Source organism: Bombina bombina, chromosome 1, assembly GCF_027579735.1.
Source record: "Bombina bombina isolate aBomBom1 chromosome 1, aBomBom1.pri, whole genome shotgun sequence".
Taxonomy (NCBI): domain Eukaryota; kingdom Metazoa; phylum Chordata; class Amphibia; order Anura; family Bombinatoridae; genus Bombina; species Bombina bombina.
This window is the reverse complement of record NC_069499.1, coordinates 293,096,961-293,385,318: the sequence shown is the minus strand read 5'-3', so window position 1 is coordinate 293,385,318 and position 288,358 is coordinate 293,096,961. Positions and strand designations below refer to the sequence as shown.

The following is a 288,358-nucleotide window of genomic DNA, read 5'->3' as shown; positions in this document are numbered from 1 at the left end:
ACCATTGTGACATTGTGATTTTACAACTGTGATTTTATAACTACTATGTATTTTTTGTAGACATGGATCCATGTTTTTTTTATAATTAGACCGTACAAGATTTTATTAAAACTGTATATTTTATCACCTATGAGTAATTGAGGAGACTCCTTTACCTACCTTAGCCTGTTTGGCGCTCCCCTCACCTACTCACATTATGTCAGAGTGAGGATTTTGTGTTTAATCCTGGAGGCAAGAGGAAGCCAGTGAAGGGATTGGCAGAGAGATGCAGCAGATGTAGAGCGACCTGTAAGGAAGATGAGCCTGGCAGAGGCATTAATTATGGATTGTAAAGAAGCTATGTGGCAGCTAGGTAGACCAGAGAGGACAGAGTTGTAATAGTCGAGGCGAGAAAGGATGAGAGAGTGGATTAAAATCTTAGTTATGTCTTGTGTAAGGAAATGTCTAATTTTAGAGATGTTTTTAAGGTGGAAGTGGCAGGCTTTAGCCAAGGACTGAATGTGAGGAGTGAAAGAAAGGTCTGAGTTAAGTGTGACGCCAAGACAGGGTAGGTTGGATCGAGGGAAGTTTTTTTTTAAGATAATTATAACCAGTGCATGTTTTAGAGATGAGGGAAATATACCAGTGCTGAGGGAGAGGTTGAAAATGTGTGTGAGTATAGGGATAAGGGTATAAGAGAAGGAGGGAAGTAGCTGTGAGGGGATGGGGTCCAGGGGACAGGTAGTGAGGTTGGAGGACAGTATAAGGGCAGAAACTTCATCTTCGGTAACAGGGGCAAAAGAGCTACATTTATGGCTACTTGGGTTTTGGATGATTGTGAACTTTTGAGGGGGTGGCAGAATATGGTAATATGTTGAGAGCTGATTTGATTTCTAATGGAGTCAATTTTATTATTCAAGTGGCTGGCAAAATCTTGAGCTGAGAGAGAAGTTGTATTAGGAGGTGGGGGTGGGCGGAGAAGAGTATTGAATGTGGAAAACAGATGTTTTGGGTAGAGAAGGTATATTAAAGGGTGCAGTGGCTTTAAAATACAAAGGAAATATAATAATGGATGGAATGATCTAGAACTCCAACATATAAGGGAGATTATTTACCTAAGTGGTTATTTCTAGTATAAAACATCTATAAAAAGATAGAGCCTACAAATTAAAACTGGATAATAACCACTAATTTACTAGAAATAATAAAGAACACAAAAGTCATACAACATGCAGTAGATTCTCAGGTGTGGAGCATTCATATTTATCAGCTTGGATCAGGTCAAAATTAGGAAGGTGGTAGGGCAAGTAATCTTGCTCTCTGACAACTCTGGTTAGTCTGAAGGGCAATCGTTCTGATTGAAGTGTTCAACGGCTTGTTTTTTTATGGGTGGCAGTATGCCACGATTCTGCGGGGTTGTTCAGTGTCTTGGGGTTTTGGGTCATCTTCTGCCCCAAAGAGGGTGCTTCTGTAGGGGGGTCAAGTCCAAGTGATGAGCAGAAGGCTTGGATGTCCTCTGGATTCTTACAGTCAATGCGAGTATTGTTGCTAATAGTCCAGACGTTTGTTGGAAAGCCCCATCTCTATGGGATCCTTTTGTTTCTTAGTAGGGTGTTGAGGGGTGAGAACTCTTTCTTGCGCTGTAAGGTCCGAGTTGACAGATCCTGAAAAAATTGTAGGACATTGCCCCTGAAGCATATAGGTTGATTTTTACAAGATTGGTTTAAGAGCATTTTTTTTCTTGAAAGATTTTAAAGCATATCACGATGTCTCTTGGTGGAGCTGAGTCTGGTGGTTTTGGTCTCAATGTCCTGTGTGCCCTGACCCATTGAATATCATCTGAAAAAGACGGGTCTTTTAAATGGCGAAACAGGTCTTGGAGGTAGACCGGAAAGTCTCTGGGTAGTACCTATTCGGGTACCCCCCTAATGCACATATTTTTGCGCCTGCTTCGATTCTCTAAATTGTCTAATTTTTCTTGAAGTGAGAGAATAGTTTCTTGTTGGGAAGCAAGTTGCTCACTTAGTTGATGTATATCTTCTTTGATAGTGTCTTGATTACTTTCCAGAGTCTCAACCTGAAAGTTTAGTGTGTGTATGTCCTGTTTCATCTCTGCAAGTTCCTCTCTAATGCAGGATCGGACTATGTCCGCAATATCTTGTTTTGATGGTAAATTTTGCAGAAAGGTAGGTGAGAGTTGGTAGTTCTCTGGTTGAGTGTTACTTGCTTGTGGCTCTTGTGGGTATACAAGAGGGGATTTTTCCCTGGGCTTGCGGTTAGTAGGAGAGGTTGGGTCAGGGCATTGTAAAAAAGAGGACATGGTGAGGGATTTTCCTGTTGCAGGCTTAATCAATTTGTCCTGTTTAGTGCTGCGTTTTGATGCCATGATAGGTAGCGACTAGACCTGATAAAGTGATAGCTATATAAAAATGAGGAGACCCTGCGCTGTATGGTATCACTTTATGAAGTGGGGTTAACAGGTAGGCGGCAAAGGCTGCAGGCAGATCAATGCAGGATTAGTAGAATGTAGGGAGCTGATTCCTGGGGTTTGCAAAAGGAATGGTGCCTTTATTTATTTTTGTGTGTGCTTTTTTCCCCCTGATGGGGTTAATTGAGGGAAGAGGTCAGGTCTGCTTGTGTATTATATGGGTTGCATGGATTCAATATTGTGAATCATGCCCACCAACAGTGATGCAGGGAAACATTGGGTGCAACAGGATCAAGGTTTTTTTTGTTTTTTTGTTTTTGTTTATTAGTTTTTGTTGATTTGCAGTCAGGATGAGGGGAGCTGCATATGAAGGCAGGTAGGGTTTGTAGAAAACAAGCTTCGGTGGGGTAGGCATGCATACAGAAAGAGAAGCGCTCTACCAGAACGAACAACAACTGAGTAGCTTGTTTTATGGTGAGATACAACCTAGGAGCAGCCTCTTTTAGCCCAATTGTAATTTACACAGAGGAGAACTTTACAATACAAACTGGCCCCTAAAATGCCCTACTATACCACTATACTCTTCATAAGATAAAAAGTATATCTTGGCCAACCTAGTCAAACACAGTGCCCTCTTCTAAGGGGGCATGGGCAGAAAAATGTCCACACCCTTTCACCTTTACAGGGATAATGTTTATTACTCCCTTCCATTCAAAGTTCCGTCCACTGTCTGTTCCTTTTCCTTTAGGGATATGTTGGTGGAGGTCACCTTCAAGGTTCACGTTAATCCCCTATTATCTGAGGTTCACCAGTTGCTAAGAGGTGTTTCAACGAAATAGGGCAGGCTGTTGGTGCTTGAGCTTTTTAGAAGGTTCAGCCTTATGGGTCATGCCATCTTACCTGTGACATCATCGGAATCCGACTTTAAGTGTCATTTGCATGCATTATAGGCTTTTTAAATGACAGAAGGGCCTCTCAAGTCAATGTAAGTTAGTTGGATGCTGTTTGGCACATTTAGCATATATTCAGGATGTATGTATACTTTTACCTGCCAAGTCTTTGCTTCCTGGGACTGAGTTTTGAAGGCTACTTTGTTTCTTTTTTGCATCCTTAGAATGGATCAGGTGAATCTCCCTGTTAATGTTCAAGATGTGAAGCCTTTTGTATTGCAACAAGACAGCTAAGTTAATTTATCTTATTCTGGGTTGCTGCTTGTTTCCTTTATTATTTCTTTAAAAAAAGCTTATCGTAAAAAAAAAATTCTCCTTTCTTTCAATCCTGAACGCAGAAAATGTATCAAAGAAAAAATAATTTATGTAAGAACTTACCTGATAAATTCATTTCTTTCATATTGGCAAGAGTCCATGAGCTAGTGCCGTATGGGATATACAATCCTAACAGGAGGGGCAAAGTTTCCCAAACCTCAAAATACCTATAAATACACCCCTCACCACACCCACAATTCAGTTTAACGAATAGCCAAGTAGCGGGGTGAAAAAATTAGTAGTAAAAAAGCATACAAAAAGAGGAACTGGAAATATAATTGTGCTTTTTATACAAAAACCATAACCACCATAAAAAGGGTGGGCCTCATGGACTCTTGCCAATATGAAAGAAATTAATTTATCAGGTAAGTTCTTACATAAATTATGTTTTCTTTCATGTAACTGGCAAGAGTCCATGAGCTAGTGATTTATGGGATAGAAATACCCAAGATGTAGGAGACCACAGAAGAGTCACTAGAAAGGGAGGGATAAAATAAAAACAGCTATTTCCGCTGAAAAAATTAAATCCACAAAAAAATAAGTCTTTCTTATAAATTTCACATAAATTTCAAGAAAAAACCTGAAATCATAAGCAGAAGAATCAAACTGAGACAGCTGCCTGAAGAACTTTTCTACCAAAGACTGCTTCAGAAGAAGCAAATACATCAAAAAGGCAAAATTTAGCAAATGTATGCAAAGAAGACCAAGTTGCTGCTTTGCAAATCTGATCAACCGAAGCTTCATTCTTAAAAGCCCAAGAAGTGGCAACTGATCTAGTAGAATGAGCTGTAATTCTCTGAGGCGGAGACTGTCCCGCCTCCAAATAAGCCTTGTGAATCAAAAGCTTTAACCAAGATGTCAAAGAAATGGCAGAGGCTTTCTGACCTTTCCTAGGACCAGAAAAAACAACAAATAGACTAGAAGTATTTCTGAAATCTTTAGTAGCTTCGACATAATATTTCAAAGCTCTTACAACATCCAAATAATGTAAAGATCTTTCAAGAGAATTGTTAGAATTAGGACACAAGGAAGGAACAACAATTTCCCTACTAATGTTGCTAGAATTCACAAACTTAGGAAGAAATTTAAGTGAAGTCCGCAAAACAGCCTTATCCTGATGGAAAATCAGAAAAGGAGACTCACAAGAGAGCGCAGACAATTCGGAAACTCTTCTAGCTGAAGAGATAGCCAAAAGAAACAACACTTTCCAAGAAAGTAGTTTAATATCCAAAGAATGCATAGGCTAAAAAGGAGGAGCCTGCAAAGCCTTCAAAACCAAATTAAGACTCCAAGGAGGAGAAATTGAACAAAACAGTGAATATCAGGAAGTTTAGCAATATTTCTATGTGTTACAGAAGCATTAGTTATTTTGTTGTGAAGAGATTATTTCCCAGCAGCAATGCCTGAACCAGCCAAGCCAGCGCCTAAGATGGGCTCCAAGAAAACCGTAACAAGTATCATTTCATAAAGAGTTAACTTTTTTTTCAGCTTTTAGAAACTATTTTCTAAATACAAGTTTGCTGGCCTCAGCTCTAATTAAGTTTAGTGATAAAACATTCCCATTGTCTAATCACCTCCGGAGTCAGACTGCTAATTGATAAAATGGACTGCATTGTTTTTTTATGTGTAACTTGTTATCTGAAGTACTGTAATCATATTGTGGCCTGTCAAAGGACATTGTCTCTCTATCTAAATGTGTGATGGGGGATTTTATGCTTCCCCTCCCTGGGAGTGCCCTGTGTGCATGTAACCTCAATAAAAAGCAGGCTGGGCATCCCAGTCCTGAGTTCTTGGTTGACCCTCAATCGCAGCGTTGACTCGTTTTTGTGGGCAGAAGGGTATCCTAGCTGTACTACAGCTAAGGGGGATTATTCTACTCATATAGAATACTATGGAAAGCAGCTTCTCCCCTCTTCAGCAATAGGGATCCAGGCTACTAAGCGGTCCATCTCTCAGCGAGACTAAGGGTAACCGTAACATTTGGCGGCAGCGGTGGGATTTTCCTGGATTTCCTAGTAGGAGAGGTACAGAACGGATGGAGAGCGCTTACGAAAAATTGAAGCGTACAACCCTAAAGGATTTACTTGAAAGCAGAGGGGGGTATGCCAGCAACCGGCCGAGGAGAGAGCTGATCGCAGAATTGACCGAACTGGATCAGAGCTTCACAATGGCGGAAACACCGACCACGATTAGTGACGAAAAAAACAGGATTGTTCGGGAGAGGCTCTCACTGTACGGGCCGAACCCCTCCATGGAATTGGTACAGCAGTTGATGGTGGAAGCGGACGAGGATATACGAGAGACTCGAGCCCACAAACTCAACCTAGTGAACGCACACCGCAATGCTGAACCCCCGCAGGTAATCATCCCTGTCGAAAATGCTGGGAGGCCCAAGATACCCTATGCGGCATTTCGACCCTTCCTAGAGAGCGAGACAGGGATTGATGAATATTTGGCGGACTTCGAAAGGCAATGTGCCCTGCACCAGATTCCCAACAGAGAGTGGCCCACGATATTGTCTGGGAAACTATCCGGGCGAGCCCTGGAAGCCTTTCGTACTCTGGGTGCTGAGGAAGTGACACAGTATGAGCTAGTTAAGGAGACACTGTTGCGACGGTACGCGGTAACTCCGGACACGTATCGCCGACAGTTTCGGGGCACGAAAAAGAAGCCTAATGATACCCATATGGAATGGGCGCACCGAATGCAGAGAGCGGCAAATCACTGGATGAGCGGAAGTAAAGTGGTGACTGGTGTGGAAATTTTACAATTGTTTCTCTTAGAACATTTTTATAATGGCATGGAACAGCAAGGGAAGGAATGGCTGCGAGACAGGCGGCCTTCTACCTTAGAAGAAGCAGCCAAATTGGCCGATGAACATTATGACTCCCGTCTTCACGAACCCACGAACTACCGAGCTCCAGCACGGGTCGAACCCAGAGAGGTTTACCGTGCACCCCCTCGTGCTGAATTCCGAGCCCCGGTGCCCGCAGGGCCCGCCCGACACTCAGGACCACCCAATAACAGCTCTGAGCGTCCCAGACCGACTTGCCACCGATGCAAGCAACCAGGGCATTTCATGGCTAGCTGCCCCCTTAATACGCACCAGACACCCAGGAATTACAATTACCCCTCTGGGTCATATCTTCCGGCCCGGGCCCTCTGTGTTAACCAAGAGGCCCCTATGGAGGAATATTTGGGGCCGCTTCACGAGGCAGAGCCTGTATATGCTGCCTCAGATAACCGCCAGCACCATCGGCAGAAGGTATGGCTCGAGGGGCAATCTACCGAGGGATTGAGAGACACAGGGGCTACTATCACGCTGGTACAGAGTCATTTGGTGCCGGAGCACAAGCGATCCGGACAGACTGTGGCCGTTAGAGTGGCGGGGGGGGGGATGTGTACAAAATTCCAACAGCTAAAGTGCATCTTGATTGGGGAGCGGGAAAGGGGGCTGTGAACGTGGGCATAATGGATAATTTACCTGCCGAAGTACTACTGGGCAACGATTTGGGCCCCATGACTTCTGCCTATGCTCCAGTATGCAACAACGAGGCGGACCCAGTGACTACACGGGCCCAAGCCCGGACGGAGCGAGAGCTCTCACCAGTGCGGGAGACACAGGTAAGACCTACCCCGACCTTGCCTGACATGTTAGGCCCCATACCCTGGGACACCCCAGATGCTTTCGAGACAGAGTCTAAGACTGACCCGACCTTACAAAAGTACCGGAAACGAGCAGAGACCGGAGGGGGCGGGGCAGATAACGAAACATTCTTATGGGAAAAAGGGAAACTATAACGCTGGACAGAGAAAAGGGGACAGCGTAGGCGACAGCTGGTAGTGCCCCACAAATACCGTCAAGAAATCCTCAAGATAGGCCACGACATCCCCTTAGCAGGCCACCTAGCCGTAACCCGTACCCTACACCGCATTACTCACACGTTCTTTTGGCCAGGGGTACACGCTGTCAGGGTTACTGCTTGCTAATGATCTGTCCCTTTAAGAGCCTCCTATATCAAGCACTTTCCCCCAGCATTCATTGCTGGTTAATTGAGAAAGGATTCACAGCACAAGCGTTACACTGAGAGTTTTCCTCACTCTCCAACAGCCTCATAAATTCTTATTTGAAGAGTTACTGATAACATCTCTTATTTTTCATTCCTACATCTAGCAGCTCTTCTACTCAATTCAACACTGGAAGATATTTCATACTATAAGGAAATCAAACTAACTCGACATCAAACCCTGAAGCATTTACAAGGTAACAGGATTCAAGCAGCTTCATACACAGCACAGCAAGTAGCGGTGACGTCATCAGCTGCAGCCGCAACCGCTCTCCCTCTGAGTACCACGCTGCTGTACATAACAAACGGACAAGTAACAATTCCTGTGTTCTCAGGTCAGACCTAATTATTTTATTATTAATCGTTATCCTTACTTATTTTGATGAACTTTACCTGCCTAATTAAGGAATACTATATTTTACGTTTCTGCTTAATTTGAACTGTTTGCATTATCAAATGCCCTGAAAGTAATACAGTTTATGAAGTTAATAAACTGTCACTTATTGGGCAAATAGTAATACATTATATGAAGCACTGACAACGAATTCATCAAGCTTCTTTTATGTTACAAACCTACTTTTGAGGAAATTGTTGGTTCTTATTTATAAAACAAAATTAAATGCTTGTTCAAATTGCTACAAATACAGACTATTACAGAATTAACCAGCCATAAGGAAGAAAGGATTTAGTGTTTGTGTACACAGAATTATCCTATACTAAACATATACTTTCAACAGCAATTATGGAACAATATCTTTTAAGTGATAAAGTTCAAGTCTTGTCAGACAGATTAGAAGCTTTATCAGGTTCTTTCCATGAATTACAAGTGGAAAATCAGGCTTTGAAGGCCTGCTTAAGAGAGACTCTGGCACCTAAACCTGCAAGTGCAGATTCTATCCCTGAACCTATGGTCTCCCCCCCAGAAAAATTCTCTGGTGACCGTTCAAGATTCAGAGAGTTTAAAAACTCCTGTTTGTTGCTTTTTCAATTAAAGCCACGTACTTATCCCACAGAAAGATCAAGAGTGCTCACTGTGATATCATATTTGAGGGGGGAACCTAGGGCTTGGGCTGACTCTTTTTTTGAAAATGATGATGCAATACTGGGATCTCTAGATGAATTCTTTGATCAAATGTCAGCATTATATGATGACCCTTTCAAACAGGTCACAGCTGAAAACTTACTTAGATCTTTAAAACAAAGAAAGAACCCAGTGGAGTCTTACATCACACAATTTAAAATTTCTGCCCGTGATTCGGGATGGAATGAGGTCTCCCTTAAAACTCAATATCGTTTAGGATTATCTGAGGATATAAAGGATGAGCTTTCACGCACAGGTATTCCAGATTCATTGGAAGATTTCTTTTCTCTCACTATTAACATAGATAGACGGCTTAGGGAACGCCGCTCTGAAAAGGCTAGCGGTACAAAAAGCTTTCTCTCCACACCTGTTTATCAAACTAAGGAATCACCACAACCTATGGACATAGGCTTCATAAAGGGTCCCCTCTCCTCTCAGGAAAAGACTAGGAGGAAGTTGCATAGTTTGTGCATGTATTGTGCCTGCCCTACACATGAAGTAAAGGACTGCCCAGTTCTGGCTAGGAATAAGAAGGGTAGGTTGCCTAACATCTCTGAATCCCTGTTAATGAAAACCATTAAACCATCATATTTAACTATCCCTATTATTTTACAGTGGGATCAAATCAGGATAACAACTGAAGCTATCCTGGACACCGGCTCATGTAGAAATTTTGTTGATTTTTCTTTTGTGAAACAGAATAAAATACCTCTAGTCTCTAAGAAAACTCCAGTCTCTGTGAAGGTCATTGATGGCTCTTTTTTAAAATCAGGTCCTGTCACACACCAAACTACACCATTACAGGTAATATCTTGCACACACATCACAGAAACACTCACTTTTGATGTCATATCTTCACCAATGTTTAATGTAATCCTTGGTATAAATTGGTTTTGTAAACACAAACCAACTATAAACTGGAATGACCTCAGTTTATCTTTTCCTCATCTCACTCAAAATGGTGAGACATCATCAGATTTAATTATGCTACAGGTTGAGGATAATATTTTACCCAAACAATATGCAGACTTCTCAGATGTTTTTAATAAAAAAGAAGCTGAATGTTTGCCCCCTCATAGGGATTACGATTGTCCTATTGATTTACTCCCAGGAGTTTCAATTCCCTATGGACATATCTACCCCCTTTCTAAACCAGAACTAGAACACCTTAAAAATTATATCGATGAGAACCTCCGAAAAGGTTTTATAAGACCTAGTACCTCTCCTGCAGGTGCAGGCATATTTTTTGTTACCAATAAAGATGGCACGTTAAGACCAATCATTGATTACAGGGAATTGAACAGGCGTACCAGAAAAAACAGGTACCCCCTACCTTTAATCCCTGAATTAATTGAAAGATTAAGGGGGGCCTCAATTTTCACTAAATTGGATCTTCGAGGTGCCTATAATCTTATACGAATGAGAGCTGGCGACGAATGGCTCACTGCTTTTCGGACTAGATATGGGCTATTCGAATATACAGTGATGCCATTCGGTCTGTGCAATGCCCCAGCAACATTCCAATGCTTAATCAATGATCTTTTCAGAGATATTTTGGATGTATATGTTGTTGTCTATTTGGACGATATTCTAGTTTACTCACAAAATTTAGATCAACATAGAATGCATGTTAGAGAAGTTCTCACTAGGTTACGAAAAAATAAGCTATACGCTAAACTAGAAAAATGTATATTTGAATCAAATAATATCTCTTTTCTGGGGTATAACATCTCTCCTGAAGGAATCAAGATGCAAGATGACAAGGTTCAGGCCATTCATAATTGGCCGACTCCTCAATGTAAGAAAGATGTTCAACGTTTCCTTGGCTTCTCAAATTATTATAGGAAATTCATTCCTGGATTTGCTGCTATTACCAAACCTCTTACTGAACTCACCAAATTGAATCATCCTTTCAGGTGGACAAGCCATACTCAACAGGTATTTGACCTTTTAAAAAATAAATTCACTACAGCACCCATTCTCCAATACCCGGATTTAGAAAAGCAATTTATCCTGGAAGTTGACGCTTCTGAGTTCGCAATAGGGGCAATCCTCTCTCAAAGGAAATCATTCAAAGAACCCTTACATCCGGTCGCATTCTTCTCTAGATTGATGCAACCAGCAGAGTTAAATTATCCAGTTGGCGAGAAAGAATTACTTGCAATAAAGTGTTCCTTCGATCACTGGAGGCATTTGCTTGAGGGTGCAACACAACCAACTGTCATATATACTGACCACAAAAATCTGCAATATCTTCAGTCTAATCGAACTCTATCCTCCAGACAATTACGCTGGAGTCTTTACTTCTCTCGTTTCCATTACATCATTACCTACAGGCCTGGTACAAAAAATGGCAAGGCTGACGCCCTCTCTAGACAAGGTCCTAAACCTATAATACCATGTATTCCTACTACTATTGTTCCTAAGGACTCTATCATTGGAGTTATAACAAGTCTAACTACAGTGATAAAAGATGCTACTGCTATTGATCCATCAGTACCTCATACAGATCTTACTTACAATTCTGATGGCTTACTCTATAAGGACGGGAAGCTATACATACCTCCAAATCTTAGATCTTCAATCTTGAAAACAGTTCATGAGTCTCCCCTTGCTGGACACATGGGAAGGGATAAAACTTTGGATTTACTTAAGAGATCTTTTTGGTGGCCTACTCTTAACCTCGATCTCAAAGAATATATTTCTAAATGTGTTATATGCGCAACCTCCAAACCTTCTAAACAACTCCCTGTGGGTCTTTTACAGCCTTTACCTGTACCTCAAGTACCCTGGGAGGCGGTATCCCTAGACTTTATCGTGGACTTACCTCTCTCCAACAAATATACCACTATAATGGTTGTCACCGATCTATTCTCAAAGATGGCACATTTCATACCGGTTACCTCCCTACCCACTTCCAAGTTCACCAGTGAATTGTTCATTCAAAATATTGTAAGACTGCATGGAATACCTAAAACCATCCTTAGTGACCGTGGAACCCAATTCACATCTAAGTTCTGGAGAAATTTGTGTGCTGCTCTGCATATAGAACAAAAACTCACCACTGCTTACCATCCTCAGACGAATGGGCAGACGGAGAGGGTGAACCAGTGGCTAGAGCAATACCTACGTTGTTTCTGCTCTCACCAACAAGATTCTTGGGCCACCTACTTGCCCCTAGCAGAATTTGCCTATAATAATAATAAGAGTTCTACAACTGGCACATCACCATTTTTTATAAATTATGGTTTACATCCAAATTTCACACTACTTCCGAAGATTGACACCCCATGTCCTCAGGTGAATGATCTGGTTAATGACATTTCTGCTAACTTTTCTTCAATTCGTGAACATATTCTTCAGGCACAGGCATCACAACGCAGGTACTACGATCTTCGCCACAGACCTAGTCCTCAATATTCCGTAGGACAACAAGTATGGCTCTCCACTAAGAACCTCAAGATACCTTATCCTTGTAGGAAACTAGGTAAACTCTTTTTGGGTCCTTACCCTATCGTCAGGGTAAATGGTCCAACAACAGTTACACTCCAACTACCATCAACTTTTAAGATACATCCAACTTTCCATGTGTCTCTTATCAAACCTTGCAACCTACCCATAACAAATATTACATCAGAAGACCCAATACCTTCTGCTAATCTTGATTGCCAGTATGAGGTTCATAGCATTCTGGATTCTAGACTACGTCGTGGGAATCTTTTCTATTTGGTTCATTGGAAAGGTTTTGGCCATGAGGATGATTCCTGGGAGCCTGCCTCGAACATATCTGCTCCACGTCTGATTTCCCTCTTCCATAGACGTAACCCTGATCGTCCTAGGCCTTGAACCTCGCTGTGGTTCTTTTTGTGGGGGGCTCTGTCAGGGTTACTGCTTGCTAATGATCTGTCCCTTTAAGAGCCTCCTATATCAAGCACTTTCCCCCAGCATTCATTGCTGGTTAATTGAGAAAGGATTCACAGCACAAGCGTTACACTGAGAGTTTTCCTCACTCTCCAACAGCCTCATAAATTCTTATTTGAAGAGTTACTGATAACATCTCTTATTTTTCATTCCTACATCTAGCAGCTCTTCTACTCAATTCAACACTGGAAGATATTTCATACTATAAGGAAATCAAACTAACTCGACATCAAACCCTGAAGCATTTACAAGGTAACAGGATTCAAGCAGCTTCATACACAGCACAGCAAGTAGCGGTGACGTCATCAGCTGCAGCCGCAACCGCTCTCCCTCTGAGTACCACGCTGCTGTACATAACAAACGGACAAGTAACAATTCCTGTGTTCTCAGGTCAGACCTAATTATTTTATTATTAATCGTTATCCTTACTTATTTTGATGAACTTTACCTGCCTAATTAAGGAATACTATATTTTACGTTTCTGCTTAATTTGAACTGTTTGCATTATCAAATGCCCTGAAAGTAATACAGTTTATGAAGTTAATAAACTGTCACTTATTGGGCAAATAGTAATACATTATATGAAGCACTGACAACGAATTCATCAAGCTTCTTTTATGTTACAAACCTACTTTTGAGGAAATTGTTGGTTCTTATTTATAAAACAAAATTAAATGCTTGTTCAAATTGCTACAAATACAGACTATTACACACGCTGACGTTAGAACTTACTGTAACACCTGTGATGTGTGTCAACGAGTAGGAAGGCGAGGCGATCACCCTAAAGCCCATCTAGTAAATATGCCCATTGTAGAGGAACCCTTCAGCCGGGTTGTTATTGACCTAGTGGGACCACTGGCTACCCCTAGTCCCTCCGGTAAGCGCTACATTCTTACCGTAGTGGACTACGCTACCAGGTACCCAGAGGCTGTCGCCCCTATCCAACATACAAGCGGATAAGGTAGCGAATGCACTAGTACAGGTGTTCTCCCGGGTAGGATTTCCAAAAGAAATCCTATCCGACCGAGGCACCCAATTTACGGCTGAACTGACCCAACAACTCTGGCAGGTTTGCAAAATTAAGTCCCTCTTGAGCTCCCCATACCACCCCCAGACGAACGGGCTGTGTGAGAGGTTCAATGGGACCCTCAAGCAAATGCTCAAGACGTTCACTCAGGAATACTGAGACTGGGAACGCTTCCTGCCGCACCTCCTATTTGCTTATTGGGAGGTGCCCCAGGAAACGACAGGGTTCTCTCCCTTCGAGTTGCTCTACGGAAGAAAGGTACGGGGACCCCTAAACCTGATCCGGGAGCACTGGGAGGGAGAGATGGACACTGACGGTGTCCCCATTGTGCCATACGTGCTGGAACTCAGGGATCGAATGGAGCAATTAGCCAAATCCGTGCGGGCTAATCTCCAGTCGGCCCAGAGAAGACATAAAGTATGGTACGATCGGGGGGCCCGAAAGAGAATCTTCACCATAGGACAAAAGGTGTTAGTACTTAAGCCGGTGAAGACAGACAAATTGCAGGCGTCCTGGCAGGGTCCCTACCAGATCGTAGAGAAAAGGGGAGACACCACTTATGTGATAGCTAGCTGCCACGACAACAATCTTAGAAAGACATCCCATGTAAACATGCTCAAGGAATATTTTGAGCGACCAGAGAACGTGACGGCCGTATGTTGTTCCCCTCAGGAAGACCCCGACAGTCTACCCATTCCAGACCTATTAGAAAAGAGTCTCCCCACAGGTATAGTGGCCCAGGTTCAGATAGGAGACCGACTTAGCCCCACTGAAAGGGAGCAGCTCAACCAACTCCTACAGTCCAAACACCTCACCTTCTCCCCGAAGCCAGGGTACACTACTTTAACCACCCACCAGGTAGATACTCCGGGACAAGCTCCCTTGCACCAGGCTCCGTACCGAATCCCTGAAGCAGTTATGACAGTAATGAAGAAGGAGATTGATGAGATGCTCCAACTCAGGGTAATTGAGCCCTCCGATAGTCCCTGGGCCTCCCCAGTTGTCTTGGTGCCCAAGAAAGATGGGACCACCCGGTTCTGCGTAGACTATCGGAGGCTCAATGAAAAAACCGTGACGGACGCTTACCCTATGCCCAGGGTAGACGAGCTACTCGATCGTATAGCCAGGGGAAATTACCTGACCACTATTGACCTCTGCAAAGGTTACTGGCAGATTCCCCTGGCCCCGGAGGCTATCCCCAAGTCGGCATTCGTCACCCCATTCGGCTTATATCAGTTTAGGGTAATGCCGTTTGGGATGAAGAATGACCCAGCTACATACCAGCGCTTGGTGGATAGGCTCCTGGATGGCTTCCAGAGTTTTGCTTGCGCCTACCTGGACGACATAGCGATCCACAGTGAGTCCTGGGAGGACCACTTAACTCACGTAGGAATGGTTCTGGATCAGATCCGGGCTGCTGGCCTGACTCTGAAGCCAGAAAAATGCCACTTTGGGATGGCCGAGGTACAGTACCTGGGTCACCGGGTGGGGTGTGGAAAGCAGCGACCAGAGCCGGCCAAGATAGAAGCTTTCGCCAATTGGCCCACCCCCATCACTAAGACTCAGGTCCTAGCCTTTCTGGGCACGGCAGGGTACTATAGACTGTTCGTACCAGACTACAGCACACTTGCCAAACCCCTGACTGACTTGACCAAGAAGAACTTACCTCGACAGGTCCTGTGGTCTCCCCACTGTGAAACGGCTTTCCAGGCTCTCAAAAATGCTCTAATTAACGCTCCTGTCTTGGCGGCCCCAGCCCTTAACAAACGTTTTATCGTCCATACAGATGCTTCCATGTTCGGGCTGGGAGCCGTCCTCAGCCAAGTAGGCGAAGATGGAGGGGAGCATCCAGTTGCCTACATCAGCCGGAAGCTCCTGCCCCGCGAAGTCAGCTATGCAGCGGTCGAAAAGGAATGTTTGGCTTTGGTGTGGGCATTAAAGAAATTGACTCCCTATTTATATGGGCAGGAGTTCACTCTGGTCACCGACCATAACCCGTTGGTGTGGCTGAACCGGGTCTCTGGAGATAACGGCAGGCTATTACGTTGGAGTTTATCGTTGCAACCCTTCAATTTCACCATTACTTACAGACCTGGGAAACAGAATGGCAACGCAGACGGGTTGTCCAGACAAACCGACCTCAGCCCCGCATAACCAGCGGTCTGGACAGCCTTAGTCTGCCCCGAAAAGGGGTCAGACCGTGTCTGCCAGAGTGTTCCACAGAAAGGGAGCACTGTTACAGAAGCATTAGTTATTTTGTTGTGAAGAGCTTATTTCCCAGCAGCAATGCCTGAACCAGCCAAGCCAGCGCCTAAGAAGGGCTCCAAGAAAACCGTAACAAGTATCATTTCATAAAGAGTTAACTTTTTTTTCAGCTTTTAGAAACTATTTTCTAAATACAAGTTTGCTGGCCTCAGCTCTAATTAAGTTTAGTGATAAAACATTCCCATTGTCTAATCACCTCCAGAGTCAGACTGCTAATTGATTTGATTCACTGAGGAGAGCCCACAGCCGTCCACCTGGGATCTCGGATGCCATCCGGCACAGCGTACTGACTGCTGCAAAAACGTCAGCCTGCTTATTCGCACCACTTTCAATAAGGGTGCCAATACTCTTGTGAGTATATTTCCATTTGTTTTCACCTTCACTGTGAATTTTGCATACGAAACCTACTTGCACAATGAGGCGCTGTCTTCTTTTTTACCACTTCTAGATATTGGGTCCTGATCAGACACCGCCAAGACTAGCTGCCGTTTGCACTTTGAACATTTTTTGTTTTGGAACACTTTTACTGATTTGACAAAGATCTTCAGCATTTGATTCCAGATACACTGTCGACTTCAGTTATCCACTTTTATCACCACTTCTGGGACTCTTATCACGATAAGCCTCCCCCTTTATTTATATATATTTTTTATATCTTAGAGCTTATACTACATATGTTCCATATATGTTTGTTTTGATTTGATTTTCGCTGTTCAATCATTTTTGTTTTTATAATTGTTTTTTTTTTTTTGGACACCCTGCACAAAGGTGCACTTACACGTACACATCTCTTACAAATTTGGTCTTTTATGCATAGGAGTCTCTTAAACATATTGCAAAGCAATTTACACTTTTTACTTTGGTTATTTCACCTAGAGGCACATCTCAAATAATTGCACTATCCTACACTGTATGAAGATGGATCAATTAATATGAGTTCATCTTGTGTCATTTTGTTCTGATTTTGTCAATATTACATTTTATTTTTTACTTCGGGCGCACGCTATTACCATTTCTTTATATTTGGTATTTTTTCTGCTAATTGATAAGATGGACTGCATTGTTTTTTTATGTGTAACTTGTTATCTGAAGTACTGTAATCATATTGTGGCCTGTCAAAGGACATTGTCTCTCTATCTAAATGTGTGATGGGGGATTTTATGCTCCCCCCCCCCCTGGGAGTGCCCTGTGTGCATGTAACCTCAATAAAAAGCAGGCTGGGCATCGCAGTCCTGAGTTCTTGGTTGACCCTCAATCGCAGCGTTGACTCGTTTTTGTGGGCAGAAGGGTATCCTAGCTGTACTACAGCTAAGGGGGATTATTCTACATTTGCGAGACTCATATAGAATACTATGGAAAGCAGCTTCTCCCCTCTTCAGCAATAGGGATCCAGGCTACTAAGTGGTCCATCTCTCAGCGAGACTAAAGGCTGTGACACACTGCAAGCGGAGCGACGCGCAGCATGTACATGCGGCTGTGTGCGCTCAGTGTGTCCTGCCTTTTCATCCCTGAGCACTCTGCTGCATCAGGACGCGTAGCTGAGCGCTCAGAGATGAAATATTTGAACTTCAGAAGCGATGCGACGCGGAGCGAAGCAGCTGCTTCGCCTCGCGCCGCATCGCTTGCAGTGTGTCACAGCCTTAAGGGTAACCGTAACACTATGAAATTAAACAGAAAGAGCAGAGATTTGTCCCTTCAAGGTACTTGCAGACAAACCTTTATCCAAACCATCCTGAAGAAACTGTAAAACTCTAAGAACCCTAAAAGAATGCCAAGAGAATTTTAAAAAAACACCATGAAATATAGTCTCATATGAAAACGATCAAAGGGGATCGCCTCCGATGCTGCAGTCATGAGACCTAAAACTTCCATGCACATAGCCACTGAAGGGAATGATTGAGACTGAAGGTTTCGTAAGGCAGAAAACAATTTAATTTGTCTCTTGTCTGTTAAAGACAGAGTCATGGATACGGAGTCTATCTGGAAACCTAAAAAGGTGACCCTTGTCTGAGGAATCAAGTAACTCTTTGGTAAATTGATCCTACAACCATGTCTTTGAAGAAACAACACAAGTTGATTTGTGTGAGATTCTGCTAAATGAAAAGATTGAGCCAGTACCAAGATATCGTCCAAATAAGGAAACACTGCAATACCCTGCTCTCTGATTACAGATAGAAGGGCACTGAGAACCTTCGAAAAGATTATTGGAGATGTTGCTAGGCCAAATGGAAGAGCAACAAATTGGTAATGCTTGTCCAGAAGAGAGAATCTCAGAAACCGATAGTGGTCTGGATGAATCGGAATGTGAAGATACGCATCCTGTAAGTCTATTGAGGACATGAAATGACCTTGCTGAACAAAAGGCAGAATAGTCCTTATAGTCACCATCGTGAAAGTTGGGACCCTTACAAAATGATTCAAAAACTTCAGATCCAGAACTTGTCTGAAAGAATTTTCCTTCTTCGGGACAATGAATAGATTTGAATAAAAACCCAGACCCTGTTCCAGAATTGGAACTTGTACAATTACTCCTGAAAGCTCTAGATCTGAAACACACTTCAGAAAAGCCTGAGCTTTCACAGGATTTGTTGGAACATGAGAGAGAAAAAAATCTTCTCACAGGTCGTCTTATTCTGAAACCTATTTGATACCCATGAGAGACAATACTCTGAATCCAATGATTCTGAATGGAACCTGACCAAACGTCTTGAAATAATTTCAATCTGCCCCCCACCAGCAGAACTGGATTGAGGGCCGCACCTTAATGCAGACTTGGGGGCTGGCTTTGGTTTCTTGTAAGGCTTGGATTTTTTCCAACTCAAGGATGGCTTCCAATTGGAGCCAGAGTCTTTAGGGGAAGGAGTGGTTTTCTGTTCTCTCTTCTGACGAATGGAATGAAACCGATTAGAAGCTTTAGATTTGCCTTTAGACTTTTTATCTTGAGGCAAAAAAACTCCCTCCCCCCAGTAATAGTGGAAATAATAGAATCCAACTGGGAACCAAACAAATTATTACTCTGGAATGAGAGATAGTAACCTAGATTTAGATACCATGTCAGCATTCCATGATTTGAGCCATAAAGCTCTTCTAGCTAAAAATAGCCAAAGACATAGATTTAAAGAGACACTCAATCAAAATTAAACTGTCATAAATTCAGATAGAACATGCCATTTTAAACAACTTTCCAATTTACTTCCATTAACTAAATGTGCAGTCTTTTTATATTTAAACTTTTTGAGTCACCAGCTCCTACTGAGCATGTACAAGAATAAGTGTGTATGCATTTGTGAATGGCTGATGGCTGTCACATGGTACGTGTATGCATTTGTGATTGACTAATGGCTGTCACATGGTACAGGGGGAGTGGAAAAAGACATAACTTTTAAAATTGTCAGAAAAAAAATCTAATACTCATGTGAAGTTCAGACTAAGTTATATTGCATTGTTTTGTTAACTTGCATTTGTTGATTATGCAAATCTTGATGATATCAAAAATAGCATCACAGATAAAATGATTAGAATGTTGAAGCAAACTAACAATGCTATGCAAGCCAGAGTCTTTCTCCTGTTGTGCTAAGCTATTCAACCAAAAAGTTGATGCAGCCGCAAAATCAGCCATAGAAATGGCAGGTCTGAGCATATAGCCAGAATGCAAATAACCTTTCCTTAGATAATATTCAATCTTTCTATCTAAAGGATCCTTAAAAGAAGTACTATCTTCCATAGGAATAGTAGTACGTTTAGCAAGAGTAGAAATAGCCCTATCAATCTTAGGGACTTTTTCCCAAAACTCTAATTTAGCCACTGGCAAAGGATACAACTTTTTAAACCTTGAAGAAGGAACAAAAGAAGTACCAGGCTTAGACCATTTCTTAGCAATCACATCAGAAATAGCATCAGGAACAGGAAAAACCTCAGGAGTAGTCACAGGAGGTTTATAAACAGAATTTAAACGTTTACTGGATTTATTATCAAGAGTACCAGACTCCTCAATATCCAAAGTTATTAACACTTCTTTTAACAAAGAAAAAAAACAATTTATGTAAGAACTTACCTGATAAATTCATTTCTTTCTTATTGGCAAGAGTCCATGAGCTAGTGACGTATGGGATATACAATCCTACCAGGAGGGGCAAAGTTTCCCAAACCTCAAAATGCCTATAAATACACCCCTCACCACACCCACAATTCAGTTTAATGAATAGCCAAGTAGAGGGGTGATAAAGAAAGGAGTAAAAAGCATTAACAAAGGAATCTGGAAATAATTGTGCTTTATACAAAAAAAATCATAACCACCATAAGAAAAGGGTTGTCCTCATGGACTCTTGCCAATATGAAAGAAAGGAATTTATCAGGTAAGTTCTTACATAAATTATGTTTTCTTTCATGTAATTGGCAAGAGTCCATGAGTTAGTGACGTATGGGATATCAAATACCCAAGATGTGGAACTCCACGCAAGAGTCACTAGAGAGGGAGGGATAAAAATAAACAGCCATATGCTGAAAAATTAATCCACAACCCAAAATTTAAGTTATTCTCAAAAAGAAAAGAAAAACTTAAAACATCAGCAGAAGAATCAAACTGAAACAGCTGCCTGAAGAACTTTTCTACCAAAAACTGCTTCTGAAGAAGCAAAAACATCAAAATGGTAGAATTTAGTAAATGTATGCAAAGAAGACCAAGTTGCTGCTTTGCAAATCTGATCAACTGAAGCTTCATTCTTAAAAGCCCACAAAGTGGAGACTGATCTAGTAGAATGAGCTGTAATTCTCTGAGGCGGGACCTGACCTGACTCTAAATAAGCTTGATGAATCAAAAGCTTTAACCAAGAGACCAAGGAAATAGCAGAAGCCTTCTGACCTTTCCTAGAACCATAGAATATAACAAATAGACTAGAAGTCTTTCTGAAATCTTTAGTAGCTTCAACATAATATTTCAAAGCTCTCACCACATCCAAAGAATGTAAGGATTTTTCCAAATAATTCTTTGGATTAGGACACAAGGAAGGGACAACAATTTCTCTACTAATGTTGTTATAATTCACAAACTTAGGTAAGAACTTAAATGAAGTCCGCAAAACCGCCTTATCCTGATGAAAAATCAGAAAAGGAGATTCACAAGAAAGAGCAGAAAGCTCAGAAACTCTTCTAGCAGATGAGATAGCCAAAAGGAACAACACTTTCCAAGAAAGTAGTTTAATGTCCAAAGAGTGCATAGGCTCAAATGGAGGAGCCTGTAACGCCCTCAAAAACAAATTAAGACTCCAAGGAGGAGAAATTGATTTAATGACAGGCTTAATACGAACTAAAGCCTGAACAAAACAGTGAATATCAGGAAGAGTAGCAATCTTTCTGTGAAGTAAAACAGAAAGAGCAGAGATTTGTCCCTTCAAAGTACTTGCAGACAAACCTCTATCCAAACCATCCTGAAGAAACTGTAAAATTCTAGGAATTCTAAAAGAATGCCAAGAGAATTTATGAGAAGGACACCATGAAATGTAAGTCTTCCAAACTCGATAATAAATCTTCCTAGAGACAGATTTACAAGCTTGTAACATAGTATTAATTACTGAGTCAAAGAAACCTCTATGACTTAGCACTAAGCGTTCAATTTCCATACCTTCAAATTTAATGATTTGAGATCCTGATGGAAAAACGGACCTTGAGACAGTAGGTCCGGCCATAACGGAAGTGGCCAAGGTTGGCAACTGGACATCCGAACAAGATCCGCATACCAAAACCTGTGGGGCCATGCTGGAGCCACCAGGAACACATATGATAGTTCCATGATGATTTTGGAGATCACTCTTAGAAGAAGAACTAGAGGCGGGAAGATATAAGCAGGTTGATAACACCAAGGAAGTGTCAGCGCATCCACTTCCGCCTGAGAATCCCTGGACCTGGACAGGTATCTGGGAAGTTTCTTGTTTAGATGTGAAGCCATCAGATCGATTTCTGGAAGACCCCACATCTGAACAATCTGAGAAAACACATCCGGATGGAGAGACCACTGAGATAATCCGCCTCCCAATTGTCTACACCTGGGATATGAACCGCAGAAATTAGACAGGAGCTGGATTCTGTCCAAACAAGTATCCGAGATACTTCTTTCATTGCTTGGGGACTGGGAGTCCCACCCTGATGATTGACATATGCCACCGTTATAATATTGTCTGTCTGAAAACAAATGAACGGTTCTCTCTTCAACAGAGGCCAAAACTGAAGAGCTCTGAGAATTGCACGGAGTTCTAAAATATTGATTGGTAATCTCGCCTCTTGAAATTCCCAAACCACTTGTGCTGTCAGAGATCCCCAGACAGCTCCCCAACCTGAAAGACTCGCATCTGTTGTGATCACAGTCCAGGTCGGCCGAACAAAGGACGCCCCTTGAACTAAACGCTCGTGATTTAACCACCACATCAGAGAGTGTCGAACATTTGGATTTAAGGATATTAATTGTGATATCTTTGTATAATCCCGGCACCATTGATTCAGCATACAAAGCTGGAGAGGTCTCATGTGAAAACGAGCAAAAGGAATCGCGTCCGATGCTGCAGTCATGAGGCCTAAAACTTCCATGCACATAGCCACTGAAGGGAATGACTGAGACTGAAGGTGCCGACTTGCTGCAACCAATTTCAAACGTCTCTTGTCTGTTAGAGACAGAGTCATGGACACTGAATCAATCTGGAAACCTAAAAAGGTGACCCTTGTCTGAGGAATCAAGAAACTTTTTGGTAAATTAATCCTCCAACCATGTTTTCGAAGAAACAACACTAGTTGATTTGTGTGAGATTCTGCAGAACGTAAATACTGAGCTAGTACCAAGATATCGACCAAATAAGGAAACACCACAATACCCTGTTCTCTGATTACAGAGAGTAGGGCACTCAGAACCTTTGAAAATATTTTTGGAGCTGTTGCTAGGCCAAATGGAAGAGCAACAAATTGGTAATGCTTGTCTAAGAAAGAGAATCTCAGGAATTGATAATATTCTGGATGAATCGGAATATGAAGGTAAGCATCCTGCAAGTCTATTGTAGACATATAATGTCCTTACTGAACAAAAGGCAGAATAGTCCTTATAGTCACCATCTTGAAAGTTGGTATTCTTACATAACGATTCAAAATTTTCAGATCCAGAACTGGTCTAAATGAATTTTCTTTCTTTGGGACAATGAATAGATTTGAATAAAACCCCAGACCTTGTTCCTGAAAAGGAACCGGCATTATTACCCCTGAAACCTCCAGGTCTGAAACACACTTCAGGAAAGCCTGAGCTTTTACTGGATTTACTGGGATGCGTGAGAGAAAGAATCTTCTCACAGGAGGTCTTACTCTGAATCATATTCAGTACCCCTGAAAGACAATGCTCTGAATCCATTGATTTTGGACAGAATTTGCCCAAACATCCTTGAAAAACCTTAATCTGCCCCCTACCAGCTGAGCTGGAATGAGGGCCACACCTTCATGCGGACTTAGGGGCTGACTTTGGTTTCTTAAAAGGCTTGGATTTATTCCAACTTGAGGAAGGCTTCCAATTGGGGGAAGGCTTCCAGTTTCCTTGGGGGAAGGAATTTTGTTCCTTATTTTGACGAAAGGAACGAAAACTATTAGAAGCCTTAGATTTACCCTTAGGTTTTTTATCTTGAGGCAAAAAAACTCCCTTCCCCCCAGTAACAGTTGAAATAATAGAATCCAACTGAGAACCAAATAAATTATTACCTTGGAAAGAAAGAGAGATAGTAATCTAGACTTAGATGTCATATCAGCATTCCAAGATTTAAACCACAAAGCTCTTCTAGCTAAAATAGCTAAATACATGGATCTAACATCAATTTTGATAATATCAAAAATTGCATCACAAATAAAATGATTAGCATGTTGTAGTAAACTAACAATGCTATATAAGTCAGAATCCAATTCTTGTTGCGCTAAATTCTCCAACCAAAAAGTTGAAGCAGCTGCAACATCAGCCAAAGAAATTGCAGGCCTAAGAAGATGACCTGAATATAAATAGGCTTTCCTTAGATAAGATTCAAGCTTCCTATCTAAAGGATCTTTAAAGGAAGTACTATCTTCCATAGGAATAGTGGTTTATTTAGCAAGAGTAGAAATAGCCCCATCAACTTTGGGGATCTTTTCCCAAAACTCTATTGAAATTGCTGGTAAAGGATACAATTTTTCTTTTTCAAGATACGATGAGTCCACAAATTTCATCCTTACTTTTTGGATATCGCCTCCTGGTCAGCAGGAGGAGGCAGAGAGCATAGCTCCTCCCTTCCCTCCCAACCCAGTCATTCTCTTTGCCTGTGTTAGTTAGATAGGAGATGGCAAGGTGAGGTGTTAGAAAATATTCTTCAATCAAGAGTATATTATTTTATTTTGCAGTATATGTTAATACTGCTTTGTCCTGGGGTATAGCTGTGTTCCATTTCAGTCTCTGAGTCTGTTGAAAGAGCTTTGGTGGCTTTAAAGCAATGGGAACTTGTGAGACATACTTAAACTCACTGTGCCTCCCATACAGTATTGCTGCCCTAACCCTGAAAATCCTGAGGAGCTTGTATCAGGAATTTCATAGGTCCATGTGGAGTGATGGAACTCCTCAAACCGGCTGAACTGCCTTGGCTGTCAGGCAGCAACATGAGGTAAGTGCTTATTTTTTTCCTAATCTGTTAGAGGAAAATGGAGCACTTTATTACACTTTATAAGGAATTTACACAGTAAGCTTATAGCATTATATTATAAGCACTTGGGACATTATTCTCTCAGAGGATATGAGACAGCATGTTACAGGCACTGGGGCTGGGAGACAGGCTTTAATGGTGGTTCCCACATGGCTAATCGTTAACTTTTTTCCTATGTGAGATAGAGACGGTTAGACACGAATTGCCATAACTAGGCAGGGCCTAGTTATGGCAATTTTTGCTTTGGCCTAGCCTAGCAGTACAAGGTTTAAACGGAGTTCCTCTCCGGATCCCTGCTTCACTAAAATATACAAGCCGGTTTCTAAACAGTGATCCGTTTTTCTGCTGCATCGTTTTTAAACCTTATCGATCCAGAGTGACAGTGTGCATATCATAACTGTCAGAGGGTCAGGTAGGCGCCTCAGCAAGACTGCTGAGGTGTAGGGGTGCATTATTTTTCATTTTGGAGTATAAAAAACATTGTTTTGAACATTTTTTTTTTTGTTGCAGTAAAAAAAGTTACGTTTTAAAATTTAAAGTGACAGTAACGTTTTTTTGATTAAAATATTTTTTTGTTTTCATATTATTGCATTGTGTTTATTGTGTTTCAATATGGACCCAGTAGACTTGCAGAGCTCTATTTGCTCCTTATGTCTTGATGCTAATGTGGAACTACCAATCCCTTTTTGTCCCTCATGCATTAAGAGGGCTGAAAACGGCAGAGAATTGCTTTTTACTGAGCAAAGCCTTTCTACTATAGATACTTCTCAAAAGAGCTTTCTCCCCATACGTCTAAATCTATTACACCCGCTCAATCAGTGTCCTGTACTCCTGCTTTAGCGCCCACAATCACTCTAAAAGACATAGATTCCCTTATGTCATCTACTATCAATGATGCGTTGTCGGCCTTTTCCCCCCTACAAGACTGTAGTCGTAAGGAAGGTTAGACAATATATAAGTGAGGGTGCAGAGGCTACTGATATACCTTCCCAACCTGAGGAGGAAGGCAATGAGGGTTTATCTGAAGGGGAAATTTCAGATGCAGGGAATTCAATACCGTGGTGAATTTTAGATTAAGCTGGAACACCTCCGTATGCTATTAAGGGAGGTTTAACTTACACTAGATACTGTAGTCCCATGCTAGTGGTGGCTCCTATAGGTACCAACAAGTTTGAAAAGGCAGGAATATCAGCATACTTGTCCGAAATTTTTCCAGTTCCCAAGCGGACTTTGGAAATACTCGCTAAGGAATGGGAGAGGCCTGGCATTCCTTTCTCTCCCTCACCTATGTTTAAGAATATGTTCCCAGTAGAAGATACTTTTAAAGAAATGTGGCAGGCTATTCCTAAGGTGGAGGGCCCTATCTCCACCCTGGCTAAGAGAACCACTATTTCCATAGAGGACAGCTGTTCGTTTAAAGACGCTATGGATAAAAGATTAGAGGGTATACTTAACCCCTTAATGACCACAGCACTTTTCCATTTTCTGTCCGTTTGGGACCAAGGCTATTTTTACATTTTTGCAGTGTTTGTGTTTAGCTGTAATTTTCCTCTTACTCATTTACTGTACCCACACATATTATATACCGTTTTTCTCGCCATTAAATGGACTTTCAAAATCTACAATTATTTTCATCATATCTTATAATTTGCTATAAAAAAATACAAAATATGAAAAAAAGCACAAAAAACCCCCCCTTTTTCTAACTTTGACCCCAAAATCTGTTACACATCTACAACCACCAAAAAACACCCATGCTAAATAGTTTCTAAATTTTGTCCTGAGTTTAGAAATACCCAATGTTTACATGTTCTTTGCTTTTTTTGCAAGTTATAGGGCAATAAATACAAGTAGCACTTTGCCATTTCCAAACCACTTTTTTTCAAAATTAGCGCTAGTTACATTGGGACACTAATATCTGTCAGGAATCTCTGAATATCCATTGACATGCATATATTTTTTTTTTAGAAGACATCCAAAAGTATTGATCTAAGCCCATTTTGGTATATTTCATGCCACCATTTCACTGCCAAATGCGATCAAATAAAAAAAAATGTTCACTTTTTCACATATTTTTTCACAAACTTTAGGTTTCTCACTGAAATTATTTGCAAACAACTCATGAAATTATGGCATAAATGGTTGTAAATGCTTCTCTGGGATCCCCTTTGTTCATAAATAGCAGACATATATGGCTTTGGCTTTGCTTTTTGGTAATTAGAAGGCTGCTAAATGCCACTGCGCACCACACGTGTATTATGCCCAGCAGTGAATGGGTTAATTAGGGAGCATGTAGGGAGCTTCTAGGGTTAATTTTAGCTCTAGTGTAGTGTAGTAGACAACCCCAAGTATTGATCTAGGCCCATTTTGGTATATTTCATGCCACCATTTCACCGCCAAAAGCAATCAAATAAAAAAAAATTGTTCACTTTTTCAAACTTTAGGTTTCTCACTAAAATTATTTACAAACAGCTTGTGCAATTATGGCACAAATGGTTGTAAATGCTTCTCTGGGATCCCCTTTGTTCAGAAATAGCAGACATATATGGCTTTGGCGTTGCTTTTTGGTAATTAGAAGGCCGCTAAATGCTGCTGCGCATCACACGTGTATTATGGCCAGCAGTGAAGGGGTTAATTAGGTAGTTTGTAGGGAGCTTGCAGGGTTAATTTTAGCTTTAGCGTAGAGATCAGCCTCCCACCTGACACATCCCACCCCCTGATCCCTCCAAAACAGCTCTCTTTCCTCCCCCACCCCACAATTGTCCCCGCCATCTTAAGTACTGGCAGAAAGTCTGCCAGTACTAAAATAAAAGGTATTTAAAAAAAACAAACATTTTAGCATATTTACATATGCTGCTATGTAGGCTACCCCTTAGCCCCCAACCTCCCTGATTCCCCCTCTGCCTTATTGGGGGCCATCTTGGGTACTGGCAGCTGTCTGCCAGTACCCAGTTTGCAATTAAAAATGTTTTTTATTATTTGTTTTTATTTGTTTCTGTAGTGTAGCTTCCCCCCCACAGTCCAATATCCCACCAGCCAAACCGATCACCAAATCAAATAAAATTCCCCCCTTGATCCCCACTTCTAACTAAAAATGTTCTGTAGCGTAGTGGTTCCTACCCGCTCCCTCCCCATGCACGCGCCCGCCCGGCCTCCCTGTGCACGTGCGCGCGTCCGTGCGCTCCCCCCCGGTCGTCCCCGCCCCCCTCCGCATCACAAAGGCCATCGATGGCCGCCACCCGCCTCCCACCCACCAACGAACTTAGCCGTTAATGTCCGGTGCAGAGAGGGCCACAGAGTGGCTCTCTCTGCATCGGATGGCTAAAAATGGTTATTGCAGGATGCCTCGATATCGAGGCATCACTGCAATAACCGGAAAGCAGTTGGAAGCGAGCAGGATCGCTTCCAGCTGCTTTCCACACCGAGGATGTGCAGGGTACGTCCTCAGGCGTTAACTGCCTTTTTTTTGAGGACGAACCCTGCACGTCCTCGGTCGTTAAGGGGTTAAGAAACTTTATGTACATCAGGGACTTCTGATGTACATACGTCACGGGTGTGGTGGCATACTGGTTAGACAATCTAAATGAGTCGCTTCAGTCAGAAACTTCTTTTTTCGGTCCTTGCCCGCAGGGCCTTATGGCTAAAGCCTTGGTCCGCGGATGTGTCTTCTAAGACTAAGCTCCTTACTGTTCCTTACAAGGGTAAGACCTTGTTCGGACCTGCTCCCGCTGGATAAGAAGATTAAACTTAAAGGACGACAGAATTTTCGTTCCTTTCGGAATAACAAAGGAATTGCTTCCTCTTCCTCTGCCAAGCAGGAACAACCTAAGCCTGCATGGAGGCCCAACCCTTCTTGGAAGCCCAAGCAAACCAAGAAGCCTGAAATTGGAACTAAGTCAGCATGAAGGGCATGCCCCCGATCCGAGGCCGGATCTGGTAGGGGGCAGACTATCCCTTTTTGTTCAGGCTTGGGTGCGGGATGTTCAGGATCCCTGGGCTTTAGAAATAGTGTCCCAGGGGTACAAATTGGAATTCAAAAATTTTCCCCCTATCGGCAGGATCCTGCCTTCAAGATTATCTGCAGACCAGATAAAAAGAGAGGCGTTCTTGCGTTGCGTAGAGGATCTCTCTGACAGGGGAGTGATCGTTCCCGTTCCAGCACAGGAACAGGGTCAGGGTTTTTACTCAAATCTGTTTGTGGTTCCCAAAAAAGAGGGAACCTTTAGACCAATATTGGACCTCAAGAGTAAACAAAGTTCTAAGAGTTCTGTCTTTCAAGATGGAAACTATACGTTCCATGCTACCACTGATTCAAGAAGGTCAGTTCATGGCCACAGTGGACCTAAAGGACGCATACCTACATGTTCCCATTCACAGGGACCATTACAAATTTCTAAGGTTTGCATTCTTAGCAAACACTTTCAGTTCATGGCGTTACCTTTCGGCCTGGCCACTGCTCCAAGAATATTTACAAAGGTACCGGGATCTCTTCTGGCAGTTCTTCGACCGCAGGGCATTAGAGTGGCGCCGTATCTGGACGACATTCTAATTCAACCGCCATCATTTCAACAAGCCAGATCCCATATAACCTGGTATTATCCTTCCTGTGTACTCATGGGTGGAAGATAAATATGGAAAAAAGCTCCTTGTTTCCAAGTACAAGGGTAACCTTGCTAGGGACCATAATAGATTCCCTGTCGATTAAACTTTTTCTGACAGAGGCCAGGAAAACAAAGTTGTTACATACCTGTCGTGCCCTTCAGTCCACTCTCCGGCCTTCGTGGCTCAATGTATGGAGGTAATTGGGCTGATGGTGACGACGATGGATATAATCCCTTTTGCTCGGTTCCATCTCAGACCTCTATAGCTAAGCATGTTCAGGCAATGGAATGGGGATTATACAGACCTGTCTCCTCTGATAACTCTAGATCAGGAGACAAGGGATTCTCTTCAGTGTTGGTTGTCTCTGGATCGCAGGCCGGCTTGGGAAATTGTGACAACAGACGCCAGCCTTCTGGGGTGGGAAGCTGTCTGGAACTCCCTGAAGGCTCAGGGACTTTGGACTCAGTCAGAGTCAGTTCTCCCTATAAACATTCTAGAACTGAGAGTGATTCTCAATGCGCTTTTGGTATGGCCTCGGTTAGCCGCGGCCAAATTTATCGGGTTCCAGTCGGATAATATAACTTCTGTGGCTTACATCAATCATCAGGGGGAGCAAGAAGTTCCCTAGCGATGACAGAAGTATCCAAAATAATTCAATGGGTGGAGACCCATTCTTGTTGCCTGTCAGCGATCTACATCCCGGGAGTAGACAATTGGGAGGCGGATTTCTTGAGCAGACAGACGTTCCATCGGGGGGAGTGGGAACTCCATCCGGAGGCGTTTTCCAAACTGATCCTCAAGTGGGGACAGCCGAAGTTGGATCTGATGGCGTCTCAAAGGAATGCCAAATTTCCGAGATATGGGTCAAGATCCAGGGACCCCAGGCGGAATTAATAGACGCTCTGGCAGGTTCCTTGGAATTTCAATCTAGCATACCTGTTTCCTCCATTTGCACTTCTTCCTCGGGTAATTGCCCGACTCAAACAGGAGAGGGCGTCGGTGATAATCATAGCACCGGCATATGGCCTCGAAGAATTTGGTATGCGGACCTGATAGTGATGGCATCTCTACCACCTTGGAGACTGCCGTTGAGGAAGGACCTTCTCATTCAGGGTCCCTTCCCTCATCCAAATCTAGCTTCTCTGAAGCGGTCTGCGTGGAGATTGAATCTTAATTTTATCCAAGCGTGAGTTCTCTGATCTGGTCATAGAGACCTTGATTCAGGCTCGTAAGCCTGTAACTAGAAAAATCTACCATAAGATTTGGCATAGATACTTTTCTTGGTGTGAATCCAAGGTCTACTCTTGGAGAAGAGTTAGGATTCCTAGAGTTTTGTCTTGTCTCCAGGAAGGTCTGGAGAAGGGTTTATCTGCTAGTTCCCTAAAGGGTCAAATTTCGGCTCTATCCATTTTTGTTTCACAAACGTCTAGCAGGTGTACCAGATGTTCAATGTTTTTGTCAGGCCTTGTTAAGAATCAGGCCTGTGTTCAAACCAGTTACTCCTCCATGGAGTCTTATACTAGTTCTCAAAGTTCTTCAAGGGGCTCCGTTTGAGCCTATGCATTCCTAAGATATCAAGTTGCTATCTTGGAAAGTTCTTTTTCTGGTTGCTATTTCTTCTGCGCGAAGAGTCTCAGAACTACAATCCGAATCTCCATACCTTATTTTCCACTCAGATAAGGTAGTGTTTAGAACAAAATTAGGTTTTCTTCCTAAAGTCGTTTCGGATAGGAACATTAACCAAGAAATTGTTGTTCCTTCCTTGTGTTCTAATCCTTCTTCCCAGGAGAGACTTCTTCACAATTTAGATGTGGTTCGGGCCCTGAAGTTTTATCTTCAGGCGACTAAGGACTTTCGTCAGTCCTCTTCTTTGTTTGTAGTTTTTTCTGGCAGACGTAAGGGTCAGAAAGCTACAGCTTCTTCTCCTTCTTTGTGGATGAAGAGTATCATACGTCTTGCATATGAGACTGCTGGGCAGCACCCCCCTGAGAGGGTTACGGCTCATTCCACTAGGGCTGTGGCTTCCTCGTGGGCATTCAAAAATTATGCTTCTGTTGAACAGATTTGCAAGGCTGCAACTTGGTCCTCTCTTCACACTTTTTCCAAATTTGATACTTTTGCCTCTGCTGAGGCTGTTTTTGGGAGGAAAGTTCCTCAAGCAGTGGTGCCTTCCGTTTAGGTTCCCTGTCTTGTCCCTACCCTTTCATCAGTGTACTATAGCTTTGGTATTGTATCCCACAAGTAAGGATGAAATCCGTGGACTCATCGTATCTTGAAAAAGAAATGGAAATTTATGCTTACCTGATAAATTTCTTTCTTTTTCGATACGATGAGTCCACGGCCCGCCCTGTTCTATGAGACAGGTTATTCAATTTTTGTTAAACTTCAGACACCTCTGCATCTTGGCTTTTCCTTTCTCTTCCTAACTTCGGTCGAATGACTGGGTTGGGAGGGAAGGGAGGAGCTATTTATACAGCTCTGCTGTGGTGCTCTTTGCCTCCTCCTGCTGACCAAGAGGCAATATCCCACAAGGATGAAATCCGTGGACTCATCGTATCGAAAAAGAAATACATTTATCAGGTAAGCATAAATTTCCTTTTTAAACCTTGCAGAAGGATTAAAAGGAGTACCCGGCTTATTTCATTCCTTAGAAATCATATCAGAAATAGCATCAAGAATAGGAAAAACCTCTGGAGTAACCACAGGAGGTTTAAAAACAGAATTTAAACGTTTACTGGTTTTAATATCAAGAGGACTAGCTTCCTCAATATCCAAAGTAATTAACACTTCTTTTAACAAAGCATAATGCATATATTCCATTTTAAATAAATAAGTAGATTTGCCAGTGTCAATATCTGAGGAAGGATCTTTTGAATCAGATAGATCCTCATTAGAGGTGGATAATTCATTACGTTGTCGGTCATTTGAAATTTCATCAACTTTATAAGAAGTTTTAAAAGACCTCTTACGCTTATTGGAAGGCGGAAATGCAGACAAAGCCTTCTGAATAGAATCAGTAACAAATTCTTTAAAATTCATAGGTATATCATGTACATTAGAAGTTGAAGGAACTGCAACCGGCAATGTACTATTACTGATGGACACACTATCTGCATGTAAAAGTTTATCATGGCAACTAATACAAATGACAATAGGAGATATAATCTCCACAATTTTACAACAAATGCACTTAGCTTTGGTAGAACCGATGGCAGGCAGCAAAGTTCCAACAGATACTTCTGAGGCAGGATCAGATTGAGACATCATGCAGAATGTAAAAGAAAATACAACATATAAAGCAAAATTATCAATTTCCTTATATGACAGTTTCAGGAATGGGAAAAAAATGCAAATAGCATAGCCCTCTGATATAGAAAAAGGCAAGAGGCAAAAAGCAATGGGGCAAATAAATAATGAAAAATTTGGCGCCAAGCAGTGTTCCCTCTAAGACCAGTTTTGTGTGCGGCCCAGCAGTGAAACAGTTAATTTGGTAATCACACCCTGCAATTAGCAAACACTGCACAATGCAGATGGCAATGTATGGTTCTCTTGTTAACTGTTTTACTGCTGGGCTGCACACAAAACTGTCCTTAGAGGGAACACTGAAGTATGACGCACAGCGTAACGTAAACGTTTTTTGGCGCCAACCATTTCCGGAAATGACACACTCGCATCACTAGCGACGCAACCTTGTGTGAAACTTCTGTGTCAATTATGACGCCGGAAATGACGAACTTGCGTCAACGGACGTGCCTTTCGCGCCAAAAAATTCTCGCGCCAAGAACGGACCACATTGGACCACATCCAAATTATGCAACATACGCTTCTTCTTAGAAGAAAGATTAGGACACAAGGAAGGAACAACAATTTCCTGATTAATATTCTTATTTGAAACAACCTTAGGAAGGAATCCAGGTTTAGTACGTAACACCACCTTATCAGAATGAAAAATGCGATAAGGAGAATCACACTGTAGCGCTGAAAGCTCAGAAACTCTTCGAGCAGAAGAGATAGCAACTAAAAACAGAACTTTCCAAGATAACAATTTAATATCTATGGAATGCATGGGTTCAAACGGAACCCCTTGAAGAACTCGAAGAACTAATTCAAACTCCAGGGAGGAGTAATGGATCTAAATGCAGGCTTAATTCTAGATAGAGCCTGACAAAAAGACTGAACATCTGGCACATCTGCCAAATGTTTGTGAAACAGAATTGACAAAGCTGAAATTTGTCCCTTTAAGGAACTTGCTTATAACCCTTTCTCCAATCCTTCTTGGAGAAAAGACAGAATTCTAGGAATCCTAACTTTACTCGATGAGTAACCCTTGGATTCACACCAATAAAGATATTTACGCCATATCTTATGATAGATTTTTCTAGTGAAAGGCTTTCTAGCCTGTATCAAAGTATTGATGACCGAATCAGAGAATCCTCGCTTCGATAAAATCAAGCGTTCAATCTCCACGCAGTCAGCTGCAGAGAAATTAGATTTGGATGTTGGAAAGGACCTTGAATGAGAAGGTCCTGTTTCAATGGAAGTTTCCATGGTGGCAGAGAGGACATGTCCACTAGATCCGCATACCAAGTCCTGCGTGGCCACGCAGTCGCTATCAGGATCACTGAAGCTCTCTCCTGTTTGATTTGCGCAATCACGCGTGGCAGGAGAGGAAACGGTGGAAACACATAAGCTAGGCTGAACAACCAAGGCACTGCCAAGGCATCTATGAGTTCGGCCTGAGGAATCCCTTGACTGGGATCCTTATCTTGGAAGCTTGGCATTCTGCCGAGATGCCATCAGATCCAATTCCGGTCTGCCCCATCTGAGAATCAATGAGGCAAATACCTCCGGGTGAAGTTCCCACTCCCCCGGATGAAAAGTCTGTCGACTTAGAAAATCCGCTTCCCAGTTCTCTACTCCTGGGATGTAGATCGCTGACAGATGACAAGAGTGGGCCTCCATCCAATGGATTATCTTGGATACTTCTATCATCGCTAAGGAACTCCTTGTTCCCCCCTGATGATTGACATAAGCCACAGTCATGATGTTGTCCGACTGGAATCTGATGAATTTGGCCGAAGCCAACTGAGGCCACGCCTGAAGCGCATTGAATATTGCTCTCAATTCCAGAATATTGATTGGAAGTAGAGACTCCACCTGAGTCCAAACCCCCTGAGCCTTCAGGGAGTTCCAAACTCACTATTACCCACAAGGGTCTGCGGAAACAAGTCCCCTGGGACATATGATCCAGTGACAACCACCAAAAAAGAGAGTTTCTGGTCTCTTGATCCAGATTTATCTGAGGAGATAAATCCGCATAATCCCCATTCCACTGTCCGAGCATGCACAGTTGCAGTGGTCTGAGATGAAAGCGAGCAAACGGAACGATGTCCATTGCCGCTACCATTAACCCAATTACCTCCATACACTGAGCCACTGATGGCCGAGGAATAGACTGAAGTGCTCGGCAAGTATTTAGAATCTTTGATTTTCTGACCTCTGTCAGAAATATGTTCATGGCTACCGAGTCTATCAGAGTTCTCAAGAAAGGAACCCTTGTCTGTGGAACAAGTGAACTTTTCTCTATGTTCACCTTCCAACCGTGAGTTCTCAGGAAAGACAACACTATGTCCGTGTGAGATTTTGTCAGTTGATATGTTGACTCCTGAATTAGAATATCGTCCAGATAAGGCGCCACTGCTATGCCTCGCGGTCTGAGAACTGCCAAAAGAGACCCTAGAACCTTTGTGAAGATTCTGGGTGCTTTGGCCAACCCGAAGGGAAGAGCCACAAATTGATAATGTTTGTCCAGAAAGGCAAACCTTAGAAACTGATGATGATCCTTGTGGATAGGTATATGAAGGTAAACATCCTTCAAATCCACGGTAGTCATATATTGACCCTCCTGGATCATTGGTAAAATTGTTCGTATAGTCTCCATCACGAACGATGGGACTCTGAGAAATTTGTTTAGACACTTGAGGTCTAAGATGGGTCTGAAAGTGCCCTCTATTTTGGGAACCACAAATAGGTTTGAGTAAAACCCCTGTCCTTGTTCTGATTTTGGAACCGGACAAATTACTCCCATGGTAACAAGGTCTTTTACACAACGTAAGAACGCCTCTCTTTTTATCTGGTCTGCAGATAATCTTGAAAGATGAAACCTCCCTCTTGGGAGAAAATCCTTGAAATCCAACTGATAACCATGGGTCACTATTTCTAGTGCCCAGGGGTCCTGAACATCTCTTTCCCAAGCCTGGGCAAAGAAAGAAAGTCTGCCCCCTACTAGATCCGGTCCCGGATCAGGGGCCACCCCTTCATGCTGTCTTAGTAGCAGCAGCGGGCTTCTTAGATTGTTTACCTTTATTCCAATTTTGGTTGGGTCTCCAGACTGACTTAGATTGGGTAAAATTCCCTTCCTGCTTTGTGGAGGAAGAGAAAGTAGAAGGTCCTCTATAAAAATTCCGAAAGGAACGAAAATTATTCTGTTTACACCTCATCTTAACAGACTTATCCTGAGGTAGAGCATGGCCTTTACCTCCTGTAATGTCAGAAATGATTTCCTTCAATTCTGGCCCGAAAAGGGTCTTACCTTTAAAGGGAATAGCTAAAAGCTTATGTTTGGATGACACATCAGCAGACCAAGATTTGAGCCACAATGCTCTACGCGCTAAAATAGCAAATCTTGCATTTTTCACCGCTAATTTAGCAATTTGAAAAGCGGCATCAGTAATGAAAGAATTAGCTAACTTGAGAGCCTTAATTCTATCCAAAATGTCATCTAACGGAGTCTCAACCTTCAGGGACTCTTCCAGAACTTCAAACCAAAAAGCTGCTGTAGTTACTGGAACAATGCAAGCAGTGGTTTGTAAAAGAAAACCCTGATTAATAAACAATTTCTTTAGGAGACCCTCTAATTTTTTATCCATAGGGTCTTTGAAAGCACAACTGTCCTCAATGGGTATAGTTGTACACTTAGCCAGGGTAGATATAGCTCCCTCCACTTTAGGGACCGTTTGCCAAAAGTCCCGAATGGTGTCTGATATGGGAAACATTTTCTTAAAAGTAGCAGGGGGAGAAAATGGTATACCTGGTCTATCCCATTCCTTCTTAATAATTTCCGAAATTCTTTTAGGAACTGGAAAAACATCAGTATAAGTAGGCACTTCTAAATATTTGTCCATCTTACACAATTTCTCTGGTGGAATCATAATAGGATCACAATCATCCAGCGTCGCTAAGACCTCCCGAAGCAACAGACGGAGGTGTTCAAGCTTAAATTTAAAGGACATAACGTCTGAATCTGTCTGAGGTAACACATTCCCTGAGTCTGAAATTTCTCCCTCAGACAGCAATTCCCTGACCCCCAACTCAGAACACTGTGAGGGTACATCGGAAATAGCTAATAAAGTATCAAAAGATTCAGTATTTACATTAATACCTGACCTACTGCGTTTACCCTGCAACACTGGTAATTTAGATAATACCTCAGTAAGGGTAGTTGACATAAATGCAGCCATCTCCTGCAGAGTAAAGGAATTAGACGCACTAGAGGTACTTGGCGTCGCTTGTGTGGGCGTTAAAGGTTGTGACACTTGGGGAGAATTAGATGGCATAACCTGATTCTCTTCAGATTGAGAATCATCCTTAAGCACACTATCTTGACCTTAAATATGGTCTTTACAATGTAAGGCCCTTTCAGTACAAGAGGTACACAAAGTAAGAGGGGGTTCCACAATAGCTTCTAAACACATAGAACAATGAGAATCCTCAATGTCAGACATGTTAAACAGACTAATAATAGCCACAAAAGTTGTTTAAACACTTTATTTATTGTTTAAAATAAAACTTTGAAAAACGTGTACTGCGCCTTTAAGAAAGAAAATGTGAAAAAATTTTCCAAAACTGCTTAAATAACGTTAATTTGCTACCAAAATTCACTAAAACTAATTAGTATATCCAAAAATTATTGCACCATATGGAAAGGTGAAAAATAAGGCTCTAAAGTGAAAAATATATCAGTTTACACAAAAACACCCTCTGCACCTCGCCACAGCACTGCTGTGACGCCTACCTGCCCCCAGGGTACTTCGGAATCAATAGCCAACACTCCAAGCCAGAGATTACTGTCTAGGAGCAACCGGAGTGACTGCTTGCTGCTCCTCTGTCAGAAGGAAGTGCGCATCTGAGCGCGCAAAGACATGCCCCCGCCCCTTATGGCCGAAGTTGGAGTAGGCCCAAACACAACCGCATGGGAAGCGGTTTAACATACAGCTAAGTAGAACATAAAACACACCCCAAACATATCCCAGCAAGTCATGCTGGATATATAATAAAAAAATAACTCAATCGTTTTAACAGCTTATCGATTAAAAGTTCTTATGCCTCTCCCAGAGTGTCATATCATGCCCTTATGTCAGAAATATAAAATAATAACAGGGGACTCTAGTAATACCCTTCTGTGAAACAGGTCTACTGCTTACCCCATTCCCATATAGGGAAATAAATGCCAGCCAGTTCTGATATATCAAGTCTCTTCAGAAATAAAAGGCTGCACATACCTTAATGCTGTTTGTAGCATGAAACCGGTCTCCACACTGAAGATGTCTCATGTGTTACCTTCAGAAGTCTTGTGGGAACCAGCGTGGATCTTAGTTACAACTGCTAAGATCATCAACCTCAGGGCAGAAATCTTCTTCCATAACCCTCTGAGGTAAATAGTACTCACCAGTACCATTTAAAATAAAAAAACTTCTTGATTGAAGAAAATAAAACTAGCACCTCACTTTACCTCTTCCTAGTATAACACAGGCAAAGAGAATGACTGAGGGTGGAGTGGAAGGGTTAGGGGCTATATATATACAGCTCTGCTGTGGTGCTCTTTGCCACTTCCTGTTAGCAGGAGGTTAATATCCCACAAGTAAGGATGAAATCCGTGGACTCGTCATATCTTTGTAAAAGAAAATCCTATTGGCTGATGATTGGAACAGCCAATAGAATGCAAGCTCAATCCTATTGGCTGATTGCATCAGCCAATAGGATTTTTTCTACCTTAATTCCGATAATTAATCGGAATTGAAGGGACGCCATCTTGGATGACGTCATTTAATGGAACCTTCATTCAGTCTTAGCCGTCGTCAGAAGAGGATGCTCCGCGTCGGATGTCTTGAAGATGGACCCGCTCCGCGCCAGATGGATGAAGATAGAAGATGCCGTCTGGATGAAGACGTCTGCCCGTCTGGAGGACCACTTCGCCCAGCTTGGATGAAGACTTCTCCCGGCTTCGTTGATGACTTCGGCCCAGTTGGATGAAGACTTCTCCCGGTAAGGTGATCTTCAAGGGGTTAGTGTTAGGTATTTTTAAGGGGGTATTGGGTGGGTTTTAGAGTAGGGGTGGTTGTGTGGGTGGTGGTTTTTAATGTTGGGGGGGGGGTTGTACTTTTTTTTTTTTACAGGTAAAAGAGCTGATTACTTTGGGGCAATGCCCTGCAAAAGGCCTATTTGTAATTTAGTGTAGGGTTTTTTTTATTGGGGGGGGGGGGCTTTTTTATTTTGTTAGGGGGATTAGATTAAGTGTAATTAGTTTACAAATCTTGTAATTTGTTTATTATTTTCTGTAATTTAGTGGGGGGGTTTTGTACTTTAGATAATTTAATTGTATTTAATTTAGGGAAATAATTTAATTATAGTGCAGTATTATGTGTAATTGTAACTTAGGTTAGGTTATATTTTACCGGTACTTTTGTATTTATTTTAGCTAGGTGGTTATTAAATAGTTAATAACTATTTAATAACTATTGTACCTAGTTAAAATAAATACAAACTTGCCTGTAAAATAAAAATAAACCCTAAGATAGCTACAATGTAACTATTAGTTATATTGTAGCTAGCTTAGGGTTTATTTTACAGGTAAGTATTTAGTTTTAAATAGGATTAATTTAGTTAATTATAGTAATTTTATTTAGATTTCTTTTAATTATATTTAAGTTAGGGGGTGTTAGGTTTAAGGTTAGACTTAGGTTTAGGGGTTAATAACTTTAATATAGTGGTGGCGACGTTGGGGGCGGCAGATTAGGGGTTAATAATATTTAACTAATGTTTGCGAGGCGGGAGTGCGGCGGTTAAAGGGTTAATATGTTTATTATGTTGGGGGCAGCAGATTAGGGGTTAATAAATGTAGGTAAGTGGCGGCGACATTGGGGGCGGCAGATTAGGGGTTAATAAATATAGGTGTTGGTGACGTGGGGGCGGCAGATTAGGGGTTCATAAGTATAATGTAGGTGGCGGCGGTGTCCGGAGCAGATTAGGGGTTAATAATATAACGTAGGTTGCGGCGATGTCGGGGGCAGCAGATTAGGGGTTAATAAGTGTAAGATTGGGGTGTTTAGACTCGGGGTTCATGTTAGGGTGTTAGGTGTAGACATAAATTTTATTTCGTACAAAAAAGGGGAAGCGGAGCACTGAGTAAAATAAAAAGTTCTCTTTATTGATGAAGAAATCATAAAAAACGAAAAGTTCAAGGAGTTTAAGGGTGCTATTCCTTGCAATGGGTTCAGCTCATACAGCTGCTGACATGTTTCGGCATTCCGCCGTTATCAAAGCTGCTGAACTGTGTAGGGAAAAGCCCTCTTTTAAAACACAATAGCTGAACCCAATTGGGCAATTGTACAAAGGGGGAAGGATTTCATATTAACCCCTTATAACCTTTACAAAAAGGGTATATAATAATACTACTTAACAAGTTACAGAAAGTTGTGATAAACCATGAACATATTATTGTACACAAAAAAGTAACATTCATAGACCATAAAGTATCTAAATTAAATTCATACAGTCTGCATTTTGTATATAAACCTAAAATCATACACTCTGTATTTGCATATGTATTTGCAATAAACTTTATAATCAATTGTAGGATTGTACAGGTATACATCATATGAACAATCCTATGTATAGAATGTTAAACTAGTTAACCTATACCACTTAATAGTTAACTCCTGGGAGTAAGTATCCGGAAAGTCTGTCCTAGATTAGTTTGCTCCCTTCATATGTTGCTAATCAGCTATCTTAAATGCACTCATTATATAAAAGGTGGTTATTGTGTGTCATAAATAAACTTGAGGAAACAGATATATAAATATGTGAGTGTCAAAAAGAATGGACAACATACTAATGAAATAAAGGGATATTGACCCTATGAAAGGACAGGAGACCCCTGTTTTGGTTATTATAAAAAATGAAAGTTTCAAAGGGATTAGAGTCTGAATATAGATATGTTGGTAATAGGTATGTGTACCATTTAAGGATACATAATTCACAATCTCTCAGATTGGGGGTAGGGTGGAGTTATGTTAAGCATCTTGTTCATTCCCAATGGTTGATCAGATCATACATGACCCTGTTGGGTGTCTAGTCTTCAATGTAAAGATCCAAAAAATCTCTCGTTTGGATAATAGTTTATCCCTGTCACCTCCTTTGGGTGGTTTCAGGACTTTCTCTATGCATGTCCAACGAAAGGTTTCAGAGCTTTTATTATGTATGGATGTAAAGTGTTGGACCAGGGGGGTGCTTGCTTTTCCCACCCTTATGCTTGAGAGATGTTCCCTAATTCTTGATCTGACCTCCCTGGTTGTGAGCCCAATATATTGTTTGGCACACTCTGTGCATGATGCTAGATAGATCGTATAGGTCGACCTACAGTTGAGACACATATTAATAGGAAAAGAGTGACCAGTTACAGAAGATCTGAACTGATCACCCATTTCCACTTTTTCACAGGCTACACAATCTCTCTTGTGACATTTGAACATTCCCTTCTGGGTGAGCCAAGATGACTCATTTCTTATGGTGTCTTTACCAATTCTGGTTGGAGAGACCACATTACCTATTGTTTTACTTCTCCGGTAAGTGAAGTGGCAAGACTTAGAGGTTAAGTCTGCCAGCCCTTCATCAGCTCTAAGCATAACCAGATGTTTCTTGATTATCTCACAAATCTGGGAATATTGCTCTGAATGGTCAGTTACAAAGTAAAGGTCATTTTGCATGTCACGCCCTCTACTCTGCTTCGTTTTGGGATGTAATAAATCCCTTCTGTCAATCTTCCTGACCTCATCTAGTGTTGATGTTATGCAATTGTTAGCATAACCCCTTGCCTTGAGCCTATCTGATAGTTTTTTTGCTTCATCCTCAAAATTGTCCAATTCTGAGCAATTCCGTTTTAAACGGATGAACTGACCCTTGATGATACCTTTAAATACACTTTTGGGGTGACAGCTTGTTGCATGTAGCAATGTGTTGCCAGAGATTGGCTTTCTAAAGGCTGTGCTACGTATTTTTTCACCAATTACCCCCAAAAGAGTTACATCGAGGTAGTTGATGCTCGTATTATTGGACTCAGATGTAAAGCTTAGTCCCAGGTCGTTTTCATTGAGGAGATCCAGAAAAGTGGATAACTCATCTGTGCTCCCTTTCCATATGAATAGGAGGTCATCAATGAACCTCCTATAAAAAACCACTTTAGAGCAGAGGGGGTTCCCACCTCCATAGATGTGGTCCTGCTCCCACCAACCCATATAGAGGTTGGCATAGGAAGGGGCAAACTTTGCCCCCATCGCAGTTCCACAAATCTGGAGGTAGAACACCCCCTCAAACTCAAAGTAATTGTGGGATAAGAGAAACTCGGCTACGCGGAGCACATATTCACAAAAGTCAGGCTCCTGGCCGTGGTATTTGTGTAGGAACCAAGACAGGGCTTCCAGACCCTTATTGTGTGGGATTGACGAATACAGTGACTTAACGTCAACTGTTAGCCAGACAAAGTCTTCCTCCCATTTGATATTCTCAAGTAGTTTCAGAATATGCATAGTGTCTCTTGTATAGCTCCATAAATTAGGAACCATTGGTTGCAAGACCTGGTCTAGCCACTCCGATGTATGCTCCAAGAGAGAGCCTATGCCACTGACAATGGGCCTTCCTACCACATTGTCAAGTGACTTGTGAACCTTTGGTAAAAGGTTAAAGGTTGGGACGGTGGGTGTATTTACCGATAGATAAATACTTGTTTCTTCATTTAAGATACCTGCCTCTATGCCATCATCAATCAAATTATCAAGTTTTTTCTTGAAGGTGGCAGTGGGATCCATGCTTAATACCCGATAGTCATGGGCATTATGCAGTTGTCTGTGTGCCTCATTAATGAAGTCTGTTTTATTCATTACCACCACAGACCCACCTTTGTCCGCTGCTCTAATCACCAGGTCGGGATTGTTGCCCAAGGCAGCCAAAGCCTCCCTCTCCCTGGTGGTGAGATTGTGTTTTTTTTTTTTTTTATCTGTATAATAGAGCCTACTTAGGTCAGCTTCTACCCTGTTCTGGAACTTTTCGATAATAGTTCCCCTAGCATGTATGGGGTAAAATCGTGAGGGACATTTGAACCTGGGGAATCTATTAGAAGAATAGGTTGGTGTATCAGCCTCAGAAGTATTCAGTGCTTCTAATGTTGACAATCCACAGAGGTCTTGGAATTCCAGACCATCTGCAATGTTGGGGTTATTGGTAACCATAGCCCCCACAACACCATCTTCCACTGTATCCATGGCAGACCTAGTGGAAAAATATTTCCTCAAGGTAATCTTGCGTATCAGTCTGTTCACATCGATCAGAGTGTTGAACAGATTAAAGGAATTTGTCGGAACAAATCCTAATCCAAGGCTCAGCACCTTGATCTCTGTGGCATTTAAATTGTAAGCAGATAAATTAATTACTGATATCTCGTCTTTCTCTGGCCCCTCTGGTTTCTCCTGAGTGTGTACCCCCCCTTTTTTTGGTGCTTTTGCCCCTTCTCCCCCCCCGTCGCCTTGCGGGGGGGGAAGGGAAAAAACCTGGTGGATTTCCACACTTTCTGATTTGTTAGGTGCTTCTTTCATTTGTACAGTGTCAGATGTTTGCGGAATGTACCTAGAAGGTGGTGCAGCATTTTTTAGTATGGGTGGCGGTACCATTGCTGTCTTTTCTAGAGGTATAGTGGGCAGGTTATACAAATTGGTGTGTTGTCCTTGATTTTGTGTATACTGGTTAGGGGGGGCCCTGGGTGCAGAACTACTATGAGGAAAAGGGTCTAGAATAAATCCTTCATCTTCCCCTGATGCTGAACTCTCTCCCCCTGAGTCAGCCTCACTCTCAGAAAATCTGATTCTTCGTTGCTGTCTGCCTCTGCCCCTACCCCTACGTCTGCCTCTAAAACCTCTACCCCTATTGGAGACCCCATGATTTTGGTTGTTTTCTCTATATTTTTGTGTTCTTTCCCTTTTATTCCAAATATACATTGTGTTGTTATTGAAGTCTGTTTGATCTCTAATATATTTTGAGTGTTTTATTTCAAGTAAAAGAGATTTAGCTTCTGCAACAGCTTCTTGTAACAAATTGTCAAACCTAGCAAAATCTGTGTGATCACATCTCTTATTCAGCTCCTCTTGTACCTGACTAATTTTAATAGTAATTTCTTGAATCTGTTTGTTTTTGTATGTAATGAGGAGCCGCATGAGATTCCAGGAGCATTCTGACAGAGTCCCATTCCAAGCATTTATAAAGTCTCTGTCCTCTGTATAAAAAGTGGGGTATTTATTTATTCTCAAGCCTCTCGGTATAAGCTTAAGCTTTAAATAGTTCTCCATAGTCCAAACATCCCATTTATATTTGTTCTCATTATTTATTAAAAGTTCCATTTCTTCAAAAAGGGTATTGAGTCTTTGTTGTGTCCTGTCCATTGTAAAAAAGTTTTCAGCAAGATCAAAATTAGAATCCCTCTCACTAGCATTTCTCAATGAGTAAAAGTTCATGGTGACAATATTTCCTGTATTGGTTTCTGTTAACACCCTGTTCTCCATTATCCCTAAAACATAGTCCCACACTGCACAGTGTTAAAGCCTTCACTAGATAGCCCAAGTACAACAACACAAACAGGGACAGGAGGGGCTTGACCTGTGAGCCCAAATATGATGTATAAGAAAGTGGGATGTCCCTGTACGGAGTGTCAAGAGTTAAAAAGGAGCTAAAGTCACTGTAGTAAACAGAAACTTCACAGACCCAAATGGAAAATATTTGACCAAACAGTCGTGTCTGGTGCAATTGTGACCCCCTCCTCTCACCTCTGTTACGTCCGGTCCTGGATCACTGAAACCTATAAGCGGTATGCGCTGTGTGCCGGTGGCTCTTCTCCTTCAGCCTGTCCGGTATGGCTTTCAAGCTGCATCCGCTGTTGGTGCCTGTACTCCCTCGTCAGACGTTTCAGGAGGTAGGGGGGCGGGAACCACCAAACGCTTCCCTGTGCTATTCCTTTGCTGTGGTTGGTTAGAAGACGTCCTCTATTCAGACGCTCCCTCCTGATTGGAGTAAAGTCGATCTCAACCAATCCTCTTGTGGATAGGGGAAGCCCGGCTGCAGGGTCTGTTCAGCAGTGTGGAAATTAGGGATAGTGCGAGGAGCAGTCTCCTCTCTCAGTGCTCACGCTAGTAGGTCATAGAAACAGTACAAAAAAGGGGAAGCGGAGCACTGAGTAAAATAAAAAGTTCTCTTTATTGATGAAGAAATCATAAAAAACGAAAAGTTCAAGGAGTTTAAGGGTGCTATTCCTTGCAATGGGTTCAGCTCATACAGCTGCTGACATGTTTCGGCATTCCGCCGTTATCAAAGCTGCTGAACTGTGTAGGGAAAAGCCCTCTTTTAAAACACAATAGCTGAACCCAATTGGGCAATTGTACAAAGGGGGAAGGATTTCATATTAACCCCTTATAACCTTTACAAAAAGGGTATATAATAATACTACTTAACAAGTTACAGAAAGTTGTGATAAACCATGAATATATTATTGTACACAAAAAAGTAACATTCATAGACCATAAAGTATCTAAATTAAATTCATACAGTCTGCATTTTGTATATAAACCTAAAATCATACACTCTGTATTTGCATATGTATTTGCAATAAACTTTATAATCAATTGTAGGATTGTACAGGTATACATCATATGAACAATCCTATGTATAGAATGTTAAACTAGTTAACCTATACCACTTAATAGTTAACTCCTGGGAGTAAGTATCCGGAAAGTCTGTCCTAGATTAGTTTGCTCCCTTCATATGTTGCTAATCAGCTATCTTAAATGCACTCATTATATAAAAGGTGGTTATTGTGTGTCATAAATAAACTTGAGGAAACAGATATATAAATATGTGAGTGTCAAAAAGAATGGACAACATACTAATGAAATAAAGGGATATTGACCCTATGAAAGGACAGGAGACCCCTGTTTTGGTTATTATAAAAAATGAAAGTTTCAAAGGGATTAGAGTCTGAATATAGATATGTTGGTAATAGGTATGTGTACCATTTAAGGATACATAATTCACAATCTCTCAGATTGGGGGTAGGGTGGAGTTATGTTAAGCATCTTGTTCATTCCCAATGGTTGATCAGATCATACATGGAATTTAACCCTGTTGGGTGTCTAGTCTTCAATGTAAAGATCCAAAAAATCTCTCGTTTGGATAATAGTTTATCCCTGTCACCTCCTTTGGGTGGTTTCAGGACTTTCTCTATGCATGTCCAACGAAAGGTTTCAGAGCTTTTATTATGTATGGATGTAAAGTGTTGGACCAGGGGGGTGCTTGCTTTTCCCACCCTTATGCTTGAGAGATGTTCCCTAATTCTTGATCTGACCTCCCTGGTTGTGAGCCCAATATATTGTTTGGCACACTCTGTGCATGATGCTAGATAGATCGTATAGGTCGACCTACAGTTGAGACACATATTAATAGGAAAAGAGTGACCAGTTACAGAAGATCTGAACTGATCACCCATTTCCACTTTTTCACAGGCTACACAATCTCTCTTGTGACATTTGAACATTCCCTTCTGGGTGAGCCAAGATGACTCATTTCTTATGGTGTCTTTACCAATTCTGGTTGAAGAGACCACATTACCTATTGTTTTACTTCTCCGGTAAGTGAAGTGGCAAGACTTAGAGGTTGCACCAGACACGACTGTTTGGTCAAATATTTTCCATTTGGGTCTGTGAAGTTTCTGTTTACTACAGTGACTTTAGCTCCTTTTTAACTCTTGACACTCCGTACAGGGACATCCCACTTTCTTATAAATTTTATTTCCCCATAGGAATCAATGGGGCTGCGTTAAGGAGTTTTACGCTGCTTTTTTGCAGGTGTTAGACTTTTTTTCACCTGGCTCTCCCCCTTGAGTCCTATGGGGAAATCGTGCACGAGCACGTTACAGCAGCTCACCGCTAACATAAGCAGCGCTGGTATTGGAGTGCGGTAATGAGCAAAATTTTGCTCAACGCTCACTTCTTGTCTGGTTTGTAAAAACCCGTAATACCAGCGCGGTCTGTGAGTGGTGAGCATAAACTGCTCGTTAGCACCGCACAGCTTCTAACACAAAACTCGTAATCTAGGTGTCAGTTTCTTATGCTCACTGCCTCCAACATACCTAATATATTCCCTCCTGTAATTATAGAGGGGATGTATCTATAATATTATGGATTCAATGACTTAAGAGTACCTAAATTAAATAGTTTGCAAGATCAGGTATTTTAGAAGGAAATAGTTCTGTTTAAATGGACATTTACGCTGGCAAGCAGATATGAAAATCACTGGAGGAATGCCTATTGAAATACCTTTCTATGTAGTGGTTTCAACAGGCAAAACCAGCTATATCAGATTACAACATAAAGGTCCTATCTGTAATCAGTTTTACACATATAGATCCCTGGGAACACAGAGGGGAGTGAACTATACCTTACAATGTATTTTTAATGTAATGAAGGCTATTGTTCATACTAAAGGTTTATTTGTATTATTTCTTATTAAGATATCATATTTTGTGCTGCACACTCTTCTATTTAGCACTTACAGAATATCCTTTACCTTTAACAGATTTACCTTTTGGTGATGATAAACTAGAGATCATGGAAAAACATAAATTATGCTTACCAGATAATTTAATTTCCTTCTGTACAAGGAGAGCCCACGGCTTCATTCCTTACTGTTGGAAAATACTAAACCTGGCCACCAGAAGGCAGCAAAAACATCCCAGCCAGAGGCTTAAATACCTCTCTACTTCCCCCATCTCCCGGTCATTCTGCCGATGGAACAAAAAAACAGTAGGAGAAATATCAGGGTATAAAAGGTGCCAGAAGAAAATTATAATTTAGGGGGCCACCCATCGGAGAACACGGGTGGGGGCCGTGGACTCTCCTTGTACAGAAGGAAATTAAATGATCTGGTAAGCGAAATTTATGTTTTTCTTCTCAATACAAGGAGAGTCCACGGCTTCATTCCTTACTGTTGGGAAACTTATACTCAAGCTCTAGAGGACACTGAATGAAAACGGGAGGGACAAAAAGAGAGGCGGACCCTAATCAGAATGCACCAGACTGTAAAACCTGTCTCCCGAAGGCTGCTTTAGCTGAAGCAAAAACATCAAACTTGTAAAATCTAGAAAAAATGTGTAAGGAGGACCAGGTGGCTGCCTTACATATCTGATCCATAGAGGCCTCGTTCTTAAAGGCCCAAGAGGAAGCCACTGCTCTAGTAGAATGAGCCGTAATTTCCTGAGGAGCTCTATGTCCTGCTGTCTCATAGGCTTAGCGGATAAGACTACTCAATCAAAAGGATAAGGAAGTCAAAGAGACCTTCTGACCCTTACGCTTCCCAGAATATGCCACAAATAAGGAAGAAGCTTGTCTAAAATCCTAAGTAGCTTGAAGATAAAACTTCAAGGCACGAACCATGTCCAGATTATGAAGTAAACATTCCTTCGAAGAGGAAGGATTAGGACACAAAGAAGGGACCACAATCTCTTGGTTGATGTTGCGGTCTGACACGACTTTAGGGAGAAACCCTAAATTAGTATGTAAGACAGCCTTATCCGAATGGAACACCAAGGCAAGGCGGCAATCTCAGATACTCTGCGTGCCGAAGCAATAGCCAGTAGAAAGAGAATTTTCCAGGACAATAAACCTAATATCAATTTAATGCATAGACTCAAACGGAGCCCGTTGCAAAACCTTAAGAACCAGATTTAGACTCCAAGGGGGAGCTGAAGATCTGAAATCAGAGCCTTAACAAAGGACTGAAAATCTGGAAGCTTGGAGAGCCTCTTGTGCAGTAAAACAGACAAGGTCGAAATCTGTCAGAAAGACCCTTCTTCAGACCATCCTGGAGAAACATCAGAATCCTGGCAACCTTGACTTTATGCCAAGGAAATCCACGCTCTTCACACCAGAATAAGTAGGTTCTCCACACCTTATGATAGATGCGATGATAGATAGATAACTCTCTCAGAAAACCCTCTCTTAGCTAGGACTAAGCGTTCAATCTCCACACAGTCAGCCTTAGAGAATCTAGATTTTGATGAACAAAAGGACCTTGTTCCAGCAGATCCCTGCGACAAGGTAACCTCCATAGAGGAGAAGATGACATCCTAGGTCCGCGAACCGCATCCTTCGCGGCCACGATGGAGCAATCAGTATTACCGACGCTTGCTCCTGCTTGATGCGGGCCACTACTCGAGGAAGGAGGGGTAGAGGCGGAAAAAGGTAGATTAGATTGAACCTCCAAGGCAACACTAATGCATTTATTAGCTCCACCTGAGGATACCTGGACCTCGACCCATATCTGGGTAGCTTGGTATTGAGATGAGACGCCATGAGATCTATCTCCCGCGTCCCCCACCTGAAGCATATCTCCGCAAACACTTCGGGATGGAGAGACCATTCCCCCCCGGATGAAAGGATTGTCTGCTGAGAAAGTCCGCTTCCCAGGTGTCCACACCCGGAATGTGGATCGCTGAAAGAAAACAGCTGTGGGTCTCCGCCCACTCCAGAATCCGAGATACTTCCCTCATCGCTAGGGAGCTTCTCATTCCCCTGATGGTTGATGTAAGCCACCGAGGTTATATTGTCTAATTGGAATTTGATAAACTGGGACAAACCCAGAAGAGGCCAAGCCTTCATAGCATTGTAGATTACTCGAAGCTCCAAAATGTTGATTGGGAGGGAGCGCTCCTCCTGCAATCACGGACCCTGTGTATTCTTGGCACCTTAAACAGCTCCCCATCCTGAGATGCTCGCGTCTGTAGTCACAATCTCCCAGGATTGTCTGAGAAAGGATGTCCCTCGGGACAGATGATCTGGACAAAGCCACCAAGAGAGCGATTCTCTCGACCGGTTGTCCATGGAAATCAGTTGAGACAGATCCGAATGTTCGCCATTCCACTGCCTCAGCATGCACAGCTGTAGCAGTCTGAGACAGAACCTTGCAACAGGAATTATTTCCGTGCTGGAGACCATAAGACCAACTACCTCCATACACTGAGCCACAGATGGCCGTAAGGAGGTCTGGAGGGCAAGACATGCCGAAGCTAGCTTGCACTGTCTCTGGTTGGTTAGAAATATCCTCATGGATACTGAATCTATTATAGTGCCCAGTAATTTTACCCTGGTGCTTGGGATGAGAGAACTCTTCTCTAATTTTATCTTCCATCCATGTAATCGAAGAAGAGAGAGAAGAGAAACCGAATGGTCCTCTGCTAGACGAAAGGATGGTGCTTGAACCATAATGTCGTCCAGGTAGGGAGCTACTGCTATACCTTGGGTTCTGGCGACAGCCAGGAGAGCTCCCAGAACCTTTGTGAAGATTCTTAGGGCCGTAGCTAGACCAATTGGAAGTGCAATGAACTGGAAGTGCTGACCGAGGAACGCAAACCTTAGGAACTGGAAGTGGTCCCTGTTGATTGGAACATGAAGGTAGGCATCCTTCAGGTCTATAGTGGTCATGAACTGTCCTTCCTGAACTAGAGGAAGAATGGACCATATTGTCTCCATCTTGAAATAGGGGACATTTAGAAACTTGTTTAAGCACTTTAGGTCCAGAAGTGGGCCGAAAGTTACCTCCTTCTTTGGGACCACAAACAGATTTGAGTAGTATCCCAAACCTCTTTCTGCGATAGGAACTGGGACAATGACCCCTAAGGAGAACAGATCCTGCACGCACCTCAGAAAGGCTTCCCTCTTTTCTGGTTATAAAGACAGGCTTGAGAGGAGAAATCTGTCCTTGGGTGGATGAGATTTGAAACCTATCTTGTATCCCTAAGCTATGACCTCCAGGACCCATGGATCCTGCACGTCCCTGGACCAAGCATCTGAAAACAGCGACAGTCTGCCCCCTACACGATCCAGCTTTGGATCAGGGGCTGCCCCTTAATGCTGACTTGTTCTCTGCAGGCTTCTTGTTCTGCTTGGATTTATTCCAGGATTGACCCGACTTTCAAGTGCTCTTGGTTTGCTCTGATTTAGAGGAAGACTGCTAAAGTTGGGACTTCTCAAAACAAAAATTAGATCCTTGTCCCTTAGATTTGTTCTTTTTATCCTGCGGTAGGAAGGCACCCTTGCCCCCTGTAACCGTAGAGATAATGGAGTCCAGGCCTGGAACAAATAAAATGTTTCCCTTAAAAGGGAGGGAAAGTTTCCCTTAAAAGGGAGGGAAAGTAGTCTAGACTTCTAAGTCATGTCCGCAGACCAGGACTTTAGCCAGAGCGCCGACACGTCTGCACTGAGAAACCAGAGATTTTAGCATTCAGGCGAATAATCTGCATGTTTGCATCACCTATAAAAGAATTAGCAATTCTCAAAGCCTTAATTCTTTCCTGGATAACGTCGAGGGGACCCTCCACCTTGATCAATTCCGCTAAGGAGTCGCACCAGTAGGCCGCGGCTCCAGCAACCGATGCAAAAGCCGCTGCCGGTTGAAATAAATATCCCATATGCTGAAACATTTCCCTGAGAAAAGTTTCTATTTTCTTATCCATCGGCTTTCTGAAAGACGAGCTATCCTCAAGAGGGATAGTAGTATGCTTAGCTAACGTGGAGATAGCACCATCCACCTCAGGGATGGAACCCCACAACTCTAGCTGAGAGTCCGGGATCGGGAACAATTTTTTAAAGGCATACGAAGGAGAAAAGAAAGATCCAATTCTTTCCCATTCGTTTTTAATAATATTCGCCATTTTTACGGGTACAGGAAAAGTTAGCAGTGCTACCCTGTCCTTGTACATCTGTCTAATTTAGGGATCAAAGGTTCATCCGGCAACTTGGCCTCTGGAACCTCTACTGTTGAACCTCCTTTAGAAGAAAATGTAAGTGTTCAAGTTTAAATCTAAAGGCTCGCTCCTCTGCAGCTGGAGGCCTAGAGGTAGCAGACTCCGATCCAGAAATTTAACCCTCTGAAGACTCAAAGTGTGACCCATCCTGGGATACCTAAAAGGCAGATAAATCAAGTAAATCACTGGATATCCCCTGGACCGGAGAGCTATGTTTAACCTTTCGCTTGTGCTTAGCAGGGCGAGGTAAAGCACTAAGGGCCTCAGACATCGCCGCCTTTAACTGCACGGTAAAGTCTGATGGTAAAAGGCTCCCTCCACACAGAGGATCAGGTGTGCTATGGGAAGCTGCATGAGACAATAATTGAACGGTATGCACCTCACGGGACGGCGAGTCCTCAGAGGTGGACAGCTCATTTGTACTAAAGGGGCTAACATTCTTAGACAAAATAACCTTGTTGATGCATATGGAACGTAGTTGAGAGGGCAGGCACACCAAGGCCTCCTCACAATATAGACAGCTATTACTATTAGGAATAGAGGGAGTACTCTCAATCATATCAGGATCCTCCATAGCTTGCGCTATGAACTTTATATTTTTCTCAAAATGGCACCTATATACCCCCAATGACTGGGGCACTCACCACCTCCTAGACCCAGGCACCCAGAGAAGAAGTGACTGTTCCAACAGCTAGCTCGGTCAGGAAAGAGAAAATGAAGTGTGACCACACCCAATCACGTGGTGTGCATTGCATGACTGGCCCCTGCTATGAGAAAAAGCAAGCCAATGGTGTCAAGCTGTGCAGCGTTCAAAGTGAAAGTAAAACACCTGTATGTTCCGTTACCGCATAACAGTCTATGAGCCCAAAAAATAAATCTCACATAAAAGCAGCATAAATCAAAGAAACACATTTGATTAATCCCCACTGTTCAATATCCTCCCTAAGGAGATATTAACCCATGATTCTATAAAAGATAAAAGGAAGATAAGTAAAAATTGAAACGATCTTACAAGAATCCGTGCTGTGGAACAGAAACATAGCCTCTCAAGTGTGACAGTCTTGTAGCATTGCTCCTTACATGGACTTGTGTGAAGAAAGCAGACAGTGAAACTCATCAACCCTGGTTGCTTAAGGAGCTGTTAGCAGGCAGTCTGGATGGGTTTGCAGAAAGACTCTCCCTGCATCTCCAGTCTCTAACTTTCGCCAATGCTCTCACTGAGAGACTGACAAGACTACTTAAAACTACAGTTCCATAACGACAGGCATATATCCCTCCTGAGGAACAACTTTGAAATATTCTGACACTTCCTCCTGTGAAGAAAGGCAAAGAATGGGGGAAGTGGGAAAGGTATTTAAGCCTTTGGCTGGGGTGTCTTTGCCTCCTCCTGGTGACCAAGTTCAGTATTTCCCAACAGTAAGGAATGAAGCCATGGACTCTCCTTGTATTAAGAAGGAAATATTTTTTTTTTTGCTACCAAATCCATAGTCCTTCTGGAATCTGGTTTTGAAAATACTAGCTTTCCATTGACATTCTGAAATATTCATAGCTCACTGGTCAAAGAAAAAAAATATTTAATCTTATGATCTAACACAGTAATATAACAATGATCATTTGGGATAGAGTTCAACAAAAATTAAAAATAAAGTGGAGACATTCTACTGACAATACATTCCTGATTATTTTTAACTTGTAAATTACAAAATACACAAAATAAATTTGATCATTCTTGGTGCTCATTGTGCATTTAATCCAAGCAGTTACAGGGCAATCCAATTTTATTAGCATGTGCAAGAAAGTGTGGCTAGTCCTCTTGTGAAACAATAATTTATTTACAATTTAGCACAGGTTAATGAAGAACGTAAAGGTCTCTCAAGCAAAATAAACCTACTCTAGGTGTATGTTATTCTCTAGGGCATGTAATGTAAAATGCAAAGTTAACCTTAAAAGGAAAAAACATAATTTATGTAAGAACGTACCCGATAAATTCATTTCTATCATATTGGCAAGAGTCCATGAGCTAGTGACATATGGGATATACAATCCTACCAGGAGGGGCAAAGTTTCCCAAACCTCAAAATGCCTATAAATACACCCCTCACCACACCCACAATTCAGTTTAACGAATAGCCAAGAAGTGGGGTGATAAAGAAAAGAGTAAAAAGCATCAACAGAGGAATCTGGAAATAATTGTGCTTTATACAAAAAAATCATAACCACCATAAAAAGGGTGGGCCTCATGGACTCTTGCCAATATGAAAGAAATGAATTTATCAGGTAAGTTCTTACATAAATTATGTTTTCTTTCATGTAATTGGCAAGAGTCCATGAGCTAGTGACGTATGGGATATCAAATACCCAAGATGTGAAACTCCACGCAACAGCCATATGCTGAAAAATGTATCCACAACCCAAATATAAGTTATTCTCATGAAGGAAAGAAAAACTTAAAACATCAGAATTAAGTAAATGTATGTAAAGAAAACCAAATTGCCGCTTGCAAATTTGAACAACTGAAGCTTCATTCTTAAAAGCCCACGAAGTGGCGACTGATCTAGTAGAATGAGCAGAAATTCTCTGAAGCGGGGCCTAACCAGACTCCAATAAGCTTGAAGAATCAAAAAGCTTTAATCAACAAACCAAGGAAATAGCAGAAGTTTTTCTGACCTTTCCTAGGACCAGAAAATATAACAAATAGACTTGAAGTCTTTGTGAAATCTTAGTAGCTTAAATATTATATTTCAAAGCTCTCACTACATCCAAAGAATGAAAAAAACTTTCCAAAAAATTCTTAGGATTAGGACACAAGGAAGGAACAACAATTTCTCTACTAATGTTGTTAGAATTCACAACCTTCGGAAAAAAATAGAAATGAAGTCAGCAAAAACCACCTTATCCTGATGAAAAAACAGAAAAGGAGATTCACAAGAAAAAGCAGATAGCTTCAGAAACTCTGCTAGCAGAAGAGATGACCAAAAGGAACAATACTTTCCAAGAAAGTAGTAAAATGTCCAAAGAATGCATAGCCTCAATATGGAGGAGCCTGTAAAGCCTACAAAACCAAATTAAGACTCCAAGGAGGAGAGATTGATTTTATGACAGAATGAAATACAAACTAAAGCCTGTAGAAAACAGTGAATATCAGGAAGTTTAGCAATCATTCTGTGAATGAAACAGAAAGAGCAGAGATTTGTCCCTTCAAGGAACTTGCAGACAAAAACTTATCCAAACCACCCTGAAGAAACTGAAAAATTCTTGCAACTCTAAAAGAATGGCAAGAGAATTAATGAGAAGAATATCATAAAATGTAGGTCTTCCAAACTCAATAATAAATCTTTCTAGAGACAGATTTACGAGCTTGTAACATAGTATTAATCACTGAGTTAGAGAAACCTATATGACTTAGCACTAAGCGTTCAATTTCCATACCTTCAAATTTAATGATTTGAGATCCTGATGGAAAAACGGACCTTGAGACAGTAGGTCCGGCCTTAACGGAAATGGCCAAGGTTGGCAAGTGGACATCCGAACAAGATCTGCATACCAAAACCTGCGGGGCCATGCTGGAGCCACCAGCAACACAAACGATTGTTCCATGATGATTCTGGAAATCACTCTTGGAGGAAGAACTAGAGGTGGGAAAATATAAGCAGGTTAATAACACCAAGGAAGTGTCAGAGCACCCACTGCTTCCGCCTGAAAATCCCTGAACCTGGACAGGCATCTGGGAAGTCTCTTGTTTAGATGAGAGGCCATCAGATCTATCTGTGGAAGACCCCATATCTTGAACAATCTGAGAAAACACATCTGGATAGAGGAACCACTCCCCAGGATGTAAAGTCTAACGGCTGAGATAATCCGCCTCCCAATGTCTATATCTGGGATATCTACCGCAGAAATTAGACAGGAGCTGGATTCCGCCCAAGCAAGTATCCGAGATACTTCTTCATAGCTTGTGGACTATGAGTCCAACTCTGCTGATTGACAAATGACACTGTATGTGATATTGTCTGTTTAAAAAATGAACAGTTCTCTCTTCAACAAAGGCCAAAACCAAAGAGCTCTGAAAATAGCACGGAGATCTAGAATATTGATTGGTAATCTCGCCTCTTGAGATTTCCAAAACCCCTTGTGCTGTCAGAGATCCCCAAACAGCTCCCCAACCTGAAAGACTTCTGTAGAGATCATAGTCCAGGTTAGCTGAAAAAAGAAGCCCTTTGAACTAAACATTGGTGATTTAAGGATATTAATTGAGATATCTTAATATAATCCCTGCAATATGGATTGCAGCAACAAAGCTGGAGAGGTCTCATGTGAGAACGAGCAAAGATAAATGCGTCCAATGCTGCAGTCATGAGACCTAAATTTTCCATGCACATAACCACTGAAGGAAATGACTGAGACTGAAGGTGCCAACAGACTGCAACCACTTTCAAACGTCTCTTGTCTGTTAGAGACAGAGTCATGGACACTGAATCTATCTGGAAACCTAAAAAGGTGACCCTTAGTCTGAGGAATCAAGAAACTCTTTGGTAAATTGATCCTTCAACCATGTTTCCGAAGAAACAACACTGGTTGATTAGTGTGAGATTCTGCAGAACGGAGGACTGAGCTAGTACCAATATCATCCAAATAAGGAAACACTGCAATACCCTGCTCTCTGGTTTCTATAAAAGCAGGGCACCAAAAACTTTTAAAAAAGATTCTTTGAGCGGCTGCTAATCCAAAAATGGAAAAGCAACGAAATGGTAACGCTTGTCTAGAAAAGAGAATCTCAGGAACTGATAATGATCTGAATTAATCAGAATATAAAAAGGTATACATCCTGCAATTCAATATGGACCTAAAATGTCCTTGCTGAATAAAAAGCAGAATAGTTCTTAAAGACACCATTTGAAAATTGGTATTCAAAATTTTCAGATCCAGAATTTGTCTGAATGAAATTTCCTTCTTTGAGACAAAGAATAGATTTGAATAAAAAAAAAAAACAGACCTTGTCCCTGAAAAGGAACTGGCATGACTACCCCTGAAACTCCAGGTCTGAAACACACTTCAGAAAAACCTAAGCTTTAACTGGATTTGCTGGGATACGTGAGAGAAAAACATCTTCTCACAGGAGGATTTATTCAGAATCCTATTCGAAACCCCTGAGAGACAATACTCTGAAACCATTGATTTGGACCGAAGTATCCAAAATATTCTTGAAAAAAACCTTAATCTGCCCCCTACCAGCTGAGCAGGAATGAGAGTCGCACCTTCATGCGGACTTATGGGCTGGCTTTTTGGTTTCTTAAATGGGTTGGATTTATTCCATTTAAAGAAGGTTTCCAAATGGAAACAGTTTCCATAGGGAAGGCTTAAAGGGACAGTAAACCTTAAAAATAATGTCATATAATTCTGCACATAGTGCAGAATTATATAACATTATATTAGCCAAACATTTATAAAACCTAATATTCCCTATTAATTTAAAAAAAAAAAAAAAAAAACGCTGTTTCACAGACCCGCTCTCTGCTGAGCGTGTCTAGTATATTTACTCAGCGCATCGGGCCCGCTGTATAGTCACAGCAGAGAGCGGGTCTGTGAAACAGCGTTTTTTTTTTAAATTAATAGGGAATATTAGGTTTTATAAATGTTTGGCTAATATAATGTTATATAATTCTACACTATGTGCAGAATTATATAACATTATTTTTAAAGTTTACTGACACTAAGTTTTTGTTCCTTATTTGAAAAAAAGAACGCAAACAATTTAGAAGCTTAATATTTACCTTTAGGTCTCTTATTACCTTGGAAAGAAGAAATAGCAATCTAGACTTAAAAAGTTATAACAGCATTCCAAGATTTAAGCCTCAAACTCTTGTAGCTAAGAATAGCTGTAGACAGAGATCTAACATCAATCATAATGATATCAAAAAATGGCATCAGAACTGATTAGTATGTTGCAGAAAGCGAACAATACTAAAGAAATCAGAATCCAATTCTTGTTGCGCTAAATCTCCAACAAAAAAGTTGATGCAGTTGCAACATCAGCCAAAGAAAATGCAGACCTGAATATAAATAAGTTTTCCTTAGATAAGATTCAAGTCTCCTATCTAAAAGAACTTAAGTACTATCTTCCAGAGGAATAGAGGTACATTCAGCAAGAGTAGAAATAGCCCCAACAAGTTGAGGATCTTTTCCCAAAACTCTATAGAAATTGCTGGTAAAAAGGAAGAAGGAATAAAATAAGTACCCCGCTAATTCCATTCCTTAGAAATCATATGAGAAATAGCATCAGGAACGGAAAAAAACCTCTGGAGCAATCACAGGAAGTTTAAAAAACAGAATTTACTAGTTCTAATATCAAGAGCACTAGTTTCCATGATATCCAAAATAACATCTTTTAACAAAGAACAAAAATACTTTATTTTAAACAAATAAGTAGATTTGTTAGTGTCAATATCTGAGGAAAGATCTTCTGAATCAGATAGATCCTCATCAGAAAAGGATAATTCATTACATTGTCGGTCATTTGAAATTTCATCAACCTTATGAGAAGTTTTAAAAGACCTTTATAATAATTAGAAGGCAGAATAGCAGAAAAAAGCCTTCTGAATAGAATCAGAAACAAATTCTTTAAATTTCATAGGTATAACATGTACATTAAAAGTTGAAGGAACAACAACAGGAAATGTACTATAAACTGATGGATACAATATCTGCATGTAAAAAGTTTATCATACATTGACATTCGGAAATATAATGCACTTAGCTTTAGAAGAACCGACATCAGGCAGCAAAGTTCCAACAGATACTTCTGAGGCAGGATCAGATTGAGACATCTTGCAAAATGTAAAATAAAATACAACATATAAAGCAAAATTTGTCAATTTCCTTATATGACAGTTTCAGGAATGGGAAAAAAATGCAAATAGCATAGCCCTCTGACATAGAAAAAGGCAAGAGGCAAAAGCAATGGGGCAAATAAATAATTAAAAAAATTTGGCGGCAAGTATGACGCACAACGTAACAAATTTTTTTTGCCGCCAACCATGTCCGGAAATGACACACTCGCGTCACTAACGACGCAACCCTGTGTGAACCTCTGCGTCAATTACGACGCCGGAAATGACAAACTTGCGTCAACGGACGTGCCTTTCGCACCAAAAAATTCTCGCGCCAAGAATGACGCAATAAAGTGTAGCATTTGGCGCACCCACGAGGCTAAGTCAGCCCGCAATTTGAAACAAAGTAGTCAATTGAGAAAAAGACTAAACCCCAAGTAAGAAAAATATTTCTTAATATTAACTTCCCCAAATATGAAACTGACAGTCTGCAGAAGGAAATACATGAACCTGACTCATGGCAAATATAAGTACAATACATATATTTAGAACTTTATATAAATGTATAAAGTGCCAAACCATAGCTGAGGAATAAAAAACATACATGCCAAAAGACACACATCCACATATAGCAGATAGCCAAACCAGTACTGAAACAGTTATCAGCAGAGGTAATGGTAAATTGAGAGTATATCGTCGATCTGAAAAGGGAGGTAGGAGATGAATCTCTACGACCGATAACAGAGAACCTATGAAATAGACCCCCGTTAGGGAAATCATCGTATTCAATAAGCTATACTCTTTTCACGTCCCTCTGACATTCGCTGTACTCTGAGAAGAATCAGGCTTCAACAATGCTGAGAAGAGCATATCAACGTAGAAATCTTAGCACAAACTTACTTCACCACCTCCATAGGAGGCAAAGTTTGTAAAACTGAATTGTGGGTGTGGTGAGGGGTGTATTTATAGGCATTTTGAGGTTTGGGAAACTTTGCCCCTCCTGGTAGGATTGTATATCCCATACGTCACTAGCTCATGGACTCTTGCCAATTACATGAAAGAAATACATAATTCTTGATGAACTATATTTACTTGTACAAATCTATACGAGTCAAAATAATCAGATGGAATCTTCATCTATGGCGTTAAAAAGTTTAGAATTAACATATTCCTGCATTTATTTCCTCTAAAACGTGATCTGAAAAAATGTCCAATTTATAATAATAAAAAACCAATCATATTTCTTGTCTTCAAAGAACAAACTAACAACATTCAAAAATTTTTTATTGTAGAAAAACGTCTAGATTATTCAGCTTGGGTGTTCAATGTCTAATTAATTAAAGTAAATTTAGAGTTTGATGAGCTATTCCTAACAGATGAAAACACAAAACTCTGGTTGTCTCCGTCTGCTCTTCGTGTCACAGATCTATATAAGATCCTGTGACAGGTCAATAATCAGCATGTGGTTCCATATACAAGAAAAACTGATATGACAGAATATCATTCTAGATCATTTTAATAGTAAGACAGTGTTGGTGTGTACACTCTGAAACATGTCATCTTTTCTTAAAGGTAAGGTAAAGTTTCTTGCTATTGAATCCCTATAATCAATGTACTTATCAACCATAAGGTAGTCGCTAACTTTGTTTTTTGTTATATTATTTATTTTACATGAAATCCAAAGTTTATAATTCCTACCGTTCTATTCAATTCTCCTCCCCCATGCCACTTCCGTGTTTCTCTCTCTTATTTCATCGAGCGTTCTCACCCCTCTGTTTACGTCAGCTCAATGCGCGTTCACAGAGTCAATTTCGTATGCGCATGCGCCACTTCCCCCACTGCCCGATACATTGTTTAAATTGTACTTGATTATAAAACACAAAGAGCTTTACATATTACACTCACTTGCAGCGCGATTGTTACAATTGATAGAATGAAGCAAAACAAAGCGATCGCTACAGAGCTGGCACTGCGCATGCGCTACTCACGAACGAGCACAGGTTGAAGTGGGTTGAGTTTAGTCCGACGCATGCGCTCGAGTGACGTCGGAATGGATGGGCTAAACCCCTGAAGGGGAAACTGCAGATTGGAGTATAATATAGCTAGCAACTGTCAATCAAATTACCCAAAATGTCAGACGGACGAAAGATTTGTCTCTGAACAATGTTTGAAAGGTACATAAATTTATAATTAGGTGAAATATTATTAGAATGATGAATGAAACTTATGTTAATTTTTGAAACTATTAAACATAGCGTTGAGTAGTGTGCTCAACTTTACCTTACCTTTAAGCATTAACTAAAAGGAGCATCCTTTTAATAAATACCTACTAATTGAATTTTCATTCAAAAGGTCATTGTATTTAGGAAACTCCTATTACAAATATACAGTAAAAAGCAATATTTAAACACAATTTTTGCATAAAAGCCAGTTTTTCTTCTTTAAAGGATTACTTTCTGTTATAATTTTTAAGCTAAACAGCATATTAAAGTTAATAAACATTAATTAAAACGTACTGACCTATATTTTCTCCAAAACGAAGTTTCATAACGCTCTAAAAGTTATATCTTTTATTCGCCGATGATGTTACGTTATCCTGCCCACTATTTTTAGCACTGCATGTTCAAAATACTTCAACCAATAACTTTGTGTTTAAAGCTCCATTTTGAAACCTAGGTATTGTAAACGGATTGGTACAGAGCAAAGGATACCCACGGAGTGGGTTTGGAAAACAATTACATTTGCAGACAAGATTTCTGATATACGGTAGAGCTATGTTAATGAAATGCTATTGATAAAAAGCATATTTGGGGTAGTTAGTTGGTAACAGGCATAGACAATATTTACTTACAGTGGCCCTTTAAATATAAGCTGATACTTGAAGGTTGCATACTTAAATATTCATTGTGAATTGGCTGACAATGACAAATTCCAAAGCTCTATTGGTAGAAAGGGGCATAGGGGCATATCTATCAAGCTACGAACGGAGCTTGACGGTCCGTGTTTCTGGCGAGTCTTCAGACTCTCCAGAAACACAAGTTATGGAGCAGCGATCACAAAGACCGCTGCTTCATAACCCTGTCCGCCTGCAGCAGCTCGAGTACGATCGGGTTGATTGACACCCCCTGCTGGCGACCCATTGGGCGCGAGTCTGCAGGGGGCGGCGTTGCACCAGCAGCTCTTGTGAGCTGCTGGTGCAATGCTGAATACGGAGAGCGTATTGCTCTCCGCATTCAGCGATGTCTTGCGGACCTGATCCGCACTGCCGGATCAGGTCCGCAAGTCATTTGATAAATAGGACCCATAGACTCCACAAATCTAAAAAGCTTTATACACCATAATAAGATTACCATCTTCTATCTAGATGGACCAAAAAGATTTAAGTAAAATATCCCTTTAATAGACAGTCATAGTGAAGAAGACATTTTGCTTTGGAAATATTTTCTAACCACCTTTTTAACCAGTCATAACGTACAAATAAATATTTTTTTTCTTGATAAATCACTGAAAAAAACATATTCCCATCCTGTTTTCATAAACCTAGAGTCATCATACTGTTAGTCATAGCATCCTTGGTATTGCTTTTCTTGGTTGTTTTGTAGAGCACATCGGAAATTGTATATAAAAAGAATAGAGAAGAGATATTCCTTGAAAAATGATTTTATTGTGCAACATAAGGTGAGAATGTAGATGTAGAAATGTGAAGGATATTCCAGGGCTGCCTTTCTATAACCACTGCAACAAATCAGATACCAATACTTTAAGCTTCGTACTAGGCTGGGCCAGGGATTCCATGTATGGCTCAGGACTTTTTTCTAAAACAGTAATTAAAGCATTTACTTAAAATGTTCTGCCTAAAACAACATTTCAGACTAATTTTACAACTAGAAGTTAATGAACAAAAAGCAAGAAAATCTATGAGTGTGCAATTGCTACTCTTACGCCATGTGATGGGGTGCAGGAATACGACCTGTAACTGCACCATGAGAATACTGGATAAAGATTATTGCTTATATCCAATACAACACTAAGAAGATTCTTTTATTTGCGCATTTATTTACAGAAAAGTTCTAGTTTCAAAGAAGCTGTAAAAGAATCACAACTGAGCAAGGCAGCATGTACATGAACAATTTAAACACATGGAATGCAACTTGTTTCAAGAGCAGAAAGGCAGGCGGACAGGCCGCGATTGTCAAAAATGTTGTGCAGAAATAAACATTAAGCACCACATCCACACTGTATAATACACTGTATAGACAACATGTGGTATCGCATAGAAAAATAAACATGTTTTATTTGTTATTTTATTCCACTTGAAGAATGCCTGTTTAGAGCTGAATGTGCAGTTGTTTACTGAAAGCAGCATTACTTTGTGAACTATGAGTTCAACCCTCCCCCCCAAAAAAAGCAATTGAAGCTCTATATACTAACTAGCTTTTTTGCTAGGCCACAACCTGTATTTTATCAGCTCTGTGGCAGCTACTGATTTAAAACATAATGTAGTTAACCTTTAGCTAACTAGCCTTTAAAGGGGAATCTTAAAGTCTTACCTTAGACTAAGCTGCAAATAGCCTCCTGCATCCCTTTCTATATCATGCAGTAGGAACGGTAAAAAAAATATTTTAAAAAGAATATAGTTTCTGGCCACCAAGCTCCGCCCACTGATGACATAATACATTGATCTGGCCTGCATACAAAGACTGCAAGGGGAAAACTACATTCAAACCATACAAAAGGTACTCAAGCTGCACACTGTAAACAAACGATGTTTAGAAATACACTACATACACACAAAAACTACTCTAGAGAAATACTTACAAACTGATGTAACAAAAAAAGGGGATTTTCCTTCTTACTGTTATACTATGACAGTCAGTCCATTCATGTAATAAAACAGAACAAGTGTTGCTAAAGGAAACAATGTACTCAAATTGTTTTCACTCTCCATTCTAGACACACTCTGGAAAGTTATAGGTACACCCTACTTCAAATTCAATCATGGGGATTTTTTTCTTCTTCTTCTTGCCTGAAAACATAATAATGAAGCCAATAAACCTTAGCAAGAAATACACAAATTATACAGCTGTATTAGTTTTAAGTTTCATTTACAAACATAAGACATTGAGGAAAAATAAGTTTATATTTCTAGATTATATACAATAGCCTTATACTTATCCAAGCCATTCTTAAACATCTTTACAGATTTAGCTTCACATTCTTTCATGTGAAAAATGCACCATGATTATATGCTTTCATATGAATGATATAAAAATTAAAGTAGTGTATGTTTTAACTTTGCAAAGGCTTGTCAAAAAGACCCATATTTAGCTTTCTTACTCAACTGTATTATTAGTTTGCAACTCTGCGTAAGAGTTTGCTGAGGTGTGTGTCTAGAATGGAGTGGTTGACCTTCTGTATGTCATTCTCAACTCTTTGGGTTTAATGCATGTTATACAAGTTTACTGAAGATCCCTGACAGATGTGTAGAAGAGAATATATCAAGTAGAAGGACAGGATCATGTAGAACACTGAAGGGAAATCTAAAAAAAAAAAAAAGCTACTGTAGTGAAGCTATTGATTACCTTATTGTATTCCATACACATAGTACTTAGTGGTAGTTCCTGAGAACTGGTGATGAGGAATCCTGACCTTCATTTACCGTGTTATGCTTCTGAGCTAATAAATCATCAGGTTCCATTTGCACATGTAGCAGGAAGGTGTCACAGAACAAATATTTTTATAAACTGATCTGCCATGTGCAAAAATATGCTGGGGGAAAAAATACATAATTTTGGATACAAATTATTAATATTCTTGCTCTTATGAAGCAATTAAGTTATTACTGTTGACCATTTCATCATGTATCCCCTATTATCGAAACAAAACTTCATTCATTCATTCCTCCACACAACACAAATATGGGGACTGTATAAAGATAGCAGCTCTGAAATCAGGAACAAATTAACCATATTCCATTTTTTTTTACAGTAATATACCAGGACCATCAAGACTAAAAGCGAGGCTGATTTTTGGTTAATTACTTCAAAAGGCAAAAAAAAACAAAAACAAAAAAAACGCTAGAAATTGTGAATTATTTATTTGGATGATTAAATAAAACAACTAAATACAAATAATAGTGTCAGCACACCAAGCTTCAGGTCAGTAGAACCCTTCTCAGTCTGAAGACTATATATCTACAAGATAGGTATAATAAGCGACAAACAAATTAAAAACACTAAAAAAGCATTACCGAGCTGAGAAATTACAATGAATCAGAGTAGCTGCTGCGAGATGCAGGAATGTCTGTGGTGTTCATTTTGGGAAAAAACATAAATGCAGCTCACTTTTGTAGCAACAAGGACTACACAATCTATTCACTATGCAGCCGGTAATGCGTTAAAACTTTAAACCCAGCAGCATGTTACATACTAAGTGCTCATTGACAAGGCGGCTCTGAATGTGCAAACTTCTGTATTATTTAGAGAAAAATACAATTTCATGGCTTTGCCACTACAATTTGAATGGACACCCCGCCCACCCATAAAGACATTACAATAGATATAAAACTTAAATTTTTTTCTTTCAAGATTTAGAAAGATCATGCAATTTTAAACACCTTTCCAATTTACTTCTATTATCTAATTGCTTAATTCTCTTGAAATACTTTGTTGAAATCATATCTAAATAGGCTAAGTAGCTGCTGATTAGTGGCTGCACATAGATGCCTTGTGTGATTGGCTCACCCGTGTGCATTGTTATTTCTTTAACAAATGATATCTAAAGAATTAAGCAAATTAATAGAAGTAAATTGCAATGTTGTTTAAAATTGTATATTGTATCTGAATCGTCAAAGAAATATTCTTGGTTTCATGTCACTTTAAGTGATTTTATATATATATATATATATATATATATATATTTATTAAGTGCTATATAATATGCTCTTCACAGTAACCCCTTCACTACCCGAGGCACCTAAAACATTGCAAGATCGATCAGATTGCAATCTGAAATGCCAGGACAACTAAAAATATAAATCTGGACATGTAAATTTCTAAAACACTGATAATACATTTGCTAACTCTACTGTGAAGTGACATAAAAACACAACAAAAGCAGTAATTCAGAGAAAAAGGAAAAGTTTTGAAAAAATTGGATGGTATGAATCTGAAGCCATAAAAAAAATTTAAACAAACATTTAAAGGGACAGTGTACACCAATTTTCATATAACTGTATATAACTGCTACTTAGAAACTCCCAGTTTAGCACTGTTAATGAGGACTGGGACACCCAGTGAAAGGGGCTGAGAAAACAAGAAGAGCAGACCCCCCCCCCCGCATATGAAAAGACATAACACAAACAGGAGCCAGCAGGAGTCTTTAAACGCATGTATACATCTGACACTGTGGGGCTTTTTAAGGAGTCTGAAAATCATCACAATGTTATAAAAAAAACAAGCAAAACTATACACTGTTATAAAAACACTCCCAGGTGGATTACATAAATGGATCATCTACAAAACATTTATGCAAAGAAAAATCTAGTGTACAATATCCCTTTAATCAGGAGAACAAAACGACAAGTATCACTGCAAACTTCTGATAAGCTGACATGTTTTGTCAGAAATGTGCCATTTATACTAAGGCAAGCAGTGCAATTCCCACTTATTCACCGCTGTAGCTTCTCTTGAGGCATAGTAGTTCTGAATACCTGGGCTCCAGAAGACTAAAGGTTAAGTGATGGTAAACTCTCCCCTTCAAAAAAAAAACAGATCCAGAATGTTACTAATATTTTAGATGAAGTTTAATTCATTTTAAAGTTGTGCTGAAATTCAAATACCCTGTGCTCTGGACACCCATTTCAAAAGTCATATTTTTTGTGAGCTAATGTATGAACTGTTCTCCAATCAGTGCTCTCGCCTTTAGGCACTTTTTTGTAGCTCGAGCGCTGATTGGAGAACAGGAAATGTTACTTTGAACAAGGCAGCGAGAGTGCGGGGGGATTTGAATTTCAGTGCTATATTAAAAAGTTATAGCGCATCTTCATTACAACGGATGAATTAAAATCTATCTAAAATATTACTAACATTCCAGGTCTGTTTTTATAAAAGGGAGCGTTTACCGTCACTTTAATAATCAGCCAGCTGTGTCTTTCAAAAGGCTTATAAAATATATAATTCATTATCCAAGTTTTTTTCAACATTTTGGGTTTTAAATAATGTGCATGACCCCTCAGAACAAATTTCAAATTCAAATAAAGTCTAATTTACAGTACACATGGAGGAAGTGTAATATATGGACTCTAAAGCAGTTTCATAGAAACAATGTTCTGTCTAAAATTAACACAAGCAGCAAACACACATGCATGGAAGCTAGAGAAAATTTGTCCCATGGTGGCTACAAGTATTCTGTAAAAGTGCAGTATAAGCTTGCAAATTTAATACATTTCAGTAGTGGGCAATTTTTAAAAATATGTTTTTTGCTAGGTTAAACATTTCGGAACACACAATTTTTTTTAAAATTTTGTATTTGGAAAATATTCCAAAATTCGCTAAGTGCTATAATAAAAACCAAAATCCTGGTATTAGATTTGAGTTTAAAAGAACATGCAATGCATTGCTTCAGCATTGAAAGTTAAAACCAGTGTAATCACACACAAAAAATAGAGATTTTATGTAACATTTTCCTTTTTTGTGCATCAAAAGATCAGACCTACTGAAAAAGTCACCTAGAAATGAAAAGAGCTGCAGTTAACAAATTATCTCAGTAACTGCAAACAAATTCTACATAATTATCAGATATGTAACAAATTACTATCCTTTATCATTATTAATCAGTCATCGAAGACTGGTTCAGAATTGAACTTGCTGAATAGTAACACAATTATATGTGTTCATACATACTTATATGTATACTGTGTGCATATGTATGTATATATATATATATATATATATATATATATATTTCAATATATACTTTGTATATATTTTTATTATTATTATTATATGTATACACAGACAGCACAGTATCCAAAGAATATGCACAGGAAAACAATTACACACAAAAGGTATCAAACTAATACTATCTTTGAGAGAGTAAGTGCCTTCAGAAGATTCTCAAAGTCAGTTTTGCGGGAACAAGCCCTCTAGGGAGAAAATACAGTAATAAAAGCAGCAGTAGCTAAGAAAGGGAAGCTGGGGCATTGGATATATAGGGCAAACTACAAAACAATGAAAAGCTAACATTTATAAAGACCATTGTGGGGGCTAAATATAAATGACTCCAGTGCCAGAGGGGATAGCAACACATTGCAAAGCTGTACTATAAAGTCTTGTACAGTGTGTAGCTTGACCCATAGGCTTTAAAAAGGTGTTTAGTAATGTTATCCTTACGAGATAAATAATTTCCCAGGGCACACCATGACCTCATTTAGAAGCCTGGCAGGACTCTCACTATTTTTGCAAACTCACTGTTGCTATGAATGAGTTATTAAAAAAATAGAAAATAAACATTTCTTTCATGCTGCATCCACTCTAAGCAGATTTCTTCTAAAGTGCCTTAATTTCATTATGATTTTTTCTATTTTGTCCAAGACAGACTATTAGTAGTTAAAGCAGCAGCCTGCACCAAACGTGAAAATGGTCATGAAAAGTATATGGAGGGCCAGCAATATGCCATTATATATAACGCTGTACACTTGCTTGATAATTGCCATACAAAGAGGAATAATACCTCTGCAATAATGTAACCAAAACTGTGCACACTCTCTAAGGACAGCTTGAAATTTACACCAACCCCACGGTGCAGACTACTGAGTTTTCTGAATCTCTCTGTACATTTCCAGTAGCTAAATATAATTCTCCCAAATGTGTACCCAAAGCTAAAGAAAAAAATTGCATCCCTGTTCATTTTGTTTGTAGAAATTTCAAAGTTCATGAATACAGAGTTTACAGCTATTGGTACTGGAGACACTAAGAGAAAAACTCAGCTATCAGTTATACATAGCAGGAACATGAACCATAATTAATGTTGTAGTCTCTGGTTATAATGCTTACTACTCTTGTGCGCCTGCACAGAGAGGAAATTAAGTGTACAGTGAAATTCATTACTATATGTCACATAAACATTGTTTTCTTTGGGGAAAAAGGATCATTAATACAGACTGCTGCTTTACTTTATTTGCTGCCAGATGGAATTGTAAAGATTTGCACTGTAACAATACTTCATCTGGTAGCAAAACAGATGAAAAGTAAAGACATTAGCCAAAAGTCTGGCTAGTTGCTGTGTCAGGTGTAGAAGTCAGCTGTGTTCTGCTCTCATTTACATTCACCAGGGGGAATTCTGGGAAGTCACTGCTGGTGGTCGCCTGCCGCAGATTCACCTGTCCATTTGTGGTGTTGAACTGGGGGGATATTCCAGAGCGGGTGCTATGGTATTGAGGCCGGTAAGGCTGCTCAAAGGCATTCAGTTGGTATGCCTGATGAACAGGTTGTGTGTCTGTCTTCTTTTGACCTGTTACCTGATCTAAAAAGTCTTGGGCTGAGGAGGATGAAGGAGCAGGAGCAGTATGACTGACATCATCTGTAGCAAAACTGAAAGTGTGCTGGGAGTCCGTCACTATTAGCCCAAAGTGAGACTTATCAGGGGTCACTCTAAGTGGAGCTGCTAGGCCTGGCCGAAAACTGCTAAGGGGCAGTGTTGCATAAACATGCTTGTCCAGGGAAGGGAAAGCAGATGGGCTGACAAGAGCCTGGCTGTCTGTAACAAAGTTAAGGCTTGTGTTGTTCAAATAGGCATCATTTTGGCTAGTCCGGTCCAGAGCCTGTTGAAGGAACTTAGAGTATTCCTGCAGCATGCTGGCCTTGTCTGACGATGGCACCTGAGAGGTGACCCCTAGAGTTTCAGGCTGGCTAGTCTCCCCAACCTCTGAGGAGTTGATAGATATGGTGGAGGTCACCTCTGTGTCTCCCACGCTAAAGGAAATCTCGTGCTGACCATTAGTCTTTTGTGTGTAATGATCTAACAATGTCTGTAGTACCTCATCTGGGATCACATTCTTGTCATGGTTTGCTTTGAGGTCCACACTCAAGGCCTGGGCATCTATCAACGCTGCAGTGCTGCTCTCATCCATAACACTGGCTACAGCAGCCTGTGTGGCAGATGGCTGAGATGCCAAGTTTCCCACATTAAGTGCATATTCCCTGCTGTTGCTGTTGGCTGCCTGCAAGTACCTTTTCTTCTTGGAGAATTGCATGGCTTCCTCATAGCTGACACTGCTGTTGTGCTGTTTGATGGCTGCATCTTGCAGAGGGTCCCCATGCTCCACATCAGAGTTGCTTCCTGAGTCTAGCAGCACCTGTTTATCCACTAGCTCAAATGTATATTTTGCAACCTTGCTATCATCAAATGCAGAGAGTGGGGACAGGCTCTGGCTCTGCTCTAGTGCCTGCTTGAGACTCTTTTTGCTGCTCACCTTTTTAAGCAGCAGTTTTGGTGGATTTACCTCTCCTGATACTGCTTCCTGTAAGTGTATATCGCCAACAGACGAATGCGGCATTTCTACAGCATACTCTGCAACCATATACTCATCTTTCACTTTGGTACTGTCAGGGTAGAGTGGGAGATAATCATTTTTCTTTTTCTGCTCTGGTTTATCCAGAGAACTTTCCTTATTACATGTTCCCAAGGTTTTTCCCTTTTCTGGTTTCTTCTTTTTTGGCAGCGATCCTTCTTTGGGGGTGGGTGAGAAACCAGTATCACCCTCACAAGGGAAAAGGCCTGTTTTGCTGGTGCACTTTCCAGGCTTTCTCTCTCTGTTCTCATGGCACATGCGCTTGTGTTTCAGTACTCGGTCTGTCCTTGAGAAATACTGCAGAGAGGCAAGAAGCAAACACTCAATTACTTATCACACAACCTGAACAGCTATTTTTTTTTAAAAATCTATTTCTAAACATTTAAAAGGGACAATCTACTTGAAAATGTTTATAATTAGATAGATAATCCCTTTATTACCCATTCCCCAGTTTTGCATAACCATCACTGTTATAGTTGGGATGGTAAGGTCAGACATTTTCTATTCATTACTAAAGAGTATTAATATATTTAAAATGTTCTTCAAATACCTTGCACTGCACTTTTTCTTCTGTTCACAAGCTATTGGTTAGGCAAAATCGGGCAGACTTGCTGGGCCTATGGCTCTTATCTGCCGTCAATATCTATCTATCTATTGAGACTAAAAAAAAAACACTGTGAGGCTAATTTGCATTAGCCAATCACGATGGGCAACCTGAGTTCTCCCTTCACTGCATTTCTGGGTACTTGAATGAAGCTAACGCATGCGCTCTAGGGATGCATCAATACCGATACTAGTATCAGTATCGGTACCGATACCAAGTATTTGCATAAGTACTTGTACTCGTGAAAATGCACCGATACTTAAACCGATACCTCTACTTCCTACCCATATGCTATCTTGTGGCGTTTTTTCAAACTGCATGTTCCCATTTCATTTTAAACTAGAGTGGAGACTAAACTAAAAATTGTTTTCTACTGTTCTGACAATACAAATTATTGTTATGTGCATTATTGTAGGAGAGATCACTGTCCCTGATTCAGACAAACCCCTGAAGTAATGGGCATTTAATAAACAGATTTCCAGCTCTGGCAAAAATGGCCCAAAAATATCTTTCTGCCCCATGCAGTAGTGTGGAAAGTGAAAGACTGTTCAACTTAGAGTCGAACCTCCATACACATGTCAGATTGATGTTATATAACAGCCCTACAACTAGGGATGGGCGAATGTGTTTATATCCGAATTCGAATGTTAGAACGGTTATTGTAGAAATTCGATTTACATAATAGAATGTTGATAAGAACGAATATTCTTAAAAATTCAATTTTCGAATGTTATTTACAGTTTTCGAATGTCACATTCGAATTCGAATGTCACATTCAAATTCGAATGTTAAATTGGAATATCACATTCGAATATTACATTTATAAAACACAATTGTAGATTAGAAACACTATTTCGAATGTCACATTCGAATCGAATGTCACATTCAAATTCGAATATTACATTTATAAAACAGAGTATTAGACTAGAAATACTATTTTAAATTCGAATGTCACATTTGAATCGAATATCACATTTGAATCAAATATCACATTTAAAACACAGTATTAGACTAGAAATACTGTACTATTTCAAATTTGACATTCGAATTCAAATTCGAATATTACATTTATTAAATATCACATTTAAAACACAGTTGTAGACCAGAAATACTATTTCAAAGTTGAATGTCACATTCGAATGTCACATTCGAATATTACATTTCGAAATTGAATGAATACATAGCTAAACATTCTATAATTCGAACGAAAATTCGAAAATAGAATGTTAGAATGTTATATAAACATTCAAAATTCGATTCGAACAAACAAATGTATCAAAATTCGTTTTAAATTTCGAATTTTTGGAAACATTCGCCCATCTCTACCTACAACCCAATTGCATTACCCCTTTAAATGTAATATTTTATTGTAATATTTTTTATTTATAAACATGTTTAGTGAACTTTGTGACAAATAAAACTGTTTTATTATTTCATAATGTCTTTTGAATTACAGCCCTTTATAATTATAAAGAAGGAATCTTAAATAATTAGTCTGTATTGTGCTTGGTAAACTGTCACATGACATTTAAAAAAAAGTATCGGTAATTGGTATCGGCGAGTATTTGAAAACAAGTATCGGTACTTGTACTCAGTCATAAAAAATTGGTATCGGTGCAACCCTAATGCGCTCTGATAAGCAAAATTGTAACACATGCGCATTTTATTATCGGATACCATCGCCGACGTCAGTGGGCATGTGACCGCAGTCATTCCCGACTTGGAGCATGTGAAAATGATTGCAAATGCGCACAAGTTGGGTGTGTAAATATGTAAATGTAGCAAGATAATATATGCGTGTATTAGAGATTGCAAGAACGCCCGTTGTAGGAGGCTGGAAATTATGACGTCAGAAATAAATATAAAATATAGATTTAAAACATGACAGAAGCTCCGTTTTAAAAAAATTTAAAGTTCATTCACATTTACTTGTATTACTTACGTTTGCATATATAATATTTTTTTTTCAAAATGTAATGCAAAGAGTAGTTACTGGTATGAGCACATCTATTTTCTCACCTGCAAACAGTATTCACACTGGTATGGTTTCTCTCCGCTGTGGGTTCTCTTGTGTCTTTCCATATGGTATTTCTGTATGAAACGCATCCCACATTCATCACAGTGAAATGGCTTTTCACCTGTCCAGAGGAAGGAGATATTGCATCTGAACATAGCATCAGAATGTACATTTTTTTACATGAAAACTTTTTTTTTTTATGGCACACTAAAGCACATAGAAAATATGAATAATTTAATAATGAGTCTCTGCTTATATGACACATGTATGAATAGTAGGGATGTGCACTCGGTTAATTTGGCAGCTAATGAATGGGGAAGATGGAGGCTGATAATCCAGAACTTAGTGTGTTGCACTCTCAAAAGAAGAAATCCGGCTTTGAAAAGAGCCAAACGCCGCTGGTGACCACCATCTTTCTCATTCGTTAGCTGCCGAATGAACCAAATGCCTATCCCTAATGAATAGCTACATAACAATAAGTGTCCATGTGTTTCAAACGTTCTCAAGCTGTTTAAAGAGTTCCATAGACAAGTACTAAATCACACAAAGTGGAAAGAATATCAGAGGAGAGCATTGCAAATAGGCACTTGTGGATCCCAAACAAATATGCAAGAAAATGGGTTATTTTATATATGACATGTTTTTATGATAAACCACTTAATAATCTCCTCTAAAACTATTTCTAAATTTAGATAAACCTTGAAAAAAAATGCTAATAAAAATAAAAAAAGGTTAGACTATAAAAAATAACCTTGCTAGACTTATAAAGGATATAAAATGATTTGGGGTGGTCGGTAAAATCAGCGGTGGTGTGCCTATTAAATAGCATGTCAAACATTAGAACGAATAGCAATTTTTGGTTTGAAGTAGATTAAAAGTACAGAAACCTGTTCCAATCCAAACCCCTAAGTTTTATCACGTCCCTCCAACAAATTCTAGATCAATACCTATGGGGAAAAGTGAGGCCTAGAATTAATAAAATCACACTTTATATGACTCATGAGAAGGGATACATAAGTGCCCATAACCGTATTTTCTATTACTATGCTGCTGATCTTCTAAGAATAAGTAAATTGGATTCAAAGATTGGACAGTTAAATCTGGGTTTTACTAGAAGAAAATTAACAAAACACCTATGTAATTGGAAACCAGTGACAGTTGTATAGGTGGGAGGTACACCCAAACACATTTTCCAATCCATTAGTGCATGAAATGGTTAAAGGGACACTGTACCCAAAAATTTTCTTTCGTGATTCAGATTGAGCATGAAATTTTAAGCAACTTTCTAATTTACTCCTATTATCAAATTTTCTTCATTCTCTTGGTATCTTTATTAGAAATGCAAGAATGTAAGTTTAGATGCCGGCCCATTTTTGGTGAACAACCTGGGTTGTCCTTGCTGATTGGTGGATAAATTCATCCACCAATAAAAAAGTGATGTCCAGAGTACTGAAACCAAAAAAAAGCTTAGATGCCTTTTTCAAATAATGATAGCAAGAGAACAAAGAAAAATTGATAATAGGAGTAAATTAGAAAGTTGCTTAAAATTGCATGCTCTTTCTGAATTACAAAAAAAAAAATAAAAAAAATTTGGGTACAGTGTCCCTTTAAGGTATGGGATAAGATACCCAAAAAAACGATAGCTTACTTTCAAGTTATGCACTTTATCCAAACGTCTCATGTCAGACAGACATTGATAAATTGGTCCCTTAGACTGGTTTGCAATATTTAGAGGAGCTGAGGAAGAAGCCTATAGTGATGTTCTGGCAAAATAACTAGGTCAGAAAACCAAGCTCTCTTTGTACCTGATATACAAAAGCTCGCTGGCATGGAGAGAAACCACATAAAATATTTCAGATTTTTTTAGACCTTGTATTGTAATGTAACATTATCTATTTCACATAAAGAACACTACATAGCAATAACAAAATTTATGCTTACCTGATAAATTTATTTCTCTTGTCGTGTATCCAGTCCACGGGTTCATCCATTACTTGTGGGATATTCTCCTTCCCAACAGGAAGCTGCAAGAGGACACCCACAGCAGAGCTGTCTATATAGCTCCTCCCCTAACTGCCACCCCCAGTCATTCGAGCGAAGACAAGCAAGAAAAAAAGGAGAAACTATAGGGTGCAGTGGTGACTGTAGTTTAAAAATAAAAAACACCTGCCTTAAAATGACAGGGCGGGCCGTGAACTGGATACACCACAAGAGAAATAAATTTATCAGGTAAGCATAAATTTTGTTTTCTCTTGTAAAGGTGTATCCAGTCCACGGGTTCATCCATTACTTGTGGGATTCCAATACCAAAGCTTTAGGACACGGATGAAGGGAGGGACAAGGCAGGAAACTTAAACGGAAGGCACCACTGCCTGTAAGAACTTTCTCCCAAAAATAGCCTCCGAAGAAGCAAAAGTATCAAATTTATAGAATTTAGAAAAGGTATGAAGCGAAGACCAAGTCGCCGCCTTACAAATCTGTTCAACAGAGGCCTCATGTTCAAAAGCTTATGTGGAAGCTACTGCTCTAGTAGAATGAGCTGTAATTCTTTCAGGAGGTTGCTGGCCAGCAGTCTCATAAGCTAAGCGAATTATGCTTCTTAGCCAAAAGGAAAGAAGTTGTCGAAGCCTTTTGGCCTCTCCTCTGTCCAGAGTAGACAACAAACAAAGCAGATGTTTGACGAAAATCTTTCGTAGCTTGTAAATAAAACTTTAAAGCACAAAACACATCAAGATTGTGTAATAGACGTTCCTTCTTTGAAAAAGGATTAAGACATAGGGAAGGAACAACAATCTCCTGATTGAAATTCTTATTAGATACCACCTTAGGCAGAAACCCAGGTTTTGTACGTAACACTACCTTATCTGCATGGAAAATCAGATAAGGGGAATCACACTGTAAAGCAGATAACTCCGAAACTCTTCGAGCCGAGGAGATAGCTACCAAAAATAGAACTTTCCAAGATAAAAGCTTAATATCTATGAAATGCAAAGGTTCAAACGGAACCCCTTGAAGAACTTTAAGAACTAAATTTAAACTCCATGGCGGAGCAACAGGTTTAAACACAGGCTTGATTCTAACTAAAGCCTGACAAAACGCCTGAACGTCTAGAACCTCAGCCAGACGTTTATGCAAAAGAATAGACAGAGCAGAAATCTGTCCCTTTAAGGAACTAGCTGACAATCCCTTCTCCAATCCTTCTTGGAGAAAAGATAATATCCTAGGAATCCTGACCTTACTCCATGAGTAACCCTTGGATTCACACCAATGAAGATATTTACACCATATCTTATGATAGATTTTCCTGGTGACAGGCTTTCGAGCCTGAATTAAGGTATCAATGACCGATTTGGAAAAACCACACTTTGATAGAATCAAGCGTTCAATCTCCAAGCAGTCAGACGTAGAGAAATTAGATTTGGATGTTTGAAGGAACCTTGAAGTAGAAGGTCCTGCCTTAGCGGCAGAGTCCATGGTGGAAAGGATGACATGTCCACCAGATCTGCATACCAAGTCCTGCGTGGCCACGCAGGGGCTATCAAGATCACCGAAGCTCTCTCCTGCTTGATCTTGGCAATCAGACGAGGGAGCAGAGGAAACAGTGGAAACACATAAGCCAGGCTGAAGGACCAGGGCGCTGCTAGAGCATCTATTAGCGCTGCCTTGTTATCCCTGGACCTGGACCCGTAACAAGGAAGCTTGGCGTTCTGACGAGAGGCCATGAGATCCAGTTCTGGTTTGCCCCAAAGTTGGATCAACTGGGCAAATACCTCCGGATGGAGCTCCCACTTCCCCGGATGAAAAGTCTGCTGACTTAGAAAATCCGCCTCCCAGTTCTCTACTCCTGGGATATGGATAGCTGAGAGATCGCAAAAGTGAACCTCTGCCCATAGAATTATCTTTGAAACCTCCAACATTGCCAGGGGGCTCTTTGTTCCCCCCTGATATAGGCTACAGTCGTGTTGTTGTCCGACTGAAATCTGATGAACCTGACCGCAGCTAGCTGAGGCCAAGCCTGAAGAGCATTGAATATCGCTCTTAGTTCCAGAATGTTTATCGGAAGGAGGGCCTCCTCCTGAGTCCACGAACCCTGAGCCTTCAGGGAGTTCCAGACTGCACCCCAGCCCAGAAGGCTGGCATCTGTCGTTACTATAGTCCATTCTGGCCTGCGGAAACTCATTCCCTTGGACAGATGGACCCGAGATAGCCACCAGAGAAGAGAATCCCTGGTCTCTTGATCCAGATTTAGTAGAGGGGACAAATCTGTGTAATCCCCATTCCACTGATTGAGCATGCAAAGTTGCAGTGGTCTGAGATGTAGGCGGGCAAACGGAACTATGTCCATTGCCGCTACCATTAATCAGATTACCTCCATACACTGAGCCACTGACGGACGAGAAATGGAATAAAGAGCACGGCAGGAAGTTAGAAGTTTTGACAACCTGACCTCTGTCAGATAAATCTTCATTTCTACTGAATCTATCAGAGTTCCTAGGAAGGAAACTCTTCTGAGAGGTGAGAGAGAACTCTTTCCTTCGTTTACCTTCCACCCGTGAGACCTTAGGAATGCCAGAACAATGTCCGTATGGAACCTGGCGATATGAAAAGTTGACGCCTGTATCAGGATGTCGTCTAGGTAAGGGGCTACTGCTATACCCCGCGGTCTTAGAACCGCCAGAAGGGACCCTAGAACCTTCGTAAAGATTCTTGGTGCCGTGGCTAATATGGATCATAGGTAGGATGGTTCGAATAGTCTCCATCTTGAAGGATGGGACCCTGAGAAATTTGTTTAGGATCTTGAGATCCAAGATTGGTCTGAAAGTTCCCTCTTTCTTGGGAACTATAAACAGATTTGAATAGAAGCCCTGCCCCTGTTCCTCCTTTGGAACTGGGTGGATCACTCCCATAACTAGTAGGTCTATGCCTCTCTCTTTATCTGGTTTGCAGATAATTGTGAGAGATGAAATCTCCCCTTTGGAGATGAAGCTTTGAAATCCAGAAGATATCTCTGGGAAACAATCTCCAGAGCCCAGGGATCCTGGACGTCTCTTGCCCAAGCCTGGGCAAAGAGAGAAAGTCTGCCCCCCACTAGATCCGGTCCCGGATCGGGGCTACTCCTTCATGCTGTCTTAGAGGCAGCAGCAGGATTTTTGGCCTGTTTCCCCTTGTTCCAAGCCTGGTTAGGTCTCCAGACTGGCTTGGACTGGACAAAATTTCCCTCTTGTTTTGTAGAAGAGGATGATGAAGCTGCGCCACTCTTGAAGTTTCGAAAGGAACGAAAATTAGTCTGTTTGGTCCTTAACTTGTTGGACCTATCCTGGGGAATATTCCTCCAGTAATATCAGAAATGATCTCCTTCAGTCCAGGCCCAAATAGGGTCTGCCCTTTGAAGGGGATCTTGAGAAGTTTAGACTTTGAAGTGACATCAGCTGACCAGGATTTAAGCCATAGCGCCCTACGTGCCTGAATGGCAAAACCTGAATTTTTAGCCGTTAGCTTGGTTAAATGAAAAACGGCGTCAGAAATAAATGAATTGGCTAAATTAAGAGCTTTAAGCCTGTCAAGGATATCATCCAACGGGGTCTCTACCTGTAAAGCCTCCTCCAGAGACTCGAACCAGAAAGCCGCTGCAGCAGTGACTGGGGCAATGCATGCAAGAGGCTGGAGAATAAAACCTTGTTGTATAAAGATTTTCTTAAGAAAGCCCTCTAATTTCTTATCCATAGGATCTAGGAAAGCACAACTGTCCTCGACAGGAATAGTTGTACGCTTAGCTAGGGTAGAGACTGCTCCCTCCACCTTAGGGACCGTCTGCCACAAGTCCCGTGTAGCGGCATCTATAGGAAACATTTTCTTAAAAGCAGGAGGGGGAGAGAACGGCACACCTGGTCTATCCCATTCCTTGGTAATAATTTCTGAAAACCTCTTAGGGATTGGAAAAACAGTGTAAACAGGCACTGCATAGTATTTGTCCATTTTACACAATTTCTCTGGGACTAAAATGGTGTCACAGTCATCCAGAGTCGCTAAAACCTCCCTGAGCAAAATGCTGTCATTTCAGAGTCAGACTGAAGTAATGCCTTCCCTGAATCAGAGAAGTCACCCACAGATAGAAGCTCTTCTGCTTCAACTTCTGCACATTGTGAGGGTATATCAGACATAGCTACTAAAGCGTCAGAGAGCTCTGTATTTGTTCTAGCCCCAGAGCTGTCCCGCTTTCCTTGTAACCCTGGCAGTTTGGATAATACCTCTGTGAGGGTATGATTCATAACTGCCGCCATGTCTTGTAAAGTAAACGCATTGGACGCGCTAAATGTACTTGGTGTCCCTTGAGCGAGAATTATAGGTTCTGACAAGTGGGGAGAGCTAGATGGCATAACCTCCCTTTTGTCAGTCTCAGAAGATAAATCTTTAAAAGCCATAATATGGTCTTTATAACTTATAGAAAGGTCAGTGCATTTGGTACACATTCTAAGAGGGGGTTCCACAATGGCTTCTAAACATAATGAATAAGGAGTTTCCTCTATGTCAGACATGTTTAACAGACTAGTAATGAGACCAGCAAGCTTGGAAAACATTTTAATAAATGTGAAAAAAGCAATAATAAAAAACGGTACTGTGCCTTTAAGAGAAAAAAACTACCACATAAAAGGCAAAACAGTGAAAAAAAGTAGTAAACTCTACGAAATTTTTACAGTGTGTATAAGGGACTAAAGCAGCATTGCACCCACTTGCAAATGGATGATTAACCCCTCAGGCCCAAAAACGAATTAGAAAAACATTAAACCTGTTAACAAACAGTCAAACACACTGCCACAGCTCTGCTGTGGCTCCTACCTGCCCTTAAAAATGATTTTTGCAGGAACAAAACCCTCTATAGAGGTCCTATAAGCCAGAGGACTCCTTCAGGGAAGCTGGAAGTATCAGACTGAAAATGAAAATAGGCTCCTCCCACCATGCACTCAAAGTCAGAGGGCCTTAAAGAAGTACTCCTAGGAGTAATCTAACAAGCCATGTGGAAACTAGGCCCCAAATAAAGATTTATCACCCTCAGAGAAAAAACGTTTTTATTTATAAATCACGCAAACGTTTTTACACTAAGTAATATAGGTATTAACATGAATATTATCCCTTTTTGCAAGCATGATCCCAGTTGTTGTTAAATCACTGTATCAGGCTTATACCAGCCACTGTCAGCATTTTCTAGACCTTATCATCTCTCTAGAAAAAAATATACTGAACATACCTCAAAGCAGGCAATCTGCAGACCGTCCCCCCAACTGAAGTTTTCTTTTCATACTCTTCAGTTATGTGTGAGAACAGCAATGGACCTTAGTTACAAACCGCTAAGATCATCAAATTTCCAGGCAGAAGTCTTCTTCCAATTTCTGCCTGAGAGTAAAAACAGTACAACGCCGGCACCGTTTAAAAATAACAAACTTTTGATTGAAGGTAAAAACTACACTAAGTCACCAAATCTCTCTTGATACTCCCTTTCTTGTCGAGAGCTGCAAGAGAATGACTGGGGGTGGCAGTTAGGGGAGGAGCTATATAGACAGCTCTGCTGTGGGTGTCCTCTTGCAGCTTCTTGTTGGGAAGGAGAATATCCCACAAGTAATGGATGAACCTGTGGACTGGATACACCTTTACAAGAGAAATAAACATTTCTCAAGATAAAATTTGTGTCTACATATTTTTTTTTTTTTAGGGCCTCGTCGTACCGACAAAACGTCTTAAAATCTCTCTCCTGAACTGCAAGGTTTTGAATAACAAGAATATCAAGAAAAATTGTCCCCATATGTTCTTCTTAATCTTTTGAATCACTCAAAAAAAGGTGGAATAAAGACATAATCTTTGCTGAACCATTAATGAAGTATCAGTGTGTCTTCTACAAAGGTATCATGCTCTGATTCTAGCACAATATATGGATAATGTGGTTTTACTTTGTCACAGCTCTATTTAAAGAAGAACCCTATTTGCAAGCAAAATCCACCCCCTTAATATTAATCTATTGACAACTGAACTTTGGAAGTTGTTCTGAGATGGATTTCATACCATCATATTCTCCTAGTATTTAGAGCAAGACACATTAGTGTAAGCTCTAAAACATTTACAGACTGAGGGCTTCTGAAGAATCCATCTTCCCTAACCTTTGATTAAAAAAAAAAATCACATCCTGACCAAAACAAACTAGCATTTTTGAGAATGATAGTCCAGTTTGGCGACAGAAGCACTGTACACCAGCTCTGCTAATAAAAATGACCTCTAGATGAGGAGTAACACAGAGATGACAACTTTGCCAGGTCAGCTGCTTGAACCATGGTAAAGATCCTTTTTTTGGCAGTGGTCAACCTGAAGGTGATACAAACTGGAAATGAGGATTTTCTGTTACAAAGTTGAAAAATTGTTATGATTTTGATATATAAGTACATGTGATTATAATTAGGACCCTAGAAGCTGGTCAATTTATTGACCGAAGTCACTGCATCTTGAAAAAAGGAACTTTCACAAATCTGTTTAGGCTGTCAAGCCTAATACCGGCTAAAATTTTGGAGTAAAAGCTCTGTTCTAAATGGGAGCAAGATCCCAAAAAAAAAAGCCAAAAAGGTCCTTCTTTCATTAGGTGTGAAAATCTCTCAACCTGGCTCCTTAAAGGAAGATACTGGGATCGAATGGTTTGAACATCAGGTCTCATGAAAATGTTGAGGTACACTCTTGTGAACTTAAAGGGTCATTATATTATAAAAATTACATTAGATAAGTAATTATTTTTGCATTATTGACCTTAGCTTCTATCAGCTAGATTACGAGTTTTGCGTTATGAGTCAAATAGCATCATTATGGCCCATAACGCTTCATTTTCCCTAACGTTGCTATTACAAGTCTTGTCGGTATAGGTGTACCGCACACCTTTTAGCCAGTCACGCAACGTTAGTACCGCACTTTTAAAAAAGTCCTTTTTCAATGGGACTCCATTAGCGCCGTTAGTACGAGTTTGCCTGGGAGGCCAAAAAGTGAGCGGCACACTCTATAACCACAAGATCCATACCGCCATCTAAAGTCAGTAGTTATGAGTTTTACGTTACAAAGCTGTACCATAAAACTCATAGCTAAAGTGTTACAAAGTACACTAACACCCATACACTACCTATTAACCCCTAAACCAAGGCCCTCCCATATCACAAACACTATAATAAAGTTATTGACCCCTAATCTGCCGCTCCGGACATCGCTGCCACTATTCAAGTGTATTAACCCCTATTCTGCCACTTTCGACATCGTCACCACTATAATAAACCTATTAACCCCTAAACAGCCGCCCTCCCGCATCACAAACACTATTTAAATATAATTAACCCCTAATATGCCGTCCGCCCACACCGCTGCTATAATAAACTTATTAACCCCTAAACTGCAAGCCCCCCACAACAAAATATACTAAAATAAACTATTAACCCCTAAACCTAACGCCCCCTAACTTTATATTAAAATTGCAATTTCCCTAGCTTAAATTAAAACTTACCTGTCAAATAAATTTTAAACTAACAATTAAACTAAGATAATTATTAAACTACAATTAAACTAACTACCAATTAAACTAAACTACAAATTAAAAAAATCCTAACACTACTCTAAAAATTACAAAAAGTATCTAATTACAAAAAAAATAAAATAACAATTACAAAAAAGAACAAACTAAATTACGAAAAAATTAGAAACAAATTATCAAAAAGAATTACACCTAATCTAATAGCCCTATCAAAATAAAAAAGCCCCCCCAATAAAAAAAAACCCTAGCCTACAATAAACTACCAATGGGTTATATAATAAAGATAGGGATAGTGGTAATGGAAGTTGTATTTAATGATTCCCAGTCAAGTATTAGCTTACCACAATTTAACCAATAAAAGTAGTCACCCAAATTGGGGACAATAATACTAATATCTGATATAATGAAGTATAGACTAGTAATACCAGGGGAGGGTGCTCACTGTTCAAGTAAATGTAGAAAAAATAGGAGACAAGCGAACAGAAAGTAGAGCCTCGCAAAGGGAGACTAGTATAAGTGGCTATTCAGTGGGTATATAATATTAAAACTTAACATTTATTATTCAAAAAAAAAAATGATAAAAAACTACTATATAAGTAGTGATTAATACTTAGATTAAAACACAAACAAATAATAAACGGCTGTATATCCACAATCACCCCAGAATGTATACCATAGAAACTCAGAATAGAGTAGGAGGGATTGACCTCAAACAAAATTATACTATCTAGTGCAATACTGGACCGGTGTAGGTCTGTCCAAAATATTCCCTATGACAAAATTAGTATAGTGACTAAGAGGGGAAGTGTAGGTAGCAAGATTCACATAGTCCATACATTCAGCATATTACACAGACCCATTTGTATAGGCAAGAGTGAAGTGTTCACAAACACAAATTAAACCAAAAATACGATCAATGAAACGTAATATGATTCTATAGATATGTTATAATAAACACATTGACTAGTGAAATGTGACTTGCATAGTTACACTTAGTGGTTGATACAGCCGTAGGAAGAGAGCTGCCTAAAAATCCCTCCTACTCTATTCTGAGTTTCTATGGTATACATTCTGGGGTCATTGTGGATATACAGCCGTTTATTATTTGTTTGTGTTTTAATCTAAGTATTAATCACTACTTATATAGCAGTTTTTATAAATTTTTTTGAATAATAAATGTTAAGTTTTAATATTATATACCCACTGAATAGCCACTTATACTAGTCTCCCTTTGCGAGTGCTCCACTTTCTGTTCGCTTGTCTCCTATTTTTTCTAAACTACCAATGGCCCTTGAAAGGTCCTTTGGTGGGGCATTGCCCCAAAGATATGAGCTCTTTTACCTGTTAAAAAAAAATACAAACACCCCCAACAGTAACCCCCCTGCAAATAAAATAACTATCTAAAAAAAACTTAAGCTATTGCCCAGATCCTTTTACATGCCCAGATCCTAAACTAAAAATAAAACCCACCCAAAAAAACATAACACTAACCCCCGATGATCCACTTTACAGTTCTTGAAGTCACGCTTGAAGGATCCAGCCGGGGAAGTCCTCATCCATGCGGCAAGAAGTCTTCATCCGGACGGCCTCTTCCATCTTCATCCAGCCGGCGAAGTCCTCATCCAAGATGGCGTCCCTTGCATTCCTATTGGCTGAAATATTTCAATCAGCCAATAGGATTAGAGCTGCTAAAATCCTATTGGCTGTTCCAATCAGCCAATAGGATTAGAGCTGCTAAAATCCTATTGGCTGTTCCAATCAGCCAATAGGATGAGAGCTCAATCCTATTGGCTGATTGGAACAGCCAATAGGATTTTAGCAGTTCTAATCCTATTGGCTGATTGGAACAGCCAATAGGATTTTAGCAGCTCTAATCCTATTGGCTGATTGAAATCTTTCAGCCAATAGGAATGCAAGAGATGCCATCTTGAATGACATCACTTGCATTGAAGTTCCAGTTTATGGTGGCGACCGTATGAAGAGGATACTCCGCTCCGGATGTCTTCAGGATGGACCCGCTCCGCGCAGTATGGATGAAGATAGAAGATGCCGTCTGGATGAAGACTTCTTGCCGCATGGATGAGGACTTCGCCGGCTGGATGGATCCTTCAAGCAGCGGGATTTCAAGAACTGTAAGTGGATCGTCGGGGGTTAGTGTTAGGTTTTTTTTAAGTGGGTTTTATTTTTAGATTAGGGTCTGGGCAAGTAAAAGAGCTAAATGCCCTTTTAAGGGCAATGCCCATACAAATGCCCTTTTCAGGGCAATGGGGAGCTTAGTTTTTTTTTTTTGGATACTTATTTTATTTAGGGGGGTTGGTTGTGGGGGTGGTGGGTTTTACTGTTGGGGGGGGTGTTTGTATTTTTTTTTTTTTTACAGGTAAAAGAGCTGATATCTTTCGGGCAATGCCCAACAAAAGGCCCTTTTAAGGGCCATTGGTAGTTTATTGTAGGCTAGGGTTTTTTTATTTTGGGGGGCTTTTTTATTTTTATAGGGCTATTAGATTAGGTGTAATTTGCTTCTATTTTTGATACTTTGTTTCTTATTTTTTGTAATTTAGTGTTTTTTTATGTAAATTTAGTTATTTTTATTTTTAGTAATTTTAGTGTTTAGTTTTTAATTGCAATATTAGGTTTTAGTTTAAGGCAGGTTAGGTTTTATTTCACAGGTAAGTTTGTATTTATTTTAACTAGGTAGTTAGTAAATAGTTAATAACTATTTACTAACTAGTCTACCTAGTTAAAATAAATACAAACTTACCTGTGAAATAAAAAATAAAACCTAAGCTAGCTACAATATAACTATTAGTTATAGTGTAGCTATCGTAGGTTTTATTTTACAGGTAAGTATTTAGTTTTAAATAGGTATTATTTAGTTAATAATTGCTATATTTTAATTATGTTAAAGTTAGGGGGTGTTAGGGTTACGTTAGGGTTAGTGTTAGGTTTAGGGGTTAATGGATTTATTTAGTGGTAGTGATGTGGGAGGCCAGAGGTTTAGGGGTTAATAACTTTAGTATAGTGGCAGCGACATCAGGGGCAGCGATGTTGGGGGTGGCAGATTAGGGGTTAATAACTGTATGTAGGTGGCGGCGATATTGGGGTGGCAGATTAGGGGTTAATAACTGTAGGTAGGTGTTGGCGAAATCGGGGCGGCAAATTAGGGGTTAATAACTGTATGTAGGTGGCGGCGATGTCGAGGGCGGCGGATTAGGGGTGTTTAGACGTGGGCTTTATGTTAGGGTTTAAACGTAACTTGATATTTCCCCATAGACATCAATGGGGCTGTGTTACGGAGCTTTTCATTCCGCGATCGCAGGTGTTAGGCTTTTTTATTGCCGTCTCTCCCCATTGATGTCTATGGGGAAATTGTGCACAAGCACGTCAATGTAGCGCTTGATTTCGGTGTGGTATGGAGATCAACGCCACCATATCTCCCGTGCAAGCCTGCTTTTTTTAAACTTGTAGTAGCAGCGCTATAGTGAGGTTAAATAACGCCGCTTTTGTGGTGGTCGTTAAAATCCCTATAGCGCTCAAAACTCGTAATCTAGCTGTATGTGCTTAAGCATTAATATTATAGTAATATAAAAATATTACAGATACTAACAAATTAAAGCATTTTGCATTAGTATGAACCTTTAATCTTCTGAGAGGATATAGAGTAGGTGCTCTAAATTATTATGAGCAGTCTTGGATGAGCAATTATCCCTGAAAGCCAAATATGGCAGAACCTTTAAAAGGAATTTATTAAAGAAAATATTTGCAAACATTATCATAACAAGTCCAGGTCCACACACACACTCACCGGTAAATTTATAAGGTACACCTTGATAATACTGGGTTGGACCCCTTTTTGCTTTCAGAACTGCCTTAAAGGGACAGTCAAGTCCAAAAAAAACTTTCATGTTTCAAATAGGGCACTTAATTTTAAACAACTTTCCAATTTACTGTTATCACCAATTTTGCTTTGTTCTCTTGGTATTCTTAGTTGAAAGATAAATCTAGGAGGTTCATATGCTAATTTTTTAGACCTTGAAGGCCGCCTCTAATCTAAATGCATTTTGATAGTTTTTCACCACTAGAGGGCATTAGTTCACATGTTTCATATAGATAACATTGAGCTCATGCACGTGAATTTACCATGGAGACAGCTCTGATTGGCTAAAATGCAAGTCTGTCAAAAGAACTAAAATAAGTGGGCAGTCTGCCGAGTCTTAGATACAAGGTAATTACAGAGGTAAAACGTGTATAATTATAACTGTGTTGGTTGTGCAAAACTGGGGAATTTGTAATTAGGGGATTATCTATCTTTTAAAACAACAACAATTCTGGTGTTGACTGTCCCTTTAATTCTTCGTATAGATTTAACAATGTGTTGAAAACATTCCTCTGACATTTTGGTCCATATTGACATGATAGCATCACGCATTTGCTGCTGATTTGTTGATCTATGATTTGAATCTCCCATTCCACCACATCCCAAAGGTGCTCTATTGGACTGAAATCTTGTGACTGTAGAAGCCATTGGAGTACAGTGAACTCATTGTCATGTTCAAGAAACCAGTTTGAGATGATTTGAGCTTTGTGACATGGTGCATTATCCTGCTGGAAGTTGCCATCAGAAGATGGGTACACTGTAGTCATAAACGGATGGACATGGTCAGCAAAAAATACTCAGGTAGGCTGTGGCGTTTAAACAATGCTTAATTGTTACTAAGGGGCCTAAAATGTGCCAAGAAAATATCCCCCACACCATTACATCACCACCACCAGCCTGAATCGTTGATACAAGGCAGGATGGATCCATACTTTCATGTTGTTTACGCCAAGTTCTGACCCTACCATCTGGATGTTGCAGCTGAAATCGAGACTCATCAGACCAGGCAACATTTTTCCAATCTTCTATTGTCCAATTTTGGTGAGCCTGAGCGAATTGTAGCCTCAGTTTCCTGTTTTTAGCCGACAGGAGTGGCACCCGGTGTGGTCTTCTGCTGCTGTAGCCTATCTGCTTAAAGGTTTGACGTGTTGTGCGTTCAGAGATGGTATTCTGCATACCTTGGTTGTAACGAGTGGATATTTGAGTTACTGTTGCCTATCATCTCGAACTAGTTTGCCCATTCTCTCCTGACCTCTGACAACAAGGCATTTTTGTCCACACAACTGCAGCTGAATGGATATTTTCCCTTTTTCGGACCATTCTCTGTAAACACTAGAGATGGTTGTGCATGAAAATCCAAGAAGATCAGCAGTTTTTTAAATACTCAGACCAGCCCATCTGGTACCAACAACCATGCAACGTTCAAAGTCACTCAAATCCCCTTTCTTCCCCATTCTGATGCTCAGTTTGAACTTCAGCAAGTCGTCTTCACCACGTCTAGATGCCTAAATGCATTGAGTTGTTGCCATGTGATTGGCTGATAAGCAATTTTTGTTACCAAGCAATTGAACAGGTGGCCGGTGAGTGTATATATAAAAACGAAGAGCCCATTTTACTCTCCTCTTCATTGGGTTTTTCATTTTTGTTTTAAAAGCAAGTTAACATTGGCAGCATATCAGTCCATTCTATTTGCAGTTAATTGTTGTTAGTCATATTCAGAAACACTAGCGGTATTTATAAGTTCAATATACAGTGTTTATGTGTGACATGCAAATATGTTACAAACGGACAATCGATATTGCTGATAAGAGGTTTCCTAACTGACAGGATATTACTTACTCAGGCAGTAAGGAGGTTATGCAATATTCACTTTTTGAATTCATTTAGACAAACTATTTTTATGTAAGCTTTTTATTAGTCCCTCAGACTGATTTATGTTACTTAGCAATACTAACAGTGTATTCATTCAACACTTTTATATATATATGAAGAGAGTATATGCGCTAATATTATATCATCGACAATAAAAGTGGGACGATAAGCATTATACTTAGTTTGTCTCTAATATTCAATCGGATAACTTAATGACCATGGATTAAACAATACATCCTAGGCCATGTAAAAAAACATCACCTCCCCTACCTTATAGTGAATCAATCTCATGATAAGTTACAATTTTTTTAATTTTGCTCTAATAAAAGTTATATTTTATTGCTATTCCACTCACAACACTTGTTCAAATGGTAGCATATAGGAAATTGAGTGCTTAAAGGTGTACACTCACATCAGCGTTCTGTTGATACCTGTTGTAAAATTACAATTCAAGTACACAGCACCCACACCCTAAAATTATAAATTGTGGACACACGGTGTGTACTCTACATTAAAGGGACAGTCTAATCCGAAATAATCTTTCATGATTCAGATAGGGCATGTATTTTAAACAATTTTCCAATTTACTTTTATCACCAATTTTGCTTTGTTCTCTTGGAATTCTTAGTTGAAAGCTAAACCTAGGAGGTTCATATGTTAACTTCTAAGCCCTTGAAGGCCGCCTTTTCTCTCGGGCATTTTGACAGATTTTCACCACTAGAGGGTGTTAGTTCATGTGTGTCATATAGATAACACTGTGCTCACACACGTGAAGTTCCAGGGAACCATGTCTCAGGGTGCCAGGAATCAGACTGAGACGAGAAGCAAAAATAATCACACCTTTATTAATAGCAAAAAATAATAAAAAGTCCACAAGTCAAATAACAAGCCAGGAATCAAAACCAGAGCTGGTAGTCAGACGAGTCAGGAGCCAAAGCGAATAGTCAGACGAGCCGGAATCAGGAACAAGGAAAACAGCGAAGTCAGGAACAAGCCAGGGATCAGGAACCAGGAAGGACGTCAGGCAGCCAGGTAATACACAGGAACGCTCACAAACAAGTCTACGACAACGCAAAGGCAAAGCATACTGAACAGAGGCCCTTTAAATAATAAGTGATGACATCAGAATTCTGAGACTGCATCCTGTCTCACATGGATGATGCACACCAGTCTGGCCATAAAAGGAAGTGCAGGAATTGAGCAGCATCCCCCACAATGCACCAAAGTCAGGAAGAGAGGTGAGTAAAATGGCTGCCAGCAGCATATGGCAAACACAACAGGGAAAAAACCCTGACAGTACCCTCCCCTCAACGACCCCTCCCCTGTGGGAGGACAAAAGGCTTATTGGGGAAACGGGCATGGAAGGCACGGAGGAGGGCGGGAGCATAAACATCAGAGGAGGGAACCCAAGAACGCTCCTCCAGACCGTAGCCTCTCCAGTGAATCAAATACTGTACATGGCCCCTGGACATACAAGAGTCAATAATGCTGCTGACCTCATACTCCTCATGGTTGTCAACAAAGATAGGATGGGAACGAGGCAACATAGTGGTAAACCGATTACAAACCAATGGTTTCAAGAGGGAGACATGGAAAAACACAATTTATGCTTACCTGATAAATTTATTTCTCTTGTGGTGTATCCAGTCCACGGATCATCCATTACTTGTGGGATATTCTCATTCCCAACAGGAAGTTGCAAGAGGACCCACAGCAAAGCTGTTATATAGCTTCTCCCCTTCCTACCATACCCAGTCATTCGACCGAAAACAAGCAGAGAAAGGAGAAATCATAGGGTGCAGTGGTGACTGTAGTTTAAATTTAAAAATACCTGCCTTAAAATGAGAGGGCGGGCCGTGGACTGGATACACCACAAGAGAAATAAATTTATCAGGTAAGCATAAATTGTGTTTTCTCTTGTAAGGTGTATCCAGTCCACGGATCATCCATTACTTGTGGGATACCAATACCAAAGCTAAAGTACACGGATGAAGGGAGGGACAAGGAAGATGTTTGACGAAAATCTTTAGTAGCTTGTAAGTAAAACTTTAAAGCACGAACCACGTCCAGATTATGTAATAGACGTTCCTTCTTCGAAGAAGGATTAGGACACAAGGATGGAACAACAATCTCTTGATTGATATTCTTGTTAGATACCACCTTAGGTAAAAACCCAGGTTTGGTACGCAGGACTACCTTATCAGAATGAAAAATCAGATAAGGAGAATCACATTGTAAGGCAGATAACTCGGAGACTCTATGACTCGAGGAAATAGCTACAAAAAAAGGACTTTCCAAGATAAAAGTTTGATATCTATGGAATGAAGAGGTTCAAACGGAACTCCTTGAAGAACCTTAAGAACCAAATTTAAGCTCCATGGTGGAGCAACAGGTTTAAACACAGGCTTGATTCTGACTAAAGCCTGACAAAATGCCTGAACGTCTGGAACATCTGCCAGACGCTTGTGCAAAAGAATAGACAGAGCAGAAATCTGTCCCTTTAAGGAACTAGCTGACAATCCTTTTTCCAAGCCTTATTGGAGAAAAGATAATATCCTAGGAATCCTGACCTTAATCCATGAGTAACCCTTGGATTCACACCAATAAAGATATTTACGCCATATTTTATGGTAAATGTTCCTGGTGACAGACTTTCGTGCCTGTATTAAGGTATCAATGACTGACTCGGAGAAGCCACGCTTTGATAAAATCAAGCGTTCAATCTCCGTGCAGTCAGTCTCAGAGAATTAGATTTGGATGGTGGAAAGGACCCTGAAGTAGAAGGTCCTGTCTCAGAGGCAGAGTCCATGGTGGAAAGGATGACATGTCCACTAGATCTGCATACCAGGTCCTGCGTGGCCACGCAGGCGCTATTAAAATCACTGATGCTCTCTCCTGCTTGATCTTGGCAATCAGTCGAGGGAGCAGAGGAAATGGTGGAAACACATAAGCCAGGTTGAAAGACCAGGGCGCTGCCAGAGCATTTATCAGCGTCGCCCTGGGGTCCCTGGACCTGGATCTGTAACAAGAAAGCTTGGCGTTCTGTCGAGATGCTATGAGATCCAGTTCTGGTTTGCCCCAGCGATGAATCACTTGTGCAAACACCTCCGGATGGAGTTCCCACTCCCCCGGATGAAAAGTCTGTCGACTCAGAAAATCCGCCTCCCAGTTCTCTACACCTGGGATATGGATAGCTGATAGGTGGCAGGAGTGAATCTCCGCCCAGCGAATAATCTTTGAGACTTCTAACATCGCTTGGGAACTTCTTGTTCCCCCTTGATGGTTGATGTAAGCCACAGTTGTGATGTTGTCCGACTGAAATCTGATGTACCTCAGAGTTGCTAACTGAGGCCAAGCCTGAAGAGCATTGAATATCGCTCTTAGTTCAGAATATTTATTAGAAGGAGAGACCAGGGAGTTCCAGACTGCACCCCAACCTAGAAGGCTGGCATCTGTTGTTACAATTGTCCAATCTGGCCTGCGAAAGGTCATACCTTTGGACAGATGGACCCGAGATAGCCACCAGAGCAGAGAATCCCTGGTCTCTTGGTCCAGATTCAGTTGAGGGGACAAATCTGTGTAATCCCCGTTCCACTGACTGAGCATGCATAGTTGCAGCGGTCTGAGATGTAAGCGTGCAAACGTTACTATGTCCATTGCCGCTACCATTAAGCCGATTACTTCCATACACTGAGCCACCGAAGGGTGCGGAATGGAATGAAGAACCCGGCAGGAATTTAGAAGCTTTGATAACCTGGACTCAGTCAGGTAAATTTTCATTTCTACAGAATCTATCAGAGTCCCTAGAAAGGAAACTCTTGTGAGTGGGGATAGAGAACTCTTTTCCTCGTTCACTTTCCACCCATGCGACCTCAGAAATGCCAGTACTACGTCCGTATGAGACTTGGCAATTTGGAAGTTTGACGCCTGTATCAGGATGTCGTCTAAATAAGGGGCTACTGCTATGCCCCGCGGCCTTAGGACCGCCAGAAGGGACCCTAGAACCTTCGTGAAGATTCTTGGGGCTGTAGCTAACCCAAAGGGAAGAGCTACAAACTGGTAATGCCGGTCTAGAAAGGCAAACCTGAGAAACCGATGATGATCTTTGTGTATCGGAATGTGAAGATAAGCATCCTTTAGATCCACTGTAATCATATATTGACCCTCCTGGATCATAGGCAGGATGGTACGGATAGTTTCCATCTTGAATGATGGAACCCTGAGGAATTTGTTTAAGATCTTTAGATCCAAAATTGGTCTGAATGTTCCCTCTTTTTTGGGAACCACAAACAGACTTGAGTAAAAAAACCCTGTCCTTGTTCCTCTTTTGGAACTGGATGGATCACTCCCATAACTAGGAGGTCTCGTACACAGTGTAAGAATGCCTCTCTCTTTATCTGGTTTGCAGATAATTGTGAAAGGTGAAATCTCCCTTTTGGGGGAGAAGCTTTGAAGTCCAGAAGATATCCCTGGGATATAATTTCCAACGGCCAGGGATCCTGAACATCTCTTGCCCACGCCTGGGCGAAAAGTGAAGTCTGCCCCCCACTAGATCCGTTACCGGATAGGGGGCCGTTCCTTCATGCTGTCTTAGAGGCAGCAGCAGGTTTTTTAGCCTGCTTACCTTTGTTCCAGGTCTGGTTTGACCTCCAGACCGCCTTGGATTGAGCAACAGTTCCCTCTTGTCTTGCATTAGAGGAGGTTGATGCCGCACTTGCCTTGAAGTTTCAAAAGGCACGAAAATTAGACTGTTTGGCCCTGGATTTGGACCTGTCCTGAGGAAGGGCATGACCTTTTCCTCCAGTGATATCAACAATAATCTCCTTGAAACCAGGCCCGAATAAGGTCTGCCCCTTGAAGGGAATGTTAAGCAGCTTAGATTTGGAAGTCACGTCAGCTGACCATGATTTAAGCCATAGCGCTCTGCGCGCCTGTATAGCAAAACCAGAATTCTTAGCCGTTAGTTTAGTCAAATGAACAATGGCATCAGAAACAAAAGAATTGGCTAGCTTAAGTGCCCTAAGTTTGCCAAGTATGTCATCCAATGGAGTCGCTACCTGTAAGGCCTCTTCCAGAGACTCAAACCAGAACGCTGCAGCAGCAGTGACAGGGGCAATGCATGCAAGGGGCTGTAGGATAAAACCTTGTTGACAAAATATTTTCTTAAGGTAACCTAATTTTTTATCCATTGGATCTGAAAAAGCACAACTGTCCTCGACAGGGATAGTAGTACGCTTTGCTAAAGTAGAAACTGCTCCCTCCACCTTAGGGACTGTCTGCCATAAGTCCCGTGTGGTGGCGTCTATAGGAAACATTTTTCTAAAAATAGGAGGGGAAGAGAACGGCACATCTGGTCTATCCCATTCCTTAGTAATAATTTCTGTAAACCTTTTAGGTATTGGAAAAACATCAGTACACACCGGCACTGCATAGTATTTATCCAGTCTACACAATTTCCCTGGCACTGCAATTGTGTCACAGTCATTCAGAGCAGCTAAAACCTCTTTAAGTAATACACAGAGGTGTTCAAGCTTAAATTTAAGTGTAGAAAAATCACCCACAGACTGAAGTTCTCCTCAGCTTCAGCATATTGTGAGGCAGTATCAGACATGGTTCTTAAAGCGTCAGTATGCTCTGCATTTCGTCTATCCCCAGAGCTATCTAGCTTAACTCTAAGTTCGGGTAGTCTGGTTAATACCGCTGACAGTGTATTATCCATGACTGCCACCATGTCTTTGTAAAGTAAACGCTATAGGTGCCCTTTATGTACTTGGCGCCATTTCAGCGTGAGTCCCTTGTGCGGGAGTCAAAGGGTCTGACACGTGGGGAGAGTTAGTCGGCATAACTTCCCCCTCATCAGATTCCTCTAGTGATAAAAATTTTTAAAGACAAAATATGATCTTTATTGCTTAAAGAGAAATCAGTACATTTGGTTCCACCATGGCTTTTAAACATAATGAACAAGGAGTTTCCTCTATGTCAGACATGTTTATACAGACTAAAAATGAGACTAGCAAGCTTGGAAAACACTTTAATTCAAGTTAACAAGCAAATATAAAAAACTGTACTGTGCCTTTAAGAGAAACAAATTGTCAAAATTTGAAAAACAGTGAAAAAAGGCAGTTACACAAACGAAATTTTAACAGTGTATGTAATATGCTAACAGAGCATTGCACCCACTTGCAAATGGATGATTAACCCCTTAGTTCAAAAAACGGATCAAAAAAACGACAGACGTTTTTTAACAGTCACAGCAAACTGCCACAGCTCTACAGTGGCTCCTACCTTCCCCAATAAACGTTTTTAGGCTCTTTAGAGATGTCCTGTAGCATTCAGGGAACTTCTGAGGAAAACTGGATGTCTCAGTCTGTAATTTTAACTGCGCAAAAAAGCGCTAAAATAGGCCCCTCCCACTCATATTACAACAGTGGAAGGCCTCAGGAAAACTGTTTCTAAGCAAAAATAAAGCCAGCCATGTGGAAAAAATTAGGCCCCAATAAGTTTTATCACCAAGCATATATAAAAAACGATTAAACATGCCAGCAAACGTTTTATATAGCATATCTATAAGGGTATTACCCCTGAGAGTAAGCATGATACCAGTCGTTATTAAATCACTGTATTCAGGCTTAACTTACATTTATCAGGAATCAGCAGCATTTTCTAGCATTTCCAATCCTAGAAAAAATTATAACTGCACATACCTGATAGCAGAATAAACTGCACGCCATTCTCCCTCTGAAGTTACCTCAGACATGTGTGAGAACAGCAATGGATCTTAGTTACAACCTGCTAAGATCATAGAAAACTCAGGCAGATTCTTCTTCTATCTCTGCCTGAGAAAAAATAGCACAACTCCGGTACTATTTAAAATAACAAACTTTTGATTGAAGAAAATAAACTATTTTTCACCACTCTCCTCTTACTACATCCATGCGCGCTGAGAGTTGCAAGAGAATGACTGGATATGGTAGGAAGGGGAGGAGCTATATAACAGCTTTGCTGTGGGTCCTCTTGCAACTTCCTGTTGGGAATGAGAATATCCCACAAGCAATGGATGATCCGTGGACTGGATACACCTTACAAGAGAAACATTGGAGATGCGCATAGCAGGAGGAAGGTCAAGAGCGTAGGCCACAGGATTAACCCGTCTGAGTATTCAAAAAGGACCAACATAACGGGGAGCCAATTTATTGGAAGTCACACTAAGGTTCAAGTTGTGGGAGGACAGCCAAACTCTCTCACCAACCTGGTAGGAAGGTGCGGGCAGACACCTTCAATCAGCCTGGAACTTTTGGCGCTGCATAGAACGATGAAGGCAATCCTGAATCTGCACCCACGTGGAACGGAGTTGCCGGAGATGCTCCTCCAAAGCCGGAATACCCTGAGACATGAATGAATCGGGCAACAAGGATGGTTAAAACCCATTATTCGCCATGAACGGGGATATCTTGGAGGAAGCATTAATAGCACTATTACGAGCAAACTCTGCCCAAGGTAACAGTTCAGACCAATTATTGTGGTGATCTGAGACATAGCAACGGAGGAACTGTTCCAGAGCTTGATTAGACCTTTCCGCAGCCCCATTGGATTGAGGGTGATATGCCGAGGAGAAGGAAAGCTGGATCCCCATTTGAGCACAAAAGGAACGCCAAAATCTGGAGACAAACTGGCTAGCCCGGTCCGACACTATCTCCTTGGGTAACCCATGTAAACGGAAGACCTCCCGGGCAAAAATTGAAGCAAGCTCCTGAGCGGTAGGCAACTTCATCAAGGGAATGCAATGTGACATTTTAGAAAAACAGTCAACCACCATAAGGATAACAGTATTGCCATTGGAAACAGGGAGCTCGACAATTAAGTCCATGGAAAGATGTGTCCAAGGACGCTCACAATTAGCAATAGGTTGAAGAAGACCCACAGGAAGACGTTGAGGAGTCTTATTCTGTGCACAAACTGAGCAGGAGGCAACATCAGAACGAAGACCTGGCCACCAGAATTGTCGAGTGACAAATCATTTGCTTCTTGCCTGGGTGACCTGCGGCTTTAGGATAGTTGTAAGTGTGCAAAAGTTTAGTTCGAAGATTCTCAGGAACAAAACACTTACCACTAGGTTTCTCAGGAGGTGCATTGGTTTGTGCAGCCAGGATCTCCTCCCCCAAGGGAGAAGTCAAATTAATACGTATGGTAGCCAAAATATGGTCAGGAGGTATAACAGGAGTAGGTACAGACTCCTCCTTGGACAGAGGCGAAAATTGTCGAGAGAGGGCATCAGCCCTAACATTCTTGCTACCAGCCAGGTAGGAGACCACATAATTAAACCGAGACAAAAATAGCGCCCATCTGGAATGTCGGGGCGACAAACGTTTTGCTTCAGATAGATAAGTTAAATTCTTGTTGTCAGTAAGAATGAGCACTGGCACGCTAGTACCCTCGAGAAGATGCCTCCATTCCTTGAGTGCCAAAATTATGGCCAGTAATTCCCTGTCGCCAATTTCATAATGTCACTCTGCTGGAGACAATTTCTTGGAGAAGAAACCACATGGATGCAAGGAACCATCAGGCGTAGGATGTTGAGACAAGAGGGCACCTACTCCAGTCTCAGACGCATCGACCTCAAGAACGAAAGGCAGGACAGGGTTAGGATGAGCCAGAACTGGAGCGGCAGCAAAGGCAATTTTAAGACTATCAAAGGTCTTAATGGCAGTAGGTGACCAATGGAGTGGATCATTCTCTTTACGGGTCATGTCTGTGATAGGTTTGACCAAGGAAGAAAAGTTTTTAATAAACTTTCTATAGTAATTGGCGAACCCCAAAAAAGTTGAATAGACCGAAGACCAACTGGGCGAGGCCACTGCAGAACTGCAGATAACTTGTCAGGATCCATGGAGAACCCTGCAACGGAGATAACATAACCTAGGAAGGTTACTTGAGTCTGATGGAACTCACATTTCTCAAGCTTACAAAACAGGCCGTTCTCACGTAGTCTCTGAAGAACCCGTGTAACATCAGAACGATGAGCCTCAAGTGTGGGTGAGTGTATGAGGATGTCGTCTAAGTACACCACAACACACTGTTGCAACATATCTCGTAGGACATCATTAATAAATTCCTGAAAAACAGCTGGAGCATTACATAGGCCAAATGGTAATTAGTAATTAAGATGATCCGTGGACTCATCGTGTCATTAAAAATAAATTAACATTTTATTACTTAAACTATCCTGCACCCCACAGAGTGTAATTTCTTCTGCTGGCTGAGTTTAGACTTGTCAATAGAGTATACTCCAGTAAAGAATCTTTCACTATAGGTTGGGATACCACAGGCTAAATCAGCTATTTCAAATGCCAAAAACATAATTTATGCTTACCTGATAAATTTATTTCTCTTGTAGTGTGTTCAGTCCACGGGTCATCCATTACTTATGGGATATATTCTCCTTCCCAACAGGAAGTTGCAAGAGGATCAACCAAGCAGAGCTGCTATATAGCTCCTCCCCTCACATGTCATATCCAGTCATTCGACCGAAACAAGACGAGAAAGGAGAAACTATAGGGTGCAGTGGTGACTGGAGTTATAATTTAAAATTTAGAACCTGCCTCTAAAAAAGACAGGGCGGGCCGTGGACTGAACACACTACAAGAGAAATAAATTTATCAGGTAAGCATAAATTATGTTTTCTCTTGTTAAGTGTGTTCAGTCCACGGGTCATCCATTACTTATGGGATACCAATACCAAAGCTAAAGTACACGGATGATGGGAGGGACAAGGCAGGAACATTAAACAGAAGGAACCACTGCCTGTAGAACCTTTCTCCCAAAAACAGCCTCCGAAGAAGCAAAAGTGTCAAATTTGTAAAATTTTGAAAAGGTATGAAGTGAAGACCAAGTTGCAGCCTTGCAAATCTGTTCAACAGAGGCCTCATTCTTAAAGGCCTAGGTGGAAGCCACAGCTCTAGTGGAATGAGCTGTAATTCTTTCAGGAGGCTGCTGTCCAGCAGTCTCATAGGCTAAACGTATTATGCTACGAAGCCAAAAAGAGAGAGAGGTGGCCGAAGCCTTTTGACCTCTCCTCTGTCCAGAATAAACGACAAACAGAGAAGAAGTTTGCCGAAAATCTTTAGTTGCCTGTAAGTAGAACTTCAGGGCACGGACCACGTCTAGATTATGCAAAAGACGTTCCTTCTTTTAAGAAGGATTAGGACATGATGGAACAACAATCTCTTGATTGATATTTCTGTTAGAAACAACCTTAGGTAAAAACCCAGGTTTAGTACGCAGGACTACCTTGTCTGAATGAAAGATCAGATAAGGGGAATCACAATGTAAGTCAGATAACTCAGAGACTCTTCGAGCCGAGGAAATAGCCATCAAAAACAGAACTTTCCAAGATAAAAGTTTAATATCAATGGAATGAAGGGGTTCAAACGGAACACCCTGAAGAACTTTAAGAACCAAGTTTAAGCTCCAAGGAGGAGCAACAGCTTTAAACACAGGCTTAATTCTAGCCAAAGCCTGACAAAAGGCCTGGACGTCTGGATTCTCTGCCAGACGCTTGTGTAAAAGAATAGACAGAGCAGAAATCTGTCCCTTTAGTGAACTAGCGGATAAGCCCTTTTCTAAACCCTCTTGTAGAAAAGACAATATCCTAGGAATCCTAACCTTACTCCATGAGTAACTCTTGGATTCACACCAATATAAATATTTACGCCATATCTTATGGTAAATTTTTCTGGTAACAGGTTTCCGAGCCTGTATCAATGTATCAATAACCGAATCCGAAAACCCACGCTTTGATAGAATCAAGCGTTCAATTTCCAAGCAGTCAGCCTCAGAGAAATTAGGTTTGGATGGTTGAAAGGACCCTGAATTAGAAGGTCCTGCCTCAGAGGTAGAGACCATGGTGGACAGGACGACATGTCCACTAGGTCTGCATACCAGGTCCTGCGTGGCCACGCAGGCGCTATCAGAATCACCGATGCTCTCTACTGTTTGATCCTGGCAATCAGTCGAGGTAGCAACGGAAAAGGTGGAAACACATAAGCTATGTTGAAAACCCAAGGGGCTGCTAGTGCATCTACCAGCACCGCTCCTGGGTCCCTGGACCTGGATCCGTAACGAGGAAGCTTGGCGTTCTGGCGAGATGCCATGAGATCCAGATCCGGTTTGCCCCAACGACGAATCAGTTGAGCAAATACCTCCGGGTGTAGTTCCCACTCCCAGTTCTCCACACTTGGGATGTAGATCGCTGACAGGTGGCAAGAGTGAGACTCTGCCCAGCGAATTATCTTCGAGACTTCCAACATCGCTAGGGAACTCCTGGTTTCCCCCTTGATGATTGATGTAAGCCACAGTCGTGATGTTGTCTGACTGAAATCTGATGAACCTCAGTGTTGCTAACTGAGGCCAAGCTAGAAGAGCATTGAATATTGCTCTTAATTCCACGATCCCTGAGCCTTCAGGGAGTTCCAGACTGCTCCCCAGCCTAGTAGGCTGGCATCTGTTGTTACAATCGTCCAATCTGGTCTGAGAAAGGTCATTCCTTCGGACAGATGAACCCGTGACAACCACCAGAGAAGAGAATCTCTGGTCTCCTGGTCCAGATTTAGCAAAGGGGACAGATCTGAGTAATCCCCGTTCCACTGACTTAGCATGCATAGTTGCAGCGGTCTGAGATGCAGGCGCGCAAATGGCACTATGTCCATTGCCGCGACCATCAAGCCGATTACTTCCATGCACTGAGCTACTGATGGGCTTGGAATGGAGTGAAGGGCACGGCAAGCATTGAGAATCTTTGATAACCTGGACTCCGTCAGGTAAATCTTCATCTCTACAGAATCTATAAGAGTCCCTAGAAAAGGAACCCTTGTGAGTGGTAACAGAGAACTCTTTTCCACGTTCACTTTCCACCCATGCAACCTCAGAAATGCTAGAACTATCTCTGTATGAGACTTTGCATTTTGAAAACTTGACGCTTGTATCAGAATGTCGTCTAGGTACGGAGCCACCGCTATGCCTCGTGGTCTTAGTACCGCCAGAAGTGAGCCCAGAACCTTTGTAAAAATTCTCGGGGCCGTAGCTAACCCGAAGGGAAGAGCTACAAACTGGTAATGCCTGTCTAGAAAGGCAAACCTTAGGTACCGATAATGATGTTTGTGAATCGGTATGTGAAGGTAGGCATCCTTTAAGTCCACTGTGGTCATGTACTGACCCTCTTGGATCATGGGTAGGATGGTCCGAATGGTTTCCATCTTGAACGATGGAACCCTTAGGAATTTGTTTAAGATTTTTAAGTCTAAGATTGGTCTGAAGGTTCCCTCTTTTTCTGGGAACCACAAACAGATTTGAGTAAAACCCTTGCCCTTGTTCCGTTCGCGGAACTGGGTGGATCACTCCCATCACTAAGAGGTCTTGTACACATTGTAGAAATGCCTCTTTCTTTACTAGGTTTGTTGATAACCTTGACAGATGAAACCTCCCTTGTGGAGGAGAAGTTTTGAAATCCAGAAGGTATCCCTGAGATATAATCTCCAACGTCCAGGGATCCTGTACATCTCTTGCCCAAGCCTGGGCGTAGAGAGAAAGTCTGCCCCCCACTAGATCCGTCTCCGGAAAGGGGGCCCTATCTTCATGCTGTCTTAGGGGCGGAAGTAGGCTTTCTGGCCTGCTTGCCCTTGTTCCATGACTGGTTGCCTTTCCAACCCTGTCTGTAACGAGCAGTAGTTCCTTCCTGTTTTGGAGCGGAGAAAGTTGATGCTGCTCCTGCCTTGAAGTTACGAAAGGCACGAAAATTAGACTGTTTGGCCTTTGATTTGGCCCTGTCCTGAGGAAGGGTGTGGCCCTTACCTCCCGTAATGTCAGCAATAATTTCCTTCAAGCCGGGCCCGAATAAGGTCTGCCCTTTGAAAGGAATGTTCAGTAGTTTAGACTTAGAAGTTACATCTGCTGACCAGGATTTAAGCCATAGCGCCCTGCGCACCTGTATGGCAAATCCGGAATTTTTAGCCGTAAGTTTGGTTAAATGCACTACGGCATCCGAAACAAACGCATTAGCCAGCTTAAGCGTTCCAATGGTGCTGTGCGAATCGCCTCTTCCAGAGACTCAAACCAGAATGCCGCTGCAGCCGTGACAGGCGCAATGCATGCAAGAGGCTGTAATATAAAACCTTGTTGAACAAACATTTTCTTAAGGTAACCCTCTAATTTTTTATCCATTGGATCTGAGAAAGCACAGCTATCCTCCACCGGGATAGTGGTACGCTTGGCTAAAGTAGAAACTGCTCCCTCCACCTTAGGGACCGTCTGCCATAAGTCTCGTGTGGTGGCGTCTATAGGGAACATTTTTCTAAATATCGGAGGAGGGGAAAAAGGCACACCGGGTCTATCCTACTCCTTACTAATAATTTCTGTAAGCCTTTTTGGTATAGGAAAAACGTCAGTACACACCGGTACCGCATAGTATTTATCCAGCCTACATAATTTCTCTGGGATTGCCACCGTGTCACAATCATTCAGAGTTGCTAACACCTCCCCTAGCAACACACGGAGGTTCTCAAGCTTAGATTTAAAATTTGAAATTTCTGAATCCGGTCTCCCCGAATCAGAACCATCACCGACAGAATGAAGCTCTCCGTCCTCATGTTCTGCAAATTGTGACGCAGTATCAGACATGGCTCTCGTGTCATCTGCGCGCTCTGTCCTTAACCCAGAGCTATCGCGCTTGCCTCTTAACTCGGGCATATTGTATAATACTTCTTTCATAACATTAGCCATATCATGTAAAGTGATTTGTAAGGGCCTTGATGTACTTGGCGCCTCAATCTCACGCACCTCCCGAGCGGGAGACTAAGGTACTGACACGTGAGGAGAGTTAGACTGCATAACTTCCCCCTCGTTGTCTGGTGATAATTTCTTTATCGGTACAGATTGACTTTTATTCAAAGTAATATCAATACAATTGGTACACATATTTCTATTGGGCTCCACATCGGCTTTTAAACATAATGAACAAGCAGATTCCTCTGTATCAGACATGTTTAAACAGACTAGCAATGAAGCTAGCAAGCTTGGAAATTACTTTCAATAAGTTTACAAGCAATATGAAAAACGCTGCAGCGCTTTTAAAAACACAGTTGAGTAACAAAGAAAACTAATTTAGTTATAGTCAACAATTCTGAACGGTAAATGTATTAATTAGCAGAGGATTGCACCCATTAGCAAAAGGATAATTAACCCCTCAATACCCAAAAACGGATATCAAATTAAGATTTAACGCTTTTATCACAGTCAAACACACTGTCACAGCTCTGCTGTGACTGATTACCTCCCTCAAAAACGAATTTTGAAGACCCCTGAGCTCTCTAGAGACGTCCTGGATCAAGGAGGAAGAAGCAGGAAGACTGTGCTAGAATTTTAACTGCGCAACAAGGCGCTAAAAAAAGGTCCCTCCCACTCATATTACAACAGTGGGAGACCTGATATAACGGTTTCTATGCAGAAAAATACGTTAGCCATGTGGAAAAAAATCATGCCCAAAAAGATTTATCACCAAAGTACCTCACAAAACGAATAACATGGCAGTAAACGTTTTAAAAACAAACTTTTTCAATGTCATGCAAAGTTATCACTAAGCCTGCTACCAGTCGCTTCCACTGCAGATAAGACTTAAACATTATTTCAGTATTAACAGTATTTTCTCAGTCAAATTCTAGTCCCTAGAAAATAACTCGACTGCGCATACATTTATCAGCCTGATACCAGTCGCTACTACTGCTTTTAAGGCTGTACTTACATCATATGGGTAACAGCAGTGTTTTCTTAGTCAATTCCATTCCCAGAAAATAATGTACTGCACATACCTCATTTGCGGGGGACCCCGCATGCTATTCCCCTTTTCTGAAGTTACCCTACTCCTCAGAATGTCGAGAACAGCCAGCGGATCTTAGTTACGTCTGCTAAGATCATAGAAAACGCAGGCAGATTCTTCTCCAAATACTGCCTGAGATACAAAAAACAGCACACTCCGGTGCCATTTTAAAATAACAAACTTTTGATTGAAGAATAATGAAGTAAAAACTCCAACTCCTCTCGCGACCTTCTTTGTTGAGGGTTGCAAGAGAATGACTGGGTATGACATGTGAGGGGAGGAGCTATATAGCAGCTCTGCTTGGGTGATCCTCTTGCAACTTCCTGTTGGGAAGGAGAATATATCCCATAAGTAATGGATGACCCGTGGACTGAACACACTTAACAAGAGAAATAAGGGTAAAGGAGCTACTTGTAAACAATTTTATACACTCCAGCAGGTAAAATGAATCATAGGTAACAATTTAAAAGGGAGATTTTTGGGGGGTAAACTGTCCCTTTAACAGGCCAGATATTCATTATCATAACTAAAGCACAGGTGAAATATCCAGCTGATGGATGAGCACATTATTTCACCTGCGCTCTAGTTAAGATATAATGAATATCTGGCCTGTAAAGGGTCCTGAGAACTGTCGTTGGGAAACACTGATGTATAGGAAGGAAAAAGCAGCACAGTAATACTACCTTGATCAGCGGAAATCACAAGTTGATTTCAATTGATATCTAAATTTATAGTGAAAGTAACTTAAAGTGTGCTCCTCCAAGGAATTTGATTTTCCAATAAGAATATAGCATAAAAAAAATAATTAAAAGGGACAATCTACTCCAGAGTTTTTATTGTTTAAAATCATAATTATAGAGAATCCTTTTATTATCCATTCCCCAGTTTTGCACAACAAACACGTTATATAAATACACTTTACCTCTGTGATTACCTTGTATCTAAGCCTCTGCAGACTGCCCCCTTATTTCAGTTCTTTTGACAAACGTGCATTTTAGCCAATCAGTACTGACTCATAAATAACTCCATGGTAGTGATCACAATGTTATCTTTATGGCACACATGAACTAGTGCTGTCTAGCTGTGAAAAACTGTCAAAATGCACTGAGATAAGACACAGCCTTCCAGGGCTTATAAAATATAATTTATGCTTACCTGATAAATTAATTTCTTTTGTGGTGGTAAGAGTCCACAAATTACCTTCCCTGCCCCAAGAGGCGGCAAAGATTCCCACCATACACCAAGAGCTCTATATAACCCCTCCCACCTCTATGGTAGTTAATCTGACGAATAGCCAAGTAAAAAGAGGTATGGGGGAAAAAAAGCAAAAAAAAATATAGGAGCCAGTAAAAAAAAGATGTGCCGTAAAATAAAAAACTATCACCAAAAAAATATAACAACAAGGTGAGATCTTATGGACTCTTACCCCCATGAAGGAAATTAAGTTATCAGGTAAGCATAAATTTTGGTTTTCTTTCATAAAAGGTAGTAAGAGTCCACAATTCATTACTCCTGGGAACGAATAACCAAAGCTGTGGAGAGTCCACAAGTAATGAAATAAAGTAACCATAAGGAAACTATATCCAAAACCCTTCTAATAGGGAGGAGATTCTATAACAAAAAGAACACAAAATAACCAACAGGTAAAACAATGCTAAAACCATTGTCTAAAGAACTTTCTGCCAAAGGCAGCCACCAAAAAAGCAAAAAATGAAAGAAAAGAAAGAAAAGAAAAAAAAAAAAAAAAAAAAGAAAAACCAAGAGGCTGCTAGTCCGGTTAGGTAGCCCAGTTGGTAAATTCCCTGAATACAAAAATGCCTTTAAAAAAAAAAAAAAAAGATCCAAGGTCACAGGTTCAACTCTCGGCAGGGCCGACTCAGCCCTTCATCCTTCCAAGGTCGATAAAATGAGTACCATTAATTTGGGTAATAATAACAACTATTTCTATTCAGCTGCCGATTTGGTTTATTCCGACAGCGAGCGCTGAAAAAGTGCTTTGAGTCCCACTGGGAGAAAAGCGCTATATAAATACTAGTTATTATTTTATTAGTCAAAATATATCAACAGAAGTTTAATTACAGAAAGCCCAAGAAGAGGAAGCTGAAATGGAAAAATGAGTATAAAAAAACTATTAAGGTGGAGGCTATCCCACCTTCAAGCATGAATCAGGAAAGTGAACAAACCTAAAGTTTGAAAATTTCAGTAGCCTCAACATTAGAACTACAAGTCTCTGACAATATCCAAAATTAGAGGAAACCTCTCTAAAAAAGAAACAACAAATTCCCAAAAAACACCTTATCATAAAAAATAAAAAGATAAAGGATAGAGCAAATAGCTCAGAAACTCTTCATAAGAGCAGGCTAAAAGGAACAAAAACTCACAAAAAGGAAAGCTTAAAAACTACCCTATGCATAGGCTCAAACGGAGTAGCCTGCAAAACATCAATACCAAACTCAGACCTCAAGGTGGAGAGATTGGCATAACAAGCTGAATATGGGCAAAAAAAAACCTAAATAAAAATACCATGAAAAATCAGAAAGATAAGCAATCTTCACAATGGAAAAAAAACTGAGAAGAGCATAAAAACATAAATTATGATTACCTGATAATTTCATTTTCTTCCGTGGGAAAGAGTCCACAGCCGCATTTATTACTTGTGGGAAATAAGAACCTGGCCACCAGGAGGAGGCAAAGACACACCAGCCGAAGGCTCAAATACTCCTCCCACTTCCCCCCAGTCATTCTGCCGAGGAACAAGGATCAGTGGAAGAAATATCAAGGTGAAAGGGTGCCAGAAGACCATACACGAAAAATGTCTCAAAAAACGAGCTGGGGACTGTGGACTCTTTCACACAGAAGAAAATGAAATTATCAGGTAAGCATAATTTATGTTTTCCTTCCTAATGGGAAAGAGTCCACAGCCGCATTCATTACTTGTGGGAAAATGACACCTAAGCCAAAGAGGACACTGAATGCCAAGAACGGGAGGGTAAGAGGCGGCCCAAGCTGAGGGCACCAGAACTGAGCCACATTCCTTAAATAAAAAAGTCCTGCTTCATCCAAAAGCAGGGAGCAAAAAAACAAGAAGAAAAAATGGCCCTAAGGACACAAACGACAGTTCCAAGTCCGGGTAAAAACCCCATGCAAAACATCACTGAGCCCACAGGACTCAAGGGGCACTATCGACCAAAGGCAGATCCCATACCCACGCCCCCCAGAAGGGAACTCTGACCAACAACTCCCCAAAGGCAGAAGCAAGTTAGAGGGATAACGAACCAGAACCCTTTCATACAAATGGCAGAGCAAACTAGCTTGGGAGACTTCCGGAAAGCCTCACAAGATGCCCGAAAAAAAGGGGCAGCATCAGCCAAACAGGACCAAAGAGAACAAAAGCATCTTGAGAAAACAGACAACTGTACATATTACTAAATAGCACGCTATAGTGCAGCCACAGATAGCTAGGGAGAAAAAACCCCAGCAAAAACCGAGGTCCAAGACAAAACATCCCTCCATGGAGGAAAAACTCAGATATCCAAACCCCGCCCCCCGAGAACTCAGAGAGCACCTCAACAGGGACCCCTGTAGCCAAAAGAAACAGAGGCAGCTGAAAAGTCAAAAGATGACCAGAAACACAGCTTGGGATCCTGAGATCAACCTGGACACAACCGCATAACCGCCGCATCGAGGACCACCCACACACGGGAAGACCCACCTGTCAACGACAGTGAAAAATCCAGGGACGAGTCCCACCCTCCCCTTAAATGAAAGTGAGTTAACACCACCAGCCACCTCAAAGGAGCGTGACCAGAACACAGGCAGAGTCCCACCATCAGAGGAACACCGAACCCAGAAGTCCATTCCCAAGGGCATCTCCATCCCTGAAGCAGAGACAAATGAATGCACCCCCAAATAAAAAGGTCCCCCAAGGGAAGACGGAGGACAAGGGAAACCTTGTCCCCCCCTGGACACAAACTCGACACAGGGGCCAAAACTAACCCCAAAACGAGCCTGTCCCCAAAGTAGCCGAGACTACCCGAGGTAGCATCACGTGGCCCCACAGCAGATACCGGTGGGGAAGATCTGAAGACAAAGTGACCCTACCAAGGCACTACAGAGGCTGCTGATGCAAGGTTAGAGCACCAGAACAACGGACCCCCAAAGGAAGTCTAGACACATTCCCGCACAGAAAAACAAAGGCTCCGAGCTGCCATAAGGAGGGGACAGACACAGCCCGAACACCAGCGGAAAAAAAAACGGGACAAGCATAGACAGAACTATACCAACACCACCCGGAACCACAGCCCAATCCCAGATCCACAAAGAGACCTGAAGAAAAGGACCCCAACCAAATTCTGGTCAGACACTCCTCACCTGAGGAAGGAACCCGAAAACCCACTGGGAAATCTAGCAAACACTAAGAGAGGTCAGTGAAAGAAAATGTAGAACCGATCTCCAGGCGATAGAACCCACGACACAAAGTAAAACTCTGCGACATCCAGAAACTAGGGTCCCACATCGGCGCCCGACCCCAAGGGGGTGGAAAAAGTCTGGAAAAACCCAGAACCAGAACCGAACAAGGCGACCCCAATAAAACCGGGTTCCAGTTAGAAGAAGCCTTCAGCAGCGAAAAAGGCGAACCAGGCCCCCATGTGGCAAGTCACAAGCTAGTCACCGAGAATGCGGGCAAGATCCCGCTATGACTCGCAAACCAACAGGAAGCTCCACCGCTGATCCACAAAGAAGAACCATTAAAAGAGGAACGAAACTAGGTCCAGAGACCCTAGGAGACTAAAACCACCTGAAGGGTAGCAAGACCACCAAGGCCCAAAAACCGCCCTAGAGGGAAAGACTCCCACAACCCTGAAGGAGAACCAAGGTGGCGGGCGGAAGTCACCGACCCAGCCCCGGGAGAGAGTGGCATGCCCAATCTCTCCCGGTATGCGGACCCGAAGGCCCTGATGTAGATGTATAGAGTAGTTTGTGAAAACAAACAATAAAATAAAACAAAGCCAGGCCAGGCGCAACAGGCGTCACTGACAACACAACAAAGTGCACACAAATTCCGGGCCCAACAGTCTGCAAAAAACTTCCAAGGAAGCACCAAAAAGCAAGTCCATCCCAGAAATTCCCGAGGGAACAATCAAATAAATCCTAAATGGATGAAAGAAGGCAGCCCGAAGGCATCCGCCAAAAAAAACTCTGGGAAAAGACATGAGCGACCGACAGGAGACGATCAACATCCCAAATAGAGGATCCACCAATAAGTCGTAAAGACGATGGAGTAGAACGCGCAGCCGCGCGATCCGATAACGAAAAGTACAACATGGAGTAATATTAACCCCCGGAGGAAACTGAATAGACCAACCCAAATTCTGGACACCCGGGATAATCGGACAAGAATACAACCGTGCAGAAACGTCCGGATCCTGCAGGCGAACCAGCGCTATCAAGATATTGAAGCGGAAATGACCCGCCATCTCCAGGGGAAACAAACCACCCTGTGCGGAGGGAGAATTAACATTAGGGTTAATGTAGAGGAAGGGTGCTGTTGGGAATCCGCCGTTTGAGGAACAGAGTCCCCAGAGGCTGATGGCTCAATAGGCCCCTGGCTCGCCAAGCCCGAGGAACCAGGCGCTCTAAGAAGGCACAAGAGACAGGACTGATAAACCTGCGTCAGTGGGGCCGAAGCACCTTCCTCACAAGAGGAAGAATCGGAATTGGAAACAACGACAGTCTCAGCTTCAGAATCCTCCATGATTAAACCAAAGAGAAAATTTGGACAACATAAAAAAAAAATGAACGGCACCCGACACCCACAATGGCTGAAGCACTCACACCCTCCTATGACCAGATCCAAACGAAGCAGAAAATCTCTGTCGCCACACGGTCAGGAATGCGGAAGCGAAACCAACCCAGCGTAACAACGCCCGGTCATAATTGTCAAGGTATTTGAAATATTATTAAATAATATATAGAGGTATATTTGTCTTTATTTAATAGATCTGTGGATATGAACATGGTCTGTAGACAAAGGTTTGTTCCTAAGAGATCTCCCACATTCATTATGTAAAATTATGCTGAACACACAGGGAGAGACAATGGAACATTTGGCCTGCCAAATTTCAGAACAGTCACTTAGAGGAATGTTGGGGGAAGTAATTTTGAAAGAGAACAGGATGAGTCATAAAAGGCAAATTAAGAGGATAGATTGTCAGATAGGTAACACCACACAAAATATATGGAGACGAAATGTCTGAAATACCCATCTTGGAACTGATCAAAATCATAGAGAAACAGCTTTTATACACATAGGTGTTAATCATCCTTAAACATCAAATACACATCTGCACTACTAGCTAAACAGGAAATATGCTGCATTAAGACTTTTACAACTACTCGTGGATTGACCCCATGTGGTGAGTATGAGACAAAAAGTCTGGCAACTGAAGTTACTGAAAAGTTAGAATGTTAGGATAATACAGTGAAGGCCCATGACTTACATTATGATTTCAAAACAACTGTATATATTTTAATGGATATGAGATGTATATATATATATATATATATATATATATGTATATATATATATATATATATATGTATATATGTGTATATATATGTGTATGTTTTGAAAGCATGAATATCTTAGCCTCTGTGTGTTTAAGAACATGAATAGATGTTTATGGACCTGAAGAGAAGTGATTATTAACATTTATTTTTATTTCAGATCTACATAGACAGGATTCACTTGGAATACAGTACAATACTGAATTAAAAATAAGCTATTATTCACATATAAATGCCAGGATACCGATAACATTGTAATGCATTTTAAACTAATAATTAGCAGTATTAAATTACCTAAATAAAATAAAATGTTAATAATATAACATATTTGGTATCAGAATAATCAGAAAAAAATAACCTAATATTAACCATCTGTAATTGGGGTTATATATGATTAATGCAGAGAGTGTGATCTGATTAAATAACCATTTTATGAAAGAAATTTTTTTTTTTAACTTGCTTAAAAATGTTAGAGATGGTCTTGTTGTATTTGTTTGTTTGTACGTCTGCTGCCACCTGGTGTTATGTTGCGAGAACTATAGCCAGAAGGTTCTCTCTGGTTGTTAAAAATGAAATTTCCAAGGGCCAATCCGATTTAGACTTCCCAGATAACCAATGGGAAGGTCAGCTCCCGCAGGGCCACCCACAATTTACCAGTGATGGGAAAACCAAATAAAAAGTGAATGCAATGGAGAGAAAGGGACAGATTCTCTGCTGAAGCTAAAACTTGTAACTGGTTCCTGCTGGACGCGAGATACCACTTTACTTGAGCAAAGCTAATCTACCCTTCTCATTGATTGCGATATACACTTATTGGTGATCTGAGGTAAAATAATTCCTACCAAGAAATATTGGATATCGACTGCTTTTTACTTTGGTAACGTATTCAAGGTTTTGTAAGATAAGTTATATGCATAGTTAATTTGTATTTAATAGATTTAAAGAAACAGTGTGTTTTAGTTAGCATTTCACAGCCTATATATATATTGTTTAAATCTGTGTCTGATTGGCTAAGTAACTCATCTATACAAGTTCTGATATTGTCAGTTAATTTTGTATTAGGATAAATTGAAATTAAATAGCAGAATATATATTATCCTATTGTTTTATAAACACTGTTTAGAATTGTATTGCTTGGATGTTAAAGGTTTTTAGTCCCATTGTGTTAAATAATTAAAAGGCTGAATTGTGAAGGTATATTTTTCTGGGTTTTGTAAGAAGGATAGCATATCTTAAGAGTTGGTTTTAACGCATATAAATTTTGTTTCATTTCCTTTTATTGCAAATATACTTCAATATGTTTATGGATATTAACTAAATAAAAGAATTCAGGTATTTATATTAATTGTATGGTCTAGTAGATGCATGGTTAATTAGGGTTTCTATTTTTTTTTATTTTATTGTGTTTGCAACCCTGCCATAAACTTATATATTATTTGGATAGCACTACTAAGATTTTCATAAATATACTGACATAATAATTGGAGGCACTTTTTCTGAGATTTATTAATATTCCATCATAATTGATATAATATATTTGTAAGTAAATAGAAATTATTATAAAAGAGAAAAAAAAAAAAATTCATATTTCGATATTAATATTTTGAAGATATAATTTTTTTTGAAAAGTTGAAATATTAATTTTCATATTTCGAGATTGACATTAATATCTTGAAATATTATTAAAGATTAATTTTGAAAAATTAATAAAAATATTAATTTTTCATATTTCAAAATTAATCAAAAATATTGATTTTTCATATTTTCAAAGTTAATCAAAAATATTAATTTCTCATATTTTGGAATATTAATTTTTCATATTTCAAAATTAATAATATTTTTTTTTTTGAAATATAAAAATTTTCCTTCTCTCTTTTTATTGGCAAAAATTGTATTAGCGTTTTAGTTTAACTAAGTACTAAACCAATATAATAATGTCTGTAGCCAGAAGTGACTCATTTAATTCTATACATAGCAATGAAATTGGTCCCATAACCATACCTATTACTAAAGGTCAGGTCCTTAAGAAAGATATCTTAAGTTACCTTAAAGGGAAGTTTAATATTGCGGGTGAATTAAATGATTTTATGGATATGCTTGAAACTAGGGCTAAAAATATTACCGTTAATAATAATATGTGGAATGAAGAGAATGAATTCTTCCAGGAATTATTAATGATTAATCAATGCGAAGCTCCCAAAAAGCGAGACAAACTAATACTAAAATCCTGGCCCCTTTTAATATGCATAATTGACGAAATGTCGTTTTGTGTCACAGACAAACGATTGCAAATACAGGAGCTAGAAAATAGTATTCGTTCCTCGCGCAGACGCGAAGAGGGTTTAAAAATAGCCAAAAATAAAATGGATGAATTTGCCCAAAACCTAGCCACCTTAGATAAGCACAATATGGACTTAATCGCGCAGATACAAGATTTAAATAAACAGCTTGCGCAAAGCCAGAGAGAATTAAGCGATTTAAAAAGGTCATATCGCCATAATGAAAACCCCTATATTAGCAATGAGAATAATACAGATAATGCTAACTCCTTTAGCGAACGCGTCAGGGACGAGGTACGAAAATATATAGAACAACATAGACAAATGACCCCTAACGGGTCAGAAGTAGATTTCCCAAATAGACAATCCCCTCAGGATGTAAATCCAGAGGACAGCTGTAGCGCAGCTGATGCGGGGGAGGGAAACTCTAACAGAGAATCCCAAAATAAGTCTGATAAAGTCTATGATTCCCATAAAATAATCACTTTCGTACAACGCGCAGTACCTATATTCTCCAATAAGGGAACAACATCTGTAATTGATCATTTACAGGCTTTTGAAAATGCGTTAGCTATAATGAATGTTACAAGTGAGAAATTGAAAATTGAATTTCTACCTTGGGTATTTGACAGTAAGCATCACAAATTCTTTGCCTCACTAAAGGATATGAATATTCATTCCTGGAATGGGGTAAAACAACAATGCAGAAAAGAATTCGGGCAATATCGCACTAAAACTGCCGCGAAAATAGCGGTATATGGTTTAAAGTGTCGTGCGAATCAGAGTCCAGTCGAATTCCTTTCTGTATTGAAAAATGCGTACAGTATGGCTGAAGATAATCCCAGATTTGATGGCTCAGAATTTGTAAATTTATTTTTTGAAGCATTGCCTACACCCATCAAAATCAACTTAGCTAGAGATTTTGATGAGGACTGCTCATTGGAATGGCTGATCAAAGAGAGTACGAAGTTATACTCTATTCAGCAGTCCAGTGAGCAGGGGGTTAAAAAGGAGTCAAAACCCAAAATTGTGGCAGAAACTAGGGTGTCACCTAGCCCCCTCAATTTGGAGTCTAACAAGAGGACTTATGCAGAGGTGGCCAGTCAAAACAGGCCATCTCCACAGAGGTTTAATTCTGCCCCTCCCCCTACACAGGTTGAGGCGCAGGGAGACTATAACCAAAGTGGGGGACATAATCAGGTGAATAATTACTCACAAAGAGAATACTCACCAAATAATTGGTATCCACGCAAGGGTAGATACAATAAACGACGAAGATATTCTCAGGGTAACCAGACACCCCAGGTATATAATGCCCCCCAAAATATTAATACTGAACAAGCTGAACCCCAGGGGCAACCACGCCAGAATAGAAATAGTGGCCCTGATTCTGAGGGAACCCAATGGTCCAGGAATCAGTACAATGGGGCACCAAGAGATAGGCCCAGGGGTAGAGGTAACTTGTACAATCAGGTAGATATGCTGTTTACCCAATTAAATCGGTTGAGCGAACAAATCGCTAATATGAGTCAAAAATCTACAGCTCAGCAACCGAACAATACTTTTTTAGGGGTACAGCCAGTGGTCAGCAGTGGACCACAGGCACAGTCATAAATACTGCAGTATCACCTGAAGGGGAGGGTAGAGATATACAAACTGTAATAATAAATATCAATGATACTAATCATGTTATCTCCCCACAGACCGGAAACGGACGATTTGGCCGTGATGACAAGCAACCTCATCCGGGAAAAGTTAACAAATCTCTTCCCTTGCAGCTCTCTCCTAACCTTATCTCCACAGATGCAGTACAAAAGAATCCAACCAACCCTGTCATAGAGGAAACAGGTAGGTATGAAGGTTCCTCTGCATCGAATGACACAGCAAATTCAGGTAAAACGTGGCGAAGCCCACAGATGTACAAGAATACAAATTTTATGTGTGAAATGATAGAAACTGCAGGAAGATATTATGTACTAGTTGAGCTGCAAGATTCAGTCTCCAACCCTATCAGGGGATTAATTGACACTGGGTCACAGGCAACTATCTTATCCCACAGGTACTACACACAGCTAAATGAGCTAACACCCCACAAACCTAAAATAAAAGAATTTGACGGTTCTCTAATAGGTGTTGGGGGTGACTCCCTAAAAGTTTACGGTACTGCCTGGTTAAAATTTAAATTGGGGAACAGGGTCATAAGACACCCTGTCATTATAGTGGATCTGCCAACTGATCGTTTAATTATTGGTAGTGATCTCCTGAAACGATTAAGCACCATAATTGATTGCATAAATAATGTAATTTGGTCACAAGTTAAACGGCCTATCAATTATGAAAAATCTGGTATATCTCGCACCCGACATAGCTGTCACGTGGTGGAAGAGAAACCAGATGCTGTGGAGATTCATTTCAGGAATAACTCTGTACCTGAAATCACTATTCTACAAATAGATGATCAAACTCCTTTTAGTGGCTCTGATGGTAATACTTTTAAAATTTCGGCTGGAAAGATAGCGAATATTTCCCTAGATGGCGATGTATTAACCATAGCACTCCACAAGGGGGATCATAAAATCCCTAAGGGGGGAGGCCACACTCAATACCTCACAGGGATTGAGAGAGTTAAAGAGGATCTATTTATCCCTATACAAGTGCATGACCTTGGTAAAACCAAGTATGCTAAAATAAATTTAAAACAGGAAGCTAGCTATATAAGCGAAGGTTTATTAGCGCAAATAGCTGAACCTAAAGTGATTAAATATCTTTCTCCCCAAGACCACTGTGTCAACGGCCTGGATGACAGGTCTGAAAGCTATAACATCACAGCTAAGTGCTTATTATCTATCTCTATTGGTAATAAGTCAGTGAAGCACCTGTTTTTAGTTTTATATACTCCCCATAATCAAATATACATTGGCAATGATATCTTACATAGATATGCCATACAAATAGATTTGATTAATTCTTGCCTCTGGAGCAGGTTAAAGGGGGACCCTGAAGTATTTCAGGATGAAAATGCAGCCCTGAAATCAAACCAGCAATTGCCATATGCTGTGAATATGCAGGTATCTAGCGATGTTATAATTCCTGCTGGGGCTGATAAATTTCTTTTACCCTTACAGGTAAAGAGAGGTCAGAAATTAAAAACTTCTGAAACACTGATTTGCCTCTCCCATAGAATACAAAATCTGGGTGTCTCAGTAACCTACACTCCTATGGTGAATATTGGAACTGTTCCAATAAATATTATTGTGCATAACATGACCCCACAGGATATAACATTATCCAAGGGAACTACCATAGGATATGCACTGGAATCAAGTTATTACACTTTTGGATTCCAGAATAATGTAATTGGGCTAATACCTGAAGGATACCTAACTGAAGAACAATTAATAGAACAATCCTTTGCATCTATGCCAGAGGGTCTATTTAATATTCAGTCTATTTATCCCTTCAGCTCAGAGGAAGGCATCTGTAAAATTGAAGAAGCCTCTCTAGTGTTTGATCAGCCAATCAAACAGCAAGATTACCCCAATACCCAGAATCATGGGAGCAACGTAAATTATAATCAAGGGGATCTCACCTCTAGACTGGAAGAAGCCTATGAAATAGGACAGCCTGAAATCTTTCCAGGATTTCAGCAAATAGTCGAAGAGCAAATATCCTTAGCTAATGGCTGTTCCAGCGATGATGAACGCCAACAGCTGCGAGAACTCCTAATGGAATACAAGGATATTTTCGCTAAGGACTCTTATGACTGTGGTACCACAGACTTGCACATTGCAAGAATACAAACAGATCCTAATGCGCCACCTGTATTTGTCAAACAATACAGACTTCCCTTAGCCTCATATGATTCTCTTGCAGAGATCATAAGGAATTTCGAAGAAAGAGGTATTATCAGACAGGTGCACAGCTCTTATAATAATCCTATTCTAGGTGTCCTTAAGCCCAATGGACAATGGCGTTTGTGTGCTGACTTAAGACAGCTAAACAAACGAGTATACATGTCTGGCTGGCCTGTACCATACATTGACCAGTGCCTAGCACAAATGCAGGGATCCAAAATATTCACTGCCATTGATTGTGCACAGGGATATTGGACCATAAAGGTACATGAAGAGGACCAATATAAGCTAGCATTCTCCTTCCAAAAGGTTCAGTATGCATTCCAGAGACTTCCATTTGGATACATAAATTCTGGACATGAATTTGCTGTATTCATGCATAAGGCTATGCCTGACGCACTGGAAAGGGGGACCTTATCTTATGTTGATGATGTTTTAATCAAAAGCACAGACTTTGAAAAACACATCACAGAACTTAAACACGTCCTCAGCCAACTTAAAAGGGCAGGTGTCAAATTATCCCTGCAAAAAGCTCAATGGTGCCGCACTCGTGTAAACTTCTTGGGACATGAAGTTACCTCTGAAGGATTAAATCCCCAAAAGAAAAAGGTGGAAGCTATAGTGAATTCTAAAAACCCAACTAACTTAAAGGAATTGAGATCATTCCTGGGTATGACAAATTATTCTCGCAAATTCATTGATAATTATGCGGAATTAGCTAAACCACTACTACTTCTTCTAAAGAAAGATGTGAAATGGCACTGGAGTGAGTCTCAAGAGACAGCCATCAGAGAGCTGAAAAGAGAACTCACTCAAGCACCTTGCTTAGCGTACCCTGAAGGTGGTAAACCTTTCTTCTTAGAGACAGGTTACACAGATATAAGCATGAGTGCTGTGTTATACCAAAAGCATGATAATTTGAACAAAGCCATTGTTTATGCGAGCAAAAATCTATCCCCAGTAGAAATAAAATTTAGCGATTGCGAAAAAGCCCTCTTATCTACTGTATGGGCTCTACAAAATTTCCGCAGCTATATACAGGGCGAGAAAATTATTGTAGAAACGGCCCACCAGCCTTTGCTATATTTGCAAAGTGAGAGAATAAGAGATGGGAATCTGTCTAATAGCCGCATAACAGCGTGGACTCTTTCCTTACAAGGCTGGCCCCTAGAAATTCGCTACAAACAGAATAAAAAGAATCCAGTCGCACAAGGGCTTGCTGAGCTCCACGACTGTACTGCTAGAGATCCTGGGGAAGAATTATCAGAAGATGATTTTCTGGAAGAACAATTGCTTTCCCCATATAAAATGTACAAAGAGGACCATTGTCAAACATTACCTTGGGTATATGTTGATGGTTGTTCTTACCATGCCACTATTGATAATGAGCGCAGATTAGTCGCTGGCATTGGTATAACGGGGGCAAATGGATTCCCAAATATATCTGTAGGTTTCAACATTGGACCAAGATCCAGTCAAGTTGCAGAACTAACTGCTGTTTTCAAAACCATTGAAATGGCTATTGAACATGGTATTCATGAATTTGTGATCATAACTGACTCAAATTATGTGCGTGACAGTTTTGTTGAATACCTGCCAACTTGGAAAAGAAATGGCATGCAGAAAAGCAATAACAAACCAGTCAAGCATGGCAAGTTGTTCTGCGAGATTGATAATCTGGTAGTATCCAATGATTTAACCATACACTGGAAAAAGACCAAGGGTCATTCCAGAGTTCTAGGTCCTGATAAGGAAAGCAATGACCTTGCGGATTCATTAGCCAAACAAGGAGCCATAACTGGAGAACTCCTTAATATTGACCATTTAATGGGTGCAATTCAGGTAGAAGCCATTACCAGAAACCAGGCAAAACAACAGAGTGAGCCTAACTTGGTACAATGGAGTCAGGATTCTCCTAGTGAGGACCTGATCACTAGTCAAAAAGAAGACCCCATTGTAGGCATCTTCTATAAACACATAGAAGATCCTGAAAGCAACCCCATCTCAAAAGATGATTGTATTGGCAAAGAAGATCTGAGAATCTTAATAAAATCTAAATCACAATTCAAATTACAGGATGGTTTGTTAATTAGAACCTCCAAAACTGGCATCCAGCAGTGGGTAGTACCCACCAAGTTCAGAGGTCTAATGCTTCAACATGCCCATGATGCTCCCACATCTGGTCATCGTGGTGCCAAACTCACGTATGAAATATTACGTGATTATGCTTTTTGGCCACACATGTTGAAAGATGTTCAAACCTACTGTCAAGGGTGTTTAATCTGTCCACAGTTCCAACCCACTGCACCAACGCATAGAGCGCCATTGCAGAAAAGGGGGATGGTAATGCCATGGTCAGATATACAAATTGATTTTATTGGCCCGGTAACAAGATCATCAAGAGGTAACAAATACATGTTAACCGTAACATGCCTGTTCACTAAATGGGTAGAGTGCATTAGTGCACCTAACAATAGTGCTGAAACATGTGCAGCATTGCTCATCAACCATGTATTTTCCAGATTTGGTTTGCCCCAAAGAATCGAATCAGATCGGGGGACCCACTTCACTAGCGAAGTAATGACAAAAATGTGGAAAATACTAGGGGTTAAAAGAAAGCTCCATATTGCTTATAGAGCTGCCTCAAGTGGTGGTGTAGAGCGTTACAACCAGTCTATTGTTAAAATCCTCAAAAAGTTTGTGAGTGAAACAGGTAAAGACTGGGATGTAAAACTACCTCTAGTCTTAATGGCATTAAGAGCAACTCCAAGTAGTGCTACCAAGATGTCACCTTTTGAACTGATGACTGGTAGAAGAATGGTTCTACCTCAGCATCTGCTGTACCGTACATCAGACCAAAACTTGATAAACGCTGCCAATACACATCAATATGTGGAAAACCTAAGAAAGCATCTGCAATATGCCTTTGCATTTGCTCAAAGGAATTTAGAAAGAGCCGCAACTGCCACTAAGACCTATTATGATCTCAAAACATCCAAAAAGGAATATGAAATAAATGATAAAGTTTATCTTTATAACTTTGGAAGAGATCAGGTTAGGGAGAAGAAATTTCTTCCCTCATGGAAAGGTCCTTTCGTCATTACTGACAAAATATCTCCAGTGGCCTATAAAATACGGATCCCCAAAAATGAAAGTTTCATAGATAAATGGGTCCATATCAATCAATTGCGAGCGTGTCATCCCAGATCCCAACTACAAGTCATAGAGGGAGAATGAAGTGTCATATTCCCAAATGAACTAAAGACATACTATAGTTTAAAGATGCCTAACTGATAAACATGAAGGTTCAAAATTGACCGACTATCTACATAGAAGACTGTCCATGATGTGTACGGTCAACATCCTCACCAAATACCACTAACTTTGATCCAATTCAAATACATGTGTCCTACATATTTTTGAATTGGAAAGGGGGATTTATGTCAAGGTATTTGAAATATTATTAAATAATATATAGAGGTATATTTGTCTTTATTTAATAGATCTGTGGATATGAACATGGTCTGTAGACAAAGGTTTGTTCCTAAGAGATCTCCCACATTCATTATGTAAAATTATGCTGAACACACAGGGAGAGACAATGGAACATTTGGCCTGCCAAATTTCAGAACAGTCACTTAGAGGAATGTTGGGGGAAGTAATTTTGAAAGAGAACAGGATGAGTCATAAAAGGCAAATTAAGAGGATAGATTGTCAGATAGGTAACACCACACAAAATATATGGAGACGAAATGTCTGAAATACCCATCTTGGAACTGATCAAAATCATAGAGAAACAGCTTTTATACACATAGGTGTTAATCATCCTTAAACATCAAATACACATCTGCACTACTAGCTAAACAGGAAATATGCTGCATTAAGACTTTTACAACTACTCGTGGATTGACCCCATGTGGTGAGTATGAGACAAAAAGTCTGGCAACTGAAGTTACTGAAAAGTTAGAATGTTAGGATAATACAGTGAAGGCCCATGACTTACATTATGATTTCAAAACAACTGTATATATTTTAATGGATATGAGATGTATATATATATATATATGTATATATATATATATATATATATATATATATATATATATATGTATATATGTGTATATATATGTGTATGTTTTGAAAGCATGAATATCTTAGCCTCTGTGTGTTTAAGAACATGAATAGATGTTTATGGACCTGAAGAGAAGTGATTATTAACATTTATTTTTATTTCAGATCTACATAGACAGGATTCACTTGGAATACAGTACAATACTGAATTAAAAATAAGCTATTATTCACATATAAATGCCAGGATACCGATAACATTGTAATGCATTTTAAACTAATAATTAGCAGTATTAAATTACCTAAATAAAATAAAATGTTAATAATATAACATATTTGGTATCAGAATAATCAGAAAAAAATAACCTAATATTAACCATCTGTAATTGGGGTTATATATGATTAATGCAGAGAGTGTGATCTGATTAAATAACCATTTTATGAAAGAAATTTTTTTTTTTAACTTGCTTAAAAATGTTAGAGATGGTCTTGTTGTATTTGTTTGTTTGTACGTCTGCTGCCACCTGGTGTTATGTTGCGAGAACTACAGCCAGAAGGTTCTCTCTGGTTGTTAAAAATGAAATTTCCAAGGGCCAATCCGATTTAGACTTCCCAGATAACCAATGGGAAGGTCAGCTCCCGCAGGGCCACCCACAATTTACCAGTGATGGGAAAACCAAATAAAAAGTGAATGCAATGGAGAGAAAGGGACAGATTCTCTGCTGAAGCTAAAACTTGTAACTGGTTCCTGCTGGACGCGAGATACCACTTTACTTGAGCAAAGCTAATCTACCCTTCTCATTGATTGCGATATACACTTATTGGTGATCTGAGGTAAAATAATTCCTACCAAGAAATATTGGATATCGACTGCTTTTTACTTTGGTAACGTATTCAAGGTTTTGTAAGATAAGTTATATGCATAGTTAATTTGTATTTAATAGATTTAAAGAAACAGTGTGTTTTAGTTAGCATTTCACAGCCTATATATATATTGTTTAAATCTGTGTCTGATTGGCTAAGTAACTCATCTATACAAGTTCTGATATTGTCAGTTAATTTTGTATTAGGATAAATTGAAATTAAATAGCAGAATATATATTATCCTATTGTTTTATAAACACTGTTTAGAATTGTATTGCTTGGATGTTAAAGGTTTTTAGTCCCATTGTGTTAAATAATTAAAAGGCTAAATTGTGAAGGTATATTTTTCTGGGTTTTGTAAGAAGGATAGCATATCTTAAGAGTTGGTTTTAACGCATATAAATTTTGTTTCATTTCCTTTTATTGCAAATATACTTCAATATGTTTATGGATATTAACTAAATAAAAGAATTCAGGTATTTATATTAATTGTATGGTCTAGTAGATGCATGGTTAATTAGGGTTTCTATTTTTTTTTTATTTTATTGTGTTTGCAACCCTGCCATAAACTTATATATTATTTGGATAGCACTACTAAGATTTTCATAAATATACTGACATAATTAAACCAAAAAGTCCAAAACAAAGCACGCCAGAAAGAAACGGCAACAGGCCCCACTGAATCCTACAAACAATTCTCTTGTCTCAGCCCCAGAGCCAATACCAAATACACAAAGCAGGAAAATCAAATAAGAAACATAATTAAAGAACCCCACCCTGTTCACAAATCCCCCCTTAAGGAAGGAATAATCCCATGATTCCCAGATTCGAACAGAGGAGTCTCACTGAGACCCATACCTATTTGTTACATAACAACACAAAATTCATATTGATAAAATGAAATGATCTTACCGGAATCTATTCCATGGAACAGGAACACGGCCCTTCAAGTGTGAAGGATAGTAGCGTCGCCTCCGTCATGGACTTGAGAGAAGACAGCAGCTAGCGAAGGGTCGGCAATACTAAGTGCTAGAGGAGCTGTTAATACGACTCGGGATGGCGTCACAGATAGAACTCCCACTGCATACCCGGACTCTAACATTCGCCCAGGCCCTCACTGAGAGACTAACAGGACTACTTAAAACTCCTGTCCCATTGCGAAGAGTACTACCCTCCATGAGAAGACACACTTTACGTAAAAATTAATAAAAGTATTTTCTTTAAAAATAAAACTTCTGACACTTCTCTGCCAACCTCCCGGGACGAAAGGCAAAGAATGACTAGGGGATGGGGGAAGTGGGAGGAGTATTTGAGCCTTTGGCTGGTGTGTCTTTGCCTCCTCCTGGTGGGGCCAGGTTCTTATTTCCCACACGTAAGAAGCAAGAACAGTATTAACTTGGTTGGAATAAATCAGAACATAAAACAAACAACACATAAATATGCTATCAATATGAATTTTACTTGCTTATAAATAACACATTTAACATTGGTAGTAAAAGTGTTCAGATAGTTTAGATTACAAAATTAGAAGTTTCTGTAATAAAACTATGATAAATACCCCCCCCCCAAAAAAAAATAGAGCTGTAAAAAAACAGAATTTATGTTTACCTGATAAATTTCTTTCTCCAACAGTGTGTCCGGTCCACGGCGTCATCCTTACTTGTGGGATATTCTCTTCCCCTACAGGAAATGGCAAAGAGAGCACCCAGCAAGAGCTGTCCATATAGCTCCCCCTCTGGCTCCGCCCCCCAGTCATTCGACCGACGGTTAGGAGAAAAAGGAGAAACTATAGGATGCCGTGGTGACTGTAGTGTATAAAGAAAGAAATTTTTCAAACCTGGTTAAAAACCAGGGCGGGCCGTGGACCGGACACACCGTTGGAGAAAGAAATTTATCAGGTAAACATAAATTCTGTTTTCTCCAACATTGGTGTGTCCGGTCCACGGCTTCATCCTTACTTGTGGGAACCAATACCAAAGCTTTAGGACACGGATGAAGGGAGGGAGCAAACCAGGTTACCTAAACGGAAGGCACCACGGCTTGCAAAACCTTTCTCCCAAAAATAGCCTCCGAAGAAGCATAAGTATCGAATTTGTAAAATTTGGCAAAAGTATGCAGAGAAGACCAAGTCGCTGCCTTACAGATCTGATCAACAGAAGCCTCGTTCTTGAAAGCCCATGTGGAAGCCACAGCTCTAGTAGAATGAGCTGTAATTCGTTCAGGAGGCTGCCGTCCGGCAGTCTCAAAAACCAATCGGATGATGCTTTTCAGCCAAAAAGAAAGAGAGGTAGCAGTAGCTTTCTGCCCTCTCCTCTTACCAGAATACACAACAAACAAAGATGATGTCTGTCTGAAATCCTTTGCTTCTAAATAGAACTTTAAAGCACGGACCACATCTAGATTGTGTAACAAGCGTTCCTTCTTTGAAACTGGATTCGGACACAGAGAAGGAACAACAATTTCCTGGTTAATATTCCTGTTGGAAACGACCTTTGGAAGAAAACCAAGCTTGGTACGTAAAACTACCTTATCTGTATGGAACACCAGATAGGGAGAAGTACACTGCAAAGCAGATAATTCAGAAACTCTTCTAGCAGAAGAAATAGCAACCAAAAACAGAACTTTCCAAGATAGTAACTTAATATCTATGGAATGCATGGGTTCAAACGGAACCCCCTGAAGAACTGAAAGAACTAAATTTAGACTCCAAGGAGGAGTCATGGGTCTGTAAACAGGCTTGATTCTAACTAACGCCTGTACAAACGCCTGTACATCTGGCACTGCTGCCAGACGTTTGTGTAACAAAACAGACAGAGCAGATATCTGTCCATTTAAGGAACTAGCTGACAAACCTTTATCCAGACCTTCTTGGAGAAAGGAAAGTATCCTAGGAATTTTAATTTTACTCCAAGGGAATCCCTTGGATTCACACCAACGGATATATTTTTGCCATATCTTATGGTAAATCTTCCTAGTAACAGGTTTTCTGGCTTGAACCAGAGTATCTATGACTGTATCTGAAAGCCCACGCTTAGATAGAATCAAGCGTTCAATTTCCAAGCAGTCAGTTGGAGAGAGACTAGATTTGGATGTTCGAACGGACCTTGTACTAGAAGATCCTGCCTCAAAGGTAGCTTCCATGGTGGAGCCGATGACATATTCACCAGGTCTGCATACCAAGTCCTGCGTGGCCACGCAGGGGCTATTAGAATCACCGAGGCCTGCTCCTGTTTGATCCTGGCTACAAGCCTGGGAAGGAGAGGAAACGGTGGAAATACATAAGCTAGGTTGAACGACCAAGGCGCCACTAAAGCATCCACCAGTGTCGCCTTGGGATACCTGGATCTGGACCCGTATCGAAGAACCTGTGCGTTCTGGCGAGACGCCATCAGATCCATATCTGGAATGCCCCATAATTGAGTTAACTGGGCAAAAACCTCCGGGTGGAGTTCCCACTCCCCCGGATGAAAAGTCTGACGACTCAAATAATCCGCCTCCCAGTTGTCCACTCCTGGGATGTGAATTGCAGATAGGTGGCAGGAGTGATCCTCCGCCCATTTGATGATCTTGGATACCTCTCTCATCGCTAAGGAACTCTTTGTTCCCCCCTGATGATTGATGTACGCTACAGTCGTCATGTTGTCTGACTGGAACCTTATGAATTTGGCCTTTGCTAGGTGAGGCCACGCCAGGAGCGCATTGAATATCGCTCTCAGTTCTAAAATGTTTATCGGGAGAAGAGACTCTTCTCAAGACCATAGACCTTGAGCTTTCAGAGAGTCCCAGACCGCACCCCAGCCTAAGAGACTGGTGTCGGTCATGACAATGACCCATTCTGGTCTGCGGAAACTCATTCATTGAGACAGGTGATCGTTAGACAACCACCAGCGGAGAGAATCCCTGGTTACCTGGTCTACTTGAATCTGGGGAGACAAGTTTGCATAGTCCCCATTCCACTGATTGAGCATGCACAGTTGTAATGGTCTTAGATGAATTTGAGCAAAAGGAACTATGTCCATTGCTGCAACCATCAATCCTACTACTTCCATGCACTGAGCTATGGAAGGCTGAAGAATAGAGTGAAGAACTTGACAAGCGTTTAGAAGCTTTGACTTTCTGACCTCTGTCAGGAAGATCTTCATTTCTAAAGAATCTATTATTGTTCCCAAAAAGGGAACTCTTGTTGACGGAGACAGGGAACTCTTTTCTACGTTCACCTTCCACCCGTGAGATCTGAGAAAGGCTAGAACAATGTCTGTATGAGCCTTTGCTTTGGAAAGAGACGACGCTTGGATTAGAATGTCGTCTAGGTAAGGTGCTACAGCAATGCCCCTCGGGTCGTAGAACCGCTAGAAGGGACCCTAGCACCTTTGTGAAGATTCTGGGAGCAGTGGCTAAACCGAACGGAAGAGCCACAAACTGGTAATGTTTGTCCATGAAGGCGAACCTCAGGAACTGATGATGATCTTTGTGGATAGGAATATGCAGGTAGGCATCCTTTAAGTCCACGGTAGTCATATATTGACTCTCCTGGATTGTTGGTAAAATTGTCCGAATGGTTTCCATTTTGAATGATGGAACTCTGAGGAATTTGTTTAGAATTTTTAGATCCAGAATTGGCCTGAAAGTTCCCTCTTTTTTGGGAACTACAAACAGGTTTGAGTAAAAACCTAGACCTTGTTCCGCTGTTGGAACTGGGTTTATCACTCCCATTTTTAATAGGTCTCCTACGCAATGTAAGAATGCCTGTCTCTTTATCTGGTCTGAAGATAAGCGAGACATGTGGAACCTTCCTCTTGGAGGAAGTTCCTTGAACTCTAGAAGATACCCCTGAGAGACTATTTCTAGTGCCCAGGGATCCGGAACGTCTCTTGCCCAAGCCTGAGAGAAGAGAGAAAGTCTGCCCCCTACTAGATCCGGTCCCGGATCGGGGGCTACCCCTTCATGCTGACTTGGTAGCAGCAGCAGGCTTCTTGGCCTGTTTACCCTTGCAATGGTTTCCATGCTGGCTTAGGCTGGGAAGAGTTGCCTTCTTGTCTGGAGGCCGCAGAGTTAGGATTCGGTCCGTTCCTGAAATTGCGAAAGGAACGAAAATTAGATTTGTTCTTAGCCTTGAAAGGCCTATCCTGTGGGAGGGCATGTCCCTTTCCACCAGTTATGTCTGAAATAATCTCTTTCAATTCCGGCCCGAAAAGGGTCTTACCCTTGAAAGGAATATTAAGCAATTTATTCTTGGACGACACATCCGCCGACCAGGATTTCAGCCAAAGCGCTCTGCGCGACACTATTGCAAACCCTGAATTTTTCGCCGCTAACTTAGCCAATTGGAAAGCGGCATCCAAAATAAAGGAACAAAAGGTATACCTGGCTTTTCCCACTCCTTAGTCACTATATCCGCCACCCGCTTGGGTATCGGAAAGGCATCAGCGTGCACTGGGACCTCTAAGAATTTGTCCATCTTGCACAATTTCTCTGGAATTACCAAAGAATCACAGTCATCAAGAGTAGTTAGGACCTCCTTAAGCAGGGCGCGGAGATGTTCTAACTTAAATTTAAATTTTACGACATCAGTGTCTGCCTGCTGAGAAACTTTTCCTGAATCAGAAATTTCCCCCTCAGACAGGCCCTCCCTCACTGCCAATTCAGATTGATGTGAGGGTATAACTGATAAATTGTCCTCAGCGCCAACCTGCTCATCTTCTGTATTTAAAACTGAGCTGCCGCGCTTTCTAGGGTAGGATGGCAGTTTGGATAACAGATTTGCTATTGAATTATCCATTACTGCTGTTAACTGTTGCATAGTAACAAGCATTGGCGCGCTAGATGTACTAGGTATTGCCTGCGCGGGCAAAACTGGTGTTGACATAGAAGGAGAGGATGAGGAACTATCCCCACTACCTTCATTAGAAGAATCATCTTGGGCAATCTTATTCAATGTGGCAGTACTGTCCATACTTTGTTTGGACGCTATAACACAATTTGCACAAACATTAATTGGGGGAACCACCTTGGCTTTCATACACACAGAACATAAGTCATCTGAAGGTATAGACATGTTAGACAGAATTTGGCAGGCTAATAATGCAATAAAAGCGTTTTTAAAGAAAAGCGTTACTGTCCCTTTAAATAATAAACAGGCACACTTTATTTCTGATATATTAAAAAACAATGAAGGCAATGTCCGATTTTTACAAAAATTTTACCCCAGAGTCCTAATGCCCTGAAAGTATTGCACACCAGTTTCAAGACTTTAACCCTTAAAATGAGCAAACCGGAGCTATTTGTTCAATTAGACAATTTTAGTACACTACAATCACAGCCACAGCCTTGCTGCGGCTATTTACCTTCCCTGAGAGTTATTCAGCAATGAAATAAACCTTCCAGAGTCCGTTTTAGGATGCCACAGGACCCCTCACATGAAGCTGCATGCACTGCCATGAAAATAAACTGCGCAATTGAGGCGTGAAAACGGGGCCTCCTTCCTCTGCATACCAGAGTGAAGGGGCCTTCCTGACTGAAATAGCCGTCTAACTCAATGCCAGGCGATAAAAAACGTTCCCAAAGTGCTTTTAAGTGCACAAAACACTCTAAATGCCATTAAAATATGAACTAAAACAATCGATTTAGCCCACAAAAGTGTCAACCAGTGTATAGCCCATTTGTAAGCCTTAATCTATTATGAGTCTGAGAAAATGGCTTACTTACCCCTTAAGGGAAAAATGACAGTCTTCTACCATTAGCATGTCTTGTTAGAAATATGACTGATCATACCTTGAGCAGAAAAGTCTGCAAACTGTTCCCCCCAACTGAAGTTCTCTGGGCTCAACAGTCCTGCGTGGGAACAGTAATTGATTTTAGTTACTGCTGCTAAAATCATACTCCTCTTTAAACGGAACTCTTCATCCTTCTCTGTTTTAGAGTAAATAGTACAAACCGGCACTATTTTAAAATAACAAACTCTTGATAGAAGAATAAAAAACTACAACTAACACCACATACTCTTTACCATCCCCGTGGAGATGCTACTTGTTCAGAGCGGCAAAGAGAATGACTGGGGGGCGGAGCCAGAGGGGGAGCTATATGGACAGCTCTTGCTGGGTGCTCTCTTTGCCATTTCCTGTAGGGAAAGAGAATATCCCACAAGGATGAAGCCGTGGACCGGACACACCAATGTTGGAGAAAAACAGAATTTATGCTTACCTGATAAATTACTTTCTCCAACGGTGTGTCCGGTCCACGGCGTCATCCTTACTTGTGGGATATTCTCTTCCCCAACAGGAAATGGCAAAGAGTCCCAGCAAAGCTGGTCACATGATCCCTCCTAGGCTCCGCCCACCCCAGTCATTCGACCGACGGACAGGAGGAAATATATATAGGAGAAATCATATGATACCGTGGTGACTGTAGTTAGAGAAAATAATTAATCAGACCTGATTAAAAAAAAAAAAACAGGGCGGGCCGTGGACCGGACACACCGTTGGAGAAAGTAATTTATCAGGTAAGCATAAATTCTGTTTTCTCCAACATTGGTGTGTCCGGTCCACGGCGTCATCCTTACTTGTGGGAACCAATACCAAAGCTTTAGGACACGGATGAAGGGAGGGAGCAAATCAGGTCACCTAAACGGAAGGCACCACAGCTTGCAAAACCTTTCTCCCAAAAATAGCCTCCGAAGAAGCAAAAGTATCAAATTTGTAAAATTTGGCAAAAGTGTGCAGTGAAGACCAAGTCGCTGCCTTACATATCTGATCAACAGAAGCCTCGTTCTTGAAGGCCCATGTGGAAGCCACAGCCCTAGTGGAGTGAGCTGTGATTCGTTCAGGAGGCTGCCGTCTGGCAGTCTCATAAGCCAAACGGATAATGTTTTTAAGCCAAAAGGAAAGAGAGGTGGAAGTCGCTTTTTGACCTCTCCTTTTACCAGAATAAGCAACAAACAAGGATGATGTTTGTCTGAAATCTTTAGTAGCCTCTAAATAGAATTTTAGAGCACGGACAACGTCCAAATTGTGTAACAAACGCTCCTTCTTTGAAACTGGATTCGGACACAAAGAAGGTACAACTATCTCCTGGTTAATATTTTTGTTAGAAACAACTTTAGGAAGAAAACCAGGCTTAGTACGCAAAACCACCTTATCTGCATGGAACACCAGATAAGGAGGAGAACACTGCAGAGCAGATAACTCTGAAACTCTTCTAGCAGAAGAGATTGCAACCAAAAACAAAACTTTCCAAGATAGTAACTTAATATCTACGGAATGTAAGGGTTCAAACGGAACCCCTTGAAGAACTGAAAGAACTAGATTTAAACTCCAGGGAGGAGTCAAAGGTCTGTAAACAGGCTTGATCCTAACCAGAGCCTGAACAAATGCTTGAACATCTGGCATAGCTGCCAGTCGTTTGTGTAGTAAGACAGATAAAGCAGAAAACAGAATTTATGCTTACCTGATAAATTACTTTCTCCAACGGTGTGTCCGGTCCACGGCGTCATCCTTACTTGTGGGATATTCTCTTCCCCAACAGGAAATGGCAAAGAGCCCAGCAAAGCTGGTCACATGATCCCTCCTAGGCTCCACCTACCCCAGTCATTCGACCGACGTAAAGGAGGAATATGCATAGGAGAAATCATATGATACCGTGGTGACTGTAGTTAGAGAAAATAATTCATCAGACCTGATTAAAAAAACCAGGGCGGGCCGTGGACCGGACACACCGTTGGAGAAAGTAATTTATCAGGTAAGCATAAATTCTGTTTTCTCCAACATAGGTGTGTCCGGTCCACGGCGTCATCCTTACTTGTGGGAACCAATACCAAAGCTTTAGGACACGGATGATGGGAGGGAGCAAATCAGGTCACCTAGATGGAAGGCACCACGGCTTGCAAAACTTTTCTCCCAAAAATAGCCTCAGAAGAAGCAAAAGTATCAAATTTGTAAAATTTGGTAAAAGTGTGCAGTGAAGACCAAGTCGCTGCCTTACACATCTGATCAACAGAAGCCTCGTTCTTGAAGGCCCATGTGGAAGCCACAGCCCTAGTGGAGTGAGCTGTGATTCTTTCAGGAGGCTGCCGTCCGGCAGTCTCATAAGCCAATCGGATGATGCTTTTAAGCCAAAAAGAGAGAGAGGTAGAAGTTGCTTTTTGACCTCTCCTTTTACCTGAATAAACAACAAACAAAGAAGATGTTTGTCTGAAATCCTTTGTAGCCTCTAAATAGAATTTTAGAGCACGAACTACATCCAAATTGTGTAACAAACGTTCCTTCTTTGAAACTGGATTCGGACACAAAGAAGGCACAACTATCTCCTGGTTAATATTTTTGTTAGAAACAACTTTCGGAAGAAAACCAGGTTTAGTACGCAAAACCACCTTATCTGCATGGAACACCAGATAAGGAGGAGAACACTGCAGAGCAGATAACTCTGAAACTCTTCTAGCAGAAGAAATTGCAACCAAAAACAAAACTTTCCAAGATAGTAACTTAATATCTACGGAATGTAAGGGTTCAAACGGAACCCCTTGAAGAACTGAAAGAACTAAATTGAGACTCCAAGGAGGAGTCAAAGGTTTGTAAACAGGCTTGATTCTAACCAGAGCCTGAACAAAAGCTTGAACATCTGGCACAGCCGCCAGCTTTTTGTGAAGTAAGACAGATAAAGCAGAAATCTGTCCCTTCAAAGAACTTGCAGATAATCCTTTCTCCAAACCTTCTTGTAGAAAGGATAGAATCTTAGGAATTTTTATCTTGTTCCATGGGAATCCTTTAGATTCACACCAACAGATATATTTTTTCCATATTTTATGGTAAATTTTCCTAGTTACAGGCTTTCTAGCCTGAATAAGAGTATCAATGACAGAATCTGAAAAACCACGCTTTGATAAAATCAAGCGTTCAATCTCCAAGCAGTCAGTTGGAGTGAAGCCAGATTCGGATGTTCGAATGGACCTTGAACAAGAAGGTCCTGTCTCAAAGGTAGCTTCCATGGTGGAGCCGATGACATATTCACCAGGTCTGCATACCAATTCCTGCGTGGCCACGCAGGAGCTATCAAGATCACAGAAGCCCTCTCCTGATTGATCCTGGCTACCAGCCTGGGAATGAGAGGAAACGGTGGGAATACATAGGCTAGGTTGAAGGTCCAAGGTGCTACTAGTGCATCTACTAGAGTCGCCTTGGGATCCCTGGATCTGGACCCGTAGCAAGGAACCTTGAAGTTCTGACGAGACGCCATCAGATCCATGTCTGGAATGCCCCATAATTGAGTTATTTGGGCAAAGATATCCGGATGGAGTTCCCACTCCCCCGGATGGAAAGTCTGACGACTCAGAAAATCCGCTTCCCAATTTTCCACTCCTGGGATGTGGATTGCAGACAAGTGGCAGGAGTGATTCTCCGCCCATTGAATTATTTTGTTCACTTCTTCCATCGCCAGGGAACTCCTTGTTCCCCCCTGATGGTTGATATATGCAACAGTCGTCATGTTGTCTGATTGAAACCTTATGAATTTGGCCTTTGCTAGTTGAGGCCAAGCTTTGAGAGCATTGAATATCGCTCTCAGTTCCAGAATGTTTATCGGGAGAAGAGATTCTTCCCGAGACCATAGACCCTGAGCTTTCAGGGGTTCCCAGACCGCGCCCCAGCCCACCAGACTGGCGTCGGTCGTGACAATGACCCACTCTGGTCTGCGGAAGCTCATTCCCTGTGACAGGTTGTTCAGGGTCAGCCACCAACTGAGTGAATCTCTGGTTCTCTGATCTACTTGGATCGTCGGAGACAAGTCTGTATAATCCCCATTCCACTGTCTGAGCATGCACAGTTGTAACGGTCTTAGATGAATTCGTGCAAAAGGAACTATGTCCATTGCCGCAACCATCAAACCTATTACTTCCATGCACTGCGCTATGGAAGGAAGAAGAACAGAATGAAGTACTTGACAAGAGCTTAGAAGTTTTGATTTTCTGGCCTCTGTCAGAAAAATCTTCATTTCTAAGGAGTCTATTATTGTTCCCAAGAAGGGAACTCTTGTTGACGGGGACAGAGAACTTTTTTCTATGTTCACCTTCCACCCGTGAGATCTGAGAAAGGCTAGGACAATGTCCGTATGAGCCTTTGCTTTTGACAGAGACGACGCTTGAATCAGTATGTCGTCCAAGTAAGGTACTACTGCAATGCCCCTTGGTCTTAGCACCGCTAGAAGGGACCCTAGTACCTTTGTGAAAATCCTTGGAGCAGTGGCTAATCCGAATGGAAGTGCCACAAACTGGTAATGCTTGTCCAGAAACGCAAACCTTAGGAACCGATGATGTTCCTTGTGGATAGGAATATGTAGATACGCATCCTTTAAATCCACCGTGGTCATGAATTGACCTTCCTGGATGGTAGGAAGAATTGTTCGAATGGTTTCCATTTTGAACGATGGAACCCTGAGAAATTTGTTTAGAATCTTGAGATCTAAAATTGGTCTGAATGTTCCCTCTTTTTTGGGAACTATGAACAGATTGGAGTAAAACCCCATCCCTTGTTCTCCTAATGGAACAGGATGAATCACTCCCATTCTTAACAGGTCTTCTACACAATGTAAGAATGCCTGTCTTTTTATTTGGTCTGAAGACAATTGAGACCTGTGGAACCTTCCCCTTGGGGGTAGTTCCTTGAATTCCAGGAGATAACCTTGAGAAACTATTTCTAGCGCCCAAGGATCCTGAACATCTCTTGCCCAAGCCTGAGCAAAGAGAGAGAGTCTGCCCCCCACCAGATCCGGTCCCGGATCGGGGGCCAATACTTCATGCTGTTTTAGTAGCAGGTTTCTTGGCCTGCTTACCCTTGTTCCAGCCTTGCATTGGTCTCCAGGCTGGTTTGGTTTGAGAACTATTACCCTCTTGCTTAGAGCGTGTAGAATTTGAGGCTGGTCCGTTTCTGCGAAAGGGACGAAAATTTGGCTTATTTTTAGCCTTAAAAGACCTATCCTGAGGAAGGGCGTGGCCCTTTCCCCCAGTGATGTCTGAAATAATCTCTTTCAAGTCAGGGCCAAATAGCGTTTTACCTTTGAAAGGGATGTTAAGCAATTTGTTCTTGGAGGACACATCCGCTGACCAAGACTTTAGCCAAAGCGCTCTGCGCGCCACAATTGCAAAACCTGAATTTTTCGCCGCTAATCTAGCTAATTGCAAAGTGGCGTCTAAGATAAAAGAGTTAGCCAATTTAAGTGCTTGAACTCTGTCCATAACCTCCTCATATGAAGAGTCTTTATTGAGCGACTTTTCTAGTTCTTCGAACCAGAAACACGCTGCCGTAGTGACAGGAACAATGCATGAAATTGGTTGTAGAAGGTAACCTTGCTGAACAAACATCTTTTTAAGCAAACCCTCTAATTTTTTATCCATAGGATCTTTGAAAGCACAACTATCTTCTATAGGGATAGTAGTGCGTTTGTTTAGAGTAGAAACCGCCCCCTCGACCTTGGGGACTGTCTGCCATAAGTCCTTTCTGGGGTCGACCATAGGAAATAACTTTTTAAATATAGGGGGAGGAACAAAAGGTATGCCGGGCCTTTCCCATTCCTTATTTACAATGTCCGCCACCCTAGAATAGGATGAAAGGAGAGAAGCGCAGGACGCGATTCAAGTGTAGAAATATTTATTCAGGTGAAACACACAAGATAATATACTCACAAGAGTTAAGATAAAAACAGGCACATCAAAATTAAAGTTGTCCCTCATACACGTATGGCTAGGGTCCAATTGTATTTTTATGGATCATCAAAATGTCCCTTCGTGGTTTGTAAGCGTCCAATTTCAGTAAATGTAACAGCGGGTACTCCGATATCTCAAACCGCTGCGTCAGGGACACACCTCCACACACCCTCAGCTCAGTACCAATAGGAGAACCCCTAGTGCTGAGCTCACTGCACACGAGGACCTACGGTGGCTTCACTGGGTGAAAAATAGAATGTTCATAAAGCTACGTTCTACGCGTTTCGTCCCGTACGACGGGACTTTCTCAAGAACTAAAGATACAACAGGAGCTGGGAGTTATATATTAGCAAGCAACCGGATATCCTCCAATTGCTAAACGAGGCAAATGAATAATGATTAATCGCCATGTTATTTGTACTTCACAGCTCTAGAAAGTTTGAACAAACTAATAGATATGCATAAAATGTTATACAACACACATAAAAACTTCATATTAAAACAAGTTATGTTAAAAACTGTGGTAAGAATACTAAAATATCGCTAATCATAAAAATGGATTACATATACATAAACATGAATAAAAATCCTAACGGGTATACAAATTGTTGATCTAATATCTATACAATAGTAATATTGATTGAGAGTTCATATCATATATAGAAAAATACACACAATACCATATCCACATATGATTCCTGCAAAAATATAATACATTGAACCATGAGGGTATGTGAGTAATACTTAATGACCAACAGGTTATAATAAGAATTCATATTCCCATCTAATGCATATATACACACAATATCCTATCTTACAAGTTCATACCAACCCTATATATTAAAATAAACAGTATATGAACACTATATACTACAATCTGCACTGCTAAAAGCTTCTATGTATTACACCATAAAATAATCTGTAAAAAAGACCAAAAAACTTATGCTGTAAATCCCATTGAGAATATAAATATAAATAAAGATAAAAATTCAACATAAAATTGAAAAATATATTTTAGAAATATGTTATAAGATAGTGGGTAATGCAATAGTTTCAAATAGTAGAGATTCTATGAGCCCTGAACTTATAGTAATATGTTGGCCAAGAACTGTGATCACATTCATATAAATGCTGCTATATCAAGTTCTATATTCAGTCCCTTTGGATCAAGGCAATCTAAAGTCTTGATCCAATAGGTCTCTCTTCGTCTTAATCTCAAAAGACGATTGGTGTCCCACTTGTCCAGAGGCACCCATTCTACTATACTAACTGCAAGGTCTTCAGGATTTTGGTTATGGTAGTACTTGAAGTGATGAGACACGCTGTGATTTTCAAAGCCTGCCTCTATATTTCGAATATGCTCCCTTAGTCTATATTTAATTTTGCGTTTAGTACGCCCTATATAGATTTTCCCACATTTGCAGGATAGTTGATATACTACAAATGTGGTATGACATGTATATCTATGCTTACAGTTGTAGATCCTACTACCATCATAATTTACAAAAGAGGCATTTTTATCTGAAATTCTGGGACACATAATACATTCTTTATATTTACAAGGAAAAAGGCCCACCGGCCCTCCACACCAGCTGGTTAGTGATCCACTGGTTGATGAAGCACCTTTAATCGGTTGGCGTAATTTAGTGGGAGCAATGTGGTTCTTAATGTCTCTATTTTTCCTATAAATTATATCTGGTTTTGGACCTAAAATATCATTCAGGATAGGGTCTAGTTTCAAGACCTTCCAATGTTTAGTTAAAATATTTTTAATTTTATGATGCTGATTGTTGTATTTAGTTACAAATTTTGGTGGTTTTTCATTGGAACCATCAGTTTTAGATAAAGACTTGTTTTTAGTTTTAACCAGATCTGATCTGTTAATGCTATCCACTCTACTCTTAGCTGTATTTAGAAGATCAAGATCATATCTTTTGTCTAAAAATTTTTTAGTTAGAACATCTGCCTCCCTATTATAATCCTCATTAAAAGTGCAGTTACGTTTAATACGTTGGAATTGTCCCAGTGGAATATTGCTTTTCCACTGTTTAAGATGGCCACTATTGGCATTTAATAACCCATTTCTATCGGTGGGTTTATGGTAATTCTTAACTGCCACTGATCTATTGATATCATCACAAAAAAGTGTCAAGTCTAAAAAAGATATAGATGTAATAGAAATTTCATGAGTAAATGTTAAATTGTACGTATTATTATTCATATAAGTAATGAATTCAGATATGGTATCTACCGAACCTTTCCATATAAGTATTATATCGTCTATGAAGCGATAATATTTCACAATATTTTTCTCATAGGGATTATTTTTCCAAATTAAATTGTTTTCAAAGTGGGATACGTACAGGTTAGCGTATGATGGGGCAAATGTTGTCCCCATCGCCGTCCCCTGTATTTGCTTGTAATACACATTTTCAAATAAAAAATAATTATGTGTTAGAATAAAGTGAATTGCATCAACAATAAAATCAATTTGATCTCTGGGGAGTCTTGAATTACTAAGTATTTCTTTAATTGCTAGGATACCCAATGAATGGGGTATACTAGTGTATAGAGCCGAAGCATCACATGTAACCCACACATAATCATCAGCCCACGGTAGACCCTCAAATTTATTGATCACATCTATTGTGTCTCTGAGATAGGCTCTTGTATCCAATACCATGGATTGTAAATATGAATCTATGTATTTGGATAAATTATCGCATAATGAGCCTATCCCAGAGACAATGGGTCTTCCCGGAGGGTGTAGGGGATCCTTATGCACCTTGGGCAGGTGGTAAAAACTCGCAATCTTGGGTGCTACTTCATAAAGAAATTTAAATTCTTCCATATTAAGGACATTTAAATTTTTTGCATCAGTTAAAAGTACAAGAAGCTCTTTTTTATATTTTTCTGTTGGATTAAATGTAAGAGGAAGATAGGTATTTCTATCATGTAGTAAACTAAATGCCTCTTTAAGGTAATCTTTCCTATTTTGCACTACAATCCCACCCCCCTTGTCCGCTGCTCTGAAAATAATATCTGTAGTATTACTCAAAGTTTTCAGGGCGGCTCTCTCTTCTTTTGATAAATTATCCCTACAATGAGGTAGTTGATAATTAGGAATTTTAGAGAGGGATTCCATGTCTTGGCATACCAGTTTATTGAAGATTTTTATGTATTCAGACTGGCTGTGTTGGGGATAGAAAATAGATTTCCTTTTTAAAGAACAATGTCTCACAGGGAAATCTTCATCCTCATCATATGTTGATAAGTCTGAAAGATTAAGACTCTCTAGTTGACTGGTCTCTCTCTCTATCCCTTCCAAGATTCTAATACATTCCTCATCTTCAATATTAGAAATGGTTGGATCCAATGGTTGATCCAAATCATTCCTATGAAAATAACGTTTCAATGTAAGATTTCTAATAAATCGTTGTACGTCAATGAAGAGATCAAAATAGTTAGGGGGGCTAGTAGGTGCAAAATTTAACCCTTTTATGAGTAGAGTCATTTCCTCTTTCGAGAAAGACCGGTCCGATAAATTAAAAATTAATTTAGATCCCTGTTCTAATTCCACCTCTCTCTGTTTCTTTTTTCTTGTTTTTTCTCCTCCTCTACTTCCTCTATGTCTCTGTCTTCCAGGGGCCGTTTGGGGTTCCTCTGTTGAAGAGGTTCCTCTATGTGTATTTGCTTCATGTGTCCCCCCCTGGAATTCTCCAAGGGGGCACCCCTAAAAAATGATGTTGATTATTGGTGTTTTTATTATTATTAGTGGAGTTACTTCTTGCTCTATTAGGTGTATTCTTAGTACCCCAATTATGTGCCATAGGCTTCGCTCCCTGTTCCTGCCATCGTGGAGAAGCCGGATGGTAGCTCAATTCATTAAATCTATTGCTAGTGGGAACTTGATAATCATATTGATCCTCCCTGTTAAATCTAACATGAGCTCTCTGGGGTCTATAAGGTTCATGTATGTGGAGATTCCCACCCCTATTTGTATCAGAAAAAGTATCTGTTGTGTAAAATCCAGAATGCTCTTGTTCATACTGTCTAGTGTTAAAATGGGAATTGGGCTCATAATGTCCCCTTGGTTGTTCCCTACTATAGTTAAAATGCTGATTCTTATAACCCTGATGGTTGTTCTTATAATAATTGTTATTATTATTTATGTTATTATTACTATTCCTAAAATAATTATTAGGGTTATACCCACCATTAGGGTTGTATCTTATATTTTCCCCTTTAGAATTATGCCAGTTGTTACCCTCAGGTCTTATTCTATGCTGCTTGTTAAAAGTGCTATCTGTTTTCTCCTTCTGTGAATTTTTGAGTGTCTATAAATGTCCGCCACCCGCTTGGGTATAGGAAAAGCATCGGGGGGCACCGGGACCTCTAGGAACTTGTCCATCTTACATAATTTCTCTGGAATGACCAAATTGTCACAATCATCCAGAGTAGATAACACCTCCTTAAGCAGAGCGCGGAGATGTTCCAATTTAAATTTAAAAATAATAACATCAGGTTCAGCTTGTTGAGAAATTTTTCCTGAATCTGAAATTTCTCCCTCAGACAAAACCTCCCTGCTGGCCCCTTCAGATTGGCGTGAGGGTACATTAGAACCATTATCATCAGCGTCCTCATGCTCTTCAGTATCTAAAACAGAGCAATAGCGCTTTCTCTGATAAGTAGGCATTTTGGACAAAATGTTTTTAATAGAATTATCCATTACAGCCGTTAATTGTTGCATAGTAAGAAGGATTGGCGCACTAGATGTACTAGGGGCCTCTTGTGTGGGCAAGACTGGTGTAGACATAGAAGGGGATGATGCAGTACCATGCTTACTCCCCTCGCTTGAGGAATCATTTTGGGCAACATCATTATCAGTGGCATCATTGTCCCTACTTTGTCCGGACACTAAGTCACATTCATCACATATATTTAAATGGGGAGGAACCTTGGCTTCCAAACATACAGAACATCGTCTATCTGATGGTTCAGACATGTTAACAGGCATAAACTTGATAACAAAGCACAAAAAACGTTTTAAAATAAAACCGTTACTGTCACTTTAAATTTTAAACTGAACACACTTTATTACTGAATATGCGAAAAAGTATGAAGGAATTGTTCAAAATTCACCAAAATTTCACCACAGTGTCTTAAAGCCTTAAAAGTATTGCACACCAAATTTGAAAGCTTTAACTCTTAAAATAACGGAACCGGAGCCGTTTTTACATTTAACCCCTATACAGTCCCTGGTATCAGCTTTGCTGAGACCCAACCAAGCCCAGAGGGGAATACGATACCAAATGACGCCTTCTATAAGCTTTTTCAGTGGTTCTTAGCTCCTCACACATGCATCTGCATGCCTTGCTTTCCAAAAACAACTGCGCATTAGTGGCGTGAAAATGAGGCTCTGCCTAGACTAGAAAAGGCCCCCAGTGAAAAAGGTGTCCAATACAGTGCCTGCTGTTTTTTTTAATACATCCCCAAGATTAAAAGAACTATTTATAGATAACAGCCATTAAATATACTCATAATGTAATCGTTTTAGCCCAGAAAAATGTCTACCAGTCTTTAAAGCCCTTGTGAAGCCCTTTATTCTTATACTAAACTAAGAAAATGGCTTACCGGTTCCCATAGGGAAAATGACAGCTTCCAGCATTACCAAGTCTTGTTAGAAATGTGTCATACCTCAAGCAGCAAAAGTCTGCTCACTGTTTCCCCCAACTGAAGTTAATTCATCTCAACAGTCCTGTGTGGAAACAGCCATCGATTTTAGTAACGGTTGCTAAAATCATTTTCCTCTTACAAACAGAAATCTTCATCTCTTTTCTGTTTCAGAGTAAATAGTACATACCAGCACTATTTTAAAATAACAAACTCTTGATTGAAGAATAAAACTACATTTAAACACCAAAAAAACTCTTATCCATCTCCGTGGAGATGTTGCCTGTGCAACGGCAAAGAGAATGACTGGGGTAGGCGGAGCCTAGGAGGGATCATGTGACCAGCTTTGCTGGGCTCTTTGCCATTTCCTGTTGGGGAAGAGAATATCCCACAAGTAAGGATGACGCCGTGGACCGGACACACCTATGTTGGAGAAATCTGTCCCTTTAGAGAACTTGCAGATAATCCTTTCTCCAAACCTTCTTGTAGAAAGGATAGAATCTTAATCTTGTTCCATGGCAATCCTTTGGATTCACACCAACAGATATATTTTTTCCATATTTTATGGTAAATTTTTCTAGTTACAGGCTTTCTAGCCTGAATCAGAGTATCTATTACAGAATCTGAAAACCCACGCTTTGATAAAATCAAGCGTTCAATCTCCAAGCCGTCAGCTGGAGGGAAACCAGATTCGGATGTTCGAATGGACCTTGAACAAGAAGGTCCTGTCTCAAAGGTAGCTTCCATGGTGGAGCCGATGACATATTCACCAGGTCTGCATTCCAAGTCCTGCGTGGCCACGCAGGAGCTATCAAGATCACCGAAGCCCTCTCCTGATTGATCCTGGCTACCAGCCTGGGAATGAGAGGAAACGGTGGGAATACATAAGCTAGGTTGAAGGTCCAAGGTGCTACTAGTGCATCTACTAGAGTCGCTTTGGGATCCCTGGATCTGGACCCGTAGCAAGGAACCTTGAAGTTCTGACGAGACGCCATCAGATCCATGTCTGGAATGCCCCATAATTGAGTTATTTGGGCAAAGATTTCCGGATGGAGTTCCCACTCCCCCGGATGGAATGTCTGACGACTCAGAAAATCCGCTTCCCAATTTTCCACTCCTGGGATGTGAATCGCAGACAAGTGGCAGGAGTGATCCTCCGCCCATTGAATTATTTTGGTCACTTCTTCCATCGCCAGGGAACTCCTTGTTCCCCCCTGATGATTGATATATGCAACAGTCGTCATGTTGTCTGATTGAAACCTTATGAATTTGGCCTTTGCTAGTTGAGGCCAAGCTTTGAGAGCATTGAATATCGCTCTCAGTTCCAGAATGTTTATCGGGAGAAGAGATTCTTCCCGAGACCATAGACCCTGAGCTTTCAGGGGTTCCCAGACCGCGCCCCAGCCCACCAGGCTGGCGTCGGTCGTGACAATGACCCACTCTGGTCTGCGGAAGCTCATTCCCTGTGACAGATTGTCCAGGGTCAGCCACCAACGGAGTGAATCTCTGGTCTTTTGATCTACTTGAATCGTCGGAGACAAGTCTGTATAATCCCCATTCCACTGTCTGAGCATGCACAGTTGTAATGGTCTTAGATGAATTCGTGCAAAAGGAACTATGTCCATTGTTGCAACCATCAATCCTATTACTTCCATGCACTGCGCTATGGAAGGACGAATAACAGAATGAAGTACTTGACAAGAGCTTAGAATTTTTGATTTTCTGACCTCTGTCAGAAAAATCCTCATTTCTAAGGAATCTATTATTGTTCCCAAGAAGGGAACTCTTGTTGATGGGGACAGAGAACTTTTTTCTTTGTTCACCTTCCATCCGTGAGATCTGAGAAAGGCTAGGACGATGTCCGTATGAGCCTTTGCTTTTGACAGAGACGACGCTTGAATCAGGATGTCGTCCAAGTAAGGTACTACTGCAATGCCCCTTGGTCTTAGAACCGCTAGAAGGGACCCTAGTACCTTTGTGAAAATCCTTGGAGCAGTGGCTAATCCGAATGGAAGTGCCACAAACTGGTAATGCTTGTCCAGAAAAGCGAACCTTAGGAACTGATGATGTTCCTTGTGGATAGGAATATGTAGGTATGCATCCTTTAAATCCACGGTAGTCATAAATTGATTTTCCTGGATAGTAGGTAGGATCGTTCGAATAGTTTCCATTTTGAACGATGGTACCCTGAGAAATTTGTTTAGGATCTTGAGATCCAAAATTGGTCTGAATGTTCCCTCTTTTTTGGGAACTATGAACAGGTTGGAATAAAAACCCATCCCTTGTTCTCTTATTGGAACTGGATGAATGACTCCCATCTTTAACAGGTCTTCTACACAATGTAAGAATACCTGTCTTTTTATTTGGTTTGAAGATAATTGAGACCTGTGGAACCTTCCCCTTGGGGGTAGTTCCTTGAATTCCAGGAGATAAGCCTGAGCAAAGAGAGAAAGTCTGCCCCCCACCAGATCCGGTCCCGGATCGGGGGCTATCCCTTCATGCTGTTTTGGTAGCAGTGGTAGGCTTCTTGACCTGCTTACCCTTGTTCCAGCCTTGCATTGGTTTCCAGGCTGGTTTGGGTTGTGAAGTATTACCCTCTTGCTTAGAGGATGTAGAATTAGAGGCTGGTCCGTTTCTGCGAAAGGGACGAAAATTAGGCTTATTTTTAGCCTTAAAAGACCTATCCTGTGGGAGGGCGTGGCCCTTTCCCCCAGTGATGTCTGAAATAATCTTTCAAATCAGGTCCAAATAATGTTTTACCCTTGAAAGGAATGTTAAGCAATTTTGTCTTGGAAGACACATCCGCTGACCAAGACTTTAGCCAAAGAGCTCTGCGCGCCACGATAGCAAACCCTGAATTTTTCGCCGCTAATCTAGCTAATTGCAAAGCGGCATCTAAAATAAAAGAGTTAGCCAATTTAAGTGCTTGAACTCTGTCCATAACCTCCTCATACGAAGATTCTTTATTGAGCGACTTTTCTAGTTCCTCGAACCAGAAACACGCTGCCGTAGTGACAGGAACAATGCATGAAATTGGTTGTAGAAGGTAACCTTGCTGAACAAAAATCTTTTTAAGCAAACCCTCTAATTTTTTATCCATAGGATCTTTGAAAGCACAACTATCTTCGATAGGAATAGTAGTGCGTTTGTTTAGAGTAGAAACCGCCCCCTCGACCTTGGGGACTGTCTGCCATAAGCCCTTTCTGGGGTCGACTATAGGAAATAATTTCTTAAATATAGGGGGGGGGACAAAAGGTATGCCGGGCCTTTCCCACTCTTTATTTACTATGTCCGCCACCCGCTTGGGTATAGGAAAAGCGTCGGGGGGCACCGGAACCTCTAGGAACTTGTCCATCTTACATAACTTCTCTGGAATGACCAAATTGTCACAATCATCCAGAGTAGATAATACCTCCTTAAGCAGTGCGCGGAGATGTTCTAATTTAAATTTAAATGTCACAACATCAGGTTCAGCTTGATGAGAAATCTTTCCTGAATCTGAAATTTCTCCCTCAGACAAAACCTCCCTCATGGCCCCTTCAGATTGGTGTGAGGGTATGACAGAACAATTATCATCAGCGTCCTCTTGCTCTTCAGTGTTTAAAACAGAGCAATCGCGCTTTCTCTGATAAGTAGGCATTTTGGATAAAAGATTTGCTATAGAGTTATCCATTACAGCCGTTAATTGTTGCATGGTAATAAGTATTGGCGCACTAGATGTACTAGGGGCCTCCTGTGTGGGCATAACTGGTGTAGACACAGTAGGGGATTATGTAGTATCATGTTTACTCCCCTCATTTGAGGAATCATCTTGGGCAATATCATTATCTGTGGCATTACTGTCCTTACTTTGTTTGGACACTATGGCACAATTATCACATAAATTTAAATGGGGAGACACATTGGCTTTTATACATATAGAACATAGCTTATTTGATGGTACAGACATGTTAAACAGGCTTAAACTTGTCAACAAAGCACAAAAAAACGTTTTAAAATAAAACCGTTACTGTCACTTTAAATTTCAAACTGAAAACACTTTATTACTGAATATGTGAAAAAGTATGAAGGAATTGTTCAAAATTCACCAAAATTTCACCACATTGTCTTAAAGCATTAAAAGTATTGCACACCAAATTTCAGAGCTTTAACCCTTAAAATAACGGAACCGGAGCCGTTTTTACATTTAACCCCTATACAGTCCCAGCTATATGCTTTGCTGAGACCCAACCAAGCCCAGAGGGGAATACGATACCAAATGATGCCTTCTATAAGCTTTTTCAGTGATTCTTAGCTCCTCACACATGCATCTGCATGCCTTGCTCTCCAAAAACAACTGCGCATTAGTGGCACGAAAATGAGGCTCTGTCTATAACTAGAAAAGGCCCCCATCTGAAAAAGGTGTCCAACACAGTGCCTGCCGTTTTTCTAAACAATCCCCAAGATTATAATAACCATTATTAGTTAGAATCTGCATAATATGCCTAGTAAAGCAATCGTTTTAGCCCAGAAAAATGTCTACCAGTTTTTGAAGCCCTTTTTGAAGCCCTTTATTCTTTTATGTTTAACTAAGAAAATGGCTTACCGGTCCCCATGAGGGGAAATGACAGCCTTCCAGCATTACATGGTCTTGTTAGAAATATGGCTAGTCATACCTTGAGCAGAAAGGTCTGCTAACTGTTTCCCCCAACTGAAGTTACTTCATCTCAACAGTCCTGTGTGGAAACAGTAATCGATTTTAGTAACTGTCTGCTAAAATCATCTTCCTCTTACAAACAGAAATCTTCATCCTTTTTCTGTTTCAGAGTAAATAGTACATACCAGCACTATTTTAAAATAACAAACACTTGATAGAATAAAAACTACATTTAAACACCAAAAAAACTCTTAACCATCTCCGTGGAGATGTTGCCTGTGCAACGGCAAAGAGAATGACTGGGGTGGGCGGAGCCTAGGAGGGATCATGTGACCAGCTTTGCTGGGACTCTTTGCCATTTCCTGTTGGGGAAGAGAATATCCCACAAGTAAGGATGACGCCGTGGACCGGACACACCAATGTTGGAGAAAGAAGAATTACATTACTCACTCCTAAGAAACCAGTCCAGTGCTGAAAACATATCAACAGAGAACATAATATAGGAGTAATCTGTAGACCCAGTAAAAAGAGGCAAAAGACAAGTCCCTGCAACATCCGTGGGAGGTCAGTGACTAAAATTCTCAGAAAGATAAAAGGATTCACAACCTGTACTCCTTAACTTACCTCTGACAAACACTGTATTCTGAGGGGAAATCGGTCTCAAATCAATCAGAGAATCTGATTGATTTGAGACCTATCAATGAAGAAATCATTTGCACATCTTCACTCTTCACCTTCCTTCAGTGAAGGCAAAGATAAGGCTCACTGCCATAGAGGTGGGGGCGGTTATATAGAGCTCTTGGGGTTTAGGAATCTTTGCCTCCTCCTAAGGGCAGGGAAGGTAATTTGCAGGAGTAATGGATTGTGGATTCTTATGAAAGAAAACATAATTTATGCTTACCTGATAAATTCCTTTCTTCTGTTGTGTGATCAGTCCACGGGTCATCATTACTTCTGGGATATAACTCCTCCCCAACAGGAAATGCAAGAGGATTCACCCAGCAGAGCTGCATATAGCTCCTCCCCTCTACGTCAGTCCCAGTCATTCGACCAAGAATCAACGAGAAAGGAGTAACCAAGGGTGAAGTGGTGACTGGAGTATAATTTAAAAAATATTTACCTGCCTTAAAACAGGGCGGGCCGTGGACTGATCACACAACAGAAGAAAGGAATTTATCAGGTAAGCATAAATTATGTTTTCTTCTGTTATGTGTGATCAGTCCACGGGTCATCATTACTTCTGGGATACCAATACCAAAGCAAAAGTACACGGATGACGGGAGGGATAGGCAGGCTCATTATACAGAAGGAACCACTGCCTGAAGAACCTTTCTCCCAAAAATAGCCTCCGAAGAAGCAAAAGTGTCAAATTTGTAAAATTTGGAAAAAGTATGAAGCGAAGACCAAGTTGCAGCCTTGCAAATCTGTTCAACAGAGGCCTCATTCTTAAAGGCCCAAGTGGAAGCCACAGCTCTAGTGGAGTGAGCTGTAATTCTTTCAGGAGGCTGCTGTCCAGCAGTCTCATAGGCTAAACGTATTATGCTACGAAGCCAAAAAGAGAGAGAGGTAGCAGAAGCTTTTTGACCTCTCCTCTGTCCAGAATAAACGACAAACAGGGAAGAAGTTTGGCGAAAATCTTTAGTTGCCTGCAAGTAGAACTTGAGGGCACGAACTACATCCAGATTGTGTAGAAGACGTTCCTTCTTTGAAGAAGGATTTGGACACAGGGATGGAACAACAATCTCTTGATTGATGTTCCTGTTAGTGACTACCTTAGGTAAGAACCCAGGTTTAGTACGCAGAACTACCTTGTCTGAGTGAAAAATCAGATAAGGGGAATCACAATGTAAGGCTGATAACTCAGAGACTCTTCGAGCCGAGGAAATAGCCATTAAAAACAGAACTTTCCAAGATAACAATTTTATATCAATGGAATGAAGGGGTTCAAACGGAACACCCTGTAAAACGTTAAGAACTAAGTTTAAACTCCATGGCGGAGCAACAGCCTTAAACACAGGCTTGATCCTAGCTAAAGCCTGACAAAAAGCCTGGACGTCTGGATTTTCTGACAGACGCCTGTGAAACAAGATGGACAGAGCTGAAATCTGTCCCTTTAATGAGCTAGCTGATAAACCCTTTTCTAAACCTTCTTGTAGAAAAGACAAAATCCTAGCGATCCTAACCTTACTCCAGGAGTAACCTTTGGATTCGCACCAGTATAGGTATTTCCGCCATATTTTATGGTAAATCCTTCTGGTAACAGGCTTCCTAGCCTGAATCAGGGTATCAATAACCGACTCAGAAAAACCACGTTTTGATAAAATCAAGCGTTCAATTTCCAAGCAGTCAGCTTCAGAGAAGTTAGATTTTGATGTTTGAATGGACCCTGTATCAGAAGGTCCTGTCTTAGAGGTAGAGACCAAGGCGGACAGGATGACATGTCCACTAGATCTGCATACCAAGTCCTGCGTGGCCATGCAGGTGCTATTAGAATTACTGATGCTCTCTCCTGTTTGATTTTGGCAATCAATCGAGGAAGCAGCGGGAAGGGTGGAAACACATAAGCCATCCCGAAGTTCCAAGGTGCTGTCAAAGCATCTATCAGAACTGCTTCCGGATCCCTGGATCTGGACCCGTAGCGAGGAAGTTTGGCGTTCTGGCGAGACGCCATGAGATCTATCTCTGGGTTGCCCCAACGTCGAAGTATTTGGGCAAAGACCTCCGGATGAAGTTCCCACTCCCCCGGATGAAAAGTCTGGCGACTCAAGAAATCCGCCTCCCAGTTCTCCACTCCCGGGATGTGGATTGCTGACAGGTGGCAAGAGTGAGACTCTGCCCAGCGAATTATCTTTGATACTTCCATCATTGCTAGGGAGCTTCTTGTCCCTCCCTGATGGTTGATGTAAGCTACAGTCGTGATGTTGTCCGACTGAAACCTGATGAACCCCCGAGTTGTTAACTGGGGCCAAGCCAGAAGGGCATTGAGAACCGCTCTCAATTCCAGAATGTTTATTGGCAGGAGACTCTCCTCCTGATTCCATAGTCCCTGAGCCTTCAGAGAATTCCAGACAGCGCCCCAACCTAGTAGGCTGGCGTCTGTTGTTACAATTGTCCAGTCTGGCCTGCTGAATGGCATCCCCCTGGACAGGTGTGGCCGATAAAGCCACCATAGAAGAGAATTTCTGGTCTCTTGATTTAGATTCAGAGTAGGGGACAAATCTGAGTAATCCCCATTCCACTGACTTAGCATGCATAATTGCAGCGGTCTGAAGTGTAGGCGTGCAAAAGGTACTATGTCCATTGCCGCTACCATTAAGCCGATCACCTCCATGCATTGAGCTATTGACGGGTGTTGAATGGAATGAAGGACACGGCATGCATTTTGAAGCTTTGTTAACCTGTCTTCTGTCAGGTAAATCTTCATTTCTACAGAATCTATAAGAGTCCCCAAGAATGGAACTCTTGTGAGAGGAAAGAGAGAACTCTTCTTTTCGTTCACTTTCCATCCATGCGACCTTAGAAATGCCAGAACTAACTCTGTATGAGACTTGGCAGTTTGAAAGCTTGAAGCTTGTATTAGAATGTCGTCTAGGTACGGAGCTACCGAAATCCCTCGCGGTCTTAGTACCGCCAGAAGGGCACCCAGAACCTTTGTGAAGATTCTTGGAGCCGTAGCCAATCCGAATGGAAGAGCTACAAACTGGTAGTGCCTGTCTAAGAAGGCAAACCTTAGATACCGGTGATGATCTTTGTGGATCGGAATGTGAAGGTAAGCATCCTTTAAATCCACAGTGGTCATGTACTGACCCTCTTGGATCATGGGTAAAATTGTCCGAATAGTTTCCATTTTGAACGATGGAACTCTTAGGAATTTGTTTAGAATCTTTAAATCTAAGATTGGCCTGAAAGTTCCCTCTTTTTTGGGAACCACAAACAGGTTTGAGTAGAACCCTTGTCCTTGTTCCGACCGCGGAACCGGATGGATCACTCCCATTAATAACAGATCTTGTACGCAGCGTAGAAACGCTTCTTTCTTTATCTGGTTTGTTGACAACCTTGACAGATGAAATCTCCCTCTTGGGGGAGATAATTTGAAGTCTAGAAGGTATCCCTGAGATATGATCTCTAGTGCCCAGGGATCCTGAACATCTCTTGCCCAGGCCTGGGCGAAGAGAGAGAGTCTGCCCCCCACTAGATCCGGTCCCGGATCGGGGGCTCTCGGTTCATGCTGTCTTTGGGGCAGCAGCAGGTTTCCTGGCCTGCTTGCTCTTGTTCCAGGCCTGGTTAGGCTTCCAGCCTTGCCTGTAACGAGCAACAGCTCCTTCCTGTTTTGGTGCAGTGGAGGTTGATGCTGCTCCTGTTTTGAAATTCCGAAAGGGACGAAAATTAGACTGTCTAGCCTTAGCTTTGGCTTTGTCTTGGGGTAGGGCGTGGCCCTTACCTCCTGTAATGTCAGCGATAATTTCTTTCAAACCGGGCCCAAATAAAGACTGCCCCTTGAAAGGTATATTAAGTAATTTGGACTTAGAAGTAACATCTGCTGACCAGGATTTTAGCCACAGCGCCCTACGTGCCTGTATGGCGAATCCTGAGTTCTTAGCCGTAAGTTTTGTTAAATGTACTACGGCCTCCGAAATGAAGGAATTAGCTAGTTTAAGGACTCTAAGCCTGTCCGTAATGTCGTCTAGCGTAGATGAACTAAGGTTCTCTTCCAGCGACTCAATCCAAAATGCTGCCGCAGCCGTAATCGGCGCGATACATGCAAGGGGTTGCAATATAAAACCTTGTTGAACAAACATTTTCTTAAGGTAACCCTCTAATTTTTTATCCATTGGATCTGAGAAAGCACAGCTATCCTCCACCGGGATAGTGGTACGCTTAGCTAAAGTAGAAACTGCTCCCTCCACCTTGGGGACCGTTTGCCATAAGTCCCGAGTGGTGGCGTCTATTGGAAACATCTTTCTAAATATTGGAGGGGGTGAGAACGGCACACCGGGTCTATCCCACTCCTTAGTAACAATTTCAGTTAGTCTCTTAGGTATAGGAAAAACTTCAGTACTCGCCGGTACCGCAAAGTATTTATCCAACCTGCACAGTTTCTCTGGTATTGCAACGGTGTTACAATCGTTGAGAGCTGCTAAGACCTCCCCTAGTAATACACGGAGGTTCTCCAATTTAAATTTAAAATTTGAAATATCTGAGTCCAATCTGTTTGGATCAGAACCGTCACCCACAGAATGAAGCTCTCCGTCCTCATGCTCTGCGAGCTGTGACGCAGTATCAGACATGGCCCTAGCATTGTCAGCGCACTCTGTTCTCACCCCAGAGTGATCACGCTTGCCTCTTAGTTCTGGTAATTTAGACAAAACTTCAGTCATAACAGTAGCCATATCTTGTAATGTTATCTGTAATGGCCGCCCAGATGTACTAGGCGCCATAATATCACGCACCTCCCGGGCGGGAGATGCAGGTACTGCCGCGTGAGGCGAGTTAGTCGGCATAACTCTCCCCTCGCTGTTTGGTGAAATTTGTTCACATTGTACAGATTGACTTTTATTTAAAGTAGCATCAATACAGTTAGTACATAAATTTCTATTGGGCTCCACCTTGGCATTGGAACAAATGACACAGATATCTTCCTCTGAGTCAGACATGTTTAACACACTAGCAAAAAACTTACAACTTGGTTATAATCTTTTTTAGCAAAAACGTACTGTGCCTCAAAGAGGTACTAAACGATTAAATGACAGTTGAAATAATGAACTGAAAAACAGTTATAGCATCAAACTTTAAAACAACACAACTTTTAGCAAAGGTTTGTTCCCATTAGTAAAATAACAATAATTAAATTTGACATAAGAAATACAAAGCAACGTTTTTATTCACAGTCACTATAAGAATTCTCACAGCTCTGCTGAGAGAATTTACCTCCCTTCAAAGAAGTTTGAAGACCCCTGAGATCTGTCAGAGATGAACCGGATCATGCAGGAAATATAAAAGTAACTGACAGGAATTTTTTGATGCGTAGCAAAGAGCGCCAAAAACGGCCCCTCCCTCTCCCACACAGCAGTGAAGAGAAACGAAACTGTCACAAATAAAAGCAAAAAAGGCTGCCAAGTGGAAAATAATGCCCAAATATTTATTCACACAGTACCTCAGCAATGTAAACGATTCTACATTCCAGCAAAAAACGTTTAACATGAAAAATAGTTATTAAAAGGATTAGTGACCTTTAACAGAGTAGTTCCGGTGAAATACCATCCCCAGAATACTGAAGTGTATACATACATGTCATTTTTAACGGTATGGCAGGATTTTCTCATCAATTCCATTCAGAAAATAAAAACTGCTACATACCTCAATGCAGATTCATCTGCCCGCTGTCCCCTGATCTGAAGCCTTTACCTCCCTCAGATGGCCGAGAACAGCAATATGATCTTAACAACTCCGGTTAAAATCATAGTAAAAAACTCTGGCAGATTCTTCCTCAAACTCTGCCAGAGAAGTAATAACACGCTCCGGTGCTATTGTAAAATAACAAACTTTTGATTGAAGTCATAAAAACTAAGTATAATCACCATAGTCCTCTCACACATCCTATCTAGTCGTTGGGTGCAAGAGAATGACTGGGACTGACGTAGAGGGGAGGAGCTATATGCAGCTCTGCTGGGTGAATCCTCTTGCATTTCCTGTTGGGGAGGAGTTATATCCCAGAAGTAATGATGACCCGTGGACTGATCACACATAACAGAAGAAATTAGCATATAACTTTTAACAAAGAATACCAGCAGAACAAAGCAAATTTGATGATAAAGGTACATTGGAAAATGGTTTAAAATTGCATGCTGTATCTGAATCTTCAAAGTTTAATTTTGACTAGACACCTTTAAATGCATGTCAACAGACAAAAATACTGGTATACCAATGCTTTAAACCAGACTTCCTCAAACTTGGCCCTCCAGAGGTTTTGGAACTACATTTCCCATGATGCTCAGCCAGCTGATATGCCAAAACCTCTGGAGGGCCAACTTTAAGGATGTCTGCTTTAAACTGAGCCATATAACTCACACGCCCATATGGATGCCATACCAATACAGCGTAATGCTGGCCTTAAGTATGCAAATGATCCATCATATAAACAGACTGAATATCTATTAAAAAACCTCTGTCTGCTCCTTTAACTGTGCACCAGAAAATCTGTGTGTTATATATCTCGACTACTTAGTCATACACAATGAAGCAATATAAATAACTGTTCATATTGTTAATGGAAATATTAATTTTAAAAGTAAGCCTTTTCCATTATCACTGTACCCTCTATAGCAATCACTCCTACTACAGTTTCCAATTTGAAGAAATAATGGAACAAAATTTTGATTTGCTTTGTAAATGGACGCCATTGTGAATTTTTTTACTTCCCTGAGGTCTTGGATTTCTTACCTTTCCTTCTATCCTAATGTTCCACATAATAGTACATTAGTTTTTAAAATAGTCTCTGAAATGCTAGCAGGCATATATGTATATTCTAGTAACTGAAATATGCAAGCATAAGAGGAGATCCAGAAGGGATTAAGCCTAGAATGATCACAGCAAAACACAAGCAGAGTCACACACCCTCCACGTATGGAGTGCTTTACTCACCCGTGTGGATCTTTTCATGTCTCTGTAGAAGATACTTCTGAATGAAGCGCATGTCACACTGACTGCACTGAAAGGGTTTCTCACCTTGAACAATATAATTCCAGATCCATCAGTTAAGACCTTATTATCTTAATGACACCTCTACCAATCTATCTTGCAAATACTAACCTCCAATGTTACTGCCATTCCTTAATTCTATGACAATTCCACTCATACTACACTACCCTGAGACCTAGCCTACTTTTTATATCCTCCCAAAGTACCCTGCACATTGGGTTTGTTTACAATTTCTATATCAACTCAAGCAATGCTGGCATTCCCATATGGCATCTGCCCCAACAATTTACCAAATTATTGAGTTTTTCAAATATCTAATGCACCTTCACCAATAGTTGTGTATGGTGACTATGGCTTCCTAAATGAATATCTACATGGCCCTATCTAGCATTCTCACTGGAGACTTCAAATTGTATTTATGTCTATACTTGTGCTGTTTAAACTACAACAATATTACAAGCATAAACAACCGCACTTGTCACTAACACTAATACTTGCCCTATATAGTTCAACAGTATCCTTAGCAACTAGCTCTGCACAATGAAGAAGTTGCCTTATATGGAACAATGAGTAAAGGTTCCCACACATTTTTGCATGTCTAATGATTGTGCCTATATGTACTCAGATATATACAGAGGGAAGATATATACAGTGTTCCACATACAGTGTTCCACATGCATATCTATTTACTAAGTTTAACTAATACCATTTATACTATTACATAGCTCCTTATGTATATGATTTAATTGGAGAAATTTTGAGGTCAAATCACTTTTGACCATTTCTATAAATGGCCAGCATTGTAAATGTCTTTCAAACAGATATTAATATAGTCTGTTCACTGCAGATTTGGAATCTCTACAGTATTTGCATGAAAGATTAAACATAGCTGTGGTATATCATTTTAATTTCCATGGGTCAGTCTCTGGGGGAAGTAATACAACACAACCTTGCACACAAACTTTGAGAAAGACATAAAATAAAAACATAATTTATATCTTACCTGATAAATTAATTTTTTTCATGGTGACGAGAGTCCACGAGATGTTACATATGGGATATACATTCCTACCAGGAGGAGGCAAAGTTTCCCAAACCTCAAAAGCCTATAAAACCCCTCCCACCTCACTTATACTTTAGTTTGACGTATAGCCAAGTGGTAAGGTATAAGGAGTAAAAAACAAAATTAGGAGCAGGGAAAAAAAGTGCTTAAACAAAAATAACCTCAAACAGATGGGTGTTCTTGGACTACCGCCACCATGAAAGAAATTAATTTATCATCAGGTAAGATATAAATTATGCTTTCCTTCATATAGGTGTGCGAGAGTCCATGAGTTGTTACATATGGGATCTAATACCCAAGATGTGGAAGTCCACAAGTAACAATAGGGAAGGATTAAAATAAAAACAGCTTTTTTGCTGAGAAATTAAATCCATAACCCAAAAATTGCCTGAATGACCTTTCAACCAAAAGCTGCTTCTGACGAAGCAAAAACATAAAAAACTGGTAAAATTTAGTAAAAGGTATGCAGAGAAAACCAAGTGGCTGCTTTGCAAATTTGATCAACTGCTCTAACAACATCAAACAAATATAAAGATCTTTCAAAAGCATTTTTTGGATCAGGACACAAGGCGGGAACAACAATTTCCTTATTAAAGTCGTGTAAGGAAACAACTTTAGGTAAAAATGTAAATGTTGTCTGCAAAACAGCTTTATCTTGATACAAAATCAAATAAGAAAACTCACAAGAGACAGCAGACAATTCAGAAACTCTTCTAGCAGAAGAGATGGCCAAAAGAAACAGCCCTTTCCATGAAAGTAATTTAAATGTCCAATTTATCCATAGACTCAAAAGGAGGAGCCAGTAAAACTTTTCAATACTAGGTTAAGACTCCAAGGAGAAGAAATAGGCCTAACAACAGGTTTAATCCGGATTAAAGCCTAGATAAAACAAAGAATAAAAGGAAGGTTAGCAATCTTCATATGAAATAATACAGAAAGAACAGAGATGTGTCCTTTCAAATAACTGGAGGCTAAACCTTTATCTAAACCATCCTGCAAATACTGAATAATTCTAAAAAAATCTAAAAGAATGCCAGGAGTAATCATGGTTGATACACCATGAAATATAAGTTTTCCAAACTTTGTGATAAATTGTCCTAGAAACAAGCTTGCAAGCCTAATTCAGATTGTCAATAACAGAGTCTGAGAATCTTCTATGATTGAGAACTAAGCGTTACATTTGCATAACATCAAGTGTAGAGACTTTAGATCTGGATGAAAGAGGGGACCATCAGACAGAAGGCCTGGCCTTAGATGAAGAGGCCATGGCAGGCAACTGGACATTCAGACCAAGTCTGCATACCAAATCCTGTGAGGCCACGCTGGGGCTAATAGGATTACAAATGACTTCTAATTTTATCTTGGAAAAAACTCTGCAGAGTAGGGACAGAGGGGGAAATATATAAGCAGGCTGGAAAGACTAAGGAACTGCTAGAGCATCCAATACCTCTGTCTGAGGATCCCTGTACCTCGCAAGGTATTGGGAAGTTTCTTGTTCAAATGTGAGGCCATCAGATCCATTTCTGATAGGCCCCAGTTTTTTTACAATCAGACAGAATACATCTTGGTGGAGAGACCACTCTCCCGTATGTAGGGACTGACAACTGAGGTAATCTGCCTCCCAGCTGTCTACTACTGGTATGTGAATCGCAGTGATGAGGCAGGAATTGGTTTCTACTCAAGAGAAGATTCAAGATACTTCTATCATGGCTAGGGAACTGTGAGTTCCCCCTTGATGATTGACATAAGCTACTGACGTAACATTGTCTGTCTGAAATCGGAGATAAGGCTCCCTTTTCAATAGAGGCCAAGCCTGAAGGGCCCTGAAGAGTTCATGGAGTTCCAAAATATTGATTGGTAACCTCAACTCCCAAGGAGTGCGTACTGGGATCTAAGACTATCTCTTGGGATATTGGAGTATAATCCTTGCACCATTGGTGGAGCATACAAAGCTGAAGAGGTCTCATATGAAATCAAGCAAATGTGATTGCGTCTAAAGCTGCACTCATGAGCCCTAGTACTTCCATACACAGAGCCACTGAAGGGAATGAGACTGTAGGTTTAGAGAAGCTGATATCAATTTTATTTGTCTCTTTTCTGTCAGGGAAAGAGTCATGGACACTGATTCTATCTAGAAACCTAAAAAGGTAAGCTTTGTCTGAGGAATCAAGGAGCACTTTTGTAATAGATCCTCCCACCATGTCTTTGAAGAAACAACAATAGTGGTTTTGTGTGAAATTCTGCTAATACCAAGATATTGTCCAGGTAATGAAAAACTGCAATACCCTGAGCTCAGATTACAGATAAAAGGGCACTATGAACCTTGGTAAATATTCTCTGATAACTCTTTTCCATAAAAGAAAACCTCAGAAACTGGTAATGATCTGGGTGAATTGGGATGTGAAGGTAAGCATCCTGTAAATCTATTGTGGGCATAAAGAGACCTTGTTGAATAAAATGCAGAATAGTCCTGATAGTTTCCATTTTGAAAGTTGGTATTCTTACAAATTGGTTTATTTTTCAGATCCAAAATTGGTCAGAAAGAGTCTTCCTTCCTTGATACAATGAAGAGATTTGAATAAAATCCCACCCCCTGTTCCTACAAAGGAACTGGAAAAATTACTCCAATAGATTTCAGATCTAAGACACATTGAAGAAAAGCTTGAGCATTATTTGATGTTTTGGAATATGGGGAAGAAAGAACCTTCCTGTGGGAGGTCTTATTTTGAATTCAATTCGATATCCCTGAGAAATAATGTTTTGAATCCAGGGATTTTAGACAGATTGTAACCAAGCTTTCGGTAAAAGGTTTAATCTGCCCCCTACCAGTAATAATGAGTTGAGGGCTGTACCTTCATGCAGTCTTAGAGGTTGGATTAGATTTATTATTCTGGTTGTATTTGTTCCAATTTGAAGTGGGTCTCCAGACTTAGCCAGAAGGTTTAAGGGATGAGTCAGCTTTCTGTTCTCTATTCTGACGAAAGAAACGAAAATGATTAGGAGTTTTAACTTTTCCTTTTGACTTTTTGTCTTGAGGAAGAATAGCTCCCTTACCTCCAGTTATAGTAAAAATAATAGAATCCAGTTGAGACCCAATTTCTTTACTTGGAAAGAAAGAGACAATAATCTAGTTTTAGACACCATGTCAGCATTTCAGGATTTAAGCATAGGTCTCTTCAGGTAAGTATTGCTAGAGACATGATTTTGATGTTAATTTTAATAATAACAAATACTGCATCGCAAATAAAATAGTTTGCATTTTGGAGTAAATTCAATAGATTCGATTATTCAGGGTCAGTGGATAGCTGCTGTGCAAGACTGGTTAACCAGTAAGTAGAAGCAGCAGCCACATGAGCAATAGATATAGCTGGTCTAAGTATGTAGCTAGTTTGAAGAAATACCATTCTTAGATAAGATTCAAGTTTTCTGTCTAAAGGGTAGCTGCTGTGCAAGACTGGTTAACCAGTAAATAGAAGCAGCAGCCACATCAGCAATAGATATAGCTGGTCTAAGTATGTAGCTAGTTTGAAGAAATACCATTCTTAGATAAGATTCAAGTTTTCTGTCTAAAGGGTAGCTGCTGTGCAAGACTGGTTAACCAGTAAATAGAAGCAGCAGCCACATCAGCAATAGATATAGCTGGTCTAAGTATGTAGCTAGTTTAAAGAAATGCCCTTCTTAGATAAGGTTCAAGTTATCTGTCTAAAGGGTCTTTAAAAGAAGTACTGTCTTTTAGAGGAATAGTAGTATGTTTAGCTAGAGTGGAAATGGCCCCATCAACTTTAGGAACCGTTTCCCATAACGCTAAGTTAGCAGAAGGTATAGTTTTTTTAAACGTTGTAGAAGAGTTAAGAGAGACACCTGGCTTAGACCATCCCTTAGCAATCATATCAGGGACAGCATCAGGTATAGGAAAAAAATCTCAGGGAGATTGACAACAGTTTTATATATTAAATTTAAACAATTACAGGGTTTATCATCAGAAGGTTTAAATTCTTCAATCCCTAAAGCGAATAAGACTCCCTTCAAAAGAGAAACAAAATGTTAAATTTTAAATAAAAAGGAGGAATTATCAGGTTCTACGTCCAATGAGGGAGCCTCACTGTAAGTGGAATCCTCATTGTTGAACTGACCTTTTTCGCTTATTAAAAGGCGGTTGTGCAGCCAGAGCCTTCGTAATGGCAGTAGTAATAATTTTTTTCATTGCTGGAGGTACTCCATCTGCATCTATCTGTAAGGAGGAGACAGAAGGTGTGTTAGTACACATAGAAACATCATTAGATCAATCAGTATGCAATAAAAAAAAATCTAAGCATGAGTCCCATAAATGAGCTGAAGACCTTTTTTTTTTTGGGGGGGGGGGGGGGAGGTGTGTGCTAGTGTACATGCATCCATTATTATCAGTTATTTGTAGAGCGCCTTCCGATTCCGCAGCGCTATCCATTGACGTGCCTTACAATTATTACATTAGCATACTATGACGCGCTGTTTTTTTAAGGCTTGTGTTAACTGATGTGTGCTTCAGATTTAATCCTTTGTGCTAATACTATGGTGCGCTAACCAGGACAAGTATTGTAAGTGTCGGTTTCAAAGTTATGCATTAATTTTGATGTGCACTTCCTGTGTGTAATATGGTGCGTGAACACGACAAGCATTTTATACATTAGTTTTGATGCGCAGATTTGAAAAAAAATCACGCAAAAAAAGGCCAAGGGGAATATTAAGAATATGCCCTAGAGCCATACATACACATATACATATATAGTTAAACATTTACAAGTCCCCATAAACAACATAATTTATGTAAGAACTTACCTGATAAATTCATTTCTTTCATATTAACAAGAGTCCATGAGCTAGTGACGTATGGGATATACATTCCTACCAGGAGGGGCAAAGTTTCCCAAACCTTAAAATGCCTATAAATACACCCCTCACCACACCCACAAATCAGTTTAACGAATAGCCAAGAAGTGGGGTGATAAGAAAAAAAGTGCGAAGCATATAAAATAAGGAATTGGAATAATTGTGCTTTATACAAAAAAATCATAACCACCACAAAAAAAGGGTGGGCCTCATGGACTCTTGTTAATATGAAAGAAATGAATTTATCAGGTAAGTTCTTACATAAATTATGTTTTCTTTCATGTAATTAACAAGAGTCCATGAGCTAGTGACGTATGGGATAATGACTACCCAAGATGTGGATCTTTCCACACAAGAGTCACTAGAGAGGGAGGGATAAAATAAAGACAGCCAATTCCTGCTGAAAATAATCCACACCCAAAATAAAGTTTAACAAAAAACATAAGCAGAAGATTCAAACTGAAACCGCTGCCTGAAGAACTTTTCTACCAAAAACTGCTTCAGAAGAAGAAAATACATCAAAATGGTAGAATTTAGTAAAAGTATGCAAAGAGGACCAAGTTGCTGCTTTGCAGATCTGGTCAACCGAAGCTTCATTCCTAAACGCCCAGGAAGTAGATACTGACCTAGTAGAATGAGCTGTAATTCTCTGAGGCGGAGTTTTACCCGACTCAACATAGGCAAGATGAATTAAAGATTTCAACCAAGATGCCAAAGAAATGGCAGAAGCTTTCTGGCCTTTCCTAGAACCGGAAACGATAACAAATAGACTAGAAGTCTTACGGAAAGATTTCGTAGCTTCAACATAATATTTCAAAGCTCTAACAACATCCAAAGAATGCAACGATTTCTCCTTAGAATTCTTAGGATTAGGACATAATGAAGGAACCACAATTTCTCTACTAATGTTGTTGGAATTCACAACTTTAGGTAAAAATTCAAAAGAAGTTCGCAACACCGCCTTATCCTGATGAAAAATCAGAAAAGGAGACTCACAAGAAAGAGCAGATAATTCAGAAACTCTTCTAGCAGAAGAGATGGCCAAAAGGAACAAAACTTTCCAAGAAAGTAATTTAATGTCCAATGAATGCATAGGTTCAAACGGAGGAGCTTGAAGAGCTCCCAGAACCAAATTCAAACTCCAAGGAGGAGAAATTGACTTAATGACAGGTTTTATACGAACCAAAGCTTGTACAAAACAATGAATATCAGGAAGAATAGCAATCTTTCTGTGAAAAAGAACAGAAAGAGCGGAGATTTGTCCTTTCAAAGAACTTGCGGACAAACCCTTATCTAAACCATCCTGAAGAAACTGTAAAATTCTCGGTATTCTAAAAGAATGCCAAGAAAAATGATGAGAAAGACACCAAGAAATATAAGTCTTCCAGACTCTATAATATATCTCTCGAGATACAGATTTACGAGCCTGTAACATAGTATTAATCACAGAGTCAGAGAAACCTCTATGACCAAGAATCAAGCGTTCAATCTCCATACCTTTAAATTTAAGGATTTCAGATCCGGATGGAAAAAAGGACCTTGTGACAGAAGGTCTGGTCTTAACGGAAGAGTCCATGGTTGGCAAGATGCCATCCGGACAAGATCCGCATACCAAAACCTGTGAGGCCATGCCGGAGCTATTAGCAGAACAAACGAGCATTCCCTCAGAATCTTGGAGATTACTCTTGGAAGAAGAACTAGAGGCGGAAAGATATAGGCAGGATGATACTTCCAAGGAAGTGATAATGCATCCACTGCCTCCGCCTGAGGATCCCGGGATCTGGACAGATACCTGGGAAGTTTCTTGTTTAGATGAGAGGCCATCAGATCTATCTCTGGGAGCCCCCACATTTGAACAATCTGAAGAAATACCTCTGGGTGAAGAGACCATTCGCCCGGATGCAACGTTTGGCGACTGAGATAATCCGCTTCCCAATTGTCTACACCTGGGATATGAACCGCAGAGATTAGACAGGAGCTGGATTCCGCCCAAACCAAAATTCGAGATACTTCTTTCATAGCCAGAGGACTGTGAGTCCCTCCTTGATGATTGATGTATGCCACAGTTGTGACATTGTCTGTCTGAAAACAAATGAACGATTCTCTCTTCAGAAGAGGCCAAAACTGAAGAGCTCTGAAAACTGCACGGAGTTCCAAGATATTGATCGGTAATCTCACCTCCTGAGATTCCCAAACTCCTTGTGCCGTCAGAGATCCCCACACAGCTCCCCAACCTGTGAGACTTGCATCTGTTGAAATTACAGTCCAGGTCGGAAGAACAAAAGAAGCCCCCTGAATTAAACGAAGGTGATCTGTCCACCACGTTAGAGAGTGCCGAACAATCGGTTTTAAAGATATTAATTGATATATCTTCGTGTAATCCCTGCACCATTGGTTCAGCATACAGAGCTGAAGAGGTCGCATGTGAAAACGAGCAAAGGGGATCGCGTCCGATGCAGCAGTCATAAGACCTAGAATTTCCATGCATAAGGCTACCGAAGGGAATGATTGAGACTGAAGGTTTCGACAAGCTGTAATCAATTTTAGACGTCTCTTGTCTGTTAAAGACAGAGTCATGGACACTGAATCTATCTGGAAACCCAGAAAGGTTACCCTTGTTTGAGGAATCAAAGAACTTTTTGGTAAATTGATCCTCCAACCATGATCTTGAAGAAACAACACAAGTCGATTCGTATGAGACTCTGCTAAATGTAAAGACTGAGCAAGTACCAAGATATCGTCCAAATAAGGAAATACCACAATACCCTGTTCTCTGATTACAGACAGAAGGGCACCGAGAATCTTTGTGAAAATTCTTGGAGCTGTAGCAAGGCCAAACGGTAGAGCCACAAATTGGTAATGCTTGTCTAGAAAAGAGAATCTCAGGAACTGATAATGATCTGGATGAATCGGAATATGCAGATATGCATCCTGTAAATCTATTGTGGACATATAATTCCCTTGCTGAACAAAAGGCAATATAGTCCTTACAGTTACCATCTTGAACGTTGGTATCCTTACATAACGATTCAATAATTTTAGATCCAGAACTGGTCTGAAGGAATTCTCCTTCTTTGGTACAATGAAGAGATTTGAATAAAACCCCATCCCCTGTTCCGGAACTGGAACTGGCATAATTACTCCAGCCAACTCTAGATCTGAAACACAATTCAGAAATGCTTGAGCTTTCACTGGATTTACTGGGACATGGGAAAGAAAAAATCTCTTTGCAGGAGGTCTCATCTTGAAACCAATTCTGTACCCTTCTGAAACAATGTTCTGAATCCAAAGATTGTGAACAGAATTGATCCAAATTTCTTTGAAAAAACGTAACCTGCCCCCTACCAGCTGAACTGGAATGAGGGCCGTACCTTCATGTGAACTTAGAAGCAGGCTTTGCCTTTCTAGCAGGCTTGGATTTATTCCAGACTGGAGATGGTTTCCAAACTGAAACTGCTCCTGAGGACGAAGGATCAGGCTTTTGTTCTTTGTTGAAACGAAAGGAACGAAAACGATTGTTAGCCCTGTTTTTACCTTTAGACTTTTTATCCTGTGGTAAAAAAGTTCCTTTCCCACCAGTAACAGTTGAAATAATAGAATCCAACTGAGAACCAAATAATTTGTTTCCCTGGAAAGAAATGGAAAGTAGAGTTGATTTAGAAGCCATATCAGCATTCCAGGTCTTAAGCCATAAAGCTCTTCTGGCTAAGATAGCCAGAGACATAAACCTAACATCAACTCTAATAATATCAAAAATGGCATCACAGATGAAATTATTAGCATGCTGGAGAAGAATAATAATATCATGAGAATCACGATTTGTTACTTGTTGCGCTAGAGTTTCCAACCAAAAAGTTGAAGCTGCAGCAACATCAGCCAATGATATAGCAGGTCTAAGAAGATTACCTGAACATAGATAAGCTTTTCTTAGAAAAGATTCAATTTTTCTATCTAAAGGATCCTTAAACGAGGTACCATCTGACGTAGGAATGGTAGTACGTTTAGCAAGGGTAGAAATAGCCCCATCAACTTTAGGGATTTTGTCCCAAAATTCTAACCTGTCAGGCGGAACAGGATATAATTGCTTAAAACGTTTAGAAGGAGTAAATGAATTACCCAATTTATCCCATTCCTTTGAAATTACTGCAGAAATAGCATTAGGAACAGGAAAGACTTCTGGAATAACCGCAGGAGCTTTAAAAACCTTATCCAAACGTATAGAATTAGTATCAAGAGGACTAGAATCCTCTATTTCTAAAGCAATTAGTACTTCTTTAAGTAAAGAGCGAATAAATTCCATCTTAAATAAATATGAAGATTTATCAGCATCAATCTCTGAGATAGAATCCTCTGAACCAGAAGAGTCCAAAGAATCAGAATGATGGTGTTCATTTAAAAATTCATCTGTAGAGAGAGAAGATTTAAAAGACTTTTTACGTTTACTAGAAGGAGAAATAACAGACAAAGCCTTCTTTATGGATTCAGAAACAAAATCTCTTATGTTATCAGGAACATTCTGCACCTTAGATGTTGAGGGAACTGCAACAGGCAATGGTACATCACTAAAGGAAATATTATCTGCTTTAACAAGTTTGTCATGACAATTATTACAAACAACAGCTGGAGGAATAGCTACCAAAAGTTTACAGCAGATACACTTAGCTTTGGTAGATCCAGCAGGCAGTGGTTTTCCTGTAGTATCTTCTGGCTCAGATGCAACGTGAGACATCTTGCAATATGTAAGAGAAAAAACAACATATAAAGCAAAATAGATCAAATTCCTTATAAGACAGTTTCAGGAATGGGAAAAAAATGCCAAACATCAAGCTTCTAGCAACCAGAAGCAAATGAAAAATGAGACTGAAATAATGTGGAGACAACAGCGACGCCCATATTTTTTGGCGCCAAATAAGACGCCCACATTATTTGGCGCCTAAATGCTTTTGGCGCCAAAAATGACGCCACATCCGGAACGCCGACATTTTTGGCGCAAAATAACGTCAAAAATGACGCAACTTCCGGCGACACGTATGACGCCGGAAACGGAAAAGAATTTTTGCGCCAAAAAAGTCCGCGCCAAGAATGACGCAATAAAATGAAGCATTTTCAGCCCCCGCGAGCCTAACAGCCCACAGGGAAAAAAGTCAAATTTTTGAGGTAAGAAAAAATATGATAATTTAAAGCATAATCCCAAATATGAAACTGACTGTCTGGAAATAAGGAAAGTTGAACATTCTGAGTCAAGGCAAATAAATGTTTGAATACATATATTTAGAACTTTATAAATAAAGTGCCCAACCATAGCTTAGAGTGTCACAGAAAATAAGACTTACTTACCCCAGGACACTCATCTACATGTTTGTAGAAAGCCAAACCAGTACTGAAACGAGAATCAGTAGAGGAAATGGTAAATATAAGAGTATATCGTCGATCTGAAAAGGGAGGTAAGAGATGAATCTCTACGACCGATAACAGAGAACCTTATGAAATAGACCCCGTAGAAGGAGATCACTGCATTCAATAGGCAATACTCTCTTCACATCCCTCTGACATTCACTGCACGCTGAGAGGAAAACCGGGCTCCAACTTGCTGCGGAGCGCATATCAACGTAGAATCTAGCACAAACTTACTTCACCACCTCCCTTGGAGGCAAAGTTTGTAAAACTGATTTGTGGGTGTGGTGAGGGGTGTATTTATAGGCATTTTAAGGTTTGGGAAACTTTGCCCCTCCTGGTAGGAATGTATATCCCATACGTCACTAGCTCATGGACTCTTGTTAATTACATGAAAGAAATAGCTGTTAGTGTCTATTAAATAATACAAAACATACTTACCCATAGACACTTGTCCACATAGTGGCAGACAGCCAAACCAGTACTGAAACATAAGCAGAGGTAATGAAATAGGAGTATAACGTCGATCTGTAAAGGAAGGCAGAAGACGAGTCCCTGCGACCGAATTTACAGAGTGCCTATAAAGGATTTCCCATAAGGCGAAAACATTGTATCATGAGGCAATACTCCAATCACATCCCTCTGACAAGCACTGTACTCTGAGGGGAACTGGGATTCAATATGCTCTGAAGCGCCTTTCACTGAAGCCTGGTATGAGTGAAGTGAAAGGAGTTTAATAGGCTTTTGGGGTTTGGGAAACTTTGCCTTCTCCTGGTAGGAATGTATATACCATATGTAACAGCTCGTGGACTCTCGCTACCTATATTAAAAAAACATAATTTATGCTTACCTGATAAATTTATTTCTCTTGTAGTGTATCCAGTCCACGGATCATCCATTACTTATGGGATATTCTCCTTCCCAACAGGAAGTTGCAAGAGATCACCCACAGCAGAGTTGCTATATAGCTCCTCCCCTAACTGCCATATCCAGTCATTCGACCGAAAATATGCAGAGAAAGGAAAAACTATAGGGTGTAGTGGTGACTGTAGTTTAAATGAAAAAAATTACCTGCCTTAAAAGGACAGGGCGGGCCGTGGACTGGATACACTACAAGAGAAATAAATTTATCAGGTAAGCATAAATTATGTTTTCTCTTGTTAAGTGTATCCAGTCCACGGATCATCCATTACTTATGGGATACCAATACCAAAGCTAAAGTACACGGATGATGGGAGGGACAAGGCAGGTACTTAAACGGAAGTTACCACTGCCTATAAAAACCCTTTCTCCCAAAAATAGCCTCCAAAGAAGCAAAGAATCAAATTTATTAAATTTGAAAAAGTATAAAACGTAGACCAAGACTCCGTCTTGTAAAACTGTTCAACAGAAACCTCATTTTTAAAAAGGCCCAAGTGAAAACCACAGGTCTAGTAGGTCTGAGCTGTAAACCCTTCAGGAGGCTGCTGTCTAGTAGTCTCCTAAGCTAAATTATTATGCTTTTCTTAACCAAAAGATAGAGAGGTTGCTGAAGTCTTTGACCTCTCCTTTGACCAGAATAGACAACAAACAAGGTGAAAGTTTGATGAAGATCTGTAGTAGCTTGTAAATAAAACTTTTAAAGCACGAACTACGTCCAAATTGTGTAATAGACGTTCCTTCTTAGAAGAAGGATTAGGGTACAAGAATGGAACAACAATTTCTCGAGTGATATTCTTGTTAGATACCACCTTAGGTAAAAACCCAGGTTGGTACACAGGACCACCTTATCCGTACAGAGGACCAGATAAGGAGAATTACATTGTAACGCAGATAACTCGGAGACTCTACGAGTCGAGGAAATAGCTACCAAAAAGGAACTTTCCAAGATAAAGTTTGATATCTATGGAATGAAAAGGTTCAAAACGGAACTCCTTGAAGAACCTTAAGAACCAGGTTTAAGCTCCATGGCGGAGCAACAGTTTTAAACACAGGCTTGGTTCTAACCAAAGCCTAACCAAAAGCCTGACCGTCTAGAATACCTGCCAGACGCTTGTGCAAAAGAATAGACAGAGTAGAATTCTGTCCTTTTAAGGAACTAGCTGACAACCCTTTTCTCAAAATCATCGTGGAGAAAAGATAATATCCTTGGAATCCCGAATTTACCCCATGAGTAACTCTTGGATTCATAACAATAAGATATTTACACCATATCTATGTTAAATTTTCCTGGAGACAGGATTTCATGCCTGTATTAAGGTATCAATGACTGACTTGGAGAAGCCATGCTTTGATAACATCAAGCGTTCAGTCTCCAGGCAGTCCATCTCAGATTAGTTATATTTAGATGGTTGAAAAAGACCCTGAGAAAGAGGGTCCTGTCTCAGAAGCAGAGACCGTGGTGGAAAGGATGACATGTCCACCAGATCTGAATACCAGGTCCTGCGTGGCCACGCAGGCGCTGCCAAAAACATCAAGCACTCTCCTGCTTGATCTTGTGTAAACACCTCCGGAGGGAATTCCACTCCTCCAGATGAAAAGTCTGACGACTTAGAAAATCCGCCTCCCAGTGCTCAACACCTGGGATATGGATAGCTGATAGACAAGAGTGAGACTCTGTCCAGTGAATTATTTTAAGACTTCTAACATCGCTAGGGAACTATGTTCCCCCTTGATGGATGATGTAAGCCACAGTCGTGATATTGTCCGACTGAAAAATGATGTACCTCAGAGTTGCTAACTGAGGCCAAGTCTGAAGAGCATGGAATATTGCTCCCAGTTCCAGAATATACCTCAGAAGGAGGGTCTCCTCCTGAGTCCACTACCCCTGAGCCTTCAGGGAGTTCCAGACTGTATCCCAACCTAAAAGGCTGGCATCTGTTGTAACGATTGTCCCATCTGACCTGTAGAAAGTCATACCCTTGGACAGATGGACCCGATATAGTCACCAGAGAAGAGAATCTCTGGTCTCTTGGTCCAGAGTTAACAGGAGAACAAATCTGTGTAATCCCCGTTCCTCTGACTGAGCCTGCATAGTTGCAGCGGTCTGAAATGAAGGCGTGCAAACGGTACTATGTCCCTTGCCGCTACCATTAAGCCAATTACATTCATATACTGAGCCACCAACGGGCGCGGATGGAATGAAGAACACAACAGAAATTTAGAAACTTTGACAACCTGGACTCCGTCAGGTAAATTTTCATTTCTACAAAATCTATCAGAATCCCTAGGAGGGAAACCCTTGAGATTGGGGATAGAGAACTCTTCCTGTTCACTTTTCCATCCATGCGATCTCAGAAATGCCAGTACTACTTCCGTATGAGACTTGGCAACTTGGATGTTTGACGCCTGTATCAAAATGTCGTCTAAATAAGGGGCCACTTCTATGCCCCGCGGCCTAAGGACCGCCAAAGCGACCCCAGAGTCTGTATAAAGATTCTTGGGGCTGTAGTTAACCCTAAAGGAAAGAACTACTAAACTGGTAATGCCTGTCTAGAAAGGCAATCTGAAAAATTGATGGCAATCTTTCTGCATCGTAATGTGAGGATAAGCATCCTTCAAATCCATTGTAGCCCTCTATTGACTCTCCTGGATCATAGTTAAGATGGTACGAATAGTTTCCAACTTAAATGATGGAATTCTGAGGAATTTGTTTAAGATCTTTAGATCCAAAATAGATCTGAAGGTTCCCTCTCCTTGGGAACCACAAACAGATTTGAGTAAAAACTCTATCCCTGTTCCTCCCCTGGAACTGGATGGGTCTCGTACACAGTGTAAGAATGCCTCCTCCTTTATCTGGTTTGCAGATAATCGTGAAAGGTGAAATCTCCCCTTCTTTGGGGGGAAAGCTTTGAAATCCAGAAGATATCTCTGGAGTCTGCTGTCTTAGAGGCAGCAGCAGGCTCCTTGGCCTGCTTATCTTTGTTCCAGGTCTGGTTGTCACCAGACCGTCTTGGACTGAGCAAAAGTTCCCTCTTGTTTGCCTTAGAGGAAATTGATGCTACGCCTGCCTTGAAGTTTCGAAAGGCACGAAAATTAGAATTTTTTGGTCCTTGATTTGGACCTATCCTGAGGAAGGGCATTACCTTTTCCTCCAGGATATTAGTAATAATCTCCTTCAAACCAGGCCCGAATAGGGTCTGTCCCTAGAAGGGAAGTTAAGTAGCTTATTTATTAAAGTCACGACAGCTGACCATAATATAAGCCCTAGCGCTGTGCACGCCAGCATAACAAAAACAGAATTCTTAGCCGTTAGTTTAGTCAAAAGAAAACAAGGCATCAGAAAAAAAGGAATTGGCTAGCTTAAGTGCTCTAAGCTTGTCAAGTATTCATCCAATGGAGTCGCTGCCTGTAAAGCCTCATCCAGAGACTCAAACCAGAACGCCGCAGCAGCAGTGACAAAAGCAATGCATGCAAGGGGCTGCAGGATAAAACCTTGTTGAATAAACATTTTCCTAAGGTAACCCTCTAATTCTTTATCCATTGGATCTAAAAAAGCACAACTGTCCTTGACAGGGCTAGTGGTACGCTTAGCTAGAGTAGAAACTCTTTTCTCCACCTTAGGGACTGTCTGCCAAAAGTCCCGTGTGGTGGCATCTGTTAGAAACATTTTTCTAAAAATAGGAGGGGAAGAGAACGGCACACCTGGTCTATCCCATTCCTTATTAATAATTTCTGTAAACCTCTTTAGGTATTGAAAGAAACATCAGTACACACCGGCACTGCATAGTATCTATTCAGTCTACACAATTTCTAGCACTGTGATTGTAAACCAGTCATTCAGAGCTGCTAAAACCTCCCTGAGCAACAAGTGGAGGATCTTAAGCATAAATTTTAAATATAGAAATATCGGAATCAGGTTAAATCATCTCCCCTGAATCAAAAATATGACCCACTGCATATAGTGAGGCAGTAACAGACATGGTTCTTGACGCATCTGTATGCTCTGTATCTATCCCCAGAGCTATCTCGCTTTCCTTTAATTTCAGGTAGTCTGACTAATACCGCTTCCAGAGTATTATTCCTAACTTTCGCCATGTCTAGTAAAATAAACTCTATAAGCGCCCTTGATGTACTAGGTGCCATTTGAGCGTGAATCCCTGGAGCGGGAGTCAAAGAGTCTGACACGTGGGGAGAGTTAGTCGGCATAACTTCCCCCTCGACAGAAACCTCTGGTGATAATGTTTTAAAAGACAAAAATGATCTTTATTGTTTAACATGAAATCAGTACATCTGGCACACATTCTAAAATGGGGTTCCACCATGGCTTTTAAACATAATGAACACAGAGCTTCCTCTATGTCAGACATGTTAGAACAGACTAATAAGCTTGGAAAACACTTTAAATCAAGTTAACAAGCAAATATAAAAAACGTTACTGTGCCTTTAAGAGAAACAAATTTTGTCAGCATTTGAAAAACATTGTAAAAAAGGCAGTAAATCAAACGAAATTTTTACAGTATATGTAATAAGTTCACAGAGCATTGCACCCACTTGCAAATGGATGATTAACCCCTTAATGCAAAAAACAGATAAAAAAAAAAAATGACATGGACGTTTTTTTAACAGACACAACAAAACTGCCACAGCTGAGCTGTGGATTACCTTCCCTATAAACGATTTTGGAAGTCTTTTTAGCCCTTTAGAGATGTCCTGTAGTATTCAAAGGACTGCTGAGGGAATCTGGATGATTCATTTTGTAATTTTAACTGTGCAAAAAAGCTCTAAATTAGGTCCCTCCCACTCATATTACAACAGTGGGGAACTCAGTTAACTGTTGCTATGCAGAAATTAAGCCAGCCATGTGGAAAATTATGCCCCAATAAACCTTATCACCAATGTACCTCAAAAAACGATTAAACATGCCAGTAAACGTTTTTAAAACAACCTTCTTTTAAAGAGTATGTATCTCTATTAATAAGCCTGTCTTGCTTTCCCTGCATTAAGGCTTCAATTAGATTATTTCAGTATCAGCAGCATTTTCATAGTCAATTCCATTCCTTAGAAAATTACTTTACTGCACATACATTAATAAGCCTGCTAACAGTCGCTTTCACTGCATTAAGGCTTTACTTATATTAATTTGGTAACAGCAGTATTTTCTTAGTCAATTCCATTCCTTAGAAAATTATTTTACTGCACATACATTAATAAGCCTGCTAACAGTCGCTTTCACTGCATTAAGGCTTTACTTACATTAATTTGGTAACAGCAGCATTTTCTAGTCAATTCCATTCCTTAGAAAAATATTTTACTGCACATACCTCATTTGCAGGAAAACCTGCACGCTGTCCCCCATCTGAAGTTTACCTCACTCCTCAGAATGTGTGAGAAACAGCCAGTGGATCTTAGTTACGTCTGCTAAGATCATAGAAAAACTCAGGCAGATTCTTCTTCCAAATACTGCCTGAGAGAAAAAACAGCACACTCCGGTGCCATTTAAAAATAACAAACTTTTGATTGAAGAAATAAATTAAGTATAAAACACCACTCCTCTCGCGAACCTCCTTCTATGTTGAGAGCTTGCAAGAGAATGACTGGGTATGGCAGTTAGGGGAGGAGCTATATAGCAACTCTGCTGTGGGTGATCTCTTGCAACTTCCTGTTGGGAAGGAGAATATCCCATAAGTAATGGATGATCCGTGGACTGGATACACTTAACAAGAGAAATATGATTTTAGCAGCAATCTTTTGTTGGGAAGTCTTTCTATTTCAAACCTGAACTGTGCATGACATACACTATATCTCTCAAACTGTTCACTTCTGTATTAAAATTTATACACAATTTGTAGGAAAACAAAATTTATGCTTAATTGATCAATTTCTTTCTCTTGTGGTGTATCCAGTCCACGGGTTTATCCATTACTTGTGGGATATTCTCCTTCCCAACAGGAAGCTGCAAGAGGACACCCACAGCAGAGCTGTCTATATAGCTCCTCCCCTAACTGCCACCCCCAGTCATTCGACCGAAGACAAGCAAGAAAAAGGAGAAACTATAGGGTGCAGTGGTGACTGTAGTTTAAAAATTAAAAACACCTGCCTTAAAGTGACAGGGCGGGCCGTGGACTGGATACACCACAAGAGAAAGAAATTTATCAGGTAAGCATAAATTTTGTTTTCTCTTGTAAGGTGTATCCAGTCCACGGGTTCATCCATTACTTGTGGGATACCAATACCAAAGCTTTAGGACATGGATGAAGGGAGGGACAAGGCAGGCACTTAAACGGAAGGCACCACTGCCTGCAAGACCTTTCTCCCAAAAATAGTCTCCGAGGAAGCAAAAGTATCAAATTTGTAGAATTTAGAAAAAGTATGAAGCGAAGACCAAGTCGCCGCCTTGCAAATCTGTTCAACAGAGGCCTCATGTTTAAAAGCCCATGTGGAAGCTACCACTCTAGTAGAATGAGCTGTAATTCTTTCAGGAGGCTGCTGGCCAGCAGTCTCATAAGCTAAACGGATTATGCTTCTCAGCCAAAAAGAAAGAGAAGTTGCCGAAGCCTTTTGGCCTCTCCTCTTTCCAGAGTAGACGACAAACAATGCAGATGTTTGACGAAAATCCTTAGTAGCTTGCAAATAAAACTTTAAAGCACGAACCACGTCAAGATTGTGTAACAGACGTTCCTTCTTTGAAGAAGGATTAGGACACAGTAACGGAACAACAATTTCCTGATTGATATTCGTATTAGATACTACCTTAGGAAGAAACCCAGGTTTGGTAAGCAAAACTACCTTATCTGCATGGAAGATCAGATAAGGGGAATCACACTGCAAGGCAGATAACTCTGAAACTCTACGAGCTGAAGAGATAGCTACTAAAAACAGAACTTTCCAAGATAAAAGCTTGATATCTATGGAATGCAAGGGTTCAAACGGAACCCCTTGAAGAACTTTAAGAACTAAATTTAAACTCCATGGCGGAGCAACAGGTTTAAACACAGGCCTGATTCTAACCAAAGCCTGACAAAACGCCTAAACGTCTGGAACATCAGCCAGGCGCTTGTGCAAAAGAATAGACAGAGCAGAAATCTGTCCCTTTAAGGAACTAGCCGATAATCCCTTTTCCAATCCTTCTTGGAGAAAAGATAGTATCCTAGGAATCCTGACCTTACTCCACAAGTAACCCTTGGATTCACACCAATGAAGATATTTACACCATATCTTATGATAGATTTTCCTGGTGTCAGGCTTTCGAGCCAGAATCAAGGTATCAATGACCGACTCGGAGAAACCACGTTTTGATAAAATCAAGCGTTCAATCTCCAAGCAGTCAGACGCAGAGAAATTAGATTTGGATGTTTGAATGGACCTTGGAGTAGAAGGTCCTGCCTCAGCGGCAGAGTCCATGGTGGAGAGGATGACATGTCCACCAGATCCGCATACCAAGTCCTGCGTGGCCACGCAGGCGCTATCAAAATCACTGAAGCTCTCTCCTGCTTGATCTTGGCAATCAGACGAGGGAGGAGAGGAAACGGTGGAAACATATAAGCCAGGTTGAAGGACCAGGGCACTGCTAGAGCATCTATCAGCGCTGCCTGGGGATCCCTTGACCTGGACCCGTAACAAGGAAGCTTGGCGTTCTGACGAGACACCATCAGATCCAGTTCTGGTTTGCCCCAAAGTTGAATCAGCTGGGCAAATACCTCCGGATGGAGCTCCCACTCCCCCGGATGAAAAGTCTGCCGACTTAGAAAATCCACCTCCCAGTTCTCTACTCCTGGGATATGGATAGCTGAGAGATAGCAAGAGTGAACCTCTGCCCATAGAATTATCTTGGAAACCTCCATCATTGCCAGGGGACTCCTTGTTCCCCTCTGATGGTTGATATAGGCTACAGTTGTGATATTGTCCGACTAAAATCTGATGAACTTGACCGCAGCTAGTTGAGGCCAAGCCTGAAGAGCATTGAATATCGCTCTTAGTTCCGGAATGTTTATCGGAAGGAGGGCTCCCTCCTGAGTCCACGAATCCTGAGCCTTCAGGGAGTTCCAGACTGCGCCCCAGCCCAGAAGGCTGGCATCTGTCGTCACTATAGTCCACTCTGGCCTGCGGAAACTCATTCCCCTGGACAGATGGACCCGAGATAACCACCAGAGAAGAGAATCCCTGGTCTCTTGATCCAGATTTAACAGAGGAGACAAATCTGTGCAGTCCCCATTCCACTGGTTGAGCATGCAAAGTTGCAGTGGTCTGAGATGTAGGCGGGCAAACGGAACTATGTCCATTGCCGCTACAATTAGGCCGATCATTTCCATACACCGAGCCACTGATGGCCGAGAAGTGGAATGAAGAGCACGGCAAGAAGTTAGAAGTTTTGATATCCTGACTTCTGTCAGAAAAATTTTCATTTCTACTGAATCTATCAGAGTTCCTAGGAAGCAAACTCTTGTGAGAGGAGAGAGAGAACTCTTTTCTATGTTCACTTTCCACCCGTGAGACCTCAGAAAGGCCAGAACAATGTCCGTATGGGACTTGGCGATTTGAAAAGTCGACGCCTGAATCAGAATGTCGTCTGGGTAAGGGGCTACCGCTATGCCCCGCGGCCTTAGAGCCACCAGAAGGGACCCTAGAACCTTCGTAAAGATTCTTGGTGCCGTGGCTAACCCGAAGGGAAGAGCCACAAACTGGTAATGCCTGTCTAAGAAGGCGAACCTGAGGAACTGATGATGATCTCTGTGAATCGGAATGTGGAGATAAGCATCCTTTAAGTCCACGGTAGTCATATATTGACCCTCCTGGATCATAGGGAGGATGGTTCGGATAGTCTCCATCTTGAAGGATGGGACCCTGAGAAATTTGTTTAGGACCTTGAGATCCAAGATAGGTCTGAAAGTTCCCTCTTTTTTGGGAACTATAAACAGGTTTGAATAAAAACCCAGCCCCTGTTCCTCTCTTGGAACTGGGTGGATCACTCCCATAACCAGTAGGTCTTGAACGCAACATAAGAATGCCTCTCTTTTTATCGTCTAGAATGTCGTCTAGCGGAGTCTCCACCTGCAGAGCCTCCTCAAGAGACTCGAACCAAAAAGCCGCTGCAGCAGTAACTGGGGCTATGCATGCAAGAGGCTGGAGAATAAAACCTTGATGAATAAAAATTTTCTGAAGGAGACCCTCTAATTTTTTATCCATAGGATTTAGGAAAGCACAACTGTCCTCGACGGGGATAGTTGTACGCTTAGCTAGGGTAGAGACTGCTCCCTCCACCTTAGGGACCGTCTGCCACGAGTCCCGTACGGCGGCATCTATGGGAAACATCTTTTTGAAAGCAGGAGGGGAGAGAACAGCACACCTGGTCTATCCCATTCCTTAGTAATAATTTCCGAAAACCTCTTAGGGACTGGAAAAACATCAGTGTAAACAGGCACTGCAAAGTATTTGTCCATTTTACACAATTTCTCTGGAACCACAATGGGGTCACAATCATCCAGAGTCGCTAAAACCTCCCTAAGCAATAAGCGGAGGTGTTCAAGCTTAAATTTAAACGCTGTCATTTCAGAAAAAGACTGAAGCAATGCCTTCCCTGAATCTGAAATGTCAACCCACAGATAGAATCTCACCTGCCTCGGCTTCTGAGTATTGTGAGGGTATATCGGACACAGGCATTAAAGTGTCAGAAAGCTCTGTATTAGTTCTAGCCCCAGAGCTGTCTCGCTTTCCTTGTAACCCTGGCAGTTTGCAAAATACCTCTGTGAGGGTAGCATTCATAACTGCCGCCATGTCCTGTAAGGTAAAAGAATTAGACGCGCTAGATGTACTTGGCGTCACTTGAGCGGGACTTATAGGTTCTGACACATGGGGAGAGCAAGATGGCATAATCTCCCTTTTTTCAGTCAGAGAATCCCCTGGAGATAAATCTTTAAGCGCCATAATATGGTCTTTATAGTTTATAGAAATTTCAGTACATTTGGTACACATTCAAAGAGAGGGTTCCACCATGGCTTCTAAACATATTGAACAAGGAGTTTCCTCTATGTCAGACATGTTTAACTGACTAGTAATGAGACAAGCAAGCTTGGAAAACACTTTAATAAAGTGTGTGTAAGGGACTAAAGCAACATGGCACCCACTTGATTAACCCCTTAGGCCCCAAACCGGATTTAAAAACGTTAAAAAACGTTACAAGACAGTTAAGCACCCTGCCACAGCTCTGCTGAGGCTCCTACCTGCCCTCAAGTACGATTTTGTGCAGAAATAAACCCCTTATAATGGTCCTAAGGTGCCAGAGGACTCCTCTAGGGAAGCTGGATGTCTCAGTCTGAATTAAAACTGCGCACTTAGAGCGCTAAAATAGGCCCCTCCCACCATGTACTGGATGCCAGAGGGGCCTTAAGAAAAAACTCCTAGGAGTATCTGATTAGCCATGTGGAAACTAGGCCCCAAATAAAGACTTATCTCCCTCAGAGAAAAAACGTCCTATTTTTGAATTCATGTAAACGTTTAACTGTCACTAAGTAATAAGAGTATTACTCTGTTTTGTAAGCATGATCCCAGTCGCTGTTAAATCACTGCATCAGGCTTACCTCAAATACACAAGGCTCTGTCAGCATTTGCTAGAACTCATTCATCTCTCTAGAAATAAATATACTGAACATACCTCAAAGCAGGTAATCTGCAGACCGTTCCCCCAACTGAAGTTGTCCCATACTCAGTTATGTGTGAGAACAGCAATGGACCTTAGTTACAAACCACTAAGATCATCAACCTCCAGGCAGAACTCTTCTTCTAATTTCTGCCTGAGAGTAAAACAGTACAACGCCGGTACCGTTTAAAAATAACAATCTTTTGATTGAAGGTTAAACTACACTAAGTCACCACATATCTCTTGATACTTCCTATCTTGTTGAGAGCTGCAAGAGAATGACTGGGGGTGTCAGTTAGGGGAGGAGCTATATAGACAGCTCTGCTGTGGGTGTCCTCTTGCAGCTTCCTGTTGGGAAGGAGAATATCCCACAAGTAATGGATGAACCCGTGGACTGGATACACCTTACAAGAGAAAGTAACGTTAATTCAAACCAGCAATACTGCAATGTAATTAAAGGAGAAAGGCCTAAAAATTATAAGATTAATAGATTAATACCAGTTTAATTAATTACTTTTTGGATAGTTGTCCTATAACTGCTTATTAAGAAAGTGATTCTGGAGTGAAAGTGGCTCAAATATGACCCTGCATAGGTCAAAGTCCACCTTGGAGATTGCTAACAGCATATTGATACAGGCTATACAGGGGTATAACAGTTTATTATTTTTTAATACAATAAATTTCTTTCATGTGGACACATTAAAAAAATAAACAGCTCTCTTAATAAATATTTTTTGTCAGCTCAACCAACAAGAAACAATATTCAGTTTTCATCAGTCAGCAACAATGAAAAGTTAAAACAATTGGCAGAAATGGTGTGTGTGATACATGTTCATAAATACTGTACAGAGCCTCAAACAATGCAGTGACCAAGACTGAACAACTTGGACCCAAAAATTTACAATGGCGGCCATTTTTTTTTTTTTTTATTTATTTTTTTTACAAATCTCAGCATTTACTACTTTTCTCCAAAATGCAAACAAAGGTAAGAAAAATTAGTAAGTGGAGTGTGAGGATCGGGGTGTACATAAATAATATCTAGTTCTTAGCCTTCCCTAGTCAATAAATAAGCAAATAAGTGTTTTTTGTTTTGTTTAAGTGCTACTAAATAGAAATATAAAGTTGATAATCTGCTTTTGTGTGATGAGACAGTTACCTGTGTGAATGAAGACATGTCTCTGAAGGTGGTAGTTGGTTCTGAATGCAGCGTTGCAATGCTCACAAACATGGCATTTGGGGATCTTCAAGCCCAGTGAGCCATCCTCATTGATGGTGAGGATCTAAAATAAGCAATGACCAACTTAACAAAAAAAACGAATAATAGTTTCGCAGACTAAAATATCACATGTAATCTGTAAAAACCAGCTGTTTAGACAAAGTTCAATATGCGTAAATTAAATAAAAATACAGAATCCCAAAAATACCAATGATTGAGTGAAATTACTGTGCCATTTCCAGCAGTGGATGATACATGTGCAGATTACATTTGTAGCAATTCTTAACAAAATGTATACAGCAAATCTTTAAACAAAAAAAAAAAGAAAACATAAAAATAATTTTTAATAACTGCCCCTGTGCATGGATATCTGGTACAATCAGTAGTTTAGTGTTTACTGTATGGCGGTTACATTAACAGAGTCGTTTACTTTTAACAGAAAGTAAAGATAATTCCAACAGGACCTCAATTGCTTTACGATGACTGCAGCTATTTTAATTAACTAAAACAAGAATGATTCTTACTTTGGCTGGTGAGCGCTGTTTTCTTTTCTTCTTCTTTTGTAAATCACCCGGCTCCTGCAGCTGCCTGTTTTCTGATATCTGGGGAACTGCATCCTCTGTGAATTTGATTTCTTGCTTAACATGAACCTGCTGGGATGTCATTGATAGCGGTTTAGCAGGAGCAACACTATATAAGAACATTTTTCTGCCAGTGACCTTTATTTAAAGGGACAGTCAACACCAGATGTTTTTGTTGTTTAAAAAGAAAGATAATTCCTTTATTACCCATTCCCTAGTTTTGCATAACCAACACAATTATAATAAACTTTTTACCTCTGTAATTACCTTGTATCTAAGCTTCTGCTGACTGCCCCCTTATTTCAGTTCTTTTGATAGACTTGCATTTTAGCCAATCAGTGCTCACTCCTAGGTCACTTCACGTGCATGAGCTCAATGTTATCTATATGAAACACATGAACTAATGCCCTCTAGTGGTCAAATGCATTTAGATTAGAGGCAGTCTTCAAGGTCTAAGAAATTAGCACATAAACCTCCTAGGTTTAGCTTTCAACTAAGAATACCATGAGAACAGGATCTAAGTCTAAATACTGGGCACCTTGGGGAATAACTGATCTAGACTAAGGGAAAGAAGGCAGTTAAAGTTACATTAAACACTTTGAGATGGTAATGTAAAAAAACAGAATTTATGTTTACCTGATAAATTACTTTCTCCAACGGTGTGTCCGGTCCACGGCGTCATCCTTACTTGTGGGATATTCTCTTCCCCAACAGGAAATGGCAAAGAGCCCAGCAAAGCTGGTCACATGATCCCTCCTAGGCTCCGCCTACCCCAGTCATTCGACCGACGTTAAGGAGGAATATTTGCATAGGAGAAACCATATGGTACCGTGGTGACTGTAGTTAAAGAAAATAAATTATCAGACCTGATTAAAAAAAAAAACCAGGGCGGGCCGTGGACCGGACACACCGTTGGAGAAAGTAATTTATCAGGTAAACATAAATTCTGTTTTCTCCAACATAGGTGTGTCCGGTCCACGGCGTCATCCTTACTTGTGGGAACCAATACCAAAGCTTTAGGACACGGATGAAGGGAGGGAGCAAATCAGGTCACCTAAATGGAAGGCACCACGGCTTGCAAAACCTTTCTCCCAAAAATAGCCTCAGAAGAAGCAAAAGTATCAAACTTGTAAAATTTGGTAAAAGTGTGCAGTGAAGACCAAGTCGCTGCCCTACATATCTGATCAACAGAAGCCTCGTTCTTGAAGGCCCATGTGGAAGCCACAGCCCTAGTGGAATGAGCTGTGATTCTTTCGGGAGGCTGCCGTCCGGCAGTCTCGTAAGCCAATCTGATGATGCTTTTAATCCAAAAAGAGAGAGAGGTAGAAGTTGCTTTTTGACCTCTCCTTTTACCAGAATAAACAACAAACAAGGAAGATGTTTGTCTAAAATCCTTTGTAGCATCTAAATAGAATTTTAGAGCGCGAACAACATCCAAATTGTGCAACAAACGTTCCTTCTTTGAAACTGGTTTCGGACACAGAGAAGGTACGATAATCTCCTGGTTAATGTTTTTGTTAGAAACAACTTTTGGAAGAAAACCAGGTTTAGTACGTAAAACCACCTTATCTGCATGGAACACCAGATAAGGAGGAGAACACTGCAGAGCAGATAATTCTGAAACTCTTCTAGCAGAAGAAATTGCAACTAAAAACAAAACTTTCCAAGATAATAACTTAATATCATCGGAATGCAAGGGTTCAAACGGAACCCCCTGAAGAACTGAAAGAACTAAATTGAGACTCCAAGGAGGAGTCAAAGGTTTGTAAACAGGCTTAATTCTAACCAGAGCCTGAACAAAGGCTTGAACATCTGGCACAGCAGCCAGTTTTTTGTGAAGTAACACCGACAAGGCAGAAATCTGTCCCTTCAGGGAACTTGCAGATAATCCTTTTTCCAATCCTTCTTGAAGGAAGGATAGAATCCTAGGAATCTTAACCTTGTCCCAAGAGAATCCTTTAGATTCACACCAACAGATATATTTTTTCCAAATTTTGTGGTAAATCTTTCTAGTTACAGGCTTTCTGGCCTGAACAAGAGTATCAATAACAGAATCTGAGAACCCTCGCTTCGATAAAATCAAGCGTTCAATCTCCAAGCAGTCAGCTGGAGTGAAACCAGATTCGGATGTTCGAACGGACCCTGAACAAGAAGGTCTCGTCTCAAAGGTAGCTTCCAAGGTGGAGCCGATGACATATTCACCAGATCTGCATACCAAGTCCTGCGTGGCCACGCAGGAGCTATCAAGATCACCGACGCCCTCTCCTGATTGATCCTGGCTACCAGCCTGGGGATGAGAGGAAACGGCGGGAACACATAAGCTAGTTTGAAGGTCCAAGGTGCTACTAGTGCATCCACTAGAGCCGCCTTGGGATCCCTGGATCTGGACCCGTAGCAAGGAACTTTGAAGTTCTGACGAGAGGCCATCAGATCCATGTCTGGAATGCCCCACAGCTGAGTGACTTGGGCAAAGATTTCCGGATGGAGTTCCCACTCCCCCGGATGCAATGTCTGACGACTCAGAAAATCCGCTTCCCAATTTTCCACTCCTGGGATGTGGATAGCAGACAGGTGGCAGGAGTGAGACTCCGCCCATAGAATGATTTTGGTCACTTCTTCCATCGCTAGGGAACTCCTTGTTCCCCCCTGATGGTTGATGTACGCAACAGTTGTCATGTTGTCTGATTGAAACCGTATGAACTTGGCCCTCGCTAGCTGAGGCCAAGCCTTGAGAGCATTGAATATCGCTCTTAGTTCCAGAATATTTATCGGTAGAAGAGATTCTTGCCGAGACCAAAGACCCTGAGCTTTCAGGGATCCCCAGACCGCGCCCCAGCCCATCAGACTGGCGTCGGTCGTGACAATGACCCACTCTGGTCTGCGGAATGTCATCCCTTGTGACAGGTTGTCCAGGGACAGCCACCAACGGAGTGAGTCTCTGGTCCTCTGATTTACTTGTATCTTCGGAGACAAGTCTGTATAGTCCCCATTCCACTGACTGAGCATGCACAGTTGTAATGGTCTTAGATGAATGCGCGCAAAAGGAACTATGTCCATTGCCGCTACCATCAACCCGATCACTTCCATGCACTGAGCTATGGAAGGAAGAGGAACGGAATGAAGTATCCGACAAGAGTCTAGAAGCTTTGTTTTTCTGGCCTCTGTCAGAAAAATCCTCATTTCTAAGGAGTCTATTATTGTTCCCAAGAAGGGAACCCTTGTTGACGGGGATAGAGAACTCTTTTCCACGTTCACTTTCCATCCGTGAGATCTGAGAAAGGCCAGGACAATGTCCGTGTGAGCCTTTGCTTGAGGAAGGGACGACGCTTGAATCAGAATGTCGTCCAAGTAAGGTACTACAGCAATGCCCCTTGGTCTTAGCACAGCTAGAAGGGACCCTAGTACCTTTGTGAAAATCCTTGGAGCAGTGGCTAATCCGAAAGGAAGCGCCACGAACTGGTAATGTTTGTCCAGGAATGCGAACCTTAGGAACCGATGATGTTCCTTGTGGATAGGAATATGTAGATACGCATCCTTTAAATCCACCGTGGTCATGAATTGACCTTCCTGGATGGAAGGAAGAATAGTTCGAATGGTTTCCATCTTGAACGATGGAACCTTGAGAAACTTGTTTAAGATCTTGAGATCTAAGATTGGTCTGAACGTTCCCTCTTTTTTGGGAACTATGAACAGATTGGAGTAGAACCCCATCCCTTGTTCTCTTAATGGAACAGGATGAATCACTCCCATTTTTAACAGGTCTTCTACACAATGTAAGAATGCCTGTCTTTTTATGTGGTCTGAAGACAACTGAGACCTGTGGAACCTCCCCCTTGGGGGAAGTCCCTTGAATTCCAGAAGATAACCTTGGGAGACTATTTCTAGCGCCCAAGGATCCAGAACATCTCTTGCCCAAGCCTGAGCGAAGAGAGAGAGTCTGCCCCCCACCAGATCCGGTCCCGGATCGGGGGCCAACATTTCATGCTGTCTTGGTAGCAGTGGCAGGTTTCTTGGCCTGCTTTCCCTTGTTCCAGCCTTGCATTGGTCTCCAAGCTGGCTTGGCTTGAGAAGTATTACCCTCTTGCTTAGAGGACGTAGCACCTTGGGCTGGTCCGTTTCTACGAAAGGGACGAAAATTAGGTTTATTTTTTGCCTTGAAAGGCCGATCCTGAGGAAGGGCGTGGCCCTTACCCCCAGTGATATCAGAGATAATCTCTTTCAAGTCAGGGCCAAACAGCGTTTTCCCCTTGAAAGGAATGTTAAGTAGCTTGTTCTTGGAAGACGCATCAGCCGACCAAGATTTCAACCAAAGCGCTCTGCGCGCCACAATAGCAAACCCAGAATTCTTAGCCGCTAACCTAGCCAATTGCAAAGTGGCGTCTAGGGTGAAAGAATTAGCCAATTTGAGAGCATTGATTCTGTCCATAATCTCCTCCAAAGGAGGAGAATCACTATCGACCGCTCTTATCAGATCATCGAACCAGAAACATGCGGCTGTAGCGACAGGGACAATGCATGAAATTGGTTGTAGAAGGTAACCTTGCTGAACAAACATTTTTTTAAGCAAACCTTCTAATTTTTTATCCATAGGATCTTTGAAAGCACAACTATCCTCTATGGGTATAGTGGTGCGTTTGTTTAAAGTGGAAACCGCTCCCTCGACCTTGGGGACTGTCTGCCATAAGTCCTTTCTGGGGTCGACCATAGGAAACAATTTTTTAAATATGGGGGGAGGGACGAAAGGAATACCGGGCCTTTCCCATTCTTTATTAACAATGTCCGCCACCCGCTTGGGTATAGGAAAAGCTTCTGGGAGCCCCGGCACCTATAGGAACTTGTCCATTTTACAAAGTTTCTCTGGGATGACCAACTTGTCACAATCATCCAGAGTGGATAATACCTCCTTAAGCAGAATGCGGAGATGTTCCAACTTAAATTTAAATGCAATCACATCAGGTTCAGCCTGTTGAGAAATGTTCCCTGAATCAGTAATTTCTCCCTCAGACAAAACCTCCCTGGCCCCATCAGACTGGGTTAGGGGCCCTTCAGAAATATTATTATCAGCGTCGTCATGCTCTTCAGTATCTAAAACAGAGCAGCCGCGCTTACGCTGATAAGTGTTCATTTTGGCTAAAATGTTTTTGACAGAATTATCCATTACAGCCGTTAATTGTTGCATAGTAAGGAGTATTGGCGCGCTAGATGTACTAGGGGCCTCCTGAGTGGGCAAGACTCGTGTAGACGAAGGAGGGAATGATGCAGTACCATGCTTACTCCCCTCACTTGAGGAATCATCTTGGGCATCATTGTCATTATCACATAAATCACATTTATTTAAATGAATAGGAATTCTGGCTTCCCCACATTCAGAACACAGTCTATCTGGTAGTTCAGACATGTTAAACAGGCATAAACTTGATAACAAAGTACAAAAAACGTTTTAAAATAAAACCGTTACTGTCACTTTAAATTTTAAAACTGAACACACTTTATTACTGCAATTGCGAAAAAACATGAAGGAATTGTTCAAAATTCACCAAATTTTCACCACAGTGTCTTAAAGCCTTAAAAGTATTGCACACCAAATTTGGAAGCTTTAACCCTTAAAATAACGGAACCGGAGCCGTTTTGAACTTTAACCCAATTACAGTCCCTGGTATCTGCTTTGCTGAGACCCAACCAAGCCCAAAGGGGAATACGATACCAAATGACGCCTTCAGAAAGTCTTTTCTAAGTATCAGAGCTCCTCTCACATGCGACTGCATGCCATGCCTCTCAAAAACAAGTGCGCAACACCGGCGCGAAAATGAGGCTCTGCTTATGCTTTGGGAAAGCCCCTAAAGAATAAGGTGTCTAAACCAGTGCCTGCCGATATTATTATATCAAAATACCCAGATAAAATGATTCCTCAAGGCTAAATATGTGTTAATAATGAATCGATTTAGCCCAAAAAAAGTCTACAGTTTTAATAAGCCCTTGTGAAGCCCTTATTTACGATCGTAATAAACATGGCTTACCGGATCCCATAGGGAAAATGACAGCTTCCAGCATTACATCGTCTTGTTAGAATGTGTCATACCTCAAGCAGCAAGAGACTGCACACTGTTCCCCCAACTGAAGTTAATTGCTCTCAACAGTCCTGTGTGGAACAGCCATGGATTTTAGTGACGGTTGCTAAAATCATTTTCCTCATACAAACAGAAATCTTCATCTCTTTTCTGTTTCTGAGTAAATAGTACATACCAGCACTATTTCAAAATAACAAACTCTTGATTGAATAATAAAAACTACAGTTAAACACTAAAAAACTCTAAGCCATCTCCGTGGAGATGTTGCCTGTACAACGGCAAAGAGAATGACTGGGGTAGGCGGAGCCTAGGAGGGATCATGTGACCAGCTTTGCTGGGCTCTTTGCCATTTCCTGTTGGGGAAGAGAATATCCCACAAGTAAGGATGACGCCGTGGACCGGACACACCCATGTTGGAGAAAAGACAAAATCGTATATATAAAAAACATAATTTATGCTTACCTGATAAATTCCTTTCTTCTGTAGTGTGATCAGTCCACGGGTCATCATTACTTCTGGGATATTACTCCTCCCCAACAGGAAGTGCAAGAGGATTCACCCAGCAGAGCTGCATATAGCTCCTCCCCTCTACGTCACTCCCAGTCATTCGACCAAGGACCAACGAGAAAGGAAAAGCCAAGGGTGAAGTGGTGACTGGAGTATAAATTAAAAAATATTTACCTGCCTTAAAAACAGGGCGGGCCGTGGACTGATCACACTACAGAAGAAAGGAATTTATCAGGTAAGCATAAATTATGTTTTCTTCTGTTAAGTGTGATCAGTCCACGGGTCATCATTACTTCTGGGATACCAATACCAAAGCAAAAGTACACGGATGACGGGAGGGATAGGCAGGCTCTTTATACAGAAGGAACCACTGCCTGAAGAACCTTTCTCCCAAAAATAGCCTCCGATGAAGCAAAAGTGTAAAATTTGGAAAAAGTATGAAGCGAAGACCAAGTTGCAGCCTTGCAAATCTGTTCAACAGAGGCCTCATTCTTGAAGGCCCAAGTGGAAGCCACAGCTCTAGTAGAATGAGCTGTAATTCTTTCAGGAGGCTGCTGTCCAGCAGTCTCAAAAGCTAAACGAATTATGCTACGAAGCCAAAAAGAAAGAGAGGTAGCGGAAGCTTTTTGACCTCTCCTCTGCCCAGAGTAAATGACAAACAGAGAAGACGTTTGTCGAAATTCCTTAGTTGCCTGTAAGTAAAATTTTAGAGCACGGACTACATCCAGGTTGTGCAGTAGACGTTCCTTCTTTGAAGAAGGATTTGGGCATAAAGAAGGAACAACAATCTCTTGATTGATATTCCTGTTAGTAACTACCTTAGGTAAGAACCCAGGTTTAGTACGCAGGACTACCTTATCCGAATGAAAAATCAAATAAGGAGAATCACAATGTAAGGCTGATAATTCAGAGACTCTTCGAGCCGAGGAAATAGCCATTAAAAATAGAACTTTCCAAGATAACAACTTTATATCAATGGAATGAAGGGGTTCAAACGGAACGCCCTGTAAAACATTAAGAACAAGGTTTAAACTCCATGGTGGAGCAACAGTTTTAAACACAGGCTTAATTCTGGCCAAAGCCTGACAAAAAGCCTGGACGTCAGGAACTTCTGACAGACGTTTGTGTAACAGAATGGACAGAGCTGAGATCTGTCCCTTTAATGAACTAGCAGATAAACCCTTTTCTAAACCTTCTTGTAGAAAAGACAATATCCTAGGAATCCTAACCTTACTCCAAGAGTAACCTTTGGATTCACACCAATATAGGTATTTACGCCATATCTTATGGTAAATCTTTCTGGTAACAGGTTTCCTAGCCTGTATTAAGGTATCAATAACTGACTCAGAAAATCCACGTCTTGATAAAATCAAGCGTTCAATTTCCAAGCAGTCAGCTTCAGAGAAGTTAGATTTTGATGTTTGAAGGGACCCTGTATCAGAAGGTCCTGTTTCAGAGGTAGAGACCAAGGTGGACAGGATGACATGTCCACCAGGTCTGCATACCAAGTCCTGCGTGGCCACGCAGGTGCTATTAGAATCACTGATGCTCTCTCTTGTTTGATTCTGGCAATCAATCGAGGAAGCAACGGGAAGGGTGGAAACACGTAAGCCATCCTGAAGTCCCAAGGTGCTGTCAGAGCATCTATCAGGACTGCTCCTGGATCCCTGGATCTGGACCCGTAACGAGGAAGCTTGGCGTTCTGTCGAGACGCCATGAGATCTATCTCTGGTTTGCCCCAACGTCGAAGTATTTGGGCAAAGACCTCCGGATGAAGTTCCCACTCCCCCGGATGAAAAGTCTGACGACTTAAGAAATCCGCCTCCCAGTTCTCCACTCCCGGGATGTGGATTGCTGACAGGTGGCAAGAGTGAGACTCTGCCCAGCAAATTATCTTTGATACTTCCATCATAGCTAGGGAGCTTCTTGTCCCTCCCTGATGGTTGATGTAAGCTACAGTCGTGATGTTGTCCGACTGAAACCTGATGAACCCCCGAGTTGTCAACTGGGGCCAAGCCAGGAGGGCATTGAGAACTGCTCTCAATTCCAGAATGTTTATTGGCAGGAGACTCTCCTCCTGACTCCATTGTCCCTGAGCCTTCAGAGAATTCCAGACGGCACCCCAACCTAGAAGGCTGGCGTCTGTTGTTACAATTGTCCAGTCTGGTCTGCTGAATGGCATCCCCCTGGACAGATGTGGCCGAGAAAGCCACCATAGAAGAGAATTTCTGGTCTCTTGATCCAGAGAAGGGGATAAGTCTGAGTAATCCCCATTCCACTGACTTAGCATGCACAGTTGCAGTGGTCTGAGGTGTAAGCGTGCAAAGGGTACTATGTCCATTGCCGCTACCATTAAGCCGATTACCTCCATGCATTGAGCCACTGACGGGTGTTGAATGGAATGAAGGGTGCGGCAAGCACTTTGAAGTCTTGTTAGCCTGTCCTCTGTCAGGTAAATCTTCATTTCTACAGAATCTATAAGAGTCCCCAGGAAGGGAACTCTTGTGAGTGGAACGAGTGAACTTTTCTTTTCGTTCACCTTCCATCCATGTGACCTTAGAAATGCCAGCACTAACTCTGTATGAGACTTGGCAGTTTGAAAGCTTGAAGCTTGTATCAGAATGTCGTCTAGGTATGGAGCTACCGAGATTCCCCGCGGTCTTAGTACCGCCAGAAGAGCACCCAGAACCTTTGTGAAGATTCTTGGAGCTGTAGCCAATCCGAATGGAAGAGCCACAAACTGGTAATGCCTGTCTAGGAAGGCAAACCTTAGGTACCGATAATGATCTTTGTGAATCGGTATGTGAAGGTAAGCATCTTTTAAATCTACAGTGGTCATGTATTGACCCTCTTGGATCATAGGTAAAATTGTCCGAATAGTCTCCATCTTGAACGATGGAACTCTTAGGAATTTGTTTAGGATCTTTAAGTCCAGGATTGGTCTGAAAGTTCCCTCTTTTTTGGGGACCACAAACAGATTTGAGTAAAACCCCTGTCCCTGTTCCGATCGTGGAACTGGATGGATTACTCCCATTAACAAGAGCTCTTGTACGCAGCGTAGAAACGCCTCTTTCTTTGTCTGGATTGTTGACAATCTTGACAGATGAAATCTCTCTCTTGGAGGAGAGTATTTGAAGTCCAGAAGGTATCCCTGAGATATTATCTCTAGCGCCCAGGGATCCTGAACATCTCTTGCCCAAGCCTGGGCGAAGAGAGAAAGTCTGCCCCCCACTAGATCCGATCCCGGATCGGGGGCCCTCAATTCATGCTGTTTTAGGGGCAGCAGCAGGTTTCCTAGTCTGCTTGCCCTTGTTCCAGGACTGGTTAGGTTTCCAGCCTTGTCTGTAGCGAGCAACAGCTCCTTCCTGTTTTGGTGCAGAGGAAGTTGATGCTGCTCCTGCTTTGAAATTACGAAAGGAACGAAAATTAGACTGTCTAGTCTTGGCTTTGGCTTTGTCCTGAGGCAGGGCATGGCCTTTACCTCCTGTAATGTCAGCGATAATCTCTTTCAACCCGGGCCCGAATAAGGTCTGCCCTTTGAAAGGTATATTAAGCAATTTAGACTTAGAAGTAACATCAGCTGACCAGGATTTTAGCCACAGCGCCCTGCGTGCCTGAATGGCGAATCCTGAATTCTTCGCCGTAAGTTTAGTAAGATGTACTACGGCCTCCGAAATGAATGAATTAGCTAGTTTAAGGACTCTAAGCCTGTCCGTAATGTCGTCCAGAGTAGCTGAACCAATGTTCTCTTCCAGAGACTCAATCCAGAATGCCGCTGCAGCCGTGATCGGCGCAATGCATGCAAGGGGTTGCAATATAAAACCTTGTTGAACAAACATTTTCTTAAGGTAACCCTCTAACTTTTTATCCATTGGATCTGAAAAAGCACAGCTATCCTCCACCGGGATAGTGGTACGCTTAGCTAAGGTAGAAACTGCTCCCTCCACCTTAGGGACCGTTTGCCATAAGTCCCTTGTGGTGGCGTCTATTGGAAACATTTTTCTAAATATCGGAGGGGGTGAGAACGGCACACCGGGTCTATCCCACTCCTTAGTAACAATTTCAGTAAGTCTCTTAGGTATAGGAAAAACCTCAGTACTCGTCGGTACCGCAAAATATTTATCCAACCTACACATTTTCTCTGGTATTGCAACTGTGTTACAATCATTCAGAGCCGCTAACACCTCCCCTAGTAATACACGGAGGTTTTCCAGTTTAAATTTAAAATTTGAAATATCTGAATCCAGTCTGTTTGGATCAGAACCGTCACCCACAGAATGAAGCTCTCCGTCCTCATGTTCTGCCACCTGTGACGCAGTGTCTGACATGGCCCTAATATTATCAGCGCACTCTGTTCTCACCCCAGAGTGATCACGCTTACCTCTTAGTTCTGGTAATTTAGCCAAAACCTCAGTCATAACAGTAGCCATATCCTGTAATGTGATTTGTAATGGCCGCCCAGATGTACTCGGCGCTACAATATCACGCACCTCCCTCTGAGCGGGAGATGTAGGTACTGACACGTGAGGCGAGTTAGTCGGCATAACTCTCCCCTCGTTGTTTGGTGAAATTTGTTCAATTTGTACAGATTGACTTTTATTTAAAGTAGCATCAATACAGTTAGTACATAAATTTCTATTGGGCTCCACTTTGGCATTGCAACAAATGACACAGGTATCATCCTCTGAATCAGACATGTTTAACACACTAGCAAATAAACTTGCAACTTGGAAATACAATTCAATTAGAATAATATTAAAACGTACTGTGCCTTTAAGAAGCACAGAAGATCTATGACAGTTGAAAATTAATAAATTGAAACAGTTATAGCCTCAATCCTTGTAAACAACACAACTTTAGCAAAGGTTTAATCCCATTAGCAAAGATAACAAATTCTGAAAGCAGGAAACAAATTACAGAATAAACGTTTTTTATCTCAGTCAAACTATAATTCTCACAGCTCTGCTGAGAGAAATTACCTCCCTCAAAATAAGTTTTGAAGACCCCTGAGCTCTGTAGAGATGAACCGGATCATGCAGGGAATACAATGAGTTGCTGACTGAAATATTTGATGCATAGTAAAAGCGCCAAAAAACGGCCCCTCCCCCTCACACACAGCAGTGAGGGAGAACAGAAACTGTCAGAAAAACAGATTAAGCAACTGCCAAGTGGAAAAATAGTGCCCAAACATTTATTCACACAGTACCTCAGCAAATGAAAACGATTTTACATTCCAGCAAAAACGTTAAACATAATCTCTAGTTATTAAACAGCTTTATGTATTTCTTACAGTGTAATTCTAGTGAAGTACCATTCCCCAGAATACTGAAGTGTAAAGTATACATACATGACATTATATCGGTATGGCAGGATTTTCTCATCAATTCCATTGTCAGAAAATAAAAACTGCTACATACCTCTATGCAGATTCATCTGCCCGCTGACCCCTGATCTGAAGTTTACCTCACTCCTCAGATGGCCGAGAACAGCAATATGATCTTAACTACTCCGGCTAAAATCATAGCAAAACTCTGGTAGATTCTTCTTCAAACTCTGCCAGAGAGGTAATAACACACTCCGGTGCTATTTTAAAATAACAAACTTTTGATTGAAGATATAAAACTAAGTATAATCACCATAGTCCTCTCACACATCCTATCTAGTCGTTGGGTGCAAGAGAATGACTGGGAGTGACGTAGAGGGGAGGAGCTAAATGCAGCTCTGCTGGGTGAATCCTCTTGCACTTCCTGTTGGGGAGGAGTAATATCCCAGAAGTAATGATGACCCGTGGACTGATCACACTTAACAGAAGAAAACCGCTGCAATATACTTTCATTATTTATTCTGTCCCCTTTCCTGTAATTCCATTCTGAAATTGTGAGCCTATCAGTTCCTGTTAGAAATGGAAGTGCAGAACACTGTTATATTCCACATAGCCATTGGCTGCACACTCAAGTGACTAATTAATAACTGTCCCTAATTGGCCACAGCACAGAAGGTAACCTAAGTTACAACATGGCAGTTCCCATGGTTTTATAGACACTAAAATCTTAGTTATTTTGTCAATAAACAGCTAATAAAAAGGAAATTTATGCTTACCTGATAAATTGATTTCTTCTACGATACGACGAGTCCACGGATTCATCCTTTACTTGTGGGATATTATCCTCCTGCTAACAGAAAGTGGCAAAGAGCACCACAGCAGAGCTGTCTATAAAGCTCCTCCCTTGACTCCACCCCCTAGTCATTCTACCGAAGGTATAGGAAGAAAAAGGAGAAACTAAAAGGTGCAGAGGTGACTGAAATTTTAAACACAAAAAAAAAAACTGTCTTAAATTGACAGGGAAGGCCGTGGACTCGTCGTATCTTAGAAGAAATCAATTTATCAGGTAAGCATAAATTTCCTTTTCTTCTACTAGATACGACAACTCCACGGATTCATCCTTTACTTGTGGGATACAATACCAAAGCTACAGGACACGGATGAACGGGAGGGACAAGACAGATACCTAAACAGAAAGCACCACTGCTTGAAGAACCTTTCTCCCAAAAATAGCCCCAGAAGAAGCAAAAGTATCAAATTCGTAACATTTGGAAAAGGTATGAAGGGAGGACCAAGTCGTAGCCTTACAAATCTGTTCAACAGAAGCATCGTTTTTTAAAAGCCCATGTGGAAGCCACCGCTCTAGTAGAATGAGCTGTAAATTTTCAGGAGGCCAATGTCCAGCAGTCTCGTATGCCAAACGGATGATGCTTTTCAGTCCAAAAGAAAGAGAGGTAGCCGTAGCTTTTTGACCCCTCCGCTTTCCAGAATAGACAACAAATAGAGAAGATATTTGACGGAAATCCTTGGTCGCTTGTAAGTAAAACTTCAAGGCACGAGCCACGTCCAAGTTAAGTAACAGACGCTCCTTCTTAGAAGAAGGACTAGGACATAGAGAAGGAACAACAATTTCCTGATTAATATTCTTATTTGAAACAACCTTAGGAAGGAATCCAGGTTTAGTACGCAAAATCACCTTATCAGAATGGAATATAAGATAAGGCGAGTCGCATTGTAACGCAGAAAGCTCAGAAACTCTTCGAGCAGAAGAGATAGCAACTAAAAACAGAACTTTCCAAGATAGAAGTTTAATATCTATGGAATGCATGGGTTCAAACAGAACCCCCTGAAGAACATTTAGAATTAAATTCAAACTCCATGGCGGAGCAACAGGTTTAAACACAGGCTTGATTCTAAATAAAGCCTGACAAAACGACTGAACGTCTGGGACATCTGCCAGACGCTTGTGTAGTAAGATTGACAAAGCAGAAATCCGTCCCTTTAAGGAACTAGCTGATAATCCCTTCTCTAATCCTTCTTGGAGAAAGGACAAAATCCTAGGAATCCTGATCCTACTCCATGAGTAGCCCTTGGATTCGCACCAATAAAGATATTTACGCCATATATTATGGTAAATTTTCCTAGTGACAGGCTTTCAAGCCTGAATCAAGGTATCAATGACCGACTCAGAGAATCCCCGCTTAGATAAAATCAAGCGTTCAATCTCCATGCAGTCAGTTGCAGAGAAATTAGATTTGGATGTTGGAACGGACCTTGAATGAGAAGGTCCTGTCTCAGTGGCAGTTTCCACGGTGGCAGAGATGACATTTCCACCAGATCTGCATACCAAGGCCTGCGTGGCCACGCAGGTGCTATCAAGATTACCAAAGCCCTCTCCTGTTTGATTCTTGCAATCAGACGAGGTAGGAGAGGAAAAGGAGGAAACACATAAGCCAGGTTGAACGACCAAGGTACTGCTAGAGCATCTATCCTTGATCTGGACCCGTAACAAGGAAGTTTGGCATTCTGACGAGATGCCATCAGATCCAATTCCAGTGTGCCCCATTGATGGATCAATGCTGCAAACACCTCCAGATGGAGCTCCCACTCCCCCGGATGAAAAGTCTTGCAACTTAGAAATTCCGCTTCCCAGTTCTCCACTCCTGGGATATATATTGCTGAAAGATGGCAAGAGTGAGTCTCTGCCCATCGAATTATCTTGGAAACCTCTATCATCGCTAGAGAACTCTTTGTTCCCCCTTGATGATTGATATATGCTACAGTCGTGATATTGCCCGACTGGAATCTTATGAATTTGACCGAAGCCAGCTGAGGCCACACTTGAAGCGCGTTGAATATGGCTCTCAGTTCTAGAATATTTATTGGTAGTAGGGACACCTCCTGAGTCCAAACACCCTGAGCCTTCAGGGAATTCCAGACTGCACCCCAGCCCAAGAGGCTGGCGTCCGTCGTCACTATGACCCATGCTGACCTGCGGAAGCACATTCCCTGGGACAGATGATCCTGTGACAACCACCAATGAAGAGAGTCTCTGGACTCTAGATCCAGATTTATCCGAGGAGATAAATTTGCATAATCCCCATTCCACTGTCTGAGCATGTACAGCTGCAGTGGTCTGAGATGCAAGCGAGCAAACGGAACTATGTCCATTGCCGCTACGATTGACCCAATGACCTCCATACACTGCGCCACTGATGGCCAAGGAATGGAATGAAGTGCTCGGTAAGTAGTTAAGATCTTTGATTTTCTGACCGTCAGAAAAATTTTCATGTCTACCGAGTCTATCAGAGTTCCTAGGAATGGAACTCTTGTCAGAGGAAATAGTGAACTGCCCCAGTGTCTTCAACCATATAGCCCATAAGTGTCCCTTGTTGAAATCTCTCACAAGGATAATTATACACAGGTTTACAGTACCATCCTAACCAGGACTACTGCTTACCCCTTCCCAACCTGGGAAATATGTCAGCCCATTCTGATCTACAACAGTCTCTTCAGAATATAAATGACTGCACATACCTTAATGCTGCTTGCAGTAAGAAACGTTCCCCACACTGAAGATTTCTCTTGTACTCCTCAGCAAATCTTGTGGGAACCAATATGGATCTCAGTTACAACTGCTGAGATCATCAAACTCAAGGCAGAATTCTTCTTCTATGTCCTGCCTGAGGAAATTACAGTACTCTCTGGTACCATTTAAAAAAAAAAATTCTTGATTGAAGAAACTAAAAACTATCATTTTATCACCACTTAACTTTACCCTTCCTATTACTAGCATATGCAAAGAGAATGACTGGGGGGTGGAGTCAAGGGAGGAGCTATATAGACAGCTCTGCTGTGGTGCTCTTTGCCACTTCCTGTTAGCAGGAGGATAATATCCCACAAGTAAAGGATGAATCCGTGGACTCGTATCTAGTAGAAGAAACATCTACATGTTATTCTCAGACTAAACATTTCTTTGAATGCATCATTCTGTCTAGCATTTATTGTTTAATTTCCCTTTAAGGAGCTGAATATGGTGCGAGTGAGGTGTTAGTATTAACTTTAGTCTAGTTCTTTTGTTTTATGCAGGAAAGAGGATATGCCCTCTCAAAAAGCAGCTCATTACACTTAAAGGGATAGTAAACCCCCAACATTTTATTTTATGATTCAGATAGAACATACAATTTTAAACAACTTTCCAATTGAATTCTATTATAAAATTTTCTTCATTCTCTTGTTATCCATTGCTGAAGTGACAGCATTGCACTACTGACAGGAAGCTGAAAATATCTATTTAGCCAATCACACGAGACAAATGTGTGCAGGCACCAATTAGTAGCAGCTCACACTAGTGTATATGTGTGTATTCATTTTTTAACAAGGGATACTAAGAGAATGAAGCACATTTGAAAATAGAAGTGATTTTAAAAGTGTCTTAAAATGGCATGCTCTATCTGAATCATGCACGTTTAATTTTGACTTTCCTATCCCTTTAAATAAATATATATGCCTATAACTAAATTAGATAAAGTATTAAATGCTATTGCCTCCATAAAAGCATTAAACACAGAGGAGGGATATGAAACCCCAAAATTTTTCTTTTGTGATTCAGATAGAGCATACAATTTTAAACAGCTTTACAATTTACTTCTACTTTTAAATCTGCTCCTTTCTTTTGGTATCCTTTGCTGAAGTAATAATGTACTAAATGTTAGCAAGCAATTTAGATGAAGGAAATTGAAAAGTTGTTTGAAATTGCATGCTCTTTCTGAACAATGAAATACATTTTATGACTTTACCATCCCTTTAAACCAGCGGTCGCCAACTGGTGGTCCACGGGAAGATGTTGGTGGTCTTTGACACCATCAAGCAGGGAATTCATCTCCTCTGATGGGGTCACCCCCGTTGTGCCACAACTCCCTACAGTGCCTAGCTGGGCAACAGTGAAAACCAACAGAGGAGGAGGAGTTAAATTACAATCTCCCTACGCACATTGCGTAGTACTGGGCAACTTGCGTATCTAGATTGTATTTTAAACTCCTCTCGCCCAGGGCGCTGCTAAGAGGAAGATGCTTCCATTCTAAAGCCAGCAGAGGTTGGGATAGTCTTGGCTTGAAATAGTGGAATTAAAGTAGATAAAAAAACAGAATTTATGTTTACCTGATAAATTACTTTCTCCAACGGTGTGTCCGGTCCACGGCGTCATCCTTACTTGTGGGATATTCTCTTCCCCAACAGGAAATGGCAAAGAGCCCAGCAAAGCTGGTCACATGATCCCTCCTAGGCTCCGCCTACCCCAGTCATTCGACCGACGTTAAGGAGGAATATTTGCATAGGAGAAACCATATGGTACCGTGGTGACTGTAGTTAAAGAAAATAAATTATCAGACCTGATTAAAAAAACCAGGGCGGGCCGTGGACCGGACACACCGTTGGAGAAAGTAATTTATCAGGTAAACATAAATTCTGTTTTCTCCAACATAGGTGTGTCCGGTCCACGGCGTCATCCTTACTTGTGGGAACCAATACCAAAGCTTTAGGACACGGATGAAGGGAGGGAGCAAATCAGGTCACCTAAATGGAAGGCACCACGGCTTGCAAAACCTTTCTCCCAAAAATAGCCTCAGAAGAAGCAAAAGTATCAAACTTGTAAAATTTGGTAAAAGTGTGCAGTGAAGACCAAGTCGCTGCCCTACATATCTGATCAACAGAAGCCTCGTTCTTGAAGGCCCATGTGGAAGCCACAGCCCTAGTGGAATGAGCTGTGATTCTTTCGGGAGGCTGCCGTCCGGCAGTCTCGTAAGCCAATCTGATGATGCTTTTAATCCAAAAAGAGAGAGAGGTAGAAGTTGCTTTTTGACCTCTCCTTTTACCGGAATAAACAACAAACAAGGAAGATGTTTGTCTAAAATCCTTTGTAGCATCTAAATAGAATTTTAGAGCGCGAACAACATCCAAATTGTGCAACAAACGTTCCTTCTTTGAAACTGGTTTCGGACACAGAGAAGGTACGATAATCTCCTGGTTAATGTTTTTGTTAGAAACAACTTTTGGAAGAAAACCAGGTTTAGTACGTAAAACCACCTTATCTGCATGGAACACCAGATAAGGAGGAGAACACTGCAGAGCAGATAATTCTGAAACTCTTCTAGCAGAAGAAATTGCAACTAAAAACAAAACTTTCCAAGATAATAACTTAATATCAACGGAATGCAAGGGTTCAAACGGAACCCCCTGAAGAACTGAAAGAACTAAATTGAGACTCCAAGGAGGAGTCAAAGGTTTGTAAACAGGCTTAATTCTAACCAGAGCCTGAACAAAGGCTTGAACATCTGGCACAGCGGCCAGCTTTTTGTGAAGTAACACAGACAAGGCAGAAATCTGTCCCTTCAGGGAACTTGCAGATAATCCTTTTTCCAATCCTTCTTGAAGGAAGGATAGAATCCTAGGAATCTTAACCTTGTCCCAAGGGAATCCTTTAGATTCACACCAACAGATATATTTTTTCCAAATTTTGTGGTAAATCTTTCTAGCTACAGGCTTTCTGGCCTGAACAAGAGTATCGATAACAGAATCTGAGAATCCTCGCTTCGATAAGATCAAGCGTTCAATCTCCAAGCAGTCAGCTGGAGTGAAACCAGATTCGGATGTTCGAACGGACCCTGAACAAGAAGGTCTCGTCTCAAAGGTAGCTTCCAAGGAGGAGCCGATGACATATTCACCAGATCTGCGTACCAAGTCCTGCGTGGCCACGCAGGAGCTATCAAGATCACAGACGCCCTCTCCTGATTGATCCTGGCTACCAGCCTGGGGATGAGAGGAAACGGCGGGAACACATAAGCTAGTTTGAAGGTCCAAGGTGCTACTAGTGCATCCACTAGAGCCGCCTTGGGATCCCTGGATCTGGACCCATAGCAAGGAACTTTGAAGTTCTGACGAGAGGCCATCAGATCCATGTCTGGAATGCCCCACAGCTGAGTGACTTGGGCAAAGATTTCCGGATGGAGTTCCCACTCCCCCGGATGCAATGTCTGACGACTCAGAAAATCCGCTTCCCAATTTTCCACTCCTGGGATGTGGATAGCAGACAGGTGGCAGGAGTGAGACTCCGCCCATAGAATGATTTTGGTCACTGCTTCCATCGCCAGGGAACTCCTTGTTCCCCCCTGATGGTTGATGTACGCAACAGTTGTCATGTTGTCTGATTGAAACCGTATGAACTTGGCCCTCGCTAGCTGAGGCCAAGCCTTGAGAGCATTGAATATCGCTCTCAGTTCCAGAATATTTATCGGTAGAAGAGATTCTTCCCGAGACCAAAGACCCTGAGCTTTCAGGGATCCCCAGACCGCGCCCCAGCCCATCAGACTGGCGTCGGTCGTGACAATGACCCACTCTGGTCTGCGGAATGTCATCCCTCGTGACAGGTTGTCCAGGGACAGCCACCAACGGAGTGAGTCTCTGGTCCTCTGATTTACTTGTATCTTCGGAGACAAGTCTGTATAGTCCCCATTCCACTGACTGAGCATGCACAGTTGTAATGGTCTTAGATGAATGCGTGCAAAAGGAACTATGTCCATTGCCGCTACCATCAACCCGATCACTTCCATGCACTGAGCTATGGAAGGAAGAGGAACGGAATGAAGTATCCGACAAGAGTCTAGAAGTTTTGTTTTTCTGGCCTCTGTCAGAAAAATCCTCATTTCTAAGGAGTCTATTATTGTTCCCAAGAAGGGAACCCTTGTTGACGGAGATAGAGAACTCTTTTCCACGTTCACTTTCCATCCGTGAGATCTGAGAAAGGCCAGGACAATGTCCGTGTGAGCCTTTGCTTGAGGAAGGGACGACGCTTGAATCAGAATGTCGTCCAAGTAAGGTACTACAGCAATGCCCCTTGGTCTTAGCACAGCTAGAAGGGACCCTAGTACCTTTGTGAAAATCCTTGGAGCAGTGGCTAATCCGAAAGGAAGCGCCACGAACTGGTAATGTTTGTCCAGGAATGCGAACCTTAGGAACCGATGATGTTCCTTGTGGATAGGAATATGTAGATACGCATCCTTTAAATCCACCGTGGTCATGAATTGACCTTCCTGGATGGAAGGAAGAATAGTTCGAATGGTTTCCATCTTGAACGATGGAACCTTGAGAAACTTGTTTAAGATCTTGAGATCTAAGATTGGTCTGAACGTTCCCTCTTTTTTGGGAACTATAAACAGATTGGAGTAGAACCCCATCCCTTGTTCTCTTAATGGAACGGGATGAATCACTCCCATTTTTAACAGGTCTTCTACACAATGTAAGAATGCCTGTCTTTTTATGTGGTCTGAAGACAACTGAGACCTGTGGAACCTCCCCCTTGGGGGAAGTCCCTTGAGTTCCAGAAGATAACCTTGGGAGACTATTTCTAGCGCCCAAGGATCCAGAACATCTCTTGCCCAAGCCTGAGCGAAGAGAGAGAGTCTGCCCCCCACCAGATCCGGTCCCGGATCGGGGGCCAACATTTCATGCTGTCTTGGTAGCAGTGGCAGGTTTCTTGGCCTGCTTTCCCTTGTTCCAGCCTTGCATTGGTCTCCAAGCTGGCTTGGCTTGAGAAGTATTACCCTCTTGCTTAGAGGACGTAGCACTTTGGGCTGGTCCGTTTCTACGAAAGGGACGAAAATTAGGTTTATTTTTTGCCTTGAAAGGCCGATCCTGAGGAAGGGCGTGGCCCTTACCCCCAGTGATATCCGAGATAATCTCTTTCAAGTCAGGGCCAAACAGCGTTTTCCCCTTGAAAGGAATGTTAAGTAGCTTGTTCTTGGAAGACGCATCAGCCGACCAAGATTTCAACCAAAGCGCTCTGCGCGCCACAATAGCAAACCCAGAATTCTTAGCCGCTAACCTAGCCAATTGCAAAGTGGCGTCTAGGGTGAAAGAATTAGCCAATTTGAGAGCATTGATTCTGTCCATAATCTCCTCATAAAGAGGAGAATCACTGTCGACCGCCTTTATCAGCTCATCGAACCAGAAACATGCGGCTGTAGCGACAGGGACAATGCATGAAATTGGTTGTAGAAGGTAACCCTGCTGAACAAACATCTTTTTAAGCAAACCTTCTAATTTTTTATCCATAGGATCTTTGAAAGCACAACTATCCTCTATGGGTATAGTGGTGCGTTTGTTTAAAGTGGAAACCGCTCCCTCGACCTTGGGGACTGTCTGCCATAAGTCCTTTCTGGGGTCGACCATAGGAAACAATTTTTTAAATATGGGGGGAGGGACGAAAGGAATACCGGGCCTTTCCCATTCTTTATTAACAATGTCCGCCACCCGCTTGGGTATAGGAAAAGCTTCTGGGAGCCCCGGCACCTCTAGGAACTTGTCCATTTTACATAGTTTCTCTGGGATGACCAACTTGTCACAATCATCCAGAGTGGATAATACCTCCTTAAGCAGAATGCGGAGATGTTCCAACTTAAATTTAAATGCAATCACATCAGGTTCAGCTTGTTGAGAAATGTTCCCTGAATCAGTAATTTCTCCCTCAGACAAAACCTCCCTGGCCCCATCAGACTGAGTTAGGGGCCCTTCAGAAATATTAATATCAGCGTCGTCATGCTCTTCAGTATCTAAAACAGAGCAGTCGCGCTTACGCTGATAAGTGTTCATTTTGGCTAAAATGTTTTTGACAGAATTATCCATTACAGCCGTTAATTGTTGCATAGTAAGGAGTATTGGCGCGCTAGATGTACTAGGGGCCTCCTGAGTGGGCAAGACTCGTGTAGACGAAGGAGGGAATGATGCAGTACCATGCTTACTCCCCTCACTTGAGGAATCATCTTGGGCATCATTGTCATTGTCACATAAATCACATTTATTTAAATGAATAGGAATTCTGGCTTCCCCACATTCAGAACACAGTCTATCTGGTAGTTCAGACATGTTAAACAGGCATAAACTTGATAACAAGTACAAAAAACGTTTTAAAATAAAACCGTTACTGTCACTTTAAATTTTAAACTGAACACACTTTATTACTGCAAATGCGAAAAAACATGAAGGAATTGTTCAAAATTCACCAAATTTTCACCACAGTGTCTTAAAGCCTTAAAAGTATTGCACACCAAATTTGGAAGCTTTAACCCTTAAAATAACGGAACCGGAGCCGTTTTGAACTTTAACCCCTTTACAGTCCCTGGTATCTGCTTTGCTGAGACCCAACCAAGCCCCAAGGGGAATACGATACCAAATGACGCCTTCAGAAAGTCTTTTCTAAGTATCAGAGCTCCTCTCACATGCGACTGCATGCCATGCCTCTCAAAAACAAGTGCGCAACACCGGCGCGAAAATGAGGCTCTGCCTATGCTTTGGGAAAGCCCCTAAAGAATAAGGTGTCTAAAACAGTGCCTGCCGATATTATTATATCAAAATACCCGGATAAAATGATTCCTCAAGGCTAAATATGTGTTAATAATCAATCGATTTAGCCCAAAAAAAGTCTACAGTCTAAATAAGCCCTTTTTGAAGCCCTTATTTACAATCGTAATAAACATGGCTTACCGGATCCCAGAGGGAAAATGACAGCTTCCAGCATTACATCGTCTTGTTAGAATGTGTCATACCTCAAGCAGCAAGAGACTGCTCACTGTTCCCCCAACTGAAGTTAATTGCTCTCAACAGTCCTGTGTGGAACAGCCATGGATTTTAGTGACGGTTGCTAAAATCATTTTCCTCATACAAACAGAAATCTTCATCTCTTTTCTGTTTCTGAGTAAATAGTACATACCAGCACTATTTCAAAATAACAAACTCTTGATTGAATAATAAAAACTACAGTTAAACACTAAAAAACTCTAAGCCATCTCCGTGGAGATGTTGCCTGTACAACGGCAAAGAGAATGACTGGGGTAGGCGGAGCCTAGGAGGGATCATGTGACCAGCTTTGCTGGGCTCTTTGCCATTTCCTGTTGGGGAAGAGAATATCCCACAAGTAAGGATGACGCCGTGGACCGGACACACCTATGTTGGAGAAAAGAAAATCTTAAAAAAAAAAATCTCTTATATTTCATTTATTTTCTTCCCTTTACCTGTCTTTGTAGTAGTTTTCCTAACTCCTTTAGATGGACTTACATCACTGTTTGTCTTCCTCCATCTTCTTTTTTTTATTAAATATTATTTTTCATTCTAATAATTTATTCCACCTGAATTCCAAAAATTGCCACCCAGCAGATCAGCCATATCCCACCAGTATTATAGTAATTGCCAGAAATATCAGTCGTGGTTAGCTCACATCCATTTTGAGAGCTTTCTGATATAAACTTAATTTATGACTCCGATGTCTGTCCATGATCATAAGAAGTTCTGAATAATTCCTAACTGGGGAGGTAACTTGGCGGATACCTTAGAAGCCATAGCAAAGCAAGGGAGAAATGTGACGTGGTTGTGCATTTCTCTCTGTGCTGTTTTGTATAGTTAAACAGATTACCGGGGGGCGGAGCCAACAGCCAAAACTTTAGGAAGCACTATCAAAGAGCTCCCGGCTCTAAGCTATACAAAAAGAGTGCTTTTGAATGTAAAGTTAATCATCTAAATCTTTCAGCTTGATCCTTATTTTAAAGAAGTTGGTGAGACTTCATACACCCCGTAACATTAATCCTGCTGACGGAGCCGTTTATCCGAAACTTCAGACCTACCTATATGCAAACAGTGTTCCTCAAAATGGTGGAAGATATTATAACTGTATATACTCTACTACAGAATTTGAAGCGAAAGAGTAGAAACTTCAACAGCTTAAGGCTTCTTGTGAAATATGTACATACGGGAGCCGTGACTGAGGAAACTACAGTGGAGATCGGTAACGATCCTATGGGCCGGAGTTGGGAAAACACATCCTCACACATCTTACCGGTAGAGGAACCTGATTGCATCTTGCTAGGGGCCCTCGTGAGTCCCGCGCCCCTTACCATGGTCCCTGCCACGTGGGTGGATGGAGATTTTGGCGTACAAGAGGAGTCGGCTACAAAGATTACTGATCTATACGATCGGCCTTCCACACTTCTAACTTCTGCGACAGAGACCCAGGCGGGTCTTGTAGGTTCCTCAGACCTTCAAAATGATCTTGGCACTGAGCGCTCCATCCAGATCATCAAGCCTACCAGTAGTGTCTCACTTACCTCAACCACAGCATGTTCTTTCCCCTCTGCAGCCAGGAGCAAATCAAATATGAACTCGCCCTTCACCAACTCCTGGGCCGATGCGGCCGATCTCCTGGGTGGCATTGGAGATTTCAGTAATGCTCAGAACATGAGTGCACTTAATCCTTTGAAGCGGAGGGTGGTGAGATTCTCCGGGTACTATTTTGGCCCTATTGACACATGGCTACCTATGACAAACTTATTGCTGAGTTGCTTATCTCTCATTCCTGAAGTACTGAGACAAACTAGTTATCATCAGAGGTTTGTCATATACAGCGACGCAATAAGATCTGGTGTGGGCTAGATTAAATCATTGACACTAGCAGTAATGGTTCTTCTCTGAGATCGACTTTTTCGTGTGACTAGCCATTATGTGTCAGCCTCATTATCCAGTATCAAGTTATTAAGGGCTCATTAATGCTGACTCATAGTTCTTCTTGGCATTACACTTAATGAAAACATTGAACTTGTTCCTGACTATGTGTTTTTTGCTTTACGGGAGGTTTCTATATAAGATATTCATCTAATTATCCATCTTTATATGTTAACATATTCCATATGATTTATAGTAATGTCCCATATGTGTTTAGTGTATGCCCTACTACTCTCTCCTCACAATGTACTAATCCAGAGAAATGAGTAAAGCCTCCTTTTTACCAATTTATTTGATGTACTTTATTTATTTACATTTAAAGAACTTGAGTACTTAATACCTATTTACCTAGGAAATGCATGTATTGGCATATGAAAATCTGTTATATATAGTTTGAGAAAGATCCTACGGACAGGAGCATATCTGTTCTGAGAAATATCCATGTCCTCAAGAGACGTACCCTCCTTATCAGCATCCTTACAATTAGTTGAAAGGGTTATACTTCAAATGTCTAAGCTGGCATAGGATAAAACAAATGGACATAGGCAGTTGGTATGGAACACATATACACCTCAGTGGTCTTTCCTCAGCTGCCTTGGTGCTCTGTCCTGACGATAGTCACATAGTAGTGCTAATATAAGCCCGGGGACTAATGATGATAACAGTGTGTTTGACATATTTGTAACACACACAACTCCCATTATAGTATGGTAATATACCCTCACTGTTGGGCTTTACTAGATCTACATCTTGAAACAGATAGTACTCCAAATGACGATTTAATATTTTGAGAATTGGGGAATCATACGGTTTCATGAGTCTAACAAATATTCTCATGTTATGCTTATTACACCTAGCATTAGTCTAATTTTATTTGTTATCTTAGTATGTTTAACTATGTTTTGCGGTTCTCTTTATCTGAGTAAAAAGGTTTAGCTAAATTTGTTTACATCCACCTCTATGCATAGCTATTTTGGCCTAGCTAAACTAATCCCCTAGTGACACACTGCTAACTGATTATCGCTTGAATATTCTGAGTTTAAAATATCATCTGCCCCAACTCCAAGTGAATATATTTCCTACATTCTATAGCAGCTTGGGGATAAATATATGTTATAGTATAATATGCATCTGCTCACACAACATTAGCTATTCCCTCATTATGAGTGCTTGCGGGCTCGACATGATATCTTTGATTTATGACAACAATTTGCTATTTACATAAATGGGAGTTTGTAATAGTTGCCATGGCGACTAGAGTAATTACACTTCACACATGGCTGTGGATAATTACCAATTAACCAATGGTTGATTAGGACAGTTCTGTTAAATAGCAAGTGTATTGTCATTTTTACATTGAATAGCCTGAGGAAACAGCCCCTGTGAGGCTGAGAAAAGCGTTGCTTTGATTTTAAATAGAGATATACTTTTTTGATACACTTGCTGTTTGGGTTACTTTCATGCCGGTTCGTGGAGCTTTTGTGAGGATCCTGTTCACCAGGAGAGTGGTCCACTGGGCGACTGAGAGGTCCCAGTCTGCTGTCACTGCACCCGGAGGTGCAGCACTAATTGTGTGACCTTATATCACCTTTACTCCTTACTGGACTGTACTAGGCTATGGTAAGCTCTTTTTTTGTAACCTATCATAGGCACCTGTGAGGTTTCGTGGACCTAGCCCTTATTTTCGTGCCCAGGCCTCCCATAGTGAGCTGGACCACTACAAAGTTCCAGTCAGTTCCAATAGCACCGTTGGGTGCGCTGCCTTTGTGAATACCTACTCTCCCATTTATATATATTTATTTGCCTGACGATATTAGGCCATGTTGGCGCCTCTGTTTTTTCTCCTTCAGTAAATTAGAAAGTTGTTTAAAAATGAATGCTCTATCTTTATCACAAAAGAAAAAAAAATTGGGTTTCCAAATTTTCTCTAACAACATGACTTACTAACTCTGTTCTGGTTATCATTGTTTTGTTGTATTGCTGTTATGAATATACCTGTAACACTGGTCTACTCATGTATGTTATATATTAACTCTTGTACTAATGTCAAATCTCAATAAAAAAAAAAATATTCGACTGAAAAACAGATTACCTGGCTCAATGCGTCAAAGTAGATTCAGCAGCTACCTGTGATGTTGCTATACTGTGTTAACCTTTAATTTGCATCAACACATGTATTGCTGGCATTAATTATAGCTCATTGATACACTTTGTTATTAACTGTTGACCAGTGGGAAATACACACTAGCATGTATAAACGGTGAAATTAGGGGACAAAGCGATAAAAAAAAATGTGGGCTAACTATAACCATGTGTTGATGCTAAAACTCACTTACTTGATTGTTATTTCTTGGATATACAATATCCTGATCCCTTCTTTCTTTTTAAAGTAATTTTTTCTAGCACAGAAAATTTAGCACCTGGCTGTCATCAGCTGCCTGCCTATATACAGTCTTTTATTCTTAATACAAACGTATAATAAAAGCGCATAACTGCGTATTTGAATTTTACATATGATAATAAAACTATGGAGGAGAAAATGTGTGCAAGTTGGAATTTTTTTGGGACCGCTGGGAGATAGAGGGTTTCATATCCCCACACCATTCCTTTGCTCTGACGATGCCACCGATCCTCGTTCATAGGAAACAGTTAAAGTTCAAATTTGTGTTTAACTCCATGGGGACCAAGGTGTCCAATCGAAATATCCACCTTGTCTCTTTCTGCAGTAGTAATTTACCCCTGTCGTCCCCTCTTCTTGACTCTTCTTAATACTGGTACATGGTCATTGACAAGATACCTCAAATCAGAAACGGCTTGCCGCATCTACACAAAATGTTACCTAGTGCCAGCTCTAATTGCAGACCGGTGGTTAGCCATTTGCATGCACAAATCATCATTCTTATTGTCTTTTCAAGGACAAGTATAAAAAGTATAGAATATACTTTGTTGTAGAGGTGACTCAATATCTAATACTGTATTTCTCGTTAGTCCAGGAATGTGCAAAGGTCTTACTTTGCCTTAAACCATCGCCCGTTGTAAAGCCTCCACACCAGTAACATCCATTCCTCTGTACATTTAACCAAGTCCTAAGGGTATAGCTGGGGCCAAACTCTGGTCATTATAACATGTCCCTAAGAGAACGTCCCCTTTTGTTACACAGTCTTGGCGATTCCATATCTCTTATGGTTAAGGAAATGTCAGTAAACAAAATGTCCCAATGTTTCCGTAAAATCTGAGGAAAAACATAATTTATGTAAGAACTTACCTGATAAATTAATTTCTTTCATAGTGGCAAGAGTCCATGAGCTAGTGACGTATAGCATATACATTCCTACCAGGAGGGGGCAAAGTTTCGCAAACCTCAAAATGCCTATAAATACACCTCCCACCTCACTCATACCTTAGTTAATGTGTAGACAAAAAGTAAGGTGTAACAGAAGGAGTAAAAAGCATACAAAAAGAGGAACTGGAAAAAATAAAGTGCTTTATACAAAAAATCATAACCACAAAAAATAGGGTGGGTCTCATGGACTCTTGCCACTATGAAAGAAAGAAATTTATCAGGTAAGTTCTTACATAAACTATGTTTTCTTTCATGTAAGTGTCAAGAGTCTATGAGCTAGTGACGTATAGGATACAATACCCAATATGAGGAAATCCACGAGTCACTAGAGAGGGAAGGATAAAACAACAGCTAAATCCGCTGAGAAATTAAATCTAAAAAAATATATTTTTTTTAAAAACTCAAATAAAAGGCACTAGAATCAAACAGACAACTGCCTGAAGAATCTCTACAAAAGGCTGCTTCCGAAGAAGCAAGAACATCAAAATGGTAAAATTTAGTAAAAGTATGCAAAATGATCAACTGAAGCTTCATTCTTGAAAGCCCAAGAAGTGGCAACTGATCTAGTAGAATGAGCTGTAATTCTCTGAGGCAGAGACTACCCCGCCACCAAATAAGCTTTGTGAATCAAAAGTTTCAACCAAGATGCCAGAGAAATCGCAGAGGCTTTCTGACCTTTACTGGAGCCAGAAAAAAAAAAATAACAAATAGACTAGAAGTCTTTCTGAAATCTTTAGTAGCCTCAACATAATATTTTAAACCTCTTACCACATCCAAAGAATGTAAAGACCTTTCAAGAGTATTATTAGGATTAGGACATACAGAAGGAACAACAATTTCCCTATTAATGTTGTTAGAACTCACAACTTTATGCAAAAATTTAAATGAAGTCCGCAAAACAGCTTTATCTTGATGGAAAATTAGATAAGGAGACATTGAGAGAGCAGACAATTCAGAAACTCTTCTAGCAGAAGAGATAGCCAAAAGAAATAACACTTTCCAAGAAAGTAATTTAATATCCAGAGAATGCATAGGCTCAAAAGGAGGAGCCTGTAAAATCTTCAAAACCAAATTGAGACTCCAAGGAGGAGAAATAGATTTAATAACAGGTTTGATATGAATCAAAGCCTGAACAAAACAGTGAATATATCAGGAAGTTTAGCAATCTTTCTATGAAATAAGACAGAAAGAGCAGAAATGTGTCCTTTCAAAGTATTTGCAGACAAACCCTTATCCAAACCATCCTGAAGAAACTGTAAAATCCTAGGAATTCTGAAAGAATGCCAAGAATAATTATGAGTGGAACACCATGAAAAATAGGTTTTCCAACCCCTATGATAAATCTTACTTAAAACAGACTTACGAGCCTGTATCATAGTGTTAATAACTGAGTCAGAGAAACGTCAATGACTAAGAACTAAGAGTTCAATCTCCATGCCTTCAAATTTAGAGATTTGAGATCCTGATGGAAAACTGGGCCTTGAGACAAAAGAACCTGTGAGGCCATGCTGGTGCTATCAGAAACACATAAGATAGTTCCATTATGATCTTTGAGATCACTACTAGAGGTAAAAAAATGTAAGCAGATTGGTAAAACCATGGAACTGATAGAGCATTCATCATTTTCGCCTGAGGATCCCTGGACCTGGAAAGGAATCTGGGTAGTTTGTTTAGACGAGAGGCCATCAGATCTATGTCTGGAGGACCCCACATCTGCACAATCTGATAGAACACATCTGGATGGAGAGACTAATCCCCGGACGTAGAATCTGACGGGCGAGATAATCCGCTTCCAAATTGTCTACACCTGGTATATGAATCGCAGTGATTAGACAAGAAATAAATTCCGCCCAAGAAAGTATTATAGATACTTATTTTATTATTGCTAGGGGACTGTGAGTCCCCCTTGATGATTGACATATGCCAGGAAGTCTTATTTTGAATCCTATTCGACACCCCTAAGAAATTATATTCTGAATCCACTTACTTTGGACAGAGTTAGATTTCTTGTCTTGGGGCAGATAAACTCCCTTACCCCCAGTAACAGTGGAGAAAAAAGATTTTTACCTTGAAAATAGATAGATAATAATCTATTTGTATACACCATGTCAGCATTCCAAGATTTAAGCCATAACGCTCTTCTAGTTAGAATAGCTAAAGACATGGATTTTACATTAATCTTCTTAACATCAAATATAGCATCACAAATACAATGATTTGCATGTTGAAGTAAAACAATAATGTTAGTTAAATCAGAATCTGAAGACAACTGCTGTGCTAAACTGTCCAACCAAAAAGTAGAAGCAGCAGCAACATCAGCTATAGATATAACAGGTCTAAGAATATAGTCAGAATGTAAATATGCCCTTCTTGAATAAGATTCAAGCATTCTATCTAAATGATCCTTGGCTACAGGTAAAGGATACAATTTCTTAAACCTAGAAGAAGGGTTAAAAGAGGTACCAGGCTTAGACCATTCTTTAGTAATCACATTAGAGATAGCGTCAGGAATAGGAAATACTTCAGGAGTAATAACAGTAGTCTTAAATATAGAATTTAGACAATTACTAGCTTTATCATCAGTAGATTTAGACTCCTCAATACCCAAAGTAAACAATACTTCCTTTAAGAGAAAACAAATATATTCTAACTTAAATTAAAAAAAAAGGATTTGTCTATATCAGTCTCTGACGTGGGATTCTCTGAATCAGAGGAGACCCCATCAGTAGCAGATACATCAGTATGCTGAAGGTCAGAACTTAATTCACCAAGTTTAGGAAAATGTTGCAAAAACCTTTTAAATTTATTTGAAGACAAAATTGCAGTCATTGCCTTCTCTATAGATCTAAATCTAACATTTCTGCAGTAATGCTATTTACATTTAAACTGAGATGGAATAACAGTGTGTGTATTTGTACTCCTAGATATATTTAACAATTTGTTAAACAGGAGCCACGCCACATAATAGAGCTGAATAATTTAGATCAGCTTAATTTACAACATGCACACTTAGCTTTGTTAAATACCTGTTTAGGCAGCTCAAATCCTATGATAACATCAGAGGCAGGTTCAGTTTGAGACATAATTGCAAAAAAACAAAATTAGAAAAAAATAAAAATAAATTAATTCTGCAAATTGACATCCATGCTCCTATATATGATTTTATATATTGGCTTGAGAGAATGGGAAACAGAGCGAAAAAAAATAGAAAACGGATTCATAAAATGCTGCATGAAAGCTCTCTATGCGTTTACTGAGAACACTGAATGAGCTGGGGGTGGAGCTTATAACTGCAATTTTGCTGGGATTTTTTTTGGCGGGAAATTTTTGGCACCAAAAGAATGGCACACAATGATGACATGTCACCCTATGAGATAAATAGCATCACATGCACGACTTGCAAAGCTGAAGAGGATTTCTAATACAACTATCACTCTAAAAAGCATTTAAGAATTTTGATTTTATATACAAAAAATAAAGCCTGGGGGCGGAGCTAGCCACGCAGGATGGCTGCCTTTTGAAAGAGCTCTCATCTCCAACTCCGGCTCAAAGCTCTCTAACAGTGTGCAAATCCCCTTAAAACCTCCCTAACCCCTACAGGGAACATCACTAGAGACCCTCTTCAAGACCCGGTATGAACCAACTGCTGCTTTAACCCTGTGTTCAGCCTCCTTCAGCTCTGCAGATCGCAAAGACGCCACATGCTATCAAACTACGGAAGCCTCACCCCTGATCTCAACAACTGCCTCCCCATCAACTATCGGAACTATTGCCTCACAAGCACCCGACAACGGGCTCTCACAGATAGAAGCGAGCACCGGACTTACCCGCAATCGCCCTCACTGCCGCCCCGCTGCCCGACATTTCTCTACCACGTGGCTTACTACAGAGGCCTGAGACAGCTCGCAGTAACACGTCCGCAGCGGTGGCCTCAAGATCTCTCCTCACAGCGAGTACCAGTCATCACACGCTCCCGATCAATACCCCTCATCAGAATCAGCACACAGGGGGCGAAATAAGGCCTATATAAGCGGGCTGATCTGACGGAGTTACTTCTTCATAGGGGCTAACAAACAGAGCATAAAGAATTCATGTTATGATACCGGCCTAATACCCCCTATAGTCTCTTGTTAAAAAGGTTAAAAAACTAACTGCGCTCTCCTTTTTTCATTGTAAATACCTTTCCACCGTATACCTCTCTGTGGCACTGCTCTTACTTAACACGGTGTAATACTGGGTCAGACGTTTTTTTTTACTTATTAAAAGGCAAACACTTTGCTTATATCAAGCTGGAAGAGTTTATAAAGTATGATGCTGCAACTTAAACGTTAAGGGGTCATCTAGTTAATACAGCAGACAGGTTATCCTGCCACATAGCAACCTTCTAACCATTTTTTTGCTGCTGCTCACTTTATTTTAAGCATCTGTGAATACATCATTGGCCATTTATGTAATGCCTTGCAAAAGGCAGGCCAAATCAGAAAAAATGAATCCTACTAAGACCCTCAACCATTACCTCAAGCCCTCAGGGGCCTCAGCACCCATTTGCTCAGAGGGTGAACCAGTCTCTGCAACACCAACAATGAGCAACCCCATACCTGCAGAAACACCCTCCAACATGTTTGTCACTAAAACTGACATACTTCATCTCTCATCTAAGGAAGATGTTAAAAAAATTCTCCAGGAAATGAGAAACCTTTTTGGCGATTTACGTAAAGATATGGGGGCGCTTGATCAGAGAGTTACAGATTTAGAAGAGAAACAAGAGACCATGGATAGTACATGTCAACAGATTTCACTTCATATCACAGACCAAGACCGCAAGATTAATGCTATGGCCGACAAATTGGAAGACCTTGAAAATAGGTGTCGACGCAATAATCTGCGTATCTGGGGTGTCTAGGAGACTGTATTTCCCCCCGCCATAGAAGGATATTTACAAGCTCTCTTCAAAATTATAAGAGATAATCCAACTGCAGAGAATATGTCTATTGAAAGGGCACATAGGGCGGTAAGACCCAAACCTCCCCCCCAAAGCCCCACCCAGGGATATTATAGTTAAATTTCCAAGGTATAAAGACAAGGAAGAGCTCCTCAGGTGCGCTAGATCAAAGCATCCTATTTTTCACGCTGGTGAGGAGATCTCTTTATTTTCTGATTTATCTCAAGCAACCCTCCAGAAGCGTCGAGAACTGGCACCTATCACGGCAACCCTGAGAGATCGCAAAATACAGTACAGATGGGGGTTTCCAGTATCCTTGATAGTTTCGAACAACAACAGAACACTGACCTTTAGACCCGGAGACGACATTCAAGCTTTTTGCAAAGAACTTTCCATACCATACTCTGTGCCAGCAACAGCTAGCACTTCTCATCCCCCCTTGAGGTCCTCCCTGGCTACGAGGCCTACCACTTCAAGTGATGACCTTCACTAAGGCGGACTTACATTCACTGTTACATAAAACCTGACCTCTGTGCCAAGCCACACAGGGGTGCCAATACCATGTTGAACCCCCAGACAGGGGAACTTCTCTACAGAACTGAGGAACTCATTGACCTTCTCCTTTACGGAGACTGTATCCTTTTGATAATGTTCATATTGGCAGATTCATTATGCCACACAAAAACCGTTTTCCAATGTTTCAGATCGTTAAAATATCACTGTGTTAATGTTCAAGCTTGTTTATTTGGCCTACTGTTTTAATCTGTTTCTCCTTCCAGGTTCACTATATAGAGCAAAGTCTTGTTTTTCTTTTATTGCGTTTGCTCCAGAGTACAAATGTGTAACAGGTTGAGTATAGGTTGTTGATAATTTCTTAATCTCACTACCCACTACACCTTGCTATCTTACCTGAAAGTAAAACTTTAGGATCTGCCCAATTTACTTAGCAACACCAACTCAATAAGCATCCCCCACTTTGGGAGATGCATTTAGATTTTTGATTTCACATATTACCAGATTTCACAAAACTTTCCTGGGAATACGGTTTTGGAACACAGTGAGAAATATTTCTGCACTAAAGCATTTTCTCTTTTATATGTAACAAGACCTCCCCATACCCCAAATATTGAGATATGTTGTTCCAACCCCCCTCCCCTCCTTCCACCTCCCTAATTGCACACTAGTTAGCTCTTAATCTCTGTAAATTTGAATCTTTTCCAGACGGAGAAGGAGATACTTCCCCTCAGTAGTTCCTTCTCTTGTACTTTTTCTTACTCTTTTTATAGAGTTGTCCACTTTGTTTTCTCTTACTCTCACACCAGATACATCTCTGGATCACACCGCTTTAACCTACTAATCCTTTCTCACTCTATCCCATCAACTGATTGCTCTCTTTGACTTGTGGTATCCCTCTTCTGGTGTTACCTTTTTTTTTTTTTTCTCTTTCTCTTTTCATTCCTCTTCCCCTCCCACCTTCCCCTTGTACCTACACCTTACTCACATAGAAAATGGCCGGCAAAACTAGCAGATTTCAAGACCATTCCATGAGACTGTCAACAATTAATGTAAGAGGGCTTAATAGCCCGGGTAAAAGGTCAATTACGTACAAGGAACTCATTAAATTGGGGAGCCAAATTATACTGATTCAGGAAACGCACTTCCAAAAGCATAGAGAACCTAAATGGAATACCCCCCACTTTCCCGTGACTTATTTTGCCTCAGGACCCCAAAAGAAAGGCGGAGTTGGCATCATGATCCACAGGTCCCTGCCCCTCCAAATTTCTCAAGTTGACAGAGACCCTGAGGGCCGCTATATCTACCTGACGGGGCAGCTTTTTGGTCAACAATTGTCAATACTGAATATTTATGCACCAAACCAAGCGCAAAATGCCTTTTTTAAGAAAATCTCAAACATAATATTAGACCAGGCTAAGGGCACACTCTTTCTCGCCGGAGATTTTAACATAGCATTTGACCCTACCCTGGACTCATCAAAGGGGACTTCATCTATACCTAAGACTGCCCTTAAAACAATCAGAAATACTTTTTCTAAACTTGCTCTACATGACGTATGGAGGACATTACACCCCCAGACTAAAGACTACACTTTCTACTTGACTCCACATGACTGCTATACTAGGATTGACCATATTCTAACTGACGCCAACGGCCTCGCTTTGGTTGACCGGTGTGAGATTGGACATATTACCTGGACTGTGTAATATGAAAAAGGGGGGTGGGATAAGCGCTCTATATGGGAGCTCACCAGATACGAATGTCTGTTGTAATATGTGCTATTAGTTTAAAGTAAATAAAGCCAAGTGATATATAAAAGGTTTTAATAAAAAAATATGTATTATTCATATGTGGATTTCGTAGTAATGAATACCATAATATACACTATACACAGATGGTTAAAAATACATATAAGATGCCGGCATCAATTGAGTTAAAATATAGCTGAGAATTAAGCTATATATATTCAATGTGACTATTTAAAAAACAATAAATGCAATATTGTAGCATAAGTATCTAAAACATAAGTATCTAAAACATAAATATAGCTTTGATTAGGCAGAGATGTAAATAAAGGCAATATATATCGATCAGCCAAAAAACAGTAACAAAGAGCTAATAATGTCAAACCGCTCTTGTATCAGGAGCAAATATCGAGTGAGTCCAATCTGTTAGCCGTTAGTAGCAGTTATGAAAAAACGAGCCGTGAGCTGTGTGCATCACGTGACCTGACTAGTCAGAGTCCTCCAATCAAGTGTCCGACGAGTTTTTCGAAAAGTCAGTGATGACAAATCTTCAACTGTTTGAAACAGCTCAATGTCGATCCGTCTTTCTCCTCCCCAATGTATATAAAATTTCTTCTTTAGAAGTAGGCTCCGGCCTGTGCAATATCCGCTGTGTATTGTAGATGATTTTTCTATGCAGCAGAGAGTTATTACTATAATGCAGATATAATGCAATCAATGGGCACACAGGAATTACTCATACATCTACCTCAAAAGCTTTCAAAGAGGTAGAAATGAACCTGTTTTTTGTGCCGTGAGAAGGAAAGGTTATAGAACAGCACTGAGAGAAAGTCACACACAGGGATTAATCATATATCTCTCTCTATTTTTATCATAGAGGTCGAAATGAACCTGTGACTAGTAACATGTAACAATCAGTGTAAAATAGTATGTAATGAAAGTAAGCAAATCTACGCGTTTCGGCAGTGTTAGCTGCCTTTATCAAGCTTGATAAAGGCAGCTAACACTGCCGAAACGCGTAGATTTGCTTACTTTCATTACATACTATTTTACACTGATTGTTACATGTTACTAGTCACAGGTTCATTTCGACCTCTATGATAAAAATAGAGAGAGATATATGATTAATCCCTGTGTGTGACTTTCTCTCAGTGCTGTTCTATAACCTTTCCTTCTCACGGCACAAAAAACAGGTTCATTTCTACCTCTTTGAAAGCTTTTGAGGTAGATGTATGAGTAATTCCTGTGTGCCCATTGATTGCATTATATCTGCATTATAGTAATAACTCTCTGCTGCATAGAAAAATCATCTACAATACACAGCGGATATTGCACAGGCCGGAGCCTACTTCTAAAGAAGAAATTTTATATACATTGGGGAGGAGAAAGACGGATCGACATTGAGCTGTTTCAAACAGTTGAAGATTTGTCATCACTGACTTTTCGAAAAACTCGTCGGACACTTGATTGGAGGACTCTGACTAGTCAGGTCACGTGATGCACACAGCTCACGGCTCGTTTTTTCATAACTGCTACTAACGGCTAACAGATTGGACTCACTCGATATTTGCTCCTGATACAAGAGCGGTTTGACATTATTAGCTCTTTGTTACTGTTTTTTGGCTGATCGATATATATTGCCTTTATTTACATCTCTGCCTAATCAAAGCTATATTTATGTTTTAGATACTTATGTTTTAGATACTTATGCTACAATATTGCATTTATTGTTTTTTAAATAGTCACATTGAATATATATAGCTTAATTCTCAGCTATATTTTAACTCAATTGATGCCGGCATCTTATATGTATTTTTAACCATCTGTGTATAGTGTATATTATGGTATTCATTACTACGAAATCCACATATGAATAATACATATTTTTTTATTAAAACCTTTTATATATCACTTGGCTTTATTTACTTTAAACTAATAGCACATATTACAACAGACATTCGTATCTGGTGAGCTCCCATATAGAGCGCTTATCCCACCCCCCTTTTTCATATTACACATCTATAGTCAGTATATGGAGATTTACTAGACTATTTAAGGGATTTAAGCTTACACCATTGTTTAGCACTCACACCACAACTCTTTTCTTTCATATTACCTGGACTGACCATGCCCCAGTTTCTTGCTCCATCTTATGGCCTGACCTCCCAATCACAACTAAGATAAGGAGGTTAGATGAATCTCTTCTTGACAACCCTGTCACACTCTCAGAGTTTGAAAAGAATATTACGGAATACTTCTTACTAAACAGTAACTCTACCACATCTCTCCAATGTGAATGGGAAGCACACAAAACGGTATTGCGGGGTATATTTATCAAACACAAAGCTAAGATCCTCAGACAATCCAGAGAAAAACACTCACAACTCCTAGACAAAATCAGCACACTAGAAAGGGCACACAAACAGGATATAACCAATGACAATCTTCAGCGTGACCTCCTTCAGGCCAGATCTGACCTCAAATCCCATTTGACAACCACATACCAGCGCCACGCCCTCTGCCTGAGACAACATTTTTATGAGGGCGGTGACAAACCTGGTAAACTCCTGGCCAGGTGTTTACGAAGGAGGCAGCTGGCCTCCTACATCCACACATTACAATCCCCAGACGGTACAATGATTAAATGCAACAAGCAGATTGCATCCAGTTTCAGACAATATTATAACTCGTTATACAATATCCCAAACACAGATATCCTTCAATCAGCAGACAAACCCCCAATAGCATTTGAGGAACACCTTGACACTTATTTTAAGGACCTAGGTTTACCTACATTAGATGAGGCTGGCAAAGACCATCTTACCCTACCCATCACATTAGAAGAAATTCACCAGGCTATCAAAGAGTCCCCGTCGGGAAAAAGTCCCGGACCGGACGGCTTCTCGATGGGGTATTACAAGAAATTCTCTGAAGTATTAGCCCCTCACCTCCTCACCCTATTTAACGACCTGCAGAAGAACCCCACACTATCTAGAGGCCTCCTCGAAGCACACATAACTGTAATACCAAAACAAGGAAAAACCCCTACATCCCCTGCTAACTTTAGACCCATCTCTTTAATAAACACAGACATGAAAATCCTTGCTAAAATCCTCGCTACCAGATTAAATAAGTATCTCCCTAGCCTGATATCCTGTGACCAAGCTGGGTTTATACCCGGCAGAGAAGCACGTGACAATGTTATTAAAACCATCCAATTAATAAACTTTGCCAAGGCGTCGGGCACACCACTAGCTCTCTTCTCGACCGACGCGGAGAAGGCCTTCGACCGTGTTCGTTGGTCTTTTCTGCGGAGGTCTATGAAAGAGATGGGAATCCCTGAATCCTTTCTGAACATGACCTTTGCCTTATACTCTAGCCCTAATGCCAAGATTAGGGTGAATAACACTCTATCAGAGTCTTTTCCCATTAATAATGGGACCAGACAAGGCTGCCCGTTATCCCCGCTTCTCTTTGCTATTTCCATCGAAGTCTTGGCACAAAAGGTCAGAAATAATAACGCCATCAAAGGACTTAAGATAGGCCAATCTGAACACAAACAGGCGCTTTACGCTGACGATATCCTTTTTTCTTTAAAAGAAGCAGAAAAATCAATCCCAGAACTGCTGTCCGAGTTGGACGATTATGGCAAGGTCTCCAACTTTAAACTGGACATTTCGAAGTCAGAAATCCTAAACATCAACACCCCCCCCCCCCCATTACTACACCAAATTAGAGATACCTACGGAGTCCCTCTGGCCCGACACAAACTAAAATACCTTGGGGTACATTTGACAACTACACAAGATCTAATCAAACACAATTATGGCCATCTGAAAACCGCCATTGCTCGAGATTTATCCTCTTGGCGCAATAAACCCATCTCTTGGTTGGGTAGGATCGGAGTGGTGAAAATGAATGTTCTCCCTCGGATCCTTTACCTGATGCAAACCCTTCCTATACCTCTCCATGATAACTACTTTACACAGCTACAAAGGGTGATAGACCAATTTATATGGGCGGGCACAAAACCGAGAGTCCCAAAGAAAACGCAATACTTACCAAGAGACAGGGGGGGGCTGGGGATTCCTAATCTTAGGGCCTACAAACACGCAATTGTAATTCGGCATGTAGTGGAATGGGCACACAATTCTGACAATAAGATGTGGATCCGAATTGACAGACATTTTTAAACTGAGAAATACTTCAACTCTAGCCTGGACACCACAATCACAGAGACCTAAAAAACAGAATTTATGTTTACCTGATAAATTTCTTTCTCCAACGGTGTGTCCGGTCCACGGCGTCATCCTTACTTGTGGGATATTCTCTTCCCCAACAGGAAATGGCAAAGAGCCCAGCAAAGCTGGTCACATGATCCCTCCTAGGCTCCGCCTACCCCAGTCATTCGACCGACGTTAAGGAGGAATATTTGCATAGGAGAAACCATATGGTACCGTGGTGACTGTAGTTAAAGAAAATAAATTATCAGACCTGATTAAAAAACCAGGGCGGGCCGTGGACCGGACACACCGTTGGAGAAAGAAATTTATCAGGTAAACATAAATTCTGTTTTCTCCAACATAGGTGTGTCCGGTCCACGGCGTCATCCTTACTTGTGGGAACCAATACCAAAGCTTTAGGACACGGATGAAGGGAGGGAGCAAATCAGGTCACCTAAATGGAAGGCACCACGGCTTGCAAAACCTTTCTCCCAAAAATAGCCTCAGAAGAAGCAAAAGTATCAAACTTGTAAAATTTGGTAAAAGTGTGCAGTGAAGACCAAGTCGCTGCCCTACATATCTGATCAACAGAAGCCTCGTTCTTGAAGGCCCATGTGGAAGCCACAGCCCTAGTGGAATGAGCTGTGATTCTTTCGGGAGGCTGCCGTCCGGCAGTCTCGTAAGCCAATCTGATGATGCTTTTAATCCAAAAAGAGAGAGAGGTAGAAGTTGCTTTTTGACCTCTCCTTTTACCTGAATAAACAACAAACAAGGAAGATGTTTGTCTAAAATCCTTTGTAGCATCTAAATAGAATTTTAGAGCGCGAACAACATCCAAATTGTGCAACAAACGTTCCTTCTTTGAAACTGGTTTTGGACACAGAGAAGGTACGATAATCTCCTGGTTGATGTTTTTGTTAGAAACAACTTTTGGAAGAAAACCAGGTTTAGTACGTAAAACCACCTTATCTGCATGGAACACCAGATAAGGAGGAGAACACTGCAGAGCAGATAATTCTGAGACTCTTCTAGCAGAAGAAATCGCAACTAAAAACAAAACTTTCCAAGATAATAACTTAATATCAACGGAATGTAAGGGTTCAAACGGAACCCCCTGAAGAACTGAAAGAACTAAATTGAGACTCCAAGGAGGAGTCAAAGGTTTGTAAACAGGCTTGATTCTAACCAGAGCCTGAACAAAGGCTTGAACATCTGGCACAGCTGCCAGCTTTTTGTGAAGTAATACCGACAAGGCAGAAATCTGTCCCTTCAGGGAACTTGCAGATAATCCTTTTTCCAATCCTTCTTGAAGGAAGGATAGAATCCTAGGAATCTTAACCTTGTCCCAAGGGAATCCTTTAGATTCACACCAACAGATATATTTTTTCCAAATTTTGTGGTAAATCTTTCTAGTCACAGGCTTTCTGGCCTGAACAAGAGTATCGATCACAGAATCTGAGAATCCTCGCTTCGATAAAATCAAGCGTTCAATCTCCAAGCAGTCAGCTGGAGTGAAACCAGATTCGGATGTTCGAACGGACCCTGAACAAGAAGGTCTCGTCTCAAAGGTAGCTTCCAAGGTGGAGCCGATGACATATTCACCAGATCTGCATACCAAGTCCTGCGTGGCCACGCAGGAGCTATCAAGATCACCGACGCCCTCTCCTGCTTGATCCTGGCTATCAGCCTGGGGATGAGAGGAAATGGCGGGAACACATAAGCTAGTTTGAAGGTCCAAGGTGCTACTAGTGCATCCACTAGAGCCGCCTTGGGATCCCTGGATCTGGCCCCGTAGCAAGGAACTTTGAAGTTCTGACGAGAGGCCATCAGATCCATGTCTGGAATGCCCCACAGGTGAGTGACTTGGGCAAAGATTTCCGGATGGAGTTCCCACTCCCCCGGATGCAATGTCTGACGACTCAGAAAATCCGCTTCCCAATTTTCCACTCCTGGGATGTGGATAGCAGACAGGTGGCAGGAGTGAGACTCCGCCCAAAGAATAATTTTGGTTACTTCTTCCATCGCTAGGGAACTCCTTGTTCCCCCCTGATGGTTGATGTACGCAACAGTCGTCATGTTGTCTGATTGAAACCGTATGAACCTGGTCCTCGCAAGCTGGGGCCAGGCCTGGAGAGCATTGAATATCGCTCTCAGTTCCAGAATATTTATCGGTAGAAGAGATTCTTCCCGAGACCAAAGACCCTGAGCTTTCAGGGATCCCCAGACCGCGCCCCAGCCTATCAGACTGGCATCGGTCGTGACAATGACCCACTCTGGTCTGTGGAACATCATCCCTTGAGACAGATTGTCCAGGGACAGCCACCAACGGAGTGAGTCTCTGGTCCTCTGATTTACTTGTATCTTCGGAGACAAGTCTGTATAGTCCCCATTCCACTGACTGAGCATGCACAGTTGTAATGGTCTTAGATGAATGCGCGCAAAAGGAACTATGTCCATCGCCGCCACCATCAACCCGATCACTTCCATGCACTGAGCTATGGAAGGAAGAGGAACGGAATGAAGTATCCGACAAGAGTCCAGAAGCTTTGTTTTTCTGGCCTCTGTTAGAAAGATCCTCATTTCTAAGGAGTCTATAATTGTTCCCAAGAAGGGAACCCTTGTTGACGGGGATAGAGAACTCTTTTCCACGTTCACTTTCCAGCCGTGAGATCTGAGAAAGGCCAGGACAATGTCCGTGTGAGCCTTTGCTTGAGGAAGGGACGACGCTTGAATCAGAATGTCGTCCAGGTAAGGTACTACTGCAATGCCCCTTGGTCTTAGCACCGCTAGAAGGGACCCTAGTACCTTTGTGAAAATCCTTGGAGCAGTGGCTAATCCGAAAGGAAGCGCCACGAACTGGTAATGTTTGTCCAGGAATGCAAACCTTAGGAACCGATGATGTTCCCTGTGGATAGGAATATGTAGATACGCATCCTTTAAATCCACCGTGGTCATGAATTGACCTTCCTGGATGGAAGGAAGGATAGTTCGAATGGTTTCCATCTTGAACGATGGGACCTTGAGAAATTTGTTTAAGATCTTGAGATCTAGGATTGGTCTGAACGTTCCCTCTTTTTTGGGAACTATGAACAGATTGGAGTAGAACCCCATCCCTTGTTCTCTTAATGGAACAGGATGAATCACTCCCATTTTTAACAGGTCTTCTACACAATGTAAGAACGCCTGTCTTTTTATGTGGTCTGAAGACAACTGCGACCTGTGGAACCTCCCCCTTGGGGGAAGTCCCTTGAATTCCAGAAGATAACCCTGGGAGACTATTTCTAGCGCCCAAGGATCCAGAACATCTCTTGCCCAAGCCTGAGCGAAGAGAGAGAGTCTGCCCCCCACCAGATCCGGTCCCGGATCGGGGGCCAATATTTCATGCTGTCTTGGTAGCAGTGGCAGGTTTCTTGGCCTGCTTTCCCTTGTTCCAGCCTTGCATTGGTCTCCAAGCTGGCTTGGCCTGAGAAGTATTACCCTCTTGCTTAGAGGACGTAGCACCTTGGGCTGGTCCGTTTTTACGAAAGGGACGAAAATTAGGTCTATTTTTTGCCTTGAAAGGCCGATCCTGAGGAAGGGCGTGGCCCTTACCCCCAGTGATATCAGAGATAATCTCTTTCAAGTCAGGACCAAACAGCGTTTTCCCCTTGAAAGGAATGTTTAGTAGCTTGTTCTTGGAAGACGCATCAGCCGACCAAGATTTCAACCAAAGCGCTCTGCGCGCCACAATAGCAAACCCAGAGTTCTTAGCCGCTAACTTAGCCAATTGCAAAGAGGCGTCTAGAGTGAAAGAATTAGCCAATTTGAGAGCATTGATTCTGTCCATAATCTCCTCATAAGGAGGAGAGTCACTATCGAGCACCTTAAGCAGTTCATCAAACCAGAAATATGCGGCAGTAGTGACAGGGACAATGCATGAAATGGGTTGTAGAAGGTAACCCTGCTGAACAAACATCTTTTTAAGCAAACCTTCTAATTTTTTATCCATAGGATCTTTGAAAGCACAACTATCCTCTATGGGAATAGTGGTGCGTTTGTTTAAAGTAGAAACCGCTCCCTCGACCTTGGGGACTGACTGCCATAAGTCCTTTCTGGGGTCGACCATAGGAAACAATTTTTTAAATATGGGGGGAGGGACGAAAGGAATACCGGGCCTTTCCCATTCTTTATTAACAATGTCCGCCACCCGCTTGGGTATAGGAAAAGCTTCTGGGAGCCCCGGCACCTCTAGGAACTTGTCCATTTTACATAGTTTCTCTGGGATGACTAAATTTTCACAATCATCCAGAGTGGATAATACCTCCTTAAGCAAAATGCGGAGATGTTCCAATTTAAATTTAAATGTAATCACATCAGATTCAGCCTGCTGAGAAATGTTCCCTAAATCAGTAATTTCTCCCTCAGACAAAACCTCCCTGGCCCCCTCAGATTGGGTTAGGGGCCCTTCAGAGATATTAATATCAGCGTCGTCATGCTCTTCAGTAACTAAAACAGAGCAGCCACGCTTACGCTGACAAGGGTTCATTTTGGCTAAAATGTTTTTGACAGAATTATCCATTACAGCCGTTAATTGTTGCATAGTAAGGAGTATTGGCGCGCTAGATGTACTAGGGGCCTCCTGAGTGGGCAAGACTCGTGTAGACGAAGGAGGGAATGATGCAGTACCATGCTTACTCCCCTCACTTGAGGAATCATCTTGGGCATCATTGTCATTATCACATAAATCACATTTATTTAAATGAATAGGAATTCTGGCTTCCCCACATTCAGAACACAGTCTATCTGGTAGTTCAGACATGTTAAACAGGCATAAACTTGATCAGAAAGTACAAAAAACGTTTTAAAATAAACCCGTTACTGTCACTTTAAATTTTAAACTGAACACACTTTATTACTGCAATTGCGAAAAAACATGAAGGAATTGTTCAAAATTCACCAAATTTTCACCACAGCGTCTTAAAGCCTTGAAAATATTGCACACCAATTTTGGAAGCTTTAACCCTTAAAATAACGGAACCGGAGCCGTTTTAAGCTTTAAACCCCTTTACAGTCCCTGGTATCTGCTTTGCTGAGACCCAACCAAACCCAAAGGGGAATACGATACCAAATGACGCCTTCAGAAGTCTTTTATAAGTATCAGAGCTCCTCTCACATGCGACTGCATGCCATGCCTCTCAAAAACAAGTGCGCAACACCGGCGCGAAAATGAGACTCTGCCTATGCTTTGGGAAAGCCCCTAAAGAATAAGGTGTCTAAAACAGTGCCTGCCGATATTATTAAATCAAAATACCCAGAATAAATGATTCCTCAAGGCTAAATATCAATCGATTTAGCCTAAAAAAAAGTCTACAGTTTAAATAAGCCCTTGTGAAGCCCTTATTTACAATCGAAATAAACATGGCTTACCGGATCCCATAGGGAAAATGACAGCTTCCAGCATTACATCGTCTTGTTAGAATGTGTCATACCTCAAGCAGCAAGGGACTGCAAACTGTTCCCCCAACTGAAGTTAATTGCTCTCAACAGTCCTGTGTGGAACAGCCATGGATTTTAGTTACGGTTGCTAAAATCATTTTCCTCATACAAACAGAATTCTTCATCTCTTTTCTGTTTCTGAGTAAATAGTACGTACCAGCACTATTTGAAAATAACAAACTCTTGATTGAATAATGAAAAACTACAGTTAAACACTAAAAAACTCTAAGCCATCTCCGTGGAGATGTTGCCTGTACAACGGCAAAGAGAATGACTGGGGTAGGCGGAGCCTAGGAGGGATCATGTGACCAGCTTTGCTGGGCTCTTTGCCATTTCCTGTTGGGGAAGAGAATATCCCACAAGTAAGGATGACGCCGTGGACCGGACACACCTATGTTGGAGAAACATACAATATTATTTTATCACAACAAACATTATCTGAATGGGACAAGCGCCTCGCCACCAGCACTCATAAATCCTCTAGATTGGCCCCACTCTCACCGCTCCTGGAGAATGTAGACATTCCCTACCATGCGCTCAGAAATAGAATACCTTTCCCCTATCCTCTTAGAACAGGTTCTATCCATTTTGTCTCTGAAGGAGGTAGAATGAAATCTCAAACAACCCTAGCAGAATCCCATGGGGAGATCTTCTCCTCATGGCTCCACTACAACCAACTGTTGCACTTTATCTCTCACCACAAACACAGACAAGACTTTGGCCGAGAACTTACCTACTTTGAAAACCTGTGTATACAACAGAGTCACCCTGAGCACCTGATCTCTAAGTTATACAAAATAACAGTCGGGGACCCCAACACTTCCCTACCTTCCTTTACAACCGCGTGGCAGAGGGAATTAGACCGGGAAATTGATGCAGAGACATGGTCGAAATCGTTTAAGTTAACCAAACACTCCTCTGTCTCCGCAAAGGTACAAGAAATCCAACTGAAACTAATTTGCCGCTGGTATCTTACCCCGGCACGGCTTTGCAAAATGTATCCTAGACTGATAAATACCTGCTGGAGGGGTTGTGGGGGAGAGGGCACCCTTCTACACATATGGTGGGGATGTCCGCAATTATTAAATTTCTGGACAGCGGTATTCCACGCGATAAAGGAAGTTTTGGGCACGGCGATCCCCATGGTCCCAGAGGTACTGCTGTTTTGTTCCCTGCCCAGACTTGTGGGTCAGGGCAAACTAGCTCTTCTGCTGCTAATGCTGACAGCAGACAAAAAACTCATTCCAAAATACTGGATATCCCAAATAATCCCTACTGCACAGGAATGGAAAGATCAAGTATGTGATCTCCTACTGTTAGAAAGGTACCATTACCTAAAAATTCACAGACTGGACCTGCACGAACTGATGGTTGCATACTGGGAGGGCACAATATAATGGGCCCACTCACAGTACATCCTCCACTAGTAGCCACATCCACTCCTCCACCCTCCTTCCCCTCCCTCCCCTCCCCCCCTCATATCACTTTTCAACTCCCTCCCCTCCCTTAAGGTTCCTATTCCCCCCCCCTTTTTTTTTTATTTCTTTTCCTCTCTTTTCTCTTTCTAACTCTTCTCTACCTTCTCTCCTCAGAGTTCTTCCTCCAGAACCTTCTGGAGCAAAATCTTTGTCTTCTCATGTATATAGTAAATAAGGTTAAAACTTGAAAATTTGAAGAAGCTTCGGCAATTGTTTGAGGATATGATGTGAAAATTATTGTGACTCTGGACTTTTGACAACATAGTTTGCAGATCGAATCCTTGCGGTTCTTTTTGTCTTACAAATAAGCCTACTTCTATTATATAAACTCAGACTCCATAGTCTGTTGGGCTAACACTGTTTATGTATACCTCATTTATGTATAATGTCTATTTTGTCATATCCTCTTTAAATTATATTTCAATAAAATTTTGTTGAAAAAATAAAATAAAAAAATAAAGCCTAATGAATACTTCTATTATAGCAGCATAAAAAGTGATTATCAATATTCCATGAGGCTAACATAATACTTAGCATCCTAATTTATAAATAAATTACTAGCTCATAAAAAAAAGCCTGTATGTTTCACTGACACTACCAACCTTGACAAATATTTAGCCACAAATAAAGTCGCTAAAAAAGAGCACTGAATTACTAACTCAAGGCATGTATACAAACAATATATAACAACTTTAATGAAAAAATGCCCAATCCATAGTTGAGTGTGTCTTACATTAAAAAAAAAGTATATACTTACCGTGTAAGACACCCATCCACATATAGCAGACAGCCAAACCAGTACTGAAATATATCAGCAGAGGTAATGGTAGAGGAGTATAATGTCGATCTGTAAAGGGAGGCAACAGATTAATACCTGCAACCGATTTACATAGAGCCTTAGAATAGATTTCCCTTAGGTGAAAACATGGCGTTATCATGCAATACTCCCTTCACATCCCTCAAACACACACTGTACTTTGAGAGGAACTGGGCTTCAATATACTTAGAAGCACCTATCACAGAAGAAAAATCAAGCACAACTTGCTTCACCACCTCCATGAGAGGTAAAGTTTGTAAAACTAAGGTATGAGTGAGGTGGGAGGTGTATCTATAGGCATTTTGAGGTTTTGGAAACTTTTCCCCCTCCTGGTATGAATGTATATCCCATACGTCACTAGCTCATGGACTCTGGCCACTTACATGAAAAACACTTTATCAGGAGAATATTGTTTTTTTAAAGGTTAATCTATTTTGTCTTCATCTTTCATCCTTTTTAGCTAAGGCTTGTTCATATGTAATTTCCACAGCCTCTTTAAATGCTTTTTTTCCAGTTGTTTTCTAGCATATCCCCCTCCTCAAATCTAGCCTGCATCACTAATAACTGTTGTTCCATCTGCTGATTTGTATTATTTATGACCACCCTTTTAAACTGGGACTTAGGTATAGCTTTCTTCAGGCTTGGTGGATGGCAACTTGTGGCTAAAATGAATGCATTTCTATCAGTCTGCTGTTGGCCAGTAACTCATCTTTACCACTCCAAATGATAAACAAATCATCAATGTACTGTTTAAACATTTGAATACATTGGTCTCTAAACATGGCTGTCCCCTGATTTTCAAATTCAGCGATAAAGATATTGGCATGAGATGGGGCCACATTGAACCTATCGCCATGTCTGACACCTGAAGAAAAAAGTATATTTCAAACTTAAAGTAAGTGTACTTCAAACAGTACTCCAATAGTTCTATAATCACCTCAACCGGAGGTCAAAACATAGGGGTAACGAAACAAATATTGGGCTACTGTTTGCATCCCCTCAGTGTGAGGTATCACAGTATTAAGACTTGTTACATCCAGAATGACTAATATGTCCTTAAAATCAACCTCCTGCTGTTGTCCAAGAGGGGCTTGGATATCAAATAACTTATCCAAGTTGGAACGTAATATGTTAAAGTGAATGTAAATTGATGCTAAAGTGCCCGGTTTTTAAAAATTCGATTAAAAACAGGGGCACTTTAATTCATCAAAATTAAAAAGGTATTTTTTCACAACACGAGTGAAATGTAAATTTTGATGAATTAAAGTGCCCCTGTTTTTAATCAAATTTTTAAAAACCGGCACTTTAGCATCAAAATTTACATTCACTTTAAAGCATCGTATGGAAAATGAACGGATTGTGATTTGTGAAGCCAATAAAGGGGTTCTTTGGTAATTACAAGGATTATAGAGATAAAATTGTAAATCAGCTTATGGATGGTACTACATTTTGCAGTTTGCCTAGAGATCCAACTAGTGAATTTAAAACGAAGATTGATATCTGTCTGGAAGAACTGGAACACAATCATTTAATTTCCAAACATTTAAAGAATTAACTATGGTGTATCCCATTATACCTGTGATCTATACTTTGCCCAAGGTCCAAAAGAACCCCATTAAACCCCCAGATAGTGTCTGCCCGGGGTTCGGTACTACAACTGATTGCCACCTATCTGGATTCTATTTTAAAGCCTATAGTAAGGACTATTCCTTCTTTCCTACTAGACTCTATTGGAGGAGGTGGATTCTACGGACATTAGTCACTCTAGACGTAACAAGCTTTTATACAGCGACACCTCACGATAAGGGTAAAATGGTGGTCCAATATTTGTTTCAGATTTGAGGTCGTCAACCACGTGACAGTGGTAAAACTACTACTGCAGAAAGATACAAGGTGGCTATATCGATTGGACACCTTAAACATGAATCTGAGCCTGTTTCCTATGAAAGAGTATCTATGGGAACAGTGATAGTACATGTGACCAGACATGTTTGCATAATGAGGATGAGAATAATATGTTTTTATTTTTCACATTTTCTTTTCTATACAGTTGGTCCCTCTGGGACTCGCATACGCAAGTTGCATGGAGAGCACGCCACTGAGGATCTGGCGTCAGCAGAGCTGAGGGATGGAGTAAGGATACGAACACTTGTCTATATACAGTTGTTCTCATAAGTTTACATACCCTGGCAGAATTTATGATTTCTTGGCCATTTTTTAGAGAATATGAAAGATAACACAAAAACTTTTCTTTCACTCATGGTTAGTGTTTGGCTGAAGCCATTTATTATCAATCAACTGTATTTACTCTTTTTAAATCATAATGACAACAGAAACTACCCAAACGGCCCTGATCAAAAGTTTACATACCCGAGTTCTTAATACTGTGTATTGCCCCATTTAACATCAATGACAGCTTGAATTCTTTTGTGGTATTTGTGGATGAGGTTCTTTATCTTCTCAGATGATAAAGCTGCCCATTCTTCCTGGCAAAAAGCCTCCAGTTCCTGTAAATTCTTGGGCTGTCTTGCATGAACTGCATGTTTGAGATCTCACCCGAGTGATATTGAGGTCAGGAGACTGAGATGGCCACTCTAGAACCTTCACTTTATTCAGCTGTAGCTAATGACAGGTCGACTTGGCCTTGTGTTTAGGATCATTGTCATGTTGGAATGTCCAAGTATGTCCCATGCGCAGTTTCCAGGCTGATGAAAGCAAATTTTCGATAACATACTACATTCATCTTGCCATCAATTCTGACCAAAATTTACTGTGCCAAGTAGCTGACATCCCCAAAACATCAGCGATCCACCTTCGTGTTTCACAGTAGGAATGGTGTAACTTTCATCATAGGCCTTGTTGACTCCTCTCCAAATGTAGCGTGTATGGTTGTAGCCAAAAAGTAAAATTTTGGTCTCTTCACTCCAAATGACTTTGTGCCAAAAGGTTTGAGGCTTGTCTCTGTGCTGTTTGGCGTATTGTAAGCGGAATACTTTGTGGCATTTGCGTAGTAATGGCTTTCTTCTGGCGACTCGACCATGCAGCCCATCTATCTTCAAGTGCCTCCTTAATGTGCATCTTGAAAAAGCCATACCACATTTTTTCAGAGAGAGTCCTGTATTTCATCTTTAGTTATTTGTGGGGTTTTCTTTACATCCTGAACAATTTTCCTGGTAGTTGTGGCTGAAATATTAGTTGGTCTACCTGACCGTGGTTTGGTTTCAACAGAACCCCTCATTTTCCACTTCTTGATTAGAGTTTGAACACTGCCGATTGGCATTTTCAATTCCTTGAATATCTTTTTATATCCCTTTCCCGTTTTATACAGTTCAGCTACCTGTTCCCGCAGATCCTTTGACAATTCTTTCCGCATGACTCAGAATCCAGAAACGTCAGCGCAGCACTGGATGAAAGATGCAAGGGTCTGTCAGGAGTCCAGAAACTCATTGACCTTTTATACACACACACTAATTAAAAGCAAACAGATCACAGTTGAGGATGGTTACCTTTAATAGCCATTCAAACCCCTTTGTGTCAACTTGTATGCATGTTATCAGGCCAAAATCACCAGGGTATGTAAACTTTTGATCAGGGTCATTTGGGTAGTTTCTGTTGTCATTATGATTTAAAAAAAGATTATACACAGTTGATTGATAATAAATGGCTTCAGCTAAACACTAACCATGAGTGAAAGAAAAGTTTGTGTTATCATTCATATTCTCAGAAAAATGGCCAAGAAATCAAATTCTGCCAGGGTATGTAAACTTATGAGCACAACTGTATATTGGTAAATGTTTTTAATTTTTTGTATGACCGAGGACGGGGCAAACCTGAAAACATTCACATATGTGTTAAAAAGTGTTAAAAGTACCCCAGTGGATGTACCAGGTTGGAGTGTGTTTGATCTACAATGGAATTATATATATTTTTGAAAGAGAGCTGTGGATGAATAAATGCTCTATCAATACTGACTGTATACTGTAGTGCCTGTGGCAGTAGCCTTTCCTGAGAGTCCATCTCCTCTTCATCATTTTTCACGGTTTCTTCTTGCACCATCAGGTCATGCTGTGACATCATCTCCTCTCGTCCCTGCAAGACCCCCTGACTTCCAAGGATATTCTGATGGTGTAAAACCCTTTCCACTAAGGCAGTGTCTGCTGTAGACACTGTTGGGCAGGGCTGGTCAGCTCCATCCATCCCTGCCAGGCACCTGGAAGACAGCATATCGCTTGTGCTGCTGCATTTAAGAAATATGACTTCTAGTTTGTCTTCAATGTTCATGCTTCAGAAAAGACCCTGCAAGAAAAAAAAAACTTCTGAAAAAGTCATCTTTTCTGAAAGGTGATTTTACAGAAACTTTTAGCATAAGAACATGTCACTCAAATTATATTTCAAGGACCAATACAAATCAGCTTCTGAATGGCAACACATCACCACCAACATCGAACTAGGGCTGCAACAACTAATTGGTAAGTTTGATCATAAAAATAGTTGTCAACAAATCTCATTATCAATTAGGTGGTCAGCGATTAGTTGGTCAGTTGCACAGCACCAGCTGCTTTAATCTGATGATCTACTGCAGCTAAGATTGTGAAAAAATGTTTTAATTTATTTATTTTTTTTAATCTTTTTTTCTATCCGATTAATCGGATAGAAAAAAAAAATAATAAAAAAAAATGTTTGCACAATACCATGTGCAGGAGTTCAGATTGAAGCAGCTAGTGCTGTGCAATTAACCAACTAATTGCTGACCACCTAATTGATAATGAGATTCTTTGACAACTATTTTTATGATCAATCTTACCGATTAGTTGTTGCAGCCCTACATCGAACATTTTCAATTAAACATCAAAAGGCATAGCAGAGTCTAAGACTGAACTGAATGCACCAAATATTTATGTGCAAGACTACTATACAGGGAGTGCAGAATTATTAGGCAAGTTGTATTTCTGAGGATTAATTTTATTATTGAACAACAACCATGTTCTCAATGAACCCAAAAAAACCATTAATATCAAAGCTGAATAGTTTTGGAAGTAGTTTTTAGTTTGTTTTTAGTTATAGCTATTTTAGGGGGATATCTGTGTGTGCAGGTGACTATTACTGTGCATAATTATTAGGCAACTTAACAAAAAACAAATATATACCCATTTCAATTATTTATTTTTACCAGTGAAACCAATATAACATCTCAACATTCACAAATATACATTTCTGACATTCAAAAACAAAACAAAAACAAATCAGTGACCAATATAGCCACCTTTCTTTGCAAGGACACTCAAAAGCCTGCCATCCATGGATTCTGTCAGTGTTTTGAGCTGTTCACCATCAACATTGCGTGCAGCAGCAACCACAGCCTCCCAGACACTGTTCAGAGAGGTGTACTGTTTTCCCTCCTTGTAAAGCTCACATTTGATGATGGACCACAGGTTCTCAATGGGCTTCAGATCAGGTGAACAAGGAGGCCATGTCATTAGATTTTCTTCTTTTATACCCTTTCTTGCCAGCCACGCTGTGGAGTACTTGGACGCGTGTGATGGAGCATTGTCCTGCATGAAAATCATGTTTTTCTTGAAGGATGCAGACTTCTTCCTGTACCACTGCTTGAAGAAGGTGTCTTCCAGAAACTGGCAGTAGGACTGGGAGTTGAGCTTGACTCCATCCTCAACCCGAAAAGGCCCCACAAGCTCATCTTTGATGATACCAGCCCAAACCAGTACTCCACCTCCACCTTGCTGGCGTCTGAGTTGGACTGGAGCTCTCTGCCCTTTACCAATCCAGCCACGGGCCCATCCATCTGGCCCATCAAGACTCACTCTCATTTCATCAGTCCATAAAACCTTAGAAAAATCAGTCTTGAGATATTTCTTGGCCCAGTCTTGACGTTTCAGCTTGTGTGTCTTGTTCAGTGGTGGTCGTCTTTCAGCCTTTCTTACCTTGGCCATGTCTCTGAGTATTGCACACCTTGTGCTTTTGGGCACTCCAGTGATGTTGCAACTCTGAAATATGGCCAAACTGGTGGCAAGTGGCATCTTGGCAGCTGCACGCTTGACTTTTCTCAGTTCATGGGCAGTTATTTTGCGCCTTGGTTTTTCCACACGCTTCTTGCGACCCTGTTGACTATTTTGAATGAAACGCCTGATTGTTCGATGATCACGCTTCAGAAGCTTTGCAATTTTAAGAGTGCTGCATCCCTCTGCAAGATATCTCACTATTTTTGACTTTTCTGAGCCTGTCAAGTCCTTCTTTTGAACCATTTTGCCAAAGGAAAGGAAGTTGCCTAATAATTATGCACACCTGATATAGGGTGTTGATGTCATTAGACCACACCCCTTCTCATTACAGAGATGCACATCACCTAATATGCTTAATTGGTAGTAGGCTTTCGAGCCTATACAGCTTGGAGTAAGACAACATGCATAAAGAGGATGATGTGGTCAAAATACTCATTTGCCTAATAATTCTGCACTCCCTGTAGTGTGTTTAGGTTTTCAATACTGTATTTTACAATAGACAATTAAATCCTAATGTTGATTATTTTATGCCACAATTCTGGGTATCATTAAATCTGCATACTGTGAAAAAGTTAATTGAGCAACAAAAGAAAATGACAAATGTAAAGAACACAACTTTATTCTTTATTATGTATTGTAAAAGAAGACTCCACAGCAGAATTAAGTTTAATTTTTCTAGTAAAATTTAGTCTACAAGAACCACTACAATTACAATATTTCAGGATCTTACTTCACAGATTTAAATTAAACTACTTGAAACACTTTACATCACATACATTTTTTTTATCAAAGTCTGTATATGACGCTTTATCATAACACAGGGGAAAGTTTTACTAAAAACCTATTAGATCTTTGTATTGGTAAATCAGCGCCATCAATAATAAAATAAATAATATACAATAAAAAGTGTTTTTACTTAAAGGGATATAAAACTGAAATATTTATTTCACTATTCAGTTAGAGCATACAATTTTAAACTTTCCAATTTATTTCTAGTATCAACTTTGCTTCATTCTCATGGTATCATTTGTTGAAGGAGCATAAATGCACTACTGAGAACAAGCTGAACACATCTGGTAAGCCAATAACAAAAAAGCATATATAGATATATATATATATATATATATATATATATATATATATATATATATATATATATATATATATATATATATATATATATATATATATATATATATATATATATATATATATATATATATATATATATATATATATATATATATATAGAAGCTTCATAATGAAAAGTCCAAGAAGTATCTACTGCCCTAGTAGAATGAGCAGTAATACAATCAGGGGAAGTCTTGCCCACAGTCAAACATGCCTTGCAAATTAAAGCTTTGGGCCAAGAGTCTAAATTAACAGCTGTAGCTTTATGTTGCTTGAGAGGTCCAGACAATTGATAAACAAGAAGAAAGTCTAAACTTTTGTGTGGCCTCCACATAAAATTCTAGTGCCCTCACAACACCTGGGCATTGCAGACCCCTAAAAAGTCTGGGAATAAAAAAATGCTGGAGATCCCTGACTAGAATAAGCCTTGGCTCCTGCACAAGAAGAGTAAAGCTGAGCAAGGGGACAGAGCGAACAATCCTTAGAGTGTAAACAGGGATTGGAAAGTGTTAAATGACAGATCTCCCATCACATTTGCTCCCAATTAGAACATATGGTTTACAGTAAGGAAAAACTGCTGGCATATCAGAAGGTAGCAAACAAAGATTAAACAGTAAAATGGCAAATAATTAACCCCTAGGAGTAATATGTCAGAATATAAGTAAGGCACCATGTATTAAAGAGTCCCTTGATAGGAAGTACAGTTAGGTAAACTGTACAAAATATGTTGCAGCCCTGTTATTAAGTATATGAGAGGGGGGTGTCCGGGCTATGCCCGAAGATGGCCACTAAACTAGGAGCACCGGCTGCAGGATATACATTTCACTATGTAATCCTTTATCTTCAGACATCTAGTGTGGCAGTAAACCTTATAAAATTGGCGCATATTTTGCTGGTTGGATTTACAGTAAGATTTTTGCTCATGGAACTTCCTAGGCTGGATCGCTTTTGGTGCCCCCCCCCGTGAAACCTGGTTAGCAGAGTAAGCTTTGTGCTCTCTATCACAATACGATGATACTGCCTCAAATTATTTGATAGATCCTAGTACAGTGGAATCTTAATGCCGATATAAACTGCTGATATAACGACCCAAGCTTCATTTGGTGACGACAAAGATGGAGGTTGACGTGTGGGAGTCAAAGATGATGCAACTCTTATAGGCTCATTAAATCAAATATAGAGCAGAGGTTCAGTGAAGTAATCGAGAGGGTGACTGGTGACAAGGGAGAATCAGAGCAAAACTGGGGAATCACTAAACAAGATATGCCCCGAGTTACCAACATCTTCTCTGCCTGACAGTTTATGTGAGGTGGGGGAAACATCCGGATATCCAAAATCCAACAACAGCTACACATACCCCGGTCAATTTCTCAACCACAACAGATCTCAGATGCCTGGATTTTCCTGTGTGTCAGGCTTCTAGTGCAGCACTGATCAAAAAAGGTCTAAAGAAGACAGGATTAACTACTCATTTACTTTAGACACCTACCACCTTACCAAGACAATGGATGCAAATGTGTTTTTCTGCATGATAATAAAGCACAATTTGTTGGATAAGACAGTTTTATTTTTTTGGATTGAGGAACTGCCAATATTGATCAGAGGCAATTGGAATCTAGCGCTGCGGAATCTGTTGGCACTCTACAAATAACAATTGGAAGAAGCGGAGTACGATAAACATGAGTTTATACTTGAAGACTCGCCCTACTAGTCATTAGAAAAAGGACGTTTGCTCTTATTTTTCTTTGCTGTCTGAGCTAAATTTTGTAACAAAGTTCATCTCAGTATTCCTAGCAAGATCTTGGTTGTATGTATTTTTATTATGCCCTAGAGTGATTAACATATAATAGCTTTATTGACAATGTTAGTATAAAAAATTTGATAGATTCATTAGCCCTCAATAGTTAAAGCAGCACTTACTTTGTAGTGGATAGCCTGACAACCATGTGTAAAGGTTTCCCTCCCTAAGATATTCATCTTGCACTATTTGATCTATATGAAGGGTAATTCTACTTGGTTGCTTATTGAGCTACTGTACCTTGTGCGTCATGTTGTAAATGCAGACCCACAGGTTTGAGACACTGATGTGATCTGTGCAGAACAAGTAGCTGAAATATTGTCTTACCCAGACTAGTATTTTTTATTTTTAGTATATTTTCTTATTAGCAGGCAGTGGAGCTATATATATATATATATATATATATATATATATATATATATATATATATATATATATATATATATATATATTCCAGTAATAAGACAGCACTAACTGGATTTGTAGTAAAACTTAGCATTTATTGTAGAATTTCAATGATAAAAAGGTCCCATGACGTTTTCGGTGCCTGACTGGCACCTTTATCAAATGGATCAGCAGTTCATCAGGTAGATCGCATAGCCTGACATCCAGAAAACAAGTTAAAAACATGATGCAGCTGCAGCCTTAAATACCCTCCATGTAGCTTAATTGCCTGTTAGCGACAATGCTTGAGCGTCTCTGTGTAAGGCTGCAGCGATACTAACCGATGTTAAAAATTCACTGTACACAATGAACACGGTCCATCCAGTCCGGTGTAAATGTGCATTTCAAAAAATGTAGTGACGATACCGGTTAGGATGGTAGAAACAGTATATGTATGCGCAAGGTGCAAACCTGCACAAAGAAGTTAGATCACTAGGACCAGTTAGATTGAATGAAAGACACGTCTGGGTATAGATGGAATAAAAGCAGCACAATGATGCCAGTCACATATGATATCAGTGATCATCCTATGAAGGGGCCATAATCCAATTGTATGTTGAGACCCTTAGGTTCCACTGTTTCTAAGATATAAATCCATTTTGTCTCGCACTGGAGTAGAGCTCTGCCTCTGTCACCTCCCCTAGCCAGAGGTAGTATGTGATCTATGATCATGGGTTCTTAGGCTGGAGACACTTTCTGTTGGGTGAAATTAGCGCAATCCGACAGAGAGATATAGATATATATATATATATATATATATATATATATATATATCTCTGTCGGATTGCGCTAATTTTGTTTTCCCTAAGGAATCTACTCCTTGGTTACGCTGGCTGAGGCTTCTTGCCTAGAGCAAGTTAATAGTTCTTATGATACATGTGTAAATAGATTATGCAAGAGTTTCACAACTTCACGTAATAGTAATGTCCTGTTGTCTGCAGCCAGGGTATCTTGCTGTCAATTTTTATTCCAACTTATTGTTCATTGTTTTCTTCTACAGCGAGAATCTGGGAGCTCAGAGTTTGAGTCCTTCCTCTTTAGTCTGCCCTATAAGTAATATGTGCTTACAAGATTTAGTTTTGATATTTCTCTGTAGTGATTAATAGGGTCTTTACCAACCTATTACCTTGCTCTCAAGAGCCACTCCGAATGTTTGAAGTTGTTGGGTATTTAGCCTTATATATACACACATTTTTTTTGCACAACCATCTATACAGATCACTTTACTTTTTACCATTATTTCCTTAATGTACAATAGGATTCAGGGGGGAAATACTATATTTCTCGTTTGTTATTGTATAGGTTTTATATTAGTATAAGATAAGGTGCTCTACTTTTGCCCCTACCATAATAACAGTCAGTACTAAGTACCTCTCTAGAGTTGTAAACTAAGGATTAGCAGACGTCTACTTATTTTATAAGACAGCTGTTTATTATAGTATCAGGACCAAAGAGAGGTTTTACAAATAATCCTCTCCTGCAATTCCAATTTTCTAGTGATACTACAAGAGCGGATGCTATTTTTTCTCTTGGGGCTATATATTTTAATATGTTCATGGGAGAAGTTTTTCTTTTCAATATAAATATAATTTCTCCTAATATTTTTAGAGGTCCAAAAGTGGCTTCAACTTGTTTGAGGGGTATACATTCTATACTTAATAATAAAAAAAACACAAGGTGTTATATTATGCATTAAATCTTGTTTGTGTCTGTAAAACATTGCTTTTTGAAGCACTTAGGCTGTAGTGTTGTTCCGTCTTTAAAAAGTATTATTTTGAGCCATTAAAGACATTAGAATTTGAGGTTGGTACCATTGTTTTATTGTGTCATATGACAAGTCTGCACAGCTTGTGTGTGTCTTTAGACTAGTTTATTTTGAGCCACTCAAGACATAATTGAGCTTAAAGGGTTAGAATCAATCTATAAACACTTCTCCTGACAGGTGAAAATGTCTACCACACTTTACTGATGAAGAAAGAGAAGAAAAAGCCAGAAGGTACACTCAAAGCTTGCCAAAATGTTAACCCCCACTGCACCAGCACTTTCCAAGTGCACTAACACCGATTTCCCAGCGTGAGAAGTGTAGTTAAATAAGCTTAATAGTGCAGGAGGAGGAAGTAATAGCTGCTTCAGAAGCTAAACCCAATAGGGCTAAATTTATAGAGACAGTACCTCAAAAATTGCATAAAATGTAGAAGTGCCCCAAATAAGCCCAATCTGTAATTAAGGTTGTGTAAAAACCATGTCCCCCCAGGCTATGTGAATGCTGTGTACATGTTCATATAAATACCTGGTGGGCTATAAGGAGCATTTGTACAAATCTGTCACCACCTACGTCTACTGTGCTCGCCTTAGTTCCAGAAGACTAATTTCCAGGAGACAAGCCTTTCCAACGCAGTGCAAACAACGCAAAGTGTGGCCACTCTAAAAAAGGCCTGATAATCATTACGCTTTCCGCTAAGGTGAGATGATCTAAAATAATCCTCCAGAATTGCAAGATCCCTAGTGAAATTCTTAAAAGGCAGATTTTGCTATACTTCTCCAGAGGGCGTTCCATGCATTTCTGTCTGTGAAGGAGAGACAAGCCCAGCGCAATAAAGCACTACTTGACAGTTCTGATGCATTTACACTTTGTGCATTCTATTTTTTATTACTTTTCACTTCAGATCAAAGGGATATGAAACCCATTTGTTTTCTCCCATGATTCGAATAGAGAATGCAACTTTAAGCAACTTTCCACCTATTATTTTTTCTTTGTTCTCTAGGTATCTTTTGGAAAAGCAGGAATGCTTTTTGAAAAGCAGGAAGCTTAGAAGCCAGCACCTGGGTAGCGCTTGCTAATTGGTGGCTAAATGTAGTTGCTTAAAACTGCATGCTCTATCTGAATCATATCCCTTTAAGTTTTGTTACATTTAAACTTTGCACATTCTATTTTGTATATACCGTATTGTTTTCCCGAGCATAGGCCGTGCATAGGCACTTTTTCCCCCCCTTCTGTAGGTCTTGAAATCAGGGGTGCGGCCTATACTCCGGATGTAACAAAAAGTTAACAAGTGTAACAAAACTCATGTCATATCATTTTGCACTAGGCTTGTCTCTCCTTCAGATACAGAAATGGCAAAGATATCACAGTGCTGGAGAGTTCCGCCATTTTTTCTTTAAGTATTCAGTGAATTCAGCCCGTTTGAAGTCTGCAGTACAATTTCCCTCCAAGCATGAAAATCTTTAATATGGCAACTTTAAAATGGCCAGCAAGCACCGCCGACTGAGGACATCAAGATCTGGGCTGCATATGGCTTCCAATCACAAAAGGCTCACTAGTTGGATTCAACAGACTGTCAATGCTATTCAGCAAAGTTTTTTTGAAGAAAAAAAAAAAAAAAGGAAAAAACGATGGCACTACCAGGGTTGTTGCCCTAAACTGTTATAAACAATTGAACTGCGTATTGTGTAAAAGGGTATGGAACGCAGTAGGGCAGGTGCTGTACATAGGAAAGGAGAGAAACAAGTGGCAAATTCAGTTGGAAACTGAACAAGAATGTACTATTGGCACTCAACAAACCATTCTTGCTAAAATAATATATGTGAGAACAGCAAATATATATCAGAAGTCTGGTTAAGGACGGATTAAAACTCAACTTTTATTCTAAGTTATAGTAAAAACAGGTGAACACAGAATGAAAAAAATAACCTAAAAATTAAAAACACAGTGTGACTGATACCCCCGGCTACCCCGACTGGGTAGCTCCGCCAAACGGGTCCTGCTTCCTCCCTGCCGATTGCAGCTATGTAGCTGGCAAGTGACCACAGCCTGTAGCCACCCCTGATGCCTGACAGCACTAGTACTCAGGGTCCCACCCTGTAACAGACTCCAGCTACCAGACTAGGTAGCTCTGTCAGAGTGTCCTTCCTCTGCCTGGAACAGGCTGCTATGTAGCCCAGGAAAAGTGATTTTAGCTGGAGCAAACCCAAATAACTAGACAGCCTAGCATTCAGGTTTAACAGGAACTGATTTTATTAAAAACACACACACTCCTTTTATACAGTCAGCTCATCTTGATAAGACCCTGGACAATCCCACTATTTTCCCGCCATTCCCGCCCCTCCAGACAGCCCAGCACCTCCATAGGAGCCACAGTCCCACATAATCCCAATACATATGGGTGGTGGTTTCGGGGTGATCCCGGTGGAGCGGCGGCACTTCCAGGGTGACATTTTAAAGCTTCCGGTCCCCAGATTTCACAGTCCAACAATCCGTATGATTCCTTACTGGGGACCGGAGTTACAGTCCGATTAAGTTATGGGGTTAGGGGTGTCCAAAACCCCCGGTTCCCAAAGAAGCTCCCCTCCGGAAATTCCCCCACCCCTTGTACTCCCCAGGGGCTACTAATCCCCAAAAGAGCGGAGCCGTCTCCTCTCCCAGGAAGGGGTTCGGCCGCTGGGGAGAGATATCGATACCCGTCTCTGCCTGCAAGGGCTTCTATGTAAGGGGAGAGGGGACGACTACCTCCGCTCCCAGGAGATGGCTCTGTTGCTGGGGAGAGAGACTGACTGTCTCCTCTCCCAGGAAGAGGTTCGGCTTACGGGGAGGGAGGACTACTACCTCCGCTCCCAGGGGATGGCTCTGCCGCTGGGGAGAGACCGACCGTCTCCTCTCCCGGCTCCTGGCTCTGCCGCTGGGGAGAGAGACCGACTGTCTCCTCTCCCAGGAAGGGGTTCTGTTTACGGGGAGGGAGGACGACTACCTCTGCTCCCAGGGGATGGCTCTGTTGCTGGGGAGAGAGACCGACTGTCTCCTCTCCCAGGAAGGGGTTCGGCTTACGGGGAGGGAGGACTACTACCTCCGCTCCTAGGAAGGGATTCTGCTGCTGGGGAGAGTTATCGACATCCATCTCTCCCTTGTCCAAGTCTATAATCTCAGAGCCAGACTGCTGATCAGGATCCAACAGCCCTGGTTCCCTTTCTCTTTGCTGCCACTCCTCCACAGTCGAGCTCCATGAATCCCAGAGGGCTGCACCCCAGATCTGTATGCCCCTGGCACGCTGCTTAGCGAGATCCAGCAGCCTTTTGTATTCCTTGACCAGTGCCTCTTCCTGGTCAATTATAAAATCCAGATTGTCCAGCAGCCAGGTCTCCTCCAAGAGAACCAGCAGTTCCTCTTGGAGCCCAGAGATATCCTCCAGACCCTGGTCTGTCTCGCTCCCAAACTGTGGGTCCTCTGTCCTTTTTGTAAACAATCCACAATCGATAGCCGTCCTCCACCCACATCTATTGCTGGATCAGTCTATGTAGAACAGCTAGCCATTCCTTCTTTGGCTGTTCTCCCAGGAAAGGCAGTCTCACGGTCCACCGTACCCGGAATCTTGTGTCATTTGTGGGGAGGACCTTTCCATTTTCCTGCTCCTTTTGCAGAGCCTCCCACCAAAGGTCTTGGAGGGCAAGGTTCCTCCATGTCAGAACGTCTTGTTCCGAACAAGGATCCTTTGTTCCAGTCAGCATCTTTTGTACTCTCCCTAGGAACTCTGCCTCCATATTTACCGGCTACTGTGGTACGTCTCCTCTGTCAGCAGGAACCTTGTAGAAGAAGCAGATCCCACCTCTGCCAGCCAATGTGACGGATACCCCCGGCTACCCCGACTGGGTAGCTCCGCCAAACAGGTCCTGCTTCCTTCCTGCCGACAGCAGCTATGTAGCTGGCAAGTGACCACAGCCTGTAGCCACCCCTGATGCCCGACAGCACCAGTACTCAGGGTCCCACCCTGTAGCAGACTCCAGCTACCAGACTAGGTAGCTCTGTCAGAGTGTCCTTCCTCTGCCTGGAACAGGCTGCTATGTAGCCCAGGAAAAGTGATTTTAGCTGGAGCAAACCCAAATAACTAGACAGCCTAGCATTCAGGTTTAACAGAAACTGATTTTATTGAAAACACACATTCCTTTTATACAGTCAGCTCATCTTGATAAGACCCTGGACAATCCCACTATTTTACCGCCATTCCCGCCCCTCCAGACAGCCCGGCACCTCCATAGGAGCCACAGTCCCACATAATCCCAATACATATGGGCGGCGGTTTCGGGGTGATCCCGGTGGAGCGGCGGCACTTCCAGGGTGTCATTTTAAAGCTTCCGGTCCACAGATTTCACGGTCCAAAAATCAGCATGATTCATTACTGGGGACCGGAGTTACAATCCGATTAAATAATGGGGTTAGGGGTGTCCAAAACCCCCGGTTCCCAAAGGAGCTCCCCTCCGGCAATTCCCCCACCCCTTTTACTCCCCAGGGGCTACTAATCCCCAAAAGAGCGGAGATCTGGGGCACATGGTTGCTGGAGCGACCTGGGTTAAAGTTAGCGGGTGTTCTGCTGTCCTGTGGCCGACCGGGGTTAGGCGGGTGTCCGTTGTAAGGCGGCCGACCGGGAGTTCCAGGAGCCCGGCCAGCCTAGAAGGGTTTTCCTGGTCATACACCAACTTTTCTCTGAACACAAAAACAAGCCAACACAAAGCAAACAAACAGCTTCCAGAGATGGTGGTTGCTCAGAGGAGCCCAAAACCACTGAGAAAAAACAGGGGTGAGGTTGTAGGGGGGTGGGGTGTAGCCTTAGCCATCTGATATCCGTGACACACAGTAACGTGAAGTCCACTGGGCCTCAGGGATATATCAAAATTAGAGTAGCATATGGAGAAAACACTGAATCTCGGGGTCTCGGTCAGGACCTCAATGGTAAAGCAAATGTACAAGTAACCAGGGGAGTGATCCGTCCAGGAAGATACAGTCAAAGACGGGAGGATATATATATTCACTCAAAATGAGGTACACAATAACAAAATGCCAAGCAACAGATTAGAGTATACTCTGAGGGCCACACTCAAGGGTGCTAGAAGTGTGTTATATAAAGACCTAGGATTGTGCTACCAGGTTAAGAGTCCAGCATCCATTAATGGATCTAGCACCCTATCTTCTAAGTATGTCAGAGGTTAGGCTGGCTAATGTGGTGTCCAGCCTCTAAGTTAAATTGACTATAAGCGGATAAGCCTCTGGAGTACTACAACGTCCTGCTCATGGATTATCAAAATAAGTAAGATGCACGTCACAATAACACAGTGCAAAACAGCAAATGAGAGTGTACTTTCAGAAGGCTACACTTGTGGGGCTTAGATATATAGTGTATATAAAGATCTTGAATTGTACTGCCAGGTAAGGTATCCAAAATTCATTAATGGATCTAGCGCCCTGTGTTCTGAATATGTCAGAGGTTAGCCTGGCTAATGTAGCATCCAGCACCTAAGGTTTAATTACCTATACACAGATAAGCCTCTAGCGTGCTACGGTGTCCTGCACATAGATAATAAGAATAGCGTCTATTAATGACAAAAATATACTTGACTATATATGGTCCAGACGTATATGCATAATAAACAAATTTTGTGCAAGCCAGGGATTACTTCATATGAATGGTTAGGTGGTCATGTAGATGCATGGAGTAAATTTACGCCAGAAATAGTACTAAAGTGTCTTGAAAAGAGAGCCAATATATTAATAAGTGGTCTAAGTGCACTCCACAAACTGTAATCCTGAAGTGTATTCGAATTATACCATTAATACACAGACGTTATTCTAATACTTCAGTAATGTAATCCAATATAGGATGTACACAACCAACTGTCGTAATACTAAGAATGGGTGAATCATATACAAGCACGCATACTGTTATTTAGATTTTCTAATAATGCATTATAAAACACAGTCTGATGCGATGGATTAGTAGAAATTCTATTAATATATAGCTGTGTTAGCTAAGAAGCAGGGTCAAATTATTATAGGAGTATGGATATAACCAGTTGACAAAAGTAGCATAAATAGTCAGTGTGCTTTTACTTGTGTGCTGAGAAGCGCCAATTGTGAGCGCTACACTGCGGTCGGTAATTGAATGCTAATGGTAACAAATACATCAAGGTTGAAACCCGCCCTGAGTTTCCCTTCACACTCCAACAGTAAGTTATTTAAACGGATGCAGTCATTTTAATATTGGTCACTGATTAATGTATCCAATTATTCTGTCTAAGAGTGGTACCTTCAGTATGTACCATATATTGGTAGTATTTTAGCCCTCCAAGGATACCAGGTGATATACTAGATAAGTACAGACATATTGTGTAATCGTTATGAGCTATACCATTTGTGAGCGCTGTGATTGACAAACAACTAAAAAACAAACAGTGTTATCAAAAACTGTTCAACAATCCTAGTGAGACATATCTCAAAATTTACAACAAAATCATTAAAGAAGCCCATGACATGGGTATAATCAATGCCGCTGAAACCAAATTCCTCACAGTTAAAGGGACATTCAACACTGCCCACAACATTAATCTATGTTGAAAAACTATAAATAAAGATCAAGCTGCAACGTGCCCCCTTTCTCTTACTTCCTGCCTTCACTGTTGAATCGTCTACGATAACTTCAAAATTGGTGTCCTAACATGGCTTCCTAACTCCCCCCACCGTGACGTATTCAGCTTCTTTTTCAAACCAGCAGCCAATGATAGCCCATTCCTCGGACTGAAATCCAAGCGCGCTCACGGCCGTTAGCGCATGCGCGATACACTAGGAACAGTAAAAGCGGAACCATAATAAGCAAAGTTGTTTCCGTTCCGCTTATATTACGCATAGTACTCTATTTCGTTCTATTAGGTAAAACCCGATCCGATATGCAGCGTCGCCCGCAAATGCCGGTGACGCTGAATTTTGCGCTGGTTTGGTATCCTATATACGGCGTAACCTAGAAGTTACGCCCGTATATTTCTGCCGTCGCCCGTAGTTTTTTGGGCCATAGGCAGGTATACCAAACCCGCGCCGATTGGTATCCAATATACAGCGTAAGGACTTACGTGGCGAAAATGGAGAAATCATACTCCATTTTCACCTCGCCACAAAAAGCAGCCGTAGTAAGCCTTCCGCTGTCTATTGGAGCCCCGTAACTCCCTAAACTACCTGCCAAATAAACCTAACGCATGCGCAATGTCTACCTGTCAACCGCGATCCTCCGCCGCAATCCCTAATAAAATATTTAACCTCTAAACCGCCGCCCCCTACATTAACTACCCCCTAATGTGATCCTCCTACACCGTCGCCAACTATATTAAACTACCCCCTAAAGTGAGCCCCTTACACCGCCGCCATCTACCTTACCTACCCCCTAAAGTGAGCTCCTACCCCGCCGCCATCTATTTTAAAATTATTAACCCCTAATTTAATCCCCCTACCCCGCCGCCACCTATATTAAATTATTTAACCCCTAAAATACTAAACTATCCCTACCACTAAACCTAAGTCTAACCCTACAAATAGCCCTGAAAAGGGCTTTTTGCGTGGCATTACCCCAAAGTAAACTGCTCTTTTGCCAGCCCTTAAAAGGGCTTTTTGCGGGGCATGCCCCAAAGAAAACTGCTCTTTTACCAGCCCTTAAAAGGGCTTTTGGCGGGGCTTTGTTACAAAGTAAACTGCTCTTTTGCCTACAATCTAAATCCCCCTACACCGCTGCCACCTATAATAAATGTATTAACCCCTAATCTAATCCCCCTACACCGCCGCCAGCTATATTAACTATATTAACCCTAATTATATTAGGGTTAATATAGTTAATATAATTATTATATTATATATATTAACCCTAATTATATTAGGGTTAATATAGTTAATATCGTTATTATATTATATATATATTAAGTATAATAACCCTATCTAACTCTAACATCCCTAACTAAACTCTTATTAAAATAAATCTAATATTAATATTATTAATGAAAATATTCCTATTTAAATCTAAATACTTACCTATAAAATAAACCCTAAGATAGCTACAATGTAATTAATAATTACATTGTAGCTATTTTAGGGTTTATATTTATTTTACAGGTAACTTGGTATTTATTTTAACTAGGTACAATAGCTATTAAATAGTTAATAACTATTTAATAGCTACCAGTTAAAATAATTACCAATTTACCTGTAAAATAAATCCTAACCTAAGTTACAAATACACCTACACTATCAATAAATGAAACTACAAATATCTAAACTAAAATACAATTAAATAAACTAAACTAAAATTACAAAAAAAAAAAAAACACTAAATTACAAAAAATAAAAAAAAGCTTACAAGATTTTTAAGCTAATTACACCTATTCTAAGCCCCCTAATAAAATAATAAAGCCACCCAAAATAAAAAAAATTCCCTACCCTATTCTAAATTTAAAAAGTTCAAAGCTCTTTTACCTTACCAGCCCTTAAAAGGGCTTTTTGCGGGGCATGCCCCAAAGAAAACTGCTCTTTTGCCTAAAAAAAAAAAAACACAATACCACCCCCCACATACCCCTAATCTAACCCAAACCCCCCTTAAATAAACCTAACACTACCCCCCTGAAGATCTCCCTACCTTGTCTTCACCCAACCGAGCCGAACTCTTCATCCAATCCGGGCGATGTCTTTATCCAAGCGGCAGCAAAGTCTTCTTCCATCAAGCGGCATCTTCAATCTTCCTTCCGCCTACGCAGAGCATCCATCCCGGCCGACGACTGAACGACGAATGAGATACCTTTAAATGACGTCATCCAAGATGGCGTCCGTCAAATTCCGATTGGCTGATAGGATTCTATCAGCCAATCAGAATTAAGGTAGAAAAATCTGATTGAATCAGCCAATCAGATTTTTCTACCTTAATTCCGATTGGCTGATAGAATCCTATCAGCCAATCGGAATTCGACGGACGCCATCTTGGATGACGTCATTTAAAAGGTATCTCATTCGTCGTTCAGTCGTCGGCCGGGATGGATGCTCCGCGTAGGCGGAGGGAAGATTGAAGATGCCGCTTGATGGAAGATGCAGCCGGATGGAAGAAGACTTTGCTGCCGCTTGGATAAAGACATCGCCCGGATCGGATGAGTTTGGCCCGGTTGGGTGAAGACAAGGTAGGGAGATCTTCAAGGGGGTAGTGTTAGGTTTATTTAAGGGGGGTTTGGGTTAGATTAGGGGTATGTGCGTGGTGGGTTGTAATGTTGGGGGGTGGTATTGTGTTTTTTTTTTCAGGCAAAAGAGCAGTTTTCTTTGGGGCATGCCCCGCAAAAAGCCCTTTTAAGGGCTGGTAAGGTAAAAGAGCTTTGAACTTTTTAAATTTAGAATAGGGTAGGGAATTTTTTTTATTTTGGGGGGCTTTATTATTTTATTAGGGGGCTTAGAATAGGTGTAATTAGCTTAAAAATCTCGTAATCTTTTTTTTATTTTTTGTAATTTAGTGTTCGTTTTTTTTTGTAATTTAGTTTAGTTTATTTAATTGTATTTTAGTTTAGATATTTGTAGTTTCATTTATTGATAGTGTAGGTGTATTTCTAACTTAGGTTAGGATTTATTTTACAGGTAAATTGGTAATTATTTTAACTGGGTAGCTATTAAATAGTTATTAACTATTTAATAGCTATTGTACCTAGTTAAAATAAATACCAAGTTACCTGTAAAATAAATATAAACCCTAAAATAGCTACAATGTAATTATTAATTACATTGTAGCTATCTTAGGGTTTATTTTATAGGTAAGTATTTAGATTTAAATAGGAATATTTTCATTAATAATATTAATATTAGATTTATTTTAATAAGAGTTTAGTTAGGGATGTTAGAGTTAGATAGGGTTATTATACTTAATATATATATATATATATATATATATATATATATATATATATATATAATAACGATATTAACTATATTAACCCTAATATAATTAGGATTAATATAGTTAATATATATAATATAATAATTATATTAACTATATTAACCCTAATATAATTAGGGTTAATATAGTTAATATAGCTGGCGGCGGTGTAGGGGGATTAGATTAGGGGTTAAGGTGTTTAATATAGCTGGCGGCGGTGTAGGGGGATTAGATTAGGGGTTAATACATTTATTATAGGTGGCCGCGGTGTAGGGGGATTTAGATTGTAGGCAAAAGAGCAGTTTACTTTGTGACAAAGCCCCGCCAAAAGCCCTTTTAAGGGCTGGTAAAAGAGCAGTTTTCTTTGGGGCATGCCCCGCAAAAAGCCCTTTTAAGGGCTTGCAAAAGAGCAGTTTAGTTTGGGGTAATGCCACGCAAAAAGCCCTTTTCAGGGCTATTTGTAGGGTTAGCCTTAGGTTTAGGGGTAGGGATAGTTTAGTATTTTAGGGGTTAAATAATTTAATATAGGTGGCGGCGGGGTAGGGGGATTAAATTAGGGGTTAATAATTTTAAAATAGATGGCGACGGGGTAGGAGATCACTTTAGGGGGTAGGTAAGGTAGATGGCGGCGGTGTAAGGGGCTCACTTTAGGGGGTAGTTTAATACAGTTGGCGACGGTGTAGGGGGATCACATTAGGGGGTAGTTAAAGTAGGGGGCGGCGGTTTAGGGGTTAAATATTTTATTAGGGATTGCGGCGGAGGATCGCGGTTGACAGGTAGATAGACATTGCGCATGCGTTAGGTTTATTTGGCAGGTAGTTTAGGGAGTTACGGGGCTCCAATAGACAGCGGAAGGCTTACTACGGCTGCTTTTTGTGGCGAGGTGAAAATGGAGTATGATTTCTCCATTTTCGCCACGTAAGTCCTTACGCTGTATATTGGATACCAAACTGCGCGGGTTTGGTATACCTGCCTATGGCCCAAAAAACTACGGGCGACGGCAGAAATATACGGGCGTAACTTCTAGGTTAAGCCGTATATAGGATACCAAACCAGCGTAAAAGTCAGCGTCGCCGGCATTTGCGGGCGACGCTGCATATCGGATCGGGTTTTACCTAATAGAACGAAATAGAGTACTATGCTTAATATAAGCGGCACTGAAACAAATTGGCTTATTATGGTTCCGCTTTTAGTGTTCCTAGTGTATCGCGCATGCGCTAACGGCCGTGAACGCGCTTTGCATTGAAGTAGGAGAGATGGGATATCACTGGCATCTAGTTTGAAGAAGAAGCTCTATACGTCACGGTGGGGGGAGTTAAGCAGCCATATTAGGACACCAATTTTGAAGTTATCGTAGACGATTCAACAGTGAAGGCAGGAAGTAAGAGAAAGGGGGCACGTTGCAGCTTGATCTTTATTTATAGTTTTTCAACATAGATTAATGTTGTGTGCAGTGTTGAATGTCCCTTTAAGGAACCGAAAGTAGCAACATTTTATCCCAAAAGTTCATAAAAAAAAAATCGACATCCCCCCGGGAAGACCGATAGTGTCGGGCAATGAGTGTCTGTCTGAACATGCTAGCCAATATGTGGACTACAGGCTGAAGGAATTTGTTGAAGCCCTACCTTCCTTTGTAAAAGACACGATGGACGTGCTACATCGACTGGACAACATCTCCGTCAGAAAAGAGACTTGGCTGGTGACTACAGATGTAGAGGCACTGAGGACACGAACCAGATACCCCTCTGGATTCGTTACATTGATGACATGTTCCTATGGGAAGGAACCCAAACTGAACTGGAAACCTTTCTTGGCAAAATTAAATGATAACTCATTAAATATCAAATTAACTTATAATATGAGCCAGTCCAACATTGAATTTCTGGATCTATCGATTTTCAAAGATGAAGGTAAAATCCATACTGACCTCTACAGAAAACCTACGGCGACCAACAGTCTATTATACAAAACGAGTGCACATGCACCAGGTACCACTAAATCCTTACCAGTGGGAGAATTTCTCAGAATTAGGAGAAATTGCATCGATTTAACGCTATTTAAATCACAAGCCAAGTAACTGGAAAAAAGGCTTTTGGATAGAGGTTACAGTAAGCGTGGAATCAAAAAAGCGAGATCCAGAGCTCTCAATACGGACCGTACGGATTTACTAAAACAAATTTTTAAAAAAAGACCTACAAAAATAGAGATTCAACAACAAGATTGATACTAATGTACAATCCTTCTGTACATTTAATAACTGAAATCATCAATAAACATTGGCCCATCCTCCAACTTGATGAAGATCTGACTGTTAAAGTCAGTTATCGTAGAACCCAAAATATTAAAGGCTTAGTTTTGGCTAGCCATTTTCAAGTACACAAAACCAAAACTGCCAGGGTTCCAGGTTCCTTCCCATGTGGATCTTGTTCCAGTTGTAAGCACATCAAAAAAGTCAACAACATCCAAGACAGATTTGGGAAAAATCATCGAATGAGACATTACATCAGTTGCACCACTCAAAGCGTAATTTACGCCTTGTATTGCTCTTGTCCAAAAATTTATGTTGGCATGACGAGCTTTAAGTTACACCAATGACTCCAAGAACACATTCGGAACATCAAAAATGTGAGCAAAGATTTAGAAGATGGCAAAACTATTACATCAGTAGCCGCTCATGTTTTACAATGCCACGAATCTAACTCTCAATTATTAAAATGTCAAGGAATCGAAAAAGTTTCTTTAGGCATCCGTGGAGGCAATTTAAAACAAGCCCTACTGAGATCCGAATGCAGGTGGATCTATCTATTAGACTGTGTGTACCCCAAGGGGTTGAACGAACAAAACAATTATTACTGTTTATTATAATTATTACTTTAAGATGAATTAACTGAGCAACATTACAGACAAGTGTGATGTGTGTTATCTTTTCTTCACACATTGGGTCACCTATTGAGGTCATCGCTTATCACAAAAAAATTATAAAAAATCATTTTTTCCTTTATTGGGTTTGGAATAAATGTTATTCCCTCACATGATTTATTTTTCACATTGTTTTTGATGTTTTATGCCTCCCCTTCACATTTATATCAAATTTATCCTCTTTCACTCCCCTGGTTGAATTCACTCCCTGTAATTATTTACTTCACTGATATCTGGTTGCCATCAGCAGTCTGGAGATTCATGTTTTAGGTTTTTCTCACCTTTCTTGTGCATTTGATCATGCACATTGTCAAAGATACACCCATTCACTCCCCCACTCTCTATTATTTTTATTGAATAGTTGCCACATTTGACACAAATTGATGTCCTGACATTTTTACATTTTCCCCTCCATCACATTAAACCCTTCCTTTCATGGATACACATTTCCCTGTTAATGTACATTTGTTCTGTACGTTTTTCTTCCACGGCCTGGGTGCCGATATCTGTAGATGATATTTATTCTCTCTCTATTTCCCTTGCACACAGTTTAGTTGATTGGGACTGCACCCGATTAACTATGATCCAGTGTCATCTGTATAAATTCCTTTAGCTGATAGGGTTAAGGTGGAGAAACATAGATTACGTATGCTTAATGATCCGAAACACACACTTGGATATGTGTAATCACCCACCTGACTTCTAAGCAGGAATCATTTTTACATACATTAGCTGTCGTCCTTCGGAATTATAATATCGCTCCAACATTCTACTCCTAGCACAGTATTATTTTCTATTATATCTATTATTTTCTATATTAGTCACGGACCTGCATCATTCACACCAGCTCTGTGCTTTAGGAAGGGGAGTATTTTTTGTATCCTGCAAGGACGATGGCACAGTACAAATCTTTGCGCATTTTACTTGAAATTACTTACTAACGTTAGGTCGTCAAGACAACATTCCTTACTAGGCTTTTCATTTACTGAACAGCCGTGCCCCTCTGCTTGACCAATCAATGTTGAGCATGCAGTCCACCTATGACTGTGATCTTACACAACGACACATCCCACTTTTCAGCCTATAATAGTCTGGATTTTAGGCGGCCGCCCCACCTTTGAAAAAGCCAAGTGCGAAACATGTTAGGGGGAGTAGAGACTTAACCGTCTCGGTCTGTTTGTTTTAATTTAGCAGTAACGGTCCTTGGGCTAACTATATATTATACTTAATAGAGTTGTTCTATATTTAATACAAAATTGGATATTTATTTTGTTGACGGCTATCGTATTTTACTTGCCGTATTTAGCACAATAGTATACTTAAACTGTAAATCGGTTGTCCCGCTGTTGGGGTGATACAACAGCAATATGTTGAACGGGTAATAATCATACAGCTTAATGAGGCATAACGTAAAATGATTATACCTTATGTTTGTATCTATCTAGTACAATACCCGGTACCTGTAGATGGTTATAATACTTTCAACAAATGGTACATACAAATTGTACTGCTCTAAGAAATATCAATTGGATACATTAACTGGTGGCTAAATATTCAACAGATTATATCCACTTAATTATTGATTAGTGCATTGTGAGGGGAAACTCAGGACGGGTTATAGCCTACATGTATTTATCGCTATTAGCATTTAATAAGTAACCGCATCACAGCGCTCACAAATGGTATAGCTCATAACGATTACACAATATGTCTGTACTTATCTAGTATATCACCTGGTATCCTTGGAGGGCTAAAATACTACCAATATATGGTACATACTGAAGGTACCACTCTTAGACAGAATAATTGGATACATTAATCAGTGGCCAATATTAAAATGACAGCATCTGTTTAAATAACTTACTATTGGAGTGTGAAGAGAAACTCAGGGCGGGTTTCAACCTTGATGTATTTGTTACCATTCAATTACCGACCACAGTGTAGCGCTCACAATTGGCGCTTCTCAGCACACAAGTAAAAGCACACTGACTATTTATGCTACTTTTGCCAACTGGTTATATCCATACTCCTATAATAATTTGACCCTGCTTCTTAGCTAACACAGCTATATATATATTAATAGAATTTCTACTAATCCATCGCATCAGACTGTTTTATAATGCATTATTAGAAAATCTAAATAACAGTATGTGTGCTTGTATCTAATGGTATAATTCGAAAACACTTCAGGATTACAGTTCGTGGAGTGCACTAAGACCACTTATTAATATATTGGCTCTCTTTCAAGACACTTTAGTACTATTTCTGGCGTAAATTTACTCCATGCATCTACATGACCACCTAACCATTCATATGAAGTAATCACTTGCTTGCACAAAATTTGTTTATTATGCATATACGTCTGGACCATATATAGTCAAGTATATTTTTGTCATTAATAGACGCTATTCTGATAATCTATGTGCAGGACACCGTAGCACTCTAGAGGCTTATCTGTGTATAGGTAATTAAACCTTAGGTGCTGGACGCTACATTAGCCAGCCTAACCTCTGACATACTTAGAAGATAGGGTGCTAGATCCATTAATGGATGCTGGACTCTTAACCTGGTAGCACAATCCTAGATCTTTATATAACACACTTCTAGCACCCTTGAGTGTGGCCCTCAGAGTATACTCTCATCTGTTGCTTGGCATTTTGTTATTGTGTACCTCATTTTGAGTGAATATATATATCCTCCCGTCTTTGACTGTATCTTCCTGGACAGATCACTCCCCTGGTTACTTGTACATTTGCTTTACCATTGGGGTCCTGACCGAGACCCCGAGATTCAGTGTTTTCTCCATATGCTACTCTAATTTTGATATATCCCTGAGGCCCAGTGGACTTCACGTTACTGTGTTTTTAATTTTTAGGTTATTTTTTTTCATTCTGTGTTCACCTGTTTTTACTATAACAGAATAAAAGTTGAGTTTTAATCCGTCCTTAACCCGACTTCTGATAAATATTTGCTGTTCTCACATATATTATTTTAGCAAGAATGGTTTGTTGAGTGCTAATAGTACATTCTTGTTCAGTTTCCAACTGAATTTGCCACCTATTCAGCAAAGTGCCAAAATGCAGCCCAGATTGTGATGTCATTGGTGGGTGGAGATTGGCAGCCATTTCAAAGTGGCCAGAAACAATATTAAAATTTAAAATAAAACTAATTTTGCCACTCCTGCAGCATGATTTAGAAAAGGTGCAGGAGACTATTTGTAGCTTAGTGTAAGGTAAGAGTTTCTGCAATCTACAAAATAAAGGTATCAGATTAATTTAGATAGCAAGACATAATTTACTATCAACAGCCTTACATGTAGGTATTTTAAATTTGAGTGTGTAAAATCAGTGAGACCTGCACATATATGGACTCCTCTTTACAGCAGTTTATTTTTCCCTTAAAGTCCAGCTTCTCATGTACTACCCAGAAAAGTATTTGTCTCCTCCACTCCTCTGTGGCTGGAAAAAACACACAAAAACCACAGAGTCAGGGTGAAAGACATAATGCTTATAAAAGAAACATTAAACATAGTTTTTGTTACATCTAAAAATAAAGAATGTATTATTGAGGCTCCTGTGTTTTAGCACTGGATTTAAAGCTTGAGCTAACTTAGACCTGTAGCACATGCACATAGTACAGTGAGTCGGTTAGTCATATAAGCAGAACATGCCAGGGATACGGATTGCACTCAGATGAAGAAGCTGCTCCTGCGTAAAATATGGAAGAGTTTGAAAAGATTACATGTAGAAGGAGCAAGCCCAGTGCATTACATAAGGAGGCTTTGTGTATAGAGAGTGTGATAATGTTAGTAAAATTTATATCACTGCAAGCTCAACTGATTTTAATGGGTTGTCGTTTCAAAGACCAAAAACAGCTAGTTCATATTCAAAAATAAACCTAAAGTAACAATTTCACATATATTTTATACTCTTCGGCTTGCATAACAGTCACTGCAAGCCTATTAATGGGAAACACGTTTTACAATACATTGTACCTTTAAGAAACTTACCCACAAATATAAATACAAAACACACAATGATTATGTCCACCATTACTAGAGCTGTGGTCCTTATCAGCCAGTGAGCAATTTAACCCAAAGATTATTTGAGATCAAACACACACAGTTTTTAAAACAAAATAGAGGGAATTAAATTGTATGCAGTGCTATTCAATTCAAAGTGTGATTAAAGGCTGCTTTAGCCTCTTTTTATTGGCAAGTGCAAGGTTTGTGGGTATGAGCTATTCACAATCCACAAATCAAAGATACCAATCAGATCTGGGGTAAGCTTTTAACCCCTTAATGACGGAGGACGTGCAGGGTACGTCCTCAAAAAAAAAAAAAAAAACACATACAGTTAACCCCTGAGGACGTACCCTGCACGTCCTCGGTCTGGAAAGCAGCTGGAAGTGATCCTGCTCACTTCCAGCTGCTTTCCGGTTATTGCAGTGATGCCTCGATATCGAGGCATCCTGCAATAACCTTTTTTAGCCATCCGATGCAGAGAGCCACTCTGTGGCCCTCTCTACACCGGACATCGATGGCCGGTATAGTTGCTGGGTGGGAGCCGGTGTGGGAGGCGGGTGGCGGCCATCTATGGGCCTTGTGATGTGGAGGGGGGCGGGATCGTGGGCGGGCATGGGGAGACGAGGGCGCGTGCAATAACCTTTTTTAGCCATCCGATGCAGAGAGACACACTCTGTGGCCCTCTCTACACCGGACATCGATGGCTGGTATAGTTGCTGGGTGGGAGCCGGTGTGGGAGGCGGGTGGCGGCCATCGAAGGGCATTGTGATGTGGAGGGGGCGGGATCGTGGGCGGGGATAGCCGGGGCGTGCATGGGGAGGCGAGGGCGCGTGCACAGGGAGGGAGCGGCTGGGAACCGCTACACTACAGAAAATTTTAAGTGAATAGTGGGGAAAAAAAATAATTAAATTATAAATCAGGGGGTGTTGGGTTGGTCTGTGGGGGGGGAGCTACACTACGGAAAAAAACGGGGTGAAAAATAAAAAAAACTTTTTTCTGCAAAATGGGTACTGGCAGACAGCTGCCAGTGCCCAAGATGGCCCCAATAAGGCAGAGGGGGAGGGTTAGAGAGCTGTTGGGGGGGGGGGGGGGGATTCTACACAGCAGCATATGTAAATATGCTTAAAAAAATAAAAAAAAAACAAAGATACCTTTTATTTTAGTACTGGCAGACTTTCTGCCAGTACTTAAGATGGCGGGGACAATTGTGGGGTGGGGGAGGGAAGGAAGCTGTTTGGGAGGGATCAGGGGTGGGATGTGTCGGGTGAGAGGCTGATCTCTACACTAAAGCTAAAATTAACCCTGCAAGCTCCCTACAAAACTACCTAATTAACCCCTTCATAATACACGTGTGATGCGCAGCGGCATTAAGCAGCATTCTAATTACCAAAAAGCAACGCCAAAGCCATATATGTCTGCTATTTCTGAAGAAAGGGGATCCCAGAGAAGCATTTACAACCATGTGTGCCATAATTGCACAAGCTGTTTGTAAATAATTTCAGTGAGAAACCTAAAATTGTGAAACATTTAAAAAAATGTTTTAATTTGATCGCATTTGGCGGGGAAATGGTGGCATGAAATATACCAAAATGGGCCTAGATCAATACTTGGTATTGTCTACTACACTACAGTTAAAATTAACGCTAGAAGCTCCCTAATTAACCCCTTCACTGCTGGGCATAATACACGTGTGGTGCGCAGTGGCATTTAGCAGCCATCTAATTACCAAAAAGCAAAGCCAAAGCCATATATATGTCTTCTATTTATGAACAAAGGGGATCCCAGAGAAGAATTTACAACCATTTATGCTATAATTGCATAAATTGTTTGTAAATAATTTCAGTGAGAAACCTAGTTTGTGAAAAAAATTGTGAAAAAAAATTGTGAAAAAGTGAACAATTTTTTTTTTATTTGATCACATTTGGCGGTGAAATGGTGGCATGAAATATACCAAAATGGGCCTAGATCAATACTTTGGGATGTCTTCTAAAAAATGTCAAAGGTTATTCAGGGATTCCTGACAGATATCAGTGTTACAATGTAACTATCGCTAATTTTGAAAAAAAGTGGCTTGGAAATGGCAAAGTGCTACTTGTATTTATTGCCCTATAACTTGCGAAAAAAGCAAAGAACATGTAAACATCGGGTATTTCTAAACTTAGGACAAAATTTAGAAACTATTTAGCATGGGTGTTTTTTGGTGGTTGTAGATGTGTAACAGATTTTGGGGGTCAAAGTTAGAAAAAGTGAGGGTTTTTTTTCATTTTTTCCTCTTTCTTTTTATAGCAAATTATAAGATATAATGAAAATAATGGTATATTTTGAAAGTTCATTTAATGGCGAGAAAAACGGTATATAATATGTGTGGGTACAGTATATGAGTAAGAGGAAAATTACAGCTAAACACAAACACCGCAAAAATGTAAAAATAGCCTTGGTCCCAAACGGACAGAAAATGGAAAAGTGCTGTGGTCATTAAGGGGTTAATTAAAGGGACCCTAAACATATACTGTATATAATGAAGCATTTACAGAAATGATTAGTCTCCAAGACTTTGCACGTGCTGCTCCTGTCCTCTGCAACTCTCTACCCCGCTCCTTGTCTAGCTTCAGGTGCTCCTTGAAAACCCACCTATTCAGAGAGGCTTACCATCTCTCATCCTAACCAAACTAATACATGAACTGCCTGACTCACTGCTGCAACTACAACCGATGTAACAAGCTACCCCAACCTTATGTCTCTGCACCCTAAACCTGTAGACTGTGAGCTCTCCGGAGCATGGCCTTCTTTCTCCTGTACCAATTTGTTTTGTATTTAACACAAATCCTTGTCATTGTATACCCCTATCACTGTACCCAGCGCTACGGAATTTGGCGACGCTATACAAATAAATAATAAATTAGTCTCTGAATAACAAAGATTTTATAAAGTTTAATTAATTTTTAAAATAATGACAAAATAAGTAATATTTTAGTGTCTATAAACCAATGGGAGCTGCCATGTTGTAACTTAGGTCTCTTTCTCTGCTGGGGCCAATTATAGACAGTTATATTCAACACAGTCATTGGCTGCACACTCTAGGGACTTATTTATAACAGTGTTCTGCACTTCTAACAGTAACTGAAAAGCACACGATTGTCAGAATGAAATTACAGGAAAGGGGACAAAATATAATTTATATATACAATTTATCATTTTATATTACTTTATCAAAGTGTTTAGAGGGACCGTCTATACCAGCATTTTTATCGTTTAAAGAGATAGATAATCCTTTTTTTTATATTAATACAATTTTTACCTTGTGTTTATCTTGCATCTAAACCTCTGCAGACTGCCCCTTTATTTCAGTTTTTGAGATACTAGCATTTTAGCCAATCAGTGCTGACTCCTAGGTAACTCCAAGGCAAGAGCACAATGTTATCTATATGGCACACATGAACTAACGCCCTCTTGTTGTGAAAAAACTGTCAAAATGCACACAGATAAGAGGCAGCCTTCAAGGACTTAGAAATTCGCACAAGTCTACCTAGGTTTAGCTTTCAACTAAGAATAGCAATAGAACAAAGCAAAATTGAAAGTTGTTTAAAATGACATGCCCTATCTGAATCATAAAAGTTTATTTTTGACTAGACTGTCCCTTTAATACCCCTTTAGCATTGCTTTGTAGCAACGCTATTTAACAGAGTATGCTACTACAGCATTCAGCTTTGGTATTTTTGCAATGCAGTGTTTTGGGACCTGGATTTATTTAGACAAAATAGAGCCTATATTGTAATGCTCTCTTCTACACTTTTGTATCAAAACTTCAACTGGCAGCATTGTTTGCAACATTGTTTATAGCAATGTTATACATAGATACAAACACTGCTGCCATAGACACTTGTATACTCCAGAGTTTCTATCAGCATACATCACTTTACTCTTAACAGATATCAAGAAAACAAAGCAAATTTGATAATAGTAAGTTGTTTAAAATCACATGCTCTTTCTGATCAAAGTTTTATTTTGACTTTACTTTGCAGAATTGAATATTGTTAACCATTCTTGTTAGAGACTTGGTGGTAGCACATAATCTGCTACTGGTTCTAGAACATTAAATCATAATAGTTGCACCAGAAGTGCTAAATTTGTAATGGTTATTCAATTCAAAAAATTTAAACCACTGTGTCTTATTTGTGCTGTAATTAAAATGGACAGTATACACCAATTTTCATATAACTGCATGTAATAGATACTACTATAAAGAATAATATGCACAGATACTGATATAAAAATCCAGTAGAAAACCATTTAAAAACTTACAGTTTAGCTCTGTTTAAAAGGTTACTGGAACACTCCTTGCAAGTGGGTAATAGCAGACATCCCCCCCCCCTCTTCCTTCCTTTGCATATGAAAAGACCCTTTACATAAACAGAAGCAAGCTGGGAGTAGGTATACGTCGGTATTCTCATAAAACTTTGGGGCTTTGTTAGGAGTCTGAAAATCAGAGCAATGTTATTTAAAAATAAGCAAAACTATACATTTTTTTTTAAATGTATGGGCTATATAAATGGATCATCTACAAAACATTTATGCAAAGAAAAATCTAGTGTATAATGTCCCTTTAAGGCTGTAATTGTGTATGCAAAACAAACAAATTTAAGAATCAGAAAAACATTTATATTTTCTTACAGGATTCAGAAAGAACATACAATTTTAAACAACTTTCCAATTTACTTATATTATCAACTCTGATTCATTCACTTGATCTCTTTTGCTGGAGTAGCAGCAATGCACTAGTAGGAGCTAGATGAACAAATCTAGTCAGCCAATCATAAGAGACAAATGTGTACAGGCACCAATCACCAGCAAGTCCCCACTAATGGATATGTACATATTCTTTTTCAACAATGGATACCAAGATAACAAAGAACTTTTGAAAAGAGAAATACATTTCAGTGTCTTAAATGAACATGCAAGTCTAATTTTGACTTTTCTTTTCCTTTAATAATTAATTATAGGCACTAATGTAATCCAGTAACTATCTTTGGTTAATATTAATAAATATGAAATATTTCAGCTTAAGAAGAGTCACAAAATTGTGCAGCATTATACAAATAAATGGATCATAAATAAATAATAATAGAACAGCTGAAGACAGACATAAAGCCCTGAGACAGACAGAACGCGAGTTTGCCCCACTTTCCTTGTATGTGACCCAATTAGTCTTATTTGTTTTATTTGTACTTATGACAGTCAAATAACTTAGATGTCAATCTTGGTATTGCATAAAACTTTTTTTTTGTTCTGAGGTCTCAAAAGATTTGTTTCTGAAATGAAAGGGGGATTTGTATAAGATTCACTATAACAAACAAAAAATAATAATCACACCATAGTGCAGTAGCATATGCCTTTGGTTGAAGAAAACAACTGACATACTTTCTCTAATGGATGAATATTGTCCGAGTACTCCTATAGGAGTTTCCCAGTGTCAATTGTTGAAAGATTTGCTGAGACACCACTCTCTTGGAGAAACCCACTGTGATAATCTGCCTGACAACTGCATGGTTTAGACAGAAATAATATCCCAAAATGTATTTCTGCTGCCAAATGCAGAGTTTAGTACTCTGCATCAGTGAAAAGGGTTGAGCTCCTCTGTGCTCTTAAGAAATGCAATGTTGTCTAAAAGGACCTAAACTTTGCAGAAGCTAAACACACATTTATTTTCAAGCAACAGAGCAATAATAAAATGCTCTAAAACAGAGTATTTGTTTTCGCACAACTCAGATGTGCAAATAGTGCAGGACCTGCAGTGCTTCACAGGTGTTAAACACACAGTAGTGTAGGGCCTAACAATTACACGCCAATACATTTTTTTACTATTGTGGTCTTCTAATTACACTTTTATGCATAATTTTCATTTTTTAATATGTTGCCTTCTTGTTAAATAGGTCAATCTTAAGTGAAAAATAATATGATAGAAGCTGTGCTGCATGAATATGCGCCTCACCCTTAAAGTAAAAATAAATAATGGGGGTTTCCAAATTAACTAACATGAAAGTTTAAAACCCTTATAATTCCTTTAAAATTAACACAAATTCTGTAATTTTACACTAACATCCATTTTGCAGTCAACATTTTAATATGCAAATGTTTGTGCCACATTGAGTACAATCAATATGAAAAATGTAAGAACTAAAAAAAATATAAGAACTGGTATGAAAACAAAAAGGTTTCTAATTTCAGGCTAAGTTACAAAGAAATGGTCAGCATTTGGAACCTCATTTTATTCCCGATCTCCAATACCCCTATAAAAAATAAAAAGTGCCACAATTTTCCTACATTGTTCAGCTTAGATGCCCACAATTTTTCACTAAACCATTTATAGTAGCAGGTAATTATTCCCATTTTTACAATGCACAAATGATGAAAATGCGGTCATATTGTCATTATATGTATGTAAAATGTATGGAAACAAACAAGAGAACTACTATCCTAAATAAAGGATATCACTCATGGGGACAGGGAATCCAGCACACTTAGTTTTTTTATTTTTATTCCAACAATTTCTTTGTGCACGTAGAATACAAAACACTTACAAAACACACCTTCACTATAAAATAAATATACACATCATATTTAGTTCCTAAAGATTATGCAAAAAATGGCTCAATAAACTGCCAATTCAAAACTCCTTGGTATGGCTTGCCGGACCTGAATGCAAAGTATAGTTGTCAAGCAGCTGTTAAAAGTTCATGCATGTTAGAATGGCTTAAAGGGACAGTCTAGTCAAAACTAGACTTTCATGATTCAGATAGGGCATGCAATTTTAAACAACTTTCCAATTTACTTTTATCATTAAATTTGCTTTGTTCCCTTGGTGGTATTTTTGAAAAGCTAAACCTAGCTAGGCTCAAACTGATTTCTAAACAGTTGAAAACCGCCTCCTAGCTCAGAGCATTTTGAAAGTTTTTCACAGTTAGACTGTGCTAGTTCACATGTGTCATATAGATAACATTGTGCTCACTCCCGTGAAGTTATTTAGGAGTCTTCACTGATTGATTACACTGCATGTCAGTCAAAGGCACTTAGATAAGGAGTCTGTCTGCAAAGGCTTAGATACAAGGTAATCACAGAGGTAAAAAGTGTATTAATATAACTGTGTTGGTTATGCAAAAACGGGGAATGGGTAATAAAGGGATTATCTATCTTTTTAAATAAGAAAATTTTTGGTGTAGACTGTCCCTTTAAGGAAGCACACTGCAGTGTTAGTTGTTAATTCGGAAAGCCAATTAGTGACAAACAGTTTGTACTTATTATTGCAAACATTGGCAGTTTACTGAGCCATTTTTTGCATAATCTTTAGGAACCAAGTATGATGTGTATATTTATTTTATAGTGAGGTGTGTTTTATAAGTGTTTTGTATTCTGTGTGCACAAAGAAATAGTTGAAACCAGGTGTTGGTTTAAAAAAACAAATTATGCTTACCTAATAATTTAATTTTCATCTGTATGGGAAGAGTCCACAGCTGCATTCCTTACTTGTGGGAAAATACTGAACCTGGCCACCACACGGAGGCAAAGACACCCCAGCCAAAGTTTTGAATACCTCCCCCACTTCCTCATAACCCCAGTCATTCTGCCGAGGGAACAAGGAACAGTAGGAGAAATATCAGGGTGAAAAAATAAAAATTTAGGGCCGCCCATCGGAGAACACATGCGGCAGCTGTGGACTCTTCCCATACAGATGGAAATTAAATTATCAGGTAAGCGTAATTTATGTTTTATATCTTAATATGGGAAGAGTCCACAGCTGCATTCCTTACCTGTGGGAAACATATACCCAAGCTCTAGAGTACACAGAATGCTAAATGGAAGGGGAAAAAGAGGCGGGCCCTAATCTGAGGGCACCACAGCCTGCAAAACCTTTCCCGAAGGCAGCTTCAGCTGAAGCAAAAACCATCAAACTTGTAAAGTTTTGGAAAAAGTATGTAAGGAGAACCAGGTTTCCGCCTTAGAAATCTGATCCATAGAGGCCTCAATTTTGAAGGCCCAAAAGGAAACCACTGCTCTTGAGTGAGCCGTAATCCTCAGAGGAGGCTTATGTCCCGCCGTTTCAATGCTAAATGGATGACACTCCTCAGACAAAAAGATAAGGAAGTCGAAGAGGCCCTCTGACCCCTACGCTTCCTGGAAAAGAGAACAAACAGAGAAAGAGGTTTGTCTAAATTCCTTTGTGGCCCGAAAATAGAACTTCAAGGCATATACCACACCCAGAAATACATTGTAAACGTTCCATCGACGAAGAAGGATTAGGACATAAGAAAGGAACCAAAATCCCTTGATTGATGTTGCGAATTGACACAAGCTTAGGAAGAAAACCTAACTTGGTTCGTAGAACAGCCTTATCGGCATGAAAAGCCAGATAAGGAGAGACGCATTGCAAGGCAGCAATCACAGATACTCTGCACGCAGAAGCAATAGCCAGTAGAAAAAGAACCTTCCAATACAACAATTTAATGTCTACTTCATGCATAGGCTCCATGGACAAAAACCCTAAGGACAAGATTTAAACTCCAAGGAGGAGCCTTAGATCTAAACACAGGTCTGATCCCAGCAGAGCCTCAACAAATGGCTGCACATCTGGAAGCTCTGCAAACCTCTTGTGCAGTAACAGACAAGGCCAAAAACTGTCCCTTCAGGGGATTTGCAGAAAAGCCCTTCTCTAGTTCATCCTGGAGAACAGAATAAGTAGGTCCTCCACATCTTATGATAGATGCGACGAGCAACCAGCTTACAAGCTTGAATAAGAGTAAAAATAAGACTCAGAAAACCCTTTCTTGGCTAAGACAAAGCGTTTAATCTCCACGCAGTCAGCCTCAGAGAATCTAGACACTGATTAACAAAGAGACCTTGGTCAGCAGATCCCTTCGACAAGGTAACTTCCACAGAGGAGATTATGACATCCCCACTAGATCCACAAAACATATCCTTAGCGGCGAAGACGGAGCAGCCTGCTTGACTCGAGCCACTACAATAGGAAGTAGTGGTAACAGTCGGAAAGGATAAATTAGATTGAGCCTCTAAGGCACGGCTAATGCATCTGTTTGCTCCGCCTGAGGATCCCTGTACCTCAACCCCTATCTGGGTAGCTTGGTATTAAGACATTATAAGATCTTCCTCTTGCAAATCTCTGCAAACACTCGGGATGGAGAGACCCTTCTCCTGGATGAAAAGATTGTCTGCCGAGGAAATCCGCTTCCCAGTTGTCAACACCCGGAATGTGGATTGCTGACAGCGAACAAATGCGGGTCTCCCCCACACCAGAATCCAAGATACTTCCCTCAAAACTAGGGAGCTTCTCGTTCCCCCCTGATGGTTGATGTAAGCCACAGAGGATATATTGTTTGATTGGAATCTGATTAACTGAGACGAACCCAACAGAGGCCAAGCCTTCAGAGCATTGTATATTGCCCGAAGATCCAAACTGAGATCAAGAGGGAACTTTACCTCCTGAGACCAGAGGCCCTGTGACTCTTGGGTGGCTGAGACTTAAAACCTATCTTGTAACCCTGAGCTATGACCTCCAGGACCCGTGGATCCTGCACGTCCCTGAACCAAGTGACTGAAAGGAGCGACATACTGCCCCCTACATGATCCAGAAGAGGCCGGGGACCGCCCATTCATGCCAAAGTAGACTCAGCGGGCTTCTTGCTATGCTTGGATTTATTCCAGGACTGAGCCGGCTTCCAAGAGCTCTTGGTTTGCTCTGGCTTAGCGGAGGACTGCTGACATGGGTTTTATCAGAATGAAAATCGTCCCTTAGATTAGTTCATATACTCTTGCGGTAGGAGGGCACCCTTCCCCCCTGTGACTGTGCAGATAATTGAGTCCAGGCCTGGACCAGACAAAATCATTCCCTTAAAGAGAGGGAAGAAGTCTAGACTTAGAAGTCATATCCACAGACCATGACTTCAGCCAGAGCCCAACGGGCCTGAACAGAAAAAACTGAAGCCATAGCATTCAAGCAAAATAAACTGCCTAATAGCAGCACAGATAAAAGAATTAACAACCCTCAAGGCCGTAAATCTTTTCTGAGTAACGTCGAAGGGATCCTCCACCCCGATCAAATCCTACAGAGAGTCACAGCAGAAAGTAGTTTCTCCAGTAACCGCGGCAACAGCCGCCACCGGTTGAAACAAATATCCCGTATGTTTAAACATCCTTTCTTAACAGTTTCCATCTTTTAACCATGGCCTCTTCAAACGAAGAACTATCCTCAAGCGGGATAGTAGTAAGTTTAGCAAGGGTGAATATAAAGCCATCCCATTTAGGGACGGAACCTTATAACTCCATTGAGAGTCCAGGACCGGGATCAATTTGTTAAAGGGAGAAGAGAGGGAAAAGGAATACAATCCTGTCCCATTCATTCTTAATAATGTTCACCATCTAACAGGAGCAGGAAAGGATAAGGTACCACCCTGTCCTCAAACTCTGGAACCTCTCTAAAGTCTAGTTCCTCCGCAGCCGGAGGGTTGAAGCAGCAGACTCCGACCCAGAATGTCCATACTCTGAAGTCTCAGAAAGAACTTCATCCTCGGATAATTTATTTTATTCAAACAAAACAGCACCCTTATACCCCAATGGCTGGGGCACCCACCACCTACTATGACCCAGACAGTAGATTTATGACTCCTGATAGACACCCGGTCAGGAAAAAGGGAATGAATCACATGGTGCACAATGCAGGACCATCCCTGCTATGAGAAAGCGTGCCAAGCTTGTAAGCTAAATGACTCTGAAAGTGAAACCTGTATATTCCATAACAGCCTATGAGCCCATAACATCTCACACATAAAAACAGAATAAAATCAAACATATAAGATTATTCCTCCCTGTTCAATAATCCCCCTAAGGAGATATTAACCCTTGATTCTATACAGACAAAAGGAGTCACACTGTGACCCTGTCTTCTTGCGTTATCATACATGTATAAAATATGAAACGATCTTACCAGAATCTACACTTTGGAACAGGAACACAGCCCTTAAAGTGTGACAGATAGTAGCATCGCTTCTGACATGGACTTAAGTGAATAAAGCAGGCAGCGAAACTCGTCAACGCTTATTACCTATGGAGCTGTTAATGAGTCTGGATGGTTTTGCAAAAAGACTCTCCCTGCATCTCCGGACTCTAACTTTCACCCCTGCTCTCACTGAGAGGCTGACTACTTAAAACTCCAGTCCAATCTCGAAGAGTACTACCCTTCATAAGAGACTACTCTGAAATCTAACACTTCTCTGCCAACCTCCTGTGACAAAAGGCAAAGAATGACTGGGGTTATGAAGAAGTGGGGAGGTATTTAAGCCTTTGGCTGGGGTGTCTTTGCCTCCTCCAGGTGGCCAGGTTCAGTATTTTCCCACAAGGAATGCAGCTATGGACTCTTCTCATATTAAGATGGAAATAAAAAACTAAGAGTGCTGGATTCCCTGTCTCTATGAGTGATATCCTTTATTTAGGATAGTAGTTCACTTGTTTCTTTCTATACTTTTTACATACAAATATGATTAAAGGGTCTGCACCTGCTTCCATATGAAAGATTTCAATATTCTGAATTAATCATCAGTTTAGCAGCACTAGTCTTTTTCTAAACATATTGTCATTATAACCCCATACTGTCATATACACTACTCCTATGTAAACAATATCATAATTATATATGATTTTCCAGCAATCTGTTAACCTCAAGCTATTAGGTTCAACTGAGCACCAATCCAAACCCTGGAATCTGATTTTTTTTCCCTTTAGTTGTCAACTTATCTTAGTTCTTCAGTACACAATAAACTTTACAAAGTCCATCAGATCTTATTACCTATACATCCATGTTGTTTACACACACAGAAAATTAAGTATTTTTGTTATTTTCTTTTTTAGTTACAGGTATACCCCGCTCATACAGCGGGTTAGGGACCAGAGCCCCACTGTAAAGGGAAAACCACTTTAAAGTGAAACAAGGCGGGTTTAGCTTTCTTTGCACTTGCCAGTGTGTTTAGAAACATGTTTGAACTAACATTTATTAGGGGTGCAATAGTGCTAAGTTTAGTTTACCACTAGCACAGTATTCAATAAAAACTGTACCAGTAAAATAGTGTCAATTACTATAGTAAAATTTACCAGACTACTACACTGACACAGATTGCATTGTAATGCTGTAAACAGAGTGAAGTGTGCATAACAAAATGGTGCCAGTCAAATTTTTCTCGCAATCTCACAAAGATTACAGCACTGTCAAAATCCTTGGAGGTTGAACTTCAGCTCCACAAAGCACTGTAAATTGAGGTATACCTGTATTTCTTTTTCTTTTTTTTTTAAATGTATTTATTTTTGGTTAGTAATGTTACAGTAAGCCAGTTAATCACTATGCACTCACATTCACATTCCAAATAGACTCCATATAACGGGAAGATATTTCCCTCACTATCAAGAAAGCAGTCAGAAAATCAGTGCTGTATTTTCTACTTTCTTGTGTCTAGTTATATATGTAGAGACGAGGAAAATGGGTTCATGCTCTGATAATAAACTAGTCTTGATAAACATATATAAAACTTAGGAGCCAGCAACTTATTTTTGGATAGGACATTTTTAATAAATATCTACACAAAACAAGTTAACATGTTAGGAGTAGGATTGCAATTTTTGAATTATTGTATTTTTCCGTTTTTCGTTTACTGAGCAGTCATTAACAGTGCATATGGCAAACATTACCTATGAATTCCACAGGTTGCTACTAAACTACAAACCCACCACAAGATGAGTGATGTCCTAAAAGTAATCTGTATAGACAAGTAGTTTTCATTATAATCACATGAACATATGTTGCATTTAATAAAGCAAATTTCACATGATTTATTCACTACACATACGCATCGAATTATGCCATTATGTAACCCTCCAAATATTTTTAAGTATGTTACATGCCACGCTAAGCAAATACAATATAGTTGCAAACTTCCCCTGTTGTGAGTTGCTTTCAATTTATTTATATTAGCTTTTGGATTATTTAGTAACTACATTACATAGCATGGATTCCATACTAGATTCAGATAAATATGCAAGGTCCCTGTCTGGGATCCACCAGCAGGTGAGGCCTGCTTTTCCAAAGGATCCCCGTCGTTTCCTGCTCACCATAACGGTTGAGCCTGTGCATCCTCCAGGCAGCTCTATCCATGAGAGCTCCAGGCTCGGGCCGCGGCCTACACAAACCCCGCTCCCCTCGCTCTCACCACATTCCAGCCAGGGATGCCGGGGTCCGGCTTGGTCCAGCCAGTATCAACGGCGGATCCTTCTTCCCAACCGGAACCGGAGACTGGGCGGCCCCGCGCGGGGCATTATGGGAAGGAGGTTGGTAGCTAAATATTAGCATCACAACACAAAATATGTTACGCACAGCTAAACAGAGTAACAATCCCGAGAATATTAACAACATAAAGTTTAAAGAGTAGCATTACAAAATGCAATACAGAGACACCAATAAAACACAAGAGTACAGCTGAAAGACGATATTAAAAATTTGGAGGTGTGTATATAACATATTGAAAGACGCAAAGTGTAACTGAATAATACTGAAGTAACCAATAACATTAAATACAAAGACGCCAATATCACACACACACACATACATACATTTTATATATTTTTATATATATATATAATATTATATATATATATATATATATATATATATATATATATATATATATATATATATTATATGTGTGTGTGTGTGTATAATTTGTTAGAACAATTTATTATTGCACTGTTGTGTGCATATTGCAGGGGTCGCCAACCTTTCGGACCTCAGGGACCACTAAACTCACAATTTTGAATCCCACTAAAATGAATTTTTTTAAAAAGGTACAAACCTCTATAATGCACACTGTGTGTGTGTGTGTGTATATATATATATATATATATATATATATATATATATATATATAGTGCTTTTTATGTAAAAGAAAAGGTGCCGGTACTCATCAATTATTGATTGTTATATTCTACTCAGTAACTTTGAGAAAAACAAAGGAACAATCAGCTAGATTACGAGTTTTGAGCGCTATAGGGAAATTAACGACCGCCACAAAAGCATCAGTATTTAACCTCCCTATAGCACTGCTATTACAGGTTTTGCAAAACCCGGCTTGCATTGGTTCCATATCTCACCCAAATACAAGCGATGTTTTGACGTGCTCGTGCACGATTTCCCCATAGACATCAATGGGGAGAGTAGGCTAAAAAAAAGCCTAACACCTGCGATCGCGGAAACAAAAATCCGTAACGCAGCCCCATTGATGTCTATGGGGAAAGAAAAAGTTACGCTTAAACCTAACATAAAAAACACGTCTAAACACCCCTAATCTGCCGCCCCTAACATCGCCTCCACCTACATTACAGTTATTAACCCCTAATCTGCCGCCCACAATATCGCCGTCACCTACATACAGTTATTAACCCCTAATCTGCTGCCCCTAACATCGCCACCACCTAAATAAAACTATTAATCCCTATTCTGCCGCCCCAATGTCGCCGCCACTATACTAAAGTTATTAACCCATAAACCTCTGGCCTCCCACATCACTAACACTAAATAAATATATTAACCCCTAAACCTAACCCTAACGTAACCCTAAGCCTAAATCTAACCCTACCTCCCCCAACTTAAATATAATTAAAATAAATCTAAATTAAACTTACAATTATTACCGAAATAATTCCTATTTAAAACTAAATACCTATAAAAAAAAAAACCTAAGCTAGCTACAATATAACTAATAGTTATATTGTAGCTAGCTTAGGTTTTATTTTTATTTCACAGGTAAGTATGTATTTAGTTATTAAGTATTTACTAACTACCTAGTTAAAATAAATACAAATTTACCTGTAAAATAAAACCCAACCTGCTTTACACTAAAACCTAACATTACAATAAAATAAATTAAATTAATAAAATACAATTATCTAAATTACACAAAAAAATAAACACTAAATTACAAAAAATAAAAAACGAAATTATCAAAAATAAAAACAAATTACCCCTAATCTAATAGCCCTATCAAAATAAAAAAGCCCACCCAAAATAAAAAAAAAACCTAGCCTACACTAAACTGCCAATAGCCCTTAAAAGGGCCTTTTGCGGGGCATTGCCCCAAAGAAATCAGCTCTTCTACCTGTAAAAAAAATTACAAACACCCCCCAACAGTAAAACCCACCACCCACCCAAAGCCCCCAAATAAAAACCTATCTAAATAAACCTAAGCCAACCATTGCCCTGAAAAGGGCATTTAGATGGGCATAGCCCTTAAAAGGGCATTTAGCTCTTTTACATTGCCCAAACCCTAAGCTAAAAATAAAACCCACCCAATAAACCCTTAAAAAAAAACTAACACTAACTCCCCGACGATCCACTTACAGTTTTCAAAGACCGGACATCCATCCTCATCCAGGTGGCAGAAATCCTCATCGAAGCCGGCAGAAGTCTTCATCCAAGCAAGCAGAAGTCTTCATCCAGACGGCATCTTCTATCTTCATCCATACGTTACGGAGCGGGTCCATCTTCAAGACATCCGGCGCGGAGCATCCTCTTCTTCCGATCGCTGCTGTCGAATGAAGTTTCCCTTTAAGTGACGTCATCCAAGATGGCGTCCCTTACATTCCGATTGGCTGATAGAATTCTATCAGCCAATAGGAATTAAAGGTGAAAAAATCTTATTGGCTGTTGCAATCAGCCAATAGGATTGAGCTTGCATTCTATTGGCTATTCCAATCAGCCAATAGAATGCAAGCTCAATCCTATTGGCTGGTTGCAACAGCCAATAGGATTTTTTCACCTTTAATTCCTATTGGCTGATAGAATTATATCAGCCAATCAGAATGTAAGGGAAACCATCTTGGATGATGTCACTTAAAGGGAAACTTCATTCTTCAGCGACCATCGGAAGAAGAGGATGCTGCGTGCAGGATGTCTTAAAATGGACCCGCTTCGTGCCAGATGATTGAAGATAGAACATGCTGTCTGGATGAAGACTTCTGGCCGCTTCGATGAGGACTTCTGCCCGCTACGATGAGGACTTCTGCCCGCTTTGATGAGGCCTTCTGGCCGCTTTAATGAGAACTTCGCCGGCTGGATGAGGATGGATGTCTGGACTTCGAAAACTGTAAGTGGATCTTCGGGGTTTAGTGTTAGGTTTTTTAAGGGTTTTTTTGGGTGGGTTTTATTTTTAGCTTAGGGTTTGGGGACTTCTTAAAAGAGCTGATTTCAGGGCATGGCAAAAGAGCTAAATGCCCTTTTAAGGGCAATGCCCATCCAAATGCCCTTTTCAGGGCAATGGTTAGCTTAGGTTTATTTAGATAGGTTTTTATTTGGGGGGTTTGGTTGGGTGGGTGGTGGGTTATACTGTTGGGGGGTTGTTTGTATTAATTTGTTTTGTAATTTTCCCTACGGTTCTGGAACCCAGACCTGTCTGGGGTTAACTGCCTGTGACTCTGGGGACACCACAGCTTCCTGTGAGTGCCAGTGAGCACCCAGGGCTGAGCATGTTGCAGGGTCATGGGATGTGTACCCGGTCCGGTCTGAGAATGCAGTCCCCTTCCGTATTTTGTATATGTCTGGGGTGATTACATAAGCCTGTGCACCCTTCACTTGTTCACAGTTTGTTGGATTGAGAGCTTGCATTGTGTGGCTGTTTTAGAGTCCCAGGTTTTTGGAAGAGACCTTAACGTGGTACCTGGGCTTGTCCCATTTGGCCAAATGCGCTAAATAACCCTTCCATTTTTGCTTTTAATCTTAGATGAGAGATTATAAGTGAGTACTGGACTTTCTCTGTGTGTTGTATTAATTAGTTTTGTAATTTTCCCTATCGTTCTTGCACCCAGACCTGTCTGGGGTTAACTGCCTGTGACTTTGGGGACAGCACAGCTTCCTGTGAGTGCCAGTGAGCACCCAGGGCTGAGCATGTCAGTCCCGTTCTGTGTTTTGTATATGTCTGGGGTGATTACAAAAGTCTTTGCACCCTTCACCTGTTCCCAGTTTGTTGGATTGAGAGCTTGCATTGTGTGGCTGTTTTAGGGTCCCAGGTTTTGGAAGGGACCTTGACGTGGTACCTGGGCTTGTTCCATTTGGCCAACTGCGGTAACTAACACTTCCATTTTTGCTTTTAATCGTAGCTGAGAGGTTGTAAGTGAGTGCTGGACTTTCTCTGTGTGATATATATATATATATACAGTATATATGTGTATATACAGGGAGTGCAGAATTATTAAGCAAATTAGTATTTTGACCACATCATCCTCTTTATGCATGTTGTCTTACTCCAAGCTGTATAGGCTCGAAAGCCTACTGCCAATTAAGCATATTAGGTGATGTGCATCTCTGTAATGAGAAGGGGTGTGGTCTAATAACATCAACACCCTATATCAGGTGTGCATAATTATTAGGCAACTTCCTTTCCTTTGGCAAAATGGGTCCAAAGAAGGACTTGACAGGCTCAGAAAAGTCAAAAATAGTGAGATATCTTGCAGAGGGATGCAGCACTCTTAAAATTGCAAAGCTTCTGAAGCGTGATCATCGAACAATCAAGCGTTTCATTCAAAATAGTCAACAGGGTCGCAAGAAGCATGTGGAAAAACCAAGGCGCAAAATAACTGCCCATGAACTGAGAAAAGTCAAGCGTGCAGCTGCCAAGATGCCACTTGCCACCAGTTTGGCCATATTTCAGAGCTGCAACATCACTGGAGTGCCCAAAAGCACAAGGTGTGCAATACTCAGAGACATGGCCAAGGTAAGAAAGGCTGAAAGACGACCACCACTGAACAAGACACACAAGCTGAAACGTCAAGACTGGGCCAAGAAATATCTCAAGACTGATTTTTCTAAGGTTTTATGGACTGATGAAATGAGAGTGAGTCTTGATGGGCCAGATGGATGGGCCCGTGGCTGGATTGGTAAAGGGCAGAGAGCTCCAGTCCGACTCAGACGCCAGCAAGGTGGAGGTGGAGTACTGGTTTGGGCTGGTATCATCAAAGATGAGCTTGTGGGGCCTTTTCGGGTTGAGGATGGAGTCAAGCTCAACTCCCAGTCCTACTGCCAGTTTCTGGAAGACACCTTCTTCAAGCAGTGGTACAGGAAGAAGTCTGCATCCTTCAAGAAAAACATGATTTTCATGCAGGAAAATGCTCCATCACACGCGTCCAACTACTCCACAGCGTGGCTGGCAAGAAAGGGTATAAAAGAAGAAAATCTAATGACATGGCCTCCTTGTTCACCTGATCTGAACCCCATTGAGAACCTGTGGTCCATCATCAAATGTGAGATTTACAAGGAGGGAAAACAGTACACCTCTCTGAACAGTGTCTGGGAGGCTGTGGTTGCTGCTGCACGCAATGTTGATGGTGAACAGATCAAAACACTGACAGAATCCATGGATGGCAGGCTTTTGAGTGTCCTTGCAAAGAAAGGTGGCTATATTGGTCACTGATTTGTTTTTGTTTTGTTTTTGAATGTCAGAAATGTATATTTGTGAATGTTGAGATGTTATATTGGTTTCACTGGTAAAAATAAATAATTGAAATGGGTATATATTTGTTTTTTGTTAAGTTGCCTAATAATTATGCACAGTAATAGTCACCTGCACACACAGATATCCCCCTAAAATAGCTATAACTAAAAACAAACTAAAAACTACTTCCAAAACTATTCAGCTTTGATATTAATGAGTTTTTTGGGTTCATTGAGAACATGGTTGTTGTTCAATAATAAAATTAATCCTCAAAAATACAACTTGCCTAATAATTCTGCACTCCCTGGATATATATATATATATATATATATATATATATATATATATATATATATATATATATATATATATATGATATATATATATATACACACACTGTACATAACTAGTATAACCATAGCTAAGTTTACATTATGTATACATTTACACATTTAACATTTTTAAGAATATTTTTTGGAATTAACTAACTGAATGACAGAATTGAGAGAATACTTCCACATGACAGATAAATAGTGGGAACAAAAGAATTATGTTTAAAAGGACCTCAAGACTTCCAAGTTACCTTCCCAGTTAGGAATTATTCAAAACTACTTATGATCATGGACACACATTGGAGTCAGCTAACCACGACTGATGTTACTGGCAATTACTATAATACTGGGGGGATATGGCTGATCTGTTGGATGGCAATTACTGGAATTCAGGTGGAATGGCTTTGTGTGTGGGGAAATTATTAGAATGAAAAATAATTAATATTTAATTTTAAAAAAAGAAGATGGAAGGGAGGAAGACAAACAGTGATGTAAATCCATCTAAAGGAAATAGGAAAACTACTGCAAAGAGACAGGAAAGGGGAAGAAAATAAATTAAATATAAGAGAGAATTAGTTTTTTTTAAGATTTTCTTTTTTTATATACTTTAATTCCACTATTTCAAGCCAAGACTATACCAACCTCTACTGGCTTTAGAATGGAAGCATCTTCCTCTGAGTAGCAAGCCGGTCACAAGGAGTTTAAAATACAATCTAGCTACGCAGGTTGTACTATGCAACGTGCATAGAGAAATTGTAATTTAACTCCTCCTCCGTCAGTTTTTCACTGATGTCCAGCCAGGCACTGTAGGAAGTTGCGGCGCGACGGGGGTGACACTATCAGAGGAGATTAATTCCTGCTTGATGGTGTCAAGGAACACCAACACCACTGACCACTGGTTGACGACCACTATGCTAGAGTATGGAAAATATCTGGAGAGCCAGTGACAAGAGGCTTATGTGTGTAACTACCAATCCCCAGCTACTCTAGCTCTGAGTAAAGCTTTGTTACTTTGAAGCCGACTTTAATTATTTGAAGCTGGTTAACATAGCTGTATGCAAACACCAGTGCAATAAAAATGCTCTAACAAATTAAAGCATTTTATTTCTGCACTAATATGAAACTCAAAAATGTTCTTTCTTGGGGGGCGGAGCCAACTCTCACAGAGGAAAGACGTGCTGCTACAGAGCTCCTGAGACCTGATTATTAACATCATTATCTATAGTGTTTTATGAGCTCCTATATCCTGAATACCAAGCTCTTAGGATGGGGGAACCTTCCGCATACCTAATTTCTCTTTTGGAAGGACTGATTGACAAAGCCGACTATCATTTTAGCAGCTTAAGAGCCAGCATTGTGGAACTCCGCAACCAAGATGGCGCTGCTCACCTACCCAGCCCTGACACCCACGTGGCTGATTTCTCTTCTACAACACACTCTTCTGAGCCACCGCAAGAAAAGCATCTCAGTCGAGGTCCAACCACAATCTCACCCGGTAACAATCTGTCACAGGCATCCCCAGCTGCAGCGGTCCAAATAGGGGCCGCTGTGTCTGAGTCAGCGGAATATCTACAGATCACGAAGCAGCAGCGTGCCCTGCTCTTTATAACTCCTTCCTCAAGTTGGCAAATACCGCCTACACCTAACATCCTCAGGGCTACAGACGGCGCAGAGAAATATCGCAGGCAGACGGGAGAGACCCCACGCTCACCGCTTAAGAAGTACTGGGACAGAGGACTTAGCTCTATCTGGGTCCCATGGATCGGATACCATGCATCACATCGATGTACTGAAAGATCTTTTTGACCCGGGAGGCTGCTCTCAGGACATTCTGGAAAGGAAACTGCGATCTATCTAAACTTTTCCTATTCCACATCTGTTTCAGAAATTGCCCAACAGAAATATGTGCTTATACTGTGATACGATGATATGTGAACTTATGCAAACTGGCAGGACATCTACATGCGTAGTCCTGATTTCATATATATTTCTGGCCTGTAAAGTCACTCCAGGGAAGCAGAGATTACTCCTTATACAATGATGAAAGTTTAGAATTCTGAGGTCTGACCTAAATTCATATCATTTATTATCAGCTTAGGATAATTTTGGACTATACATACACAGATCTATATCCTAGTTTAAGGTCTGGGTCGCTTGTATTAACGCTATGGTCACACTGCCTTCACAGACATTTGCGTGTCTGAGGTGTACTTGGTCTGGACGCTGTTTCTGTTAGCTAGCTCCTGATTGTAGACCTAGTTCTTGTATATATATTGAAAGAGTACCTTAGAACACAACCATACTGTGAAATAAATATCACTCCCCACTGATGTCTATTTCAACCAAAATGTATTTATTCTATGCATATGAAACTGTTTATAGTTCCCTCTTGTTACTTAGTGTGCATAACCTTGATGTGGGTCGATATACTAATACTTGGTGGGGGCTGATAAAGCACCTTACATAGTGCTGCAGTATTGGTAGTGCTTTTGTATTGTCTCTGGTTTTCATATAAATTTATGTCTTCTCAACTATTACACTTATGCTCATACAAGATACTACTACTATTGATACCTGAAATCAGGAGCTCTGCCTAGTTTATATATTTCACCCATAACTGCCATTTACCCTTCAGATACAGATACTGGGACTCATACCTATGATTGTCCTTAGCTGAAATGTATCTTTCACTCATTTTACAACTTTATAACCCAACTGTCTCTTACTCCTACAGACGTTCTAGCACTGTTTAATCACTAGCTGCTGGGTATTCTGCTATGAGTCATATCTCCTAAAAACTTTATAGCCTTGTAGGTCTCCAACTCTAGCTCTACTGTTAATTAAAACCATATTAGCCAGACGCCAATCCTAAAGGTTTCTCCTATTTAGCAAACCTTTTCTGAGTTTATAACCAAAGGGCACATCCAACAAGAAGCCTGTAAGTCCGAGTTAAATTCGCATGATATGGCTTCATACTACATACATTGTCACTGTAGGAACCTATATAGTATGTACAGTTTGTTTGCTCCTATGTCTTTTACTAATATAATTTCAAAACAGCCCTACCTGTACTACCCTGACTACAGGTCTTAGAGCAAAGTTTGGCTATTTCTATAATGCTCAGTAGTAATCCTTCTGAATTAAACTAACCCATTTATAGTCTACCTCCCATACAGTCTCATTAACACTTCCCCTCTCCTTCCAGACAGACTTTAAGGGTCTAGTAGCTGTCTTATCCATCCCACGTCCCACCCCAGAATATATAATCTTACCTCTCAGTTGATATGGATACTGTCGGGCTGTGCTAACTGGGAAGGCATGGCTCGGCATAATTTGTCTATTTAACAGAAGAGGAAACCAACCCATATTTAATTATATTATAAGCCCCTCCGCATTGATTAGAAGGCTCCGCCCCTCCATCTCCCCCTCTTATATCTGAGCGGCTTTTTTGCCCGCTGATCTCCCCTCCCCCCCTACATATGTCGGCCCAAGAGTGGCCAACACACATACTAACTCTCCACAGACTGGAGCTCTGACTCAGATATGCCATGAAGCGTTTCCCATTGTGTTGTGGAGATCATATACCAATAATATAATATAAAATGAAGTTCTATCTCATTTCACCTGCACTTCTGCCTAGCACCATGTTAAAATATGACTATACGTAACTCTCCTATTATATGTCAATACTGTTTTGTCACCAAACTTGGATTATAGACAATGTGAGACTCTCTTTGATGTAATATTGTTCTAAAGGTGAATCTTGTTTGTTAATACTTATTCTAACTTCAATAAAAAATGTATTTAAAAAAAAAAATGTTCTTTCTTTTTAAAGACACGATGAGTCCACGGATCATCATCCTTACTTGTGGGATATTCACCTCCTGGTCAGCAGGAGGAGGCAAAGAGCACCACAGCAGAGCTGTTAAATAGTTCCTCCCTTCCCTCCCACCCCAGTCATTCTCTTTGCCTACGTTAGTGATAGGAAGACGTAAAGTGAGGTGTTAGTATAGATTCTTCAATCTAGAGTTTATTATTTTTAAAGTAGTGCAAGATTGTGCTGCTTTGTTCTATGGTGTAGCCGTAGTCCATATCAGTCTCTTCAGTAGAGCAATGGGAACTGGTGGGACATAATTCTCACTGCGCCTCCCATACATTTATGCTGCCCTTATCCTTATAGCCTAAGCAAATTCTAACTCAGGCCTTATCATTTTCCACAGGGCTATAGGAGGGAGAGGACCTCTTAAACCTGTTGAGCTGTCCTGCTGTCGGACAGCATTAAGGTAAGTGCAGACTTTTTATTCTGGGGAGTAATACAAAGGACTCAGAGGAAAGTGGGCACTTTACTTATACATTTATTACACATAAGGCAAATGGAGCCTTGGACATAGGACATAAGGCTCTCTATGTATGGAGGGTGTTTTCTTTATAGCAGCTTATGTAAAGGCACTGGGGCTGGGAGTAAAAGCTGGTCTCTATCGGTTCTTTTTATTGAAAGTAAGCCAGTCGGGTTGTGTAGAGGTTAACGCCCACGATGGGCGGGGCTATCATTTTGCGCAGTTCAGACTTCCTTAGAGGACGCTGTGCAGTTTCATCTTGTCTAGCCTCTGGAAACGTTCCGGTTTTAGCTGTGGGACAACTCTGCTCTTACGCTAGCAGGACAGTGACGTTGCGCATTGCTCTAGAACCGCATGGTTTTTCATGAAAGCAAGAGGTTGTTAGCGCTCTGAGACCCGATCTTCTGCACCACTGAAGGACATTGCAGGGAGACCGGTCGGCAGGTAGGCGCCTCAGCAGAGCTTCTGAGGCGTAGATGTGTCTGACTGTGGGTTAAAAACGTTTTATTTTACATAAATGTGATACGTTTTTGCTTAAGCAAGGAAAATAGTTGCATTTAGTATCTAAAGGCACAGTATCCTGTTATACATTAAGGATTTATAAGTATTTGTTTTAAAATATGGCACTTCCTTTTGCAACACTTTTTTTCACATGCAGTAAAAAAGTTCTGTTTTAAAATTTAAAGGGCCAGTAACAATTTTTTATAATCAAAAAAATTTTTTTTTTCTTATTACATTATTGTCTGTTCTCTAATATGGATTTAGAAGCTGTACAAAATGTTACTTGCGCCATGTGTTTGGATGCCAATGTGGAACCACCAGTTACTTTATTTCCCTCATGTATTGAGAGGGCTTTAAGCTATAGAGAGAAAATTTTTCATGATCAAAATTTTTAAAAAGCGGATGCTTCTCAGGAGTCTAATGATGAGATTCAGAGTATGCCATAGCTTTCTCCCGAAGCGTCCCAATCTTTAACGCCCGCACAAGCAGTGCCCTGTACTTCCACTCTAGCACCTGCTGGAGTTACTTTAAAATACATAGCTGCACTTATGTCTTCCACAATTTCTGATGCGTTGTCTGCCTTTCCTATGCTACAAGGCAAACGTAAGAGGAAAGACAACGCTGTGGTCAGTGAGGTTTCTGATGCTATGGTGGCAATCTCGGATGTACCCTCCCAGGGAACTGAGATGGAGGGTATAGAGGTTCTATCAGAGGGCAACATTTCAGACTCAGGGAGTTCCTTACCTTTGACTGATTCAGAGGTTGTTTCTTTCAGGTTTAAACTAGAACAGCCTGTTGCTCAGGGAGGTTTTGGTTACTTAAGATGACTGTGACTTCACAGTAGTGGTCGCTTCTGCGAAATCGAGTAAATTGGACAGATATTTTGAAGTTCCTTCTTACTCAGATGTTTTTCCAGTTCCTACGCTAGCTTCGGAGATTGTTTCTAAGGAATGGGAGAGGCCAGGTATCCCCTTCTCTCCTTCTCCTATTTTCAAAAAGATGTTTCCTATAGCTGAGGCTGTCAGGGAAGCTTGGCAGGTGGTTCCTAAGGTGGAAGGGGCTATTTACACTTTAGCCAAGCGAACTACTATTCCTATTGAGGATAGTTGTGCTTTTAAAGACCCTATGGACAAGAAGTTGGAGGGTCTAATTAAAAAGATTTATGTTCACCAAGGTCTGCTGTTGCAGCCGGCTGCGTGCATTGCTACGGTCACCAGTGCGGCAGCTTATTGGTTTGATGCTCTGTCTGATTCTCTTAAGACTGAGACTTCTTTAGAGAAAATACAAGATAGGATTAAAGCTCTGAAGTTAGCCAATGCTTTTATTATGGATGCTTCTCTGCAAATTACTAAATTGGCAGCTAAGAGTTCAGGGTTCTCTATCCTAGCCCGCAGAGCCTTATGGTTAAAACCTTGGGGAAAGACCTTGTTTGGACCTGGCCTGAAAGAAATTATTTTGGATATCATGGGAGGTAAGGGTCATTTCCTCCCTCAAGATAAAAGAAGTAAACAAAAGGGACGACAAAGTAATTTTCGTTCCTTTCGAAATTTCAAGGGCAATTCCTTCTCTTCCTCCTATAAACAGGAAGGAAACTATTCGCAATCTAATCCTACTTGGAGACCCAACCAGTCTTGTAACAAGGGTAAACAATCCAAGAAGCAATCTGCTGAATCAAAGTCAACATGAAAGGCTTGCCCCTGATCCGGGACCGGATCTAGTAGGGGCAGACTTTCCTTTTTCATTCAGGCTTGGGTGCTGGTTGTTCAGGATCCCTGGGCTATAGAAATAGTCTCTCAGGGATACAAACTGGAGTTCAAAAATTTTCCTCCCCGAGGAAGATTTCTTCTTTCAAGATTATCTGCAGACCAGATAAAAAGAGAGGTGTTCTTATATTGTTTAAGAGACCTCTCCTCCCTGGGAGTAATCTTTCCCGTTCCTGTACAGGAACACGGGCAGGGTTTTTATTCAAATCTGTTTGTAGTTCCCAAAAGGAGAGAACTTTCAGACCTATCCTAGACCTCAAGGGTCTAAACAAGTTTCTCAGAGTTCCATCATTCAAGATGGAAACTATTCGTACTATTCGTCCATTGATCCAGGAGGGTCAATTTATGATGACAGTGGACTTAAAGGATGCATATCTTCATGTTCCTATCCACAGAGATCATCACAAATTCCTAAGGTTTGCCTTTCTGGACACGGCACCCAGAATCTTCACAAAGGTTCTGGGGTCTCTGCTGGCGGTTCTAAGACCGCGGGGCATTGTGGTGGTGCCTTATATGGACGATATTCTAATCCAGGCGCCGTCTTGTCAACAAGCAAGGTCCCATACCGACATTGTGCTATCCTTTCTGAGAACTCACAGGTGGAAGGTAAATCTGGAAAAGAGTTCCTTAATCCCGAAGACAAGGGTGGTTTTCTTGGGAACTCTAATCGATGCTATATCTATGAGGATTTTTCTGACAGAGGTCAGGAAATTAAAGATTATAGATTCTCGTCGAGCCCTTCAGTCCAATTTTCGGCCGTCAGTGGCTCAGTGCATGGAAGTAATCGGACTGATGGTGGCGGCAATGGACATCATACCGTTTGCTCGCTTTCACCTCAGGCCTCTGCAGTTAAGCATGCTCAGGCAGTGGAATGGATATTATCGAGATTTGTGTCCTCGAATAACCCTGGAACAGGAGACGAGGGACTCTCTTCAATGGTGGTTGTCTCTGGATCATCTATCCCAGGGAACCTGCTTCGCAGACCTTCCTGGGTGATTGTGATAACAGACGCCAGCCTTTTAGGATGGGGAGCGGTCTGGGGTTCCCTAAAGGCTCAGGGAGTATGGACTCCAGCAGAGTCTGTTCTTCCTATAAACATCCTGGAACTAAGAGTGATCTTCAATGCTCAGTTGGCTTCGGCCCAGTTCATCAGATTCCAGTCGGACAACATAACGACAGTGGCTTACATCAATCATCAAGGAGGAACGAGGAGTTTCTTAGCGATGACCAAAGTAGACAAGATAATCCGGTGGGCGGAGGCCCATTCTTGCCATCTGTCAGCGATTCACATCCCAGGGGTGGACAACTGGGAGGCGGACTTTCTGAGCAGGCAAACTTTTCATACGGGAGAGTGGAAACTCCATCTGGAAGTATTCTCCAACCTGATTCTCAAATGGGGTCGGCCGGAGTTAGATCTCAAGGCATCTCGTCAGAATGCCAAGCTCCCGAGATATGGGTCGAGGTCCAGGGATCCCCAGGCGGAACTGATAGATGCTCTGGCAGTTCCTTGGTCCTTCAGCCTAGCATATCTATTTCCCCTGTTTGCACTTCTTCCTCGGGTCATTGCTCGAATCAAACAGGAGAAGGCATCAGTGATCCTCATTGCCCCTGTGTGGCCTCGCAGGATTTGGTATGCCGATATGGTGGACATGTCATCCCTGCCACCTTGGAGACTTCCATTGAGGAAGGATCTTCTCATTCGAGGGCCCTTCCTTCACCCAAATCTAGTTTCTCTGAAGCTGACTGCTTGGAGATTGAATGCTTAATCCTATCCAAGCTGGGTTTTTCTGATTCGGTTATAGAGACCTTGATTCAGGCGTGTAAGCCTGTAACTAGAAAGATTTACCATGAGATATGGTGTAAATATCTCTATTGGGTTGAATCCAAGGGCTACTCATGGAGTAGAGTTAGGATTCCCAGAATTTTGTCTTTTCTCCAAGAAGGTTTGGAAAAGGGTTTATCAACAAGTTCCCTAAAGGGTCAGATCTCTGCCTTATCTATTTTGTTGCGCAAACGTCTGGCAGATGTCCCAGATGTTCAATCTTTTTGTCAGGCCTTGGTTAGGATCAGGCCTGTGTTCAAACCAGTTCAAACCTCCAGGGAGTCTGAATTTAGTTCTTAAAGTTCTTCAAGGGGCTCCGTTTGAGCCTATGCATTCCTTAGATATTAAGTTGTTATCTTGGAAAGTTTTATTTCTTGTTGCTATTTCTTCAGCTCGAAGAGTATCTGAGCTTTCGGCGTTGCAATACAATTCGCCTTACCTTAATTTCCATTCAGATAAGGTAGTTTTACGTACTAAACTAGGGTTCCTTCCTAAGGTTGTTTCAGACAGGAACATTAATCAGGAGATTGTTGTTCCTTCCTTGTGTCCTAATCCTTCTTCTCAGAAGGAACGTCTTCTGCACAATTTGGACGTAGTCCGTGCTTTAAAGTTTTACTTACAAGCGAATAAGGACTTCTCTGTTTGTAGTTTGCTCTGGAAAACCTAAGGGTCAGAAAGCTACGGCTCCCTTTTTGGTTGAAGAGTATCATCCGTTTTGCATATGAGACTGCTGGACAGCAGCCTCCTGAAGGAGTTACGGCTCATTCCACTAGGGCTGTTGCTTCCTCATGGGCATTCAAAAATGAAGCTTCTGTAGAACAGATTTGCAAGGCTGCAACTTGGTCTTCTCTTCACACTTTTTCTAAATTTTCTAAATTTGATACTTTTGCCTCGGCTGAGGCTGCTTTTGGGATAAAGGTTCTTCAAGCAGTGGTGCCTTCCATTTAGTTTTCCTGTCTTGTCCCTCCCTTATCATCTGTGTACTCTAGCTTTGCTATTATAACCCACAAGTAAGGATGATGATCCGTGGACTCATTGTGTCTTTAAAAAGAAAAGAAAATGTATGCTTACCTGATAAAAAAAAATTATTATTTTTTTTGTTATTTTAAGACAGGTTGTTAATTTTTGTAAACTTCAGACACCTCTGCACCTTGGCTTTTCCTTTCTCTTCCTAACTTTGGTCAAATGACTGGAGTGGGAGGGAAGAGAGGAGCTATTTAACAGCTCTGCTGTGGAGCTCTTTGCCTCCTCCTGCTGACCAGGAGGTGAATATCCCACAAGTAAGGATGATGATCCGTGGACTCATTGTGTCTAAAAAGAAACAAATTTATCAGGTAGGCATAAATTTTCTTTTTGCTATTCAGACAGAGCATACTATTTTAATAGTTTCCAATTTACTTCTATTATCAAATTTTCTTCATTTCTATGATATTTTCCCTGGAAGAGATACCTAGGTAGGCATCTGGAGCTCTACATGGCAGGAAATAGTACTGCCATCTTGTGTTCTTGCGAATGCATAACATTCTTGCGAAACTGCTACCATATAGTGCTCCAGAAATAGGCCAGCTCCTAAGCAGAGATTTGACCGTAAGAACTGCCAGATAAAACTTTCTCCAGACCATCATTGGAGAAATGAAAAAATATGAGGAACCCTCATCTTGAGCCAAGGAAAACCTCGTTCCTCACACCAACCTTGTGGTAAATATGCTGAATAACCAGTTTACGGCCTGAATCAGAGTATCAATGACCCTTGGCCAGTGCTAAGCTTTCAGTCTCCACGCAGTCAGCCTCAGCGAATCTAGATTTTGGAAAAGGAACGGACTCTGCTGAAGAAGGTCCATTTAGAGAAGCAACATCCACGGAAGAGGAGATCTTCACTAGATCTGCAAACCAAGTCCCATGAGGCCACACCGGGGCAATTCCACTGAGCCACCAACGCATCCACCAACACTTTGTGTACACCATCAAAGTACAATGGCACCACAGCGGCTAGCTTTCCTATAATTTTTTTTTTTTATTTTTTTTTTTTTTTAAATAGTTTTTTATTGAGGAATAAATTGCATCATAACATCTTAATGGCAGGAAAATACTCAAACATATTATTAAACACTTGATCATCAAATAGGATTCAGTTTGTTACCTAACAAAAGTAATAGATTATCTCAACTTGCTGTAAATTATCCTCACATTTTCCATTTTTTTGTTTGTGATGTATGACTCATGAATGACTTTAACTTTTTTAACCAAAGAAAACACACATAAATCATATAAACAAAGCCCTATAATATCTCAGGCAAAGACCTGAAGTAGCTTGCATGAAACATGTGATACATATATGAATACAAAAGAATACTAAGAGAATCCCTTGAATCACAGAAAAAATTGAGAATACAGAACAGGAATTCCACGTTTCCAACATTTGTTGTGCTTTGAAGATTCTGTGGACATAAGTAACTTATTACTCAACTTAAATAAAAGTAAGGAATGCTTCGTTGATATCTATACTATAAACTGCGGATCTTAATGCATGAGTTGTCAAAGAATATGAGAACATATAGGAGCCACATAAGCTTGGGAATTTGGTTATAGAATACTGTTAAAATCCATGTTGTAAGCTTTCCAAATGTTAATACATTTCCGTATACTTATGTTGTAGCATAGAAAGGATTATTGACCGTGAAGGAAAATTATATAAGCAGTATTTTACGAGAGAAACCCCGCAGAAACACTTTAGACATAATTATGGATGCCAAAATGTATTGAAGGTTGGGGGAGGGCATAGAATACTTGTTAATTTTCAAAATTAGGAACAGGAGCTTTTGAGTGTATAGCCACTATATGGATGTTCTCATACTGAGACCGACCAGTAGGATATAGAGAAGGGTAATATGTAAATACATAGAGACATCTAAATTATTACAACCAACTCCCATCAACCGGGTATGGGCCCTATACCCAGCGATAGGTAGATCCAAAGAACCAGATGTCTGCAATTATTAATGCCCCAAAAAAAGAACGTTACCTCACTTACACCCTTTTCATATCACATAAGTATACAACTCTGAGGGAGGGCTATATTATCTCTCTAAATGAGTAATCATTAAGTGGGCTAGGGACGTCTAATAACGTTTTCATATAAATTCCCCGAGTATCAAGGGACCTCAGAGATCTAATTATGGTTGGAGTTTTTCCCTTTTCTTTTTCTTTTTAACTTAGGCAAAAATCAGGAGCTTAAAGAATCGCCATGTGGTATGTTATACAAGTAGAGACATAAATGAACAATAGTGCTCAAGCTATGGGTCCAAAATTATCCCTTTGTAAATTGGCTAATAAAGAACATGTGTACAACATACATAAACATTAGCAGCTTAGAAATCTAACATGTCTGAGTTTACTTATGAATGGTTATCATGTACATACCAGTGTTAAACGTTAACCCTGAGCCTAAACATCAATGGTGATCTTTAGTAATGAGAATACATATAAAATCCGACTAATAGATTCATTATATACAGTGTAAGACATAGGCTTTTCGAGCAGGAGACTTCAAAGTGCTTATGTAAACATATATGCTCTAACCTACTCCTGATTTTCTTAGTCAGCTATTAGCCCTTATAAAAAAAAAAATCTTTGGAAATAGAATGTAATCAGCAGGAATATTTCACTGAGTTGTTGTGAGAGTAATTGATTGTAAAAAGTTAGTTCTTAAGCACACAGCATGATAACTTTTTCAGTCATTAGTTGGCATATGAGACACCAAACACAATATAAGCTGTGTACTTTATAAGTCAGAGAGATGTGGTCATGTATAAACATATATGCAGCACCAAATAACAGGGAGACAACAGTCCCGGGAAGGGTTTAGCTGACCTCCGCAATATAGTGAGAAAAAAAAACTCCCACTAACCCACACCACACTTATCCAGATCGTTCCGTTGCGATAGTTTTCTGCTGAAAGCATAAATTGTACTCGGTTCAGGAGCTATGGGATCCTCATATCTCTATTCAGACCCGGTACAGCGTGGCACACCTTAATTAGCCACTCAGCAAGGGCTCCCAGCGGGTAATCCAAAGTAGGGCGATTTTTCACCGGATCAGAGTACATCAGGTCTAGAGCTTTTGCAGGTATTACGCATTTACTCCCAATGTTGAGCGTACCGGTCCCAAGATCTTGCGTGATCTCGATTGCTTTTACAGCTGGGGGAAAGACGGCAGCCTGTCCAACGGTGACTCCATCATGTGTAGCTACAGCATGATCCTCTGTATCTGTAGCCTATTCTCCAATTCCACTTCACAGTTTAGCTTGAGCTTCCTCTTGTTCACAGGTAGAATTAGAAGATACCTTATTGATTAGAGCTTTATGTAAAACTTGAGAAAGTCCATGAAAGTGGTTATGGAAGAGCTGCACTAACTCTGCCTCCCACGCGGCCACTGTCTTCCACATGATAAGAAAGCTATATAGCTCAATAGGTCAAAGCCGTCTCTACGAGCTCCCACACTTTTGATATACTGAACCAGGCACAGTTAGGGCACATTTACAGTTTCCAAACACACAATTAAGTGCAAAAATCCATAGTTATCTCAAATTATAGCCAGGAGCTTGACACAGGCACGTCTTGTTCCTTGGATAGCTGGCTCTGCCCCCCGCTTTCCTATAATTTCAATAGATTAGAGACTATTTATTTCCAGTCTCAGTATATATTTAAGAGAGGAAAGTGGTGCTGTGCAGTGTTCAAACATGACATACTAATGAGGGAAGAACCCTCTGGAAAAGACTGCACTTATAGCACTCTCAGCCTGGACTCTTGTGGAGAGATACTAAGGACAAAAAAATAAAATATAACTTTTATTGGTATAAAATTAAAATTAGGGACCCAGTGTGAAAACACATTAAAAACAACTAAAGATCTGATAATATAATTCCTGTAATAGAAATAATATTGCCTTTGAGATATATTGTATTGCTGTGTGGTTACTATATATATATATATATAAGGCCACCAACTTCTAAAGTTCAGTAGGATGAATACCAAATTCAGCAATAGGTTAAATAGTGAGTTGGGACAATGGTATATATTATCACTAGCACTTTTATTAGTAATCAGAGGATGGAGATATGAACAGGTATTAATATTTTCCCATGTAGTATGTTATGCTTATTCATATGCAATGATCTCAAAAAGATCCAAATGAGGAGCACCAGGCGATGTTGGCTGAAAATAAAACTTAACTTTTATTCCAGCTTAGTGGTTTCAATTAAAATATATCACATTTACAACATATAAAAGGTTAGCGTAGCATTCTCTCGCTTACGCGTTTCGGCATTGGCCGTATTCATAGCATGAGAACTTTACATCTACTACACTCTTTTAAAATCCCCAACTCTCTCTGATTGGTTCATTGAAAATTACCTGCTAGCTACCTGATTGGTTATTCGTTGTAAACTGTGTATCCCTTCTAATCGTGTTGAACAGGTGTATACTCTGAGTGATGTGTTCGTGTGGAAGTCTCTATTTCTGTCATATCCAATATCCCAAACAAATTCTATTTGACTGTTGTTTTGTCATTTTTCCTCTTTTGTAACCTCAATCTCATTTTCCCTTGATACACAGGCTTCATGTTGTAGACTTATTTATGTATACATATACATTGATCTTATGTGTACTATTGTGTTCTGTTTATCTATATACTTATAGCTGTTTCTTTCAATTAGTATATATGTACAGCTCACCCTCACATTTGTTCCTTATTTCGACCATTTCAGTTACAGACATTCAAACACTATAGCGGTTCCGTTCTTTTGATATTCTTAATTTATTCACATATATTGTAATTTTGTTTGTTATGTTTGCCTTTGTTCAGCATGTGAACGTATTCATGATTTCATACTTATAAATTCTTCAAATATTATACATTATACAAAAATCTTATTATATACATCCCTTTTCCATAAAAGTTAAGCCCATAATTATAACTTCTAATTATTTTGTTAGAGCTTGATTTACAAATTAGATTATAAACTTTTAGTTCAATAAACTTTAATACACTTTATATATGGATTATTTGATTTTAACTTGATCGTGAGTCCTAGAAAAACGGCTTCTGCTTGTGTTACTATTCATTTTCTTCAACTCAATTATTGTGAAACTCATAGTAAAAGTTGTTCATTGCTTATAATGTTATATAAGTATTATTTCCTTACTGTTCACAAGTTACCTGAATCCACCTTAGTATTTATACTTGGTGGAGACCAGATACCGGCTTCTGCTTTCATTGCTCGCTTTGTGTATTGTTTTGGAGTATGTTATGCTTAGACACATGATGGGTATATTCTGGTAACAGAAGTGTAGCCACACTTATATAAATAAAGACAATGTTATCAAGAATACAGTCTGTATACTCAGTTATTACAATATTGTAACATTTGATTATGTTTTATCTGCCAAATGGCAACAATTTCCACTGGCTCTGTAGCTGATTAATTTGCACCCCTTGTTTGTGGCATATGATCCCTTTGTTACAAGAAAACACCGCCCTTGTAAGTGTATTGGGTTATATACAGTTGCAAGAAAAAGTATGTGAACCCTTTGCAATGATATGGATTTCTGCACAAATTGGTCATAAAATGTGATCCGATCATCATCTAAGTCACAACAATAGACAATCACAGTCTGCTTAAACTAATAACACACAAAGAATGAAATGCTGCCATGTTTTTATTGAACACACCATGTAAACATTCACAGTGCAGGTGGAAAAAGTATGTGAACCCTTGGATTTAATAACTGGTTGAACCTCCTTTGGCAGCAATAACTTCAACCAAACATTTCCTGTAGTTGCAGATCAGACGTGCACAACGGTCAGGAGTAATTCTTGACCATTCCTCTTTACAGAACTGTTTCAGTTCAGCAATATTCTTAGGATGTCTGGTGTGAATCGTTTTCTTGAGGTCATGCCACAGCATCTCAATCGGGTTGAGGTCAGGACTCTGACTGGGCCACTTCAGAAGGCGTATTTTCTTCTGTTTAAGCCATTCTGTTGTTGGTTTACTTTTATGCTTTGGGTCATTGTCCTGTTGCAACACCCATCTTCTGTTGAGCTTCAGCTGGTAGACAGATGGCCTTAAGTTCTCCTGCACAATGTCTTGATAAACTTGGGAATTCATTTTTCCTTCAATGATAACAATCCGTCCAGGCCCTGACACAGCAAAGCAGCCCCAAACCATGATGCCCCCACCACTATACTTCACAGTTGGGATGAGGTTTTGATGTTGGTGTGCTGTGCCTCTTTTTCACCACACATAGTGTTGTGTGTTTCTTCCAAAAAACTCAACTTTGGTTTCATCTGTCCACAGAATATTTTGCCAGTACTGCTGTGGAACATCCAGGTGCTCTTGTGCAAACTGTAAATGTGCAGCAATGTTTTGTTTTGACAGCAGTGGCTTCCTCTGTGGTATCCTCCCATGAAATCCATTCTTGTTTAGTGTTTTACGTATTGTTGATTCGCTAACAGGGATGTTAGCATTTGCCAGTGACTTTTGTAAGTCTTTAGCTGACACTCTAGGATTCTTCTTCACCTCATTGAGCAGTCTGCACTGTGCTCTTGCAGTCATCTTTACAGGACGGCCACTTCTAGGGAGAGTAGCAGCAGTGCTGAACTTTCTCCATTTATAGACAATTTGTCTTACCGTGGACTGATGAACAGCAAGGCTTTTGGAGATACTTTTATAACCCTTTCCAGCTTTATGCAAGTCAACAATTCTTAATCGTAGGTCTTCTGAGAGCTCTTTTGTGCAAGGCATCATTCACATCAGGCAATGCTTCTTGTGAAAAGCAAACCCAGAACTGGTGTGTGTTTTTATAGGGCAGGGCAGCTGTAACCAACACCTCCAATCTCATCTCATTGATTGGACTCCAGTTGGCTGACATCTCACTCCAATTAGCTCTTGAAGATGTCATCAGTCTAGGGGTTCACATACTTTTTCCAACTGCACTGTGAATGTTTACATGGTGTGTTCAATAAAAACATGGCAACATTTCATTCTTTGTGTGTTATTAGTTTAAGCAGACTGTGATTGTCTATTGTTGTGACTTAGATGATGATCAGATCACATTTTATGACCAATTTGTGCAGAAATCCATATTCCAAAGGGTTCACATACTTTTTCTTGCAACCGTAAACTTATAGAGCACAGAATAGCAACTTATAGCTGTCATTTGTATCCAAATCTCATTTTCCCCAAAGGGCTATGCCTAACTTTGAATATATATATATATATATATATATATATATATATATATATATATATATATAACCCTTATATTGTTATGCTGACAATAATTATATGGTAGCATTGGCTGTTGTACTTTTAGGTTATAGGTTTGTAGTAGAATAATCTATATGAACTGGTTTACACAGATTCTATAAATAAAAAAAATGTGTCTTACAGTCATTTTACCCTAGCATGTCAGCCTAAGTTGGTAGATATCTAAATTTCAATTGAGAGTAGAGTATTAGTAGTTGTCTGTATTTATAATCATACAGTGTTTGTTAGTGTTCAGATACCACTTTAGTCCTGGTTAGTATAGCATCCACACACACATCAGCGTACAATGAACAGGCGTATAAAAAAGCACTTACAGACAAATCAGCCGTATCTGTAATTAATACGGGTTTTGCGGTATGTGTGGTACTAATGTCTTACTCGGGTAATTGGCATCAGCATTAACTTATAAATATAAGGCAACTACGGTGTGGGCGATATAGTAACTAAGCGCTTGTTATAGTAAGTTCTCAATACAATCTTAACTTGTGATATAACTGTTTCTACAGCAGCGTCTGCTGTGCCGTTTACAAGCAGCTCAGCTGTAACTGAGGTGCATGCGGAACATAAAAAATGCAGGGAAAGACAAACAAGGAAGGTAAAACTTTAACCAGTGTCGCCAGCCACATTTTACACTATCATAAGTCTAATACAGAGGAATTACAATGCCAAGGCATAGAAAAGGGTAGCCTGGGTATCAGAGGAGGAAACCTTGAGAAAACATTACTAAAAATAGAGAGCAGATGGATATATTTACTTAACACAGTACAACCTTATGGACTAAATGAAAATAATAACTTTTATGTCCATCTTTAAGACAATTTAAAGGGACAGTCTAGGCCAAAATAAACTTTCATGATTCAGATAGAGCATGTCATTTTAAACAATTTTCCAATTTACTTTTATCACCAATTTTGCTTTGTTCTCTTGGTATTCTTAGTTGAAAGCTTAACCTAGGAGGTTCATATGCTAATTTCTTAGACCTTGAAGCCCACCTCTTTCAGATTGCATTTTAACAGTTTTTCACCACCAGAGGGTGTTAGTTCACATATTTCATATAGATAACACTGTGCTCTTGCACGTGAAGTAATCTGGGAGCTGGCACTAATTGGCTAGACTGCAAGTCTGTCAAAAGAACTGAAAAAAGGGGCCGTTTGCAGAGGCTTAGATACAAGATAATCACAGAGGTTAAAAGTATATTATTATAACTGTGTTGGTTATGCAAAACTGGGAAATGGGTAATAAAGGGATTATCTATCTTTTAAAACAATAAAAATTCTGGTGTAGACTGTCCCTTTAACACAAACAAGTATATATCGAGTTGATCATCTGCATTAGAACATGTTCTACTAATTGTCCAGTGTACCCAAATTGTGGTTTATTAAATCATCATAATTATTTCAGGAATATCCTTAGGGATAAGATAAATATGCCAGGTTTGCCTATTATTATTATTATTATTATTATTATCAGGTTTTTGTAGAGCGCCAACAGGTTCCGCAGTGCTATGAACATGGGTGAAATAAATGTGAAAAACAGAAATGTGAACTCATAGTTCATTAATTGATTAGAAGGATATGTTCCCTCCTGAGGAGTTGTTTAGCAATCAATGTCTTCAAATTCGTCCTCACATAGAATGATAGAAGAAAAAACACACCATAGTGTAACTCTGTAACCCACTTGGAATGTATGGTAGAAAACGGACAAATGGTTACTCATATTTGGTGGAGCCACTCCAGGCTCAGGATAATGCGTACACCTACTTTATACTGGTAGGCAAACAGTATCTCACACGCAAGTAGTAAAAGATAGAATTTATTAAAATTAGTAAAAATGTCACAAATGCAGTATTGACACCATATAATGAGGGTAGCTGAATAATAATACAGTGGTTATAACTCAAAGGAGAAAACCTAAACACTGGATGGATGTGGATAGAGAGCAGAAGCTTAACCGCTGACCAAACACAAGCTAATCACAGCACGGAATTGCTCCACCTCTGGCGACACAAGCAGATGATAGACGTAGTGGTGAGATAAAAAAGTCTATTAGTTCC

The 288,358-nt window shown here is 40.7% G+C and overlaps 1 protein-coding gene across 5 annotated transcripts; it reads right to left on the bottom strand.

Annotated features, from left to right (window-relative positions):
• Nucleotides 1-61,964: 61,964 nt before the first annotated feature.
• ZNF148 (zinc finger protein 148) lies at nucleotides 61,965-264,049 on the bottom strand. 5 transcript variants are annotated; one of them, XM_053698052.1, is made up of 7 exons: nucleotides 263,957-264,049; nucleotides 226,629-226,952; nucleotides 175,620-175,748; nucleotides 175,036-175,159; nucleotides 150,946-151,029; nucleotides 72,516-72,634; nucleotides 61,965-70,189 (listed from the first exon to the last, which is right to left on the bottom strand). In XM_053698052.1, the coding sequence occupies exons 2-7, from the start codon at nucleotides 226,935-226,937 to the stop codon at nucleotides 68,579-68,581; spliced, it is 2,376 nt and encodes a 791-aa protein (XP_053554027.1). In that variant the 5' UTR covers nucleotides 226,938-226,952; nucleotides 263,957-264,049; the 3' UTR covers nucleotides 61,965-68,578. The 5 variants fall into 5 exon arrangements, with proteins under 5 accessions (XP_053554027.1, XP_053554028.1, XP_053554030.1 ...); XM_053698053.1 differs by having other exon boundaries at nucleotides 263,859-263,991; XM_053698055.1 differs by lacking the exon at nucleotides 263,957-264,049 and adding an exon at nucleotides 250,025-250,123 and having other exon boundaries at nucleotides 175,620-175,745.
• Between the last annotated feature and the right edge of the window lie 24,309 nt (nucleotides 264,050-288,358).

Coding starts and splice junctions, on each gene's coding strand:
- ZNF148 (XM_053698052.1), bottom strand. CDS start 226,937: ATGAACATTGAAGACAAACTAGAAGTCATATTTCTTAAATGCAGCAGC. Junction 175,160..175,619: donor AACAGCGCTCACCAGCCAAA/GTAAGAATCATT, acceptor TGCTTATTTTAG/ATCCTCACCATCAATGAGGA. Junction 151,030..175,035: donor ACATGTCTTCATTCACACAG/GTAACTGTCTCA, acceptor ATATTGTTCAAG/GTGAGAAACCCTTTCAGTGC.